This window comes from Phyllostomus hastatus, unplaced genomic scaffold (genome assembly GCF_019186645.2).
Source record: "Phyllostomus hastatus isolate PE091 unplaced genomic scaffold, TTU_PhHast_1.1 phas_scaffold_46, whole genome shotgun sequence".
Classification (NCBI taxonomy): domain Eukaryota; kingdom Metazoa; phylum Chordata; class Mammalia; order Chiroptera; family Phyllostomidae; genus Phyllostomus; species Phyllostomus hastatus.
In genome coordinates, this window is record NW_025334032.1 from 38,419,472 (window position 1) to 38,660,304 (window position 240,833).

Genomic DNA, 240,833 nt, shown 5'->3' on the forward strand with positions numbered 1-240,833 from the left:
TAAACATATTCAAGGCTTAACTGTGCACCAAGCTCCAAGAAATGTTCTGGAAGCTACAGCATGGGGCTGCACCATGACCTGCAGAAGGCCAAGCCTCCCACACATGAGTGGAACCCCCCCCCCCTGCACCCCCCGCCAGCTAATTCCATTCTAAGCCTTCCCTGTGGTTGCGAATGGAAACGTTTGATCCTCGGTTACAGGACTATCCGGTGTCACCGGCAGTTGGGGCCAGGGTTCCGGGCCCTCAGATCTTGGCAAGGCCAGTCCTGGGCACAGGCCCCAGCCGGCTGCGTTCTCCGTCATTACTCTGCAGCGCCGATCAAATCCTGGTGGTTAGCACATCGCGTAATGACTCGGTGTCTTTCCCTGTGTCATTCACAGGCAGAAGCTCGCTGCGCCCCAACCGCCAGACTGTTAAGTGCTCCTGACAAATAGTTTCACGACATCCTGCCCACTGACAAAAATACATCGACACAGAGCACCCCGACAACGGATTCGGGGTAATAAACGATATTAAATTACGAAGGCTTTCCTAGCCTTGGATACGATCGCTGTGCTAATAAAGCCTTCTTCTGAAAGGAGTGAGGTTAAAGAGTCATTGTTCCCAGCACTCCCTCGGGCCGGCAGCACCCAGCCAGGAAGAGAGTGAAAGGCAGGGCTGGAAAACAAGGAAAACACAATGAGAGCCTCACTGCAGATACCCATCGAAGGCCAGGACGCCCCGTCCTCCACGGAGGAAAGCTGAACCTTCCTGGCCCTCTGTCGGAGGCACCTCCACCTCGACCACACCCCCATGTGAGCCTCAGGTTCACTGCTCAGGGTGCGTATCCTGCAGTGCTTACAAAATGCTGGAGAATTCAAAGAAAAGTAACTGCCCTAAAAATACAAACGCAATACTGCATGACTGAGATTCGTTCCGGTTCGATGTGATAGCTCTTGTATTGTTGCTAACGCTCGGCAAAGTATTTACCACCGCCGAGGGGGTTAAGCAATAGAAATGCACGTTCTCACAGTCTTGGGGCCAGAAGTCCAGGACCAAGGTGTCAGCAGGGTTGGTGTCTCCTGAGACTCCCCCACCTCCGCGGCTTGGTGCCGGCCATCTTCTCCCCGTGTCTTCCCTGCGTGTGTGGCTGTGTCTGAATCTCTTCTTAGAAGGACTGCAGTCATACTGAATTAAGGCCTACCGTGTACCCTCCTCTTACCTTAATCACCCCTTTTGAGGTTCTACCTCCAAACGGTCACATTCTGAGGGGCTGGGAGTTAGAGTTGCAACGTGAATTCTGGGAGACACAATTTAGGTCTTAATGGTTATAAGGTGCCCTTTACAATTATGACATTTAGAATGCACACGTATTTACTTGAAATAGTTTGTAGGTTAAAAGTTCTCACTTTCCTGGCTGGCGAAGGTCAGTGGATTGAGCTCGGGCTGCAAACCAAAGCATCACAGGTTCAATTCCCAGTCACGGTACATGCCTGGGTTGCAGGCCACGGCCCCCAGCAACCACACAGTGATGTTTCTCTCTCTCTCTTTCTCCCTCCCTTCCCTCTCTAAAGATAAATAAATAGAATCTTCAAAAAAAAAAATCACCACCAAAAATTTGTTCAACCATTTAAAAAAATAGTTAAAAAAAAAGTTCTCACTTTCTAAGGACGCTGGCTGTTCCCAATGGTCATTTCAAAAAGTGTGCCTGACCTTAAGTTAGGTCAGTTACTCGTAGCCGAGTGTCCCTGTGATTTCCATTTCCAGCCCACCCCTCCCGCCCTTGTGGAACCGAACTGCCTGTCCGGCGCGTGGAGGTCTAAGCAACGGCTCGGCCTCGGCGGGAGCAGACCGCGAGGACGGGCTTGCAGTTCCCGAGGCGTCCTGCCGCCAGCAGGCACGCCGGGGCTCGGGTCCACGCCCGCAGGGGCGGTCCAACCGCAGGTCCCGAGCTCCCTCTCAGCCCACCTCTGACACACGAAGCAACCCCGCTGGCTCCAGCTTCAAAAGACTCTCCTATCTGCCCGCTTCTCACCACCTCCCCTGCTAGGGCACCTGTCACTCTTATCGCACCCGACTGTGGCTTGTCCCCGACAGTCTCTGCTCCCACGTGTCCCTCCAGAGTCTCCTCTCGGCACGGCAGCCAGGGCGGTTCTTGTAACTGTGTCACACTGCGCCAGACCCTGTAATTTTCCACTTCCCAGGCCTCGGTGACCCACAGGACCTCGAACGCCCGCCCCCTGCTCCCTCTCAGGGCTCGCCGCCGCCCGCTGTCCCGGAGCAGGTGCGCCACGGGTCTGTGTTCTGTTTTCCACCAGGACAAGCGCCGTGCCTTAGTAATTCCCTGGGCAAGGGCCCAGCCTTCCTAGACAGAGCAAGTCCGACTCTCTGGCCTCCTTCCTGCCTCAGCTCCAATCGAACCTTCTCGAACAGAGAGAGGGCTTAGCCAAGCCCCGCACTGGACACTGCCCGCACCCCTCGGCGGGACCGCCAGCTCTCCCTCCCTCCGCCCTGCTAGTCCCTCCCTCCCTGGCACGTGCCGCCTTCCAACACGCCCCCTGGGTGTCGCTCAGGGTCCTCGCCGCCCCACTGCCGCCCGCCCGGCAAGGGGAGCTCCCGGTCGTCTTCACCAAGGTGCCCCCTCCGCCTGGACCGAAGCCCACCCTGCAGTGGGCACCGGACACATGTTGTTCAGTGGGGGGGTAGGAGAGCACGTGCGAGGACAAAGTTCTTTTCAGCGCGCTCACCGCCACACCAGAAGGGGGCCTTTAACGTGGCACGTGCAGGCATTTGAGAGCATTTGTGTGAGGGCGTTACTTCTCCAAGTAAGAAGCCTCGTCTCTCCGAGCACCCTGCCCTGCTGGTTTCTGCTGTCTGGTTCTTCCCACGACACCTTCCCAAATCCCACCCGGCTACTGCGTCATCTCCGACTTCCGTCCCGACCGGGAATCCTTCCTCCTGTTTCTCTGCCTACGTAACCACAGCCGCCCTCTCTCTTCCCTAGGGTCAGGTGTCGTCTGGACAATTTCTAAACGAAAACAGCTTTCCACAGAAATGCCCCTCTGGGGCCAGGCAGGCTGGGGGTGCGCCCTGGCGTCACCTTCCCGGCCTGGGCGGTGTGGTGCTGTCCCGTGCGGCTGGTGAGCGCAATGGGTCCGTGCAGATGCCCGGAACTCCGCCGGGCCCAGAACAACCATCCATGTGTTTGGTGCTTTTCTTCTTGATATGATTGCACCATGAAGAAACTTGCTTGTGAGAGGTATGCTGTATTATTTTAACACAGGTTTCAACGGCATGGACCAACATCATCAAAACCATAACAAAACACAAATAAAAATCCTGTCCGTTTGCATCTCACAGAAATCCAGACCAGGTTTTCACTGAATGTGGAATGATCTGACTTAAATATAGACTCCTAGCATGGTTAAAAAGAAAAAAAAAAAACTTGGGGAAATCGCCAAAGGCAACTTCCAAATGATAGGCCATCTTTGTCCAGAACAGCAGAAACCAAACACAACGAAGACTCATAGGACTGAAAATTGAGACATGCTACTAATGTGGAGACGCCAGAAACAGGGAAAATCAGAGACGTTTTGAACACCAGCCCTGAGCAGTAGGTCACCAGGGCCAGCACTCCTGACTGCCGATCCTCAGTGGCATCCACGGTACTTTTTTTTTTTTTTAAGATTTTACTTATTTATTTTTAGAGAGGGAAGGGGGAGAGAAAGAGAGAGAGAGAAACATCAATGTGCGGTTGCTGGGGGTCATGGCCTGCAACCCAGGCATGTACCCTGACTGGGAATCGAACCTGAGACACTTTGGTTCGCAGCCCACGCTCAATCCACTGAGCTACGCCAGCCAGGGTGCATCCACGGTACTTTTCACGTGAGTGACTCTCTGAGTCCGGCCCCGGTGAGAGAGGGGCTGTTGAATAATGCTCAGGGCCTCTGCAAAGCCACTCCACAGAGGTACCGTAGCAGGTAGAATTAAATCAGTCCCTCCAGGAAGAAAAAAGTTACTCGACATTAAGTCTGAGGAGACTTGAAAATGGGTGAGCCTCAGGCTTTTGAGGTATAAGGTCATCGCCCAAGGAGGGGAGAGATTTATAACAGAATTTTAAAATTATAAGCGACTTGAGAAACGATCATGTTGCAGTTGAGAAAAATTAATACATCAAGGGGTTAAGTCCATAGCAAAGAAAAAAAATATATGGGCTCTCTCTTGAGACACCCTGCAATGTAAGGACACTACAAGATTTAAAAATGCATTAACCTACAACGTCAAAGAGATAAGAGGGCGTCTCTGTGCAGATGAGTGATTTCAACAAAACCCCGTGAGGCAGAAAGCCAGTGCAGAAGTGATGGGGGAACCACGCGAGGGGGCGGGGACAGAGCAGCACCGCGCTGGCCAAGCGGCACCTGGTCGCGGGGAGAGGTCGCCGCCCTGCAGGACTCCTTGGAGCTTAGGAACTGGAGACTTCGGCTTGGTGAAATGGGGGGTGAAACTTGCAGAAAACAGGCGAATTCTCGGAAGGTAGCTAAATTAAGCAATCCATAGCCCAGCAATTTTCAACTTTTTTCATCTCATGGCACCCATAAACTAATCGTTAAAATTCCGTGGCACACCAAAAATATATGTTTTGACAAAAAACTAGGTATCACTTTGATTCATTCACAGTAGGTGACTACTGTTGTGTTGGCCGTTGTCATCTTTTAATTTGACGATGTAAGGGAAAAGAGGTCAGTGGCCCTCACTAAATAGTCAGGTACTGCCTGTTTCAATGCAGCTCACCGGGTGAAAATGGCTGCCCTAGCCTATTGCACAGAACCTGGGCATTCGAAAGCTGATGAGTCAGAGGTTTCTTCCTCAGAAAATCAAATAGCACATCCCCTCAAAGACCTCCACATTCTGGCTTTTGGTGGATTCGCAGCACAACAGTGCCTGATGGTCCTAGACACAAACCCTTACCCAAATACACAGCTCCATCCGCCCCTACTCTCTTACTCTTGAATGCTAATGGACCATCTGGGCAATAAAAAATATAAGCAAGAAAGTTCATGACAGACAGATAGAAGATGCGATCCCAGAAGAAGGGAGACTGGGGAAAACAGGAAAGAACCAAGTAAACACAAGATTCTGGCGTTCTCAAAGAACTTGAATGAATCCATTGCACCTATAAAATGAAGGGAGGATGTTTTCATAAAGGAATGGGTATCATATTTTTCTTACAAATTAAGAATATAAAGCCAAAATGAAATAGACCCATAGGGTAACTGAAAGATGGAGTCAAGGAAATCTCAACAGTAAAACTGACTGACCAAGAGACGGTGTTGAGAGAAATAATAAGACGCTACGAGAAGGAATATTCGAGGTCCTCCACCCAACAAATAATGGTTTGGGGGAGAAGGAGTAGAGGAAAGAGAGGTGTGCGAATTAATTAAACATCTAACACAGGATAATTTCTGAGTTGAAAAATAGAAGGGTCCACCTTAAAAGAGCTGCTTCAATAAATGAGCAAACGAATGAATGGAAAAAGACTTGCGTCCAGTGGCTCTGGGACTCTGCAGCAGACAATAATTACGTATTCCTAACAATAAGACCACTTGCACGTGATAAAAGGGACATTATTGGCTCAACTGACAAAACTGAAATATGGATGGTTAGGCTAGATAAAAAGTCTTTTTTTTCCAAAGTTAAATTTGCTGAAGTTGAAAATAAACACTCCCTAGTCTTTGGGGATTCACACTGAAGTATTTAGAGGTAAAGGGCACATAATTTACCTTCAAGTGGTTCATAAAAAAACGTGTGTGTGTGTGTGAGTGTGTGTGTGTGTGTGTGTGTGTGAGTGTGTGTGTTTATGGCGAGAGAGCAGGAACAAAGACAAACAGGATCAAATATCGGTGATAGGTGGATCTAGGCATAATGTATATGGGTGTTCTTTGTACGAATCTTATTCTTACGACTTTTTGAAAGTTTAAAATATTTTTGAAGACAAAAATATCTGTAAAAGCCTTCCAACAACCAACAAAACAATTCCAAGCATATCTAGTTGTAAAGGAGAGCTTCCTTCAAAAGAGAACAAAAATCAAACTGAACTTAGATTTTTTTGCTCATGTTATATGCCAGAAGAAATGAAATTATAGACGTTTGGCGTAATGTAATTGTGGCATAATATTTTCATCCTCAGTCAAGAAGTTCTTTTCGAAAACTGGAAATAGGAGCTAATTTCCTCACGTTATATTGGGGAAATCAGAGCATAATGCGTAATCTTGACTTTGATAATAAACTGAAACACATAGAAAAACTTAATGGCAGTGCGATGGAAACACCTGTGGTGACGGGCAGTTGCTGGCCGTGAGACGCGGAGCCAGGAGAAGCCGTCGTGCCGACCGGGGACCAGGGCAGCAGGTGCTGTTGCTAGAAGCGTGTGACTCCAGAAATGCGTCAGAGCTTAAAGGTCCCGCACGCGTCTAGAGGCTGCTTGGAACCTAGAGTCAGCCCTGGCGGGTCATCGAAAGCGAAGGGTCTTAAGAGTCACGAGTGACACTAGGCCTCCAACAAAGAGCTCTTCTCCCCATGAGGGTAATAACAGCTCCTGATGTGCCCCCGGGTCCTGGAGGAGACAACTGACCAAGAGCCACCAGGCGACCAGACACTTGGTACTCACCACTCATGAACCGGGGGTCACCTTATCGATCCACTTGGCCATAAAATTGGAAATTCCAAGAAGTGCTCATCCATTATGGAATGATGACACACACAGGCCAGTGCCTGACAACTCCTGAGGGCACAAATAAGGCCCACGAGCACGGACCTCACACGCCCAGCATGCTTACCACAGCCACGCCGCGGCCTCGCCCATCCCCGTGGCTTCAGGCAAACTCCCAGTAGCCAATAGACTGGAGAGGAAGATGAAACCCCACCGGGTTTCCAGGGCTCCGAACCATGTGCCAGCACCAGCCCAAAGCGGCCTGCTGCGATCACTGTGAACCCAGTCCGGGGTGCCCTGAGCGCTCCCCGCGGGCAGCACTCCACCTGAAAGGGGAGATGAGATGGTCTGGGGAGGCCCCGCACTGAGGCACGGAGTGGGGGGCGGTTGGCCACGTGGTCCGAGACAATGTCATGGTTAAAAACAACCTACATCTCCTGGCTGGCGTAGCTCAGTGGATTGAGCGTGGGCTGCAAACCAAAGTGTCGCAGGTTCGATTCCCAGTCAGGGTACATGCCTGGGTTGCAGGCCACGGCCCCCAGCAACCACACAGTGATGTTTCTCTCTCTTTCTCCCTCCCTTCCCTCTCTAAAAATAAATAAATAAAATCTTACAAAAAACAACAAAAAAAACCCAACCTGCATCTATGTATGTATATGAGCCTGATTCTGTTAAAAAATATATGTTTTTTATACACACAGTATATATAGTTATATGTAGCTATATACATATATAGATATGGAGATGCATAATTGTGCATCTAATTGTGTAATGAAAACTACCCATATTTTGCTGTGTATAATGCACACCCACATTTTTGGTCCAAAAGGTCAGGAAAAAAATCTTTTGTTTTAATTTTTTAATTCAATTATTTACATTAGATATTTGTTTTGTAAGACCTATTATCATATTCCAGTGGGCATTATAGACGGCAAAATACGGTACATATTCCATAATGGTCACATCATAAGTGATTTTTATTTTCTTTCTTATATTTTTCTAGGCATTTTTCCACTGCGTATTACTTTTACAAACAGGAAAAAGTTAAATAGTATTTTAGAAAGGAACTTCCTTATGGCTTGGCACCATGAAAGCGCGTTCGGCATGCTTGCAGAGTTTAGTTTGCTCTGAAGTCTGTCTGCGGTGAGCAACACGGTGGCGAGTCTGCGGACACGCTCTGTTATGACCCCGTGCGAGCCCGGCTGGCTTACTACAGACCAAAGACAGCGGGATCGTGATCTTTATAGCTGACTCGGTCATATAAATAGAATGCAAATGAGAGGCTTTCTGTTCATGCAAAAACATCCAAGGCAGCGTGGCATCACTGAGATCTGGGCTTTGGGGTGATACTGGCTGGCGTTTGATTCCTGGCTCTGCTGGTTCCCAGCCACAGGGCACTGGACAAGACAACTGACCTCCAGGTCCAGGAGAGGATGCCAACCACCTTATCCTGTCTTTATGGTGTGATCGAGATAACTCAGATCGCAGTCAATAGGTATCTTACCTAACTCACTGCTGGTGGGGAGTCCTCCCAGCACGGCTGATTTCAGGCACTCAGCAGGTGTCACTGAACCCAGAGAGTTGGGGAGACATGTGCACAGGCGCCCTTGGGGACTGTAGACACAGGCCACAGCACAAGGGACTCTCGGGGAAGAACGTGGATGGGGATGGAGAGTTAGGTAAGATACCTATTGACTGGTACCGAACACACGGAGGACCTTTGTAGGCACACCCACGGAAAAGCAGAGCTGATGGTTGGGATGCAACAAGGGGCTGGCTCAACCTTCCCAAGCCCTGAACTACCGCTGACGTTTACCAGCAGAAAGGGAGTCAAAAGTCTCAATTTACCTTCTGCCCAACAGACTACGGTTGACTAGGCGAGCATGGGTTGGTGAGCTGAACGAGGTTGGGGAGAGATCTTGGTGAGCTCCTGCCTTCCCCCTTGGGGTCCTGATTCCTCAGAAGGTCACACCCGGTTATGGGTGTGAGTGAACCTCCAGCCACCACTCACACTCCCACAGCCAGACGGGGAAGCACCGAATGGAGAGCAGCGTCCACAGGCTTGTCAGATTACGCAGCAAGTCTACTCCAGTGGAGGCAACACAGAAACGCGCTCGAGCGTAGCCCTTGCTCTCCTCTCTGGTCTCCACATTAGTTTAGGAACTGCCTCAACTCCAGAAAAATAAGCCCAGGCACATCCCAGGTGGGTGAAACCTGGGAGCAGGAAAAGAAACAGGCTCACAGTTGGGAAAGGCCTTTACGAGCTCCGTGACCACCAGAAGGCCCTGCCGCCCCTCTCCATCCCCATCCACTTTCCTCCCCAAGAGTCCCTTGTGCTGTGGCCTGTGTCTACCGCCCCCAAGGGCGCCTGTGCACATGTCTCCCCAACTCTCTGGGTTCAGTGACACCTGCTGAGTGCCTGAAACCAGCCGTGCTGGGAGAACTCCCCACCAGCAGCCACTGCGCCCGGCCGCAGAGTTAGACGGGTTTGGATTTGCAGCCTGGGTTCGCAACCTTAATAGCTTTGTATTGTGAGTGAGGACCACGTGCTCTCGTGACTCTTAGACCCCTCGTCCGAGACATCAGAGTGATGAAGTCATCTTGAAGGTCACCATCTCTAACCTATGAAAAGTGCCTAACGTAGGACTAGAGACATAAGGGAGGTACAATTAGTATTAAGTTCATATTCCCTAAGGCAGCTGAAGACTTTCTGGAATTTTCTAGGAAGCGCTGTTAGCTTTCCCCAGGATTTTAAGGCAACAAGGGATAAAGCACGTAGGCAGGAATCCACTGCAGCTCTTACCTCCCAAGCAGAACTGCAGGGAGCTCAGTGGGGGGGAGGGCTAGAGACAGGGCCAGCAGCCCATGGCCCAGAGGGGCTGTTCGTCCCAGTCCCCTCCGCCTTCCTGCGCAATGTCCATGTTTGCCATCTCCGAAACGTCTGCAACCAACCAAACGTCTTTCAGCCCTCGGCGCCAGCTGTAGTGACCGAAATGTGGGCAAGTTATGCCGTACAGCGAGGTTATTAGTCAACCTTCCAACCTTCTGCATCTTTCAGAAAAGAAAGAAAAAGTTGTGCAAGAGAGAGGAAGAAACTGAAGAAGGAGGGGAAGGAGGGAGAAGAAGAAAGAGAGGGGAAGGAGGGAGAAAAGGGAAGAGGGAGGAATGATGGGAGGTGGGGGGCGGAGCAAAAGAGAGAAAGAGAGAGTTCACAGCTCTTTACGGCTGGTTTTCCTGGGGAATCTATCATGTCTGGGAATGACAGTCTCGCAGCAACAGCTGGGGCTCATCATCAGCTTCTGCTGCACCGGAGAAGAGATCATTCCTGGATGTTAATCTCACATGGGGGCACTCCATAAGCCCACCAAAGGGAACGGCGGGCCTTTCCAATGTACTGCGCCAGATGAGAGACTTTAGAGATTGGAGGGGAAATTTTCACTGCACTGTCAAGGTGGGAGTCCTCGGGACCCCCATCCAGATAAGCACGAGCCCCATCTGTGCCCGGGAAGACTCGGGCTGAAAAACAAGCCCACATTCCTTGCTCTGTGCATGTATTTGAACAGATACAAGTTCAAGGACTTCTGAGACATCGGTCAGCCAGAGTTAGAGCAAAGTCTCTTTATGACAGAGATGCTGTCCTGTCGACACTGGTGACTACTACTAGTTTGAAAAGAGTCTCCTGTAGGAAAGGCTGACGTTCCATTAACCTCTAGAGGAAACAAGCAGTTCAAGGAGAAAATCACAGTCCAGAACCGACCGTGAATTTCCCATGCTTGTGGTTGGTCATGCAGAGTTCACGTTAATCTCAATAGGTCTTGGGGAAATTCCTGATTTCTTTCTGTACAGAAGGAGACTTCAAGTTCAGAGTGCCTCTGGGAGTATGGTCAGTTTAACGTATAAACAGATGATTGAAACCGAGAAAAGACATCGGCACAATTACCGGGAAGAATAGCATCTGTTCCCTGTGTGTACAGAAAAGACAGTTTTAGGTCCAGAGGCAGCTGAAAGATGCAGTCCTTTCTTTTTGATGACCCCCCAAAATGAAATATTTATAAGGCTTTTAAAAAGCAATAATTTTCTTATTGCCAAGAAATTTATTTGACTGTTATTTTAAATTAGGGGGAAAAAAAAGGTCTCCAGCTTTTATGTGTTAAAAATTGTAACTGTTTATTGGGGGCATGGGACCAAAGACTCTCATTTTATTGAAGCTTTTGACATATGCTCAGCTATTAACCTTTCACAGGGAAACGAGAACATTCCTTCGAAGTTCTAGAATTCAATGAGAATCTAAACATTTTCCCCCAATATTCTTTTATTACATACAATTTCTGGTTCAGTGAAAGTGTGCTGTGTTACAAGACATTCAAAACACTAGGGAGAAATAGTTTTTAAACTATTTATCATCCTATGGGGTTTTGATTTTCTGCTGACTGTTATAACTTGAGAAGAGAGGGCCTCACTGTAGGGGGGAAGCTATTTATGAATAGTTTCTGATTTGGAGCAGCTGTTCTTTGCTACAGAGCCTTCTTTTTTGATAACCACATTTGCACAGAAAGCTATACCGCTAATAAGCGGGCGCACGCCAACCCAACTACAGCAGAGCTGTTACCTTGAAGAAAGAAAGGCGTCAACTACAAAGCTCCTCTAGGTTCGAGTATCCTTGAGTTTCTTCATTATAGGAGAATAATACATCTGAAAACCTGTTGCATCTTGGGAGTTTCATGTCATCGACAAGAAAGAACACTGTCAAGTACGTAGCGGCTGCTGCGGACTGAAATGAAAAAACATCTTACAGGAGAGGTTGCATCCTTCTGCAAATTAGAAGGCTTTGATTCCACCCAGACAAACAGGACGAAACTCTCCGGGTTGTTTTGTAAATGTTTCCCTCCCGAGCTAGAGACCAAATCATCCTTTCATTGTGCTCGGAGACTCGAAAAGCAAAAAGTGGAAATAATTTTGAATTGGACTAGGCTGTTGCTGGCCAGCCAGATGAGAAAGACATGAAAGCAAAATAGTTACTTTCTCGCAAAACACTTGTGATTAGAAATGACTGATTCAGGTTCCTATGGCATACTTTGAGAGGGGCAACAGTCAAGGAATCCTCTGTTGTAACTCTGTTTTCCTGAAACTTCATTAGGAAGTGTGTGACGCCTGATCTGCTGAAGAGTTTCACAGACTGTACACCAAACCCCACCGCTTGGGTGCAAATACCGGAGGAGTGGGCAAAGCTGCAGAAGCACCAAAACGAACGTGACCTTTAACTGGGTCAGGAAATAAATCCTTTAATAACTGCTCGTGGGAGTGTAAGTGGACACAGCAAATTGTGAAGGGTAATTTGACAATATATTTTAAAAGCCTTGAACCTGTAAAGAGCGTTTGACCTAGGAATTCTAATGCCAGGAAACATTCGGGTTCCTTTAAGGATGTTCGGTGTAGCCTAAAACTTCAACATCAGGAAAACGTTTAAAGAAATGTCCAGCAATGAGGAACAGGAGGAAAATGAGTTAAGGAGAGACTCAAAATAGGCAGCCATTTAGAGTAATGGGACAGAAGGCTATTTAAGGCAGGACAAATGTTCGTGGTCACTAGGGGGAAAAGGCAGGTCGCACAAGATTTGGACGGTATGGTCCCAATTTTGTTTAAAAGCACACAGAACACTAAAAGGAAATAGAGTATGTCAAAATAACACCTGTCTGATTCCAACGTGAGGGGCCACAGGTGGGCTCTCGCAGGCCAGGCCAGCTCAGGGGTCAGGGTTCAGTAACTCACAGATGAGGCCAGAGGTCTCCGGACGGAATTGTATTAGCAGCTCATTCTGATTTTACTCAAGTTATTTTCCAAATATGCACACATGTTCTGTCTCAAACACTTTTCAAATATCAGTTGTTTTGTTTAAACACTATGAATAACGATGCCTCCCCAGGAATACTGATAAAAACACCCCAAACTCTACCTGCTCCACGGCCACCGATTCCACCTAGAAGCCTCTGGAAGGAGTGGGCCTCCGTCTCACAGGCTCCTCCCGGCGCTGCTCCGACGTTAGAACAGAACAGAGCAGAAGGAGAGCCAGGCGGCTCTGAGGGGCCCGCGACCTTGTCGAAGGCCACCGCTCCCGATGACTTCGTCCCCCCCGCCCCCACCGGCCACTCTCACGCGTGCGCTTCTCCACGCACTTGTTCAGTCACTCAGCAAGCGTCTGGGTCTGTGTCTGAGCCGAAAGCACAAAGATGGCTAAGGGACAGCCCCTCCTCCCGCAGCAAAGGGACAGAAAGACACCTAAACGGACTCGTCTGAAAGTGCGTAGAAGGTCATGTTCACTGTCACCCTCCTGGTGGAGGCTCTTCCATCACACGAAGACCTTTGGAAGAGAAAACTTTCCTACGTAGTTACTGGCTCGTCTCCCGTGCGGGGGAGACAGGCTGTAGGGGAGAAGGGAAGGACAGAGAAAAGCGAAGCCCAAAGCCAAACTCACCTGCTTTGCCCAGGGGTGTGGCTTTCTCTGCCCTGGAAGCACATTTAAAGGGGCAGCGTGGCGTTGAGCCCAGCGGCACGGCCCGAGCTCGGGAGCGGATGAGCCGGGGCTCAGCGCGCTGTTCCTGTGCAGCAGAATCCTCCGCCGTCCACGTGGTCAGGAGAAGCCCCGAGGAGGAGGTTCCCCGAGTAAACGGGACTCCGTCACTACAGGAGGGGGTTTTCGAAGGACGTGTCATCCGTGGAAAACGTGAGCGGTTGGTGGTGTAGAACGTCTCGGCTTCCCAGCAGCGTAGCTTTGTGTTGGGTGTGTTAGAACTGTGTCTGAGGAAGCAGGAAAAACTGAAACATCTTCTCTGGTTCCTGAAGGCCGTTGGAAGAAATCACCACCAAATCGCAGCGCCTGCAGCTTGGGGAACCTAGGCCGTGACAGGAAGTCATCCCCGATGCTGACCAGTCGGTGTTGGGGCCAGCAGACCCCACAGTGGAAGCCCTTGTCCAGGCTTGGAGAGCCGGGCCAGCCTCCTGCAGCCCGGGCCCGCACACAGTGGGTGGGTGGGTGCTCTGATGGGGGAGCAGGAGAGGCCGGTCCAGGCCCGCCCGCTGGTCTGTAGGGGGATCTGGTGGCCGCAGGGAGCCTGAGGAGCATCCTAGTTGGGACACTGACGGGCCAGCGATGCGAGGTTGGGCAGAGAGATGAGGTGGGGACCAGAACGGGACCAAACCCTGGTAAAGCGTCGGGTCTGATTTACATAATTGTCACCATTGAAAGGACTTAAACAGGGCAGTAATGTATGTACAGTTGTGCTTGGAGTTCAGAATCAAATCTGATATTCAACCATCTCAAAATCACAAGTACACTACAATAGAGCAAGATCATAGCACCTTCACGTTAATGACTGTGGATGGTATTAACACAGCCCCAAACTACCGGTGTTTCAGAAGTCTTAAAAATAATTTGGCTTTTTCTCTCCCCGAGTGCACGTGCATGACGTGGTGAAGGATGCTCTGAAACCCACCGGCAGAACCTCAAGTGGGTTGGACTGTCAGAGTCAGTGACCGTGTCCATAATAAGCAGGGAGAATAGTCAGTCAGCACCAGCCACTCTGCCAAGTTCTGGGAGGTGCCGATGGGGGGACGCCTCCCAACCTCAAGGGCTGCCGAGTTCAACTGGGGGTGCACAAGACGCACATGGGAAAAGGAGGACCGGCAAAGAACGGAGTGTCACACTGACCGGAGGGCGATGGTCTACGGCAGAGGGCTTCCTGCTGAAAGTCGGACTGAAGACAGTAATCGAAAGCTCCGTCCACACCCACAGGCGTGACACGATCATGTGTGACAGTCCTCCAGCGTGGCACTTTCCAATGACCACCTGTAATGTTCTGTGGCAAAACTGTGTCAGAAAATTTATAGGTAACGTTAGCACCCCCTCTCCCCCATCTGCACGTACGGGTTTATCACGATAAACAAGTCTCAAGGATGAATTAGATACACTCCCCGTCTTCCAAAGGTATCTCTGCTCCTGCTCTTAAACTCGTGTTATCAACGCTCAGAATACTCTCCGGGCCCCTCTGTCCTTCTCGTCTGCAAGCGTTCAGCTTCAGTCCCAGCTGGCTGCCTGTAGGGACACCTGTGCCACAGCGGGGCCGTCGTGGTGTCCTGTCTCCCCGACCCCCCTTACCGAGCGTGTGTCGTTTCCACGGATCCCCCGTCATCCTCACAGGCGTCCCCGTGAAGTCGGAGGGCTGAACCCACCCCCGTGTGTGTGACCGCCAGCAAGCTGAGCCCCAGGGTCACTGCGGGAGGCTGGCTGCCAAGCCCCACACCCGGTGAGCTGAGCCGGAGGGAGAGTCCGGGGGCTGGTGGCTGCGCCGTCTTCGGCGCTTTGCACCCTGGCTGCGCCGCTCCTTCCCTGGGCACAGGTGTCGCATGTCCCTTGGCGCCCCCTGGCAGACAACGAAGGTGGCTTCTACTCTGTGTCCCCAGAACCTACCAGGATGCCGCACAGTCAGAAGCAGAGCACTCAACATTTACTGCTTAGAACACCTATTGCATCAGATGACTATCCAGATGCACGACCGCCCACGTGGGTGTAGGTGTGCATAATCTTTTCACGGACTTCCGTTCCTTACTGGAAGGGTATGTTGTTAATTTCTGAATTTAGAAAAGCAGCAGTCAGGGGACTATCAAATTTAAACTTCATTTACTTATCTAGCTTTTTAAAACCCTAATCTACAAAAACAAGGGGCGAGCTTTTAAAAATGCATCGCCTTTCATGGACTACCTTTTTGGCGTGATGTTTTCTGAAGTCCATGATTTAGGCGTATTTATGGCAAATTGTGATAAAGATGAACTCACCACACTATGAACTGACAAGCGCTGGACTCGAGGGCAGGGTAGGCTGTCCCTGAAGCTCCTCTGTTAGATTCGGAGCGGGACGGAGCTGGCTGTGATGAACGGTTTGGGAGGAACGGCTAAGCAACAAAGTAAAGAAGAAGACACCAAGCACCAGCCTGTCCTGGCTACAAGGGACTCATTTGTCTCCCACACGCTGGCGTTTGCTCTGCGCCTAAACAGGGAAACCATCCTCACCTTTAATCCTTTTCCCCTCTGAGTCCTGCCCTGAGTGACAAAACTCTGGACTGCACTGCCTTGAGACCAGGAGGACACCTTTGCTCTGGAAAGCAGGACGCGTGCCGATCTGCAACTTCAAAAAAGGAACAAGGCTTTTTGTACTCAAGAGAGATCTGCGGACTTTGGGGTCCGGTCCCCATCGGGGTGGAGTGGTCTGCAAGCGCCGCAGAGGAAGGCGGGGCTGACTCACCGGGGGGATTCACACAGACCGCGTGCACCGTCACATCTGTGGCCTTTCTTCTGTGAACTGTATTCATAAACATTTTTTCATAAATGGCGTACGGAGTTTTTGATAATGTAGGCTTATTATTAAAAAAATTGGCACATACAGGCAGCTAAAAGGCACAGGTGTCTTTTCATAGAGCCAAGAATTTCAAGAAGTGGGAATCTGGAAGCCCCTGTTCAACTTACCTGCGATGCCCCGCCTCCCTTTGGGAACTTGACCTAGGGGTCCATTCAGCTCACCCAACCCACGGTCACACCCCAGGGCAGGACCCCGGCCCCGGTTTCTGAACCTTGCCATCGTGGAGAATAACTTCATTCTAGCACTACTGCTGACTACAGCAGTCCCGACACCGCAGGTAAACCAGAGCTTTGCCGGCTCTGGGGGCATTGTGTCAACCCAGAGCAAGGCTTGACCATTTTTTATTTTATTTTCTTATTTTAATTTTAGTGAACCTGAATATTTGGGTGTCATCGCAAGCAGTCCGTTAACTAGAACTCCCTGGTTATACTTTTTAAATCCTCACATCACAGCTCCAGAATGACCTAGCCGTAGCTGGCGATCCTGTTGTAGGAAGAGATGTAAAAAAACGGTTATCAGGAAATCAAAATCAAGAACTTGTTTTAACAGTGCGTGACGGGGCTGGGGAAGAGAAATGAGAACATTAAAATGAAAAATTAGCTGTAGCCAAAATCTCACAGATGCGAAAAGTGAAGGAGCAGGAGTTTGGGGGAAGACATGACAAGAAACAGAAAGAGAAACATGTGGCTGAGATAGAGGGAGGGAAAAACCGAAATCTAGAGAGAGAGTGAGAGAGAGAAAGTAAATTTTTTGTTACACTGTTATGAAAAGTTTGCATAAATAATCGGCAGCCTGTCTGTCGATTTCAGATACGGCTAAAAGGAAACATATTGTGATCTCGGGCACAGATACTCCCACCACTGCGGGAAGAAGCCCTGGCCACCGGCCGCCGTTCCCTTCCCCACGCGCGAACCCCGCTCCCACGCCCCCAGCTTCTCCTGACCCGAACCCGGCGGCCTGTGACCTCCGTTTCAGTCCTCCGCCACCTTGTGCCCCACACACGCCGAGGGGCCCTGAGCGGAAACCCGGTTCCGCCTGAGCCCCCGACCCAAGAGCCAAAAGAAAAAGGGACCCAGGGCTTCCCGTCGTCTTCTCTCTCAATCTTTTAACAACTTTCTGACATCCCCAAAGCCATGCCCGGGTCACCGGCTTTCTTCTGTAATGAGGGAGGCACATTTCCAGCAGTACGGCGAGCACATTTCATAAACGGCGGGCTTATTGTAAAAAAAAAAAAATTGGCACATACAGAAAGCTAACAGGCATCGGTGTCTTTTCAGACGGCTGCTTAGGTTAGAAGCAGGCGAAGGCCCCACCTGTTTGAAATCTGGCTCGTGGCCTTCGACCCAGGCCCCTTTTCGGGGAGAGGGAGGGCCCCCGGGAAATCCAGTCGGCAGAACAACAGCGGCATGCGTTGTTTAGCCGAGGTCCTGGTCTCGGGCAGGAGTCCGCACTCTCGGCTCTGAGACAAAAATGGCAAGCACAGTTGGAAACAATGGGGGTGGGGGAGGTAAAGGGACCTACCGTGTCAGGGCAGGAAAGTGGACAGGGGCACCCAGAGAAGCCCCTGGGAGAGGAAGGCATGGGAGGTGGACCCTGAGACACGGCTAACATCCAGATATGCCGCGGTGGGAAGTCGGGAGAAGGAAAGGGGCTCCCTAAGAACACGGTGTAGCACTCTGAAGTCGACACAGCACGTCCCAAGTGCCGACAGTGTGACTCGAGGGCGGGTCACATTAGCTAATGTTCCTCGTGACCTCTTTCTTTCTGAGCCTTACCACTCTTTAGCACAACCCAGTTAGGATGAGATAAGTCCATTAACGAGTTCACGGTCATCACCTTTCTGTCTCGTTAAGTAAGCCACCTGCTTGGGAGAAGCTGGGGAAACTCTCTACTTCCCCGTGTATCCCTATTTGTCTGGGCAGTTCTGTAAACTACAGTGGAGGAGGCGCCATACGCGTGTGCTGCAGGGGAACGTGAAGCACCTGCGTGGCAGGTGTCGGGAGCCACGTCTCTCGCTGCTGGGCAGGGTGCTACAAACTCGGGGGAGGGGGTTGGAACCATCTACGTACGTGGTGTGGACTCTCGGGGGATCCCGCAGCGGGAACTCACGTGGAGCTTACCACAGACGCAGGTGTTACCTGTGCAAATCCTTACAGGCAGGCGTGTCTACTACGCAGGCCAGCATACTCACGTGTATGTCCGGGCTCTGCCAGCCGAAGGGCCGGGGAGTAACGGCTCTCCAGGAGCGGTGGGCTTACCAGCACCTAGGTCTTGCTTTCTAGTGCAAAGGTGAGAGGAAGTAAGATCGAAGGAAGATAGTGCTGTGGGCACAAAGAGGGCAAGGCAACAGAACTGTGAAACTTAAAACACCAGTAATCGATGGCGATTAGATACATAGTTACCAAGGATATAAATTATTTAGCACATATTCCTATATTATTAATATGGTAAGAAATATTATGTGTCATCACATATATGTAATTGAGACCAGAAACAAGTCCCAGTATTATTAATAGACCAGACAGCATAACAACAAACAAACAAAAGTTGTTGGTTTCATGTAGACAAAAGGGTCAAGTAAAAAAAAACCCCAGGTAACAGAAGGGAAGAATACTGCACGGAACTTAACAACACAGAGAAGAAAGGGGGACGTGAAGGAAGGTGGCCCGGGAGGAAAGTGTGACAGAACCCAGAGGCTGCCCGACTGGTCACCCTGTGGTCACCCAGTGTTCAGCCAGTGGCCACCCAGACAAGCCCACGCTGGCTCACAGTGCAGGCTGTTCACGCGGTTGGACACTAGCCTCGCAGTCCTAGACCTGCCTGAGCGGGAGAGACTGTCGCCTTCCCTGAGCACCCATTCAAGTCCACCCTTTATGCTCCAGCCTAGCGTGGGGGCCCCGCTGCTCCCCTCCAAGGCACCGAATCTCCCTCTCTGCTCACCATCACACGTCGGATGCCATGCTTTCACGGTCCACCAAGAACCCTGCCCAGCCTGACTACAGAGCAGGTGCCTTGACCTGTCTTGAAATTCCTGCACGGTGCGTGCCGCGCATGCTCTGTGAATATTCATGACGCACACTTACCCCACGTGTCACGTGACTGACTATCTGCTTTGCAGGAAGAGTCTGGAGCCACAGAGCCCAGAGAGGGGGACTGTCCCGAAATCCAAGTGTTCCCACAGTAGGGGTGAGCTTTCACAGTTAAGTGAACTCTTAGGGTCAGGCGAATAACTTCTTTTTATCATTCAGTGGCTCTCAGCTTCCCATCTGGAACAGGGTGGGGGCAAATATCGAGTCCTCTGCTTGGGTTGTCCTCATGGAAGAAAAAAAAATCCCACCACTCCAAACACTGAGAAACAAGTTAAAGCCATACCATTCCCTTTGGAAAGAAAAGATTTCTACCAACTGTGACCATTCTGTCAAAGGAGTCAGAGCCCTGCCTTCCATCCCCATCGTACGTAAGTCACCACGTCCCGTCTCTGCGTCTAGTGGCCTGGATCTTTCTGGAAGGTGCACACCGCAAACTCTCTCCCTTGAGCACCGCAGCGTTTGGTCCGAGCGTAAAACTCACGATACACCCTCCCTGTCTTTGCCCATCCTAACTCCATTCTGGAAAAACGGAGTGTCCGTATTGAGACAGTTTGAAATATAGAGACCAAGCTCTTTCCACTAAAACAAGACCTGGCCTTCAGAGCTGTGGCTGTCGCCGTGGGCTCCACGCACGTGTTGGAACGACACTGCCGTCGTTCAAAGCGGCTTTGGGAAGTCTGCTCGCGGCATCGCCTTTCCGAGAAAGTCAGGCTCCACGTGAGAGCTCCATATTGTGTCTGGTTAAGAATGCTGTTTCCCTAGCCCTGGCTGGCGTAGCTCAGTGGATTGAGCGCGGGCTGCAAACCAAAGTGTCGCAGGTTGGATTCCCAGTCAGGGCACATGCCTGGGTTGCAGGCCACAGCCCCCAGCAACCGCACATTGATGTTTCTCTCTCTATCTCTCTTTTTCTCCCTCCCTTCCCTCTCTAAAAATAAATAAAATCTTAAAAAAAAAGAATGCTGTTTCCTGGCTTAATCGTCTGAATAGGTCCTTTTGGGTTTGAGAAAACAGGAGTCCATTCTCCCAGGCCAAAGACTTGCAGCCACTGAGGAGTAAAAAGAACATGCGATACATTCAGAAGAACTTCTGTACTTGAGCAAGGGCCTTGTTAGAAAATTGAGTGTCACCGGAGGTTTACTGGAGAGGGGGTCACATCTATTTGGGGGTAGAAGTTGTGATGTGAGCGCTAACAAAATAGAACAAAACGAAACCCAAAACAACCCTGTTCCTTTCTAATTTCATATAGAAAGTTTAATTATATGCAGCTCTAAGTCTCACTGTTTTAAATTTGAAGAACTAGCTAAAAATTTGATTTTTTTCAACATTCCTGGAAAAAGATTTTGATCAGAAATGCCCATTTTTAGTTGTTTTCATTCAAAAGCGCTAATCAAGAGTGTGCGCTAAAAATTTGTCCTGAAACCGTGTTAACTGGGGAGAGAAATAAATTGATCTCTCCTGAAGTATTCTCTCTCAGGTACCAAAAAAAATCCACTTAGACATATAACCAAATGTTATTTAATATCTTAAAAAGTAACACAATCCAAAATGGATATTTCACACAACACTACATAAACAACATGAACACAATATTACCATATGGAGGGACTTTCAAATATAGACTTACAAAAATCCCTGTGCTTTTTTTGTCTTTTAAGTTATTATACTAAGCATGACAAGTAATCATCATTTACAATATGGCACACTGACACGATAAAAACCATGTTACAAATGTGCTGTTATAAATCAGTAACATTAGGGAAGACATTTCATGAACTGTAATTATTTCATATGAAATACTATACAATATAAACAGAACATCCATCTTGGATGACCTTTACAGCAACCAGAGACCAAGTAATTTAAATTTTTTTTTTCAGTGCAAACACATTTTTTTTCAAGGCAGTCTTGGCTGCAAAACTCCGTTCTAACATACAGTAAATCCCACTTGCACTTCTTAATTCATGTACCCTAATGCAATAGTCACATTCAGTCACTCAGAGAAAGATACCTGCAGAATTATGATCCCTTTAAACTGAACGCTGAAATTTAATTCTCTGCTAGAAAGTCGTATCTATGTCAACTACTCTAAGGACCTTAATTTGTAGCTGTCGATACTTACAGGAAGGCGACCCGAGGTTAGCGCTGGGGCTAACCCACCCCGTGTGCACAATACCACACACTGTTTCGCCCTTCCAATGTGGAAACCACGGCGGTGGACCGGTATCTGGGCAGGGAGACGGGGAGGGGGCGGAGGCCTTGGAGGGCAGGAAGGCGAGGAGCTGCGGAGCGTGTCTCGTTCATGATAAGTTTCCAGGAACTGCAGAGGACTGATCTCGGGAGATCTCGGATCTCAGATTTGGTACCCCTTTCGGGTGGGAGCCAAGGAACGGGGTGGGGTGCCAAGGTCAACCTTTGGACAGGGAGGTAGGCGGCGGTCTGTGGACCAGCCCAGCTTCTAGCCTTGCACGGGCTTCCTGTCGTCACTGCCTCACCTGGGAAGCAGCAGCCCCTTCCCTCGTTGGCAGGGTGTGTGTGTGTGTGTGTGCGTGCGAGTGTGTGTGTGTTCGCATTCGAAGCCAACAGGAGCAGTTTAAAGCCCGGTAACTGATAATACACAGTCGTAAGAAGGAGGCCGAGGCCCCCTTTGAGCCTTGGGGAATTCTGAACCTTGCAAATCAGCAACTGGGAGCCACAGACGACATGACTGTGCAAACACGGGGTCTTGGGCCAGGGGCCCACCCCCGGGGGCGCTCTGGGACGCAGCTGCAAGAGACGCGGAGTGGAACGCAACCCGGGAGATGCCGCCGTCTGTCTCAAACACGCCAGGACATCTAATCATGAGTTTTTCATGTTATGAAATGTCTCCTATGCAAAAACCTCTGGGAAAATCTTGGGTGTTGCCTTAATACTGTACACCCTTCCGGGAGAGTGACAGAGTGACAGCGGACTCTTTTATCTTACTTGGCGAAGACCAGACCGACGGTGATCCCTTTCCTGCCCGTATCTCACTAACTCAAAGCAAAACAGTGTTTTCCATGGTGTTTGCGTTCGTGTCTCCCATCCTCCTGCTTCTCTGGCACTAAACGTGTACAGGAGAGTCACTGAGGAACAGAAGGGGACTGGCGGCCTTGATCATGGGCAGGGACGGGACTGGGGGCTGGGGAGAGGGAGGGAAAGGGCCACCTCTGCTGGGGTCCGCTGTCACCCGCCAGCTGGTCCTACGGCTGGCCTGTGGCAAGACGGAAGGCCCCGCCTTGAGGATCTTCTATCTCCTAATTTGAGAAAATACGCAGAACCAGATCAGCTCCCTCGGAAACCCAGGTTCCTCAGCGCAGGGCTCGGCAACGGTCCCGAATTCCTGTCGTGCTAAGAAGCACTGTGAAGAGTGCTCACGAAAACGTCTGCCTCAGCACCTTCCACCGCCAGGAGCAGTCGTGTTCCTGACGGACGGTGTTTTAGCGCGGGGGTGACAGAAGTCCGATGTGAACCTGCAAACGGGGTGTAGGTCCAGATCTACTTCTGACCACCATGGCATGTGAGGGGACACGTTGCCCCCCACCCCCACTTCCTAAATCCATCCAGGGAGGGGCACCGGGGTGTGAAATTCCAAACACCCTGAACTTTTTGAATGAAAATGGACAAAGGTGTAAAGTTGCATTTGTTTTCTTTGACTTTATTAGCACACATCAGAAAAAATAGCATTGTACTGAGTGATTTCTCACGAGATGGTCTATCAAACAGATAGAAAAAGAGATCGTTGGTAGCTGCCGCTGTGTTCTGGGTAATCTTGTCACTCCTTCTGTTCATGCGTTTCAAGTATGGGTATTACGAATCGGACCTGCTTGGTGGGTTGTTTGCGAATCTGAATGCTTTGGAAGGACTTTGAGGTCCCCAAATGAACTTGTAAGTCATTACAGGTTGTCGTTGGTTTTGAACCAAGCGCCAAATACTGCCCATGTTATAAACAATGAGACTTTTCCAAATATGATCACTATTGTATTGCGAGCAATAGGCCCATCGCTGAAATTAAAAACTTTATTTTCAAGTACACTTTGTGGTGGTAAGTGGTTTATCCTGGGTAGAATTTTGCAAAGCTGTGCCAACCTAAAAATAAGGAACAATGCTTTTGTTTCCATTGAAGAGTTGTTTTCTTTTCTTTTCTTTTTTTTTTTTTTTGTTCCCAAGGTGACTGCAATATAATTGAAACTCGCATTTTAGAAAAGCTGGCTGGGTTATGGAAAAGGGAGATTTGGGAACAGCTGGTGTTCAGATCATTGTTACTCCAGGTTCACTTTCAATTTCTGCTTCCTGACCTTGAGCTTCCCAAAGTCAGAGAAGCAATGGTTTGTTTTCTTTATCCAGCTAGTCCCCTTTCCGCCCTCCGATTTATTTTCTCAATTTGCTAGCCTCCCCCGCCTTTTCACATGCTCACCAAGGTCCCCTGAGGTGTGCAAAAGACACAGAATGGAATGCCAACTACGTAACGGAAGTTGTGACTAACAGCACAGCTCTGCTCGCTGAAGTGGGGTGCGGGTTTGCTGTGGGGGCATGCGCGTGGAGGCAGAGAGGACCACAGTGCTCCACAGGGGGCAGTCCAAATTTCTTGTGTGTCGTCTGCTACTGAGATTCTGGAACTGAAATCGGAGTTTTCCAGAAGCCAATAGCTTGCCAGGTTATGTCTACCAATTGGCTCTTTGCCAGGGGGGAACTTTTGGCAGGAACCGGGATGGGGAGAGGGGGAGACAAGAAACTGAAACTTCCTATCATTCGTAACAAAGTCAAGTGCGCCTCTGTGGGCAAGAGAGGGGAGACGGGTTTGCATCTGAAGGTGAAAGGAATGCCGTCAAAGGAAACCATGGCCATGAGGAGGTCACGAGTCCACGCAGACAATCGCTGACACGCACACAGCACGCCGTGGCCTAACGACACGCGAGTCTTAAACTTTGCTTTTCTGAACAACACACTTCAACGCGCTGCCGCTTCATCGAATTTATGGAGGTAGTTATATGTAAAAATAAAAATTACCATAAAGTAATATGCTGTATCATAATAATACATAAGTGTGCAAAATGCTGACAGATGGGTTGACCCTTTAAAGTTGAACGCTACACAGATTTCATCCAGATTCAGTTTTGTAAACCTTTCAGGTGACACGCTCTAAGTGGGGACCAGCTAAGCAACCGTGTAGCACAAGGCTCCCCTTTCACGGGAGGACAAGGATGTCGGCGAAGCTGGTAGTGGCCCGAGTGCTGGGTCACTGAGAACCTCACCACAAACCGTCGCGGGTGACACTTGTAATGCACCTCCTGCCACCCGCCTTCCCCATTCAGGAACCCCAAATAGATCAGCGGAGGCTGCTGTTTCTACAGGGAACGTCTGCTTACATGGTATCATCTTCGAAGTCCATTATTTCTATGCTGATGGCTGCTGGTCTGAGGGAATTCTTTTTTTTTTCTTCTTCTTCTTCTTCTTCAAATCACGTGCCCAATAGCATCAGGCAAATCGTGTGCACGTTTTATTTGAATAACGTCTGTAAACCTACTTCTTGTGAAATATTGAAGAATTCCTATTTCAAAGCTTCTAAAGGCAATTCTCTCCTTTCCTGTTCTCACAGCATTTGATTATTATAATGGCTACTTTCGGAGGATCAACTGGAGGCTGATGGGCTGTTTCAATGGTTATTTTATGAACTGATAGCATGATAAACACTCGAGAGCAGGTTTTGGGGGGGGGACGAATTTAGACAGAAGAATTTAGTAACTGTATGGTATACAACTCCCCAAGGAAACAGACTCTGTCTATAGTCTCTCAGATATGTTATCTAGGAGATATTTAAGCAGATCTGGACATATCTGAGCAGTGAGACAAATAGTGCATTTCTGAGCAATCGAGGCACGCCTTGGAGGAAATAAGGCATGACATCGCTCGCCAGCTGACTTGTGCATTTCAGCGGTGTGGGAGTTTACCGAGCAGTGGGCCGCGGGGTCGCTCTAAGCACACGAAATGAGCCTGCCCCGAACTCCACACGTCCAGTCTCTCGTGCCCCTTCCAGATGTCTGATAAAGCACGAGTGGGCACCAGAGGTGTGCGACTGCATTCTTTAAACAAGTCGCCTGGACTGAACCTCATACAGGGGCAGAAGGGTTCCGCAGATTTTATGCCGTTGATTGAAATCTGAGGAAAGGACGTTTCAGATTTATTTTTGGATCTGTACTTTACGGTATATGGTTCCAAACGTCACATGCCACGAAACTAAAATAAACTTGTGGTCAGACCATCTACTTGTGTCCTAGGTAACCCTTTTGTGAATAATTTTCCATTCTCTCCGGATTCATTCTGCTGTTCTCGTCAAGTAAAACAAGGGGACTTTGGAAAGTCTCTTTCCTAGAAGGCTGAAGCTGATTTGTCATCCCTCTACTGCTGACTGGCTTCTTTGTAGTCAACGTGACAGTATGAAGTAAAGCCACATGTGAACAAGCCGTTTTTAAATACGTTGGGCTAATAACCATACAGCCACCTAAAAATGCCTCCTGAAATTGGTTACAAAGTATCTGTAAACATTACTCTGGCATAGTTCATGTATGCATAATTGTCATTCTGGTCAATTTTAGGGGAGTACAAGTTAGAATTATACCAATGCTTGCAGAATGAGCACATTCTGTTGTTAACTACACGGGCATGTGTCTATTTCTGGTCAAAAATTACATTAAAGTTTTCTCTATAGATATCTTCCCAGGAATAAAAGGCCTGAAGTTCAACTTTCCCTAAATCTGCTCTTTCCTCTAACCACTAAAAATTCTCTCCCACAGCCTAATTTAGGCATTCTATTTAAAACTACATAAAATAGATTTATGTCCTTCCATTAGAAAGAATAACATCCCCAGGCCGTACTCTTCATTTGTATCACAAAGAACATTTTGCTTTCCAACAAACTAATGACCACATCTATTCCCGTAAGCTGGGATCTCCGTAAGTATCCCGAAGAGGAAGCGCTCCCCCTCACGTCTCTGCCGAACACCGCTCAGAAGTCCGCACGACCTCTCCCATCACTGAGCGCCGCGCCCCCGCCAGGCTGGGGGCCCCTTCCTTTTTATCCACTCCAGATTCAAAGGCCTATATATTCCTGTGGGCAATGACGGAAGGTTCAAACTCAGACACGCATCCGCGACCTTAAACACAAACTCCTGCACACACACACACACACACTCCCGGCGTGGCCGTCACGGCCCTCCCGACACGCTCCCCCGTGCGGCTGCAAAGCCGCTCCACGCACACTCACAGTGACACATGACAGGTGCCTACACGCTTCACACACGGAGGGCTGGGGTCCCTTCCCGGCAGGGTGGCACTGGCGGCCCTCACGGTGGGCCCTTGCCTTGGACGTTTGGTGGTGGCTTAGTGTTGCTTTGTTGTTGTTGTTGCTGTTGTGTTTGGGGGAAGTGTCAAGAATCAGTTCTGCGGCACCGCCTGCCCACAGACCCGGGGCTACGCGCGCACCTGTGGCACTGAAACGTGGAACTGGCAAACTGCGTGACATCGAAAATGCGCATCACACTGACAGCATCTGGACGCTCCTATGGGTGCTCGGGTACAATTAGTGAAGCAAAAGTGTACACATCACCCCTACTGCTATTCTGCTGCTACAGAGCCGTACATGTGAGAAGCAATACTCTGACAGAAAGACGCGTGTGTTCCGCTCTAGCCTACTTAGCAGCACAGTTTAAGTAAACACGAAAACTGCGGTTGAGATGCTTGTCTTCCCGAAGATGTAAACATCAGTCCCAGTGTCGTAAACGTGGCTGCGTCGGACGGGACAGGAGATCGGAGGCGGAGCGAACGGCCCTCACACGCTCGTCACCGAAGCTTGCAAGCAGTTGGAAGGTTTCTGCAGCTTCTCCGCGTCGCCGGTCGGGGCGTCCGTGCTCGCGCGGAAGTTGAAGGCCGGGCCGGCTCCACCGTGGGCCGGGCTCAAGGTGGGGTTCTGCCGACGGTTACTTTCCACAATGCTTGACGTGTTGGAAGCCAGGCTCTCTCGAGTGCTAGAAGAGTAAAAAGGTTGTGTTTTGTTTTGTTTGGAACATGCATGATCACAGAGGGCGTTCCAGGGGAAGAGCAAATGATGTAGGCAATGGGTTTGCTCTGTTGGCGCATAACGCCACACACAGACCCTCTCCTACTGATTGTTCACACACGGCTCCAGGAGCCCGTGGGACTCGCCCAGCTGCACACACGGCTCCGGGAGCCCGTGGGACACGCCCAGCTGCACACACGGCTCCGGGAGCCCGTGGGACACGCCCAGCTGCACACACGGCTCCAGGAGCCCATGGGACACGCCCAGCTGGTAGTGCCCCGAATAAAGGGTTTTTTTTTCACAGCTCGAGACCTTTCAAGGGCTCCCCCTCCTCCAGGAAACTATTTCAAACTGGGATGTGATCTACAGCCATCGCGCCAGGTTTTAAACACACTCATACACACACATATGGAACGGTTTCATGTCAGGCTGGAACTTCATGGGCATAACTGCTCCTGAGTGAGGAAACTCAGTGAGTGCATGCTGGTGATTCTGTCTTCACTCCTGATTAGCAGGCTCTGACTGTGGCGGACGGCAAGCGCGCCACTGGCTAATCCGCCACACCGATGGGAAGGAAACCTTTTTCCAGACACCTGCACACCTGTGTGTCCAACTTTAACCCTTTAGTGGAAACACATCACACGTTACATTTTCAGATGAGGAATCTGAGATGTTACCCATTCGGCTGCGAAGTTTGCATTATCCGCACACCCCACCCCCAACACTCTCTGGTAGGAATTTTCAAGGATTCTTATAGAGTAGAGATGACTTAAAGACTTGAGTATTTTGATTTCTCTTAATTTTTCTAGGTTAGGAATACAGAATCTAGTTCATTGCTCCAAGAGACTTAGCACATTCCACATTTCAGATGTGTAGGGAAATAAAGAAATAAGATCACTTGACCGGATTGATATGAGCTGAATGGGTTTCATGTTCGAGGTCCTCAAAATGGTAATAAGAAACTTACCAGCTTACAGACAGTCTGAAGAGACCCCACTGATGCTCAAAACACCCATCCTATTAGATGGATTCAAGGCTTATAAAATACTTGACGGCAGCTGGTCCCCATAACCGGTGTGAGCTTGCTGAAGCTGGTCTACCCAAGTACGACAGTGGGCACCCTCACTGCCCCTCAGTCCCATCCAAAAGTGATGACACTTTTGTCTGCACCCTGGACCCCGGCAGCCCTTACTAACAGTTCCTTCCATCAGAATCCCTTGTGGCCTTGAATTTGCTTCCCATCAAAGGGCCAAGAGTTCATTGTTCCAAAGAGAGTGTGTTTACTGACGACCAAAGAGACAACCAGACATTTCCTGACAGCAGCGGGCACCTCCAAAAGGTTAACACCTTTACAGAAATAAGTCGAGTTCCTCCATTGTGCCCACGGTGTATCTGGGCACACCTAAAGAACATTCAATGCATCATCACGAACGGTGTGGGAAGGACTGGACTTACCTCCTTACCTGCTTGCCTGCCCTCTTCCCTAAGAAAAATCGTCAGCGGCTGCCCAGCCCCACCACGGAGGTGCGGGTCAGGTGAAGGAAGGAAAAAGGTGATAAATGCGCAGGCCCCAGAGATCCCATGCCCATTCCTTCCGTTTCACTCTTAATCCTGCCAGTACTTCTCCTCCCTGGTATGCGACTCCCTCCTTTTTAAAATCGGGAAGGTTTCTTGATTGACCTGCTCACAGCATGACTGTGAAGGAGAAACAGGCATGGATGAAGAATTTGTACACAGAACAGCTGGGCAAATGTGAATTGCTTCTGTTCGAGATCCGGCACGTCATGAAGAAAGCAGTGACCCTGGGCTGGTTTGGGAATCTACACCTTCCTGATGTCATCTTTTCTACGGGAAAACGCGCCGGACGATCCCAAGAACCCACTCCTAAACCGGCTGCCAAGGCGTGGGCTCCACACGGCCCCGCCGAAGGCCAGGCGCCGGGCGAGGCGCTGCAGGCACACGCGGCCGCGAAGGGCGGTCTGTGCTGGCCCCCGTCGAAGCCCCTCTTTGCCACGGCCCCCACAGTCACCGTGAAAAACGGGCGCGGGGCTCCAGTTCCCCCAAAGGATGCACTTCATGACAGCGGTAACTCATCACAAGTGCGGGGTGTGACAGGGACAGTGAGGGCTCTGGGCGTGAGAGTGAGAACGTTAACGCCGATGGAGGGTGAGCAGGAAAAATACCCCGCGAATGTAAACGCTCTTACTTCTTAAAGGAGGGCGCTAATGGGGTGCCGCCTTAAAAGGAAGACCTCAGGAAGTCACGGGCAGGAGACCCGAACCCCGCTGCCCCGTGGTTCGTCCTCCCGGTGCCCGTGTTCCGTGCGGCTCCTGGCTGCACACGCAGCATGCATCACACGGCACGGACAGCAGACGAGTCCCTGGCAGCCTCGGGTCCCGCTGGTTTTCACATTAACTTTATCCACCAGTGTTGGCCTCAGACTTGGAACAGCAGGCTTTTAGTGTCAAAGAATTTCAGTTTCAATACTAGATCTATGGCAGAGCTCAAGTTTCTACCTTTTTTCCTTCTCCATACCCTTTAAGTTCCCCACAAAAGGGACTGAAGAATTTTAGCAATGTGGCTGAACATGACTCCTGAGCCAGCATTGAAAGCTGAGAGTGTGGGGATCACCATTTTTGGTCTTTTTTTTTTTCCAAAGTTGGATCTTAGTTGGTCAGTGAACCATCTACTGAAAGACCTGAACAAACGGCCCACTTCAGATTTCCGCATCTCACGTCCATGGGGAGACGCCAGCAGGATGGTGCCATTTGGCTGCAATACTCCTCACGCTCGCCAGTGCAACTCGCTGCAACTCACGTAGTCTCCTTTGTAGGCCCCCCACATATTGGTTAGAAAGGCAGCTCAGTGAATTCACTGAGGTATACAGAACATACAGTTTACACACAGGGATAGAAAGTGCATTCGCCAAGAAGGGGGTCCAGTAAGGAGTTGTTACATAAATCCTCTGACTGCATGGCATTTATGGGTAAGCTCTGTACTCCTACGGAGACAACTCTGCCTAGTGAGTGTGGACAGACACACAGCTGAGTCGCGAAGGCTGTCTCCTCAGAACAACCTCCACCTTCTACGTGACAAGGCACTTCAAGACATGCACGTAAACTGACTTCAAAAAACAATCCCATTCATATCCTGTATTCCGAACCCCCAGTTTAGAGATAACATATACCCTGTGGAGAGACTGGTTCAACTCGCTCATGAATATTTTTGTTTCTGTGCCCCCAAACAAACAAAAAACTTCCAATGTTATGCAGTGGTAGGTTCCCAAGGTAGAACCATTAAGAACGCTCAACGTCCCCTGAGCAACAACTATCTCTGGAGCACTAAAGTCTTCTCCTCTCAGCAGAGGTCTGGGGGCCAAGGGCAACATGAAGGGTCCGAAGCCGCTGTGTGAAAAGCATTCGGTGGGAAGAGTGTACATTACATGAAACAGCAGAGCATAAGGTACGGGCAAATGAACCACACCTTCCATAAGCGATGGTTCTGAACTTCTACCATCGATGACAGACCTTCCATTTTGCCTATAAAGTATTCCCTGTAAGGATTTCAAGAGGAGAAAAAAGCACAGAAGAAAGAAATAGAAAGGAAAGGAAACACAACAAAATACCTGGTAAATAAGTTAAGATTTGATTTGCAAATTAGGCAGGAAAAGTTATTTCTTAGAAAAGTCATTTAATAGGGCTGGCAGTTTTCAGACCGAGTGCCAGGCTCCTTGAGGTCCCGTAGGACTCCTCAAGGGACAGGCAGCAAAGACCTGAGACCCCTGGTCTCTCACCCACTTTAACCTGAGTGCCAGCGCTCTAGTCTGTTTAGATATTGGACTTCTGCAGATGTTAACTTGGAAAAATGGTTATATGAAATGATGATGATGATGATGATGATGATGATGATGATGACGACGACGACAAAAGCCTAATAACGTGACAGACAGATTAATGATTCCCAGTTCTAATCTTGGGATGTTATGTCCCCAAATTATCTAGAAATACAGTGAAGTGATCACAATGGAACTGATGAGAATTCTTCATAATTAAAATAAACATAGGAAGTGCATAATCATATCTGAACACTTGTTAAAATTATAAACACTGTAAAATCCTGGGAATCACAGCCAACGAGGATTGTCAACCTCTCCACAGTATTTCTGCATCTCAGAGTCACCAATCTGGAGTAGAGTTCAGAAGGAAAATGAGGGCCGGAGTTGCTCTTTGAAGAGAAGGAAGAGGAAAGGAGGGAAAAAAAGGAAGTTGTATAGATTCTCTTTTGCCTTCCTAACCCCCGGACCACTCCACTGCCCTGAACATGACCTTCGGGCACTGCAAGCTCCCAGCTGTCAGCCCTTTGCCGAGTCACCGGCACCTACTAGAAGGGAGGGACTGTGATTAGAGGACTCAGATTAGGTGGTGCCAGTCCTGCAGGGGGAGAGACGACAGCGCCGGCACAGGCTTTGATCTAACGGAGCAGAGGCCCCCGATCTTCCCGTGGGCAGCACAGGGTCCGCTTCTATGCAGACACGGGAGTGGTGGGTGAGAGGAAGGCGCATGAGCAAGAAGGGGCGGGCCACACAGGAAGTCGGGGTTACGATGGCAACTAGCCTCCAGGCCCACTGGGAAGGCTTTGAGGTCCGCTTTTACAGTTGACCCTCGAACAGCACAGGGGTTGGGGGTTTTGACCCTCCCGCGGGCGGATGTCCACGTATGACTTTTGACTCCCCCCGACACTTAACCAAGAATAGCCTACTGCTGATGGGAAGCATTACAGATAATATAATCGGTCAGTCAACACTTGTTTGTATGTGTATTAATACTGTGTTCTTACAATGCAGCAAGTTAGAGAAAATGTGAGTAAGCAAATCATGAGAGAGAATGCATTTACAGTATTTATTGGGGAAAAAAATCTGTCCTTAATTGATGCGCACAGTTCAAACCTGTGTTGTTCAAGAGTCAACTGTACATTCTCACTAGAGGGGCCGCAGTGCTTGAATCAATCAATTCACCCCCAGCCCCTACCCTGCCCCCACTACCTACTCAATGTTTGAAGGACTTAAAAAAAAAACTTTCTTTTTCAGTATGGTGGCCATATGAACGCAGGAAAAAATACTGGGAAATGTTGGTCTTATTTAGTGTGGACTGAGGCACGTTTGAGGGAAGGGGCCAACCCACCAGTCCAGATTGGTGATCTCTACAGCTGCAGAAACATGTTTCAATTCCTGAAAGAGAAGTCAGAAACAGGTGGTTAACAACGCCTCTCACACAACGCGCAACCCTCCTTCACAGAACCGACACCGCGACACCGGGAGCTTGTGCAGTTCTCTGCGTAAAGCCCCAGGCCCTGGCAGGTGTGTGCGTGTGTGCGGAAAGACGCCTCTCCCTACCGTGGGGAGTTGAATCCGCTGTCCACAGTGATGCTGCTGCTGTCCATGCTGTCCAGGCGTGCCGAATGGGTGGTCCTCTGGTGGCTGCTGCTGTCGCTTTCTTTTGGGGCAAGGAGGGTGAGGTTCTTCTCGAATTTCCTCTGCAAGTCCCTTTCCTTCTCCCTCTCTAGGAGCCACTGCATGGTGCCCACGTCGTCTCGGTTCTTCTCCTCCTCGGCGGTCTTGTTCGCCCCTTCCTCGGAGTCGTCGTCGTCGGAGACGTTGTAATAGTCAAACGAGGCCTCCTGGTTCCCGCCGGACTCCTGCTGGCGCTGGAGGGCCGGCAGGACTTGGGCCCCCGAGGTCCCCAGGGGTGACGGCTCCAGCTTCTCGCAGCGGCCTGGCAGTGCGTCGGCAGGTGTCTTGGGGTGAGATTTGAGGAGGGACAGGCTGGGCTTGTGATAGCTGTTGACAGACAGGGTGCTGTGAAGAGGCTTGAACAGTGTGTCTTTGCTGAATATCTCTTTCCTCTTGTCCAGGCTGCTGGGCTCGGCGCCGTGGTGCTGGAGGAGGCGCCCGTTGGCGATCCCTTCGGCCATCACCCCGGGGGCAGCGGGGCCCCCGCCGGGCCCCTTGGGCGACTCCTCCTTGTGGCCCACAGGCTCCCTGGAGGGATGCGGGGCCGGCCTGTCGGAGAGGGGCAGCTTCTTCACGCCTTCTGCCAGGGCCAGAGTGTCAAGGTCCTCTTTGTTCTTTCCCAGAGGCGACGGCGCCGTGAGCACTGTCTCACTGGAGGTGTTGCACTGGAAATAGTCGTCCGTGGCTGCTTTCGTCGGACAAGCGTTGAGTTCGCCGTAGGGCGGCAAGCTCTCGGGGGCTTTGCCTGGCTCCAAGAGGCTACAGGCGCTGGAGGGTTCCTTGCCGCCACCGACTTTTTCTGGAAGACACACCTCTTTATAGCTGGCGGACAAAAGGTGAGCCCTTTGGTGACCGGCGGTCTGCGCAGGCCTCAGAGTACTGTCGTCGATGTAGGACTGGATGGGCGTCTGGTCGTCCTGGCTGCAGCCTTCGGCCAGGTCGTCCGGCGTCCCCAGGGAGGAGGCGCCCAGAGGGCCTTTGGAGTTGTCCATGGACCTGGACCGCTCCTTGGCTTTGCTGGACCTCTCGTTCCTGGACCGCCGGTCCTGGGTATGGCTGTGGCTTCGGTGCACCTTCGAGTGGGAGCTCCCCCTGGAAGGTTCGGGAAAGGGCATCTCAGTCCTCCTCTTGGCCAGCTCCCCCGACACGTCCCATTCCGGCGTCATGGGGAAGTGAGGCTCGATCACGCTGGCGCTGCTGTGCATGACGAAGTTCTCTCCTTTGTGTTCGATGATGAAGCAGCCCTCCCTGGGGGCCCTGGTGAGGGGGTCGCAGAAGTCATACTCTCTGTCGCCTGGAACGTCCAGGTGGGAGCCCTCCGACGGGTCCCCTTTGGAGACCCGCGTCTTGCTGTGCGACCGGGACTTCCCGTGGGACTTGCGGTGAGTCCTGCTCTTTTTGCTCCTCCCGCTGTGGTGGGCAGAGGAGCCGGCTTTGCTCCTGTGGGCCTTCTCCTCCTCCAGCTTCTTCATCAGTGCGGTGTGCCTCATGACGTTCTCCACGGTCAGGTCCGGGTTGATGCGCCGAATGATTTCCATCTCCACCTCCCGCGGGATGGTGGTCGGCGTGTCCTCGTCGCGCAGCGGCCACTCCTCGGGAGGGAACTGGGCGGAGAAGTTGGCCAGCTGTTTGGTCTTGTCCTTCTTAAAGCTCAGCCGGAATAACTTGAGCCCAAACTTCTTGGACTGCTTTTCGCCGTCCTTAGGTTTGGAGAGAGTCTCTGTCTTGTAGGAAAAGTTTACAGTACTTTTGCTCTTCTCCGTGGGCGGCACCTGGCAGAGGGATGGAGGGCAGTAGGGGTCTTTGCAGTCCTTGGCGGGCTTCCTCTGCAGAGTCGACGCGTGCGTGCTGTGCAAGTCTTCTCTGCAGCAGTGGCAAGAGTCGCAGTGGTTTCTGGGTAATGTCCTTTCCCTGACGCAGCCCGAGGCGGAGGGCGTGATGGTCCCGGGTTGTGGGGAGGTGCACTGAGACCTGTCAGGTATCCTCTCGTCCAAATGGTACCACTTACTGTTAGTCCTTATGAGGGAAGGCGTGATGAAGTAGGTCTGCGGGGTCACAATGAAGTAGCCGTCCGGGGTCGGGTAGATCTTCCTCTCCCGCACCAGCGTGTTCAGCGTGTGCCGCAGAATCTCTTGGCTTGGGGTGGGAACACCTGAAACCAAGAGAACACGCTTGTGAGCGGGGAGGGGAAACGCGCTTTCGGCCCCGACGGCCCAGGATCTGCCACGGTCTGAACGTTTGCGTTCCCCCAAGACTCACAGAGTCAAGCCCCAACCCCCAGTACGACAGTATTGGGGGGACCATAGGGTTAGATGAGGTCATGAGATGGAGCCCTCAGGACGTGACTTTAGGAGACGAGGGGACCAGAGCCCTCCTGCTCTGCCAGGTGAGGGCACAGCAAGAGGATCCTCACTCAACACCCAGCGTGCAGGCGCCTGGACCTGGGACCCACTTCCCAGCCCCCGGAACTGGGAGAAATAAACGTCCGCTGTGGAAGCCCCCCTGCCTACGGTCTCCTGTTACAGCAGCACAAACCGGCTGCCACAAAACCCTACTACTGTGGCCGAGCTTCAAAGTCTCGTCAAAGAGGGGGGACACAGCCGTCAAAGGTGTCCCTTAGGCTCCGTGGGGATCCTAGCCTTCTCTGATGACGCTTACGAGCATTACCACCGGCAGAACGCGAATGTGGAAGGGGTGGGCAGAGAGAGGGGGTTGTGATGACGATAGGTCCCTGCTGCTGTAACAAGCCTTTACTGAACCGAATCTTTAAAGATAGAATATTTTTAAATAAGGGGAGAAATGAAAGATGTTTTCCATGATATGATATACATGAACAAAAAAGACTTTTTTTTCCACAAAAGTAACTAGGGAAACAGGGTTGAGAAGCCTTTTTGGTATTGAGAAACAAAGCTAAGACATGTAGAGTCTACCTTATATGCTTGGAACTGCTCTATACATTTTTAAAGATTAAGTTGACTTAATAAAGTGAATTTTATAAATTATATAAAAGGGCGATTGGTCTTGACCATGGTTCACGGTGCAGTGCTCTCAGCTGTCATGGTCCATTTTGAACGTGAGGATAGCCCTGGTGGAACTCGGGGCAGACCCTTCTTGGCACAAGTCAGCAGGGCAGAGGTGGTTTCCCCAACTCGTAACCGGGGAGCCCTAAGAAACACACTCATGAAAGCTTAGATGTTCTACATCCGTCTGGTCCCGAGTCCAAAACTGCTGTATTTGCCAGAACAGAAATTGCAGAAGGAAGTCATAGATCGCTCCTCTGCAGAGCAACAGACCCTGTTCCCAAAGGGTTCTGTGTGCATGTGTACGCCCTGGCTGCCTTAAGAGACAGAGTTAGGAATATCCACACTTAAGGAAGTGCACATTCTCCAGACTGTAGTGCATTCACTTTCGCTACTGCATTTACTTTGGATGTTCTCTATCCGTCATTGCCAGGCACACTGATGGTCACAATATTTGTAACATTGACCTGAATGATATATGGTCACGTGTCACTTAACTACAAGGACACATCCAGAGAAATGTAGTTTAGGTGACCTTGACGTCGTGCGAACATTTGTAGAGGGCACTCACTCAAACCTAGATGGTCTGGCCCCTCCACACCTCGGCTAGATGGTGGTGGACGTTGCCTGTTGCTCCCAGGACACAGACCTGTACAGTCCGTTACTAAACTGAACACTGCAGACAAGTGTAACACAATGATGAGAACTCACTTACCCAAACACAGAGAAGGTACAGTAAAATTATCAAATAAAAGATAGAAATGGGGAGGAGGTCGAGGGACTGGGTGAGGGGAGGGAAGGGAGTAGGGGAACGAGTGAGTAAAATGAAGGAGTTAAGAAGTGTACAAATTGGCAGTTACAGAACAGTCACGGGGATGTGAAGCACGACATGGGGAATGCGGTCGATAAAACTGCAATAACTATGCACGCTGTCCGATAGGTGCCAGATGTATCCAGGTGGTCACTTAGGAGGATATATAATGTCCAATCACTGGGTTATGCGCCTGAAACTAGTAGGATATTGAATGTCAACTATAATTGAATAACAAATTAATTAAAAACAATGGCACGCCAGTACAGGACGTTGCCCCCAGGAAGGGAGCTCGCAGGACTGGCTGTCGCTCTGGGCGCGCCAGGGAGCCAGTGGTGAGTGGGTGCGAGGGCCTGGGACACTGCTGCCCCCCACTGCAGACTCTGTGGGCGCTGCCCCACAAGTCCCTCCGCCTGCTCCCTTCCCGCGGGGTCGGAAAGAACATCGGAGCTGTCGACGCTGCCCCGCGAACAGGGCTGTGGGCTGGGCTGACTGGGAACACCGGGGAGCAAGGGGCTGGGTGGGGCAGAGATCGCCAACAGAGTGACAGTCGGGGGGAGTGAGAGGTGGCCCGAGGGTCAGTAGGGATGAGAAATTGGGGAGGAGAGACAAAGGGACACCGGGGATCGCCGCGGCCGTGCGGTTCCGCCTACTGCATGTCGGAGCAGTGTCAGATCGAGGAACTCGGTGGCAGTCATAAACAAAACAGCATGTAACCTGGAGAGGGTGTAGACCTGAGGACTCCGTATTTTGACTCTGGAAATTTGTTTTCAGCTCCATTGACCCTCTGGCACTGAAGAGATGGAAGAAAGAAAGCTCATCCATGTTTTAGATCATTACGATCCGAAAATATTTCCCAAGTCCAGGGACAGGCTGGCCCACCCCCAACCACAGAAAGCTTTTACTAAATTGGCAGTGGCCCTTAACACCCGTTCAGGTAGCTCCTGTGGGCCCGTGCCCTTGTACAGGGTCGCAGGTCCCCTGCACCCTGACTACAAGAACGGCCAACCGTGCCCTCTGAGCCCGCCAGACTGGGTCTGGGAGGGCCGCGGCGCCCTCTGAGTGTGTGGCGCTGGGGGAGGGGCTCCTCCCCACTGAGACGGACGGGGGATGATGTACCGGGGCGTCACCTGTGCACTCGACACGGAGGGGCTGGGAGCGAGAGGAACCTACTGCCAAGCCCCACAGATACCGACCCCGTCAGAGGAAAACAAATCCTCCCGAACCACACGTCCGTCCGTGTCTTACAGGAAAGCCAGCTCCATTAAAATCTCCTGGACCGCCATCGTACACACGGTCTGTCGTCGAACAAAACGTCACTCGAGGTGCGTGAGGGTGGTTTGGAAACAGGTCAGGTTGAATCACACGGCCAATACACGACCGTGTGTGACCCACGGAAACGACGGTCTCCGTGCAGACTGAAGGCTTGGGCCCTGGGGCCGGACTGCCGGGTGGAAACCCGTCGCTGTTCATGGATGTTACTGGCGGGTTCACGCCCCCACCCCCCGCCATTGCAGGCTCACGTCCCAGCCCCAGTGCCTCGGGATGTGACCTTAGGCGGAGGCAGTCTTTATAAAGGGAATTGAATTAAAAGGAGGTCATTAGGGGGGCCCTAAGCTGACACGACTGGTGTCATTTTAAAGGTGGAAATTCGAACACAGAGATGGGCAGAGAGAGAAGACAGTGAGGAGAGACACCGGGAGAAGTCAGCCGTCTACCCGCCAAGGAGACAGCCCTGGGACAGACCCGGCCCTCACAGCCTTCAGAAGGAGCCCGCCAACTCCTGGGGCACCTCGGTTTGGACTTCCAGCCTCCAGAACTGTACGATGATACGTTCTGTTGTTTAAGCCACACGTACGATGGGATGGTTGCTCTAGAAAACTTAGCCCGGCTGGTATCATCTTAGGCAACCTACTTGCCCTCCCTGAGCCTCTACTCACTGTCATCAAAATGTGGGTCTTCGTAGTACCCACCCACACAGCGTTGCTGTGAGTTTAAATGAATTTAATGTATTGGGCTGGCCAAAAAGTTCGTTTTTTCCCCGTAAGATGACTCTAGTAGTGCTTAGTTGTCTTTAACTCGATTCAAAACAATTTTGTGAAGATTATATATCAGCGTGCATTTTTTAAAAAGTTATCAAAATGGGTGAATTTTTGTGTAGCCATTTTAATACTGAAGATGGAAGAAAATACACAACATTTTTGGCATATTATGCTTTACTATTTCAAGAAAGATAAAAAGGCAACTGAAATGCAAAAAAAAAAATTGTGCAGTGTACGGAGAAGGAGCTGTGACTGACCAAACATGTCAGAAGGGGTTTGCGAAGTTTCATGCTGGAGGTTTCTCACTGGACGATGCTCCACGGCCAGGTAGACCAGTCGAAGTTGACAGCGATCAAATCGCGACATCAATTGAGAACAATCAGTGTTCTACCACATGGGAGATAGCTGATGTGCTCAAAATACCCCAAACCAATAAAGTTATTGGTAAAAATGAAAAAAATATGTGTTTTATTTTACAGAGAAAAACTAAACGGACTTTCTGGCCAACCCAGTGTGCACGACAGCGCCTAACACGTCGTGAGGTCTCAATACACGGTAGCTGTTGGTGCTCTCAGCTCTGAGCCGGGGCCCGGGGAGACCCAGACCACCGTCAGAGAACACTGCGCAGCAACCTGGAACGGCTGGGCAGGCAGAGAAGTGGGGGCCCCCCCCAGCCTTCCAAAACGACGAGGGTGGGCTACGAAAGCACCGGAAACAGCTGGGAGCGCTCCAGGGAAGCGAGGCCTTGACTACCATGTGACACAGACGCCCGTGTCACCTTCTCCGGAAGGCATCCTCCGTGACCAAGGCAGGGAAGGTGACACGGCCTGCGAAGAAGGTACTACTGTACGTAATCACTTCGTGTTTGGTCTGCGTGCTTTCCTCTTACTCTAAGTTCTGCAATTTTTTTCTTCAATTTTATGGGAGTTTCTGCCCAAAATAAAAGCGAATTCCAATAGAATTGGTGACATAATCCAAACCGTATCAATGCAATTCTTGGGAGATGGTATACAACAAAAAAATGCTTTCAACTTAAAACAGCTGCTAGGCCCTACGAACAACCTCCTGCGGAACAACCTCAGGGGGCGCTATTCACACAGAATGCAGCTCCTGAGAAGAGACACCACGTACAACGGTCCCCCCTGGAGCTGCGCAGCACGGCAATCCAGGTGACAAACCCACATCTAAAACTCGGGATCTCACACGGTAGCATGCGTTCGGTCAAAATTAAAACAAGCGTTACCAAAAACGGTAAGGCTCATTTATAAGACTTCACGGTTGAGGTTACTGTGCTGCTAGATTAAAAGAAAGGGCTCAATTCATAAAAAAATAGCTATTACTATATGATAAAACTTAGCTGTATTCTAGAACCTGCTGACTGTGGGCCTTCCAGGTGATGATCTTAGAACCCTTACAAAACTGTGTAGAATCATGACTCCCCTGTAACCATTCCTTACCTTTGAGACTAAGCTCTCTGGTTATTCCCAAATGAAGGAATAAGAAAGAGTTTCCAGGGAAAATTTACATCTAAAGTGTTTATGTTTTGTATTTACAAGTATATCAATCAAATAATGTTTAATTTGGGAAAAAAAAAACCCAAAATAGAAACATTCCCTGTTCAACCCATTTTCCATCCTTCTACCTGTGCACTTGCAAAAGCTTTATGTGATAGCCACTGATATCCACGATAATTATTTTATTAGGAAGCCCTAGTATAATAACTGATATTTTCAATTGTCTACAAAATTCAGGGTTCCACTAGAAATCCGTAGGGGTCACCTAAAAGAGGTGCGGTTGTGAATTCTAACATTTGCACATTCCGTCACTTCCAGATTCTACTCCCAGAGTTTATTTATCACGGATTCGGATTTTAAGAGCTTCAAGAACACAGATAAGCTTTCCACCCAAGCTGACCCTTCCCTTACCTGACTACTGAAAGGAAAAGGTCTGCCTGGAAGTTAACAAGAAGAGACAAACAATTAGTGAAGAACATTCGGAGAGCATAAAAGGTTGTAACACGTAAGGTGGTTGATAGGTCGCGAGGGCGGGCTCCTGCTAGAACAGGGGTGCCCACCTTTCGGCGTCTCTGGGCCACGCGAGAAGACGAAGGGTTGTCGTCCACACATTCGGTACGCAAACACTAACAAAAACTGATGAGCAAAAAAAAAAAAAAAAAAGGTTTTAAGTAAATTTTAGATTTTGTGTTGGGCCACCTTCGTAGCCATCCTGGGCCTCGTGCGGCCCGCGGGCCGCGGGTTGTACACCCCTGTTAGAGTATTCCAAACAGTACACATAACTGCAAACACATCAATTGAGAAATGGAAAGAGAAGGACAAATCACCAGGAAAAGCGGGGAGACTCAACATCGCACGTTACTGCTTAGTTTAGGAGCAGTCTCTCTGTCTTGTCCCCAGGCCGGGGGTGCATCTCCCCACACCACGACCTTGAGTTTGGCCAATGAAGTGTTGGTGGGTGTGGCCCTACCAAAGGGCTGCCGGGCCCTCGGGCAGCCGAGCTGGTCCTCTCGCGCCTTTGCCATCGCCACACCCGGAGCGGGACTCTGCTTGCCCCCTTTTCCAGAGGGGATGGCGTACAGGTGACGCAGAGCCACCTGGCTAGGACCCATCTGAATCAGCTGAGTCCGGGAGAACCCACGACACTTGAGCTACGTAAATGTTTACTGGTGTGTGCCCCTGAGGTTCTGTATTTGCTTGTTACCCAGCGTTTCTGGAGCAATCGCTCACTGATACAGCCAACAGCTTATGTTTACCAAGGTCTCCTCTTGGTTGAATGAACTATGTGACGCGTTGGTGTTTAACACAAGCGCTACTTCAACCCAGGCAGGGGCCGCGTGCAGACCAAGCTGGCAAACTGGTGGCCCGATAATGTGTTTTATTTGACCTGCGTGTCGTTGGCACACTCATGTTAAAATGCACGTGCAGGTCACATAAAATGGAAATGCCCGATTCTCTTGGAAAAATAGAAGATTTTGCAACTCTGGCAGGGTCCTACTCTTGTTTGGAGAAAGGGAGTGGCAGACTGCAGCTGAGGAGGGGCTGCCTCTCTTCAGACGGGGCGGGCACGCTTTAGCTCACCCCTCCCCGCCCCCCCCTTCCTAGCAGCTTCCGGCGGGGGGTGGGGGGGCCTTCAAAGGCCTTTCACACAGCAGCTGGGCTATTATCTTCTTTTTATAACAGTTAAGAGAAAACATTTTATTGTTCTTAAACAATATTATATTTTATTGTTTTTACAGTGAGATCTTCACTAGTTTACCAAATATCATTTTTTAAAAATATTTTTTATCCTCACCTGAGAACATTATTTTCCTTGCTTTTAGAGAGAGAGGAAGGAAGAGAGGGGACAGAGACAGGTGTTGATGTGAGAGAGAAACATCTATCGGTTGCCTCCTGAGTGTGCCCCGACAGGGGACCAAGCCCACAACCTGGGTGTGTGTCCTGACCGGGAATTGAACTCGTGACCTGTGGAAGGATGCTCCGACCAACTGAGCCACACTGGCCAGGGCCCAAATACCATATTCCTAACATTCACTGGGTCGTGACATAGGCATGCAAGACATGTTCAGTTTTGCTGTCACCCTTTCTGTAGTTTAGCCCCGAAGGACTGAAATCGCCAGCTGGTTTCTGACTCGCGCCCTGGAACCGCGGCGCCCGTGCACTTCAAGAAGAAGGCTGTGCAGCAGGGCTGGAAGGGAATCTCGGCAGTCTGGGCCAGAATTCCGCAGGGATTCCAACGTAATTTCTTTTTCTCAGTGCCAGTTTAAAATAAAGTCTTCCAGCCGAAGAAGGCACGTTATTTTTGAAGTAACGCAGGCGCCTTCATGTTTAATGACAAGACTAAGGAAAGTTTCTGGCCCACTGTGGCAGAGACTAAACACGAGGGGAACCGTCCGTCCCGTTACCTGGGAAGCACGTGGTCAGGTGCTCCATCAGTGCTTCTTGGGTGACAGGTTTGCGCGCCGAGTTCATTGCTGAGATGGCCAAGCAAAGGATCTCCCCGAGTGGAATAAACTGAGACTGACTGATGGGAGACATACTGATGGGTGATACATCACCTGCAGAAAGACAATTGTCAAGTGAGCGGTTCAGGAAGAGGCCCGGCCGTCTGCCCCCCCGCCCCACACACACACACGCCCCTCACACATACATGGCCCTCCCGTGACTCTCTCCGCGTCCCCGTGATAGGTGTGCGGTCACTCCCCGACCCTGACCTCGTGCGCACAAGCACGGCCCATCCCTTCCGGGGCAGAGACGGCCTCCACAAACAAAACCTGCCTTTGAACCTGAGCACCCATTTAAACAGATACATTACGGAAAGGCCGCAACCACGGGACTTTGGGAAACAGTCTCTGTTCTGTTCACCTGGCGCTTACTGATTTATTCCCGGCCATCTACACCTTGACAGACACATGTGTGGTCACTGGAGGATTCATTCGTTCAAATGGTGAGGGCTCGTGAGGGTCAGGTATCGGCTGGGGGCTGGGGGCCATGACTAAGGCCCTTTCCCCAAAACATCTCTGCTCTCTCTATTCAAGTGGAGGAAACAGACAAGTAGACCCAAGTTCATGGTGCCCCAGAGAGGGCAGAGTGCCCGGGGCAGAGCAGGGAGGTGGGGTGGGGCTGAGAGGCAGGGAGTCAGTGCCGAAGGGGTGTGTGTGTGTGTGTGTGTGTGTGTGTGTCAGTGGGTGGTGGGGCTGTGAGGAACGGGGCGGTAGGGCCCACCAGCAAGGGGTTCTGGGGAGGAGCAGGGAAGGCCCACAGGTTACGCAGGCACCGTGGGAGGAAAGAGCTGTGCAGTCAAGGCCTTCGTCCTCTGAGGGAGGGTGAGCCACAGCGGGAACCTGAGGAATGACAAAGTCAGAAGTGGATGCAGAAAGGGGGCTGCTGGCCACAGGAGGGGTGGACTGGAGGAACTGGAGGAGCAGGAGAGGGCGCAGGGAGGGTTTCCAGGAGGGGCTGGGCCCTCCCACACAGATCTGCATCTAAAAGGGCGGCGGAGGGGGTGGAGGCGCTGGGGGTGGAGAGGCCGGCGGGGCGGCCGGAGGCCTGGAGGCAGGAGAAGACCCAGCAGCCCGGGGACTAACTGACTGTGGCTCCGGGGGAGGTGTCAAGAGGCAATGCAAGTACACCTTCTTTACATCACAGTGTGGTGATGATTTTCAAGTTCAAGTTCTGCTCTGAGAATTCCTAGCCCCCAAAAGAGGGCCAGTCTGGGAAAGCAGGAAAGTCCGCTCCTGACACCTGGTGCCCCTTGTTTCACTGGGAAAAAAAAAAAAGGCCCTATCCAAAGAGGGTGCAAGCTCTCAGCAGAGAGGAATCCCAGTGAGCGTTTTCTAAGTTTATTTCCCACTTGTACTCACATCATCATCTTTCCTGTCTCGTTTCCTAAGCGTGATTTCTCTCTCGTAATAAGTACCACAGGCCGCAGAACCAAGACTCGGGTCAGCCGGCGGCATGAAGCAACACCTTCCTGGGAGGTGCCTAGGGGCAGGGGAGTGGACCTGCCTCCTCACTGCCGGGCACTCAGAGCTGTGCCCAGGGCAGGCCTAGTCCAGTGGGAGTCCGGCGTCCCTCTGGGAAAGAACTTGAACCCGGGGTTGATGGACTGGATGGGAAAGAGCTGGATGGATGAAACCAGGCAACGGGGCTTGGGAATGAAAACCACCGGATGAGGGGGTGAGTCCGACAGGAGGACCAGATGGGGCAGCAGGACCCTGGGGTCAAAGGCCTGACGCCCCCTGTAAGGCCAGGTCCACTCAATGCCCCCCTCTCGCCGACATCCCTTGGGGTTCCTTCCAATCAGCGCTGCTGAGGTGCCACTCTCTGCGAGACGGCTATGAGGAGAGTAAGACATTTTCCCCAAAACCAGAGAGAGCGAGGAGCACTCAGATCTGGGCCAGGATAAAGGTCCGCGGAGACAGAAATCAGCAGGAACCGGGAACTGACCCAACTTAAAACCCACGAACTCCGGGGCCTACGGGATGTAAGTGCCAGAGAGACGGCCTCTGAGAGGTTCTTGCAAATCCTGGAGGGCGTCTCAGGGGGCGGAAGCTAGAACATGGAATTTGGGGCTGTTATTGTGGACGCGAGCTTCCCTCACTGGCTGGGGACACTCGGCTCATGTTGGGGATCTAAAAAACGGCAGAATTCCGTGGGCTGGGACCACCTCAGGGGGCAAGAATGCTACTTCCTGGAAGAGTAGATTTAAATCTTTTAAAGAACAAAACGTTGTACCCTTACATTCGAATGAAATCTTATTCTAAAGCCTAGTGTGTGAAAGGTGAACCAGGGGTGCTGGTGAGTGAGTGGAGGTGAGAGTTCGGAGCTACACCTGGTCACTCTCCCCTCCCCTCCCCTCGGCGTCGGGGAGCTCGGCCACAGCCACCCTCGAGGTGTCCCCTGGGGTTCCTTCTCCCCCTCTGCCTCCCACAGGAGAGGACAAGGACCCTGAGGCCGGGTTTCTTGATGCACTGCTAGGTTGGCCATGTGGACCTCAAAGCCACCTGGAAGGGTTTTGTAAATCAGATGAACAGAAAGGCGAGGTCAGCTGGCCGGGGGGGGGGGCGGTCAGAGCATGCCCCAGTGCCTTCGGTCTGCGTGCCCCTGGGAAGGTGGCACTTTCTAATGTTTGCCTGTCCTAACTCAGGGCTTCTCAGATCAAAAAATATAAAATGACTGAAGATGATTTTCTTAAATGCAGGCCTATTTTCTGATTTTTGTATACGTTACAGGGGACTTGATCTCTCTGTAAAAAAGAAATAACTATTAGCAAAATAAACTAATTTAGGCCACGCTTCTCCTTGTGCTTTTAGCTGAAAGTATTTGTTTAGTTTAAATGCCATCTTCTAAGCTAGTTCCTTTTCATTTGCCGCAGCCAAATATACGAGGCAGCATACTTTAAGTGTCTGAATTGCATTTGCTTCCAAAAAGCTCAGTTCCACTATAATAAAGAATACGTGCAGTATCTTTTAACTCGGGATAGAGGACAAAATGGAATTTGGAGGCTCTAAGTGACTATCTCCACGTCATCTTACTTTTCTTCTGCACTAAAATATATGAATCCCCACTTTCTTCCCACCCCCGGCCCCACTGGCAGTCCTGGGGAGCCTGGACCTCTCCCTTCCCCTCCGCCCCTACCCCAAACCGCCGTCACCTCTCACCTGGCCCATCAGAATGGCCGGATGACTGAGATCTCCCTCCTGCCCCAACGCTCCCTTCTTCACAGAGCGACCTGGCCTTCTCGGGAAAGCATAAAGCACACCACGCCCCTGCGTAAAAATGCAGCAGTGACCGCCAGTGGGCACCTGGAAGATCAGAACTCCTCACCAGGCCTGCGATGGCCCTCAGCGTCTGAGCCTGTCAGCGCCCCCTTGTGGCCGCCCCCACTGCTCACCACCTGGGGTCAGCGAGGGTGACACCGGTGGGGAGGAAGCAGCACACGCGTGTCTACCACGGGGACCGACTCTGACCAAGTCCCTGTCTTCCCTGTCTGAGCGTGTCTGTGTGCGCCCTGGTGTGTGGCCTGCCTCCCCCACGGGAACACAAGCTCCTGGACAGAAGGACACACGAACGCCAGGTTCCCGCCACATTTCCAGTGCCTAGAATAATCCAGAGCTTACTCCAGGCACCCAATAAATGTTTGTTGAATGAATGAATATCCCTTATAACATGATAACCCAAGGGATTTCTCAGGGCAGTAAAGGATTGTGATTTCATTCATACTTTTTGCTCAATAATTACAAAGCAAATTTAACAAGGCACTGAACAGACCTAATTTGTATGCAATTTCTAAGACTCCCCTATTAATAATAAATAATAATAATCATCATCATGCCCCCAAATGTAGCAGTTACCATAGCAAAATAATCATCTACTAAGTGATAGTTAGGACATGCATTTCACACCTGTACTAAAGAAACCACAGGTATCTCTCAAACAACATAACACAGTGCTCAAATTTACTGTGATTTTCCATGGATCTTATATTGGACCTGCTTAATGAGTCAACTAGTCATTGTTAAAATGTATTACTAGAAAATTCTCCCAACTGGACCACATTTGTGGTAAAAAACAAAAAACAAAAAACAAGGAACGTGAATACCGCTAAAATACTGCTGGTCATCATCATCTACAGAAACTGCCCCATTTCGCATAAACCACGAATCGCTACATGTCTACAATTTACACGTTCAATTTTTCTACCGTCAGAAGTGGTTCTGCACATATTCATCAAGACGACTCATCTAAAAACTCACAGCGACGTTGTAGGCTCACAAGTTCTTTCTGGGCCGCGATAATTCTGTCCTGGTGTTCCAACAAGAAGGGGGAAAGAGGTTTCGCTTCAGCTTTATTTTCTTACAAACTTCCACCTAGGTGCAGCCCTCGGGGAACGCTCGTCAAATCCAGGACGATTCCGACAAAGCCAAGCCCAGCGCCTTGGACAGAGTAAGCACTCAATAATTATTTCTGGTAAGCGAATTTAAGATGGGAGAAGACGTGAAAATATTACCATTGCAAGGAAACGTCTTTGATTTTAAGAGCATTTAACAGTGAATTTAAAACACCTCGGTGAACGTTTGGACATGGCTTTCATCTAAGGGCCGAGGCAGCCGAGAAGTGTGAGGACAAAGGAATCTGCCCGGTGGTGCCCATGGGGTGGAGGATGGAGACCACGCTGGAGGCGGGAGGAGCGCGCAGGCGCGGAGCGCCGTGCTGGAGGCGGGAGAGCGCATGCGCGCAGCACGGAGCAGCGTGCTGAGCTGGGGGAGCTGGGCACAGTGGGTGCGCTGGGCACAGTGGGCGCGCTGGGCCGGGCTAGGGGTGAGGGGGGGAGCAAAGGAGAAGCTAGATGGTGGTTGACCAGAAGGCTTCTGACCCACTCTTGATCCTAATGAGGAGCCACTGCTTGCATTTACATGGAGGAACTACATGAATTAGTTGTGTTAGAAAATCACTGCCGTGCACGTGTGCAGAACACACTGGTGACGACGACAGCCGGCCGGGCAACTGGCAGGGAGGGTCTGGACGACATCACACACATGCTGACTTTGTCTTACTGTCTATATGGCCAGTTACCACTGCAGAATTAACTTGATCACGCACACGTATTTTTTACTATTTAAACCCCTGTATCCATTCTCCCATCCAACTCTTGGCCAGTTACTTTGGCTAGAATTAGTTAAAAAAATCCTCTCTCACGTAGTTCATCCTTTCAAGAAATATACCTGAGTGCCTACTATATACCCAATGCCTTCAGGCACTCGAGTTCCGAAACTGTTCCTACCTAAGTTCTGTTTGAGGCGGGAACCCCACGAACCACAGTGCAAAAAAGCTCTGTCCTTTACAAATGCCATTTCCTTTTCCAGTCATTAACTCGGGCTCTCTATACCCAACCTTTGCACACGAGGGAGGACAATACGACTCCTAAGATGTGACTTTTGTGACAACTTACACTCATCCCCTCCCAGAAGACATCGTAGCTTTCCACAAGTACCTACTAGAAAACAAACACAAATCCATTTTCTTCCACCGCAAGTGCCCGTCCTCGTACTCATGCACAAGGAAAAGAAAGCCGTAATTTTCCTGGGTGAACCACGTCATAATCAACTACAAGCCTGGGAGTACCCCGAAGTCCGTCACCTAGTTTAGCCTTCTTTAAATAATATATTTTTTTCAAGCACCAGCATTCCTGTTTATTTTTAAATACTATTTGTTATCATAAATGTCAAGGTTTATTCTCTCCTCTGGATTGAACAGTTACCTTTGACCCTAATGAAGTTCATAAACCAAAGCAGCTTTCCTGTACTTGCAAACACAGTTCTGAAACTGTGCTGATTTGTAACTGGGAAACTCCCCGTATAAAGAGGCATGCAGGGGACACTTTGATAAGTGCCAGTCTCTTACAGCAAAATACAATGACGGCTCTGCATCTGGTTCCTTATCTGGAAGATGACGGTTTGGATGACATGATTTCAAAACTGCCATCAGGCTCTCAAGTGCTCAGATTCTGTATCAGGGCCGCAGAGTTTTGGCATAAAAACACAACACGCAATTCTTGTCTAGTTGTATTTCTGCCTTGCTAGAGAAACTATTTTATTTATTTAGATTTTATTTATTTATTTTTAGAGAGGGAAGGGAGGGAGAAAGAGAGAGAGAGAGAAACATCAATGTGCGGTTGCTGGGGGCCGTGGCCTACAACCCAGGCATGTGCCCTGACTGGGAATCGAACCTGCAATACCTGCAATACTTTGATTCCCAGCCTGCGCTCAATCCACTGAGCTACGCCAGCCAGGGCTGAGAAACTATTTTAATGGTCATCCAACCAGAGAAAGTAGGTTTTAATTTTTACAACAATAGCAAAATATATTGGCTATTAATTTCCCCCCTTTAATAAAGGCTTTATAATTCACTCTAATTCAAAGTCTTGCTCCGCTTTGCTCCTCGGTACCAAAGTGAGGCTGTTTTTTGTTCTCCAAACTACCAAAATTAACACTAAAATTAAAATTATAGGTGCCAATAAAATTACCACGTGCAGTAGATACTGCGACTCATGAAAATGGTCCAACTTCCCTGTAAAATGTACAGGGGCACAGCGATAATGCCACTCTGTTCCCTTAAAAAAACTCGTCACCGAACTACTAACGGGCCGAGTGTTACCTTTAATACCCTTGGGCCTGGGGAAGCCACAAGCTCTTGGAGGTTAAGAAAACCCCTTCTCGGAAGCAAAGCATCAGACAAAGCTTGTGTTTTACAATTTAGTTCAATTTTTATTAACCCCAAATTTATGTATCAGTGTTGCTCAGCTCTTTTAGCAGGTGGTCTACTACAATATATTCTTTTTAGGTTGTTCTGAGGAACACACACACACGCCCTCCCTATGCCGCGCCCTGCAAGAAGGCGGGGCGGACAGAGCCCATTGGCCCACGTGTCGCCAGGTGGCACGCAGCTCTCCTGCGAAACCAGACGACTGGGCCTGACTTTCACAGGTTCGTATCTGAAATGTAAAAGAAAACTGTTGTTGGAAAAAAGGCACTTTCACCAATTTACGGTGTTCGGTTTAAACGCCACTGATTTCAGAAATGCAAGTCTGAGCCTTCCTTGCGGCAGTGCAGCAGGGGAGAGTGGCCACAAAAAGTAACTTTAGAACATTGAGAAGTTCTCAGGAGCTTTTCTGAAGTTTGCGGATGTTTTATTTCGACACTTGATGGGTCTCCTAAAAGCAGGTCCAATTCCTAAGCCATTGTTTGCATACATTATTTTAATTCAAAGGAGAATGTAAATAGGAAGCTCTTGTTAATAAGACTCCGGTTGATGGCGTCTGTCGTTAGCTCTGACTTACTGAGGAACTTCTAATGAGAGTGGGGTGAAAGAAGGGCCAGCAAGGTGGCTCTCACACACCCGGGCAATGCCCGCCGCATCCCCCGAACCCTCCTGCTTACCCGCCTGTCTGATGCAGAGAGGTGTCTAACGCAGCCAGGTGACATGACAGGTCAGTGGGCTCATCGGTTTACAAAAGAAACCCATCATCTTCCGCAGTCTACAAGTGTCCATGAGTCCTATTAGCTATTGCTGCTGTTTCTGTGATTTGACCCCTGATATGCAGCTGTCGTAGATGAGCGGGGACCGACGAGCCAGAGCGAGTGGAGGCTCAGGTAGACAGGGGCAGTCCGTGGGCAGTGACGCGTGCGACCTCCTTACCGGAGCACCTGCTCCACCACCGCCGCCCCCTCGGGAGGATGCCTGACATCTTCTCCAATCAACTGCTACCACTACTGGACCATTCCGCTACTGCAGTTGACTGGCAGCTTTAAAGTTAGAATGGAAAGAGGGGCCATCAGGCCAATGACGCGCTTCAAATTTTGGCTGAGGTTCCACATTTAAAGCCAAGCGGGGGGTTGTGTTAGGCACTATGGGATCAAACCCAGCAGAGTGCTGGACACAAAGCAGACACTCACGTCTGATGAATAAATGGCACTGCACCCGCAGACAAGGCGAGCTGAGGCCTTGCTACCTGCCAAGGTGTTGTCCATCACCAGCTGCCACTTTGCTCTCTAGTCCTTCATCCAGGACCAAGTGAAAGCCATTTACAACCAAGGTAAAGTCATGATGAAATGCCAGTCCTCGTTGACAACAATTAATAAGATCTCTCAGATACCACACCACTCTGTAAGGCACTGGCTAACGAGTTCCTATGTAGTGTAGTGTCTTCCTCCACCATGTTCAAAGTACACCGTGTAGAAGGAAATCTAAATTCCTGCTTTACTTCTCTTCCATCTCCTTTGGATGTCAGAGCCCAGCCTAGCACTAGGGACACGTGAGATGCTCCAGTTCCCGTGGATGGTGTTTCTCCGCTAGAGTTTAACAAATCAGTTTAGAATCTCCAGGGTCATTCACGTCCCCTCTTAATAAGTACGAATCGCCACGGCTGTTTCTCAAAATTGTGTTCTTTGCTTCATCGGTTTAGGGATCACAAGTTTACTGTGAATGATTTCTGTAAAATGCAATCGGAACACAACGAGAAGGCCTCATTAAATGCAGTTCGAATGTGTCTATGGTGACGGCTCCCAAATGACAACAAAATTATACTGAATGGCTGCGGCCGACTCCTGAACAAATGAACACCCTCCCGCCCCTTCCAAGCACCTCGGAGGCTAGTGCAAACGAGCTGCGCAGGGAGCACAGGGGGTGTGGAGGTGCCAGGGCATGGAGGGCGGAGCAGGCGCCCAGAGGACGCGCCCGGCGCCGTGCACAGGAAATGCCTTTTCTCTCCATAGCCCGGCGCCAGCACCGGGAGACCGCGGTACAGGCCGAGGACTTTGCCTCCCAACCCTTAGGTTCAAAGCCGGGCTCTGCTCCTCATGAGCTGTGTGAATTGAGGCAAATGATTTAATGTTTTGAGTCTCAATTTCTTCTTTTACTAAGTACACATAGTAATGTTTATCTCATAGAGTTATCGAGGGGGTTAAGTGCTTACACTGTCCCTGAGACCCAGTAAATGGTTAATGAATGGGAGTTAGGATTGAAATTGTCTTTCCCAACCCTATCTGAACTTATTCGATACACTTGTTTATGGTGTTTGAATTTCTATCAATAGGAAAATCATCTGGTTCTAAACAGAAACCTTAAGAAAAAAACAGCTGTGGGAAGGCTAAGGGGGAAACGGTCTTTCTTACACTAGAATTAATGGCTTTAGTCCGATTGCTCGCCTCTTGATTCGTACCTGGGAGCGTGCGCACTGAATGAGCGGAACATGCTGACTGGGAGGCAGCGAAGTACACAGACGGCATTTGGGCTGTCTGCCGGGCAGGGAGAGGGTGGCCTCAAAGCAAGGGAGAGAGCTGCACTCCATAGCGACTTCGGGGAGAGAAGGGCACCGGGAGATGGAAAAAATGTGAATAAAGGGGTACAAGACTGTCAAAAATATCAAAGAGAGTTGTCCTCTTTCAAGATTTTGGCAGGCTCACTCCTTTGCCTGAAAAGGAAAAAGGAAACTCAGCACTTAGGCGAGGACCCTTAGTGCTAGACGTCAGCGCGCCAGGAGGTACCGTATTTTGCTGCGTATATTGTGCATCCATGTTTTTGGCCCAAACTTTCAGGAAAAAAAATCTTGCATTTTAATTTTTTATTTAATGTTTTATTTATTATATAAAAAACTGATCATCATATTCCAGGGCATTATTTTGGAAATGGATATCATTATTGCTCTCTAGAGTTACACTTTTAACACATAAGCGAAATAAAAGAATGAAAAACATTTCTACAGATACTGAATTAGTACTACCCATGAATAAAGAGCATCCTTATTTTTTCCTAAAAAATTTGGGCCAAAAAGGGCACATTATACATGGCAAAATACGGTCATTTCCGCTGGACCCTGGGATGCTAATCGCCACTGTGGCTCTCCCTTCTAAGGAAAACATTCTGTGTGGGAAACCTCCCACACAAAATTTTGGAACTTCACACAAGTTCCTGACTTGTGTGGCTTGCCCAGTAATATTATTATGCCTCCTCATTAAGAAAACCATAATCAATGCTCATAGTTAAGGGCTCACCTTTGTATTTTTCTCAACCATAACAATGCTGTAGAGGCGGTGGGGGGCACCGTCTGGGACCCCGTCTCAGGGTAGAACACGCTGCATCTCGACAGTTACGTGCGCAACCCCTGAGGTCTACCCTAGCGTCCGTCTACCGGCGAGGACTCTTGAAACGAACACAATAGACCAGGCTCACCCTTCGTGACAACCTAGCACTTTTTAAGTGGCCTCTCTTCTCACTCAGCTATTTATGAGCAGTTTCCTTGGGCAGGAAACTCGAGGAGATGTGAATTGCAGAGAAAGGCATCCATCTTGATGCCTGCCCTCAGTGAGTTTACGACTTGGGTGGGGAAACAGGATATACGTGTGTGAGAACAGAAGCAAATGTAACGTGTGTAAATTACTGTTTGAAACACCTTGAGGGGAGATACCACAAGAGAGTACATGAATGACTAGCAAGTTAATTCTGTCATAGGAATTTATTAGTAAATAATTATATATATGCATACACACAGGGAAAGAAATTAATAGCGTAAGAGGACTGAAAAAGGACCTTCAGTTGGGAGTAGTCAAGGAGAGCTTTGTGTGGGAAGGAGACTTTGAATACGGTCATTAAGGGTGAGTAGCATGGATGGGTACGGGGCCATTATACAATTAAATCTTCAGCATACTATGCTTGTATTCTCCTGACCAAACATCCTTGTAAACTGACTCAGCATCTTCCACTTTGCTTTGAGATGCCAAGCGCTGTATCCACAGACAAGCTGCCATGGACAGTGCGGGAGGGAGGGCACACGCCTTCCTTCCTTCCTTCCGTGAAAGGGTGAATTATGGGATGGGTGTGGGCGGAGAGAGAAAAGAGATGATCACGGAGCTCAGTACACAGTCGGCATTATTTTTAAATGGCCTCGTTATGATTAGACATCACATAAGGGATTTAACACTCTCAGAAATGTCTACTAAAAAGGCGCTAAAGCTATAAACCCGATAAAGTGGTAAAACCATGCTTTTCAATGTGCCAAGTTTCACTTTGGAAACGGAGCCTGTAATCTACTTTTGAGGACCAAACTTGAGCACCTCACTATTTTTTAAGAAAAAATTTGTAAATGTTTCAAAAAGGCTCTTACGCGAAAAGCCCATGGATGTTGTAAGAAAACAGCCGTGCCCTCATCTGAATCCTCCAGCAGACGAGGGCAAAACGCAAAATCCGCCTACTTCCCCTGTGGTTAACAGCAGCCTCCAAGTGAGGGGGGTAATGTCGGACACAGCCTCGAGCAGATCAATCAGGCTTTCTTGGATTTCAGTGCGCTGCGTGTAAGTCCACGGGCCAAATGACACACTGCGTTTCAGAGGCTAGATTAATGGAGAAGAAAAAGTTTCCAATAATATTTACAGAATGCCTCCCTCACAGGAGCGAAGAGACAGAGGCTAGCCAATGGGAATCCGAGGCAGCCTGTCTCCGATTCGAACATCCTACGGCTGTCTCAGTTTGCAGTTTCGAGGTGACGCTTGGGGACGACTGTCACTCGCAAGGCGGCATCTGGAGGGCAGCCGACAGGGGGCGTTGGGGCTGCTCCAGATGGAGGCCATTGGAGGTGACAGCAGCGAGACCACTTTTCAGAGGGCCGGGCACCGCATCCAAGGGGGCGTGGGCAAGGTGACCGGATTTCTTCGCACACAACAACTCTTGAAAGAAAAGCAGGGGCAACCTACCTGACCCTTTCTGGACTGGCTCCATCCCTCAGGTAGCTTTGACGCTAAAGCCTGGTGCATGCTAGGGGTTTGCATCCAGGCACAAGAAGGAGCCAGTAACAGAAACGGACGTCCTAGAATCTGGAATAAGAAGACAGAGTAAACTTTCGAGTAACAACACCCGCAACGAGCATCTCAGATTGGCTGCTGAGGGCACGCAGAGCACGACAGGAATCTGGTACTTTACCTTGGCGGGTCTACTTCTAAAAACGAGTCCCAGAACTCTCAGTTCTTCTCACCAGTCAGGGTTTGAGGTACGGGTACCAGGTCAGGTCAAAAGCACCTTTCAAAGGGCTCTGCGCATGGATTTGGCTGGTGACAGTGTTAGGGAAGAAAACAGTCCTCTTTACCACTCTTTTTATCCTATTTGCACGGAACAGCGGGAGTCCTGTCCCGCGCCTATGCCACAGATCACAGCCACTCGCACGAGCCACCACCCCACTGCAGAGCCTCGGGAATCTGCAGAGTCACTCCTCTTCTGCCTGGTTCTCTGCAAAGTGAAGTCATAGGGAGGGATCAGCCAACCTGGCTTCTCACTACCCTGCCCAGGATCCTTTGTGAACTGAAATGAGTCATCGCTCCAAGAAAAGCCACAGCCCCTGGTGTGTGCAGGCTCCTTTGTCTGCACGCTGCTGCGGTGAAGGCGCTGCTGGGCTGGGAGTGCGCCCCGGGCCCAGGGCTGCCAGGGACCCATCCTCCTGTCCAGGGCGCCCGGGGGCCCCCTCGCATGCATTAGCACCGACGCTGACTGTTTTAATCACAAAAACAGGAAGAAGGGCACATACCTCTGGATGCTTGAAGAAAAAAGACACATTAAAATTGATCTAGCGTCATATACTCACCACTCCATAATTATAAACCTGACACATTCTCTCTCTCTCCCCCTCTCTTTTTTTTTTTTAAGGCTGGCTTTTCATTGTGAGGAGGAAGGACGAATCTCCCTCCTGTGTGTACCGGGCTGTTCTACCGTGCCTGGATCAAAGTTTAGCTGCAGTGAGCTATTGGCCCTAAATTCCAGTTGCATGCAAGTCCTTGCAAGCCTGGGTCTCATCACAGCCGGCAGAGCCGGCCGGCGGGCTCCAGCACAGGCAGCCTGCAGCCCGCTGCCGCCCAGAGAGAGAGAGAGAGAGAGAGAGGGAGAGAGAGAGGGAGAGAGAGGCAGCGTTGGGAATGAGGTCACTATGTCAGGAACTCGTTCTCAGTGTGAGGCTCTCCTGAGCTCACAACACAACCGAAATCCACAGTGGTATGATTCATAGGATTTTTTTATATCACTGCTTCATCGGCCTTAAAAAAAAAAAAAGGTCTCTGTCTAAGATCCATAAGGTAAAACAAAACAAAACAAAACATTACATATCTGTAAAAACGTCCCTTCTCTGCACTGTTTGTACCACACCGCACGCATTATTTCCTCCACAGTGAAAAACTCCTGTGCACGCACACGTGTACATATATTTACACACACACACCGACACATGTACACATGGGGGAGTCTACGTCAGCCAAACCACGGAGAAAATCATTTGTCTCTATTTAGAGTAGAAGAAATCACACAAACGTCTCAAGAGGAAAAAAGGGGGTGGGGGTAGGAAAGAACGACAGAGACCTCAGCAATCGCATTAGAACTGGGGAAAAATGGAGTCTGGGAGGAAGAGAGTCGCCCAGAAAACAGTGACTGCTGCTGTGGCGGTAGTAACACTGCCCCGACTGCCCCCAAGAAACGGTACCAAAGCAGGCGCCTCTCACCGTCTCCACTCAGGAACCAAAGAGATGCCGGTAAATTAGCCCACACTCAGAGGCCAAACCCATTTGGCCAGCAGACGATATTTATGCAGCCAGTTCTCCCACATCCTCAGGATGCAGTAGCGAAGTGACACGGAGTCCAAAGCGCAGGGCACAGCCGGAGCTGGGAAGAGCACAAATGTACCGGACCTCTCGACAAGACCACCCCAAACCTCCCTCGGGCTGAAATCCCACCGGAACCCCATCTCCCCTCAACTCCCGGGACCTAGCCGGTCTCAGGCACCTCCTCCCGTAGAGCACTCTGGTGTTATCCGAGCCAGCGCCCAGCCTCTGGTCGGGCCCTACACGGTGAGTCCCAGGCTATCCCCACAAAGCTGAAAAAATGTGTAACTCTCTCCTGTTCACAACTCACCCAGTATCCACAAAAACTAGCCCAGTCCCTCCGTTTCAAATCACCTCTTCTGTAGCTGAACACGGTTTGGGACCCTTAGTCAGCATGCACCCTCTGTGTTCATTCATTGATCATTGGTACCTTGGGTCTCAGCATTAATAATAAAGCTTCTTCAGCGCCTGCAACCATGTGACACTTTCAGCCCCTCTGCCCTCGGGGTTTCCACGGTTGGCTCCCGCTCTGGCGCGTCAATTCCCCTCTTCAAATGCTGTATGAAGAGCCACAGGTACTCCAGCTGAGTTCTACCAGCGGCCCTGCCCCCTCCCTGGTTCCGGACTCTACAGCCCCGTGGTCTAAGACGACAGTAGGCTATTGGCTATCGTGCCGAACTGTCAGACCTCCGGGGAACTTCTTTACAAGAACTGCTGAAGCCCTGGCTGGCGTAGCTCAGTGGATTGAGTGCGGGCTGCGAACCAAAGTGTCGCAGGTTCGATTCCCAGTCAGGGTACATGCTTGGGTTGCAGGCCACGACCCCCAGCAACCGCACATTGATGTTTCTCTCTCTCTTTCTCCCTCCCTTCCCTCTCTAAAAATAAATAAATAAAATCTTGAAAAATGTATATATAAAAAAAGAACTGCTGTGAGATCAGGTCTCGTTGACACACTTAAAACAGAAAAACCTCATCAACTCAGCCTTGTATATTTTATCAGAAATGGTTTGTTCTTGATTTTCCCTGGGGATCTGTGATTTTCTCTCCTTTGCCGGGCCACCCTGGTTCCTGTCCATTCCGTACACTGAGGTTCCTGTCCATTCCGTACACTGAGCCGGTGGCCCAGCGCCCAGGCCTCCCACCCCGGCAGCTCACTGTGACTCCGCTTTCTCTGGGTTCGGGTGTGTCGTTAGTTGTGACTCCACCTAACCCAGCCCAGGAAGCATGCCTCACACACACCGGCACCTCCAGAACACAGCGATGCGACCACACAGCAAACGGACTCGAAACGGACGTCTAACTGGAGATGCCTCGGGCTCTCGAGATGCAAGGGCCTCTGGGAAACTCTAGGTTACTAGGCCACGTCTCGACAGCTAAAAACTAAAGTTCCCTCTGTGATATAGAAAAGGTTAGTTAAGTGGATAAAGAAAAAAAAAACAAAGAAAGATGGAAAAATACAAAGAAAAATGCATTCAAATTTTCTAATATCCAAACATGCATGCTTCTATTTATGGGCCTCCCGTGCCCATGCACGGAAACTCATCTAAATCTGACAAGGACCCCGTAAGGGAGGTGCGGTCATTAGTCCCACTTTGAAATGAGACTCACTGCCTTCCTCGGGCTCCCACGGCTGGTAAGTGGCAGGATTTGAATCTGGGGCAGGAGGCCCTTAATAAAACCCTTAATAAAATACATACCCTTAAATCCATTAAAAATACTCACTGAGTGCTTTTAGCCACCATACCTTCTGCCTATGAACTAAAATCTGCCTTATAATAAAATAACCATTAGAAACGATTTTGGGGGGGGGAACCCTATAGCTCGGTTTTTACGTTTAAGCTGAAGCCCATTCACCTCGCTCGTGTCTGAGGCCCACGAGCTTCGGTTCACGGGCTCTGCCTCTGTAGGGGCAGCTCACCCAGTTCCACACCCCTCCCCCCGGCGCGCTGCCCTCCAGCCCCGGGCCACAGGCCACTGCTGAATGACCATGCAATGAGTGGGACTGACGGTCAACACTGTATCCATAAGCTCACGGTGCGGTCCTACCAACACCGAGATGGATTTGATGATGGGCGCCTATCAGCCTCAACGCAGCCATAGAGGCGAGAACGATACTCTGATATTGTAGATACTGGTCTCTGATGGAGAGATAAATTCAAGAATCAATGACAGACGTAATTAGCAGTCCTCCTCCTCTCCCCAGTGCCTCGTGCTCCTTTTGACGACAGCTTCGGTGTGACCGTAAAGATTTACAAACATCACGCAGCATATCGCGGAGGTGATCTGCTCAGTTGACGAGGTGTGGGCAGTGGCTGTGCTTGGCACTTGGCTGGTCCCTTGGCAAAAGGTTAAATAGTAGCACCACACAGTGACATGGCTGTCCTGGGCCCTTTAAAAAAATGCTTTGATGACTAATGCCATAGCACAATCTCAGAGCTGCTGTACTTGATAAAGCAGAAAGCAATACATACTCTTAAATCAATTAAAATACTCACTGGGTGCCTAACTGCGCATGTGTAAGACAGTCTGGATAACGCAGAGCATGTGCACTGGTCCATACAAACTTTCCCGTGAACCAGTGATGCGCACGGTCTCTACTGCCATGAAGCTTACACTGCAAGTGGGGAGATAAGATATTCACCCCTAAAAAGCACAAAGAATACAAGACAGATGTTTGTCAAAAGAGAGAATCGGGTAACAGGCACCCCTAAGAATTCAGGAGAGAGAACCTGGGCTGGAACAGTGAGGAGCGGCTTCCAGGGAAAGGCAAACTTGACCTAGAACCTGGAGAGGTGCGAGACAAGAGCAAAGGCGTGCCCTAGGTTGGAACAGGAGCTCCTGGAGGAGAGAGGTTTTTGCATGCTCTGTGTTTACACAGGTATTCCTGAAAAGTGCCTGGCCAGTGGTAGGCACCAAATACATACATGCAGAATGAATGAATGAATGAATGAACGAACAAACGAACTGGACAAAGAAAGAACGAACCCAGGTATGGGGGTCCTGATGCGAGGGAGGCGAGGAAGCAGGAGGTGGGCCTGCCTGGGCAGAGGGTTCACACTGGGGAGTGGAGGGGAAGGAGGTAAGAAGGGTGGTTTAATAGATCACCAACAGTGTTCAATGGATAAGAAAAGGACCCACCTTGTATGTGCAATGAATTTCACTTGGCATTTGTTATAGCCATTAGTAAGTCCCCTCCCTAAGAAGCATTGCCTTCCATGAACCCCATGTCCTCCAAAAGCAAGTATTCATAAACTCATGGAAGCTCACGTTGACTGTATGGTCAGATGCTCTTTCACCAGGGATTTCTCTGCCCCTCGTCAGCACGCACAAGTCTGCAATGCCAAGACCCTCTCTCTCCTCTGCAAAACTATTAGCAATAGAGGAGGGGAAAATATCCTACTCTGTAGCAATCTTATGCTAAACCACCCTCATTCAATGTCGTTCAAGTCCACAGACACGTACTAAATGGAACGCTGAGGACGCTCTGCTTGCTGCTGAGGTCAGAGCAGAGATGAGGACGTTACAGCATCTCTCCTCAGTTTTGCATCAGCGTCTGAGTCATCATGTGAGTCATTCGAGGGAAAGACAGCATGAGGACAACAACCAAAAAAAGATGATGATTTCTCCTATAAGAGAGAGGTGGTGAGGAAGCGTGGCAGGAACTGGCCAGTGCTTCAGGGAGGACGCGGCAGGTGAGTGAGTACAGGAGGAAGGAGAGAAAAGGAGGGGACGTCGTTGCAGCCAGCGAAGCAGCGCGCACAGAGACCATGTGGGTTAGAGTGCAGACGCTCTGAAGACGGCCCGGCAGCCACCCAGCCTGGCTAGCGTGGTAAGACACACGAAGGAGACGGGTAGAGATTAAGCCAAAGAGTCAGGCAGGCTGACGGAAGATTTGGGACCAGATGAAATTATAGGAGAAAGGCATTTGGGGTTTTTACGGGGTGTTTACCACTGAGGCTGAAAGTTCAGGTCGCTCTGGCAACAGCGTATAGGATGCATCCAGAGGGAGGAGATAAGTGATTACTGGGACGAGGAAAGAGCCTATTGTGAGGTCCTTATCAAGGTGCCGCGAGAGCTTAAACAAGAACAGAGAGGGGTGCAGAGATAGGAAGTCCATTTCTGTTTCACAGAGGAACTGTCCAAAATTTCCAGCATGCTAGGATACTGTCAGAAATTCACTTGCAGAAGTATCACGTACCCCTAACGATACTTGCCCGCAATCCATCCAAAAGACTGTCTGTGCTTTGGGGACAGTCTGACATTCAGGGTAGCACCCGGGGTAGAACAGCAGTTCAAGGGAAGAAATCAAAGGAGGAGGAGAAGTCCTCTGAACAGAACCCCTGGGCCCCAGTAACAGACCAGACTTTCCTGGTTGCATGAAAGCTGATAAAAAGACACAAATTAAAAATTCAACGGAAGTGGTTTAAAAAAAAACCCAGAAAGTTCCCAAGTTTGGAAGACCCATAGAGCCCAGGATTTATGCAGTTCAGTGCTTTTCTGTTATGGTGGAAGAAATAGCTTTCATTAAAGTTGAGCTAGACACAACAGGATAGGCTAGGAAACTACATATGCAAAGACCGAATACCATGGTGTCCCTACAAGCATGAGAGGGCATCAGTAGGAACCTGGAGTGAAGACCAGGGCTGCTCTGTGTCATTCCCTAAAGTTCTCAAGAAAGTCTTTTTTTTTTAAGATTTTATTTATTTATTTTTCGAGAGGGAAGGGAAGGAGAAAGAGAGAGAAACATCAATGTGCGGTTGCTGGGGGCCATGGCCTGCAACCCAGGCATGTACCCTGACTGGGAATAGAACCTGCGACACTTTGGTTCGCAGCCCCCGCTCAATCCACTGAGCTACGCCAGCCAGGGCCCTCAACAAAAGTCTTTAGCTCAGGTCAACTCTCATAGATGGAGGAACGTAGAATAACGACATTTCAGAGTTTCAGGGGACACCGAAAGTCATCTAGTGTATTATTATCTGACTGAAGATAATCCTAGGGTCCAAATGAGGAAGATGACTTGCTCAAGGTTCCAAGGAGCTGTGGCAAAGCCAGAACTGGCACCCAGATCTCCGGGGTCTCAGCGCAGACACCTCTCTACCACTCCACAACACCTTGTAAAGTCTCCTGGGAGAACATGAAATTCAAGGCCTCCCCAGACGCACGGTGGGTAAGATACTATGAATGAAGTAGGCAGATGTCCAAGTTCCCACGCTGTCCTCACCACAGTATACATTCTTTTCTGCTTTTAGTTCTTCTAATTCATGTCCGAAGAAGACAAGGAGGGGAAAGGTGAAAGGGGGAACCCGCTGAGTTTTCATTTAAAAAGACAGATTTTAAATTTGAAGTTTTGATAGTGACTGGTGAGAAAACCGTGGGAAAGCACAGGAGAATGAGATGTTACTCGTCTCCATTATAATTTCATTGCAGCAGCATTCGGGTTTGTGGGCTGGTCACTTCTAACCTCCTGGCCGCAAACACAGCCGCGCACATCTGAGGCGTTTCTCCTTAGTACTTTCCACCGCGGAGGGTGGTGAGGTGTGTCCACGGAAGCCCACGACAGGCAACAGAAAAGAAGACTCTATCTTAAAGGGTCCCTGAAATTCCTACAGCTATGTATCATATTCTGCAATACATTGCTTTTTGTCTTAATAAGCAAAAATTTTAAAACCTGTTGAACATCGTTTAACATTACTCTCCAAATTTTCCAAGTGAACCAACCCTCTAGGTGGGCCGTCCTCGTTGACCGTGAGGTTGTGTAAATGAACCTACAGTGTGGGCCCCAGTCCCGGGGGGCAAGTATGCACCCAGTGTGTCAAGAAACGCTACATCTGAAAACACACCTGAAAGTGGCATTTCCCAGTTAGTTCTCCAAGTTATCGTCAGTGTTGCTGCAGCTTTAAAGACATATCACTACGGAGTCCTATGAGCTGTTCTAGCTGGAATTAGTTAGAAAGCCAAAGGCCCAAGAAACGGAATTACTTTATCACCGGCTTATTTAATTATGGCCAAGTGACACTCTCTGTGGCTTGCATTCCTCCTCTGTGCCATGAAACCAAAAAAAAAATATATATATATATATGAAAGTTGCCAAGGCTGTCATATTTTTATGAAGGAGACCTACCTATAAAACTAACCTCTGACCTCAAGGTGCTTCCAATTAACTAAGGAAAGGAAAGGAAACGCACATGAAAAGACAGTATCACAATATTTTCCCAAGAAACTATGAGTAAGGGGGGAAGCTTACTGCAGACTAAGTGCAGACGGAGTGTAAAGCGAAGGAACACCGGCCGAACAGCACAGCGCGGCGTGCCTGGGCTGCCCCCGCAGTGCCCGGTAGGAGGGGCGAGCAGTGCGACTCCCGCTTCGGGGACGCCGGGGGCCTTCCACCTGCTGCGCCCCGGACCGTCTGATTGGCCTGGACGGACTCCAGACGTCCCCTCTGTTTCCATTTCCACTGACCGGAAAGTGACCAGGGTCCAGATTCTATTTTCAGTACCCAAGACAGTGGTTTCAGCACCTAACACGGTCAAAGGAGGGTTGACTCCAAAGACCCACATCAGCTGGGCTTTAGTGTCCTCTGCACATCCATCGTCAGGAACGTCTACTTCTCCGCGGCCTTCCGCAGGGACGTGAGGCCAGCCCGCGGAGGGTGGACCGTCCCCCTGTGCTCACAGAGTGCTTGCAAAACCAGGGGCGGAGGTGGGGGGGGGGGGCGGAATCATGACATCCACATGTCAAAGAATACAAAGCAGTCACATTCTCTTTCATCTCTCTATAGTAAGTGGATGAAATTGAACTTTCTGTGCTGTCCAGGATCACAGTGATTACACAACCACCAATATGTGCTCTATCCAATACAGTAGCTATTAGCCACTCGTGGCTATTTAACTTGCAGTTAATGTACATGAAGTCCAATGAAAAATTTGGTTCCTCTGTTTCAAGTGCTCAGTAGCTGCACAGGTATTCACCACAATGGGCACAGCATACACAGGGTGGGGCAAAAGTAGACTTACAGTTTTATTTCTATGGAAAATAATACAATCACTAAAAAATAATACAAGGATAAACTGTGTTTTGTGTACTCACAACTGTAAACCTACTTCTGCCCCACCCAGTGTGGGCCATTTCCATCACCCCAGAAAGTTCTATTGGACAGCACTGATCTAGTTCATCAATACGCAATCACAAGAACCTCAGATGCCACTTTCACCTTGAAAACCTATCATTTTTCAACGTAATTTTAGAAATTAGCATGTACAAAATCAAGGCCTTGCTGGATGCACAAGCTCTGTGAGTTTTAACATGTATGTAGGCTTGTGTGGCCACCATCCCAATCAGGGCAGGGTGAGAGAGAACATTTCCCTGCCCCAGGAGTGCATGGCACTCCTTACACACCCTAACCCCCAGAGGTGCATGGCACTCCTTACACACCCTAACCCCCAGGAGTGCATGACACTCCTTATATACCCTGACCCATGGAGAAACAACCCAGACGTTCCTTGTCCCTGCTGTTTCATGTCTTTTCCAGAGCATCATGTAGTAAATCAGGAATCATGCAGTATGTAACCTTTAGAGACTGGCTCCTTTCACTGAGCACGAAGCTACTGAAACTCATTATGTTGCACATACTTGGAGCAGAACAGCTGGGCCATACGGTACAGGTGGGTTTACCATTATACACCTTTATAAATTAAATGTATTTAAAAGATACAGGACTATTCAGGCAATCTATCTCTTCTTGAGTGAGTTTTGATAGGATGTTTTTTCTAGGATTTGGTCCATTTGATCCAAATTACTGAATTTATGTGCATAGAACTGTTTGTAGCAGACATTTACACTTTTAATCTCTGTGGAGTCTATAGAGACATGCCCTTTTTCACACCTAATATTTATAATTTGTATCTTCTTATTTCCTGGTCAATTTGGCTACAGGTTTATCAATTTTCTTGCTATTTTTAAAGAACCAGCTTTTGACTTCATTGGTTTTCTCCATTGATTTTGTTTCCAAGTTCACTGATATCTACCCTTTATTATTTCGTTCCTCCTGCTTGTTTTGGATTTATTTTGTGCTCCTTTCTCTGGTTCCTTTCGATGAAAGCTTACTGTTCACTACAGATCTCTTTCCCCTTTCTAACATGAGTGTTTAATCTATATATTTCCCTCTAAGCCCAGCTTTGTCTGCTTCATCCGAGTTGTGGGGGGTTGTATTTCCATTTTCGTCCACCTCACAATACTTTCTACTCTCCCTGAGACTTCCTCTTTGATCCATGGATTACTTAGAAACACACTGTCTAATTTACTGGTATTTGGGGATTTATTGGCTATCTTTCTGTTGTTGATTTCCAGATAAATTCCATTGTGGTGAAATAACATACTTCGGGTTATTTCAATTCTTTTAACCGCTTGTAGGTTTGTTTGATGTCTCAGGCTCTCGTCTATCTTTGAGAATGATCTCTGAGGATTTGAAAGGAATGTATATTCCGCTATTTTGAGGAGGAATATTTTATAAAGGCCAATTAGGTCTCTTTGTTTGAGAGTCTCGTTCAGTTCTTGTTTGTCTTTATGGTTTCCTACCTGCTTGTTCTGTCGATGACTAAGAGGGACGTGTCGAAGTCCGCAACCATAATTACCCATTTCTCCTTTCAGTTCTATGTTTACCTCATATACTTTGAAGCTTTGTTGTTAGGTACACACATTTTTAATAGTCTCCTTTTGAAAAAAAAAATCTTTATAAGAGCACTTAACATGAGGTCTATCCTCTTAACAGATCTTTAAGTATGCAGTAAATACAGCACTGTTATCTCTAGGTACGACGTCGCATATCAGAACTCCAGAACTCATTCAACTTGTGTGACTGAAAGTTGACGCATGTTGATTAGCAACTGACTTCCCTCTCCCCCCAGCCTCTGGTGACCACCACACTGTTCTTGGCCTCCACGAGTCTGACCTTCTAGCCGTCTCATATAGACAGAGTCCTGCAGTATTCCTCTTTGTGTGACTGGCTTATTTCACTTAGCATAATATCCCCAAGGTTCATCCATGTTGTTGCCTATTTATTGCAAGATTTCTTTCTGTTTTAAGGCTCAATATGCTCCATGGTATGCACATACCACGTTTTCTTTACCCACTTAGCTACCAGAAGACTACTGGGGACGGTGCTGCGGGGAACACGGGAATGCGGACGGCTCTCAAAGGTTCCAACTCTTTCGGATCAATACCCGGGAGTGGGATTTCTGGATCGGAGTGTAGCTCTATGTTTAATTTTTTGAGAAACCTTCACCCTGTTTTCCACAGCCGCTGCACCACTTTGCATTTCCACTGACAGTGCGCAAGAATTTTAATTTCTCCACATCCTTGCCAACCCTTGACTTTGTTTCTTTCTCTTTTTCTTCCTTCTTTTTCTTTTCTTTTCTTTTCCCTCTCTCTCTCTCTCTCTCTCTCTCTCTCTCTCTCTCTCTCTGTTTCTTTCTTTCTTTCCTCTCTCTCTCTTTCTAGAGCTACCCTAACGAGTACAAGGTGATAACTCATTGTGGTTTTGATCTGCGTCTCCTTGAGGATTAGTGACATGGAGCATCTTTTCAAATACCTACGGGCCATTTGTCTATGTCTATTCACATCAGCCCATTTTTCAATCAGGTTATTACTTTGGGGGTTTTATTTTGTTTTGTTGTCTTTTTGCTATTGAGTTATAGGAATCCTTTATATTTTGGAAATTAACCCCTCTTATCAGATACATGGTTTACGTAGATTTTCTCCCACTCTGTAAGTTGCCGTTTCACTCTGTTGATTTATTTCTTTCGCTGTGCAGAAGCTTTTTAGTTCTATTTAGTCCAACTTGTCTAATTTCGCTTTCACTGTCGCCTGTGCTTTCAGTGTCATAGCCAATGACAGTCACTGAAGTCACTGCCAAGACCAACATCATGAAGCTTTTCCTCTACATTTTCTTCTCAGAGTTTTAAAGTTCTGGGTCTTACGTTTGCATCTTTCATTCCATTTTGTGTACAGCGTCAGAGGTACGTACACGTTTTAATGTCACCTTGCTGAACTTACCCACTGATTTTGATGAATGCTCCTCTTTATCCCTGGTCATTTTTCTTGCTCCGAAGTCCACTTTTTCTGACATTCATGTGGCCCCTCAAGCTTTCTTTTCATTAGTGTTGGTGTGGTTTATCTTTTTGCCTTTTAGTTTTAACCTACACATGTCACTGTACTTAAAATGTACTACTTGCAGACAATGTATCCTTTTGCCATTTTAAAAAAATCTTCACCTGAGGACATGTTTTATTTTAGAGAGAGAGGAAGGGAAAGAGAGAGAGAAACATAAATATGGGAGAGAAACATCAAAAGGTTGCCTTCAACCAACGATCAAACCAGCAACCTAGGTATGTGCCGTGACCAGGATTCGAACCCCCAACTTTATGGTGTATGAGACGACACTCCAGCCAACTGAACCACCCAGCCAGAGCCTTTTGCCATTTTTAAAAAATCCGTTCTGACAATCTGTAATTTGTCATGTTTAGATGACTTATAGTCAATGTACTTTCAAAATGTTGCGTTTTAGAGCAACCACTTTATTATTTGTTTTATGTTTCTGCCATCATTTTGTTCTTCTGTCTTCCTTTCCTACTTTCCCTTGGACTAACTGAATGTTTTTAATAATCTATCTGAATTGATCTATTGAGCTTTTAACATATTTCTTTACATAGTGTTTTCAGAATTCCAGTGTACATAAATCTTCACAATCTACTTAAAATTAATACTTTACTACCGCGAGTGATAAACCTTATATTATATTGGCCCTTCACCCTCCTTTCTTTGTGGGATAGTCGTCATACGTGTTGTTCTACATGCACTGAAAACCCCCTTACGTCGCGTTTGTTTGCCATCACGACACACGAAGAGGAGAACGGTTGACCGTGTGGATGGAGATCTTCCCCCTTCTCGCTCCCCTCTCACTCCCGCCGCCCGAAGGCTTCCTCTGCTCGTCTTCTGTCCGCCCGCATCCCTTTGGGAACAGATCTGGCAGCACACGTCTTTGTTTCATTTTATCTGAAAATGTCATTACTTCACCTTCTTACCCCGTGAAAGATACGTTCACGGGATACTTTAAAAATACTGTTCCACGTCACAGTGGCTTTTGGGGGGTTCTAATTAAAAATCTGCATTCATCCTGTTCTACTGTGCAGTATGCACCGTTTCTTCTCCAGCTGCTTTCAAGATGTTTCCCCTTTTAGGTTTCAGCAGCTTACGATGTGTCTGAGTATGAATTTCTTTGTTATCCTGCTTAAGATTAGTAGGGCTTCTTGGGTCTAAAAGTTTGTATCTTGCACTGGATTTAGGAAGTTTCAGCCATTACGTCTTCATATTTTTTCAAATCACGCCAGAGCTTTTGATGACACAAATGTGAGACATTTTCGGTGTTGTCTCATACACCCTGAGGCTCTGTTTACTATAGTTTTTCAATCTTCTATTCTCTGTTGTCGATATTAGATAATTTCTATTGATCTATCTTCAAGTCCACTGACTTCATTCTGTCACTGAGCCCATCCATACCCTTTAAATTTCCGTTATTGGATATTTCAGCTCCAAAATTCCAACTTGGCTCTACATTATATCCTCCGTTTCTTTCCAGTCTACTTTCCCATTCTTTTCACTAGTGTTTAAGCACACTTCTTGGTCCATAATGATAGCAGCTGATTTAAAGTCTTTCTAGTAATTCCAGCACGTGGCATCTCAGCATCGTCCGCTGGTGACTGACTGTGCTTTCCCTATGCAGATGGAGATCATCCTGGTCCTTTATATGCTGAGTAATTTGGCATGATGTTGATTATGTTTCAAAAGTCCGAGTTTTTATATCCTAAGGAAAATGCTGATGTTTTTTTTCCCTTTGAAGGAGGCCATCCACTTGGCGAAGTTCAACAGCTCCGATTTCCAAATCACCTGCCATCAGCTGTGACTGGAGTGGTCCTGGGCTCAGAGCCTCCGCAATGCCGTCCAGACCGTCCCCGGTGTGTGCCGTTCAGGGCTCAGTCTGAGGCCTCTGTGGTGTCTGGTTCGCATTTCAGATCTCAGAGAGAGCGTCTGAAACGCAGCTCAGGGGCAGGTGCACACGGGCGCGGCTCAGAAGAGGGATGTGTCTCCCGAGCTCCCTCCCCTCTGTGATGCCGGCACTTTTCAGGTCCCTGGGGCCTCCTTCCACGGTCCTTCCGCCAGAAAACTGGGGCTGCGGTTTCCTCGCTCAGCCTCCTACTTCCAGCAAAGATGTTCCAGTCTGCCGCCAAGTGGTGCGAGCGCAGCGACAAAGGGAGAAAAAGGAACAGGAATTCACCCGATACACCTGGGACCACAGTTCCTGGCATCAGCAAGGAGGCCTCCCCACCTTCACAGTCTGAGACGACTGCTCGGACCCGATGCCACTGCCCTGCTGCAGACCTGGACCTGGACGGGAGGGGGCGGAAAAAGAGGACACAGGACAGGACTTCCCCACACACGGTGAGTGCCGGACGCCGCTTCCCTGCGCCTCAGGCCAGAGGGTGAGCAATTCTCTTCACGATCCTCCTGGCCACACCAGTGGGCCCTGCTGCGTCTGGGTGTGTGCCAGGTGGTCCCAGAGCGGGGAGAACCAGGACATCCCAACCAGAGTGGAGGTGCTTTGATTTCTGGTCTCCTTGCCCAATCTGCCGGCCACCCCCTACTTCCCAGTGCCCTTGGACGGCCGCTCCGTGCCTTCCGTCCGGGGCCCGGGGCTCTGCCTGCGTTCAGGGGGGTCGAGACAGGGCGGACGCAGTGCGCTTACTTCATCTCGCTCAGAAGTGGAAACTTCTCTTTATTGCCATTACTTTTCAGTGTTCAAATAACCATAATAATAATAGTCAGTAAACAATAAACAAGTGCTTTTGATACCAGAAGGGAATATGTTAAGGTTGTCCTTTGCTTTCCTCGTATAAAGACTTCGTTTTATTTTAGGGAGTATTTCATGGAGATTCCGATGTTTTATTTTAGTCTCAAAATGATACCATTTCAGTCCACCGCTTTCCCACACACCAAGCCCCGCCCCCTTCCCCACGTCTGTGGACGATGGCAGACAGACGCAGTTAGCTAGGGTTTTCTTCCTTTTTTGTGGTCCTGGCCTCTTTGGCACCGAGCCGCTGTCTCATCACCCTCCCTCCCCAGCCCACCCTCCGGCACTCGGACGAACCAGCTTGGTCATCAGTGTTAGATGAACCCAGGAACAGGAGGCCCCACAGTCCCCACAAACCAGACCGCTGGCATTAAGTGTGATTACGTGTTCAAGGCTTCTTTTCTTGACCCTCTCTCTCTCGTCCACAGTAAACATCGAGCAGCGACAGGTGGAGGACCCCTCCCTAGGCTTGGCTGAGGCCACCACACCTGAGAGGAGAGACACGTGTGGCCTGGGACTCAAGTACGGCCACTCCTCCCACTTGTACTTCCAACTGTTGGCGCTTGTGGTCCCAGAGATGTGTCACTCAAGTTTGCTCCGTACTCGAGCAGGACTAACTTCTGTACTCCATTGGCTCCAAAAATCCCACCAAAAGCCAAACTCTCAAACATTACATCTCAACAATGACGCTCGCCTCCATCAGTAACTTGACCCCAAGGTTCTCATGACCATTTCATGTAGAGGACCATGACCATTATCATTTCGATGATAAACGTATCATCTAAAAACTGCAAACCCTGCAAGTTATAAAACCAGATGAATATACCAGAATAAGTACATATCAGACTAATTTTCACACGTAAATGTTTCTGAATGTTATGCTGTTACTATAAAACAGTTCTAAATTTATAAAATTTATCAACAAGTTATTTGTAAGCTCCTTTATAATAATAGAATCATGGTGTATTTTTTCTTCCACATTTTAACTTTTATCCTTGTTGACAAATCACTGTCAAGCCTTTAAACTTTACCATCTTTTTTTTTTTTTTTTGCTAATGTCTTTTCTTAAGTAACACATACATTGATAAAGGAGAGTGTACTCTTACTGATCTGTTCAGATTAGGCAATTTTTCTGTTAACAAAAAAAAAAATCAGTATGCCTACCATGGTCACATTTTAAATAATGGAGTTGATTCTCAGAAGAATAGCAAAATTGTCCCCTTTCAAGTCCCACACCCCATAAAACGCTTACTTTAAGACGGAACGACTGACGCAGACACACCTCATACTCACGGTGGTACTGTATACTGCTCACTTTAGGCTGGAATCCAGCTCTGGCCCAAGTAGCTTCAAGTCACACGCAGTTCACCGCTGTCAGATGTCACCAGCATCTGCTGGGCCACACGCTTTTTCTCCCTCCCACGCTCGCCGCTCCCCAGCCCGATCTAGTCTCCAGAAAGAAAAACTTCCTCCGCAACAAAGACCCTTTTGTTAGATCGGCTGGCGGGGTGTCACACGGTGGTCTACAAAAGGCGTCAGTCTTTGGCCCCGAGTTTGTAGCAGAAGTGGCAGGATTCCTGTCTCCCAAGCTGTCCTGGGGTGGTCACCGGGAGGAGGACAGATGAACCAGCCCTTTGCAAGTTCTGATCTCACACATGTGCTTGGGTGAACAACTATTTCAGCCGGTCCATGCTGGACCGGCTGATTCTAGCATAAAGAGCAACATAGAAAGGTTTTCATAAAGATAACTTCGCTTGATTAGAAAAATATCTTTTATTTATATTTTTCCTTTTATTTGTATCTGTGCATGTGTGTGCATGCATGCGTATGTGTGAAATGTCCTTGCTTTTAATGTTAATAGTCCCCTCTTTTATGATATAGGTAGTATTCTTTTTAAATCCTTACTTGCCAGGACTAAAAGTTGGTGATCTTAGGCTGGCCCACACAGACATTAAGGAAGTGTTTTGGTTTGTGCAATCCCAGCGTCTGAGAAGCCTTGAACTTGATTTCAGGCAGACAAGAGGAGGGAGGGCAGCGGTATCTGTAGTCCCGACGCACGTCCCCCAAGCAAGCAGCCCCATCCCCGCGGCGAGGTCCAGGGTTTTGAAAGCCTTACTGACCCTGATGACTTCCTGATTAATGAAAGGCATTGTTTTAAGCTATTTCGTCAGTACGTACCAATCAATTTATATTTTAACAGGATCACCTCATTATTTTTCCTTGGGCCGTGTCTTGTTCATTTTATCTTCTGCTTTTGAAAAAATGAACTTTCGTATTTCAGTTCCAAAGAGTTACTTTCCTAAGTCACTATCTTATCAGTTTTAATGTTCCATACCCTTTTATTTAGCCTGAATCCTATATAATCCAACGTGGATGGTCTTTTTAATCCAAAACAGGGTTCTAACTACTTTCCTTCTTAGTACCATGGTTTCACCCTACCCTACCACCCAACTGTCCCTGATTCCAGTAAACCCAAAGGAAACAGACAAACCCATCAGCACACCGGGAAACCAATGATGGTTTCCCAATGATGTACCTGTGTCAGGTACAGACACGCCCCTCGGGTGGCCAGGCTGTGTTCCAGCGTCCTTCCCACCCTTCACTCAAAGGCCATCATGTCCCCTGTTCTTCCTCTTGTGCCACTTACTTTTCCAGTGACGCCACCATGAGCATTTTCCCTGTGTGCACCCGCCTCCGCCCCATTAGCTTAACCACCTTCCTCTCATTTCCCATGTCTACCCAGTACCTCCAGCTACTTCCCCCTTCCCCCCTCCTATGAAGAGCAACGTCTACCCTGTCTGCAGTGCCCGCCTGCACCAAGCGTTATCAAAGGGTCTTCAGACGTGCCTTCTCACTTGTTGTCACAAGAACTTTCTGAAATAGGTACTACTTATTATCTCTGTGATCTGGATGAAATCCAGGACAGTCGGGTAATGCGCCCAAGGACACAGCTAATGACGGAGAATCATAAATAACTCTGATAGTGGTGGAGGTATCCCGAGAGAAGGAAAGTTTTGAAGCAAGTTTTAACAAAGCAGAGAACAATTTGCTTGATTTAATCGCTCTCGAAAGTACTTGGAAGACTAAGTCACAATTTCCACAGGAGTCCTCGGTCATTCCCTCTAATTATGAGCTTACGCAGTCCCTCTGAAGGTGGAGAAAACCCTTTTCATCCTCTGCCCCTGTTCTGGAGTTCAGCATCTTCTCTTTTCCACGCTGCCTGTCGCACTCCCACTCCACGGGAGTCAGAGGGGCGGGAGGTGTGGCCTGAGCTCCCGGACAGGAGCGAGGCTGCTGCAGAAAGTGCGCTGTGTCACAGGGGGGTTTGGGGTGGTGAAACAGCAAGGTCCCCCACCGGCTCGGAGACCCACCGGCCTGTCCATCAAATGCAGATGAGCGGAGTTAGATGACTGAGCTTCTTTCCTGCCTTGGCTTCTCGGTTCCAAACAGTAAACTTATCAATTTCTCTGGGGAGCCCAGTCATGTGTAAACCATTAAGAGGAAATCTGGATTCCAAATTCTCTGGGAGGGTCTGAGTTTCCGCTGCCGGCTTCCAGCGGGGAGAGCTCGGCAAGGGCTGGACCTCGGTCTCCTCTCTCCTCCGCTCAGTCCCAGTCCCAGCCCAGGCTCGCCCGGCCCCTCGGCTCCCCCCTCCCCCGCCCCCCGGACTTCCAGACACACCCCTCTCTCCTCACAGACAACTCCATCCAGCTGTCCCCAGGGCCTCAGACTCCCCAGGCCCAAAACGGAATTGCTTAGCTTTCACAGAAGTCCTGCTCCCTCTTGTATCTCTGAGCTGCATTACACCCCGCCATCTAGGCAGCCCACAACCAGTGATGGTGTCAGCTTCCTGTCTTTTCTTTTCTGTTCACCCCCAACCCCATAATCCACAGAGTCAACAAAGCCAGCCTACTCATTGTCTGAATGTTGCTGTTGGGCTGGTTCTGCCTCGGGTTTTCAAGGACCACTCAAAGACCTCTGCTGGTCCCCTCCACCCACCCTGGTCCCTTCCACCCATGCTGGTCCCTTCCACCCGCCCTGGTCCCTTCCACCCACCGTAAGCACAATGCCTGAACAGGCCTCCTGTCTGATGCTCCTACATTGATGTAACAGCCTCAGTTTCATCTGCTTGAAAATGGGGATGTAATTGATAGCAAATGTTCTAAATACGTTGCTATCAATTACATCCCTATTCTCAAGCAGATACAACCAAGAATATTACATAAACACAAGTGATAAAAATGTCTCATCGTATCCGAAAGGCATCTCTCTAGAACAACGTACCAAAGTTGAAGAACAAGTCATTTTCCTCCTATCCCAGCAGGAGAGCTATCCCATGAAGGCTAGAAGGATATGGTCACTGTAGGAATTCCATGCACGCAGAAAATAAGGGTGCTAACATTTATCGAGCACCTGCCGCCTGGCAGGCGTTACACGGCGGACACTTTGTGCGGGCTACCTCCATCAACGCAAGCCTGCGACGGAGGGTGCTCCTCGCCTCGCTAGCTGGGACTCAGGAAGTGGTCCCCTGTCTCCCAGCGAGTCCGCAGCACATCCGGGACTCGGACGTGATTCTGTTCAGCATCCCACACCGTCCCCCGTCCCCGCTCTCGGGAGGAGAACACAGACGCCTGCAGGAGCCACGAGTGGCTACAAGGTCCATCAGCACAGTGTGAGGTTTCATTTAAATTCAGCCACATTTCCTTTTTTGTGGTTTAAATTTCCAATTTTAAAATATTTATTTATTTATTTACTTATTTAGAGAGGGGGGAGAGAGGGAGAAAGAGGGACAGAAACATCAAATGTGTGGCTGCCTCTCATGTGTCAACTGAGGACATGGCCTGCAACCCAGGCATGTGCCCTGACTGGGAATCGAACCAGCAACCCTTTGGTTCGCAGGACAGCACTCAATCCATTGAGCTATACCAGCCAGGGTTCAAATTTTAAGAATATAAGACTTTTGTGTTAAGTGAAAGGGGAATTGGGTAAAGATGAGAAACTCTATTTGATAATAAGAAAATACAACTGGCAACATAAATAAGATTGCATAGAACCCTCCCATTTCCTGTCCGAGGTCAAGAGTCACATTTCCATGTAAAAACCCACCAGTTCTTTTTTAACAACTAGATACGATACCTGTTCTATGGTTAGCACTGGGCGAGGTACTATGAAGAAAACAAAGGCCCAGCACCATCCTGCACGTACACTATCAACTCCAGTTGCCGAGGTAAGGATGTAATAACTGCTAAAGGCAGCATTTGCTATTCCAACATTATACATTACATACAACCTCACCATACATATTCAATCTATGCAATAATAGCTCTACCTACAACAGGATTTGACATATGTTAAAGCACACACATGTGTAAATTACACCGTAATAAAGGAGACTCTACATCCTGAAGATCTGAAAAAGATCTCAACATACCATCTGAGTATTAATTAGCGACCCATGGGTACCCGAGGAGACCTGCCAAGGTTATCCTCGGAGCAGATACTCTGCCCCGTACGTGTGTGTGCCCGGGCTTTAACTCCGCTGGGAGGCCTGTCTCCGGGACCGGGAGAGGAGTCCACCTCGGCCCCGCCCCCACCTCAACTGCGACGTTCTGAATGAGTGCGCTGTGGGTTTGGAGGGTTTTGTTTTTATCACATGGGAAACATGGGTGAAATCAACATCTAGCACTGAGTTCAAAGCTAGTCCAAAAAGTTGGGCCACTCACAAAAAATTATTTTAAGAGCACCTCATGAATGAAGTTAGGTGTCGTGCCAGGGCAACTCACTGATGTCATGCGGAGGCCCCTGAGAACAGAGACCACGCGGAGTTCCCAGGTTTTCCCAGTCGGGGGTAACAACTGCTCCCTGCTCCTCATGTTTCCACGTGAAGGAACTCCCCTCGAATAAAGAGCCAGGTGCGTGCCTCACCCCCTCGCTCCCACCCCCAAGAGGCAGCAACTTTTGTGACTGGTGAATGCGGGGAGGGGTCAGCTTAGAGAGGGTACGTGACCAGCAGCTCCACTGGAGGAACCTGGAACAACTAGGGTTTTGTCTTGTTCCAAAGCCTTAGTACCTGGGGTGTTCTACCTCTCAGAGCTCCTGACCGGATTCCCCTTTCACAGTGTTGCTTTTCCTGCAACAACACCTGCCTCTACTGCTCAGTCAACCCACGTTCTCTCAGCGTGGCGGGCTTGTGATGTGCTTGTCCAGGGTGAATTTTTAAAGAAAGTATTCTTTACATTTCTTGAATGTCTGAATCTCAAAGTGTATTTTTTCCTCTAGACTTCTCCAAAGGGTCAAATCTTTAGAGAACTTTACAAACCAATCAGGATTATCAATTGCATATTGTTATTGAGCAAAGCCCTTTGCTAAGCTGTGGGCTTCGCTTGGTAACACCAGCGGTGGCAGTGGCCCCGTGCAGCACCGTATCTGCCATTAATCTCTGGGCACGTCAATCAGAAGCCATTTACGGTGGAGCCTGCCACGGCGTATAATAACTCATGCTAGTTGGAACTTGCAATTCCTCCTCTTCAAGAGGGCGTTTGAACTAGTAAGAAGCTCGTGAAAGAGTAAATTAAAGAGAAAGTTTCTATACTCTCCATTTTACTTAATCTTTAGCATGTTAATTTGGCATGTGTTAAAATGCTCTGAAATAACTTAATAATGAAGATTTGGGGAGATCCTAATCTGATCCACGGGGGCGTATTAAATCCCCTCATAAAAGATGAGAATTTTGCTCCTCCATTAAAGGAAACAAGTTAGCATACAGTTACACGCACAAAATAAAGATCCCTTCCCACAAGGATTAAGAAATATGATTTCTAAATTTTAAAGTGAGGACCTTTCACAGCCCAAGAGATAACAAAGGTGGCCAATCCCGCCAGTAGCAAGTGGACTGTTTTCCCGAGGAGCCAGCCTTACGAAACCAGAATCATTCATGGACCTGAACACTGTTTGAATTAGCAAAGCATGCCTGAGATGTGAAAGTACACCATTAATTTCTCCCCGGAGAAATGAAGGTAACAGAACATCGGATTTTCCATAGAGAAAAAGTGCCTGACTTATCAACAGGTGGACCTTTCCTGCCTCCTTCACGGGCTGCTGCACCCTGCTTTGTTTTAGACAAAGGACCCTGGCCTCCTCTCCCGGCCCCCCCACTCACGGAGTCAGCGCAGGCTGCTGGCTCGGGCGTTCAAGCCACCAGACAGCATCGACGGGGGCGTGGAAAGTCACGCCGGAAGATCCTATCTGTGCCCCAAGTCTTTGGACCCAGTCATTGAAAACCTACACACGCTATCACATATATTTACCCTCAGCAAGGTCTTCCTTTAGAAAGGCGAATCAACAGACACCACATCAGCGGGTCCAATTAAAGCAGCCTGGAAAATCTTTAAACCAGTCAAGCAAACGCAGTCCACAGCACAAGCAGGCACAGACCCCTGCTGCGGGGTCCTGTGTTCTGCGATGGTCCCCACCACACGCCCGTGGCCTGGCCTCCCGGGGAGCCGGGGAGCGGGCAGGGCTCCCTGGACTATGCAGCAGCCGCGGCGGGCGGAGACCGTTCGTCATCGTTTGAGGTGTTTTTATTCTCGGTTTATCCGTGTAAAGCCTTATAAATGTTTATGAGCTCTCTGCGAGGGAAACACAACAGGGCGGCACGGTGACAGCTCGCAGGCGAGCTCCGTCCGAGGGCTCGCTCACACGCCCTCCCCGGGCGACATGACGACCGGGGTCACCCCCTCGGCTTCCGGCCCGGCGATGCAAACGGCACTCGGAGAGGCCGCCCCGACCTCTCCAGGGCACCAGGTTGCTGCTCACGAATGGGATGACACATCCTCTAGCCACCTGAGAGAGCCCTGGAGGGCAGCCACGTCACCGTCGCCGGAGCTCAGAGGACCGGCGTCGGGGCTCGGGGCTGAGCTCGCCACTCCGGTACCTTGATGCACTTGCTTCACAGACAGCCCATCAGCGTCCCTAGATCTCTGCATCTTCTGTAAATACAACGTCCCTTTAGAGCTTTAAGTCCTAACTGTCAAATCCATTATTCAGCATGTGATTTCGGAGCAGTCAAATATTATGTTCGATTAATGAACAACTATATCAGATCGATAATAGGATATAAACCAGCCCACTTCAAAGAATCTAAAATGGAATAAACCTCCTGACCAAGCAAATCTGACACTCTTTACAACCCCCTTTCTAGCTATTCAAAGACGTCATAAATAAAAGACTTTAGAAAGTAATCAATGGCAAAACAGTCTCTAAAAATGAACGAGTTTGCTTACCCCACACAAATGCCCTTTAATACATCATTTATCCACCAACAGCTATTGTCACTGATGTCAGCAATCAAAAGAAATGTTGACTCTGAGCAGAATGACTAATATGGAGGGTTATCTCTTTTTTTAGAATACGCTTGAGATGCTATATGCCACATACACACGTGTTAAGTTGTCTATCATATATACACATGCACGTATAGAGAAGAATGAATACAAGCAGCTGTAAAACTTCTTAACATGTTATAGTCAGTAATTAACGCACACAGGAATGAAAACACTCCAGACTGCAGTCTTTTGGAGGCAGGAGCTCATAATCCCCAAAGATTCAGAAGCATTACCTCATTGCAGCCTTGAGACAAGCTGAGCATTCACTCTAGGTCTTACCCAGCATCCTCCGGTTCACACAAAGACAACAGAGGCGTGACCAATCACATTGTGGCTAGCAGGCACTGTTTCAAAGCCTTCTCCCAGTATTACCCATTGACATGCTCGCTGGCAGCCTGCTGAACTTGTTGTCATGGCAACACATCCCAGCTGCTCACCGAGGCTTGTTATATTACTTTTCCTTTTCATCACTCACTTAGCTAATTAAAAATTTAGGACCATGTTTTGCATGTTGGACGCAAACCGAAACAACGGAAACAATGCGGGGTCCTTTTCCTCTTTTCTTTTCTTTCTTTTTTTTTTTCAATGGAGCTTTAAAAAATGCTGGGAAAAGAGATTTGAAGGACACTCCCATGAAGTCCCAATATAACCAATCAATGGAGAGACTGCATGTAGCTCCAGCCAGATAGAATGTGTCGCTAAACCTAATCTGTAGCAAAGCAAAACCAAACCGCGGGCATCGCTAGAGATGTTCTTCCTGTTTTGAAACCTCAAAGCCAATCAGCAGAGGTGATTTATGTCGAACTATTCGCATTATCCCTGGCCACAACGTTCTTTGAATATTTTTTATTTAACGTGATTCAGATTTAAAGCAGCTTTACCCATAATTCCACAATGCAAGCAGAGTAAATAAATAAATAAAAGCTCCCATAAGACCCGCCAATATGGCAAGTGCTAAAAGGGGTTCCAGCAAAAAGCTCATGTCCGTGAACCTGTCATGTGTTTTCGATTCAAGCACCAAAACGGACCGCTGCGGGGGTGGAAAGAAAATGCCAGCTTTTGTTTACCAAGGCGCAGCGAAATCAATGAACACCTCCCCAGCTGTTTCCGGGATGATGGCGGCCTCACATACATCGCCTTGTAAAAAATGCCCCCTTGTCTCCCTAGTTATGCTTATAACTGGAGTGGGCACCAAAGGCATTCTTAGGATTCGCAGGTAAAAAATTCCTCTCTGGTTTTTTTTTTTTTTTTTAGCTTTCCACTTAACCTATTTCATAGAGTAGAAAGGAAATTAAAATTTAAAACTATGTTCATTGTGAATAAGCAGAGCTAGCCGACATCAAAGGGGTTTTGAGAATCCCAGCGTTGCAGCTGATGGGAAAAGTCTCTGCTGATTTCAATGAGGTGGGGGAAGCAAGACATCAAAAACAGGCTTGGAGGGGCAGCTTAGCTGCTGCTCCCTGCAGGCGGGTCTTCGGAGTCTTCTACCCGAAGACATCCACGACCCAGCAGAGCCTCCCTTGTAGCGTTCAGTCCTCAGACTCCGTGAAAATACACAATTAGACCGGCGGGCCCTGCGCCCTCCAGCGCTGCCCACACCTCTGCATTTGCAGGTTTATCACCGGACGCCCCTGAAAAGGACCCCCGCCCCTGAGGTGGTAGAAGTAGAAATGTCAGGGAAGTGTACAGAATTCCAATTTGCCCGCGAGGCTGAAGGAGAGGCATGCCAGCCTCCAAAAGCAAAGCAGAGGTGACAGGCAGCGCTACTGGGCGTGTTGCAGGGAAACAGCATGTACTCGGTCCCTGTCTTCTCACTTCATGTCACCCAGAGCTGGAACCTCAATGGTGAGGCTCTTGGGGAATCCTGGGGGACTGTAAACAGGATCCTGACTCCCAAGAAATGGTGGCAAGAGGAAGAGGAGAGAGAGGAGGAAAGCAGAGGAACCACCAAGTAACTCTGGAAGGGGGAAAAGCAGGTGGATGGGAGGGAGCTGAACAAAGAGAGTGAAGAAAGTTCAACTGCACATACAAGAGGCAAAGCGAGCCACAGAGGGTGGCGTGGGCGGTGCTTCTGAAACACTTTGGTGCCAGCAGTGAGATTGAGGACACTGGTAAATACGCTGTGGGAGAAGGAACATACAGATGCACGGGGGAAGGAGACAGAGCCCTGTGACGTCAGCAGGACCTTCTGACTTGCAGCTCTGTCCACCGAAAAGCTCTGGAAGCAGTGGTACCCCGGTGGCCATGGGCCCACACAGCAGACATGACCCTGGGTTCTCGACATTCCTCCTTAGAGAAATTACTGATTCCAGGTCCGACGCAGGTAACGCCTAAGTGGGCCGGGCACATCGTTTTGTGCCAGAAAGTAAGAAAAGGCTCGAAACCTGATGGGACACCTCAAAACATGCAGGGACCAGACAGAAGGGGTTTCCGTGGCCAAATCAGGAACAAGGTGACCATCCCACAGCATGGAGACACAATACTGGCGCACATCAATTAGAAAAAGAGTCCATGAGTGCACCGTGGCACAAAAACGGGGTGCACAGAAAAGGGTAGTGCCTCCCTCCCCGCCACAAATGAACCCCAATTTATAACTTCAGAAGAAAGTGTAGAAACAGAATTCACATTTGTAACCGCCATCGCAACAAAAGGGACTTGAACAAGAATTACTGAAGTATGATAAAACGTAGGGTAAAAGACAGTCGGCACACACGCTGCTCGTACAGCCTCAGAACATCAGTAAGAAGGTCAGCCTACAGTTACGGAAGGGGGAAGACGGGGTACGGCCCAGAACCCAGGGACCACTCGGCCTCACCACTGAGTCCGCGAGCCACCCTGCGCCTCCTACTGTCATTCGCTGGAAACCACACAACATCCCCTGCGTCTCATCTGAATCTAATCGCGGAGAAATGAACAAACTTCAAAGTGAGGAGTATTCTGAAAAAACAAACAAACAAACAAACAAACAAAAAAGCCAGCCTGCACCGCTCAGGGCAGGTTTGCATCATGAAAGACGAAACGGGGCCGGGAAGCCACCCTGGTGAGAGGAGGCTGCAGACACCCAGCCTGGGGCGCCGGGTCAGAGCCTGGGAGTTCCAAATAAGAGTTTAAAAAACGGGGCATTGTTGGGATCATGAAAAAGTTTACACCTGAGCTGCACGCTACAGAAGAGCATTATATCCACGTTCAGCTTTCTGAACCTGGTGCTTCTGGCTTCATGACGTAAAAGAGTGCCCTGGTCTGGGGGTGCCCTTAGAAGTGAAGTGCTGTGACTTGTACCTCCTCGCCGACGGCGCAGAAGACAGACATGTGATGGGTGGACAGATGGATGGAACAAATGTACCAAATGTTGTCTATCTAGGTGAAGGGTACACTGGTGTTCATTTCATTTACTTTCTCACTTTCATGTTACAGAAATAAATGGAAAGCCAGAGAGGAGAAAGGAATCTGGAAAGTCTCTGGAACACAGGTATTGTTAAAGGTGAGGTACGGAACAGCCTGAAAGAGGACTATCGCCTGCGAAACTTCACAAGGAGAAGGTAGGCAGTCAGTCCCACGCCTCCGTCTGGCATAGTTACCTCTCAACCTAGGCGGACAACTGAAACTTTACTTTCTGGAGAGGTTAAGCCAGACGGCTTTTTAACCTGGGGACCCAGGCATGGCTGGGAGAGGCAGCCAGATTCTGAATAAATGGGGTTGTGTGAAAAATGCCATACCGCACTCAGCTTCCAGGGCGCCGGTGGCCAGTCTGCGGGCTGGCATGCCTCCTGGGGGCGCTACTGGCGGGAGGCGAAGACCCACGCAGCCCCTCCGGTCTCTCTGCAGGGAGGCTCCGAGGAAGACGAGCTCTAACCCACGAAGAGCTTCCAAACGGCACCCAGTGTCTCAAGAGATCACAACAGAACAAAAACTAAAGCCTGGGCTGACATAGCTCAGTGGATTGAGTGCAGGCTGTGAACCAAAGTGTCGCAGGTTCAATTCCCAATCAGGGTACATGCCTGGGTTGCAGGCCATGGCCCCCAGCAACCGCACATTGATGTTTCTCTCTCTCTCTCTCTTTCTCCCTCCCTTCCCTCTCTAAAAATAAATAAATAAAATCTTTTAAAAAAAGAACAAAAACTAGACAGGGAACTTTAAAGCAACAGAGACACAAGGCGCCGAGAAGAAGGGCCCTCCCAAAGCCCTAACACTAACCTTCCCGGGAAGCTACCGGAGACGTGGCCTAGCAAGACGAGGAAGTCAACCGGGACACGAAGACGCGGAGCCTGGGAACAGCGGGTCCCGCACGGCAGCGGGCAGCCAGCCTGGAAGGCAGCCCGGCCGGGTCGGAGGGGCACGGGGGCAGCCGAGGAAATGCCAAGAAAATAGGAGACTGGACCAACTATTGGAGACACCAGGCCACTCTGAAAAAGGGAACACTGGTGGGCGCCTGGCACATCTGATGGAGCATTTGGAGAAAAGAATTAAACAGAGACATATAAAAATCTACGAAATTTCAAAATAAGACAATCACCAACTCCAGGTAAAACAAACGGTGGTGTAAGAAAGTCAATGTACTCGTAATACAACACTAGGTCCTTTAAAAGATAAAAGTTATATAGTCATCATGATATGAACACTGATTATCAATGTACGCTTAAATTCTTATGTAGCTACACTGAGAAAATGCGGAGGGGGGAGTGAGTAGATAAGAAAAGCTAAGTTTTCGTTATTTGTCTTACCAGAAAGACAAAAGATAGAGTCCACAATTAATAAGTCAGGATACAGCATCACAAGTGCATTATTTGGAAACTAAATAAACACCAAAGAAACAAGGAGAAGGGTCTTCAAGGCCTGCTCTGGGAAGTGGGAAGTGGCAGGAGCCACATGGCGATGGGTGACCAGCATTTTCACCGCGCTGGAGGGGAGAGAGAACCTGTGTGTGTGTGTGTGTGTGTGTGTGTGTGTGTGTGTGTGTGTGTGTGTGTGTAGGTGTGCTCACTGTGAGAACTGACTCACTTCACTTCTTGCAGTATAGACGTGATTACCTCCAAAAACGTAATCTTAACTTATAGAAACAAAACTATGACGAAGAGCACAGGCGGGGGCAGGGCAGAAAGCAACCCCTGAGCCCCGCCTTTCCTGAGCCCCGCCTGTAGGCCCAGCACTGACTGGCCTGTGACTCTGGGCGAGTGTCCCACCTGCTGGTGTCTTAGTTTTCTCATCTGTACAAGGGGTATGATAACAACACACACCTCATTCATAGCACGCAGCACAGAGAAAACACTCAATGAAGCAAACTATTAAACGATTGTGAGTAGGGCCCGGGGCTCGTCACCGTGGGACAACAAGCACAGGAGACAGCCCCTGCCTCCCAGGACCCCGGGGAAGGCGGCAATGAATAGGCAGTCACGACTCGAGGCCCTAAATGGGCAAAGGCATTTGGGGCTGGGAGAGGAGTTCACGTACCCCACTTCCGCTCAGCACCCCACAGGAAAAGGCCAGCATTTCCAAAGCAAACTCAGAAGACACTAGTCCCAGTGCACATTTCTTAGAAAAAAGTTTTGTGGTCAGATCAGCCTGGGAAACTATTAGTTATACATCCTTAGGGAGAGTGGCCGCTCATATTAGCATATTTATAGCTCTAAGCTTCCTACAGCAAAGAAGAATGATTTATCTTTGTTTCTCCCCAGCAAATGTGACCGGAGAATGCTTTTTTATTCCAGAGACCCAAAGGCCACAGAGCCGGGCCTCCACTGATGCAGGTCCCAGGAGCCCTGGCCGACGATCGTGAAAGGGTCAGGCTGGAGGAATCTCTCCCCTGCCCCTCCCAGCTCAGAGCCTTTCAGTAACCTTGTCAGCTGCCCCGATCACTGCGGCCACTTGAAAAGTTCCCAGATTTTTAAAGCAGTGAAACTGTTAGTTAATAGAAGCTCCCCTAACTACATTACTTTTGTGAAAAGGATTCTAATTGTGCTGATGAGATCTCTCTATACGTTTAGAAAATGATCATGTAGTTGATTCCAAATCATTCATAGTCAAGGAAAAGCTCCAATGAAGTTTCTAGAACAAAGGTAAAAATCAGTAAGCAATTCTTGACTCTCGTGTCTAGAAGAAGAGTACGAATTGTGGGTAACTTGTGAAGCGGAACGTGCTACAGCTTCTAAAGTACATGTCACGATTCTGTGTCTTCAGACCTCCGTTAAGATACTTAAAAAAAAAAAAAAAAGCAGCATGTGGGATCCACAGCAACATTTCCTGCTTTAAAATACGCGTGACTTAGATCACTCCCCATCCACTTGATTCTCGAGCCTCTTGGGAAACCTCAGTCCTGAAGTTTTCTGAGGAAGAGCGGCCGGAGACCCAGGGCTGTTTGTCTCCCAGGAAACGAACCTGCTGCCACCAGGGGACAGACGAGGAGTTAGCACTGGACAGCCAGACGGTCCACCGCCTGCCTTTTAAAACCCAGGTGAGAGACTGTCCCCCTTCGAGCCACCGATGGGAACCTGGCGGACTGCCTACCGCATGGAGCTTCAGCTGGCGGATGCCGCGTGCGTTATTTTCCTCGTGACCTCTGAGGGCTAGGGCGTTATTTCCGCAGCACATCAGCTGGGAGGGAGAGGAAGAGGTCTGAGACTGACTGAGCGAGCGCCACCGTCAGGGACCAGGGACAGCACTCCTCCTGGGGTCTAGTTTCATGGTGACTGGCAACCCAGGGACTCACCGTATTTTGCTGTGTATAATGAGCTTCCACACACCCATGTTTTTGGCCCAAACTTTCAGGGAAAATAAACAACTTCCATTTTAATTTTTTAATTCAATTATCTATTTATTTGTATCTAGAAACAAAACTGATTATCGTATCCCAGAGTATTATTTCGCAAACAGATGCTGTCATTGTTTTCTAGAGTTACAATTTTAATGTATGAGCATTAATAAGAGAATTAGAAACATTCATATAGCTACAGCATCAGTACTACCCATGTATAATGTGCTTCCTCATTTTTCCCTCAGAAGTTTAGGCAAAAAAGTGAGCATTAAACGTGGCAAAACATGGTACGTCTCAGCATCTCCATTTTAAGAGTAAAAAGCAATACCAAGTTAATGGCTTATCCAGGGGCACCGGGGTCCCTGCCCAGTCACTAGTCCCCAAACTGTGTGCTGAACTGACTCACGAAGGCAACGCCAACCTGGAAAACACATAACCTGCCAACTTTGAAATTCTACGTATTGGTTCAAGGAGAAATAATAAATGTGCAACCTAAAAACAGTCTATCTATTGGCTTCTACTTTTGAAAGGAAATAAGGCTTGTTAAACATCACACTTTATTTACCCCAAAATGTAAGCTGTTAACGACAGAGTCTTGTTGTAGCAACTTAGGAGAGCAAAGAACCAAGTCAAAAGCCAACGAATGATAATATGGCTAACACGCCAGCTGCTATGATATTAGCATGTACAAAGTGGTACCAAGACACGAGAGGGCACATTCAACCCTGCTTGGAAGAACGCTTAAAAAACCGCCACAGAGAAGACACCAACTGAGGCGTCTTTGGGAAGGTTCAGGGGAAAAGGCATTTCAAGCAGAGTGTGTGATGCAAAAACGCAGCAAGGCAACGATGACTTCATTTCAACCTCACCACAAGCCAGTGCGGGGATACTCTTATTCCTCACTTTTTAAAGGATTTTATTTATTTATTGTTAGAGAGGGAAGGGAGGGAGAAAGAGAGAGAGAGAGAGAGAGAGAGAGAGAGAGAGAGAGAGAGAGAGAGAGAGAAACATCCATGTGGGGTTGCTGGGTGTCATGGCCTGCAACCCAGGCATGTGCCCTGACTGGGAATCGAACCTGCGACACTTTGGTTCGCAGCCCGCGCTCAATCCACTGAGCTCCACCAGCCAGGGCTATTCCTCCCTTTTTACAGACGGGGAACGGAAGTACAGAGACATTAAACAATGCACACAGCCGGTGGACAGCAGGGTTCTGTGTATCCCCAAACATCGCAGACAACAGACCATATCTGGGGGTGTGTATTGTACGGGACGCAGAGGACGGACCTGTCCCATCGATGGCGCAACGAGCGCATGGGTGAGCGCTGAGCCCCGCGGTCCGTGTTGCCGATTAAGCCCCTGCTCTGTGCTGGGCACTGCCCACAGGCTCTTGCTGAGCCCTCACAACAACAACAACAGTGACCTCTGCAGAGGCAAGTCCCACCGCAGTCACCTTACAAGGAGGAAGTTAAGGCAAAGGGGAGGTGCAGAATTTGCCTGCGGTCACACAGCCAATGAAGGCCCACGTCAGGACTTGCGGCCCAGCCTGCCTAGAAGGCCCGTGGCTCCAACCACTGGGCCATCCTGCTGTTTCACCAAACCCTGTGACGTCGTTCCGCATCTCGTATCCGAACGCACGTGCTGCCTCGAGCTTAGCCGGTACCTCCATGTGTTGCAGAACGAGACCAGTTGTACCTGGGAAACATGACGACGGTCGCACCGAAATCATTTACCCTGAGTGCCCATTTACATAGAAAATATTTTAAATTGTTCCATTAAAAAAAACCCCACAAAACTATAGTCCTCAGGGAGCAGTGCAGCCGCATTCAAAACGTATTGTTCAGATTTAGAACGCTGAGCGTTTCATGACGGAAGGTTTTTAAGGGGCTGAGAGGAACACCTTCTGCAAGAGGACCCGCTGGCTGCAGGTCTCCACACGCAGAGGGAGACCCCGGCTCGGCCGTGCCCACGAGTCGCCCCCCACAGTGCTGCACTCTGACTCCAGGGGGACAAAGCAGCGCTGCCGCCCCACATGGCATGGTTTTCCTCACTCCTCCGCGACACTCGGAACCCCCCGAGAAAACCGCACCTTCTCTGTTCTCACAAAACGTCCCCCCCCGCCGTCCGAGAAACGCAGTGGGGGTCGTGTTGAACGTGGGCCTACCGGCCCCTTGTGCCCATCACAACGCACTGGAGCACAGAAAACTTTGGCTCAAAGTACAGGTGCAACCTGGAAATGACCTATGAAAGTTAAAGATAAAATTGCTTATGGTTCTAAATAAATAAAAGGTGTTCTAGTCAATAAATCACCCAAAGGTCACGTGGCTTTTGCCTTCTCGCCGATGCAGGGCTGCGCTGCCACGGCGCTCTCCTCGGCCAAGATGGAGTGCCCCCTGTCTCCCCATTTCTCTCCCCCAAATTCCGCAGAAAGCCTTCTCCTGTGTTTCCCCCTTTTGGAAGTACCAGGTGTTTACGTATTCTCCTTTTTTTAAGTTAAAAATACAAGATAATATTTTTTAATCCTCACCTGAGGATGTTTTATTGATTTTGAAGAGAGAGAGAGGTACAAACATCGACTGGTTGCCTCCTGTATGCACTAGGGACTGAACCTGCAGCCTGGGCATGTGCCCCCTGCCGATGGGGAATCAACCCCGCAACCTTTTGGTGGACGGGACAATGTTCCACCCACTGAGCCATGCAGCCAGGACGAGAGAAACTTTTAAAAATAACAAACACCCAGATAGTCACCACCCCAAACTGGCAGTTGTTGAAATGTTGTCATCATCTTTTCTACAGAAGGAGTTAAAACTTCCAGGTAAAGGTGATGCATTCACTGCGTCCATACGCAGAGGAACACGTGCTCGTGAACTTGATGTCCACCTTTCCGGTGTACTTAAAACACCTTTACCTGTGCGGATGAATGCTCAGATGATGTTTGGTGTTTTTAGGTGCAAAATAACAACTGAACTAAACTGCATCACACTGCATCTTGTTCTGCAACTGTGTCTAGCTTCTCTCCTGATGTTCCCAAGTATCTGGTATGAGCTCTCGACGTGGTCACTGTCAGACAGATATTTACTGAGTGAATGAAGGGTAGGCTTATAACAGGGCAGTTCCATTATTTGCTGAGTACGCAAATTCTTCCAAACATTCTTTACTAGCAGACATCTTGGTGCTTAAATGCGAATGAAGAACTTATACTTAAATGACTTTTTCACCTATCCTAAGTGCACGTTCAAGATGCTCAACATCACTAATCATCGGGGAAATGCAGATCAAACCCCAGTGGGATATCGCCCCGCACCTGTCGGAATGTGAGGACAAGAGGTAAGTCCTGGCGAGGATGTGGCGAAGAGAGCGCCCTCGTGCACTGTCGGTGGGAATGAGGCACAGCCGCTGCGGAAAGCAGCGTGGGGGCTCCCCAAACAACGGAAAATGGAACCGCCACGTGATCCAGCAATCCCACCTCTAGGTATCTATCGGAGGAAAGCAAACAGACTAATTTAGAAAGATCTCCGTACCTCATTTCCCTGCAGCATTATTCATGATGGCCACAACCTGGAGACAGTCTAAGTGGCCCATCAGTGAATGCGGGAATAGAGAAAATACAATATATATGTGTTATTCAGCCATCACAAATAATTAAATACTGCCATTTGTGACAACACGGGTGGGTCTTGAGGACATTTTGCTAAGGGAAAAAAAGTCACAGAGAAAGACAAATGGGATATGATCTCACTTATCTGCGAAACCTGAAAAGCCAGGCAAAGGAATCCAAGCTCAAAGATACGGAGAACAGAGCGAGGGACCAGGAGTGGATGAAATGGCAGAAAGGGAGCCACACTTCCAGTAATAAAATAACCAAGTCACGGGGAAGGAAACGCACAGCGCGGTGATGACAGTCAACGGTGCCGTATCGCATGCCTGAACGTTGCTAAGAGATCCTTTTGCAATGTATGCCCACAGCAAGTCACGATGTACGCCTGAAACTAATATAATGTGAACGCCAATTACACATTCATACAAATAAATACATTTTAAAAATGAGAAAAATAAATGCACGTTCCGTGAGTAGCTGGTGAGGAACGAGATCACCTTAAGTGAGCACGCACTCCAGTTGGGAGGGCTCACGAATTAGCGCCACGTGCACTATTCCGGCCACACGCTGGTGCCCGGTGGCCCGCTGGCGGAGGGGCAGGGAGCACCTGTCCTCACTACGCACAGCCTGGCCGAGACTTGGCGATCGGGATGGGCTCTCACAGGACCACTGCTTTGCTCTGGTTTAATATTGCCAGCTATTCTTTCATGCCTTCCTCCCACTCCTAGGAAGGTTTACTTCTCCCCCCTGTATACACTCCACAAGAGCATTTTGGACACGAAAGACACAGTGCCACTGTCTGTCTTCTGTCCACCAAACCGGGGGTTTCTCGAGGGCGGCACCGGCGTCTTTGAAGGCGGAGCACACTGCTCCACGCTCAGGAGGGGCTGCAGGCGAGTGGGTCTCCCGGGGAGACTTTCACGATACCATAAAACTCAGGAATGATCCTGCGCTTCCATTTCTCCTCATCTGCTTTAAATTCCTGATCGTTTTACTTCTCTACATTTTTATTTTAAAAACGCTTTCAATGTGAAGAATTCCAAATACTCGGAAGTTGGAAGAACGGTACACTGAGGGCCACAGACCCATCGCCCAGCTTTGGTAATGGACATGTTTCACCCCTCTCCACGGAAACAAAACCTGGAAATCAGAGATGATGTGTTACAGGTATGATTTAATTCAAGAGAAACCATACAAGTTCACATGCAAACAAGAGTCCTCAGCCCTACATCAAAATAGCTTTTCAGTTAAAATATTTTTTAAGATTTTATTTATTTCTTTTTAGAGAGAAGGGAAGAGAGGGAGAAAGAGAGAGAAAGAAACCTCAGTGTGCAAGAGAAACATCGATCAGTTGCCTCTTGCACACCGCCAACTGGGGACTTGGCCCACAACCCAGGCATGTGCCCTGACCAGGAACTGGACCGGTGACCCTTTGGTTCTCAGGCCAGCACTCAGTCCACTGAGCCACACCAGCCAGGGCTAAAATAAAATATTTTAAATCTTTAAGAGAAAATGACTCCCTGCTTTAGCTAAATTCATCAGTTGAACAACCAGCAGCTGGCCCTGTCCATGAAGAGAGTGTTCTGCATTATCAACTTGGTCGACCCAGTGTCATTGTCCCGTAATATCCCACACCAACAATTAATGCTGGCTAAGTGACCAAATACGTTTAATGATGAGAGTTCATTATTCTCTTCCAGCCTAAACTTTCATCTGGAATAACGAGTTGTATTAAATTTGGAATCTCACAGTTTCTTTTGTGTATCATTCTGAAAGCTGAATGCATCACAGAGCTTTTTTTTCTAGAAGTTTTTTTCTACAAGCTCTCACTCACTGCTGCCAGAAATGGGATTCATAGCCCCCACAAATTAGATGAACTGATGAGTAATGCTCATCAAAAGACAAAGAAAGAGGCCTATTTCTTTAGGAAATAAAAATATATGACTAAGGTAGTAATAATAACTAGTTTCAGGTCTATAAGGACTGCTTTCAAAAGTTAACTATTTAGCCCTGGCCGGGTGTTCAGCTGGTCAGAGCACCATCCCAATGCACCAGGGTCACAGGTTCAATCCCCAGTCAGGGCACAGACAAGAATCAACCAGTAAATGCATCAATAAGTGGAACAAGTCAATGTCTCGCTCTCTCTCTCTCTCTCTTTCTTTTCTTCTCTCCCTTTTCCTCTCTCTCTAAAGTCAATAAAAATATTTTTTTTAAAGTTAACTATTTAAAAAGTGGTTTTGGAAAACCACATGATAGAGAAAGTTCTTGTCCTCTGTCTCGCCAGTCGCACCTGAACCAGCCCTGCAGTTCCGCCAACAGCTGACCGCCACCTCCCTCCGGTTAAAACAGGAGTCGGCCCACGTTGTGCAATGAAGAGCGTCCGCCCCTCTTTTGGGGATGCCTAAAAAGTCAATATCCAAATGTAAGTTATGCAAGACGGGTTTTTTTAAGAAGGGGAGAAATATAATTGAAGGGGCGCTAGAGGAGCAGAGGGGTGTGTGGGGGGGTTACAAAACGGAAGAGTGGGGTGCTAAGCATCTCCTCGGCACGGGCTCGGAGGAAGCGGAGCCCCTCGGGGACCCGGCACCAGGATCCAACAACCCGAATCCGGCCTGATGGGGCGAGTCGTGAGTGTTCTGTTCACCATGATCGACCTCTTTTGTTGCTGGTTGGTTTTTTTTTTTTTAAGCAGGAAGCTTTGCACATATGTGTATCACAAATAGGTGAGAAGTGTGTTTTACAGATGTCTGACCTACGAGGAAATTAGCCAGTAGATCAATCAATGGTAAATTGGATTGTGCCTTTGTTGACACGTCTACTCCCAGGGTCAAAGTTTATTTAACTGGTGGCTGCTGATCTGTTAACATCAAAATTACATTGATTGAACCAAATCAGAGTCCTGTGCTGTTTACACATCAGGCATGAAGAGCAGCTAATTACTTACTAATCCTTGAGGGCTTTTAACACTTTCAATGCCCTGAATATCCCTGAGGGCCATACGTGTTTTTTAATGGGTTCAGGACAGATCCTTCAACACGTGTGCAAGCTAGTAACAGAAGAGCCGTGCTGGTTTCCGCGCGTGGCGATTGGACAATGGCATCAAGGGGATCATTGTCTTGTCCTAGAGGCCTCGCTTCCCCTCTCTGGCCCGAGCTGGCCATCAACTATTCACGATCTACTGATTGACGTTTCATCCCCGCGTGCCTTCTAGCGGAGCTTTTTAATCCATACAACAACAACTTAATAATAATACTGACTCAGCCCTGGCCCGTGTGGCTCAGGCAGTTGGAGCATTGTCCCGTAACCAAAGGTTGAGGGTTCCATCCCTGGTCAGGGCACATACGTAGGTTGCAGGTTCGATTCCCTGGTCCGGGAGCATTCAGAAGACTACCACATCTCCCTCACATCAATGTCTCTCTGTCTCCCTTCCTCTCTCCATTCCTCTCTCTCTAAGAGTGATGAAAAAAATGTCCTCGGGTGAGGAAGAGAATAGTCATAATAATACTAGTTGCATTTGCTGATGACTTTACTATGTGGCAGGCGACGTGCTAATAGTTTAAGTGCATCATATGATCTCCGTCTTGCTTATGGCCCCATGCTCAGTCTACTCAGTGCACCAAATCCGCAATGCACAAGCACTGGGGTGCTCAAGAAATACTTTCTGAAACAATGAACGCACGGAAGATACCCGGAAGGCTGGGTGAGAGTGATTATTATGACCATATCACTAAAGACTCTATCGGTACCTTGAATCCATAGTTCAGTATAGTCACCTAAAAAAAAACAATTAATTTGGTTCATGAAAAGATGAACTAAAGATGATCTAGTGCTTTTTTTTTTTTACTAACTCATCCTCCCTATCTCTGGCCTACGTGAAAAAGAGCCAGATCAGAGCTTGTTCCGTAAAAAGTGGGCTGGTCAGCCACACCAGACGCACAAACACAGCCGGCTTTGTGCTCCCTGAATGTTTGCTCTCTGTCAGCCTGAGCGGAAAGGCATCTCTCTGACACGGGACTCACCAACGAGCACTTGTGGAACAACTGTCTTATGCAGGAATGATGAAACAAAATTTTTAAACAAACGGGGTTGGAAATTTAAAAGAAGCAGTAAGTTTAGAATACAATGCTATGTGTACATCACTTGGGGTAACGAGGACGAGGAAATTCTTAAGAACAGAGAGTCAGACCCCTACACGGCTGATCAGGGGGTCAACTTAACCCAACCAAGTCAGAAAGCACGCCCTGACTCCGTCCGCCATCACGCCCACAGCCCGCTCGGGTGATCGTGGCTCCAGGTGCCACTGTGCTGCATCCCTGGTGATGGCCACGTCCCCAGGGAGCTGGCCTTTTGGGGGCCGCTGTGATGAAGGGCAGGGTTGTGTAAAAATCGGTGTGGGACATGAATCCGGGAGCGGTGTCCAACCCCTTCCCAGGTTTGAGACGCGGTGCCCGGCAGGCGCCCACATCCCCTCAGCCCCGGAGTTCCTGCAGAACAGGCCGGCATTTGAGTCATCTGGGCCTGACTAACGACTGATTAGTAAACACAACAACAGAAGGTTTGTGGGGATTTGTTGCACTTCTTTTTGTTTTTCTTTGTTTTTTTTTCCCTTTAGGGGTGCCATGAAAAACTCACTGAGGCATGAAAGGGACCCTGAATCCACCAAGTCGGGGAACTAGTGGTTGATTGCAAGGGGCACCTGGCTTTCAGAAACGACAAAAGTGTCCACCTTCAAATGCGGGAATGCCGTGATTGTGATCTCCCGTGACACATCTGTCACACCGTTCGGCCTTCTCAGGAATGGGACCTCTCCTCCGATGTCATTTTGCATATGAGGAAGCTGGGAGGCCGAGCTGGTCAGAAACACGGCCCGGGAGAACACCGGACCCGAACTCCCACCCCGGACCGTCCGCTCCACACCGGCCGTCTTCACGCCCCCCCAGAGTTCACGCTCCTCCCTCCGCAACCACCATCGCTCATGAGCTACAACACTCAAGAGATGCTCAGTAATTATTTTTTAAAAATCACAGCCTTTACGAGCTGTGGTGGATTGTGCGGTAGCCCCTAAAAGGGTATGTCTAACCCCCAGAACCAGTGAACGGGATCTTATTTTGAAACGAGTCTTTATCGATTAAGGATCTTGAGATGAGAAGATCCTCCTGGATTTGCCGTGTGAACCACAAATCCAGGGACAAGCGTCCTGGGAAAGACAGAAGGGAAGGACACGCACAGGGAAGGGGCCGTGTGAAGACAGGCAGAGATCAGAGGGATGCAGGCACGCCTGGGCCACCGGAAGCCGCTAGAGGCAGGAAGGACTCACCCTATGGCCTTTGGAGCAGGTATGACCCTGCCGACGCCTTGATTTTGGACTTCTGGCCCCCAAAACTCTAAGAGAATAAACTTCTGCGGTTGTAAGACAGCCACTCTTGCTAGAGCAGCGCTAGGAAACTAATCTGTAGGTCCAAGCCACCAAATAATGAAGTTTGTGATAGACCACTTGAAAATCCATATTACTGTTAGCTTTTACAAGCCCAGAATTTGAAAACAGACTTCCACCCAGTACACACCCAGGAGCTGACTCTTTTCATCAATGTTATCACATGGCTCTCATTTTAAAAAGAATGCATTTAAAGAAAAATATTTATAATTAGTAGCCTATCAAAAGTCCAGTATTCTTCATCAGAGCTGATACAATATAATGAGTGATATTACAACCCAAAGGCTAGAAAATCTAAAGTGCATTTCAAAACAAACACCCTAAATTTAGGCAGAATGTTGTCTCCAAGGCGATGGTGAACTACGGAAACCGAAGTTATCATATGGAAGCCACGGCATTGAAAGAGCAAGCTCTGGGAGTGAGATAGATCCTCACCATCAGCAAACTGATGGGAAAATAATGCGAAAGAAAACCATCCTTTAAAAAGAACAGAAGCCGTGGTGGGGACCCTCTATGTCAGAGCAAAACCACAGGGCGCGGGCATCCCCTAGAAACTGGAAAAAGGAATGCTTGTAAGACGAGGTGCATCAGCACCCCGAAACAACTAGGGATGGTGTCAGCTGGGAACTCTCAGGGGGATCATTTCATAAGCTGTATGAATGTCTAACCACTGTGCTGTACTCCTGAAACTAATGTAATACTGAATGTCAACTGTAATTGAACAAAGAATTTTTTTATGTGCTTATAAACCGAATGGGTGCTTCCCTCCTCAACTGCAGAGGGATTCGCTACACTAGTGCTTCGCACACTACCTGTGGCAAAGGATACTTGTGTAAAAGACAATACAAATGGATGACTGGGGGGATCAATGAAATGAAAACCATAAAAAGCAAGCCTCCATTTTTTCACTCTCCAAACTTTTGTTACATGCAGAGATAAATTACATTTCGGTAAATAAAGTCAGAACAAATCAAACACGGGAGAAGAGAAAAGACTAATATTACACGCTGTTCACTGAAAGTGTGTCCATGGCCAGTTCATTTACAGAAATGGTATTGTACTCATAATCCTTTGTCTTTTGTAATTGTAAGGAAATAAAATTTATGGGAGAAATAATAATCCCCATATTAAATGTCTATGCTCACAACCTGGACAAACTAAGTATATCAATAAAGTTTTTAATGTGACAAACACGCATGTTTCATGCTTGTTAATTTACTCATTTAACCCGGGTGGGGAGGGGGGTGCAATGTCGTCTGCAGGCACAATGTGTGTCTACAACGTGCAGTGTTTTATTTTAGTAACAGTCATGTTTGAGAAACCAGTCTCACAAAAGCTAGGTTAACCGGGATAGAAGAAGATGTTGAAGCAATTTCAGCAAGCTTGTGATATTTCTTCTAACTTTTACTCAGAATAGAGCCAGGGACGCTCTATTTTCGAAATTCATTTTTAACCTTTCATCAGTCGTCAATGCCAACACAATTTATCCAGATACGTCAGAACTGAGTTTAAATCATCTACTGATGACATACGTGGCGTCCAGATTCCACAGCTTTCGGGGGTTACGGAAAGAAATCTAAAAAGGGGCGTGTCCTGATGACGTCCCACGACCTCAGCTCACCCACACCCCGCGGGGACCCGGCAGTGTCCACCAACACCGTGTGCACGCGCTGCTCCAACACCAAACTGCCGTCAGCTTTCGGGTGACTCCTTCCACATTCTGCACTGTTTTCAACGACTCGAGTGAGCTATGTTAACATACAAGGGCTGCACATCTTCATGTGTGCACCTTGATGCCTTGGGCCTTCAGTATGTACCCGTGAAGCAGAATATTATGTACAGGTAACAGCGCTGTGGCTGCAGCTGCAAATGCGCCAGTAGGACAGACCCGACGCTGTGTTCCTACTTCCCCCGCCCCCCACCACAAACACTAACGAATACAGAGGGCCAGAGGGGGTGCGTGTTGTTACATTTTTGTAACTTTGATTTCAAGTCTATAGGCAGGTCAGTCACAAGCTAAGGAGTAAAAAAACCTAGGTATGTGGCAAGGGGCAAGATTAGGTTTCAGATGTGACCTTGATAACACAATTTCTAGCCCTGCCTTCAAAGGAAGACTATTTCTTTTTATTCTGTTTCAGCTTTTTTGCAAGGTAGTTGACACACATACTCTCGGTTTTTGGACAAAGTCCCCGGGGACCTGTCCCCCAACCCTGAGTGGCTCTCAGCCCAGTGCCAGCATCCCTAAGCAAGTACCACGGCCTCCCCCGTCGGGGGGGGGTGGGGGGCTGTGGCTTCCTGTGTTGAAAGTAAGACAAGGAGCCCCTTCTCCCCACTGGAAACGCTCACCTTCGATCAGAGGAAGAGTTTATTACAGCCTCTCAAGAAAGCTATGTCTACATGGGGAACTGAAATGAACAAGGAGCATTCTGGACTAATAACCTTTTTTAAATGACAGGTTTTTATCTCAGCTGAAGCATCCCACAGGTTAAACAGTGCCAACATACCTGGGATTTTCCTTGCATATGCTCAGCTTTCTCTTAGGCAGAGCATGTTTCAGAGAAGAAAACAGCCAATGACTGTCCATCGGACGGAACCAGGTTCACCACGGTCCCCGCAAGGAGGTCTTAGCTGTGCGTGAAAGATGCCACGCACCGCTCTGGGTGCATGAAACACACGCACACGCTCCCTCAAGATGCTGTGGTCATGATTTCCCTCCTCACTCGTGATGCCCACTTCAAAGTTTGTTAAAGTTAATTAACATAGCCCCGGTCGGTGCGGTTCGGTTGGATGTCATCCCGCAAAGCCAAGAGCCAGAGCACACACCTGGGTGGCGAGTTAGGTCCCAGTCAGGGCGCGTGCAACAGATTGATGTATCTCTCGCACATCAATGTTTCTCTCCCCCTCTTTCTCCCTCCCTTCCCCTCTCTCTAAAAATAAATAAATAAAATCTCTAAAGAATAGTGAATAATATAATGCTTCTGTAAAGAAAACTCATAACGCATAAAAACATCAGTCCTGTGGCCACAACATTACACCTCCCAAGGTTGTAAGAACGGCTCATGCTTACAAAGCTCCTGCAGTCCTTGGTTATAATGGGCACAGGCGACAGCATTAACAAGACACGTCAGTGGTTCCAGGAGATACAACTGCACGACATGATGGCGTAAGACAAACTGTCATGCAGCCCGCAGCCGTCCGCCCCGTACCTCCGGCAATATGAGCGGGCTGGTAGTTCCGAGCATTAAAGGCAGCCACACACCTGTACTTCTTCTTTAAATAAACTTATTTCAGGCAAAGTGCTCTCAGAAAGGTCCTTATTTCTCATCATCTAGTTTCCCCACTCATGGTCTTCAGACACAGCGTTGCCTCCGAAGACATCACATATAAGCACAGTTTCAACACTCTGGTCCAGAGTTTCCACGTTTGAGCAACTTTCTTATACCAAAACAAACAAACAAAAAAAAAACAAACCAGAAGGCCTTCAAATAAAGTAAGACAGTTTATTACAATGAAGCACAACCATTTATTTCATAAATTCATGATCCACTGTGAAAGAAAAAAATATGCCAACCCTTCCCAGAGAAACATAAAGTGATGACAGGCACTGGTCACAGCGCTACGACAAAGAGCCGTGCTGGGGTTCATCAGAATGAGTGGAATCAGGTGGGCGTTTTATCCCCGGACACTTTGGCGGGACAGACGGACAGACAAGAAATGTTCACAGACACGGTGCCGGGGGAATGCAGGTGGAAGGGCAGCCTCTGCCAAGGCCAAGGCCAAGGGGAAGATGGTGGGAGTCCTCCCATTTACAACCTACTAGCAGTCGGCTCCCCTGAGGGAGCTGGATGGGAGGGGCGAGGGTTTCAGGTTTAATCTTACTGACAAGTGTATTGTTTGAAATTCTTACAACAAACTAAACCTTTAATAATTAAAAAAAACAAAAACCTTTTTTTCCCTCCAAGAAATGTTCTGATGTGTAAATCCAAATCTGAAACTCAGAAGGTTCATGTCAATGAAACCTCAAGATGCTTCCAGGCCCATACAGGATCATGCATCAGGTTTTCTATCTTAAAAGATTAAGAACCTAGAAAAAGTTTCACCTAAGGATTAGTGGCGCCTCCCCTCCTGGAAATGCCAAGGCCAGCATTACAAACCTCCGTAGCAGAGGGGGCGGAGGGAGCCGACAGTTATGAAGTCTGTCCCGGGTCCCAGGCACAATGTCAGTTACTGTAATCTGTGACCAACTCGTCAGTCCCCACCACAACCCTACCCATGAGGCACAGGTGGTATGTGACCGGTGAAGAAGGAGACTCAGGCTTTAAAAGGGTTTTTGCAAACCACCCAGCTCCCAAGTGCCAGGGCCCGAATCCAGCTTGGTTTCATGGCCCTGAGCCGCCAAACCGCCTGCCCTTCTGCCCTGCCTCCAACCACTCACCCGACTTTTTGTCCCTCTCGTCTCAGTTTTCCTTCTATTTTTTTTTTCTGCAGCAGGGAGACAAACTCATTCACCCCGAGCATTCTCTCAGGAGCTGATCCCCAAATGCTACATTTCAGGCCTCAGGGAAAGATGACCCTACAGATGAACTTGAAATTGCTTCTTTTCATCTTCCTCCTCTTCTCTCTCAGCAGGGTGACCCCAATTAGAGGTGTTTTGAACATCTGTGAGGCAATTTTGCTCGCCACAGCGCTGAAGACGGTGCCACGGGACCGCACGGGGACGGCTCCGGGACGCCGCGGGCGCTGCAGGGCACGGGGCGGACCCCGGCGTGCGTGCGCGCACCTGCTTCCCGGTGCCCCGACGGGCATCTGCTCTGCGAAGGACGGATCCCTAATCCCTCTCGCTCAGGGCGGAATTCCATTTCACAGGTGAACACGAGCCTGTTCTGCCCAGCTTTGAGAAACACTGCGTTTTCCAGGATCACGGCTGCGCAGGGGACAAACTTCGCTGTGTTGAAAGGTTGCCTGCAGTGGGTCCTTCTTTCAGAATGCCGTGTCACCCCCGATGGCCGTGGCGGCTCCTGTCGGGGCTCCCCATGCGGCGCGCTGGAGCGGCTGCGTCTGCACCTGGTGGGGACGCCCGGACAGGTGCAGGCCTCTGGCCACCCCCGTCTTCTCAGGAAGCCCCACCTCACGTGTGCTGCTAAAACGCACATTCCTTTATGATAAGTTACGTTCTTCTTCGTTCCCACTTATTTCACAACTAGGTAAACACACGGATTTTTTTTTTAGTTAGGTGTGCAGGTCAGATTACATTTCTGGGTGGGAAAGGAAGCATTCCCGGGGTACTTCTTCCTGAAAACAGGCAGGAGGCCTGCTGAGGCCAAGGGGGTTGCAAAGCACGGCCCTGAATCGAGGTGTTGTTGCATGAAAGAATTTGGATGCCGTGTTTGTTTTAATTTGCTAATTGCTAATTGTTGTGGAACCATGTAAGTCAGTAAAGGAGACAGAAATAAAAGGCAGGCTCTCTAAGAAATAAAAGATAATTACATCACTGCATCAACGTGCTCGAATAACGCTTTTCCTGATGTAAGAGAACAGGGTTGGGGCGGCCCACGCAGGAGAGAGGGGCAGATCACTCAGCTAACGATCATAGTTACAGTTTCACCTTTGCATGGGTTGGAGTCCGGTTTGGATTTCTTCTCACTTCCAGCACTGTATCCTCTTCCTGTGAATTCCGAAACACCCTGCCCTCGGATTGCTGTCTCCCTTTTATTCTCCCTTTGTCCATTTTTCCACGTATTTAATTTTTAAAATTATATCACGTTTTAAATATCTATGTAAGATATCTCAAATCCTTTGTGGGGGGAGGAGGAGGAGGTGTCGTACAAATAAATAACAAACGCCTCGCCAGACATAAGATACCACAAGTTTAATGACAGCATTCAAAACAGAAACCGTTATGACACCCAAGTCGGGCGCCATGTGTTACGAACGAAAACTCCCCCGTTTTTTGTGCAGAATTTTAGGTAGTCACTTTAATTTCAATAAGATTAAATACCGAAGAAAAGTTGTTTCCAATGATGTCTTCTGCGAAACCGACGGTATTGGTTCTCAAATTAGTCATTTAAAATACGTTGGGGGAAAGCTGTGCTATTTGTATTTGTCCACAAAGTCAAACACACATGTGGAAAGATCCAGATAATCTGGACCCAGATAATCTGCTGCTGAAATTACCCAGGAGCTCAAGGAGAAACCTCAACCGATGCACCTGAACAATGTGAAATACCGAACAATATCAACATTAACCAGGAGAGCGTTCAGAAAGCACTGTCACAGTCGTCACTTTTTTCACTGTCATTTAGAGTGTCGACCTGCCTCCTGCCACCTCCACATGTGTGTGCTAAGGTTCCGTGGGAACACACGGGGAAGCTCTCTAGCATAAGAACTTTCCCAGTGCGAGGTATGTCTGAGGTCGTGTTCTGCAGGAGGCTATAAATATTGTTTAGGTGAGGAGCTCTCGTGTGGGACACTTCTTTAGTTCGAAGGCTGCAAAGACACCCACGTGTTCTCCCGTTCCAACAGGCAGCTGGGAGACACCTGCTGGAGGGAGCTGGGTTCCCCGCATCCCTGCTAAGCTCACGTCGCTGCAAGAGGAGCAGCCACCCTGCTCTCCACGAGGCTCAGAACAGGAACTGGGTTACTCGAGACGGACGTGATCCCTCGAGTGAAACAAAGCAAATCTCTGCACGTACGGTCTTTTCGGGGAACTAAAGCCATAAGCAACAATACCAGCCCTGGATTGTGTAGGCTGGTTTTCAGGGTAACGCATAAAGGGGAAAATTATCAAATATCTCTACTTGCCAATCTGCGTCAATACCTCAGAGGCAACATATCCAATAGCGAACTCAGTGGCGCCCCGTACCCCAAACCTTCTCCCCGTGCATGTCCATCTCCGTAAATCAGCCCACCTGGGGCCCAGAACAGTGCTGACTTGATCTCCACGCCGCTCCTTTTGCTTTTACAACGCAAAGTTTTATTTCATCACTTTCTAGATTAAACGCTTCCCGTGGCTCCTCATTTCCTGCCTCTTGAATAACACGCCAATGTCTTACTGGTAGGAGTAGGGTCACCACGTGTCTCAGTTTCGCTGGGGCCGTTGCAGCTGATGGCTGCGAGCCAGGTGGACCGATCAGTAGTGCCCCTTTCACTGGCCCAGGTGACCCTGTCTGGATGAAACACGGCGCGTCCCCCCGCCTGCGAGGCCTCACTCCCCAGACTCCGTTCTCGCTCCCCCTCGCCTTGCACAGCACCTCCCAGGCACAGGGAATGTCTCCCGGTTCCCGCCCTTCCCCACAGTCTGTGACTCTGTGGGGACGGCAGCCTGTGTCCGTCGCTGCCCCGAGCCACCTGGCGCTGCCTGCTGCTGGCAGGCAGACCCCAGAGGTCCCTGGATAGGCCAGCAGAAGAGGACGCCGGGAACACGGCAGCTCCGCAATAAATACGTTGTAGTCGATGATGCATGAAGATCTTTTGGTAACTTTAAAGAAAAAGTCCCTCGGCAAGCTAGAGTTTGGGTTTAATACAGTCATTTCCACAGCAAACTCTAGTTTCTAGATGAACATGTTTAAGGGTTGTTTTGATACTAATCAAGACACTTTCATTACCCCCGACAGAATGTTCTATTATAGCTGAGGCTCAGTCCCTTTGATTTCAGACATCTACCGAAGCCACATATGTCTCTTGGAATATCACGCAAGAAAAAAAGAAAACACTGTAGATCGGAATCAGTATTTGAACCAGATTTTCAGAAATACTGAGTGATGGCATCAAAAGAAAATACAGTTTTTCCTCCATAAAGAACAAGAAATACAGCTTCCTGATATTCTATTACGCTTTAAACTCTTATGTTGAAAACCAATTTCCGTTCGATTCCCAGTCAGGGCACATGCCTGGGTTGCAGGCCATGACCCCCAGCAACTGCACATTGATGTTTCTCTCTCTCTCTCTCCCTCTCTCTCTCTCTCTATCCCCCCCTCCCTTCCCTCTCTAAAAATAAATAAATAAACTTTTTAAAAAAAATTAAAAAAAAAAAAAACAATTTCCCTTCTAACAACAAAAGTTCCATCCCCCGGATAACTCGTCGTAAACGGAGGCGCGAAAACAATCAGAGCGCGGTGCACCTCATGCCGACAGGACAGCCCCTGCCCCGGGACCCGCGCCTCACCGCCGGCTCGCCAGAGCCGCCAGCACCCCCCGCCCCCATCCGGGCTGCACACGGGGCTCTCTTCTGGGCGCGCGGGGCGGCGGAGCGAGAGTTTCTTCGTGCAGTCAGTGTTAACGTGTGCGAGAGGCTCGGAAGAGCCCGGCGCGATCTCAGAAGATCGGCGTCACAGAAGAGCCCGTCCGTCGCCTTCTCGGTCTCACCCCGTGTGCTCGAAGCGGGCCCGCCCGACAACCGTCAACCAGGGACTGACACGGGTCGTATCTCAGGGTTACGCTCAGGGAGGCAATGGCCCGAAGTATTTGCACTTGATGTAGTAGAAGGAGGGTATATATTTATACTTCTTCTTCCAAACCCACCCTGCTTCTTCTGGAATTCCCATAGCATTTGTATCTAAGTTATAGACCAGATCATTCCAGAAAAGGCACATGTCACCAGAGTCAAAAAAACAGCACAAAGTATCTGACCTCACTACAGCTCGCTACTCGACACACGGGGCACGGCTCTGTAACCGTGTGGTCTCGCCCTCTGCGCTGCACAAAAGAAACCCATCATTAGTGATGGACAGGCCCCTCGACTTCAGCAAATCTCTACGTTTTCAAACACAACTACATGCCACATAATCTTCCAAAGAGCTAAACATTTTAAGTTACCTCTTTAAAGATTATGTGTATGAAACCCAAGACAGCAATTAAAGTATATTTACCTGAGTACCTGTCGAGCCAGTTCCAGGGGCTACTTTTTCTGGGCTTGGGTTACATCACAGGCCCAAACTGTCGCCCAGTTTGCATTTCACGTGTCAACCCAAACCTGCTTTTTCTCTGGATAAAAGATGGCTTTCTCAGACATCTTCATTTCCTTTAAGTTCCTATCACTCCAAGGTAGCGGTTGGTGTCCTTGTCAGGACCATTTCCAAGAAGACACCCAGTCTGTAATTCCCTCCTGCCTCCGGAACTTTGAGAATAGACCCCCAAGGGCCACATGAGCTTGCGTGTCGCTGGGTCAGTGGCCTGCATGGCCTTCCTGACCACCCCCCACCAAGAACCAACGTCTCATAAATCTCTGAAGACCAAAGCTCTCCTCTAGAAAGCTAGTGCCTCTCCATAGTATTCTCCACCAGAAATAGACATTTCTCCCCAGTCTTGAAAGGGCACTGAAGGAGCCTTAGGTACAGGCGTTGCTAATCCCAAGAGTTTTTCTTCTGCAAATGAAGGCAGCCACCCAGGCTGTCGGCATTCGGTGGACGACTGGGGAGACGCAGGGATGAGCGGCAGGGCGATGCCTCCTCCTCCTCGTTCCCGAGGCCCCCTTCCCAGCCCAGGCCAAAGGAGCAAGCGCACCGAGGACAGGCGGCCAGAACTGGAAACCCGCCTGTTAGGAGAAGCCGGGAGGCAAGCAGTGCACACGGAACCCTAAAATAACACACGGCGGCTCCTCGGGCCCCGTCTGTGCAGCCGGAAGCAAACCTGTGCTTTCGTCCTCTCTGGGGAGGACCGTGACCGCCAGGCGGGGCCTGCCACACCCTCTGCAGGACCGTCCACCAACAGCAAGAGCAGGCCCAGAGCCAAGGGCATTTCTGGGAGGCCCGCCGGGAGGCCTGGGTCCCGCGGAGGGTCCGCGCACTGGCTTGCAGATAGGAAGGGGGGCATCTCCGAAGGGGGGGACAGGACAGACCACGGCAGAGCCGCACAGACGGGAGCCCCGGGTCAGTGCCAGAAAGGGCAGGAGGAGGCAACAGTGAGGATGCCACACCAGCACACGCCCACACTCCCCGCTTCCTCTCCAAACACCAGTTGGCAACACTATGACGATTACGTCCTGATTGCTGCTTCCATCCATATTTATTATCATATTCACCAAAATCTCTACCTTACTGATTTCTTGATAACCTGGGACTTAGTCCTATTTTACATCACGCAGGCCTGTATAAGTCATCCTTCTTTGCCCCTGACACCACTATTTTAAATTACTGTGCTGGGGCCCTGACCATAGTTCAGTTGGTTGGATATCACCCCACAAGGCAAAAGGTCACCGGTTTGGTTCCAGTCAGGGCTCACGCCTGGGTAGCAGGTTCGGTCCCCAGTCGGGGCACTGCAAGAAGCAAGCAATCGATGTTTCTCTCTCACACTGATGTTTCTCTCCCTCTCTTTTTCCTTCCCCCTCTCTCTAAAATAAATACATTTCTTTTTTTTTAGATTTTATTTATTTATTTTTAGAGAGGGAAGGGAAGGAGAAAGAGAGAGAGAGAAACATCAATGTGCGGTTGCTGGGGACCATGGCCTGCAACCCAGGCATGTGCCCTGACTGGGAATCGAACCTGCAATACCTGGTTTGCAGCCCGAGCTCAATCCACTGAGCTATGCCTGCCAGGGCAAATAAACACATTTCTTAAAAAATGTTTAAAACGCTGTGTTGGGTGCTGTCGCATTCAGTGATTCGGATCCTGCCCTATTCTTAACTCAGAATGCTGTTCCGTCTACACTGCGGCAGGAACAGATGGCGGAAGACAGACTGCACGGAACGGAACGTCTCCTCCGCGACTTTTCAGAAGGAGAGGAGAGTGCGAGAAAGTGAGTCAGCAGAAGACGATGGTTCACAAATGAATGAGATGATGTGTGCGGGGGGGCGGCGGGGGGTGGTTCCTGTCCATCAGAAGTTCCAGATTTTGTTGTCTGCGCCCCGTGTGCCCAACAAGTGAGGCCTCAGGAGCTGGACGACCCCAACGACTTCCACTCCGAGACGAGCCAGCGATGCTCGGGGCGTGACTGACAGCTTCTGAGAACACGGGGCCAGTGAGGACAGCTGAGGGGCTCCAAGGGACAGAGAAGAAACCCACTCTAAGCCCTGGCTGGCATAGCTCAGTGGATGGAGCTCGGGCTGGGAACCAAAGTGTTGCAGGTTCGATTCCCAGTCAGGGCACATGCCAGGGTTGCAGGCCACGGCCCCCAGCAACCACACATTGATCTTTCTCTCTCTCTCTCTTTTTCCCTCCCTTCCCTCTCTAAAAATAAATGAATAAAATCTTAAAAGAAAAGAAAGAAACCCACTATAAGGTTATGGAAAGGGAGTAAGAGACAGCGCAGGGAAATAGTCTAGCAGTTACTGCCACCCCCCCATCTTCTGCCAGCTTTAGGGGACCCCACTGTTCTTCGGGCAAAGCACGGTGATTCTCAGAGCTTCAGCGGGTGGGGTAAAGGTTATTTCAAGTAAAACACACGAACATGTGAGGGTAGACTCGTCAGAACACACAGGGAGCTCTACCATCCTTCCTGTCAGTACAACAGGGACCTCTCCTCCGGGGCCCTGGAGAAAGTGCCAGATGAACCTCTGGAGCAGTGAAAGGTAATACTGAATGATTTCTTAAAAGTCAGAAGTGAATTTGACTAACGTGTAACAGAAAGTCGTCAAATACACACACTGTTTAAAGTGCATGTGTATGTGCCCCTCGCCAGTGTGGCTCAGGGGTTGGGCATCGTCCCACAAAGCAAAAGGCCGCCGGTTCGATTCCTGGCCAGGGCACACACCTGCAGCAGGTGGTAAGGCAACAGATCGATGTTTCTCTCTCTCATCCATGTTTCTCTCCCTCTCTTGCTCCCTCCTTCCCCCTCTGTCTAAAAATAAATAAGTAAAACATTTAAAAAAAAATAAAGTAAGTATGGGTGTGTGTGTGAATAAAAAAATCTCAGTTTTGTCATCTATGCTGCTTAAAACATTAATTAGTGGCTGCCTCCGGGATTGTCCTGAGACTACGTGAGGTGACTCTTAGGCATGGACTGGTACCAAGTACATGCTCAGTCACCATGGTTTCCTTCCCTGGGGGAAAGGGAACCGAGGGTCAAAAGGCGCCCTCTCAGTACCCACCTCTCCGAGCCCCCGGGAACGCTGTCACCTGGCTCAGAAGCACGTTCTCCGACCGAGGGAGGAAGCCCGTGCCTAGGCCCCAGGCCCTCTGACCTGGTTCCCGCCCCCACGCCGACCAGCAGCCCTGCAGGGCCTGACTGCATAACGACGCTGCGTGGCCGCGAGCCACACCTCTCGGGAGCCCGCGGCCTCAACCCCAGCCTAACGACCCGCGCCAGGGCGGCACTGACAGAACGCGCTTTCTCGTCTCCGTCCATCTGACCACTGAAGTCTCCACTTCTGGCCCTGAAGATCGAGAGGATGCACCACCGCTTATTAGGCCGTTTGCATCCCAAACAAACGTTCTCTGACGTCCCCCACACGTGTGAGTCGTTGCCTGCACCAAGCAGGGTACAGCGTGCAGGAAAAGCAGAGCGGGAGTCTCCCAAAGAGCTATGCTGTAAGCAACCTCAGCCAGAGCTTTTGTTGTATTTTGAAATTATGATTAGAGGATGCCTTCTTACTTTTTAGCCCCACCTGAGGACATTGTTTTCTTGCTTTCAGAGAGAGAGAGAGAGAGAGAGAGAGAGAGACGAGAGAGAAACATTGATAGGTTGCCTCCCGTATGTGCCCCAAGTGGGGATCCAACCCACAACCTAGGCATGTGCCCTGACCTGGAATCGAACCCTCAACCTTTTGGTTACTGAATGGCACTCCAACTAACTGAGCCACATGGGCCAAGGCTAGAGGGTGCTTTTGAAGTTCAATTAGTTAGCTATAACCACATAAAGCAAGCTACTCAATACCCTCAAGTTCTTCTTTAGGTATTTCCCCTGGACTTAAAGGAAGGGACATTTGGGTGGGGGGCACGCAGAGTGTTGAAAACTAATGGGGGAAATGGGAACTTGGGAGTGGACCCAGGAACAGTGGGAAGCACCACGTTCTCAGCATCTGGATCCTGGCTGGCAGTGGTTCCCATGTCTGCCAGGAAAGTGAGGGGAGGGGGAGGAGATGGCAGCTTTGAAAGCCCCTCCCCCAGCTCAGGTTGTCCCCATGGAACCCCAGGTCCCACTACCAAACCCACTGCTCTTGGGGAAGCTGCTGATTCAGTGACGTGCAGAAAAGGGAGCCTTCTACCCCCTGGCCAGCCCAGAGGGCATTCCGACCCGAGATGCCGCGGCACCGTCACCACGGAGGAGGAAAAGGCACTCAGTTCCAGAGGCCACTGGGTTCTTCTCCTTTCCAAACGGGCCCTGAACGATAACCCTGGCCTCACGGCTTTCCTTTCCCATACTGCCTTTCGGCGACATCATTTATACTACACACGCAAACACACGCAAACACACATCTCAACCCTCAGCTCCAATGAGGTTTTCCCTTCTTTACCTTCGGCTGCAAAGCCAACATAGTAAACCATGTCCGATGATACAGAGCACCAGCTCACTGACTTCAGAAGAAGCCAAATTCTCTTCGATTTATAGCTCACGGGAAATAATGAATACACCACGGTTCTCTGCCATTTTTCCTAAGTTGGAAATTCAAAGACCAGCAAACCTACTTAGGTAAATGAAGGATTCTGGAGACTTCTTAGCTCTCATACCCAAATCAACAAGGAATGGAACATCTGATCTCCAGTGAACTGAGTACCAAGTCTAGGACTCAGATTTCACTCGACTTGTCTTCAACTCTGCTGGACCCCCGACACGGTGCCTGTTGCCCCCCTTCTTCTGCATCCCCGGTGGGAAACTTTTAGAAACGAGTCCGTCCTGCAGGGTGAATGCCCCAAAACAAATAAAGGCCTAGTAGCAAAAGTGTACTAAGTTCTTACTGTCAGGCACTGTGCTGATTATTTTGCATAGATTTGCTCATGTCATCCACGTAACAACTGCAAATCAGATATAATTTTATCCTCCTTTTACACATAAGAAACAGGATGAATTGACCACATAAAACGCCAGGACGCCCAATCACCTGACTTCGCGCTGTAAGTCTCAACGCCCTGCTCTGTGAAGTCATTCACGAGCCCTCGACGGAAGCCACCAGGACACCTGCAGGAAAACCCATCTGACATCGCGCCCACACTCGCTGTCCGACTCCTCTGGGCGTGTCCACCGCCTGGCAAAACAGGCCTTTCCCAAAGCAGTGTTTTAAAGTTTACCAACAGCTGTCCGTTGTCTTCACTATAAATAACCAGTCAGCGAGGACGAGGAAAATGTGTCTGAGTATTCTTTTCAGTTATTCTACAGCAACCACTGGGAATGAAATTTCAACTGTGCTCACTGGGTCAACAGGAAGACCCCCTGTATTGATGAGCTCCAGCACCTGATCTAGAGTGACGCTTTATCTTAGAAGTTTAGTGCATTCAAAAAAGCTGTATTGTTCTGTAATTTCACCAAGGATTCATCTTGGAATTTTAAAAATCCCAAGACAGAAGTCTACATAGGTACCACCAGGGGCTTTCCAAACTGCCCCAGGGCACTGCTTTGGCCCAGGAGGAGTGGATCGAGATGACTGATCCCGCCACGACTACCCTGGGGCACCAGCTAGGACCAGGGTTAAAGACGGAAGCAAAACCCAGGGGCCCAAGATGTCACCGTCACTACCGGGACTGTCAGCACGACAGTGGGTCTCCAGCTGTCGCGGAAACTCCTGCTGCATGCCAACGACACGCCTGGAACTTGCTGGAACAACACCCAGAGAGCCAGGAGCCAAGCGCTCGAAGAGCTTACAGTCTAGAGAGAGGATCAGACAAGGGAGTGACGCCCGGCCTGTCAGTCATCTGATGTGTCGATTATCTCAGAAGCGCAAAGGAGCAGCTCAGTCACTCCACCGGCCGAACTGGCCTCCGCCAGAGCCCACTGGTGAGCAGGGTCTGAAACACCAGGAGGCGGCCGGATGCACAGTGGAGGGAAACGGGCATTTCCGGAGGGGGCCCTGGCCCCAGGGGCTCTGGAGGCCTCGCACAGAGTGAAGGTGACGTGGTTGCAAAGCCAAGTGCAACCGTACTTCCTTACGTGGCTTACATGTGATTTCCTCTTTACGTCACACTTGGAAGGGACAGCTGCTGAGATCCTGTTGAAAGTCTGCATGTGTCCTTCAAGACTCTTAGTGACATGGGAGAGAACCCGGTGCCGGCTCTTTTAATAATACTAGTGACAAATATTGCAGATAGAACGTTTGCTACGTGCCACGCTTGGCTCTGAGTACTTTCCGTAAAGTATTAATTCACCAAAACCCAGTGGGCGCATGCTGTTATCATTCCCATGTCAAGGCCCCGGGAAGGGAGGTAACTTCTCCAGGTGGACGTAGTCCGGGACGGAAGGTAGGGTTGGGAAGCCATCTGGCCTGCGTCTCTGCTCTAAATCATGGCCGTTCACTCACCGAAATGTCCTGGGTCATTCAGAGGACCGAGGGAGGCATGGAGACCCAGGCTCGGAACCCCACAGCCACAGCTGCGTCGGTGGGGACTCCCGGGCAGCCACGGGCAAGCACAGACGCTGCAGCTGGCGTCCCACTGGACACCGCCTGCCTGCTGTCCGCACTGCCTCCAGAGTGCCGTCTTCCTGCAACGCCACCGCCACCCCAGGGGACATGGCTCCCAGCCCCACTGCCCCGCCCCGTGCGACAGCTTCCAAGTCCGGAAGGGGCTGTGTCATCGGTGAGGCCGGGCTGGCGCCGTGCCCCGGGTGCCAGGTAGTGCAGCAAAGCAAGTCCACGGCAAGGTGGGCATCGATTGACACAGAGAACTGAGGTTTCCGCCTGTGCAAGGGTCCTGCGGTGGGTGCACGTGCTCCCTCCCTCCGCGGAAACCAAATGCCACCACTGGGTGGCTGGAAACAAGAGAAATAAATGCACGTCCTCCCCCACAGCCTGGAGGCTGGGCGTCAGGAGCCCGAGTGCTGCCCTCTGGAGGGCGGCAGGGGGAATCCACTTCTCTCCTGAGTCCTGGAGGCGACCAGCAACCCCTGGCGGACCTTGGCTTGTGGACACGTCACTAAATCCCTGCCTCCATCTTCACACGGCCTCCCCCCGAATCTGTGCCTCTCCTCCTCCCGTACGGACACCAGTCATAGTGGATTTGGGGCCCACCCTACTCGGGTTTAATCCCATCTTAACTTCATCTCACCTGCAGAGACCCTATTCCCAAAGAAGGCCATACTCACAGGTACCAGAAGTCAGGGCTTGAACACATCCTTTTGGAGGACATAGTCTACCCTTGACAACGGGAAATTACAGACACGGGAAGGGGGTTCAGAGGATGGGCAGCCCAAAAAACCGAGAAATATCCCATGCACCTCGATCGCTATGGGGGCTGTCATGTCATCTAATAATGAAATGATTTCAAAGCAAAAGCTGGATATGCCCAAAGCAATGAGAGGTCTAATAGCTCTTCTAGGGGAGTCAGCCAGACAGGAGCCCGCAGCCAGGGTGCACTGGGCTGTGAAGTGCGGAGCGCGGCGGTGCCCCTCCCTGAAACCGTGCGGACGGGCCTCCCCCCCCACAACCAGTGCCTGGCGGGCGGCTGCCGAAGAGCTCCCTTTCATCTTCAAAAAGAGAGGAGACTTGGCCTGGAGGGGCCATCACGGATTTAAGCAGAAAGATAAATGGAGGCTTTAACTGTGAGTATGAGTTACCTGAGCCATAATTTTTCAATTGACTAGGTATATGATGGATGTTTAAAATACACGTTATTTACAGGGCGGGTCCGGTCTTTTGGGCTGCTTCTTGTATTGTTCTAACTCTTTTCAAACCTGACTATAGGTATCAAAAGTATATCCCCTTGACCAACAATGCAACAGCTTCTGCATAAAGGCAAACACGAATAAAAACAAATCCAAAATTAAAAAGCACTTTGCCTGTAGAAAGAGCAGAGCGGCCGATCTCCAAGAAACCCTAACCTGGACAGTCCAGAGTTTCAGAAACCCAAGCAGGACTCAAAGTTAAGGGGGTGCAGCTGACCATCTGCTGGAAACGAAAAGAAGTCCGTCATCCGCTCCCCTCTAAGAGGCAGAACACGAGGTACAAAAAGCTGAGCTACTGTCGGGTTCCCAACTCACGTGGCTAAGGGGGTGACCCCCAGCTGCGCCCCTGACCTCTGCAGGTGCGCCTCGGGACTGACTCTCTGCTCGGACAGCCCGCCCATGCTGTCCCGAACGGCACTCAGCACCTGTGCCATCTCCCCCGGCTTCGTGGCCATGGACTGTGTTCTTCCGGCAAAACTCCGATTCACCTTGTACTTTCTTTACCTCTTACATCGAGTCAGTCACCAAAACCAGTCGGCTCCATGGTCCTCCTGGAGCCCCCTCTCCTCTTCGTTGCCCCCCCCCCCCCGCCGCCCCGTGGCTGATACAGCGCTGCCTTGATGGGCATGAGTACCCTTCAGCCACATGAGGTCGTTTTAAGTGACACCTACTTGATTTTTTTTTTAACTAAAAGAGTGATATACTAACTCTAATGGGGATTAGAAAACTGTAATTATCCAATGAAACCCATACTTTCCCATGGAATACAAACTTTTCTTTTTACTCATTTAAGTAAAAAAAATAGGTCAAGTTAAAGGCAAATGGGAAGTAAACAACAGGACAATCTTGGGGACGCGTGCTCATGCCTGGCAGGCTGGGAAACCCCACTCTGTGGGGACCCCCGGCGTCTACTGCTCAACCACATCACCCCTCAACGGCCTCCCAGTCTCCTGGCCTCGAGACTCTCGTGCACCTCTCCCGCAAACCACGGCCAGGCGGCACTTCCAAAACGCCCCGCCGTCATCTGTCTCCCAGACTCACCCATCTCTCCCTACCCCACGAACTCGGAGCTCCACCTGCGTGTCCAGCTGCCCGGGGCCGCGCTGCACGTGGTCCCGCTCACTCCCGCGGCCGCAGCACGGCCAGCCTCCCCCAGGCGCGCTCACGTCCAGCGCCGAGTCCGAGCCCGGCCCCCGCCGCTTCCGCGGCCTTCCCGCAGCCCTCCCCCTCCTCCGGCTCTTCGGAACCGCCCCGTCCTTCACCCACGACACCGGCCAGCCCTCCCTCCAGGCAGCCTTTCCTAACCCACAGCCTCCCGTCCTCCGCCCTGCTCCGCATTCTGCACTTACACGCGCCGTGTCCACCACCCCCGGACCCCTGATTGCACGCCGTTCTTCGCTGCCTTCCAACGGCCCCGTCTACCACCCCGACGGGAAGCCCCCCTGCAGGAGCCGAATCTTAGGTCCCTATGCATGTTTATGCGCGTGAATTACTCCATGGTTGTGAGAGGATAACTCACATTAGGGGCTCAAAACAATGTCTTCATCCCACTTTTTAAGGGAAGCCATGTTCTATTCATCCACCCGCCAAACATTTACTGAGCGCCGCCACGTGCCAGGCCGTGACGAAAACACGGACCGCCGCCGAGGAACCTGCCGGCTAGTGCGGGGGGCGCACGCGTCGGCTCCCGACGCCTCACAGCGTGACGGTGCTGCCATCGCACCAGCGCTAACACGGGCCGCGCGAGCCATCCCCCGGCAGAGGGGACCTGGAGGAAGACCGAGAGCGAAGGGGCGTGTGGCCGGTTCCGGGCGGTGACGGGTTTCCAGAGCCCGGATGGAGCACAGGGCGGTGGGGGAAGGCACGGAAGGGGCACTGAACAAGGCGGACTGGCCATCCCACGAAGAGCTTGGTCTAGAACTTCATCCACGGGCAGGAGAGGCGGTAAAAAGAGATGGAACACGACCAGCTTTGCTGTAGGGGAGACTTATCAAACACACACACACACACACACACACACACCCGCTGAGGACACACGGAAGATGAACTGGACGGTGAGCGAGGTCAGTGTGGAAGACCGTGTAACCAAACAGAAGATTTAAACAACAGAGATGAAGGCGGGGGCAGGTTTTAGAAACATCTGGGAGGGAGAAATCAGCAGGATTTTCGGACCAACGAGTGGTGGTCCATTCCAACGAGTGGAAGCAGCCTTCCGCTGCCGAATGAAAATAGTCTAGGGATTGACTGCTGCACGAAGAGTGTATTATCTACTTAAAAAAATCACCCACGGCATCTCTCTCTCGTGCTACTGTGGCTAAGTTTCCTGGAGAGCTGACTCCAGCCTCTGTTCTTACAAACTACAAGAACCTCTGCTTTGCACCGGATAGATTAGACACACATGGTTTCTGGGGCTGATCCACGAAACCTGTCCCACATTCACAAGTCAGCGGCACACTGCCCCGTCCCCAAGGACCTAACCAGATTCCGCTCCTCGGTCCCACCCGCACTAAGCACAAGCCCCCTCGCACCAAAGAGCACCACCTTTCGTCTGAGCCGTCCCGACCCTCCGGGGCACAGGAAACTCAAGCCAGAATTGCTCTCGGGGCGTAAAAATGCTAAGGGTTTTACACAATGTACTCATAGGCCTTTTTTCATATAAAAACATTCGCGAGAGTGGAAAGGATATTGAAACGCCAAGAGAGGTGACCTTTCGTAAGCACATTCGTGTTCTCCCGGGAAATAAGGAATAAAGTCATTCACCGCCAAGCGCAATATTCCTCACTTGCGCTCGCCCGCCTGGTGAAAGGACTCCTCCACGCAGGTAGTTTCAAAGTAACCCAGCTGGAGCGGCAGGGCTGAAAACGGATGTCTGCAAACCAGGGGAGAGGAGGCAACCGGATGCTATTTATTGAAACGTGTCTATGGTGAGAACTCGCTAGGACTTTATCCATCATCTCCCCACCGCCGCCTTTCCTCCGGTTGCCAAGGCGAGCCCCGAGAGGCAGGCATTTCACGTACCATTTGGGGACATCAGGAAACAGGATGCCCTTGCAAAAGGAGCACTTATCCCACATGCCTCACCTACGGAGGCACATGACTCCAATAAGCGGAAAGGGCAAAGGTTATTGCTAACGTTTTCCGTGTAAGTGTTCGGAAATCCTGTGCTGGCTCATTACAGAGCCACTGCCCAGCCCGAATCTGTAATGGCAGCGTAGACCGGGAGGGCCCCTTCCAGATGGGGCAGGGGTCCTGTTACTCGCCAGGGACACGGCTGGTTCGTGGCAGGCCCAGATGAAACCTTGAGGGTCCATTCTCCGCCCCCAGGAAACCCATGTCTCTTAAAATAACAGAAGACGAGGAACTGGGACACCATCCCCTGCACCCCAGAATTAGTTTCTGTGAAACGAAAACTAATAAACGAACAAAGGTGGTGATGTACAGGCCTGTCCTCCCCTCTGCTTACATTAGTTAGCTGGGCAGGGGAGAAAAACTGATTGAAACCGTCTTAAGATGTCAACTGAGGAGCTTTTGTTTTATCTTTCTTTTAAAATCCTTTAAAACTCTATTATTACAAGTGTTTGCTTTTGTGGCCTTTAAGGTGGCAACTATCAAACGCAAAGTACCACGATTTGGGGGACGTCTCCCTCATGAGCGACATCTTTTACGAACATGCTCTGTGGAAACTTTCTAGTGGAAAAATTACTTTCCAGTCTCCACCAGTGGAATGCCCCAAACGTGGTGGCACTACCTGTGAACTGGAAAGAAGCACTCGCCCCCAGGGCTGGGGAAGGGGAGAGGGGGCAGAATTAAAAGTTAATGGCATCGTTTGTGCAAAGAGGTCCCAGCTCACACAGTGCACCCAGAGGAGGCTCCAACAGCCTCACCAGCAAGAGGGCTGGGGCCCTGGGAACCATGGCACACTTGCATGTACAAGGCACCTAGGATTACGGATGTTTCCCTCTTGGTGGGGAGTTTTACTTTTTCTCTAGTTTTAGACAAGGAGGAAGAAGGATCCCCCCATCCATCGGGTCTAACTCCAGATCATACGTGCACGTTTTATTATTCACCTTGATCTGAACAATGGCAACGTCCTCCTTCTGCCCAGAAACTCTCACCGGGAAATTAATATGCCGGATGAAGGATGAACACATCTCACGGTCTGTGAACCTGTGAACTGGCTGGGTGCCAGGAGGCCTGGGGACTCTTAGGGTTATTTTAGACTTGGTAGCATCCGCTGGGGAGCCTGCACGGGCATCTTGGTGGTCAAGACTGAAAGTTTCAGAATTCTCTATCTCTAACTGTCCTTTTGCGGGATATTTTTAAGTTTTCAATGTGCCTACTCTCACCTCTTGAGCTTAAGTTCAGTTTATTCGGAAGGTGTGCAAAACAGCAGGCTCCATGTCAAGGGTACTGCTGTAAATCACATTTCAAACCGAGACAACATCCGTATGTCACCAGATTTTGCAATAAAAAAAGATGGTTATTTTATTAGGCTTTATATTCACGGAAATGTGGTCACAAGACATTTTTAAAGCATGAGATACGGGCCCCCGGGTTTTAAAACTTGCTGTTTTAGGAGGAAGACAGCAGTGTCAGCCTGGAAGCACCAACCGCAAGCCGTAAGCAGTTTTCCCAGTCAAGACGGGACTTACAGAGATGGGATAGAGATGTGCTCTCAGATATAATCTCAGCCCTTCCATTACACTGCGTTTAGGGGAGAATTACTTCTTCCAGGGTGAAAAACAAACAAAAATTGACGTCTTGCACATGATCACACACAAATGGTCAACAACAAGTAAGGCGAAAACCAGGAAAGAGAGCCTGCATCCCCTTCCTCCGGCATTTCCTCCAGGATTTTATCCCTGGATTCCCAAGTCGCACACCCAAGCCATTCCATCCTGTCTCCAAGGGGAAATGGCCCGTTCAGACACAGCACTGCATTTTCAGAGGAACCCTTTTTCCAAGCCTTCATTTCCATGTACCGTTTTTGCTTGTCCTTCCCGTCTGACGGGCAAACACCCGATACCGCCTCCATTCTTTCCACACAACCGAATCCAAAGCAACATATGTTAAACCCACACCAAATCATGTGAGCGTTCAATCCGCATACACACCATTACCCCACAGAAGGCATTCAATGAGCTCCAACAGAGCTCGCTGCGTGCCCATCGGAGGAGCCGGGGACGTCTGCGGGGCTCTTCCCCCACTCAAACCGTCCAGAACGGGGCAGGGAACCTGTTCCCTGTTCCGAAGAGGGGAGCTGTTTAAATGCCCACTGGGATCCCCGGCCACGATGCAGGCGCCAGCAGGCCGGGTACTGCAGGCGACACCGGACGCGGGCTCTGCCACAAAGCTCAAGGAGGCTGCTGCGCGGGGCTCGCAGTCGCTCACCTCCCCGCAGCCCGAACGCGCGGCGCGGCCCCCTCCCGCATTTCACCGAACTAATACCTCCCAAACCCCATATTGAGCGGGCCTGCTGTGGATCCTGCGGAGGTACAAAATGGTGGATGTGAGCTAATTTTCTCCCGCTTTCCCCATAACTTATCGCATCCATCAGCGCCCGGCCTCGCCTGCCAGCACCCCGGCGGCCGTGCGGGGAGCCCGCGGCAGTCCGCGGCCCCGGCCGGGGCGGCTACGCGGTTACCAACCTGATGTCATGTAGCCCCGCGAAGCCTGGGGCGCGAAGGCCGCGGGGAAGCGTTTGTGCAGGCGGTAGTCCTTCTCGCTGCGGGACCTCATGCGGTCCGAGGCCCGGTCCGAGAAATCCGAGCTAGGCCAGGCTCGCCGCAAGGTTGTGCTCCGGGTCTTCTTCATGGTGGGGAGGGCGACCTGCGGCCCCGATCCTCGGGCCTCAGCGCCGGGGCGCGGGGCGCGGCTTCATCCGTCTACGGTGGGCACGACCTGGGCGCACTCTGCGCGCATTTTCCCAGCCCCTCCTCGTCGGCGTCTACACCGCCAGCGGCGGGTCCGGCCCTCCCCACGCCCCCACACCCCACCACAGCGAAGGCTCCGATTTTACACACGTCCCACAATGCATTACACTTCATTTGCAATCCGCCCGGCTTATAGCTTCCAGATTCCTGGGGGGAAAGGCACGTTAGGAGGCTCCGCGGCCAGGAGGAGGCGGGGAGGGGAGGGCGGGGTGGGGGCGCCGAGACTTGCAGTGTGAAAGCAATGGGCGCGCAGACAATGGCCCGATTCAGCGCAGGAGTGCTTAGCCGACTGTGAGCCCCGGCACAAAAGACCCAAACAAATGAGGGAGCCGAGGCCTCTGGGGCTGACCCGGGATCAGGCACCCGGGAAGCCGGAGGGGCGGCTCAGCGCAAGGCGTGGGGATGACAGCGTCCAAGTCGGGTCCCCCTGGGCCTACCAGCCGCGCGGCCCGCAGTCCCGGGCGCAGGCGGGCCCTGCCTCCCCTGCAGTCCTTGGGAGGCAGTCTTCATTACAGAGGCAGGAAGGGGGGACGCGTGTGCACGGAGATCCGAGCAAGCTCTGCAGACAGCAGCTGCGGCGGGCGGGCTCTGCCGGATCCAAGGAGCGGGAGTCGTCCTCGCGGCTGCAGCGTCTAGTCAATCTTGCTCCTTCCCAGGCTTAAGGTGGTGTGCGTGCCTGCGCGCGCGCGTGTATGAGTGCGCGCGCGCGCATGTGTGCCCCGACACGCATGTGCCCCCTGCACATGCATGCTCCTACTTACTGGCCGAGGCGGCGACGGGAGCCATGGCTGCCAAGGATGCGGAGGCTGACGGTCGATCGACACCGCGCGGCGGCACCGCCGCCTGGTAGCCAGCGCGCAGAATGGCTATTGAAGGGCAGGAAGCAGGGCAGCCGCCCAGGCTCGCCAATCACCAAGCTGCCTCGCGTTAGAGCACAGATCCCGGCAGGCTTCTCCTTGTCTTGTGAAACACCCTGCGGCGGCGCTGGGACCTTGGCAGGCGCCACAGCCTGGAGCCAGCGCTTGGATATTTACATATTTTCAGGATGGTCCCTCCCCCTCACAGAGAGGAAGAGAAATCCCTCTGTGGGAACGGACAGATCTGCGGTGCCCTGCTCTGCCCACCTGCGCCAAGCCCGCAGTCAGCGAGGGCCCGGGCAGGGGGCGCCACCCGGAGCTCCTCCAAAAGCCTCAAACGCCTGGGTACCCGGTCTGTGCCGCTGGCAAGCGCAGTGGAGGTGGCCTGGCTCTTCCTCTCTCCTGGAGCCCCTGGTGAGCGTCACTACCCTCCCGCCAACCTGCATTCGGGTCCACGGCTCGGCTACATACACAGCTCGGCTCGGCACAGCTGTTTCTGGTCCAACAGCCAATCACTGAAGGACAACAATGCGCGGCGCGGGGGGGGGGCGCGGGGAGGGGGGCGGAGGGGGGCGCTGCATAGTCCCAGCCGAGGAGGCACCGGCCCCGGCGGGATGCGGCCTAGGATGCGGAGGTCACGGGAGTTAAAAACGAGCGGCCACAGGCTGCGAATCGCCGCGACGCTGCGCTGCTACCGGTTCTTCAGAAACACTTCTCTCCCCGTTTGGGTTTCCAAAAATGCTTTGTTGTTATCAACAACAACAATTTTTTTAAACTGGTTTTTCTTTTTCGAAATCGTATTTTATTTGGCATCTTTGGGCTTTTTTTCACCCCACTGGTGACATTGCAACATACAAAATCATCATCTTATTGCTGTCGTGTCTTGCTCACAGGCCAAGGGGTGCAGGCATGGGGATCCGAAGTTCATGGGGCTATGATTCTGAGCCGATATTGGAAAAACCCACACAGTCAAAAAGCCAGCGGGTCCTAAATGGTTAAGATTCAGTTCTAGTACAATTGAGTGCTATTCCAAGGCTTGAATTCTTTGGGGGGTTAGGAAGGTTTTTGGAGAACCTTGCCGAGCGGGGAGGGGTGTAAGCCACAAACGTTATAGAATCCAGAACCAGAGCTTCCACTCAGTATTTCAAGGCTGCCCTCTGTAACCCGAGGCTGGTGTAACTAATCTACCCCTGGGGATACCAGAGTATACAAAACAAACAACTAAAAATCACTGAGTATCGTATGGAACTTATATTGACACTGATCAGAATTTATTACTAACTGTAAACCAATCAACTAATGTTCAGTGACACTTTTTAAGTTAGAAAAGGGGAGTCCCCCCAAAAGACACATTTTGGTAAAATGTCTTTGTTGTTGTGAGAGGACTACTGAGAACAGAAACACTACAGGTCTAAGAGCCACAGAGGACTACATGTGTAAAGAACCGTAAAGGTAATAAAAAATAATTGTATGAATGAATGCTTAAGATATTGACATTTAGATATCTCAATTCAATTCAAGAAAACAATTACTCAGTACCTCCCAGGAGCCTAAAGTGGTTACATGAATGAACACAGTCGTTACCACGGAGAGCTGATGGCGATCGCCGTGGCAACTGTGATATTTACTCACTCCGCCCGTCATCACGGACCGTCTAGTGTCTGCCAGTGCCGGGATGGCTGCTGGGCACGCAGAACACCACATGGCCCCAGGCAGCTTATGGTCTAAGTAGTAGGCAAATAAATGCACAAATCAAGTGCATTCTACAAAGAAGAATAACCTCTCTGAAAAAACACGACAGTGCATCCTAGACCTACAGGATGCGGGGCCGTCCCAGCGAAGAATGGGGACAGCGGTGTTTCGGAGAGAGGGCGCAGCACCCACAAAGGCCCGGAGGCAGGAAAGAGCCGTGGCCTCTGTGGGAGGAGGCGGGCGCGGGGCGGTGTGGCTGGAGAGCCAGGTCCTGCGAGGACTTGCGGGCCATCGTAAGGGGTTTGTAGTCTACGTCAAGTGTGATGTGAACCACGGAAGGGTTTTAAGGGAAAAAAAAAAGCAATGTTGTAGAATTTTGGCATAGAAGGGGCTGGAAGGGGGGAGTCTGTTTGAAGCTCAGAATTTTCTGGAAAGTAAGTTTGAACCACACTGGACTTAAAACAGAAAATATCCATTGTTCCTATGAAAGAAAGGGAGGGGTGGTGGATGTTTTGGAGGAAGAGCAAGACCTTCACTCGGGCACCCCTGAATGCGGTCTTTGTGGGGGGACATCATCCAGTGTCCGCACTTTCCACAGATGCCCTTGGAGCCAAGGCCGAGAGCCGGACACGGCAGGGTCGGGCTGTAAATAGTAAGGGCGGCGGAACCAGACCAGAGAGTAAAGGGCGAGAGGGAGGGGCAGTTCAGCAACTTATCAGTCACGAGACAACATCAAAAGCAGTCTCGAAGGTAAGGCTTGAATCCAAGCCAACAGCATACTGTGAGACCAACCCTATCTCAAGAAAGTGGATGTGGAATTCCAGTTATCACAGCCGCTGTTACAGTCAAACTCCAGGTGTCCGTCTGTCCTACGGGAAGATTCACCGGCACGTGCAAGCCTAGTGTCGCATCCTTGAACCTGCTGGAGGCGATCTGGGTCATGAGCTTCCCATCGAGGAAGTTCAGGTGCGTCATCTCAGTATCCGCTACTAGAAGAGTTTAGAATTAAATACGGAAATGACAAAGCAAATCAATTTTTTAGCATTAGTGCTTCTTAAAAATCAGGCTTACACATAATTTGTGCATTTGGCATTTCCATATCAGATAGATTAGAGACACTAATTAGACACACTTGGCTTTGTGATTCTAATTCAAATGTATAATTGATTTTAGACTTGCAGTTTTGAGCTGAAAAGTGTAAGAATTTTGACTTTGAAATTCTTTTCATTTAAAACTTCGGTTTATTGGATGCACAAGAGTGGAAGGAACTCAAGTGCTATGCGATGCAAACTCCCTGAGGGCAAGGGGCCTTTTCCGTTTTCCACGTGGTCATCCACTCCTTTCTGTGTTCACACTGGCGTCCCGCACGGCTGGCAATGCCTGTGCGTCTCTGATCACTTCCAGGGCCTGATTAGGTACACTGAAAGACTCGGTCTGAGTCCTTCCCAGTCACGTACACTAAGTGCTTCTAAAAAATGAAGGGTACTAAATCTGTGCGTGCGATGTAAGTCTTTAAGGGATGGTACCTCACTGCCTCTGAGTGGGGCGGACTGTTGACTCAGGAGACTTCAGTCTTCGGTGTGAGTTGACCGAGTGTTTTTCAAAGCCTCCCCTGAGAGCTACAGTTTTTACTTTATTATTTTAAAATTTCCAAATTAGCCCTGGCTGGAGTAGCTCAGTGGCTTGAGCGAGGGCTGCAAACCAAAGTGTCGCAGGTTGGATTCCCAGTCAGGGCACATGCCTGAGTTGCAGGCCATGACCCCCAGCAACTGCACATGGATATTTCTCTCTCTCTCTCTTTCTCCCTCCCTTCCCTCTCTACAAATAAATAAATAAAATCTTCTTTAAAAATTTCCAAATTTACAAATAGAAGGAATGGAATTTGAGACCTACGGGAAATCTGACTTTTCATTTTTACCTCTAGTAAGGGAAATTTTGAGCTTTTGACCTTGCACCTCTAGTATACCAAACATGAATTAAAGACTTAAATATCTGTAAGTGGTCTTCGCCACGCACAGAAAGTCCCACACTCACTACAGAGACTGGCGGATGGAGATCAGAGGAACTGAACTGCCGAAGTGAGTGACGAGAAGGTTGATGTGAGTGAAAAGTGAATGTGAGAGGTAGCAGCCCTGAGCCGTGACCTTGTAGCCCAGAGGAGATGGATTTCGGCCAGGACCTCCCAGGCACACAGCACTGCAGGCCCAGGGACACGCCCTGACGTGACACCGGCAACTCCGGTAGCACACCAGGCTCGTCAGAGGCAGAGGCAGGCCGCTGACACTGCAGCCGCAGTTGCCCACGGCCTCCTTTTTCTGCCAACGTGCGACTTTGGTACAAAGCCTTGAACATGCAGAAAAGAAATGGGTGTCTATGTACGTACATACGTATGGATGGACATCTCCATCAAACTTTGTGATTAAAATATTTGTTAAATAAAAATCAGAATTCTGAGTCTGGCCGTCATTTATCTTTCTGCTTCTCCCTGAAACAGAATTTGCCAAAGTTATTCATGGTTTAATTTGACAAATGTGCTGATGAGTCCAAACAAATTCACATCTATGCACCTTGAAGCTGGGTGGCTGTGTGCCCCGCTTACGGAGCTAGATGGAGTTGGGGAGAGTGTGCCCGCGGAAGACGAGGGCTCCCCGAGGCTGGTGAGGCAAGGAGGATGAGGCATGCTGTCACGTGACGCATGCCCGCACTCCTATGTTCATATGTACCTGCATGTGCATTCCCAAATGGCTTCCAAAAGCAGCTCGCTGGGGTAGCTGGCCAAAGCTTTATCCCCAAGGCACTGTGGGAGATATGTTTTGTTTTCCTTAATCCAGACTCCAAACTGCTAGCTACAGTTTTATCAGAAAGCTCCAGCACTTAGGGTCTGTCTTGGAAGATGCCCCCTCCTTGTGCGGCACCCTCACCCCACCCTCGCCCGGTCTGCTTTGGCAGTAGTCACATGCCTAGCACGTCCATCTGCAGCTCCCATCAGATGCTCTGGGAACACCTGTTCTGAGATACTTAGCAAACGTGACTTGAAAAGAGGGCTCCATTGTGCGGTAAGTTTAGAAAGTGTGTTAACACTGACACAGGCCTGTTGGACCTCTTAGGTTCTTTAATGTGCTAATGCGCCTTGTAAATCGACCCCCAAAAATGCCACGGAAGCTCTAATCACAGGACCACTTGTCGCTGGAGCCCATTTCGGGAAACAGATTCAGGCAGGTGGCGTCTGAAGCACTCCGGGCAGTGATAAATCCAGAGGGTAAAACATGTTTAAGAGAATTCCTAAGAATGAAGAGAAGGAGGAGATAGTGTTCTTTCCATCCCTGTGAAGTCCGAATTGACTTTCTTTTTGTCTCTTCACTTAGGTAGGTTGTCACCTACAATCCACTTCCGACAGGGCGCCCATGAGTAATGGTCATCAATGAATTCTACTCCCAAAGAAAGCAATGTCTGGGGATGGAGGGGCTCGCCCAGGAGGACTACCTCAAGAGGGGCCTGAGTCTTTTGGAGGGTTGTTGATGGGGTGTGTGGGCATAATTGTGCCACGCATCTCCAGACCAGACTAATCACAGTCAGAGCAATGGAGGGCAGACAGGTGTGGCGATGCCAGAAACCTGCCATCCACATCTTTGTTGGGGGCCTGGGAAAAAGTAGACTTTGAGTTCCATTTTTCCAGTTGTGATAGTAATAATATCTCTCTTAAAGAGCTTCTGTGAAGATGTGAGATACACATATAAGTGTCCCAGTTCACTGCTGGTAAGTAGAAGGCATCAATCAAAAACGAAAGTCCATTTCATTATTAGCATTGATCACTACACAGAGGGAAACTATTTCAAAAACCCGAATCCTTACTATACCCTTCTGTTCTGCGGACCCTACTTTGTATCAGATAACAAAACAAGATGACTTCCAGGGGAGGCTGAGGATGCTGTCAGCTGGCAATACTGCCACCGTCGCGCTGTTGAGTCACACAGCTGAGCGCCCAGCATCCTCACACCCGGTCCAGAAAACAGGAAGACAACGACACGCACCCCAGCGAGGGTGTACTCGGGAGCTGGGGCACTCAGGGGTGCCCAGCACACCTTGACCCAAGTGGGGAGGTCCCTGGGAGCAAGAAGGGAATCCGGAGAAGGTAGAAACCACCCAAGGGCCCACCGACCAATGCACACACAGAATGCGGTCCATGCGTACGGTGGGATATGAATGAGCCTGAAAAAGGGAGGAAATTCCGACACGCGCTACGACACGGATGAACCTTGGAGACACTGTGCTGAGTGACTGATGTAAACCAGACCCACACAAAGACAAGTACCGTATGACTCCACTGAGATGAGGGGCCTAGAGTGGCCGAATTTCATCGAGACAGAAGTAGAATCACAAATGTCAGGACCTGGGGGCGGGGGAGGAAGAGGAGTTGGTGTTTAATGAGGTTCCGTCTGGGAAGATGAAAAGTTCTGGAGATGGTTGCACAGCAGTGTAAATGTACATACTGCCACTGAGCTGTACATTCAAACATAATTAAAATGGAAAATTTTATATTTCCGAAGTTGTAAAAATATGAAGCAGAGAGGGCAGGGGACACAGCCACCGCCGAGAAGTGGCTTGGTGTGTGCGGTGCCCAGGCAACAAGCTCTCGGGACCCGGTCTCCCTCCGCACAGGCTGCGCGCGCACGCACGCCCCGCCCTCCACCACCCCTGAAAGCAAAGGCTGCAGCGGGCAGACCGCGAACGTAAGACAGGCGCTGAAGCAGACGGACAGGGGCAGGTCCCACCCAAGTACTACTGGAAAACGGGTCTTTTGAGCATGCGTTTGGATTTGTAAAGATGGAGAGGAAAAAAATGTTTAACTTCTTTTGCTTACAGCCACTGAGGTTTTGATATTAGGAAGTACTCCACGTTAACACTCCGTGTCTACCTGCTGGAGGGGCCAGGAATCGAGGGAGGAAGCCCCAAACAGTCTCGCGTGGCCGAAGGGTGCGGAACCGGTAGGGGAATGAGGAGGAACCAGGCTGGGAAGGTGTACTGGAGAGTTCGTTGGTGGAATGATTGGGGCTTGAGGCCAACTCGTCTGTGTATTTCAAAAGGAAAAGGTACCGTGAACCCTGAGCAAAGGAGAGACAAAAATGGCCAATTGTATTTTAAAATCGAATCCAGTGGGAAACGGCTGCAAACAGGTCTGAGGAATCTTCCTGGGATGATAAAAATGGAAAAACCAGATAGTGGTGATGCCCGCACAATTGTATACATTTATTAAAACACACCAAACACTTAAAAATGGATACATTGTATAGCATACAAATGATAATGCTGTTTAAAAACAATTAACCCAGCCCCAGGGTGGAGGATAACCCGGGAAACAGAGACCCAAGCCAGGAGACCCGTGAGGAGGCTGCGGCTGCGGCTGCAGAGCCATGGAGCTGATGCGGCTGGGAACTTGACCTCCAGCAGCAGGAAGGAGAAGAGCCGACGGGAAGCCCTGCCTGGCTAGACCCTGCAGGCCTGCTCAGCTGCTCCTAGAGGGCGGGTGAGACGGGCAGACCAAGGAGACCGAACCACAGACCTCTCCAGCGGGCGTGGGCTGGGGATCATACACACAGAAACTGGGAAGCTGTTTCCATTCCAGATCCTCCGCTCTGCTGAACTCTGTAGTCATTACTACTTACACTATTCAGTTTGGCTCTTACTCTCAGACTTTTCAATATTAAATAATTCCTAAATGTCACACACACACACACTTTTCTTCTTGCTAGTAGAACAGGCACTCTCTCCATGGCCAAATCCATCGATGACTTTGGTCCTTACCTGGTTTCTTGCTTGTTGGTGACTCTCTCCCCTTAAAACGCTTCCCCTCCTTTGCCTGTTTTATGGTCCCTCCCCACGGACTCCCCTCTAGCCTCCCAGTCCCCTTCTGCCCCACAAACACGGGTGTTCTCTCTGGACTCCATTCTCATCACCATATTCACAGTCTCACGAGCTGCACTCAAAAACATCCACAGCTGTGTTTCAACCCGTCTCAGTGGATAACTTCCAGAAACTCTCACCAGCAGACCCCTCTCCTGATCTCTGAATCCTCACACCCTACAGCCACCTCCTACCTGCCCCGGCTACTCCGTGGACAAGCAAACGCAAGCTGCTCACTGGCTAACATCTATTATCTTTATCCCCACTCCCCCCACCTCTGGCTGCCGGGAGCACATTTCCAGGGAATGGTCCTCCAGGCCCTCCAGTCTCCCAAAGCAAGAGCCTGGGCATCGCCCCGACTGCTTCGCCGCCCTCCTCCTGTCCACCCCACGCTCATCTCCGCACTCAGACTGTCCCAGACTGTCCCATATGCTTCGGTTTCTGCTGCCTTTCTGGGTCCTACAGGCCCGCGTCAAGGCAGAGTGGAAGGGGAGGGTGGCCAGAAACCGAAGGCCAGTGTCACCTGCCAAAGGCACATGAAGGGTGACCGGAAAAAATTCAATGACACAAGGCTATGTTCTACAACATAAATATTAAAAATTAAAGTAAAGTGTATGCAACCCAATTCTGGATTTATTTGCTTAAATCCATACTTCAAAATAAAGTTTTCCAATTTAAAAAAATGGAAATTGAGCATCTGTACTTTGGTTCAATGTTAAATAATTAAGGGCAAACATCAGGCTGTATAGTAACTACGTTGTATGTTTCACGGTCTTTATGATAAGCAGCATGGAGAAGTCCCGATTCACCTGCGAAGGCAGCTAGAAATCATAAACATACCGAACGCCTTTCTCTCATCAGATTTCAACCCTGGCCGTGAAGCGGCTGACTCTGTCCCACAAGCGTCGCGGGCTGAGGTGTAAGCCTCGGAATCTGTCTTTATTTTGAACGGGCCCCGTATTCAGTCACACCTACTGCCCTCCTCTTTGGGAAGAATATCCACGAGGCTCTTTCGTCCAGCTCTCCAGGCTCCCTTCAAGAGGCCTAAACTAGTGCCAGTACAATCAGAAGTTGTAGTCGGGCGGCTCGGTCACCCGAGGGAGCCCAGTGCCCCGTGACCCCGGGGTGCAGCCCGTGAGGCCCGGCTTCCCCGTCACCTCTTGTCATCTGCCTCGCCCTCGCCCCGAAAACCTGCCTTCGCAAACCCACCCATGTTGCCGCTGCAGCGGGCCGTTCTCCCGGAGAATCCAAAGTCACATGGAGCGAGCTCCCAGTAACTACAGCGAGCACCAAAATCTGGTCATTTCCAAAGCCGGGAGCGGGCAGGCACGCTCTCGCAGAGAACGGGTCTCCTTTACAAAGACACAACGTTTTTTCCGAAACCCAAATGGATGAAGGATAGGCTTTCACACACGAAACCCATTCAGGGTCAGATTAAGCAAGAGTTGGTTTGAGTCACCGAACTTCAGGAGTTGAGGGGGAAGAGACAGAACACAGCTGCCTGATTCACGTGAGTGACAGTGTTACCAGTTCACTGAGTGATTCTTTCCATTTTCCGCGTGCACCTCCGGCTTAGCCTGCGTACACAACAGTGAGTGAGCGGAACGTCTGCTTGTACTGCCCAGCTCCACTAGGCAGAGGAATTCTCCCCTGGACCACCCAAGGCTTCAGCCACAACTGAGCACAGCGTCTCTGCGGACATCTTTGCTGGGCTCAGAACAGACTAACCGCAAAAGCCCAGCCAAAGTCCCAGTATTGGGGGGCCCCTCAGGTTGCAGTGAACCCCATCGGCCTCGCTGTATTCAGAAAAGGTCAGCCGAATTGCAACTTTCATCACTCTACCGAGAAAACCGCACACCTTATCTTTACGTTGAACAATTCCTTCAAGTGTTTTGCTACAAGATGACCGGTGGGCTTTTGTGCCCTAGGAAACATTTTCCTGGTTGCTCCTCATCACATGACAAAGATGTGAACATCACCTGAGCCGCAAATCCACTCACGGAGCACAGATAACCTGCAACAGGCGGTCAGGCCCTAAGAAAAACGCAGCGCGGGGCCACGCAGAAATGGCCCGCACGGGTGTACTCGCAGACGTCCCCAGGGGACGCGTGGCCCTGGCACGGGGCCGCGATCTGCAAGCGCCCACATTCCCCCCGACAGCCCTGTGAGCTGCCGTGGCTCTCAGTGCAGAACGACAGCAGTGAGAACAAACCCTTCTGTGCCTCGGGAGTCTGCATGTCAATGAATGGGAGGAGACAACGACACACAAATAAATGAGGAGATTACGCGGAAGATGAAATAACGAGTATAATGGAAGAACAGAAGGCAGGGGAGGAAGGGTAAGACTGGAGGTCTCGATTTAGAACGGGGTGGCCAGGCAATACGCCACTGGGTATGAGGTCTGTCCAGAAGGTCTCCCGCTGTGTACCTTGAAAAACAGAGATACTCATTGAAGAACATACATGATACCAGAAACATTGTACACAGGGCAATGACGTCTCAGTCCCCTTCAAGGTAGGCTCCTTGGGACCTCACACAGCTCTCCCAATCACCATCGGCTGCCCTGTCATATTTCCCTGAATCCCATCCACGGTCTGAAATCTCTTCCCTTTGAAAGGTGATTTCAGTTTTGGGAAAAACTGTAAGTCATAGGGCGTCAAGTCTGGGCTGTCGTGGGGCTAAGTCACATGGCTGCTTTGACGTTTTGCCAAGAAAACTGCATGAGACGCGACGCGTGAGCAGACACGCTGTCGTGACGAAGCTGCCAGTCACCAGGTGCCCACAGCTGCGGCCTCCTGAATCATCTGAGTGGTTTAGTCGGAGGAATGTCCAAGCTTAACACAAAATGTGATGCAGATTCGTTGCTCTGCTCACTCAGTCATTTTGAATGCGACGGCCACACAGTACACGTGCTCACTCAACAGTGTCCACTGCCCCCACTGACTAGTACAGTGAAGTCATCATTGTTCACGCATGCGCATTCCAGCCCACTCTCCCTGGCTGCCAGGTTACAGCGATGCCGCACAAACTGATCTCATTACGTTAGCAGTGGCTGGGCTTTTCCCGGACAGACCTGGCACGGGCACCAGACCTTCTTTACCCGCCCGTCTCTGCGGACGGGCGCTGAGGCTGCTTCCCTATCCTGGTTGTTGCAAGTAATGCTGCAACGACCGTGGGCGCGCAGACACCTTGTCCAATTAGTGTTTCGGATGTTGTCAGGTGTATGCCCAGACATGGAATTGCTGGGGCGGAAGGTAGTTCTATCTTTAATTTTTTTTGAGGAACCTTCCTACTGTTTCCCATAGTGGCTCCACCAATTCGCCAGATGAGCGTTAGACTTGGGCGGGGGGAGGGAATCACTTATTAGATTATATAAATGTCTGGCCACTATGCTGTACATCTGAAACTGATACAAGAAATACTGAATGTCAACGGCAATTGAAAAAAAAACAATAAAATAAAACAATAAATAAATAAACATGCCCTGGCTGGCGTAGCTCAGCAGATTGAGCGTGGGCTGCAAACCAGGCATCGCAGGTTCGATTCCCAGTCAGGGCACATGCCTGGGTTGCAGGCCAGGGTCCCCAGCAACCGCACATTGATGTCTCTCTCTCTTTCTCTCTCTCTCTCCTTCCCTTCCCTCTCTAAAAATAAATAAATAAAATCTTAAAAAAATAAAATAAAATAATAAATAAATAAATTAACAGGGCAGCCAGGGAAGATTTCACTTTATTAACCGTTTGATGCCCTGCACCTGTCCAGAAGGTGGTCCTCGGTCCCTGTGTGCAATGTGCTCATCTGAGGCCGTCCGTGGTGCTGTGTTCCTAGCAGAAGTGCCACACGTATCCATGGCTTTATAAAGTGGACTTGGGATGGTAAAGAAACTAATGTTATATCTATTCCTTTTCTCTCAGCCACATTTGCAGCTAAGGAATAATAAATAATGCCTCAGGTCTGCCCAGCCCTTTACAGTTTGTTGAGTCTCCTAAGGTCTGAGGTGAGCCAGGCAGGAGGTATCATGGCTAAAGATGAAAAACACGAAGGCACAAAGGCTGTGAAGTGATTTGCCCAAAGTCAGGGTCCAGCGTGGCTTTCTGCCCCACCGAGCTTTCTGTGTCATGGCTGATGTCAGCAGATGTGAGGTTATTTGCTCATTGCTTTTGTGTGAAATGAACAAAGTTTATCTACATCTTTATATGGCTAGCGTGGCCCCCAAATTTCTAAGTTATCTTATGAGGTGTTTTATGAGTATCTGTGCAAGTGAAGAGAAGACCAATTTCCTCAGATGACGCAGGTGACCCTCTGCGTGGGTTTCTACAGATGGTGCCTGAGATTTAGGCTGAAACCCACACACATCCTTCAGGCTCATCCATCTCGAAAGTTTTCTTTCCTCAATTCTGTTTGCAGGTCACCCCAGACCTGCTTCCCAAGACAGTGGAAACCACACTGTAACAGAGACGGATTTCCAAGGACGGCTCGCTCTTCCAGCATGGGGCTTCCTGTAATTCTAGGAACTGCTATGCGTGAACAATTAAAATCACGTATCAGGAAAGAAGCAAAGCTCCGGTCGTTCCCTAGTCCATCAAACTGTAACATTTACAATTCCAGACTCTATTTAAGAATAACTACTTTAAGTCCCAGTGAATAATGGAACTTTTATGTGATATCATTTAATAATTACTATCATTTTCACTTTCACAAAGAATGAAAAATACACAGATGTAATTATTTAATAATTTCTAAGTCCATCTGAAACATTTTTTAAAACTTTCAATATTTAGGAGTAATTAGGCTTATCGATAATGATCTTTAATCTTTCTATAATTATTCATTTGGTATATTAAAGGTGCTCTGCAAATCAGTTTCAAACACAGAGGAATTAGCTACCCATAATCATTCCAGTAGTTTTCATTAGGGTCACCTTATTAATTATTATTCAACTAAGGACATTTGTTTTAATTTAGGAAGGATGCTATTGATACACTAGCACAAAACGCTTAAAGCAGTGCCCTCCTGGGCCAACAGGGCACGTGGTGGCCCAACTTCCAGCGATAGGAGGCCGGTCAAAAATGTCAGTGCTGCTTTACAAGAGGAACACGTAAATGTAAGTACAGAGACAAGAAAAATTACCAGTGAGACCAGACATTTCTAAATGCAAACTCGTACTCTTTGGGGGTGTCTCTGTCCGCTCTCCCCTTTCCCCTGACTCTAAGGGTAAATATTCAAAGATGGATGGCAAAAGTTTCATTTGGTGCGAGACACAGTGAATTGGTTCTGTCATGCCCCCTGCCTGCATGGAAATGGTCCAGGTAATTGCACGTGGTGGCAAAGGCTTCTGGGACCAAGAACACAAACTCGGGCATAACGTGTTTCACCCAGACTTTTCTTCCCTCTCGCGTTCCCGGCTCCCACGGGGAGAGAGGGGGTGTGTTCACAAGGAGCCAGCGGTGGCTCCTGCCGGTCACTGGCAGCAGAGGGCGGGGCAAGTGCCAGTCCCAACACAATCCGTGGGGAGCGCACTTCTGAACACAGGCTAGACTAGATCTGACAGTGCCCCCCCGCGCCCCGCCAGCCTCAGGCCGCAGTTGGGTTTCCTGTGACACCCCTCTGTGCCGGTCGGGGAAATATCCTAGAAGTAGGAAAAGGCCCAACCCAGTAAGAAGCTACAAGGAAGAGACAGAAGGCAATAAAGGGAGAGTTGAACTCCAAGGTAAAGTGGGGACATCGTTTGAGAAACAGTTTTCTCCCGAAACCTCAGAGACTGACTGCCCGAGGACATCGGCCCCGGCTCCCCAGACACCGTGTTTGGACATCTGCAAGTCCTTGGAGGCACACTTCCCACACACTTTCCCAGAGTCACCCTAGACTCACAAACCCAAATTATTTCAGTTTTAGGCACAAGGAAACTCACCCATGTTTGTTACTGGCAAAGCGATGCATTCACGGACTCATCACCCGCGTGCTAACGAAGAGGTAGCATGGCTAGTGTGGTATTTTAAACGCAGCTCCTGTAACAGGTGACACATGACCGACCTGGATACGAGGCTAACTACGTCCTACATGTGCAGTAGTCATGAAAACATCCCATTTGCTCTAACACTAATGGTCATTTCAGACCATTACAGTACCACCCCACCTCGAAAGAAAGCGATTTTATGCGCTTGTCAGAGTTCAAGAACGGCCGTGTTGGGCTGTGCCCAAGAAGTCGGGGCACAGGGTCCCCCACTGTTCCTGCTCAGACGAGAGAATGGAGGGGAGAGGCCTTGAGCCATCTACGAGGGGCCCAGTTCTCTCAGTGACCACCCCCACCCCAGAATTTGGCCAAGGCAAGGATTCCCTTGTAAGGATTTTGCTCAGGTGGTAGAGTAGTAGGAGTTAAGAGTGAATGCCGTGAGACGCCATCCATCAGCGCCTGTATCCCAGCTGGGGGGCCGTGACCATGACCTAGAAACACTCTTTTCCTCAGCTCTTCCTCGGTAACACGGGCAAACCACCAATCCGATAGGGTTGTTCTGGGATTCAATGAGATGCATGGGAAGAGCTTAGCATAGCTCCTGGCAATCCGTTAGTCCTCGGTAAATGTTCACTGAACTGTTTTAATGAACGCCCTACACCTGCCCCAGGACTAAATGCACAGGAAACTCCTGGCCACCAAGTCAGGTGGACAGCCCCCGGAAACTCAATAGGGTTCTTTGTTGAATTTGTCGGGGAGACATTGGTTAATACAATTACACAGGTTTCAGGTATACAATTCTATACCACGTCATCTGCATATTGTATTGTGCGTTCACCATCCCCAGTCAAAATATCTTTGTTATGCCACCTTAACTAGTTTAAGCTCTCTCTTTCTCTCTTAATTCCATCTCTTCCTCTATATTCATTCCTTCAGTGATTACCCTAATATTGTAGCATTCTTCATTTTTCTGATCTAAAGTTCATCACTATTCCCACAGCCTCCCAAACTACACAGAGACCCTGGGGCGAGTCAGCTCCACACCGGCTCACACTGGCTCGCACTGGCTCCCTGGTCATTGTCTTCCCTCCTTCCTTCCTCCTCCTCTTCCAGCTTCTTCTCCCTCTGTCGCTGCCTCTTTCTCCCTGTCTGTCATTACTGCTGTCAATGGCCAAAACTTGTAGCGATTCACCCTGTTCACCAGTGACCTTGCTCAGCATGAGTGGCCCCTCCTTGGGCTGTGAGTTGGGAGCTTAATGGGACTGAAAGGTGGGTGGAGCTGGGTGTGTCTTTGATGAGATGGAAGAGTCAAGAAACACTATGAAATATTTCACCTGGAAATTTGTAGATTTTTTTTTCAGTCTGGGGTTTTTTAGGATATCTAGTCTGCTCTATTGCTAAAAAGTAAAAGCAAGTGCGGGCTGCGAACCAAAGCATCGAAGGTTCAATTCCCAGCCAGGGTACATTCCTGGGTTGCAGACCACAGCCCCCAGCAACCACACGTTGATGCTTCTCTCTCTCTCTCTTTCTCCCTCCCTTCCCTCTTTAAAAATAAATAAATAAAATCTTAAAAAAAAAAACATTTAAAAAAATAAAAATAAAAGCAAACAGCTCACTTTTTCCTTTTTTTGGCCTCTACACAGGAAGAATGCCGTAACAATCAATTATACAATCTGATCGCTTTTTACCAAAAAAGGGAAGAAAAGCAGACAACATTCAAAGAAACATACACGCGCTCGTGGAACAAGAGTTCCCAGCCGTCTCCTGGTATTTTCACAGTCGGTCACCTGTGATATGGTTATGATCCCATCTCCCCTCCCGCGTCCACACTCCCTCCCTCATCCATGGGCTTAAGGCCACAGGGCCACTCTGAGACCCGGCGGGGGCAGTGTCTCGCAGGCACAGAGGGGTGGGGCTTCAGAGATGGGGCGGGGCTTGGGGTTGAGCACTGTGCAAAAGACCGTGAGGGGACAGGGTAGGGGGAAGTTGCACTTGCGATGTTTCACTCTCATTGACCGGAGCGGGAACTGTCTGTCTCCTGGGCAGGCTGGGTGGCCCTGTGGCCCCTCCTGTGCCAGGCCCTAGGCCCATAAATAACGAGGAGCCACGGGACTGGCGGAGAGCAGGCGAGACAGCACCTCCAGGCCCCGACCGGCCTTGCTGTCTCGGGCCCCGCAGCCGGCCCTCACAAGGGCCTCCTTGTCCAGGCACTTTCGAGGCCAGGAGGAAACAAGCGGCCGGGACCCACCACGACCTGGGACTGGTGGGGCCGGGGGCACACGACAGAGAGCCAGCCTGCCCAGGAGAAAGGCATGGGGCCGCCAATCATCCCTGTGCCCCAGTTTCCTGAACTGTAAAGTGGGGGTAACAATAGGACTCTTAGGGATGCTCTAAGGCTCAAGTAAATCCCTACACATGAACTTGAATCCTTAGAACAAGAACCGGTGTAATTGTTAGTGACTTTTATGACTGTTTGAGGGGTGTAGTCTAAGGGGGGTCTTGCTTGGGGCCTTGAATCCCCGCCTTTTGAAAAATGAAGTTGTCTTGGGAATAATAGAGAAGTGGAGGTCTCCAACACCTTACTTTTCTCCCACCAGGCAGGAGGGTACAGATGGGTCAAAAATGCTTGCCTACCATTCCAAGGTATTAAAGGGGCTTGGAAGCCTGGATCTAACATTTATTAGCTGCATAACCTTGAGCAAAACCCCAAATCTCTGCTAAGCCATCATTTGCTCAAGGTAAAATGGAAAGAATAGCTTTCTCCTAGTGTTACATGAAGAATAAACATGAAAACGGATGTAGATGTAGCAGGGTGCCTGCTAACAGCTGCATACATGTTCAACCACCAGCGGCCATGCATCTGATTAGAAAGGGCGGAAAGCAGGTAGGTTCTGGGCCTCTGGGAGCTCACACAGCACCGTTGTGACAACCAAGGGAAAGAAGGAGTTTCCTTTCTGAGGACACATTACGTCATCCCTTCAAGAGCTGTCCTGCAGGGGTGTAAAGCCCCGGGGTGAGTGCTGTCCTCTGGGGATGCCATCCCTGCACAGGGCAGAGCTGTGTGCCACGGTCCTGAGGTCACCTGCCACAGCAAAGGTCTCACCACGGACAGAAACGTGTCCTTCAAACACCTAGCGGGACTTTCGCACATGGAAGGTATGGGAAGAACAGTTGTCGGAGGGAGGGAGGGAGAGAAGGAAGGAGGCGGGAGGGGGCAGTCAGGAGGAACTCTTTGCTCTTCGTTCTCCCGACGAGGTGCCGGTGCTTGGGGGCAGTGCTGTTCGGAGCTCGGAGAAGGAGGGCTGAACGAGGCAGACGCAGCTGCTGCCGCTCCTTTGCCACGCAGCTTGCCCTGCGGATGCTGGCCTGATTCGGGCTGGTTCTGCCTTCAGTTTGCACCCGGGAAGCACAGAGACGTGTGTCTAGACCTGCGGACATGCAACAACTGCCCAAGCGTTAGCTCTTGTCCCCCTTCTCTTGTGTCCCTAGTGTCTGCAGTGGACACGTACCCGCAGGCAGGATTTATCTCAAAGTTTGTGTTGTTGAAAACCCCAGAGTCCCCTCGTTGGAAACGCTGCATTGACAAAGCATCTCTGAGGCTTGAGGCCCCGCTGCAAGGATGCCTTGTGTATTCCAGCCTCTGTGCTTTGCAGCAAACAACCCTAATGACCCCTGCCTTGAATCCGTCTACACCACCCAGCAACTGTCTGAAACTCCATCATGGCCTGACGGCCTTCACACCCTGTAGATCCCTCTGCTTCTGCCCTCCCAGAATCCTCTGCACCCACTCTGTCATCTTGGCCCCAATTTGGGGGGCCAGGGAAGTCCACTCCCTCTGGCCATCAGCCCGAGAGGACAGGCTGAGGAGACACACGACGCTGGAACTCGTGAAGTCCTTCTCCAGGTAAATATTGTTATAAGGGGGCCACGGTTCCCCTCTGTTGGGATCTCTCTATTGGTTCGGTCCCTCGGGTATTGGCCAATTGCAACAAACGAACTTTCAAGCAATATGCAGTTTTAAAAGTGGGCTTCCTGCACATCCCATAGTCCGATGGCAACCCACCCACAGGTGGAAGAGCAGGACTTTGGCTGAAGGGACCACTAGTGAGGGACACACGGAAACTCTCCTCATCCCTCAGCCCAGGTACCCACATCTTTGAGCTTCCAGAGGCTGCGGTGCTTCCTCCTCCCCCACCCCGGCACCACCAGCAACGCCAACGGGAGGCCGCCAGCCCACGCAGCCCCCACAGCGGAGACGCCTCACTGGTCTCCTCACGCAAAACTGGAACCCCCGTGAGTCACACTCGGCAAGGAGGCCGCACGCAGGGGGAGGGGCCGCGACCGCAGAAAGCCGGCCTTCGGAGACCCGTGCGCAACCCTCGTGCCCGGGCCGCTGTCCCGACCGCCCGGTTTATCAGCCGCATCACGCCGCTTTCTTCTTCTCTTTTCAAAACATATCTGTGCTTCTCGGACCAGCCAAGACCAGTGGCAGAGAGAAAAGGTTAAACAAACCAACATACAACCAACATACAACAACCAACATACAACAACATACGACAACTACAACCACCAACATACAACTACTATACCAACCACCAACATACAACTATAACTACCTACATATAACAACACCCACACACAACTACAACCACCAACATACAACAACTACAACAACCGACGCAGACCCACAACACGCACTCTATGAAAGGTGAGGAAGAAGGACTTTCCCCAAATTCAGACGGGGCATGGGGCGACAACTAACGCCTTGGATGGGGGAGCAGGAGGAAAATTCTGACGCAGATCCCAAGCTGGGCCTGTGGCCCGGGGAGCGCCGGACACCGGGTTTGTGACGCCCGGAAGTCAGGCCGGTCGGTGCAGACAGAGCAGCCGCCGGCCACTCTCAGCCCACGCGTAGCTCCGCCGCCTGTCCCGGGTGGGCTGTGAGCACCACCGGGCTGTGCGCCCACGGCTGGGTCCGATCGTCCTTCTCCACTGTCCGGCTCACCCCCAGGGCGGGGGCTCCCTCGGATGACGGCTGCTTTCCTGGACACCCTGCCCCCTGCCCCTCCCTCCAGGACCCCCTCCCTAACCCTTCTCTCCGGGAGAAAAGGTCCCCAGGGAGCAGTCCTGGCTGCAGCCAGCTCCACCGAAGCCACCGCACTCTCACGACGGCAGTCAGTCGAGCAAGGAGGAAACTTTCGCTTTGTCCCCCGTGCCCTGCGACAGGAAGCTCCCTGCAGATCCGGGTGCATTGGTGAGATGCAGCATTCACTGGAAGCCTGCTCTTGGCTTCCATCACTAAAGAAACTGAAAAGAAGAAGCTGAAGAAATAAACGCCTAACCAACCATGCCCCCCCAAATCAACCCATCTCCCCTAAAACGCTCTCCCTGGAATACGACCTGTCGTGAGCAGAAGACGCCTCTCACGACAGATCACTCTCTGTCCCGCGCTGGTGGACAAGGGTGCCAGGAGCCCAGGGCGCTCGCACCTGCTGACACTCGGGGGAAACCAGTTCCAGACCCGCCACCCAAGATCGCCGTGACGTTCTCCTTTTCTGTGGTGACAAGTTTCTTCAACACACCGACACTTGACTTAAAGGGACATGGAGCAAACAGCCGTGATGTCTTTGGAAAACATCGTACTAGAGTTTACTAGTTTAGGTAGAAAGGAGAAGTGAAGCACTCCAAAATCAAGTGAGAACCCAGTAAATCCCTCAGCATCTGAAAGTCCTGGCGTGTTTGGCAGTGAGACTCTTCTGTCGTTTCTTCTTCTTTTATTTTTAAAGATTATTTATTTATTTATTTATTTATTTTTAGGCAGAGGGGAAGGGAGAGAGAGAGGGACAGAAACAGCAGTGCGTGGTTGCTCCTCGAGTGCCCCTCACCGGACACCTGGCCCGCAACCAGGCCCGCGCCCTGACTGGGAATCGAGCGGGCGACCCTTTGGCTTGCCGGCCCTCAGTCCACGGAGCCCCACCGGCCAGGGCCGCTCCTCTCTCTCTTCATTCACCTGAAACACCCACTGTTCCCAGCGTGTGTGTCTCCCTTGGGGGGAAAAAACTATCTGAAAAGAAAATGGCCTTATAATATTTATAACAGAGGTTTTAAAAGGCTATGGGCCATTGACAAGATTAAGGAATCATGATCATTTATTTAGGTTAATAGTGTCATACTTATATTTGTTTAAAAGTCCATCTTCGGGGGAGACATACTGAAATACTGGTGGGTGAAGTAATACGGTGGCTGGGTCTGCTTCACAGCGATCTGGGCTGGGAGAGGGAGTGAGGATGGAAGGTGAAATGAGGGGAACCACCCACTGATCACTGTTGATGCTGGCTATCAGCCTTGTGTTTCTGTTCTCTCCGCTTTTGTGCATGTTAGAGATTTTGCATGATAAGAAAGGGGACAGCTCTATAAAATCACCTCAGTTTTTTTTTAAGTTTTCAACTATAATTAACATTCCATGGGATGTTACTTTCAGGGGAACAGTAGGGTGGTGAGACACTTATACAACTTGCACAGTGGTCCTCCCGGTAAGTTCAGTGCTACACTGATCTGAGATTTGAATCTCCAACAGCAACATGCATTCCCTGGAAAGTTTTCCTCCTGACTCTGGACCGAGGTGAAAGCATCACTAAATTCTATTCAACAATAAGTGACCAAAAACCCTGGCCCTGGCTCGGTCACTTGCTGGCCTCGGGACCTTAAGCAAGCCTCTTCTCGCTTAAGTTCTTGCTTGGTTTCCACGGGCTTCGTCGCTCCGTTTCTAAAGCAAATGGGCCAGGCCAGAAGTTTTCCAGGGTCTCTTCCAGCCGTAAGATTCTACGAAACATGAAGCCCCCTCACAAATCAGCAGCAAAGGCTGTCGGATGAGCCGTTTAAAGTGCAGCCCCAGCGTAGCAAGCCCAAACCGCCGCCAAAACTCTGCCGTCCACTTGCTCAACTACCACAACTAAGCATCCAACCTAAACGTTGGAAGGAAGGTATTTTTCTGACATCAGCCAAATCCTGGCTTTGTCCCTCTTCGTGCAGCCCGAGGTCTACCCCAGAACTGGGACGGCAAGGGGATAGAATTGAACTGAAACAGGCTTCACAGAACTCTCACTAGAGCTCAGGATTAACTGACCCACTGGGAAATGAGAGTTTTATGGCTGGGAAATGCCCTGTTTTCTTTTCTGTAATTGCTTTAAAAAGTGGGAACCCAGCACTCAGGAACCCGTAAAAATCGGTGCGCATGCAGAGCAAAGGGCCAGTGGACAGAAAACTTGAGACACAGAAAAACAAGGCAGGTCCAACTGGGGTGAAGCATGTGGCATTTCATCTCAGGGGTTCAGCTTCCCAAATTCCACTCCGGGAGTCCCTGTAAGGAAAGAACAGGCTGGAACTGGTTTTAGGACAAACATTTTCACTGCAATCTTTCAGAAGAGCGAGTGGGGGTTTATGTGCATTAGACCTGAACTCCTAACATCCGCCACGTCCCCACCCTTCTCCCCTAGTGCTGCTCGTCATAAAGCACGGCACTGACTGGTACTTCCAGCTGGAGCCCTCGTGACATGTCATTAATTCAGTTCTAGGTCAGTTCAAGTTCAAGCCAGTCGAAATTAGTTATTTTAAAAGATGCTTGTTCAAACTAAGCTCCACCTCTAGAAGGAAGGATGCCCGTATTGTCTCAATCTAGAATAACTCTGGTCATTACGTGTGAATGTCACAAAGCTACATGTTCGGTGGCCCACATGCCACAAACAATGAGGTCGGAGGGAAAACTTAATCTGCGGAATGAAATAGGCTGGACTGGGGGTGAGAGCAGCAGAATTAAACCAAAAATTTATTTTTTCTGTGCATATTCTTTCTGCACATTTCTGCCTAAGAATCATCTTACACAGAGATTTCAATATGTCTACTGAGTTTTTCTATACAACCTGGGTAATCATTCATGTTGAATTCTAGTTCTCAAAAAAAACCCAACAATTTTATTTAGTTATTTAACAAGCACTTAGTCTAAAACATGCCGTAGTGATTCGTGGGCTCAGTGGTTCTTGTTCTCCATGATCAGGCCTAAGATTTTCTCTCCCTCTTGATGCCTGAGGTTGTACTTCTTTCGTAGACGGTCTCTGAGCTTACAGGTAACTTACACAGCTCTCGGAGTGCAGGTAAGACAGGTCACCTTAGTCGCAGTGAAGCCAGAGCGGATCTCAGAGAGGCCCGCAGCACCCCACAGTCCCGTCTGTTGTGTTTAGGGAATGTCTCACCCGCACCTGCCACTAAGCATCTGAAGCGTGCAACCCCACCAACCAGACGAAGCGACTGCTGCATACAGGGGTCCCAATTTTAAATATTCAATAAAACACGACTTCCTTAGAAAAGCTTCTGCCTGAGAGTCTGTACAGAGGCGGGAAACAATCGCTAACTCCTACTTGGAAAGAAGTTACCAGACAGTCCAAATCCTCACCCTATGGTGTTTTCCTTATTGGTTGGAAATTTCACCCTTTGGTTGTTCAAATTTTTAACTGAGGGGAAAATAATGAGGAGAGATGCCGTCAAATCTCTCCGTTGCCTCCTACACCGTCTGCCCTGGACCCCCGCCGCCTTCCTCCCTCACTTCCACGGGCACAGAGGGTCGGCGCAGTCATTCTGGCCTCACATTTCAGCCCCCACTTCTCCACTTTCCTGGCCCCCACGCATACATTTTCCAACCACGTTTGATGTAGACGACAGGACCGTCTCCGTTCCTGATCTGGCCGTGGCGTGCTCCTTTAAAACTCTCACAGCATTCTCTGAGTCCTCTGCAAAGTGAGCACGCTATTCTGTCCTCCGCGTCCAGACTTCTGGCTGCTTGGGCGGACTGGCCGACTGGCTTCTGCCTGAATTCGCTGCTTGAGCATCTCCTCATCCGACAGCTGGGAGGGAAGAGTGTGAAAGCTGTCTGCTCCCGCACGAGCACTCCGGTGGGGGGGGGGGGAGAAACTGAGGCGCAGAATGGCTTTGCCAAGGCCATACAGCCAGCCGGATGCAGTGTGGACCAGACACCAGGCCTCTGACTTCCCATCGGTGCCGCCACTCTCCACAGCCCGCGTTCCCAGCCTCCCCTCCCCCATGCTTCTCTGGCATAACGGGTCCCTGTGCTTGGTCATCACGCCTCCTCCCCTGAGCCTCTTGGGATGCCTACCACGGTTCCCACTGACTTCTCCATCAGCTCAGCAGCAGCTGCCCAGAGACGCCACTCGCAGCCCCTGAAGTTACCCAGGCTCCTGCAGGAAGGTGACACAGGCAGCTGTCTGCGGGAACACGGCAGGAAGCGCCACACCAATGCGAGGGGTCCGCCACTGCCCGCGGTAGAGGAAGGGGCCGCCACGGACCGCCCTCTGACTCACGGCCACACAAGCCCTGCTGACACTGGTCAGCGTTAGAAAACTACGGCGTGTGCCCCGCTGTCCGGCCACCTTCCAGACTCACGGGAGTTGTGCAAGAGCTCGCGACACATCCCGGAGAGCTGGGAGTCCGTGGTTCCCTCCACGGTACGGTTCTGGGAGTCTTGACTCTGCGGGGACACTGTGACGCGATTGCAGCTGATGTCTTAGCTGAGAGGAGGAAGGCTTGTGCGTGGGGTGTGCAGGTCCCTGCAGGTGGGGACGGACGCGGGGACAGGGAGTGGGGACAGCAGCTGCCACCCCAGGGGTCCCTTGGGAAAAGCGACAGCAGAGGCTGGGCTGAGGCTGCTAGAGGTCCCACAGCGCATCCCCACCAGCCCCTCCCCCAACCAACACGCCCTGCAGACACTGAGGTCATGCCACACGCGAGATAATTTTAGGATTCCCGCCCTGGTATCTCTCACGCCAGCAGGTGTGCACACCACAGTTGATCTGAGAACACCCTTCGGTTGTTCCAGCTCTTATCTGAATGGCAGGCGTCACTGTGCGGAATTCATCATGATTTAGAGCTAAAAAGTATCAGGCATCATTGTGCAGATTTCATCATGATTTAGAGCTGAAAAGTATCTATCTATCTATCTATCTATCTATCTATCTCCAAGTACAGAACAATTCCAGAGAGTGGAGCTTTCTTTGTAATTCTTCGGAGAGAAGAAAAACAATACAAAAAAAATTTTTTTGGCTCCTCCCTGACGGGCTATCTTTTCTGTTCTTAATCTCAGCACAAAGGTTAGGATCCGAAGCGTGGGCACGAAGATGGCCGCAGTTTGGGCTTTGAAGTGGGATGATGACAACAGCTGAAACCGCTGGCGACTTGTCCCGAAGGCAGAGTCCCTCACGATCCTTTGAAATGTTAAACACAAACCTGAAGGGGTGGTTACGGAGGGAAATTTTTCATAAGAGGCGCACAACAAACATGCTTTTTAAATTCACGCCCGTCCGGTTTCCCTTCAATGCCAGGACTGTGGGTATGTTCCCAATTTGCCCTTGTCTGCAATTCTAATTCAAAACCCAAATGAGGAACCCACGTCCTGGATTAGGCGCAGGAAACAACTGTTAAAACAGAATAATTGGTCCTTATGAAGTGACAAATACTGCTCATTTTGGAGCTGCTCTCACTTTTTATGGGGCAAACCCGCCAGTGAAGATCTAAGAACCAGCCCTTCTCCGCAACGACCAAAAATTAAAACAACGTGAATAAATGTGAAGCAGCATTGCAAGGCCTAAACTTTCTGTCCTTCTTCCCATCCCTGAAAATCCTACACGTGGCCCCTCTAGGAGTCAGGGTCACTGCACCCGCAGGTGTCTCCTGCAAGGCCAGGCCGTGGCAAAGTCATGTAAAAGAAGCTCCCGTGGGACGCGTCTCTGGGGCCCCAGCAGACCTGGGTGCAAATCACAGCTCCTCCTCCTGCTGGTGAGTGGCCCTGCGTGATCCTCACGCTTCTACCACTCGGTTTCCTCATCTGACACGTTCCTGTGATAGAGTTCTTGCCTCAAAATGCTGTTGGCAGAACTTAATAAGATCCATTGTGAAAAAGTGTGAAACACAGTGTGACATCACACAAGGTGCAGAATTTTTTTAGGTTAAAAAAAAAAAACACTTTTATCCTCAACCAGGAGCTCAGAGCGTCTTATTAAGCCGCCCAGAGAAGGCAAAACAAAATGTCAACCGAAATCACAAGACTTATTTTCTCCTTTCATCCAAACTAATCTTCATATGTTTAGGCCCATTCATTCTTTCGGTCAGTGATTTAATCTAAAGACTGGATTCATGGGAACATACCGGCGAGCGTTCACATTTTCCCCTGCTTCAAAACATTTGAGCACAGCCTGGCCGGGCGGCTCAGGTGGTAGGTCACGAGTTCAAATCTTGGTCAGGGCACATACCCAGGCTGAGGGTTCAGTCCCTGGTCAGGAGGTGTATGGCAGGCAACCGATAGATGTTTCTCACATCAATGTTTTTTTTTTCTCTCTCTCCCCATTCCTCTCTCTCTAAAAATCAATAAGCATATCCTCAGATTAAAAAAAAATTTTTTTGAGCAGAAACATTGCTGCAGTGATATAGTCTGGCGCTTCTCAAACTAATGCTTGGGGTCTTGTTAAAATGCAGACCCTGCAGGTCTGGGGCGGGCTCCGAGAGGCTTCATCCCGCCCGAGCTCCCAGGAGAGGCGTCTGTCCTGGTCCACGGGCCACACTGTGGGGAGCAAGGTTCGAGTCCAGGGTAACACATGTCAAAGCCCCACAGAACTTGGAGCTAAAAAGGAACTTAGAGATTGTTTTTTATTGCAAAGATGGACAATGGGTCAAATTCAGCTCATGAATAGTTTTATTAATATTATTATTATTTTTATTATTATTTTGGGGGTCCTCATAGTGTTTTTAGAAATTGGGAAATTTTTACAGATGTACAGCATCAAAAAAAGAAAATCTGAACATACCATAGCAAAGGGCCTTTCCTCCCGAACAGCCAGGAATGCCGGAGCTGAGCAGCGACCCCATGGGTGGGCCACGTACTCTCCCAGACCCCACAGCTCCGCGGTCCTCCCCAACACAAAGGCCAAACGTCCGTGACTGCATAGCGTGGGGCGTGGGCTGTTGTAAGCTTTTCTCGTACTAAAGGTGTATTCCTCGATCCCCAAGTCACAGTGGTACTCGGAGGCCAATGTGTTTCAAGAAACGACAGACGAGAATGTCCATTTGGCTGCTTTATCAATGTGCATTACCTACCTGGCAGCCCCTGGTGCACCCCACTCACTCTGAAGACAAGCAAGTGCGGGTGGCACAGTGGTTGAGCAACTTGGCTCGGGCCAGCAGAGAGAAGGGGAGGTCCCGGGTCCCCGCCAGGCACGGAGAATTGCTAACAGCTGGGCAGCAGGCCCGAGGGGCTGCCTCCACGCAGGTGGGGCCTTTTAGCACCTCTCAAATCACTTCGTGTTGGCAACCTCTCCTCCTCGTCCCAGCCTAATGTGACTACTTTCGCTTAAAAAAAAAAAAAATCCCCTCTCCGGTGGAGCTCCATTTCTGGTGCATTAATATCATAAACAAGGAATACCAAGGAGCCTCTTTGTCACCCACTTGCAGGTCAGGGCCAGCCAGGACGGCTGCTGAGCCACAGCTGGTGTTTCCCCCAGAGCAGACAAGGCTCAGGCTCCTGGGCTGCCAGGCGCTCTCTCTGAAGGGCCAACGGGGGCCAACGGCATGGCCCCTGCACGCCTGCAGGGGGCGCTGCCAAGAGCTTGGGGCCTGGCCACCCGGGGAGTAGCGACTCAGCTTGGAGTCTCCCTTTCACGTTCAAATTAAAGACCAGGTCACTGTCAAAGACACGTGTGTATTGGGGACAGGGCTCCGGTGTCCCCCAAGAAACAGAACTTGAGCCAAGAGCAAGTTTAGGCAGCTCTTGGAGTTCAAGGTGAGCATCGGCACAAGGTCCCTGTGAAACTAACTTCTAGCCGACGTGGGGTCTCTGGGTCCACGCTCTCTAAAGTATCGATGCAACACTAAAGTACGCAAAACTCCCTCCCTCCGAAGCGTGGGGTTTGAAGATGACCCTCCTCAACATCCTCTCCTGGCAAAACGCCTGCTGCCGCTCAAGCTCCTCAGCGGGTTTCGCGGAGAGGCCCCAGCTCCTGCTGCAGGAAACGCGAGGGGACAGCCACCGGGTGGGGAGGCAGAAGGCCCGCTCCCAGGGCCGAGGGCTCCGCCGCTCGCACGTGAGTGACGACCCTCCAGCAGCACGGCCCTGCAGCGCCCAGTCCCGGCTCTTCTCCCCACAGGGAGACCAGGCGTGGAGCGAAAGCAGAGACACGCTAGAAAAGCCACTCCGCCCCGGGGAAGTGCTGTCCAGACCGTGAGGACAGAACCACGGGGCCTCCCCCTGTGCCCCCCCTTCTAAAATGCTGACCACGGGACTCACCTCCACCTCGGGTAAAAACCTACAGCGAGTGGAGGGAGGAAAGAGAAAGAGGAAGAGAGAGCCTCGGGGGTTTGAAGCGAGGAAGAACGAAAAGCAGAACTGGGGCTCAGGCGCTCCACGATCCGTTATCCGGGGCCCCTCCCGGAGCCCTTGCCGCTGACGCCTGCGGCCGAACACTGTGAGAGAGACAGCAGAGCGCCACTCCGGGCCTGAGGACTGGGAGCTCTGGACACATCTGTGCTTCTCCTCTTGAAGCCAAAGACGGCCCACGGCATGCCGATTCAATTAGCCCGCAAAGCTACAAGATACATGTGCAGTCTCCGCATATGCGCCTGCACAGCTCTGCAGATCAGGGGGAAAATGCTATTAGAAAGAGCTCCGTACAATTGCTTAAAATACGTACATTTTAAAACACTCAACAAAGCGATAAAAGCGCCGAAGATTAATAATCTTCAGTCCTCCGAAGACTGGGCTTTCCAGGAGTTCATCCGAGATCACAGCTGCTTAAAAAGAGAATTCTGGAAGGCAAAGCCCGGACCGCATGGCTCTCGCCCCTGCTTGCTCTAAGGGGAGAGTAAACACAGAAAGACCTCCTCGTTCAGTCCCGACTGCAGGGGGCTGGGGCGGAAGAGAGGAGGAGAACACTCGGGCACAGTCAAAGGGAAACGACTTACGAAGTGTCACTTTTCCCGGGGGATGAAAACTTCCCCACAATGTCACTGATGAGGAAATAGCCCAACCGGAGGTGTTGCTCCGAACGTGGGTTGGATGAACACGGACCATTTTTTTTCCCTGCAAGTCTCTGCCATCTGTGTCTTGCCATCTGCCAGGATACCGGTACAGCCGCGTCTCCGCCGAGCACCCTTCTCTAAGGAAGGTGGAACGGGTGTCTGCTCACCACGGACTTGATAGGGGCCGCCAGCGAACTGTCTCACTTACCCGGCCCGCGTGGGAGGAGGGGCGGGCCACCGCGCAACCAGAGGCACGGCCTGGGCTTTAGCTGAAGGGGACAGCGAGCCTGGAGAACAGAGTTCACGCACACGCTCCAAGGGGAGAAGGTGTCATTGCCAACCCACGGCAGAGCACGGGAGGAAGAAGCCAGCCTGGGGAAAGAAGCCACTTCCACACCAGGCAGTCACTGCGTTACGGCGGGGTATTCCCGGGCAATGTTTAGGGGAAGCGCCAATGATAATGGTGATGGAACTAATTATGTGCCTGATTCAAACAGCTCTCTTCCGAGGAACTCCAATCCTGTCCACACACATTGTCCTTTCAACACACAATACCTGTGGAGTAGTAAAGGGTGGTGTTACATGCCCAGGGTCTCTGACAACAACCCCCAAACCACAGAGTTTCAGAAGAAAGCATGCACGCCGTGGGTGCTAGGAGCACGTCGCTGTTTAACGTTGTCAAGGCAGTCTCCAACAGCCTCCCGGAAACCCGCAACGGAGGACCGCCCCTCCCCACCCCTACCACCCCCCACCCCCCACCCCCGCCAAAAGTAAACCAATCCTCCGAATTTTCACATGTGCACAATACAACATGCTTATAGACGAAACTGAACACGCCAACAGGGCACAACCAGTAAAGAAAAAACACCTAGGACTCCCTTCATATTAAAATTAAAAGGCAGCTTCTGAAAAAAAAAATAAGTAACATTTTACAAGTCTGAGAAGCAACACTCAGAGCTTGGACACAAGTCTCGGAATGCGACTTTCCGACATTTGTATGTCTTTTCGTGGGTCTTCAAACCTCCCCCGGACAGCCAGCCGCGGAGCCAGCCGCCCAGGATGACATTGTCGCAGCGTCGCAGATCTGAATTCCAAGGCGTCGGACGCACAGACGTGGCGGGGCGAGAACACACAGGATGGGAAAGCAAACAAACAGATGGTCAACGAGTTACGAGGACCAGAGCCACCAGTTTATGCGGGTTTATCTTGTGTGTTCACTGAGCTTTCGGCAACAGCCGGCCACGGCTCTTACCCCACGCCTCCTGCTTTACCACGGAGCCGGCTTTTTGTTTTAAAACCCGCCGCTGCACAATCTGCAAGACACCCCTTTCGTGATCAACGTTAAATATGCCATTTTCAGGCTCTCACCCACAGCCTTTGCATTTCTCCCTGATATTTAAAGTTTTTCGATGCACCTGTGTTTTTTTAAAGTCTATATTAACGTTTATACATCTTCTGGAATCTGCCCATAACTCTTCCTTGGGAGTATGCTTCAGTATAAGCCTGAACTGAAGATATTTCTAATAAATAAGTCACCTTGAACGAGAGCCAAATGGCTCCCCTGGATGCCATGGGGTCTTGGTACACGTTAGAGTTTGTCCATGTGATAGGGTTTTTTTTTTCATCCTGCAACACTTCATAATACATTATTATATTAATATATGAGGTACAAATTTTCATCTTTACAAAAGTAACTAACGTGGGTCCGTAAGATCTACTATCTTTCCATTATAAACCCATATTTCTGTAGTGAATTACAGCTGCACTTTTTTGCCTATTGAATGTTTCATAAGAAGAGCTCACGGTCTGTCAGAGAAATTTTCCAAACGATAACTTATTACATAAGGAATTCATTTTCCCCCTAAAAAGAACTGGGCCTGAGGTGGTAGTTACAAGGCAGAATAATCACAAGCAGATGTAAAAATACTCGCGTGAAGTAAAAAAATAAAATAAAATAATAGAATAAACTTCATATGTTTTGCTCCTTTAAAGAAATGTCAGATACGGCAGGCAGTAAGTTGGCCCCTGATTGTCATTAATTGCATTATTATGTGCTGCTGATGGCTCCTAACGGCACTATTTTTTCTGAGCAATGGTTTTATATTATTTTTCTGGCACCAAAGCCTGTTCACAAATATCACCGTGTTCTCATACCAAAACTGAAGTGACTGGGAGATTAAATGCAGTTAGTGTAATTTTACTCACTGGCATTAGTACTGAAAGAGATCAGGATACACATTTTTCAAGGTTCAAAAACTTTTTCAAGCTTAGCAAGATTTGAACACAGAACAGAAAGCGCGTATCAGAAGCCCTAAAAAAAGACATGCTCTCTGAAGGGCAGCCGAGCAGAAGGCACAGAATTCTTAGGACCCGAAGAAGAGACGTCGCCGTCGTTAAAGGAAGACAGTTGAAATGTAAAAACCGGCCCTGGCGGGCATGGCTCCGTCGGAGAACCATCCTGTCACTGAGAGGCTGCGGGCTGGATTCCCAGCCAGTGGTCAGGGCACACATGCCCAGGCTGTGGGCTGGGTCCCTAGTCCAGGTGTGTACCATCCCTGGTCCAGGTGCGCGTACCTCCCCCGTTCTGGGCACACATGGCAGGCAACCAATCCAATCAATGCTGTCTTTCCCATTGATGTTTCTCTCCCTTCCTCTCTCCCTTCCTCTCTCTCTGAAAAGCGATGGAGAAGAATGTCCTTGGGCGAGGGAAGGGGGGAAGGAAGGAAGGAAGGGAGGGAGGGAGGACCAAATCCAAAAGACCCAGATGTGGGCATATCTGGTACAGCAGACCTGACTCCAAGGTCTAAGGGCTGAGGTCCCCACGAAGGGACCCCTCTCACACCCAGCTAGGAACGGTGCCCGTTCTCCAGAATAATCACGTCCGCTAAAGCAGATAAGCGAATCAAAGGACTGAAACACTCATAAATAATGTGAGGCAACCATCCGTCGGCCCCATATTACCAATATGTGCATGATTTCTAGGTATCTTCAGTTCTTCAGGACGAAATCATGTAAGATTCCAAGCAATAACATTTTCGCATTTAGTAAACTTGCACGGAATGTGGGCTTGCTAGGGGAATATGGCTGGAACTCACAAAATCTGTGAAATTAAGGAAAAAGTCCTGTCGACAAGTAAGAATCTAGTAACCAGCACCTTCCCCTTCGAAACAGTCATAAGTGCAACTCTTACTGCCCTGCTCAGGGTAACCATGGAAGTTCACAATGATGATGTTGAAAGACCTTGTAACAATAGAAAGGCTATGAGAATCGTTAAGTTTTAAATCTAAGGCTTCTTATTATTAAACAGCGTTTATTCTCGTTCTCATAATTCAAATATGTACACAGGTGTTCCACGCCTTAAAAAAATGTATAAACCGCAATCCACTATAGAATATATTGTCCCAAGCAACAATATTATAAATGGTAATGCACATCACAGCTCAGAGTACAAAAGGCCAACATAATCCACAATGTCGATGAAATAACTACAAAAGCCATTCCTACCATTGTTCTAGTTCTAGTAGACTGTATAATAGCACTCCAGCTCAGAGATATCAGTACCATAATTTCACAGCTGCATACAGAATGGATTGGGCACTGGTAGGTTATTCTCAACACTCACTATTGGAAACGATTTCCCCCCCTTTGGAAACGCCAGTTCTGAACTAATCCAAATCAACCCACGAACAAATCCTGGGGGAGATCCACGTGGCACCCTGTGAGGTTCCCGTCCATCAGAAGCCTGTTCTCTGGCCTCGCTGTAGTGAAGTTTGGAATTGAGACATTGCTCCAGCCCCAGCTGGCGTAGCTCAGTGGATTGAGCGCGGGCTGCGAACCAAAGTGTCGCAGGTTCGATTCCCAGTCAGGGTACATGCCTGGGTTGCAGGACATGACCCCCAGCAACCGCACATTGATGTTTCTCTCTCTCTCTCTCTCTCTCTCTCTCTATCTATCTATCTCCCTTCCTTCCCTCTCTAAAAATAAATAAAATCTTTAAAAAAAAAAAGACATTGCTCCAAAAAGCAGCACAGATTCCCTTACATGGAGAGGAGTGATTTTTAAATAGCATGTCAATGGTTTCAGATATAGGAGAACTTCCAAAAAACGGTCTCTTTGGTAGTTTTAAACAGTCACTGATGTTTTCTGGTTACACAATTATATAATCTAACAAGCCTTCCGAACATCCCCCAAAGGTAAGCCTCAGCCAACTATTATCCAAATTATCACAGAATTTAAAATGAGTGAGACCAAAGTTAATAAAGGTAAATTCTGCGTTACCAAGTTCATAGTGCCAGGACGCAATCCACTGAGCCACACCAGCCAGGATAAACGCCTATGCTACGCTTTCTGACAGTTACTAAGGAATAAAAACAGTTCCTATGTTCAAACCGTGCAATCACATGGTAGGGAGATACATTAATGCCAATTACCTCCCACGATGAAAATATAACTTAGCAAGCTAGAAAGGTGATCCGTTATCGTTTTTAACGTTTCCGTGGGAGTCCTCTGGCTACAGGGAGAAAGAGCCCAGAAAGACCCTGAGGACATCTGTCTCTACCCATCAATCCGCACGCACCGCCGACAACACACACGGACCCTGGCAGCTTCCAGCGAGGCCGGGCGGCCCCCTGCCCCATCGGACGGCTGTCTGCAGTGGTTTCTGTTTTCTTTATTGTCTGTTTTCTTCCCTCCGGTGGCCCAACCGTGGTGTCGGGTAACAGAGCTCGCTCCTCCCGTGTGTCCTGTGGGCTAGAAACAGCCCACCTCACGCCGCACTGGCAAACTCCAGTCTCAGTCACCGGAACCTGCACAAAGCTGATGCAGCCACGATCGGCGCTTCTTCCGTCGAGTAAGGTTACAGACGATACTCTGCATTCACAGGACCTGCCTGCTCACGACTTACATGAGGATGGCGCCAAAGTCCAATGAACCCGGGAAACTCTTCCAAACACCCAATAAGCCAAACGAGTTTAGGGTATTCACTGCATTGTACAAAAGACATATTTTCATGGACAAGTGCAGAGAAGGGAAAAAAATTTATTTTTTAAAAATATATTATTTATGTATTTTTAGAAAGGGGGAAGGAGGGAGAAAGAGAGAGGGAAACATCAACGTGTGGTTGCCTCTCATGCGTCCCCTATTGGGGAGCTGACCCGAAACCCAAGCATGTGCCCTGACTGGGAATCAAACCAGCGACCCTTTGGTTTGCAGGCCAGGATGCAATTCCACTGAGCCACATCAGCCAGGATTAAAAAAAAAAAAGATTTATTTCAAATAAAATAATTTTTATTCTTTTATAGAAGAAAAGTTACTTTTTTATTTACTCTTTCTTAAAATAAAAGGGTTTACTCTTAACAAACCAGGAAATTCGCTGAAGTCCAGCACCTTTTTCCCTCTCCATTGAGCCATGGCTGCCTTCCTGGAGGTCTGGACCTGGGCTGAAAGACAGCACTGTTGCCTCCAGAAGAGCTGAGCCTCCGAGTGATGAGCAATCAGGGCCTCGGCACAGCTGCAACACGCCTCCTTGGTCAACAACATTGACCTTGGGAGGAAGGTCTGCCACCTCACCAGCATTCCCAGGCGACCGAGTAAGACTCAAGACGGGTCTTCCACAATCCCACCTGTTGCATAATGCAGGTACAGGAAGGACTTCAATAAATGACCGTCTGTGGCCGTCTGGGATTCTAGTGTCTTCTTTAACAACGGCACTGCAGTTTATCGGCAAAACCATTTCTCTGATTTATTGGCCCGATGTCCAAATGTGTTCCTGACATTTCACCTCTGGTGCCACCCAGGGGCTGCCGTCATGGCGATGACACAAAAGGGAGACATTCAGGGAGAGACCGGCTTGCCGCACAAGCGCTCAAATCCTGGACCCCAGATTCACTCCAGGGAACCAAGGCCATCAGCTGACGCAGCACGGCAACTTGACACCGTGTCACACAAACGCGAAACTCCGTGAGGAGAACGCTGAGGCAGCGCTCGCCCTCCCAAGGGGAGGGAGTCGCACCCCCAGTGCGCTGCGGGTGCTCCGCTCGAACTCGGCACTCGGGTCATCGCCTCCTCGTCCGTCTCCCTCCGTGGGGCTCGGTGAACAGCAACAGACCGAGAGGAATTGCACGCGCCCAGGACGAGCTGCCTGGGACAAGAGCCCAGACGGGAGACCTTCCCCGAGTTACTAAAGGGGAAGGCCTTCTTGGGAGGACGAAGGACAGAGAGCCACCGGTCCCACCCTGAAGCAGGATCACGACTGGACGGGCCCCTGCTCCGAGGGACGATGACCTTTTTACGTGCTTTCAATGACCACCTGACCGAGGGGAAAACGAGCTTCAGCGTTCACCGTCAGCGCGCTTGACCACTCGGCCCTCGGTTCTGTCCAGTTCTGTCCACGGAGTGACGTGTGGCCCCTTCCCCGTCGTGGCCTTGCTTCTGGGCTCTTGGTCTCATTAACGAGTTCCATCCTTTCCCCCTCTCCTCCCATGTCACGTTCTTGGAAATCTCTGCTTAAACCCGCGGTGAACAGTCTTCGTAAGCTTAAAAGGCAATCTGGGAATTTCAAAATCTTGGTGACTTTTCCTAAAGCGCTGTCGGTAAATGAAAACGGAGGTTTTGAGAAAAACAGTTTTCTAAGCACTCGGGCCCCGGGCACACGAATACGTGTGGATGGTGAACACACGCCTGGCTTGATCCACTCGAGGGTATACAGGTGTCCATAGGCAGCCCCAGAGCTCAAGCACAGTGGCAGAACGTTTAGCCCCCTGGACCCACAGAACAGCCCCCATTCATGAAAAGAACTATCTAAACCCCAAACTGCTCTTTTCTCTTTTCTCTTTCCTCTAATTTGTGCACAGATATCAAACGTGAGGATGGCTTGCTTCAACTTCTAGTCGTGTTGATCCGAGAAATAAAACCCACCGATCGTTCGAATGCTACCTTCAGGCCTGTGTCCCCCCCGCACCCCCTCCAGCTGTTCTCACCCACGGTTTTCTACCCTTTGACCAGAGAGCACTCTCGAGTCCATCAGCTCAGCCACGGAAAAAGCTTGATTTACAACCAAATTGGCAGCTCAGATATATTGGCCATAAGACAACACACTTCAAAGACTTGTCCTGAAAATTATCAGGCCCAGGTAATGAAAGGTTTACCTATGCTTAAATTTTACTCTATTCCTGGATCTCTCGAGTAACGTTAGAGAAAACTTAATCTTAGAGCAATAAGAAGGCAACCCAAAAGAGGTGTGATGTGCCATACACCAAAATGAGCGTTTTGGGTGCAATAACCTATCAAAGGCACTGTGATGGCGTGTCTCCGTGGCCAGGCCTCGACCTTAGGCTGCAGACCTGGACGGCCTAGGTTCCGATCCCGGTGGAACCACTCCTATGACCACAGCCTCCTCCTCTTCCAGGTCCCTGGTCACGGTGCTGAGAACACCGTCTCTGTCCGGTGGGCTACTGGCAGAATCAGGTGGGTCTGTGTGTGTCTGCAACAACAATTCCTTGCACGTGGTCAGGTGCTATTACACGGTTCACTGTTTTTATCTTGTAAGGCGGTGGTGTGTGCATAGCATAAATACTGTCCGGAAATCTCAATTTTATGTTAAAAAAAAAACCCCAAGAGTTCCAAAAATACAAGTTGTTGCAGGAGCTTTGAAACTTTTAGCTAAAGAGCAATTAAAAGAAAAGCGACGACATCAAATAATACAAGACGCGTCTTTGCCTGGGCCTCTGGCACTTACGCAGTAATTCTGATCTCACTAGGAGAATACAGTCGATTCCAGCTCCCTCCCCCCACACCCCCCCTTCTCTGGAAATCACACAAGACACCCGATTCTAGCAGATGGCTCTTAACTCACGCCCTGAAGCCCGAACCGGCCCACTCATCGCACCAGGAGAAACAGGACCTTCAGTGTCTGAACAGGTTCTCCACGGAGAGCATTCCTTCCCTGCCGGCTGTGCTGGGCTGTCCCGGGGGCTGCCGGCTAGAGAGAGCGGGAGAGGGGCCACGAGGGCAGCCGGCCCCCGGGGGCTCAGGCGAGTGAAGGACACACTCGGGGGGTAGTGTGTCTTCTTGGCGAGGCTGAGCACTTGTGGTGAGAGCGCCTGCAAAGGTGTGGCCCCCAGAAGGTGGAGAGCAGCAGCTGAAGGCGCCTGCGCGATCGGCCTCACCGAAGGAACGGAAATCCCCTTCGAAAGGGCCCGAGTGCATCCGTCTCTCCCGCATGCACCCAGGCCGGGAGTTGCCTGCACCCCTTATACCCAGGGCTGCGGGGCACAACGGGACAACAGGACCCACGCCATCTCAGTCGGGGCCCTCCTTCTTCTCACCTACAGCCAGTTCCCTAAAGCAGATACTCGATCGCATCACTTACTGGCTTAAAATGTGCTCTCACGGCCACGGCCCTGCCTAGGTGGTTAAAAGCCTCCCCCAACCTGGCCCCTCAAAATGCCACCTTTGTCTCCAGGACGCTTCCCCAGGCAGCCGCACTGAAAGGTCTTCTTGCCTTCGGGTCTTCCTCCCTGCCGGGTCGCTCCGGCGCCTGGGGCCTCCTTCCCCTCCTCGCTGCCTCCGAACTCCCAGTGCCTCCTAGGGCTTCCGCCTAAATCACCACCTCCTCTTTGGTAAGCCTTGTCCTTGACGCCCCTCGCGTCCCCGGCATGTGCCTTCGAGAGGCCCCGCTCACCCAACATCAAGCATCCTCGGCGCTCTGTTCCCGTAATGGCTTCGGTGCGGCCAGCATCTTTTTTTTTTAAGATTTTATTTATTTTTAGAGAGGGAAGGGAGGGAGAAAGAGAGAGAGAGAGAGAAACATCAATGTGCGGTTGCTGGGGGCCGTGGCCTGCAACCCTGGCATGTACCCTGACTGGGAATCGAACCTGCGACACTTTGGTTCACAGCCCGAGCTCAGTCCACTGAGCAACGCCAGCCAGGGCGCGGCCAGCATCTTTATTAAATTGTGTATCTCCCCCGACCAACGGTAAGTCGCGAGTTTAGGGAAACTAACAGTGCTGGGTATCCACAGAGCGTGGCACCCTCTCCGCACAGAATGTGTGTGTTTGTTGCCATTTCCACAGCAGTCATCCATGCCTGCTCTGTGGCCTCTGTCCACCTCGAGGACCCAGAAGTGGGTAAACCAACAACCTCACACCACCGAACTCCAAGTACCGAGAGAGAGGAGGAATCGTCGGTCTTCAAAACACAGTGCAAGCTGTCCTTTCCAGCCGGTGGGGAGATTCAACGCTCACACCTGTGTGGTTGTAGCCCCCCTCCGGGGACACAGAGTGCACTCAGGTGACGAGGCAGCCGACACAGCCCAGCGCTCACCGAGGGTGCGGCGCAGGGGGGATGGCTCCCGGGGAGGTTCCTGGGGCCGCTGGTCAGGAAAGCCTTCCCGGAGGAGCTGGGGGTTGGAGGGCTGGGCCCTCTCACACAGGCGCGGGGGGAGGAAATCAAAGGCCTCCGGGTTTTGGAGGAAGGCTCACCGGGTCCGTGGAGAAGAGGCTGGGAAAATCACGGGAAGAGACTAGGAAGGGAGGCACGCAAAGCGTGTCAGGAGATTACGAAGCGATTCTCTCGCTTTGCTGGGACAATCGTCGAAGCGGTCGAGGGACATCGTGCTGGGGGAGTGGTTACGGGAAACGCAGGGTGGGGTGCTGCGTGGGTCTGAACCTCTGACGACGGCATTCTCCAAAGTCCGGTCTACAGAATAACACCCCTGCAGGCACTGCTATTCGAGGGCTGGGGTGGGGGTTCGGGAGTTTGGAAAATGCCACCCCGCCTCCCTGCTGGAGAGGAGCTGCGTGTTACAGAACAGTAAGGGCCCTGGCGAGTCTGCAGGGAAGAGCCCCGTTTACCTCTGCTTCCTCCTGTGCTCTGAGAACCTAATCTAAGGAAGGCTGAACTCCAGGCAAATGCGGAGCATGAGGACAAAGTAACATTCACATTTTTAAAAGTGCAGACCACAGAGTTCACAGGATGAAGAAGGCGAATCTGTGGAGGGAGTCAGGGAGGGAGGACAGGGAGAGAAGACAGGGCGTGAAAGAGACGAGAAAGAGACGTGAAAGAGACGAGAAACCTCCCGAGGAGCTGCAGAGTGGAAGGCAGGCAGGCAGGCAGGCAGGCAGGCAGGCAGGCAGGCAGGCCGGCAGGCCGGCCGGGGAATCAGGCACTTTCCCACAAACGTTGCCAGGGGGGTGTCTGTGCACATGTATCCAAAGCATTTCCTGCAAGTTCAGTTATGGTTTTGTAAATCCCTAGGTAAGAGCAGAGAAGGGGAAAAAAGAAGAACAGGAATGTGTGTGAACACAGAAGACTGCAAGAATCTATAAATAGACTCTTTTCTATGTAAATGTATCTCCTTGTAGATAACAACCTAAAATCAAAGCCCTGCGAGGTTTTGGTGAATTTATCTTTTAAACCAGATAAGACCAGTTCCTGCGTCAACACGGAGAATCCAGGGGCAGGAAAAGGATGGAAATGCTGTGAGTTCAAAGGGCAAAGTAATTAACATTTGTGTCCAAAACAGGAGTGGATTTATGATTTTCAACACTTTGAATCTCCGTTTATCCAGGTTCTTCACGCTAAGCATATGGAAGCGCTTTACGAATGTGGTTTCTAACTCTTTTACAAGAGACGGGCGTCTCAGGCTCAGATAATAAGGTAATTCTTTCAAGAGACCATTTAGTAAACACTCAATAGCAACTCCCTGGGCTGGTATTTTCCAAATGGCATCTGCAGAACCTGCGTTCCTCCAGTCGCCGAGGGCCGCCGCAGAGGAAAAGAGGCTCCTCGCTGGCGAGGCGTGGGAAAAAACCACAGGGCTCACCGAGCTCGTGGCCGCAGAGCCTCTCGGAGCCTGGGCGCATTTTACAGTGGGGACGGCAGGGGCCCGTGCGTGGGTCCACATCCACTGGATTGGACCCTTCCGGCCCGAGGGCTGTGTGCGACGGAGGCTGCACAAACCGCCCTCGGGGGACACAGACTGCCTGCCCCGCCCCCAGCCCCCACCCCCCGGCCCCCGGCAGGAGTTAACCGGCTTCACCGGCGGAAGGTTCTGGGCCACTGTGACATTCATGACTTAAATGTGGGAAGAGTGGGCTCCCTGGTCTGGTACAAAGGGATCGGCGACAAGCCTGAAGCCCCTCCCCTCGAACAGGAAATGCACGCCATCGCACCTTCCTTGTGGGCCTGGCTCGCAGGTCACGAGGCCCGAGGGCACCCTGCGTGGGAGCGCGCTTTGTGCCGGGAAGACGCTGTTGGACGGAAGAGGCGCGCACGCAACCTCTGCCCCGTCTAACCTCCGCGGGGCTTTGACTCTCTCACGGCACGGACGGCAGTGGGCCCCAAAGCCACTGCAAAGAGAGCAAACCCGGTTTCCCCGCGCCCCCCCGCCCCCGGCGGTGTATCGGCCGCTCTCGCGGGCTCACCTGCTCCAGCACCGACCGCTCCGTCACGCCATCCAGCCTCCCCTCCTCCTTCAGACACGCCCCCCACCCACTCCCACCGCCAGACCCCACGCTTCTCCCTGTGCCCACTGTCCCTCCCCCGCGCTCCCCCAACGTCACTGCTGCAGAAGGACCCTCCCTGACCACCCTTTTGGAGGGACCCTCTGAGGGCCGTTCCCCAGCCCCTGAACCTACCCAACTGCCTTACTCGTGTCCGTCCTGTGGTCTGGCTGCTGCCTCCAGACTGGAACCCTGGCCGCCCCGGGCAGGGGGCGGGGGCTGTGCTGCAGGGCAGGGGGGTCAGGAGACCGTCCCTGTCCTGAAGCACCCGCTGAGCACCGGACATGGGGTGGGGGTGGGGGTCGGGGTCACGCGGCTGGGGAGGGGTACGGCTAATATTCTCGTTTTCATCCAGACAGTGGTTACAAGGGTGTGTTCGCTCAGTTCATCAAACTGTAAATCTGTATTTCAGCTCCCTTTGGGGTCTGGTTGCAAACTAAAACGGTTTTTGACAGATTGGTGTTTACGGAACCACGAGTGCAGGAATCATGACCGTTGCTCCCCAGTTTGAGGTCCGGGACGATCCTCACGCTCTGCAGGGCCCTGCGCCTGCACCGCCGCACGGAACCCTCCGAAACACCCCCGTGAGGCCCCAGCACAGCCCACTTTCCCGAGGAAGGGGCCACGGCGCACGGAGAATGAGTGACGGACGTGGTCACGCAGCTCGTGAGCAAACCTGGGATCCCCAAACCAGCTTGGTCCAAGTCTAAAATTCTCATGTGCGAACCCTCCTTGAAAGTCACTTCCAAGCTCAGGGCTGGCATCTTGAGGCGTCCTTATCTCTCCCCACGACCTTTTCCAGCAGGGACAGCTAACCCACGGCCCGCAGGCTGCAGGTGGCTCAGGATGGCTGTGAATGCGGCCCAGCACAAGACCGTAAATTCACTTAAAACCTTTCCTTTTTGTTCATCAGTTTTCCTTACTGTTTGTGAATTTAACGTGTGATCCATGACAACTCTTCTTCTTCCAGGGTGGCCCAGAGGTGCCGAGAGGCTGGACACCCCTGCTGGAGGCGGCCGTCACAGGCTAAGAGTAGCCGGATGCTCCCCGCACCGGCACCTCCCCGGGTCCCCACACACGCCACAGCTGCGCAAACTTCGCTTTGCAGCAGACACACCAGAAGCAGTCTAGTCCGGCACAGATGCAGGCAGTGGGCGGGCCGGGCACCCACCGCCCGGGGCGGCAGTGGGGAGGACCTGCCGCGGTCACCAGACAGCCAGCCGCTCTCACCTGGCCACTCTCGGGGCACTCGGAGTGGGCGGCTCTGCATGTGATCTGGGCCTCCTGGCTGCTCCTGGGTTTGGAATCTGACCGAGTTCTGGTATTTCCCCCCACGTCCCTTAGAACGCCTTCGGAAGCATTAGCACCACGAGTCAGGCTAGATCTGCAGAAATAAGCCGGAGTGGGGAGAAAATACTCCCACTGACCGCTCGCATCATGGGATCAGGGCTGAAAGGGATTTGTTCCTCCAAACAGAGGGTCACCTTGGAGTGATTAGCACGGCTGCCAGCCCTCGATCCCTCTGCCAACGACGCGCGGTGGCATGAGCAGGAAGACGTTTGGCAGGCGAGCCCCGCGGGAGAGGCTGGGACTCACACCCGCGGAAACTCAGACGGAAATGAAATCGTTTGCTTTTCTTTCCCTGTGTCTGACAGACTCCCCCGGTTTCTGCGGGGGGTGCATGACAAAGGTGCCAGACCCCATCAGAAATTCGATGGCAGCCACACACTATCGAGTCAGCAAAGAGAACCCCTTTTGTCCTCCCTTTGAAGTCTCCTCCGGTGGCTCTGAACAGCCTCTCCCCCTGCCAAGGTTCCCGTGTCTTGCATAATGAGAGACTTTCTAATTAGCATATCACAAATATTCCTGATCTTCTTTACAGGTCCGGATACATTTTTAAATGTTTCTTTTAAAGTACATCAGGATTTTTCACACTCTGTAAAGAGATGGGAGAATTAAAGCGATGTGTCGGCTAGATTCTCCAACTTTTTTCTCTTCTTGGCTTTTTTCTTTTCCCTCTCCTTGCTTTTTCTTCTCTTCGTTTTTGCCACTGGGACGGCGGCAGGGACTGGTTGGAGAGGTCACGGGACCAGAAAGCCGGAGTCCTGGGCTTGGTTTCAGCTCAGCTGCTCATTAGCTCTGCCACTTTAGGCAAATTTTGTGAAACTTGAATAATTTCTCCTTATTAAAAAAACTGGAGCAAGTTATGTTCCTTGATTTAAAAATTCACAGTGAACGAAACACAAAAAAGGGTCAAGACACCAGCCAAAGGGGGGTATGCTCTTAAAGGGACACAGACCTTTAGTTGTAGAATTGTATGTATTACCTTTGAACAGCAAAATTTTGCTTCTTCCCTAGAGAGGTACGGTTAAATTGTTGCTTATTGTTACTATGTTGACAAGGATGTAAATACACACACACACATTCTAATCTACCTTTATATCAATGCATATAAGTAACACAAATGAATTCCAACAGAAGGAATATTAGGAGAATGGAAACAGAGTCCTGGATATTAAAAAAAGGCTTTCTTGTTTTTTGGTATAGTAGGAAAAAATCCAGCAGGTCAATAAAATAATTTGAATTGCCCAGCCCCATCTGGGTTTCGGGATCTAACCTGCACGATCAAAATCCCGTGAACACAGAACTCTCTCTTGGTTCTGATCACAAGCCGTGGTGGGGAGCAGGGCCCACGCTGGCACAGCCTGCTTCACCATTTGATCAGCCTACTCCAACTGTCTGCGGGGTGGGCAGGGACGTCCCCCCACAGGCCCTCATCCCTGCACCTGCCTGCCATCTCTTCCTTGTCGTGGCCATACCGACACCCTCCATCGGGCCCCCACCTGCCTCCATGGGCGGCCCATCGCACCCCGTTTTGTGGACTCCCCCCACCCGTGTCCTCTCTGATCCCCGCCAATGTAACTCGGTGAGTGCCTGTCCGACTCCCAGGCTAGCTCTGCTGTCACCCACCCCAGCCCGTCGCTCTCGAAGCCGCCGGCTGTACTGTGTCTGCCTGTTTACACAGCTGCCTGCCCACTCCCCTGGAGCAGAGGCCAGAGCTCGGAGGGGCCTGGTCACAGCTGCCGCTCAGGACACTGCACGGCAACGAGAGGCAGGGAACGCGGACGGAGGGAAAGCAAGGCGCCGTGCACAGCCCGGGAACTGTCCTCCCACCAGCCCGAGGGACAGCTCAAATGATCCCAAATTGCACTGCAGTCATGAAAAATCATTACAAATAATTACATTTATAGACGTGGAAAAGCAGTCTTATAGGTTAAATATGAAAAGCGGCTGCGAAACAATAGAGATAATAAAATCACAATCGGTAAGATATTTTTGCATGTGAGAATATTTGGAGATATAGATGGGTCGCTCTACAGAGAAAAGTTCAGGAGAGTAAATATTAGAGCATTCACAGGGATGCTCTAATGTGCTAAACACGCGGTTTTTCCTTTCTCCCCTCCATCTGTATTTTCTCATTTTTTCCATCACGCACGTAAACCACTTGGGTGACTTTTAAACACCTCCTCTGAATCAGCAAATAGCCCCTGTATGAATATTAACCAGCGCAGCGCAGCGAGGAGGTGCTGAGGGTTTGGCCGCAGGCAGTGGCGATTGGGATGGGGAGCGGGGGGCGGAGTTGAGGGCGATCACGGAGCCCGAGCTGTCAGAGGTGGGGAGCTGCCGGGGGGGCGGGGGGGGGGCCATTTAGAGGAAGTCCGACATCCAGTGTGATTCCCGGATTCTCCACCCCCACAGCGGAGGCGAACACGGGTTCGGCTGCCAGAAACGGGGCGGCGTGGAGGACTCCTAGCCTGCAGGGAAAGGTCATTTCCTCCTAGCCATGGTTTACCTGCGGTGCTGACAGGTCCTCCATGGGAAACCGAAGTTCAAGGTTAGGGCCGAGGTGGCTGTGGGTTTAAGAGTCACCCCCACCCGGGCCAGGCTAGCTGCCCGCCCTGGGCTCCCACAGGAGCCGTATTCCTCCTTGGGGCACGGCTTTCAGGGATGCAGAGGTGGCCTGCACACTGGTCTCTCCCCGTCCCGTGGCCACAGAGCCCAGGAGGCGGACACGCCTGTCGGTCGACATTCCACCCTCAAGGCCTGCAACCCCACAGCGGTGCCTGGGGGTGCATAGCAGGGACTCAGTGACCGGCTGGGAAGGGGGTTACTGAGTCCTCTAAGGGGCCGCTGGCAGAGGAGGAGGGGCAGAACGAGGAGCAGGGGCAGAACCAGGAGCAGGGGCAGAACCAGGAGCAGGGCGTGACTGACACCTGGGAAAGGCAGAAGCCACGAGGGAGCAGTACAGCCAGTGAAACTGAGGCAAAACAGGACAAGGCACCTTTCCAGAAAGCAAGGGGGGGGGGCAGGCCGAGAGCTGGAAGTCGCAGGACTAACTGAAACAAGTCCGTCGCTGAGGAGGATACTGATGATTGGGGGAGAATAAGTTCAGGAGGAGAACACGACTGAGAGCAGGACATAAGAGCGGGACGGTTGTCCCCGCTGTGTGGTCAGGACCCGAAATAACACAGCTCCAGGGGGAGCCGAGTCAGGGCACACGCTCGGGATCAGAGAGGGGGCCCGCCTGAGCTGGCCTGTGGGGGGCAGAGGCACAGCATGGAGGGACTGATGGATGCAGCAGGCCTCCGCCTGGCGGGGATGGCAGCTGCGGGAGATGGGGTGCAGAGCCTTACCCCTGAGGAGGGAGGGGAGGCTCGTTGGGCCCCCCAGGCCCTAGCCCAGCAGCACTCCGGTCTGCACCACACGCTTCCGCTCTGATCACACACTCACATGGCTCACTGCTGCCTCATGTGTCCGTTCCCCGCATGTGGAAGGCACAGCCCAAACCTTCGGGACTTTGCATAGCAAACTCTCCACGAGAGCTGGTAGTTGTGCAAATCCCATAGGATAAGTGCCGCAGAGAATAGAGCTACCGACGTGAATGCATATGCAATAACTTCTGAACAGACACTACTGCAAAACAGACTATTTTTAAAGTAACACCTCGACATCTTCCTTCTCTCCTTCCCGAACAGCAAATCACCCCATTACATTCGGGCAAGGGCGCTATCATTCCCCAGGATCTGCGCCAATTCACTGCAAGGTCACGGTCATGTGGGCCACCCTGCCACCAGGCGTGAGTCAGCTGGGGACAAGGGGTGAGAACAAGGCCTTTGCAGGCAGATGCCTGGGCTGCATGCGCTGTGGTTTGGACGGAGACGGATCTGCGACCGGCCTGGCCGGGCCAGCCCCAGGAGGCACCCTCAGGGCGTTTCCGTGAGGAGGGAGGGGCATCCCTGCAGCAGGACTCTGCCCAGACCCCAGAGAGGCCGGGACGGAACCCTAACCGGGAAGCTGACTCAGCCCCGACGCCCGGCCCCCGACCCACGGGGGAGCAGCTGAGACCAGCGCACGCTCTGCATTCCTACGGAATGGGCACCACTAGGCAGCAAAAACGCCAAACATTGCTTCAAAAACGAGGCGGGATGGAGGTGAAGAGCCCACATTTGCCCCCATTCGCACACTTCCAGACGAACCATTAACATGCCTCGACACATAGTTCCAAGCAGGCCTTCGGCTGGATCACCTCTGGGAGCTCGCTCATGTGCAGTTTGCAACTGACGATCGACTGTGGCTATTTAGCACTGTTTTCTTACGCTCGAAGACACTTAGTGTAAACATTAAAAAGTGCATTTATTATAAACACACTCACAATAAACGTTACCAAAGATTTTCCCACGCTGAGATAGTTCCAGAATGTATGCTAAACGTCTGACCGTGAGTTTTCCGTCAATAATGAGCTCGGGTTTCCCAGCTACTCCTGCCATCAGTTACACTTTCCAGCGAGAAAAAAGCAAACATGTGGGAATTGCATGAATGTTTTGGGGACACTGGGGTCCCTTTAACATTCTGAAGCAATAATTTATCAAATAGGACCATGGCGTCCAGAAAGCCTCATGGCCCCCTTCCTATTTGCTTACATTACTCCCCCAAGACTAAGCTGAGAACTAAGACCCCGCATCATTAATTAAAGAAGTAGAAGGGCCCTGACCGGGTGGCTCGGTTGCTTGGAGCCTCCTCCCAGACACCAAAAAGTTGCAGGTTCAATTCCCAGTCACGGCACATAGAAGTTGCAGGTTCAATTCCCAGTCACGGCACATAGCTAGGTTGCAGAGGCAGCAGATCTCTCTCTCTCTCCCCCCCCTCCCTCTCTCTCTCTCTCGTCAATAAACACATCTTCAGATGAGGGCTTTAAAAAGAAGAAGAGCAGTGGGATGGCCAATGCTAACAGGAGAGAGCACCTGCAGGAGGAGAGACTCGAATTCACGCTTTAGGTACAAAGTGAAGAGTCAGGATGCGTAGTTTTCAGAACGAAACTCTTAAACTAGTGTGTGCAATCCAACTTCCCTGCTAACCTAGTGTTCAGCAGGTGTGGGGATCCACACAGTTATTTCCACCTTCCCTCCTTTTAATTGAGCCAAATGCTCCGTACTGGATGACTCTGAAAACTTTAGGTTACCAAAGAAGAAATTGGGGCGAAGAGTTTCTCGCTAAATACTAGGATCTTAGGGCTTGCAAGGAAAGAACAAATCTACCCATGAAACATTCCCTATCCAGGAGACTAGTCTAAGTCTCAAAGAGCTGAGATTTCAGTGTTGCTGAACCAGCCAAGATTTGCCAAGTGTGAAACTAAATTCATATGCACATTTAAAAAATAGTCCCTATTTGTAAACAGTATTTCATATGCGTTGGACAGAAACGCACTCAGTGACAGTTAATTGGCTGACTTCTGCAATCTGTCGCTAATTGCTATTTTCAAGTTAAAATCATCCCATTCCATTTTCATTTCTGTGCTCTATACCAAACCCATTTACAAGAAAGTTTCTGTTTCTCAATGAGATTTCAAATACTGTACTTAATGGTCCCATTTACTCTTTTTATGTAACCATTTTAGGTAAATGGGCTTCTCCTTTACCACTTATTATTTTAAAACATATATTCATTTTTTACAATAAAAAAATCTCGTCTCCCCTCTTCCCAGCCACCCCCTAAATCCCCAGTAAATCCAGTTTTCCAAGGGCTAGCATTGATCATTTCAGGTGCAAGATACCGGAACAAACATGAGTCCTGATTAAAGGACATACAACGTAAAACTTTAAAAAAATAAGCCAAAGATATTTACTTAATGCGGGCTCATCCAAAAGGGCCTTGTTTTGGATGATGAATAGAGAAGTCCAAACTAAGTCATCTGTGACCACTACAAACCGACTCATCGTTCAGAACACCGAAATGGGTTTCAGGACGACCCCCTCCCCCACGGTTTCTGGAAAGCACGCAAAGACGCGCTGTCTAAGAACAAGCGAACGGCAGGGTGATTTACAGATAGTTCTGCATTCACAGAGACGTGGCGGAAGCGCGAAGGCCTGATCCAGGAAAGCGTTACAGCAATGGCGTTTCCCACACGGGGCACAAACACAACTCCGCCGGATGCTCCAGATTCCAGGCAAATGAACTACTAGTACCTCTGTCGCCAGGAAAAAAAAAAAGTTGTCAGGTTTTATGCAGTATTGCATGTAAACCTTCAGACCAGTTTCTTCCGTCTAACAACATACCCCAGAGTTCAGTGTACTTACCCTCCGGTCTGGGTCCTGGCTTTCTGGCGTTGCAAAGGTCCGTACAGTGTGCAGACGGCAACAATCTGCGGCTTACTCCAAACCCTGACGACCACCGCCTGTACTCTCCCGACTGCCTTCGGTGCCAGAGATGTCACTCTGCTCCGGCGTCACCGCGCAGTCAGTGAAACTGCTGTCAACGCTTTATGACATTCGGCATTTCCGGTTTCCCGGTCGCGAACTCCAACATTAAAGAGAGCCGTGCTCTGTGCATTTTTCCATCGTCTTTCTTTTCTCCCCCCACGGGAGGGTGTTGGGCTGTCCCTACGCGGCCCAGAGGTTTGGAGCGGTACATGAACAGACTGCATTAAAAGAAACACTAATGCAAGTCCTTCCCACCATCAGACACTCCTTTGCTTCCCCGGTTGCTCGGGCAGTGTTAACTTTCCCACACTCTCCGGCAGCGGGGCAGGGCTTGTCTGGGCAGGTAAGATAACATTTGGGCAAGAGATTAAAACCCACACTGGAGTCATTAAGCACCACCGGCAGGGCTGGGCCCCAAATCCATTCAGCAGTCTCCAAACACCTTCCCCTGACTTGAAAACCAACCGGAAGAGCCGAACACCCAGCCCAGTCCCAGTCTGGCGTTGCCAGTCCCTCGAGCCACCTGCCTGGTAACATAACAAAACAGCGCCTCCACTCAGGGGCCAGCACAGGGAGGAGACGCCTTACCCTCCTTTCATTTCACCCAGAACCACGGCAACTGAGAATCACACCACCGAGGTGTAGGATCAGGGTGACTTCATTTCTGTCTGCCCAGAGCGGCTCCAGGCTGTAATTATTCCTGACACCGTCTTTCACTCTCGCAAGTGTCCTCGTTTCCTTATCTCTACCTACGACCTCATTTCTGGAAATTTCTTTACATGTGCCCTGTTTGAAAAAGGAGTCGACACCTCTACCCCCCAAATCACAGGTTCCAATAATGATTTCACCATTCGGTCAAGAACGTAAAAGCCCATGAATTACTTATGCTTAAGTCCTCTTACACCAACTTGGGAAACCATTCATTTTATGATATAGGTGTTAATGATTTTTCTCTTTCCTTACTATGAATCTTTTCAAAACCACCTCTAATTTAATGCAGAAAAAAAGAATCTTTCCTGGCTTCAAGGAATGCCCCTCCCCAGCACGGGGCGTGGTCAGAGGCTCCGCCCAGAACAATCCTGCTGCCCGATCACGGAATGCAGGGCAAAGTTGCAACATATTCTTCTTCTGGCATTAAAAAAAAAATCTTCTTTTGGCATTTAAAAAATCTCTCTAAAGAATCTTACGGATCATCCATAACTAACAATTACTGCAAACAGAAGTCAGACGGAGTAATAAACGTGAAGCCGTATCTGGGGCATGAGGGCGATGGGGCCCTTCATTTTTTTCATTTTTTATTTTCGCCCTTGACTAGGCACAGGGAAACGCAACGTGCTGAGCTCCGTCTCCGTGCCCTCTCCCTGTCCAGTCTCAGCCCCGTCCCCTGGTGCGGATGGTCCGGCCTCGGCTCCCCGCGGGTCCCCTCTCCCAAGCCCAGTTTCGCATCATCGATGAGCAACGCCCCTACTCAGACGTCCCAGGGGCAGCGCAGACCCAAGGGGCTATAGCTTCAAAAATGACTGCTGCTTCGACATCCCGTGTTTGTGATGAGGCTCAAACCCCGGCATCGCTTTCCTCTCGCCGACACCTACAATTGCTGTCTCCACGTTGTGTCCTGTATCCATCCCTGAAAGCCGTGTCCTTCCCCCTCGCCCTCCCCAGCTGGGACCGCCCGACCCCCGTCTGCAGCAGGCTCAGCCCAGTCTTTGGTTCCCACGGCCCCTCCCGCCCTGAGACCGGAGAGCTCTGATTCACCCCGGCCGGCTCCACACCGGGGTCCCGCATCAGGCCATGCTGACGGCCAGTCCCTCCCTCAAGTCCCGGGTCTTATGGGAGAACCCCCAGTTCCCGCATCGCACCCTGCCTCCCACCCCCAAATAACAGGGCTTTGCCTCCATCCCTTGTCCCCAAGCTCCTGCTGTGGTCACTGCCCAGTACTCCGGGCTCCTCCTGGGCCTGGGACTCTTGCCGGTTTCTCAGCTTGAAAACCCTTCCCCTGTCTCCTGTTCATGCCCAGAGGTAACCAGTTGTCCAAGGGCCTGGAGATCGCCACCCCTGTCAGAAACCAGCTCTCGGAGCTACGTGGACTCCCACGGGGCAAAATCCAGAGCCCGGAACCAGAATCTGTCTGCGCTCCCTGGGCCCTGACATGGGCTCCAGGCTCCCGGTCCAGCCTGGAACACACTACCGGCTGCGGCCTGCACCAGCTCTGAGTTGACATTTCTGGTTCCACCCCGACTGTGGGACTGGACACTTGACATTTCTGACCCTCCCTTCTAGCCCCCCCTCCCCCAGTGATGTGGACAGCCTGCTCCAGCCAGGGCGTGGCCTGGGACAAAGCAGGCAGCGGCCACCCTTCCCAGCAGCCACCTCCACCCTTACCTGCCGTCTCTCCTGGCTTCTGCCTACCTAACAGCTGCCCTCCTTCTTCTGCCCTGGCTCACAGAACCCTGACCTTTTGATTGCTTGAAGGACAGGCGCTTTCTCAGCCCAAAGAGTCACAACTTATCATGGTAGTATCATTTCTTTCAGCCAAGGACTGATAATGAGCGGGCAGGTGACCTATTCGTGGCTCATTAAATATTAAGAAGTCCTCTGAGGAGGATTTTCTGTCCCAGGTTAGAAAAACCACCTCCAAAAAAAAAACCTAGGAAAATACAATGTTCTGCCTTGAATGCACGGGAGACTCCTGGAGCTACAGCAGCCACCGTGAGGCCCAAAGGCAACCGCAGAGGATGTGGGGTCGCTGCTCTAACGACAGGGAAAGACAGAGGCAGACAGGGCTTGAGTGCCTGACAACTTCATCGGGCCACTGCTCTGGCCCCTGCCAGTCCATCCCCGGTTTCCCGCTGAGTCAAATGAAGCCCCATCTGTTGGAGGCAGTGTCAGTCATTTTACGTCACCGGCAACCAAACACCGTCCCCAATGGAAAAGACACACCATCTCCACAACCTTCTGGGAAGGCTGTACTGCATTCGGTGCCTGAAGTTAAATAAAATAGACCAATATCCCTCCATTTCCTCCCCCTGTTCCACAACCTCTCCCTTGTCCGATCTGCTTCCTACCAAAGGTAGTAAGGTAGCATTTTGCACGTGGCTTACACATATGTTTTCTGTTACATACACAGTGTTTTTAAGACACATGTGCACAGTGTTATCCGTAAAAACAGTGAAGGAGGGAATTCCACGGGCAAGTCCCTCCACGAAACAATGACTAAACTGGCAAAAACTGTCAGAATCCACTTCGTCTGAAATCTGGCAACTTGTTAAGCGTTTACAGCAACCAGCTGAACACATAATCATGAAAAAGGCCACTAAACAGCAATACGAGGTATTTGTAGCATTTTTATACTTTCCCTGGCCCCGTGCCCCTCCCCCAGCCCAGCTCAACAGTGGTCTGGAAGATGGCGGCCCCGTTCCCTGGAGCGGGTTCCTGGCACTGGAAGAAACAGAGCACATCTTCTTTTCAGAGAGGTGTGGCTATTCGTTTGGACCCTCCTGGTGCTCTCTGGGGTGCTCCCTGGGGTGCTCCCCGAGGGTCTGGTGCAGAGGGCTTGTACTTACATCACCTATGTCAGAACTCCCCTGGGGGAAGGGGCGAGTACCCAGGAAGCACTTGTTGAAAATGTTTAAAGGCTAATGAATGATTTGCTGCCACTTAGGGCAAGGGATACTGTTTGGGGCAGACAACAGACATACCAAAAAGCCCAGGAGGAAAGGCTGGGAGGGAGACGCTCTGGGAAACGAGGACTTTGAGAAGCTCCCTCAAACTCCTTGGACTCTAGAAACTCATACGCATGCCCAGAGCAGGTAGATGTAGATGCTCAGAAAGGGCCGAGAAGGCCCTGATCTCTCGCTGCCAGCTGGCTCGCAGGCTCTGCACAAACAGGAAGGGAAGGCTGAGGCAGAGTTGTAAACTACACGACTAACTGTTGAAGGTATGTTCCAACACACAGCCCGCGGGCTCTCTGATTTAATCCTTGTTTTCCTTCATCCTCTCCATCCCCTCTTCCTTCTCCTCCTTCCTTTTGTTTGAGATAGTTAACGAAATATTTGTCAAATCACTAGCTGATCGCTAAGATAACCAAACAAAGACTCCAGTGGCCATACACGACGAGGAATACAGATGTCACAAAATTAGATCAGAAAACTCACTAATAAACCAACAAGGGCAACCGCACACACAGAAAAAAGCAGAAACAACCAACCATGGAAGGAGGGAAAATCTGATTTCCAGAGTAGCCACATTACAGTATTCAAAACATCCAGCTTCCAACAGAACATTATAAGACATGCCAAGATACAATAAAATATGGCTCATACACTGGAATAAAAAAATTAATAGAAGCTGTCTCTGAGGAACCCAAAACATCACACTTACTAGGCAAAGACTTTAAACCAACTATTTAAAATACGCTAAAAAAAAAACAAACCCTGAAGGAAACCACTTGCAAAGAACTAAAGAAAACCATGCAAATATTATCTCACCAAATAAATAACACCAATAAACAAAAATTGTAGAAAGAAACAAAACAAAACAAAAAAAACTCTGGAGTTGAGCAGTACAGTAACTGAACTGAGGGGTTCAACAGCATTAAGCAGACAGAAGAAAGAATCGGTGAACTTAAAGACAGGTCAGCTGAGATGTACCCAATCTTAGTGGAAGAAAGGAAAAAAACATTCAGAAAACTGAGCAGAACCTAGAAGAACCACTGAGCACCCCAACATGTGGCAGGTGTCCCAGAAAGAGAAGTGAGAAAGGGGAGAGAGAAAAGTGAGTAGGTTATGGCTGAAACACGGGTCTACCTTTCTAGGAAGCTCAATGAACTTCAAGTCCGAGCAGCTCGAAGAGGCCCACATGGGAATGCGTTGCAGTCAAAGTATTGAAAAACAAAGAGAATGGCAAAAGCGGCAAGAGAGAAGGGACTGGTCACATCTGGTAAGATTAACTATAAGATTACCGGCATCACAAACCAGGGAGGCAGGCAGGCAGCAGATTTCATGCTAAGTGCCAAGAGAAAATGACTCCACTGAGAATGCTCTGTGCAGCCAAACTATCTTTCGAAAAATGGAGGAGAAATTCAGACATTTCCAGATAAACAAAAACTGGGAACTGTCTGTCGCCAGGAACCTGCCCCACCAGAAGGGCCGCAGGGCTGCCTTCATGCTGAAACAAGGAACACCGGCAATAACTCCATGGCCATGAAGAAGTAAATACGCAAGCAAAGGGAACTACGCAGGTAAATATAAAAGTCAGTATTAATGTGTGTGTATGTGTGTATTTCCTTTTTCTATAGGATCTAACAGACGACCTCACAGAACGACCATTGTAACTCTGTGTCGATGGGCACCCGTGCTATAAAGATGTGATCTGTGACAGGGGAGCACGTGTGGGGAAGACACAACCGTAAGTCTGCGGTGGGCGAGCGGCCGCAGGCCTGCAGCGCGGACCGGCGACCGCCCCTAGAGAAGACACCCTCCTCTCGCCTCGCACGTCCTCCCCATTTCTCTTGCTGCCTGCTTGGTCTCCACGGGCGCCCGGGTTCGAAACTCCTGTGTCTGGAACTGCCGCCTGATGTGTTGCTCTTCCGCTTACAAACCTCAGCTGGTTCTCCATTTCCTGGCAAATATCATGCGAACTTCTTGGTCTGGCGCCAAAGACATGGAACGGCTATTCCCCACCAGCGGGAGCTTTCTTAAGCCTTTTCCAGGGCGAAATCCATCCAGCTGATCCCAGCAACATCGTTTACCCATCCCCTCCCAGAGGCCGTCTCTCACGCTCCGGACCCCTGTACACCTGGAGTGGTACTTCCCTGACTGCACTGCTTCCTATTCGGCATTCAGCCGTGGTGGACATTTCTACCTGTGGAGCTTGGGAAGATCGCCTGAGTGGGCACACAAGAAACTGCCTTGGAGACCGCCTTCAGCACACTGGGACGTTTCCCACCTTCCATGTCGTCACTCACAACAAAATGAACCAGTATCTGCCTCATGAAATTCTTGTGATGCTTTAACAGTGTTATCTGTAATCTGTGTAATTCTGTGCACTGTGAGTCAACAACAGTCTAGCCTGAGGTGAGAGTCCATCTTTTAGTCCCACGCACGTGTCTAACAAACCACGCGGCACACAGTAGGTGGGGGGCTCAAGAGATCTTTGTGAAATGAATTAACATGCTAACTCTGTGGTGAAGAATGTAAACAGTTTATGAGCATGTTTATTTATGAACTTAGCATCTTATCCACAATCCCTGCCAGAGGTAAGCAATATAAGAGTTTGTTTGTTTTTTAATGGACGCAATTATGTGACTCACCTTTAGTTTTAACACAAGCAATGGCTTATGTAATTACTAACATGTCTTTTTTTTTTTGGTACCCCTCAAAGTAAAAATTCTCTGAACGCTGGCTGTTTTCCACAATTCAGTAATCAAACTGCCAAACGAAAGTGAGAGAGGGAAAACGGACCGCGTTAGGTATAGCAAAATTATACGCAGTGTTTTTTTTATTGTAATACAAAAGGATTGTTTGAATAAAACATTTTATAGTAAAATAAAGCCATTGCTCACCTTGGTTTCACTCTCCTATAAATGTAGGACAGCCTAAAGAGAGAAATGAGTTCCCAGATTTGTTCTTCTGGAAATCAACTCTCGCTCCCCAGAAGGCATTGCTCAGCACGAAAACATTCAGCCGAACCTGGGAACTCGCTCTGTCTGCAGCGCTGAGAGTCCGAGAGAACAAAGGTGCCGCCGTCTTCACAACTGCTCGTGCTGGGGTGTGCTTCTGTTCCAGAGACCCGTATTTCAGAACACCACCCGACGCGCACGCCCCAGACGGAATAACGATTTTGTTTCTATTTTTTTTAAATCTACTAGACTTTTTAGATTAGAAATTGGCGCTGAGTGTAGATGAGATTAAGGAACAAGTCTCAAAATGTTATGCCTATACTAGGTAAAATCGATTATAAAGGCATTCACTGAGTGAAAAAAAAGTACAGGACTATGAATCAGCTACAATGACAATTATTAGAAAACGCATCGGCAAGTGAAGGAAAGGATGTGGAATAAATGGATTATGGAATTATGGATGAGTTCCTTTTTGACATTTTCTCTCAAGTTATTACCATTATGGTACATAAAACTCAAAGGAGACAAGAAAATCTAGGGGTTTTTGTTTTGTTTTTTAAAAACCAGAACGAGAAAACTTTAAGCAGTCAAGTTAGTGTATTCTGTCCTCACTTTTAAATACAAATAGTGTGAATATATTTGTAGAAGACCTTTAGGAAAATTATTTTTATTCTGCTAACTAGTAAACGTTGCTTACCTTTTATTTGCACTGTTATTCTGTAAATTGTTTCTAAAATTTACATTGAAGACACGTGAAAGTAACTGACAGACTGTGTTCTGCATATTTAATTTGGAACAGAAAACCCCTTAGCCCCAAGTTTCAAAATGACCAAGAATTCTTGGGTTTGAAGTAAAACTCCAAATAAAACATTGGGTAATTAATCTTTTCTTTTCTTTCTAACACGGGTACTTTTCTACTTTATGGAAAGGATTTTAAATTTGTTCTTTTTAAATAACCCTCTCTAAGCAGCATTTGCTTTTTACAAATCAGAAACATGTGCACGGATTATTTTAACATGTTTGATTTTTCAGGCTGACAATCCTGACAAGACCCTACACATCTTTCCTCTCATTTTCCACGTGCTCCCTCACTCCCCTCCAGAAATCAGAAGAGTGAGTGCATTTTTGCCTTGGACCACAACGCTCATGCCCTCCAATATTTTGATGTCACTCATGTTTAGTGGTTTCAGGTCTATCTTTCCTCGCACAGCTAAACATAAAACAGTGCTCAAATACTCGCAGACGCACTGTTTAAAATCTGAAAACCACCCAAGACCTCCCTAGACTATGAATTCTACACTTCTCATCGTTGATATGTATATACTTTTTCCATCCTCGTATTTGGCTCTGCCTGTTGGCTGTCAAATTCTATTTCTTTTCCACATGAAATGTGATAGTTAAAGAGTCTGTTAATAATTCTGAAAGAATTCTCCTGTAATATTACGACAGAGAGAGGAAGTCCCATAATGCTACTAAAGAGTGCACATCTGTGAATATTAATATGTTGAGTTGGAATTCACCTTATGTCTACTATATTATAGTATATTGTATTACATTAGTTCCATGAGGAGCAAGAAGCTTGCAGTTCTGTTCGCAGCCTATCTCTACCTCACAGCTTAGAGCATGGTATACAGCTGACACTTATCAGCGAAGGGATGCTGTCGCGTGATCCCTTTCGAGAGGTGTCTCCCTCAGCGTCCGAGGTCCCTTTTTGGAGCTGAGTGGAGCGTCGTGCATTCGGAGCGGGACGGCTGGCCTCGCTGGCACACAGAGGTCACTGCCAAGTACAACTCCTTCCGGTGCTCGGATCCAGCTAGTACCCTGTCGTTGAACTGCACGCAGTGACGACTCACTCACCTGTGGGAGCAGATGCCTCTCCACGAGCGAACAATAGCCCTGTGCCTCGGTGGAGCAGGCTCAGTGCGTCTCAGCCTGCTAAGAGCCTTCCTACTTGCAATTAAAATTAAGAGTACGCTCAGTTCCCACACCATCACGACGTGGTCGTTAAGGGCTACAAATACGCATGCATCTCCTCTGCTGTTCCCCTCCGTCTCTGCGCCCACTCCGGGCAGCTCGCATCTCGAACAGCCCCGCGACACCGTGCCTGCCGAGTCCCACAGGAGCGGTGCCCCCCGGCATCACAGACCCCCGCCCCTGCCCCCAGGGCACCACCCACGTTCCTCCCCTTCCTTTTCCTGGAAGTTAGTTATGTTCCAGCGTTGAACATGACCCCGGAACTAGCCAGCCAGCTAGCTGGAGAAAGAGAGCTGACATCTCTTTGTTCGGAGCAAAATGGAAACAAAATACATGAGGAAGTCTAACGGAATGCTGAGTGAGCCTTCCCTCGTCACACCACCTGTCCCAGGTACGGCTCCTGGGTCCTCTAAGGCCCCCACGATGGAAACAGAACGCAGGCTCCTTTCCCTGCCTCCTTTTCCTGGCGCTCCTTCTCTGCCAGGTGGGAAGCCCAGGCTCCTCCCCTCCAGCTGTCAGCACCTTCCCACCCCTGGGTGGGCACCACTCGGCCCCAGTCTCCCAGCCCCAGGGGCAGGGCAAGGGCTGGGCGGGCCTGTCCAGCGGCTCCAGCACAGTGACCTGCTTGGATGCCCACGGCACTTCCCTGGTGGCCGTCCTGACACCCGTCCGGGTAGCGAGGGGCCCCTGGCTCCAGGCAAGTCTTTTCTTTTTTCAGAGGCAGAGAAACATGGATGCGAGAGAGAAACACTCATCCGTTGCCTCTTGTACGCCCCCAGCCATGAACCGAACCTGCAACCCAGGCACGTGCCCTGACCTGGAACCAAACCCATGACCTTCCACTCTGTGGGATGATGTCCAACCACCTGAGCCATGCGGGTCAGGGCCACTCCCGGTCAGTCTTAAGTTGAAGAAAGAATTCTGTCACTAAAAACCTAGAAACCGTCGGTCTACAGTGCTAATGTCAGTAAACCATCGGTTCCTAGATTATTTCACGTTTGGTCCTGTCTTGCAAACCAAATCAGAAGGCTCTTGGAAGACAGAATATATTTTTTATTTTCTGTAGGTACCTATCTCCCTTGGCATGTCACATGATCAGTGTTACAGAAAATATAGCTGAGTACGTTTTAGTGTTAAAATTAGAATACACAACACAGACACATCGCCGTCTAAAAACAAACCTCGCGGAGTGCCAGGCACACCTTTATCTCAGTTTGGTCAGTGGTTACACAGGAATGGACGGACGGATGGATCCACTTCATATATCTATCTATATCTTCTATATATCTGTACTTTACACATCTATAAAACCACTGAGCTGTACACTTAAGGTCTGTGCACTTATGGGCTTTATTGTATTATGTTTGCCCTCAGCTTTTAAATAAATAGACACAATTAAAAAGGAAGAAAAAATGCATTTACTCAACAGGCAGTGATGGAGTCTGTGTCACACTCCCGGCCCTGGGCGGGGCACGGCGTTCCGCACCTGTTCACTCACCTGTCAGTTCAGTCATGTTCGTGGTGGAACCCAGGCCACCGAGGGTCCGTCGAAGAGGTGAACGAGGTCCCTGGGCTCACAGAGCTGACAGTCCCATAAACCATTAAACAAGCAACCTTAGCCCGGAATGACAGCCACGTGCTAAACCTATGCGGTGACGAGCACCTACCTGTATAACTCGTGATATTTAAATACTGGTTTCCACGGGCTCCTGGAAACGCCCAGACGCAGGGTCTGCCCGGGGGGACTTCGCCTGGGTCCAGCACAGACCCGGCACCCCCTCAGAAGGCGGGATGGGCAGGCATGGACTCGGCTGCCCGGGGTGCCCTGACCCACTCCCCCGGCTCACCGGTCAGCTCGGAGGCCCTCTGGCCTCCTCGGTCCTCATGGGCCACTGATCCCGGCACCACGTGGGGGGCGACGCTGAGCGGGAAGGAGCACGTGGGCTGCCCGAGCGGAACCGCGCCCCCCCCAGTGCCCTCGCTGCACGCAGTGGTGCGTTAGGCGTGCGCAAACGGCTCCCACTTAATGCTCACGCTGTTGTCAGATTGCGTCCTCCTCGTTCCCTGCGCAAGGAAATGAAGATGACAGAGGACAAGTGGCCGCGAGTGACAGGGCCGAGGCTCAGACCCAGGTCTGGGACCAGGACTGGAGCTGCCGAACGGTTCCTCCTCCAGGAAGTGAAAGCAGCTCCTGGGGACCCCTGTCGACCCTTTTCACGGCCCAGAACCCCTAGGAGAGAGGAAGGCCAGGCAGCTTCCAGCTCGTGAAAACCGAGGAGCCTGGCAGCTGCCCCTGCCTTTCCCGTAACAAACGGGACTGTGGGGCTGCGGGGCTGGGGGCTGGCCCAGGGTCCGTCCAGGCGCCTGCAGCCCCGGCCGCGATGGGATAAACACACCCGACCCAAGGGACTCGTCGTCCTGCAGAAGCACTTCCCAAACCCCACACCCTGTGGACACCACAGCCCCTGATGCGGTTCCCTTCCCTAAGCGCAAAGATGCTCTTGAGACGCGAGTCTTGCGAGAGAAGTGACTGCTGATCCTGAATGTCTGCTGTCACTAAAACACGACTTGTTTGTGTCTTGCTTTTTAAAAAACTGTTTTTCTGCTACCATTTCTGTTTTTTACGGACATGAGTTCTGTCTCAAGCAGCATTTCGGGAGAGCAAAATGTACATTGCAAAGTCCTTTATTTTACACAAGTCTGTCCAGCGTACCAAAGAATCGGTTTCACCTCCCTAACCAATATAAGCTGGTCCCTAGTGTCCTAGACAACATATCAGTAAGTGACTGTGACAGACTGGTGACACTTCCCTAGGAAAAGGAAGAAGGATTTACTCCCCCAAATTCCCCCAACACTTCCTTGAGCCCCAAAATAGCAAGAAGGTGAAGTACGACAGAGCTGGCGGGACACGCGGAGCTGGGACAGGGAACTGTTATCCGGCCTCAAAGATAAGGTTCAAACAAGTGCTTTCAAGGGCCCAGGAAGTTGTAGGAAGTCCCTGGATGTGACAATGACACAGGACTTGAGTTGCAGCCTCGGTTCAACCTCAGCTCTGGCACTCCCTTGTGAGGTGATCTTGGGCCCGTCTGCCCAGCCCCCCACACACTTCCGGCCTTGACCTGTGCAGGGGGGTCGGAGGGGGGGGTCACACCGCAGGAACCCTGGCCCGGGACTCGACAGGGTGGCTGCGAACTGCAATTAACCCGGCAACCACCACAGACCCGGTAACGGCCGAGAGTCATTATTACCCTTCTGCAGGCTCGCGCTGGGACGGCTGAGCAGGAGGTTGAGTCAGAAGCTGCCAACTCCTGTGCACGTCCCACAGTGGAACTCTTCTCGGGGCTTCTTCGTCTTGTCCCTTTCAACCCCTCTTCCGGCCTTTCCAACCTGCTGCGCAGCTCAGGGAGAGCGCGAGAAACTGGGGGCTCAGCTTTGTGGTGGCAGAGGATGCGGAGCCCTGGCGAGAGCAAATGCGAAAACGCACTGACCCTCCAGGGGACCACTGCAATTCTGCTCTCCTCATGGAAAGGGCAGGAAGGGAACGGCAGCGTGTCACGGATGGAATGCCTGTCCCTGCCGCCCCCCCCCCCGTGTACAGGTAGAAGCCCTGTCCCCCACGTGATGGAGTCTGGAGGTGGGGACTTGGGGAGGTAATTAGGTTCAGATGAGGTCGTGAGGGTGGGACCCCCATAATGGCGTTAATGTCCTTATTAGAAGAGGAAGGCCCTGGCCGTGCTCAGTGGATTGAGCGCGGGCTGTGAACCACAGCGTCTCAGGTTCGATTCCCAGTCAGGGCACATGCCTGGGTTGCAGGCCATGACCCCCAGCAACCACATATTGATGTTTCTCTCTCTCTCTCTCTTTCTCCCTCCCTTCCCTCTCTAAAAATAAATGAATAAAATCTTTTTAAAAAAAAAGGAAGAGGAGGAGAGACCAGAACCCAGTCCCTCCCACCACGTGAGGACACAGCGAGGTGGTGGTCATCCATAAGCCAGGAAGAGAGCCCTCACCGCAACTGAATCTGCCAGCACCTTGACCTTGGGCGTCCAGCCTCCAGAACTGCGAGAAGGCAACTTCTGTTGTCTAAGTCAACCAGGCTACAGTGCTGTGTACTCTGGCAGCCCAAGCAGACTAATACGGAGATGACGCAGGAAACAGTGATACAGGTGATCTTTTCCAAGCTTTAGAGTGGCCATCGTTAACAGGCAAGATTCAAAGGGGAGGCGTGTGGCATCTGTCAGCAGCCTGCGACGTGCCCTGTGCTCGGCTTGCTCTCCAGCCGCCAGCCAGTGAGCACTCACCCGGGGCATCGTGCTCACCGTCCACGAAGTGCCCACAGCTCTTCCACAGGGTAGTCTCGCCTTCCCCCTGGACAGTGGGAGACACTGAGGGGAGCTGGGGCCGGAGGTCGGGGGTGCAGGATCCTGCCGGTGTCGGGGTGCACAGGTCTGAGCCCACGTCTGCCAGGGGGAGGGGGGCTGGGTACCTGCCTTGTCACCACTTTAAAGACAGAGATGGTGAGTGGCAGAGCTGGGGGGGACCTCAAAGCCTCTGGCTGCAAGGACAAGGCTGCCCCCAGACCGCCCAGCCGCCTCCGCCTGCGGAAAAGAAGGCCGCAGCAGCCTCCCGACCGGCCCCTCTTCCCCCCTCGGCACCTTCCGCCCGCCACCCACTCCTCCCATGTCCCTCGAAGTCCTCCCCCCCCCCCCCCGTCTCCTCCCTCTTCCTACCCACAGCCGTCTTCCCGACGCAGGTCTGTGTTGTGTTGCAGGCGCAGCCTCCCGGCCTTCCTACCTGCTGTTTCTGCGGCCCATCCCCTACGGATAGTCAGAGTCCACCTCCCGAATGGTGCACCGTCTCGGGTCACTCCCATGCTCAGGAGCCCGGAGCGGCTCCCCTCTGTCTGCCACGTCCACTTCCAAGTCCGAGGCCGCCAGCCGCCGCCCTCCCCCCCTGGCCTGACACTGCCCATCTGTCCAGGCTCATCCAGGGGCCACCTGGCCTCAGGGTCACTGAGGACACCCCGGGCTACAACTCCATGCTGTCCAGGCTGCCCGTCCCCGACGAAGCCCCTGAAGGGGAGGAAAAAGGGGGGAGAAGGAAGCTGGGTGCCCACAGATCATCTTCTCTCAGGCTTTCTCCTCCTCCTCACCCTCTCCAACCCTCCAACCAGGCAGGGCTCCAGTGGGGTGGGGGGGTGTACAGGGGGAGGGGGGCAGTGGGGGAGCTGTGGAGAGGCCGGGCTCGGCTCCTTGGGGGGACGCGGCTGCGTGAGTCAGGGTCGCAGCTGCCCTTCGCGGCTGACTGTGTCTCCTGTCCTCACACGCCTTCACGTCTCACACACTCTGGGTGTGACGGGAGGGGGTGGCCCAGGACAGAGACCTCGGAGACCAGGGCACACGTTTCTCTAGTCTGGCTTTTGACATTTGTTCCCGAGAAAAACATCTGCTAGGAAGGAAATGGGAGACAACTGGGAAGAAATCAAATATGACATGGAAAATAACTGTTGTTTTTTTTTATTTTACTCAAGCAGTTTAGCTGCACCGCAGCCTGGGTCTGTCACCCTAGTCTGTATTTAACTGTCCCTCAGCACGGCGCACTCGAGAGAGCATTTATATCGGGAATTAGCAGCCTCCAAGACACAGAGCCGCCACATGCAGGAGTCTGAGAAAAGGAGGAAGAGGTTTTGGAGAAGCTGAAATAAACTACAAACGCCCAACTTCAGCTGAACGCATACAATTTCCTTTTTTTTAAAAAAGTAACAGCTATACAATAACTAAGGCAGAAATCAGCCAACTCTGGCCCACGGACCAAATCCACCTCGCAGCATCCAGCCTGGGCACTGGGAGTTGTTCGCCCATTTTTAAATGGTTGAAAAAACAAAACAAAAAAATTTCATCCCGTGTGAAAATGGTAAGCAAGCCAACGCAGTGTTCGTGAATGGCCTTTGGGAAACCACACTCATGCATCTGCACACACGTGGTCTGTCTCTGCGCCACAGCGGCCGGCGGGGCAGGGAGCCGTGACAAGGACCCCATGACCCCACAGCGAAAATGTTCACTACCCGGCCCTGCACAGAAAACGCCAGCCCGCCCCCGGTCTCGGGTTCGGATCCCAGGAAGTCGCAGCCACGCTCCCGCCCACGCGGGCGGCTGACCGAACGTAAAGGGCGGGTGGGACACAGACGGACGGTTCGCAAGGACAAAACAACTCCGTCTCCCGCGTCAGCGTCTTCCCCTCCGCATCCCGACGTCCCCACCGATCGGGGTGACGGCCCTTTGGGAGCCGTCTGGGCGGGACCCTGATCTCCTGGCCTCTGCTCCCCCAACGAGCCGTGTGGCTTTCGTCCTGAGAGGCTGGAGTGCCGCGTGCAGTTTTATTTGAAAAAGGGCTTCGTTTCCGAAGAAAGGGAGGAGTCTGAAGCTCCCTGGGACCTCTCCTGTCTGCGCGAGATGAGTGCAAGCTCAAACACGCTCCGAAGACCACGAGTGGACAGGACACGCCGTGCGTGTGTGCGTGTGAGACCCACTCAGCCGGGCTGAGAGCCCGTCCACCCGCCCTGCTGAGCTCAGTCTGGTCCGCGCGACAGAGCCTCCCAGCGGGCGGGGTCGGCGCAGATGGGGTATTTGCCGTGAAGCGCTCTGCCTTCTCCCCACCGGCCCACGGGCCCACCGCCCCGCGGCACACTTTATTAAATACATAAAATGACGAAGCAATTGGACTCACATGCCCGTGTGATTGCCACAGGCCCACTTGCCTGGTGTGGCGGCCCCGTCAAAAACTCGGAGGAAACGACAGACAGCGCTGCAGAGCGCCTGTAATTTATTTTCATAAGCAATGAGTCATTAACAGGTACTTCAGGAGGTGATTAAAGGGAAATCCAGAGGCGCTGACTGTAAGGCTCGGAATGCCCTTGTTTGCTGCTTTTAGTCAAGCACGAGTCTTCCCAACTCCGTTCGAAGCCTCTGAAAAAATCGGTTTAGTAATGTAGCAAGGAACTAGTAAACTGGTACAGGGCAGACGGGCTCCGCCCAAAGAGGCAGCTGTGATACATTTATGAGAAGGCTGGGTCTTGCAGAGCGCCTGGGGCACCCGGAGCAAGGCTGGCCTCTCCTGTCCTCGGGCCAGTGAAGGCGGCTAGAACTACGAAGGAGATAGGGGGTTGCCTGGGTGCCGTGTTTTAATGAGTATCCGCTGTAAGGAGCATGGAACGATCAAGTGACTTCACTACCCACCTAGTTTTTGTGCAGGGATTAGGTGAGGAATTTAATGACTGAAGCCACACACGGGGAAGTACAGAGTACGTGCTGAAAGCAATGCCAGCATTCATAATTCCACAGTAAAAAATATTTTTTCAATAGGAAGGGCAATTACTTTTATTTATTATTATTATTTTATTATTTTGTTTAGAGAGAGAGGAAAGGAGGGAGAAAAAAAGGAAAGAAACATCGAGGTGAGAGAGAAGCAGCGATCGGTTGCCTCTGGTCCACGCCCTGACCGGGGACCAGAACTGCAGTCCAGGCACGCGCCCTGACCAGGGCTGGGACCGCTGATCTTTGGCCTTGTGGGACGAGGCACCACCAACTGAGCCACACCGGCCAGGGCCACAGTCAACTTTTTTCCATACGAATGACGTTATGCAATTGTGTGACTCCATGAGAAAATGAAGTTCCCAATATAAGTATTTCTCTTTTCCATTATTTTTCAACACCTTGATGAATGCAAAATCAACACTGTATTTGTTTTCATTCTTCGTCCAATAATAAATTATTAAAGCAGGGTTGTACTCTACAGTCATCTGGTATATGTTTTGAAATGACTTAATTAGTTGTTTATTTTTCCCGCTCCCATTGCCCAAACTCCTTACCTGTTCTAAAAAGATGCTCTACATTTCATGCTATATGTATGTCATGTCATTAGGCTGCACACCTTAAACGTGTACAGTGTGGTATGTCGATTGTATCTCCGTAAAGCTGAAAAGGAAGGCAGGGAGGGAGGGAAGGAAGGAGGGAGGAAGAGAGAAGCTCCAAATGCTCTAAAATAGTAAGTCAACTTCCAAAAGAATCTCACTTTCAAATACAGAGCTGGTTGGCCAATAAGAGACAGAAGAGGGACCCGCATGCTAGACAGGATTCTGAATACTGCACAAATACTACGCTGAAAACTCTCTCCACAGATCTATGGATGCAATGTGTCTAAGAACACACTGTAGACACACTCCTGTGCATTTTTGTAGCTGGATAAGTAGATTAAGACCAACTCTCAGGGCACGGAAGAGGGCTCTGGTGAGTTTGAAATATGCATGTGGGACAAGCAGTATTAGAATTTCCATCGAAACTCCTATCTGTGTTATAATCACTTTTAAAGAATTTCTAAGAGGCTGAGGGTGGAAAATGTGGCAATTTCACGCAATCAAAATACAGCAAACAGTGCCCCCTGCTGGCTGCTGCCGCACACACGCACAGGAGTCAGCCTGATGCTGCTTTTCCCTGCCCGCCCTCCAGTGGGGACACTAAACGGAGCCACCCAGCTAAGGGGGGCAGAAACGGCCAATAGAATTCATTCTTCAGATTAGCAAGCATTGGCTGTAAAACACGCAGACAAAGAAAAGGTGTTTGAAAAACATATAGAATTTTCCAAATGGGTTAGGAATAATTTTAAATCACCCATCCATTCTCAAGAAGAAAGAAAGAGAGAGAGAGAGAGAGAGAGAGCCCTCACAGAGTTCATCAAAACTAGCTACAAACCCAAAACAAACATAATCTGGGCTCCCTGAAAGGTTATCATTTCATCAGAGTTATCTGTACTCTTCACTCACCATCAGCATAAATATATACGCGAACATGCCCCTTTAGTGTATGCAACTTATAAGAACCAAAATAACCCATATATATTTTAAATCATCATTACTATGTAATTTGTATTAATCACTACATAATAACTGTTATATAAAACCTAAAATAATTATTGCATAACTAATATAAATTGTTAGAATGCCCCCCGCATGGAAAGAACATGAAATATGAAGTCAAAGGGCCACAGCCCTCTCTCTGGCCGCTGTCACGACCGTGGCCTGTGCCCTTGCAGTGTCGACCTGCTCACTCTGGTGAAAGCGGCTTTCCCACCCGCAAACCTACGGCCTTGGGTGGAGAAGCCCCGGGATCCTTGCAGTGCTGATGGTGCTGGTTCTCCTAGAAAACAGCACCTGATGAGCCAGGTCTTCCATTTTCCTTGTTCATAGCGCCCTCTAGTGTCTCCCAGGAAAACCTACCATAACTAATAGTTTCATTTTATTTTTCCAGGTATGTAGGAGAAGGTTAAACTCAGTGGTACCCAAACTTTTTAGATCCGTGGGATGGTTTATGTTATGTGTCTGCTCGGCTAAGCCATGATACCCAGATACTTGCTCAAACACCAGTCTAACTGTCACTGCGCCTGATCCAGTCCGTTGAAGGCTTTAAGAGAAAAAGTTCGAGATCCTCCAGAAAGAAGGAATTCTGCCTTCAGACTTCTTTGGACTCGAGACTGCAACACCAGCCCCTCCCTGGGCCTCCAGCCCACAGGCCCTCCCTATAAAACCCCAACGTGCTGGCCCCCACAACAGTGCGAGCCACTTTCTAAAATTAAATATATATCTTTTTTATACAGATATGCATACGTGTATGTAATATACATAAAGCTCCACCACCTCCCCCTGCTCACTTCTGCCTGGATCCCGCAGACCGTAGGAAGCTGCCAACCCCTCACCCCACAGTTGGCCAGCTGACCCACACGGCTCCTGGCCCAGAGAGAATAAACCACAAACAAGGCAGCACCGTTGACCAACAGCCCAGCAACTCTCCCTGTATAAAACCTCGGGATCCGAAAGAGCCGGCAAGCGATGCTACTGCAGCCGTTCCACGGGTGGGAAGGCTGAGGCCGGTGTGGATGAAGGGCTCGCTGGGCCGGCCCAGCTGGTGTCGGGGAGGCAGAACGTTCACGCCTGGATCTTGGGACAGCCCGTCCTCGTGTTCTCTCTGCCTGCGTCGGGCACGCCGCTGCCTGCCCGGAGTGAAGACGAGTCTCGCGGAAGCACCAGGGTCCTCCTCCGCCCACAACACTGTCCTTCCCTCTAACTCGACCTCACCTGCCAGCGCTCTGCTGGGACAACCGACAACCTCCGCTCTGGCGCACCGTTGCGTGTGTTTGCATTTTTTGGGGCTGCTCCCCACATAACCTGCAGGTTTTAAGGGGTGGGGTGTAGAGAAGAGTTTCAGGGACATTTGGCAAATGATCTTACTCTGTGGGAAAGATCCCCATGCTGTGATCTCACCTGGGGACACCCCGTTTTCAGAGAAATTCAACAATGCACCAGCGTCATCGTCGCCAGAATGGGCTTGACTCGGTTCGACGACTCTGGACCTCGGTGGTCCGCTGAGAAAGCAGGAAGAGAGTTCTGGCGCATCGCATCACAAACACGGACGGGGGGGCGGGGGGGCGAAGCACAAGAGCCCATAATATCAGAAAGAGATCTCGGCCCTTGAGCTGGGGCCTGACCCTTGGCAGGCAAGTTACCACAGGCAGCATCAAGAACTCGAGCTGAATGTAGAAAGAGTATTAAGAACTCAGCTTCTCAGTGCTAGGACTTACTGAACCGCACCTCAGAGGAGAAAGGGTAGGTGCTCCGTCGTCCCGGATCATCTAGATTTGGTGACACATTAGCCAAATATGCTTAATGGTGGAGTGAGCTTCCCAAATCACTGAAGACTGAACAAAGGGAGTATGGCACAGCAGAAAGTATTCAAAGTAACTAAAAAGTATTAAAAAGCTGCAGTGTGTGGTCAACAGAAGTCAAGACTAAAAAAAGACTTATCACTATCCCTTAAGTGTATGGGAGAGTGTTGTGTATGAAGTATCTCTTCTTCGTGATTGCAGAGTCAGAGAAAAAGCGTAATGACGATGAAGGTAGGAAACTGGAGGGCACTACTAAAGAGCTGCAGAATCCAGTTTTCTGGAGTTTGGAAAAATTCTTAAGCTCTTTAGATCATTTCAACAGGGTCTTCTCTGGAAGGTGACAGGAGAGAATTCGATGTCAGGAGGGGTGGCGGGGAAATCAGAGCCACTGCTTTCAGACGCAATCACGAATCACCAGGCCCAGGGTGCCCGGGGCGGCTCAGGGGCAGGGGAGAGAGGGGCAGATGGCTGAGGCCTGGGGGCCGAGGAGGATTCTGGGAGAGCCGTGAACACACAGAGCAACGACTCAGAGGTCGGGACCGGGTTTGGGGGGCACAGAGAGAGAAAGTGCCAAAGAATGGGATTAACACCATTCGTTAAAAGTTTGGGGTTTTTGGGGTCTTTTTTACAATACAGATGAGTTTTTATGTGATGGTGGATTCATTCTCCATTGTACCACAAAATTCGAACAGCTAACAAAACATTTCTTTTTGCCCATAGTTTCAATCTGATGTTCACAAAACACTACAAGTTTCTAAATTTTCCATCAGGGGCATCAGAAACTAATTTTCGTGAGCCACACAGTTCTTCGCGTTTTCAGAAACTATCTAACCACCTGTTTCCTGAGAGGAGTGGCCGTTTGGCAAGGACAGTAAAGGAAGATTCCAAGTTCAAGGTAGAACCAGGGGCAAAAATGAATATAGGCGAAAGAGCCAAGCTCCTTTCCTGCCAAACATTTCCCCCTACCTTTGTACAGTTTTCCGTGGGCGTGTTTTTTAGAGGACGACCTTTTCAGCCTTCTGCATCCTGCCCCTCACATCCTCCTCTACTGTGGGTCTCCAGCAGCAAACAACCCCCAGGGAGATCCGCCGCAGGGCCTCCGGGGCTCCGCCCACCTCCCCGCCCCCTTCCCCCCCCCCCCCCAAACATTCCAGCAGGCCTCCAACCCGCTGCTCAGGCTTGAACTTCAGCCGGCCTTCCTTCCGGCATCTCCACGGAGCAGGCCTGACTCAGGATCCTCCTCCGAGTGATTTAAACCAGAGGGCACAACTTGGGAACTGAAGACAAGCTCATTACATGCAGCTAACAACAATGACAAAAAAAAAAAAAAAATTTTCTAAAAATGCAGGCCCGCCTGTTCCAACAACCTTTTAAACGCTTTGCAGAGCATTCTTCCTCAACAGCCTCCTCTGGCTGTGACTTTCCCAGATGTGTTGACAGGGGATCAAATGACACCAAAACCGTAACACACCCCCTGCTCTTGGAGGAGGACCCCGAATGGCGGCTTCTCAGTTGTGAGTGAAGCACGCGACTCATTTCTTTTCAACGAGCTGCTGGCCTTCGAGGAAAGATCCGTTTTCCACCCAGCTAGTTCCAGCCAACAGATTAACCCCCTAGCCCCCGCGAATCCCCTCCCAGAACCTCCAGGTGGGGAGCGACCGAGGGCCAGGCCAGGCAGCCGCCCGGTTTCAAGGTCAGAGTGCAAGGGCGGTCATAAGGGCCTCTCCCCTGGACGTCCTCCCCTCTCCCCGAGGAAGGCGTGCGCCACTAGAGCTACAGTGCGCAGCCCTGCGGCACTTAGTGAACAGTGTCAGCTCCCGTGGCAGCGACCTCTCAGTGCATCTAGAACGTCCCTCGGCCAGTTGAAAATTTAGCAAGCCACCTCTGCTTGCATTTGGCCAATGAGAGGTAAACCTTTTCATTTTAGTCTGAACATTAAGTTATATTTGGCCCAACTTCCTCCCACGGGCAAGGAAAATGAGTTACCAAACATGCAAGGAGGACTATGCCAGGTGCCCCTACCTACTTTACTAAGGTCAGAAGTGAGGTTAGCTCTTGTCCCACAGACGCTGGGAACAGCACTGCAACCCCCACCCCCAGGCCCTGTGCGTCATAGAACCCACTGAAAACCCACTGACGGCCCAGAAAGAGTCGCGCTCCGCGCAGCTCCAGCAGCAATGGGCAGAGCAGCGCACAAGGGCTCACCGGCCCAGCCACAGCGCCACGACCGCCCGTGCGGGTGAGCACCGTGCGCCTGGCACACAGCAGGCGCATCATAATTGTGCACTGGCCTTCGTGTCTCTTGGGGAGCATAACTTCACTGGCCCAGGGAGGATAATTACTCTGTTTCCCTAAGAAACACAAGAAGATGTGTCTCCACAGCTCATCACCATTAGGATTAGTCAGTGCGTGTTTGACGGCAGGGGCAGAAACCCCACGTGAAGGCGCCCAGACCAGCAAACTCGGAGCAGGGCTGGGACTCGGAGCAGGGCAGGGGCTCAGAGCAGGGCAGGGGCTCGCAGCAGGGCAGGGGCTCGGAGCAGGGCAGGGGCTGGAGCCGTTTCCACAGGAAAGTTCCCGTGTGCACGGGTACTCGCCCTACTGATGGACAGCTTCATGCAAACACACCGGAAAATGAGGAACAATCATCTTCTTCCTTACAGAAACATCCAAGTCACATATAATTTTCCAGTGCGTTCTGGGGGTTGGAAAGACCCAGCACAGAGAGAAACACGAGCAGCAAAATGACAATGGATTAGAAGTTTGAACAGAAACATCGTGGAAATAGACTTTTGCCATGTTTTTCCTTCTTTTTCTGCTGCTACTGTAACTGACAATCCCACAGCAGTCTGTATTAGTTTATTTTTAATTATAGTTGGCATACTATATTATATCAGTTTCAGGTGTACAACATAGGGATTCAACGTTTCCATGGCGATCCCCACAATAAGTCCTGGCCCCATCTGCTCTATGCGAGGCCACCATGGTCTTAAAGAATATTGAATATAGATATTAATATTTTTAATTGAATATAGAGATTAATATTTTTAAGATTTCAAAGATAAGAGCTTGTATGCCTAAAGTTAAATTCAAAGCACAGCAGATTAACTAAATATCTCACCAGAAAAATTTTTAAAAACTAGTAGTTTCACGATTCAGTATTGAAACTAACTTTGAATGGGTATAAAAAAAATGATTCAGACATAAATCACGGATCCTTCTACAGCCAAAGAAAAAGATGACAGCTCTTAAAAACCTGAAAACTACCACTTTGAACAGGAAAAGAGTAAAAGTTTATTTCTAAAATCACTTTCTTAACGTTAGCTGGCAAACTACCTGTGGAAGGAATTAGTCAACTTTATAGATGCTGCTAATAAAACAGCTGAAATAAGCAAATTGCTCTTCTAATCTCCAGGTTGGCACCAAAGCCAAAGCGCCTGCCTGCTCGTGCCTGCGACAACCTCGGGCTGCCGGGCGGAGCTCGGGCGTCTGCGGCAGCAGGCTGCGGCAGCATACGTGTGATTATCCACCTTGTTTAAAAGTGCGATCTTGGTTAAACCCAGAGAAAAAAACGTCCATCAGACGCAAGGTAAATCACACCCCTTTACTTTGAAGTTCTCGAGGTTCCCAAATCAAAGGTGTGGGTAATTTCAAAGCAAACAGAAGTGTTCCACAGAAGTGCGCATCTCCAGGTCTCGGAACGCTTGCTCCTTCGACAAGACATTTTTGGAGCTGGACCAGGCAGGAAGAGCACAGTCTTAAAACGTGCATCTGTCGCCACCGGGATTAGACCACCGAAACGCCTGGATTTACCCAACATGCTTGTTTACTCGACTCAAAACCTCATCACTAGCCCTGGCCGGCATAGCTCAGTGGATTGAGCGCGGGCTGCGAACCAAAGCATCGCAGGTTCGATTCCCAGTCAGGGCACATGCCTGGGTTGCAGGCCACGTCCCCCAGCAACCGCACATTGATGTTTCTCTCTCTCTCCCTCCCTTCCCTCTCTAAAAATGGATGAATAAAATCTTTAAAAAATTAAAAAAAAAACCCTCATCACTAAGAACATCCAAATTTCCACCAAGCCTTTTAAAGGAAACAAAGCCAACGTAACAACTTGCCCATCGCCGTTGAAGGAAGAATCAGGTGGCCGGGCAGAGAGGGGAACGGATGCGGACAGTGGGCGGGCCGGACAGAACACGCCTTCAGACTCCAGACACGAACCCGAGCCTCCCCCCACCCCCCCACCCCCCGCACGTCTTCCAGGGGCTGTTGCCTCCTTCCACCGGCCCCAGTTCGGTCAGGAGCTCTGCCCTGCCGCCCCCCCACCCCACCCCCATCTCTCAGCCAAGGGCACAGCCTTGGAGGCAGCATGAGCCAAAACCCTCTGCCATTTCCCAAGCCAATTCGTCCCCACGGCCAGGCGGCAGGTCCTTGGAAATGTCACTCGTCACCCTCAGCCTGTGCCTTGCCTAGCACAGGCACGCGAGGAGGAGTTCCGCGGTGAAATCCAGCAAGGAAGGGATAGGCTCGCTTTTGTTCCGGCCCCTGATCGGAACACAGGGTCGGTAAGAAATGCTCGTGCACGCACTGGGGAAAGCAGGCTGTAGGTGAGAAATAATGTATATCGACATATAGGGTGCAATGGAAGGTGGTAAGATTCTTTCATAGTTTCATGACCCAGAAAAAAAGAGGGGGGAACGATTTCTATGAGAGTATCTCTGCTTAAATGTTCCTATTCGGGCCCGTCTGAATGTATTATATGATGACTTGAATCCAAAATAATTTCCAAGCGGGCAACCGTTTATAGGGTGAAACTCAACAAAACCATAACATGAAACTGTCCAATTACTAGTCTGACACCTGATACCTTCTGAAGCGTGCAAGGACACCCACCGCAAAATGTGTCCTGTTTTCGAACCACTCCTGGAGAGGGAGCCCGCCGGTTTTACAGGGTGCGCGGCCGACCACGCCGGTCTGCACCTCCGGGGGGAGGCCGGGACCCGCGGCTGCGTGGAAGGGACGAGGCCATGCTGAGGTGGTTCCCCTCCCACTGCCCGGCGTTCGCAACCCTTGACCACACACACACAGTCACAACGTGCCGGGAACAGAGCCTGTGCCCGGGAGCATGTCCAGTCCAGGGGCACAGCCAGAAAGGCCGAGGCCAAGGCCAGAAAATTCTCGGAAGTCGCATCAAGAGGCCTGCCCACCGGACAAAGCTGTTCACTCGGTGGGCTTGGGGACCTGACGTTCCCGTGGGCCCCGCCGTCCCTTTGCTGTGGTAGCCATGGCTACTCGCTTGGTTGTACCCCCTTATGGACGAGAGTCTGATGCCGTGACCGGGAGGGGGGCAGGGGCGGCATAATCCCACACCTTCTGGTGCTCCAGGTCCCGAAGCCCCACGAATGTTACAGACTGGGGGCAAGGGACCCCGTCTCGTGTACAGTTGGACTTGAGCAATCTCCTAGACGGGCCTGGCCTCCAGATAGTAGAGTTTTTCAAAGGACAGAGCGCTTTTATTAGATGAGTACAATTACATTCATATTGAAGGGGAAAGTTGATGGGTAGCCTTCGCAGAGCACCCAAAGGTCACAGCAGAGCGGGGGGTTGGTCAGAGGTGGGGGGGGAGAGGAAACAGACCCCCAGTGGGAGGGGACGATGGGCAGGTCAGGGCTGATGCCCCAGCTCAGCCGCCCCTACCTCCCTGGCATCGGGCAAGACACGTGACGCTCTGAAGGCCAGCCTCTCATCCCACGGAGGCAAGAGGAAGAACCTCAGTGAGTTTCTATGACGATTAAATACAATCGTGTATACAAATGGGCTACTTGAGAATCTAACATATAGCAAGCATTCCGTTAACAACAGCTTTTTCCACGCTCTTCTTTTTTTTAAGAATTTATTTATTTATTTTTAGAGAGGGGAGGGAGGGAGAGAGAGAGAGAGAGAGAGAAACATCAATGTGCGGTTGCTGGGGGCCATGGCCTGCAACCCAGGCATGTGCCCTGACTGGGAATCGAACCTGTGACACTTTGGTTCGAAGCCCGCGCTCAATCCACTGAGCTACGCCAGTCAGGGCTTTCCACGCTCTTCTTAAAGAGCAGTGGGGCCTGCCATCGACGGGTGGGCACAGGGTCCCCTTCGGGACTCACAGTGGATGGGGCTGACCCACCCGAGGCCAGCGCTGGAAAAGCCATCTCACGGCCAGCACAGGGTGACAAAGGCACCGCCCCCCAGTCCAGAGCCTGAGGACCCTCCCACCCTGGAGGGCAGGGCCGAGAGCCCTGGGCGGCTCCTGGGCCCCAGCCTGGGTTCCAGGTTGCAGGACACGTGGGCCGTGAGACCCGACACAAATCTACACTCCGGCGTCCTGTTGGTGAAGGGTGGGGCCAGGGAGTCAGGGAAGCGCTGAGCCCTAAGGTCCTGTCCTGGGGGGGGGGTGGGGACAGGACCCCAGGGACTCGCCGACAGGGCCCTGAGACGAGGGCGGAGCCAAGCCTGACAAGGACGGGGATGGGTGCTCTGTCCCCCCGGGAAGGCCGCGTGTCCCCCTTCCCTCCCGCCAGGGCCTGGACGGGGGCCGGAGCCCTGCCGCTGGGGCCGGGGCTGCCAGACCTCACCTGGGCCCCCGCCTGCCTGCCTGTCAGCCTCCCTGAGAGGCCCCAGGCCCAACACCTGTGAGGTCAAAGCAAAGGACTCAGACGCGCGTGAAGCTGCGGCCCCTGGCCTTCAGGGCGAGCGTCCAGCACCCTCAGTCCTCTCCAGAGTCGGGGCGGAGATATCCAGGAGGGGGAACAGAGCTACACATTTCTGAGCAGACGCACAGGCGGCCGTGCTCCGGCACGAGTAGTAACGGGTGTGATGCGTTCGGCTGTGCTCTAGCCTACCTGCTAGCACAGGCCCCCCTATTACAACAGGCAGGAGAGTGAAGCCATTATCTGCATTCCGGGGAGTGCAGTGTGGTTACTCGAGGGCATCCGGCCAGCGCTGGGCCCTAACCAAGCCTGGGGGCACCATTCAGAAGCAACAAGACCAAGTCCTTACACTCTACTTACACTCTTAGCAGCAGGAAGGGGGGGCCAGGGGGCCAGCGGCGCTCTGAGCAGAAAAACGGCTTTAGCTTTGTGTATCTCCCAGTGTCAGGGTTTTCTGGGGAATCTCCGAAACCACAGCTGGACTTCGCCAAATCTCACTCTACCGACGACGTGCTCCTCCAGCAGCGAACTTTGAAGGCAAGTATGACCAATTCCGTCCTTTGCGAGACACATGAGAACCAAATAGTGCACTGTTATGTATCAGTAGCCAAACCAAATGAACAAACCCAAAAGGATGAAGAATAAATGGGAACAGGTGCAATTTTTTTTCACTTCATGTAATTCCCCAACAGAACAAGCCACTTGCCTGAGGCCCCACCGGAGCTGAGCCCCAAACCCACCTGTCAGTCCTGGCAGGGTACCAGGTCTGTCCTCTGACAGCTCAGGGGGCACAGGGGCTGCCCCCCGGGGCTTGAGGCCCTTCCGCAGAGGACAGAGGTGGTGCTGGGTGAGCTAAGGGTCAGCAACCCCCCCCAACACACACACACACACTAGATAAAACCCTACCAGCGGCGATGAGCAGTAAAAGCCAACGAGAGAGGCACAGCACAAGCAGGGGACCCGCCTCGCGGACAGGGAACATCCTTTTAGCAAGGACACAAAAGTAACTGGGAGCTTCCCCATTTTATTAACTGTGTGACCAGAACACGCCACGGCACGGAGTAACGAGGGAACCGGGCAGAACCGATTCTCAACCGCTGATACCGACTGCGGGTTTACTTCCACTGTGATACGTTTCGTGCGTTCCCTAAGCACTTCAAATCTCAGCCGGATGGCACAACTATCTTCTAGAGCACTCGATGGCCCGAGTCAAGAGCATAACCCTGCCACCTTCTGCTCCAGGGACAGCTCAACTGGGAAAAAATGAACCCGCAGCCCTAAAGTTGGCAAGTTGAAAGAAGGAACTTCAGTGCCTTCCTCATGGTGGACTCGGGCAGAATTTCTCAAGCTTTTTCAGTTCGTGCCTCCTTTTGGTAAACGTAGAGGTCGCACGCTCTTCATTAATGTTACCGAAAGTTTCAAAATTAATTATATCAATGAAAAACATCAACACAATGGTGTTTTCAAGAAATATTTATGTTACCCTTGAGACAGACACGTCTTTTCTTCACACAACCTTTTTAAAGAACACTGAGGAGCTTGCTCGCCACAGGCGCAGTGAGTGTCGTGTCCAAATCGAGGGTTCCGTGGCTGGTTTTCGTGGTTGGAAGGGAAGTGAGAAGGCAGGCCAGCCAACGCATGTCGGTGAAAGCAGCGAGATAATATCTGGGAAGGCATGTTTGCGCGCCTCAGCACAAACAAGGAGATTGCGCAGCCATCTGTGATGTGTGTCTGACTCCTGAATCAAAGCCCTTCCCAAGCTGCTCCCGGCTGGCGTCCTCTTCTCGCGCATGTCGGTGAGCAAGGCCTCTCCCCCAGAGCTCTCGGACTCTGCCTTGCTCCACGCCAGTGTCAAGAGCAGATGGTAGATTGCTTGGATTCACCCCACAGGCCAGGTGTGCTGCAGCTCCCTCAACAGCACTTACAGAAAGCCCCGAGAGTGTCATCAAATCAAGATAATGAAGGACTGGTTTTATTTTTTTAGTTGACTATAAACATGTGGACTATAATGTATGTTTTTTATCAATGGAAGTATCAATTTCAGTGTAGTCACAGTTTCAAGTTTTTCTACCAAATACGCAATGCTCCAACTAAAAACTGTTCATAAGCGCAAAGAACTTGGTCTATTCCCCGGTGTTCCCAAACAGGGCTGCTGCATCTTTTCCCCCTCGGATCTGGTGAGCCTATTTACCTCCGCGGACCCATCAAAGGGCGAACCCTGGGATCAGCACAAAGCTAGGAGCCTCCCGGGGGCCTGAGCACACCCTCTGGAATGCAGCGGACCACCTCATTAGTGAGGACTGCGGTCTCCTAGGTCACTGAGCAGATTTGGAAAGCAATGTTTTCTAATTCAGCCCCAGTTGACTGTTAGAGGGTTTTTTTTTTCTTTTGATTCAGCTCACTAGCTTCTAAGAATGCTGAGGCCTCCTCCCCCGCTCCGTGTTCCTTCTCCCGTGACTCCAGGCGCAGGCTGCACCCACACCGGGCGAGCCCGACTCCGTGATCACAGCCAACAGCCGCGGTGAGGTCTGATCCGTGGCTGCACCAGAAGTTCAGTGGTTTTACCTGAATCATCAATTCAGCCAGTTCAACCCTTGGCCTTCGAGTGGGACGGAGACATCGGCTGGAATTCCTTCTCTACTTCTTCTCCAAAGAAGCTTTGGCACATGCAAAAATGCCGGCTTTCGTGACGACTTCTTTAATAAGGACTTTTTCTCTTCTCAATTAAGAGATTACTATAAAACTTTCACAGCGTTGGTGGATTTCTAGTAATATGTTCCAGTTGCTCCCAATCTCGTGTGTAGAAGACAAGTAAATTTTTCAGAGGAAAATTAAAAAAAAAGAAACATCACCATTTTTAAAATAAGGTTTTCAGGAGTTCTTGATGAAGGACATCATTACTCAGCCTTTAAAAACATACACAATATGCATGTTACTCTTCACAAAACACATCCATGAATCCACGCGTGACTCGTGCCTCATAAGATTACTTATCTTCTGCACTGAGGCGGGGTTCCGGAGACGGCAGTCCAGGCCCGGGAAGTGCAGGGCAGCTGGCGCTGGCCTCGGAGGCCCAGGCTGCTCTGGGCATTTATCACGGAAGCCAGCGTTGCATCACGTCACGTGTCCTAATTTATACGAAACTATCAGCATTCGTTGCTGAACATTTTCTTTGTAGGGCACGCACCTGTAACTTGTCTGGTGGCGGCATCTTCCTCTGTGCTCCTAAAACAACGGAAACACTGCAGCATTGCCTTGACTTTGCAAAGGTCCCACGTTGCTATTCCAGCCTCGGGGGACCCACCTCGGCCACCTGCCCTGTCACAGAGACCTGATTACAAGGTCCCGCATCTCCCCTCCACCGCTGGGGTCACGTGGGGCAGCACTAACAGTAAAGTCCACTATTTCCTGTCATTATGGTCTCATTTCACGCCCTTTCCTCTCGAGCATGAAAAAAAGAACCCTTTTCCTCTTCGCTGACCCCAAAAATATTCCGCGATCATAGTTTCCTCTCATGCTTGTCAAAAAGCTAAACAGACTTAGTTTCTCCACGGCCTTTCTTCATCATCTGATTTATCTTATTTTCAATTGAAATGTAATTAACGACCATGTCTTATGTAGCTCAAGTCCTATTTTCTAAGGTGGTGTGGTAACTCAAATAAATTTAATATGTGCTATTAACCGTAATCATCATTAGGCCGATTTATTTTGTAGCATTGTGCCAGGACTGTGCCTCTTTCGGACGTAGTTCCATCTCCCCCCCTAGCACCCTCGGGGTGGGGACCGGTGTTCGACCTCTGCGCCTTGAGAAGGCGGTACCTTCACGGAAATGCCCGGACGACCTCATGGGCACGAGGACAAAGGCCGAGGCACGATGGCCTCTCCCTGCCTGGGAAATTAAATGCGTTGGCGATGTCACCACGGACTGCATTCGCTCAGTGGGGGCCACACGCCGAAGTCGTCAGAACCTTGAAGGACACAGGGTCGGGGCTGAGAGAAAACTGCTCAGTCTCTGTCTGGCCCCCATGGCACGCACTCAAACTCCCTCTCCTTGAAAGGAACAGCATTTTTGTTTAACAGATCATACTCTTGACCTTCGGAGTGGCCAGCGCCGCTTCACATTCTGAAGAGGGACCACACTGACAAAGAGGCATTGAAATCACGTGGCTCACCAGTTCACATCAAACTGCTCTTTAGAAATAACTTCAGTTTGCATTCTGGTAACACAGGACGGATGCCTCTCTCTTCTACTGATGAATTTTCAGAAATGTTAATGAGAGAGGAGAGAAAAAATTGTTACAGAAAAGAATACTTGAGCCCTGGCTGGCGTAGCTCAGTGGATTGAGCGCGGGCTGCGAACCAAAGTGTCGCAGGTTCGATTCCCAGTCAGGGCACATGCCTGGGTTGCAGGCCATGGCCCCCAGCAACCGCACATTGATGTTTCTTTCTCTCTCTCCTTCTCCCTCACTTCCCTCTCTAAAATAAATAAATAAAATCTTTTAAAAAAATACTCATTTCAGCATAGCATGTTTTTATAGCTCTAAAGTCATTTAAATAGTTTAGGCATATTATCAACTAATCAACAGCTGGTGTACACGTGCATTTAAAACACAGTTTATCCAAACCGCATGTAGATTTGCTGGTTAAATTTGCTTTTACATTTCCACTGCACATACAGCCATATAAAGTGCTGGACGTTCTTACGTCTGGCCACGCCAAGAGGTGGGCATGCGGTTGAACGGAGAACAAAAGGAAGTGGTATTATTTTACGAAAATAAAAGCAATGTGGGTGTTTGCTGAGCCTTGTTTTTTTCCATAGTGTCAAAAGACATTTAAGGTGTTTGTTTTTAAAAGAAAAGAACAAAACCCATCAAACTACACTCTCCTCCCACGGAAAACCTCTGAGGATTCGCTAGCCGCATGGCGCTGAGTTAACGCCGTCCGCGAGTTCAGCCGGTTCGGCCTCCGTGGGCTTCTCCCCACTGAGGACTCGCCTCGGTTCCGAGAAGCTCCTGCTCTCTGTTTGGTCTTCCTTTCTTGAGAGGGCACGAGTCGTTTCAAACATAGACCTCTCCCTTCCACACGTCTCGGAATTTCTCCAGGACTGATGTGCTTCAAGTAAACAGAAATCAGCTCCGAGATGCATTAAGTATCCACACAATTAAACTTCCAAATTCCACACGATTACATGTGTCCTATTGTTTACTGTGTGTTCGGGTGGCAAGTTTAGTATATCCGTCACCAGCACCAGAAAAACTACTCAAAACAATCCACGGCCCCTAGCTTCATAATGTCATCTTTGCACACAGAACGCAGGTGTTAAATCCTGAGTTCCAGGTCCGCAAATAAGCCTCTCCTGCAACCCTCCGCAGTTCGGGGCATTTCAGGTTTTGAACGCTGATCTCAGGGTTTCTAGAGCGCTGTCCTCCCCTGTCTTCTCCACGAGGAGGAATCTCAGTCTGACTCCACAGCACTATTGGCAGGACACGCCCCAAACCACACAGCTACCTTCTTCTGTAAGCAAACGGACAGACACACGAGAGCAAAGATACCTGAGTCAGTCGGAATACAGTTAAATGATCTGCTTTACTATGAAGTGTGAAAGGCAGGTGCAGACCATTTACACGGAAGCCAATAGCCTCCGGGATGGGCTTGGGGAATCAGGCCACTATCTGGACATACAGCGGTTCCCCCTTCTGCAGGTCCCCAAGAATATGGGGTGCAGGCCGGTGCAAACAGGGGAGCCCTCAGTCGATTGACAGCCAAAGACAGCAGTCTCCACTGCAGCAGACCCGCTTTCCAGGGGCCTTCCAGTGACAGGGCAGCCAGAGGACCCCAGGCTAAGGGCGCCCACTCACCACAGCACATGGGGACGGCAGTTACCCGTGCCTCCATCCTGGCACCTGCCTTTGCCCTCCCTGGAGCACTCACAACTCCCTCCTCTTCTGTCCCTCATGCATGCTCCTTGCTCCCAGGCTCGATGGCAGGTCCGTCAGGGTCCGGCTGCCCGAGTTTCTCAGGCCATGCCCGGCTGTGCAGCACGCACTTGGGGGCTTCTGAAACGTCCAGTGACAGGGTTCACCACAGTGGACCGCCGACGCTGTGAGCGAGCGATGCTCTCAAAAGCTTCTGTGCTCACTACGCTGAACTCTGACACACATCCTTATGATATAAAGAAAAAATTCTTGCAGCGCCCCTTCTGACTGATACGTTCGGCGAGAACTCTCTGGCTGGAGTTACTCACACGAGGAGCCCCCAACACCCCACTGGGAGGAGACACCGCTACTCGAGGCCACCGGTTCCCGGGGAAGGTCTTCCTCTCTGCCGCATCGGAAGCACCGGGCTTGGTTGGTAAGATACCCAGATACCTGAATTAAAATCTCCAGGACTGGTGGTGGGATATCTGTGTTTTTAATAAGCCCCCGAACTGATCTGTGGGCCCACCGACATCTGTGACCCTCTAAGGGGTAGGGAGGGAGGGTGAAAGGAAGCTGATTCTTAAGTCCGCGGCAAGACGCACCACAACCACGCGCACGAGTCTCTCGGGCTGAAAAGACGGGGTTGGAGAAGGCATGTGCTGAGCAGGGCACGGGCTTCTGTGTCTGTACGCCCTGAGGTCACCTGCCGTGAGCGTGAGTGACGTCCCCGCTGGTAGGTCAGCCTCTCGTTCTCGTGCTGGCGAGGCTCGACGGCACGCCAACTCCAGCTTTAAAGCCTCCCCACGAACAGTCATACACGTGCCGTATAACTCACACTACCCAGTGTGCCCACTCCCAGCCCCCGCATCCATGCTGTTCGCTTTTAAGCTGGTAAGAACAGATACTACACTTGATCGTAGTCAAAGGGCCAAGAAGCAACCCTTTGTGTCACTTCTAAAAATGTGTTAATTTTTAAAAGAAGACAAACATCTTTGGCATTGTGACCAAAGTAGTTAAGAGACACTTTATCCCACCAAATTAAGTGTTAAGTTAGGAAAATGCAAGAGAAATAACACAGGTGCGCATTATACACGGCAGAATATGGCAGTCGTGGCGTTGTGACACTGAGACCAGTGCATCGGTGTGACTGTGAGCGATGACAGAAAGAGCGGGAACGCCTTCCCAGAAGGATGGCCATGTTCGAGGAGCTGGATCATCCTTTCACTTCCTCAGGTGGAGTCTGGAAGTGTCCGGTTCCTTGGCCAGAAGCAGAGATTTGAAAAGAAAAGACAAGGTGGACTGTCCGGGCGGACAACACCCGTAGCAGGGAAACACTCCACCGCGGGACCACGTGGTACAGCCCCGGGCGTCCTCCCAGCCTTGGCAAGACTGGCAGAGACTGACGTCTTAGGAGTCAGCCCCACAGCAGAGAGACATGTCGCTAGCATCCCAGGGACATCTTAAGACCCGGCATCTGCTCCTTATGGTGTCCACACTGTCCTGTGGACTTTCTCCTTTGCTGGGTCTGCCCTCCCAGGAGGGTGACCCTCATCTTCACACCCAAAACTCCGATGAACCCCTTCACCTCTTATCTCAGTCATTTATCAAATTCCACAAAGAGACACCTCTGGTTCTAGCCCTTGACAGCGGCCAAATTTACTGTTCTCTATAGGAGAGAGATTTGACTGACATCAAACATCAAGAATTGTTTTAAAAATCTTCTGATGTCACTGTGATTTAAGTTTGTTTTTTTAATTTTGTTATTGCTGTTCAATTACAGTTGTCCCCATTTCCCCCCCATTACTCTCTCCTGCCCTGCCTACCCCCCACCTTCCACTTTCAATCGCCCCCCAGCCTGTTGTCTTTGTCCACAGGTCCTTTATACGTGTTCCTGGACTGGACCCTCCCCCTGCTTCCCCCATTATCCGCCCCCCCCCGCCCCCGGTCACTGTCAGTTTGTTCTTTATTTCAATGTCTCTGGTTCTATTTTTCTTGCTTGTTTGTTTTGTTCATTAGGTTCCACTTATAGTTGAGATCATATGGTATTTGTCCCTCACCACCTGGCTTATTTCACTCAGCATAATGCTCTCCAGTTCCATCCATGCTGTCGCAAAGGGTAGGAGCTCCTTCTTCCTTTCTGCTGCATAGAATTCCATTGTGTAAATGTACCACAGTTTTTTGATCCACTCATTTACTGATGGGCATCTAGGTTGCTTCCAGCACTTGGCTACTATAAATTGTGCTGCCATGAACATTGGGGTGCACAGGTTCTTTTGGTGTTTCAGGATTCCTAATGTATAATCCCAGCAGTGATTTAAGTTTGTTAAAAAGCTCTTGGCATACCACCTTCTCAGAGATAAATTTATATTCTATGTGCATATGAAATACATTCATTATATACATATTATATATTAAGAGATTATATGCACAGCTTGTACTCAATTCATACATCTATTCAACCTCCTCACTGAGATAAACTAGAAACCAGACCATCCGGGACCCCAAATTAAGAAGTGTCTACGGTCACATTATGTCCTCAGCTATTGACAGCATGGAAGGGTTCGCAACTTGTTTTACTAACGAATAAAGGAGTAGAACAATGACACAAAGTTCCATCGCCAAACTTCCGGTGACTGCAGCAAAGACCACCCATCCACTGAAAATCCTGTTTTAAAGGATGCTCACACGTCCCTGCGTGAGATGTTTTACACAGAATGAAATGTTTTAAATGATTCATACCAAGTAGTCTGCACAGAACAAACCTCTCTGACTTTTCACCCCAAACAGGTGGCCCACCTCAGGACGAAAAGCTCCTGATGTTCCACTCCAGCGCAAGACGCGCAGACAGACACCGTCCTTTTGGCCTGATGCCCCTTTAGAACGGACCTGGTGAGGACCAGCAAGTTTCCCTCCCAAGCCAGAGGGACACGAGCATGTGCCCGAGATCAGAATGGAGCCAGAGGAGGTGAAATGTCCAAGTCTTTGCAAAGCCTGTCAGTGGTCACAGCAGGGCCTGGGTCCCAGAAGTTCATCCTGAATGCTTTACTACAATGAAACTGACACACCTTCACCGGAAATCTCTTTGAGCCAGAGTGAGGTAATTCATAAAAATGGTTTTATGGCTGGCTGGAAATTAATAAAACTTGAAATGCATCGTCATTGTTCACTGTTGAGACTTAACCCTGAGATGTTCACGGGAGAGCTAAGCGTCTGTAAAAAGGAGGCTCGTGTCTGGAAGGTTTCCGGACGTTCCACAGACTCCAGCCCAATGCCCTATCCTCACTGGGTGCTCAGTGCCTTGTCACCACAGAAGAAAATCCCACGAGGCCCCACCTGACCTGGAGCTGGCCAGCGCCTCCAACCTCAGCTCCTGGCACACCTACCTTCCTTTCTGTGGCTCTTCAAGCCCCAGGCCCCCTGGCTTTCTTTTCTGTCCCTCCAAGGAGTCAAGGCGCTCTCCATCTGCTCCTCCTTCATTCGTGGTGGCCAGCTGTGCGTCATCAGTCAGGGACCACGTGACACGAGGCATTCTGGGGCAGTCACTCAAAGCCCTGGGTCTCCCAGCTCCCTGCCTAGGTCCAACTCTTAGCTCTGTCGCTTCCTAACTAGGTGTCCTGGGAGAAATGTGCGTCTTTCTGTTCCTCAACTGTTTCATTTGGGAAAATAATGATACCAACAGAGTATAGATGTCTTCATGGTGAATTAATAAAAATAAGGTCCTTAGAAAATAGTAAATGATCAATAAATCATAGCTATGATCTCGTTCTCCCCGCCACTCTGTTCTGACATCTGCTTAAATTTTACAGCACTTGCAACCACCCGAAATTCTTATTTCTTTGTTTAGTTTTTGAAATGTCTCTTGTCCCACTAGGATGAACCTCCAAAAAAACAAGGACTTGCTCTCTATGTCAGTTTCCAGAACAAATACCCCAGAAAATGGCAGGTGCTCTGGTTGTTGAATCAATCAATATCTCTAATTCAGAAAGCTCTGTAACACTCGTTAAGCAATGCCAGCCATCAGTCTAGAAATAGCACGCAATTTTAAGTTGACCTTGCTCAATCAACTTTTGGGGGAGTACATATAACATATTTTGGAGTACACATTTTTTTAAATAATTCTGTCTTAAAATTTACTACTTGGAGAAACCACTCTAAGAGAGCAACTCCTTTTGAGAAAACCAATAAAGATATTAGAATAGGATATTGGAATAAAATCTCCATGCTCACGTGTTCTAAGCCATTTTGTCAGGTACAACATAAGATTTGATTTATAGTCTAAGAAGCCTATTTGGTCCTGGCTATTTAAACACCACAGGATAAGCTAGGAAAGTGTGAAGAACCCCCCGAGGGGTCAGAGACACTGACCCCTGCTCCCTGAGATCCGAAGTGGGGGGACCTGTGGGGCCGGCTGCAGATCTGACCAAGGCTGGCGGGCCCTGAAGCCCGGGAGCCCCAGGAGGGAGGGGCACTGGGGCTCACACAGAGGCCTGTGGGATCAGCCGGGCTCCAGCGCCCTCTCCCCTGGCGGTGGGGACGCACCCGTGCACCCCTGGTCGTAGAGGGCACATGCTCCAATAGGGCACTCTCCGTCTCTCCCCACAGCTGTGTCTACGCCTCTCCCGGCCCCATCCATCACCCTCACTGGCCCCAGATTCTCCTCGTACAAAAGATCAAATCACGTCACCCCTCTCCCTGATTAAAAGCCGCCAGTGGCACCCTGACCAGTGCCGCTCAGTTGGTTGGGCATTGTCCCACAAAAGAAAAGGTCGTCAGTTGGATTCCGGGCCAGGGTCCATGCCTGGGTTGTGGGTTCGGACCCCATTCATGGCGTGTTCTAGAGGCCCCCAATCATACAGATGTCTCTCTCCCTCTCTTTCTCCCTCCTGTCCTCTCTGTCTCTGAAAATAAATAAATAAATAAATAAAATCTTTAAAAGTCTCCAGTGGCTTCTAACTGTTCACACCAGCCCTAGCCTCCCTTCCCATTGCCATATCACACGCGGCTTCTCCCCCACACCCAAACCAGCCACTTCCCAAACATGTCACGACTCCCCAGCCCCGTGACTTGGCTCATGCTCTTGCCTGGCGGGAAAGCTCTCTTGCTCTGGATGAACCCCTCGCACCCCACACCCCGCATCTGCACAAGGCCAAGCTCAAGGCCTCATTGCTGGGGAAGCTCTCCGCCAGCTCACAAGGCAGAAGTAAGTCTTTCTTGCTCACTGTCCTCAAAGCACTTCCCACACTCTTAGTTCTTATCAGTATCCCCCAAAAAGACTGCATGCCTCATCATCTCCAGAACCCCAGGGGTGACTCACGGAGACTGGCACTAACTAGTCAGCCCTGGATAAACACGTGTGAGGTTTAATGTAATGTGATTTACTCAAAATATACAGCACAACTTTAGAACATTAGGAGTTTCCTGGGCATACATATCCCCTTTGTTGGTCCTGGAAATCAAAAGTCTGAACTTTTTTTCTACATGCCTAGGGCAGGTTATTGCCAAGTAGCGGATTTGTGTATTGCAAATGAAAACGACATCCAGTAATTGCCGCCTCCGGTCTAAACCCCCACCTGAAATTTTACAGTGGGTTAGAGCCGCCTGCTTTTGGAATTCCAGGCACAGAAATGCTTGCCACTTCAATACAAATATTTGCAGTCACAAAACAAACCACCAGCTCGTTACAGGTCCTATGGTGAGCGGTGGGTTTGCCTCCACTGTACAGCAGCTCAGCCAGAGAAGGGCGCCTGCGCAAACCACTCCCCGGTTCTCGCTCAGCTCCGAGGTGCCGGCGCACACATCTCGGGGAACAGAACTCAGAGCCATCCCTCTCCTTCCCTCCTGCGAGGATCTGACGGGACGATTTCATGCCCACTCTCTGACAGACCGACTGGAAAACAATCAGATTTTGTAAATAATAATTTAATAATAATCTGCCTTAAGAATAATACCATGGCAACTGGAGACTGATGATTTCAGTTCAAGTTCAACAAGTAGGAATATAACGGCTTCAGTAAAGCTCATCTGTGTGTCTGGCTCGCTGGCTGCTCCACACTTGGGAAACAATTAGCCGAAGTCACAAAATAACATCAAAGTCCTTGATTGTAATGTAGGTGGTACAGTCTGGGGGATCAGTTGAAAGAGATGCTGCAAGAAATGTATTACAAATAATAAAGTACCAAAGTTAGTGACTCCTGCTTGCTTGTGAATAGAAACTGGTCAGATTCAAGGGTCTTCCTATAGAATGTCAATCATTCTTTTCAGAGAAGAGCTACAGCCAGGCTCCCTCTGTGTGAACCCTTGGGTTTTGTTGTGTTTTGTGTGGGGTTTTTTGCTTTTTGTTTTTTTCCTATGAACTTGTCAACACCTGCACTGTGGCTCAAAAGAAAAGGCTGTGAGCCAGTCATCAGTGACTCGGAGACTTTGGAATGTCAAAGCTCGGTGAGAAATCTTGCAACAAAAAAAAAAGTTAGGAAACCTTTGCAGCAGACACTGCGGACTTCCTTAGATAATTTTTACAGTAGACAAACTCTCTCAAACAATTCAGCCTTACCAACATTACTAAAGCTAAATTCTAGTAAGACTCCTGCACCCTCAAGACAGCTCAAAAGGAAGTCACCACTGGGACCCCAGGAGGCAGGGCTCTGGCGGTTACCTAGTGCCTCCCTTTCAGGAGGCAGCCCTTGGCTTCCGGTAATGGTACCGAGTGATGGGATGGGCTGGGCTGGGGGACGCAGCGGCCACGCCCACAAGCTGCTGGTCTCCTTGACTCCCGTAGGCTCTCCACCCAGATCTGGGCAGCAGTCAGTCAACTACAGCATCTTGGAAACTTGACAGCCAAACTACTTTTCTTTGGTTCATATGCAGATCACCAACGCCTATGAGCTTACCAACTCTGCTACAAGGAAAGGGAATATGAGCAACTGAAGTATTTACAAATCAAATATTGCCATGATGCCTGGGACTTCAAAATGGTAGGAGGGATACCCTGGTCCATTTAGATGGAGAAGGACCGGCCAGGTGCTGGTAAACTTTGCAGTTGGAGTAAGGGTACACGGGGCTTGGATGTATTGTTGGATTATAGTGTTTTTGTATGTGTTTGAAATGTGCCAAAGCACAATGCGAAAAATAAACGCGACATCAGGTTTAAAAGAAAACAACTGCAATGTAATTTGTAGCCCGCACCCCAAAGACCACCAGTAGGCTCACTTCCTCATGAGTGGGGGGTCTTTCTCAGAGACACCGACCTTGGCCCCTTCACCAAGGTGGCTTAATTACGGGGGCACCCTTGAGGTTTTGCTAAAGTCAAGAAAGGAGAAACTTAAGGCACCTTTTGAAATTCAGCACAGGTTATAAAATAAACAAGATGCAAGCCTCCCCAGTTTTGTTTCGGGTTTTGTTTTTTTGTTTTGTTTTTTTTTGGTTTTTTGTCTGTTCAATTCACGGGAAGCTTTGTAAAGGTTTCCACTAGGCAGAAACAGACAAAACACAACGAAATGTGTAAAATGCTATAAATTGGCCCTCTGCATAGGGGAAGACACACGAGCAAGTGAAAGCCAGTCCTTCGGAGGAAGGCTATGGAGCAGCGGCGAGGAAAAAGGCGGCCTTACAGTCCCTTGGCTTTTGAACTTTTGACCTCCTCCCAAAATGTCATGAAAGCATTTCTAAACCTTGGGACTAACAAGAATGCTTTCTTTCTTGAAATCGTTTCACAAAGCACTCTTTCTGTATATGGGTTTAGCCACCGTGCCCAAAGTACGAAACTAAGAAGCGTGCTGTAAAAGAGATGCACGCGGGATCAAGGAAAACAAACAAAGCAGTAACACACAGCTCCTCAAGCACCAGGTGCGCGGCGGACCAGCCCCTGCCGGGCCCTCTTCCCAGGGGCCCTGTTTGCACTTCCGTTGAGAATCGGACTTTCCTGTCCTCCTCGCGTCCCCTCCTTCCCTCAACACACAAACGACCTGCAGAAAGGTGTCCTGGAGGCAGGACACTGCGAACGAAATCGCCCAGAAATGCCGGCGCTTAAAAGGCAACCCGCCCGGGTGCAGCCAGACGCATCCCCGGAAGGGACGCCCCGGGGCCCGCAGCGCACCCGAGCTGCCCGCCGTCGCCTCCCGCGGTAGAACCCGCGGCCACCTGATGCTACCTGAATCCTCTCTCTCTCTCGGCGTCTCTCCGGCGCGCACACACTCCCCCGGCCCGATCTCTGCGGAAAAGGTGCCGCTCGCCAAGCCCGGAGCGGCCGCAGACTCGCCGCGCCTCAAGCGCCACCGCCGCCGCCTACCTGGCCAGCCCCCGGCACCGCCCCGCCGCCGGGGAGGCTCCGCGGGCCGCCCGGAGGCGTGTGGGGAAAGGTACAGTCCCCGGTTACAGCCGCCGGGCTGTCCCCCAATCCCGCGCTCGCAGAGGGCCGCCGGCCCCTCCCCCGGCCGGGAGCGAAGCGGGAGGGAGGCGCGCGGCGCCCAGGGGAGCGGCCGGGGCTTCCCGGGGCCCCGGGCCCGCGGCGCGCTCGGGGCGGGGTGGGGCGGGTCCCCGCGGCCGCCGGACTCACCGAGGCAGCGGATGTGGAAGCCCGAGGGCGGCCGCAGCGCCCGGCGCGTCCAGCCCTCGCGCAGCACCTCCAGATGCTCCTCTTTGCCCTGGATCAGCAGGACCTGCTCGTCGATCCAGCCCAGGAAGAAGGTCTCGGCCACCGCAGCCGTGACCTTCTTGTTCCAGAAGTGCTGCATGTTCTCGGCTTTGAAGTCGGCGAAGATCTCGTAGCCGATGTGGTGCCGGGAGAGCTGCCGGGGCTGCGCCGGAGGCGCGAGCGGGGCGGCCCCGGATCTCTCCCCCGCGGGACCCTCGGCCGGGCCCAGGACGATGGCCAGAGAGTGGGGCGCGATTTGCAGAAACTTCTCCATCTTCGGAGGCTTCGGCGCCCGCCGCGGGACCCCGCTCACCGCCGCCGCCGCCACCCGCCGCTCCTGGGGGCAGCCGCGGGCACGTCCCTGCGCGACAAGCCACGAGCGTTAGTGCCCCTCGTTCGGAACGGACCGCGCCCCCCGCCCTGCGCCCCGGCCGCCCGGGATGCCCCGCGCAGCCCCTGGGCGCAGCCCGCTCCGCCCGAGGGAGGGCCGGCGCGCTTACCTGCAGCTCCCGGCCACCCTCCGGGCACCGCTCATTTTCCTGCAGCGGCACCCTCGCCTCCCCCGGCGCCCAGCGGCCCTGGCAGGGGGCGGAGACGCGGGAGGAGGCGGGCAGTTCGCGCCGAGTCCCGGGAACCCTCTTAGCTGGACTCGCCCGAGAAAGCCCCACAGTCCGAAGTGGGAGGTGGTTGTGGTGGCATGTCTGGTCCGCGCGGGAAGAGGGGTGCGTTTAGGCGGTGGGGCTCCAGGGAGACCGGGAGGCCCCAGGGGACGCGCGGCGACACTTGGAAGACCAGGATTCCGGAGCTGTGCGTGTCGCTCCTCCCCACGCTCCACCCCCGCTGGAACAAGTGGATTCGCTGACTGGTTGATGCGCCCTTCGAAGTGGCTTTTTAAAAAACTTAGGCAGGAAAAATGGTCATCGGTTCCTAATCCTAAACTCCGTGGTCCCCTCCTCTCGCGTCTCCATCAGGTGCTGCGCGGGCTGGCTGCAAACGAAACCCAGTAATCCGCAGTGTTATCTACACAACCCCCAGCTGGCAAGGGGATGCGGCAATTTGCCAGGAAAGGTACGATTGTGCTTTAAAAAAGAAAACTTTATTAAGCTTGTTTCTGTACAGACGGTCTGTGTTGCGTATTTCTCATTGAGAAGGGCTCTGTAGGCAAGCCTGGGAGAGATTGTGGGGTGCAGCACCTGAGCACCTCAGTAAAGACAGCATCGCAGTGGAACAGGTCACAAAAACTGTGTGGTTTCCCAGAGGCTATAAAAGTGATGCGTACCGTATGCTGTAGTCTATTAAATGTGCAGCATCATGTCCAAAAACAAAACTAAACTAAACTAAACAATGTACACACCTTACTTTAAAAATACTTTCTTCGTGCTAAAAAATGCTGACCACCATCTGAGCCTTAGTGAGTCCGCCAACCGTGGTGCTGGTGGAGGCCCTTGCCTCAGTGTTACTGGCTGCTGGCTGACCCGGGCTGTAGTTACTGAAGGCTGGGGTGGCGATTTCTCAAAATAAGGCAACAGTGACGTTTGCCACCTCTGCTGATTGTCCCTTTCCCCAACGATTTCTCTGCAGCCTGTGATGCTGTGGGACAGTGTTTTACCCAAAATGGAAGCTGAGCCTCTTAGACCCTGCTGCTGCTTTATCCACTGAGTTCACGTCATATTCTAAATCCTCACGCTCCTCTCAGCCGTCTTCACGGCGCCTGCAGCAGGAGTCGGTTCCGTCTCGGGACACCACTTTCTTCCTTTGCGCGTCCACAAGTTGCGACTCCTCCGGCCGCAGCATGAGCTTGAGGCGACTGCAATTCAGTCACATCTGGGGGCTGCAGTTCCCGTTCCGGTCCCCTTGCTGTGTCCCCACCTGTGGCTGCTTCCTCCACGGAAGGCCGGAACCCTCCCAAGACATCCACGAGGCTGCAATCCACTTCTTCCAGAGTCCTGTTAATGTAGATATTTTGACCTCTGCTCATGAATCACCAGTGTTCTTCATGGCATCTGGAGGGTCGAATCCTTCCCAGAAGGTTTTTTATGTCCTTTGCCTAGACCCATCAGAGCAATCACTATCTGTCGCAGCGATAGCCCTACAAAATGGATTTCTTCAATAATGCAACTTGGAAGTCAAGACTGCTCCTTGATCCGTGGGCTGAGGAGTGGATGTTGTGTTAGCAGTAATTGTTACGGTGTTAACAAGCAGTCATGTTTTGAAAGGAACCTTCTTTTTGAGCAGTAGGTCTCAGCAGTGGGTTTAAAATATTCAGTAAGCCACGTTATATTTGTTTTCCCCTCACACAGCACACAGGCCGAGGAGATCTCGCACAGTCCCCTAAGGGCCCCGGGATGCTCAGAATGCTCAGCATGCACTGGCCTCGGCCTGCAGTCACCAGGCGTCTCGGCCCCTACCAGGAGTCGGCCTGTCCTTGGCAGGCCGAAGCTGGGCACTGGCTCCTCCTCTCTGGCGATGAGAGTCCCCAGTGGCATCCTCTTCCCGTGTAAGTCTGCCCCGTCTGCACTGAAAATGCACTGTTCACGGCAACCACCTCCGGGGATTATCTCAGCCAGGCCTTCTGGGTAACTTGCTGCGGTGTCTCCCTCAGCACTTGCTGCTCCACCCAGCGTGGCGATGTTACGGAGACGACTTCTGTCCTTACGCCTCATGAACCAGCCTCCGCCAGCTTCAGACTTGCCTTCCGCAGCTTCCTCGCCTCTCTCTGTCTTCGAAGAGTCGCAGAGAGTTAGGGCCTGACTCTGGACTAGACTTTGGCTTCAGGGAGTGCTGTGTGGCTGGCTGGACCTCCATCCAAACCACTACAACGCTCTCCGTGTCAGCAACAAGGCTGTTTTGCTTTCTCATCACTCCTGTGTTTGCTGGGGTAGCATTTTTAATTTCAAAATCGCTTCCTTTGTATTCACAACTTGGCCCACGATTTGGCTCATTCTGGGGGTGCAGGAGGCCTGGCTTTTGGCCTGTGTCGGCCTTGGACACGCCTTCCTCACTGAGCTCAAAGTGAGAGCCATGCGACTCTTCACTTGAACATCTGGAGGCCACGGCAGGGTTACCAACCGGCCTAATTTCAATGCGATGCCGCAGGGAACAGGCAGAGGAGCGGGCAGAGATGGGGGAACGGCCTGTTGGTGGAGCAGTGGGAAAACACACAGTGAAGTTCACTGTCTTATACGGGGCGGGATCCAGGCACAGCCCAACGGGGTGCTTCTGGCTCACGGTCTCTCATGAAGTTGCGGTCTCGCCAGGGGTGCGGTCTCATCTGAAGGCTCAACTGCACGCGGATCCACTGCCGAACTCACAGGCGTGGTTGCTGGCAGGACTCAGTCCCTCGAGGGCTGTTGGACTGCGAGTCCTCTTTCCTCACTCTCCGGGGGCCCACACTGTTCCTAGCCATGGGAACCTCTGTACAGGGTGGTTCTCGGCGTGCCGGATGGCTTCCCTTAGCTCACCCAAGTCAGGAAGCACGGCCTAACCCTGGAAGTGGTGTCCCAGCACCTCTGCTGCATTCTGGTTGCTAGGAGTGAGTCACAAAAGTCAACCCCCACGCAAAGGGAGAGGAGTACGCAAAGGTAGGAAGACAAAGGCATCGGGGTCATTTGAGGTCATCTGGGAGGCAATCTACAACATGTATAATGAGTCATGGAAATGCTCTACTGTCAAGACGTGTGCAATAAAGCATAAAATTAAAAGAGCACCTTTTAAATGAATGCACTCACATACAGACAGCACGTTCTTCACACATGCACACAAATATAAGGAAAAGTATGGAGCTGATGAGCGGGAAGGTCCAACTTAGAACCTTTACAGTGAGAACTCAATGGACTTAAGATGAGGAACTACTTTATTGAGTCTCTTTATTTAAGATTTTATTTATTTTTAGAGAGAGGAGAAAGGACAGAGAAGGAAAAGGGGAGAAATATCGCTGTGTGGTTGCCTCTCACGCCCGCTATGGGGACCTGGCCCACAACTAGGCATGTGCCCTGACTGGGAATCGAACTGGCGACCCTTTGGCTCGCAGGCCAGCACTGAATCCACTGAGGCACACCAGCCAAGGCTACTTTATCGAGTCTTACCCCTGTCATCTGCTGCATTATCAATCTCATTAACATCATTTCCATTTCATGACCGTTCACTAAATGCCAGGCAGTGTGCTAAGAACTTTTCATACGAAGTGCTATTTCTGTCATTTTTTTTTCAGAAGATAAGTATAACGGCAGTAATATTTTTGAGATAGATAAGCCAACATATTTTCATTGTCCATAATCCTCAGTCCCCAGTTGCCCCACAGCACCCTCCATCCACAGGCTCAATTGTTCCTACTCCGTGTCAGTTCACCAAAATTTGCCCATGAACATGGCTTTCTATTCTTCCGCTATTTCTACCTCTCCCCCTCCCCCATGCCCAGTCTGTCCCCTTGTCACCCACCTGCTGCCGCTGCGGGGAGCAGGCACAGAAATGATTCCTTCCAACGCTGTTGTGAAGACCAGATGAAAACCAGTCAGGGAATAATAAATAGAGAAAGGGGAAGCAATGACCAAGGAAACAGTCATAGCTTAACTGTAGCACGAGATGAATGCTTTGGAAGTGTCAACAGGCACAGAGACCGAAAGAAGCAGGGAGGACCTCAGTGGACACCAGGTACTGGGGGTGTCCTCTTGCAGGAGACGGGCATTCACCCCAGCCCAGAGAAGGAGAAGGAGCCCAGCTTGCCAAGACTGCCACGACCACACTGTCGGTGTCACTAGAAATACTGTGCTGCGTGTCCTGTCCCCTTCAGAAAGGAGCTCGTGTGTGTCATCACAACGGACGGGGCGCACGGCGCTTGGCAAGGAACTGGTGTTTCCTTCCCTAGGTTCAGCGTCCAGGACCTTTAGACTGACCCAAGGAGTGGAAAGATTTCCTGGTCATTTTCCAAGGAAAGGTACTCAACAGTTATCCAATGCCTCATTCTTGCAAAACTCAATACGGAGGGACAATTATTCTTCTAATTGTCCCAGTGAGAAAACTCACAGATGTTAAGTGACTTTCCCAAAGGCAAAACTAATGGCTGATAAACCCAAGATTTGAACCTAAGGCCTGGGCCGCCAGACCCCGCGCTTCCTCTGCACACCCTGCAGCCTCGCTGGGAGCGGGGAACCTGCCAGCCGAGCCGGTGCGGCTCCATTCGCACCAACCGACGGGGCACATTCAGGAAAACCCACGAAGAACTGCCTGACTATCGCATCCTGTAAGAAACCCTCCACCCAACTCAAACACCGCGGGGAGAACACTTGCCTCAGCTGTCTCCAGACCAAGGTTCAAGATCGAGGCGGGTTTTGCGCGGAACGGCACACCACTGGGAGTGCAATTCTTTGTCGGCGCTTCTCCCCGCTGCCTGCAGCCGGCGGCCTGCCCTTCTTGGGGGGAGGGGGTTTGCCAGACTTGCTCTTGTCCAAGCTTGTCGATTGCAGGTGGTCCTCGGGGACAGAGCAGAAGCTCAGACAGTCGTCCCTCATCGGGGGCTCTGTTCCAGCCTCAGGGCCTTCGGCCTGGAATTCCTGTTTGTGGCACATAGCGCTGTCTAAAGATGGCTGCCACCGGAATGTCCCGTGTGCCTGTGTTTCTATCATATGACCTTGCCACTCCCTCGAGTGGTCGAGTCTCTCTCCGCCCCCTGGACTCAGGCCCTGCAATTGCTTTGACCAACAGAACAGAGCTGAAGTGACGTCGGGCTGTTCTGGGCATGCGCTGGGCTGTTCTGGGCATGCGCCGTACCGGCCTCGTGGTCCTCGCTCCTGCTTCTCCCCAGCCAGCCCCCATGGGACCAGTCCAATGACCCTGAGATTGTCACGTTGGGAGGAAGCTCAAGCCAGCCATAGGGGAGGACGTGGAGACAGACAGCAGGGCTGGCCAACCCCCAGCATCCTCGCCATCCCAGCCCGGGCACCACACATGGAAACTTCCTAGCCCCCGCAGACGCCGCGCATAGAAGAACCAAGGACCGCGGCTGATAGCTCCAGTCAGTCTCTCCCAGACACCTCTGGACACTCACGTCACCCCAGCCGAAGCTCCCAACTCCATGTAGCAGAGGCGAGCCATTCCTGCTGTGCCCTGCCTGAATCCCTGACCCACAGAACTGTGACCACAGTCCGTGGAAGCCACTACTCGTCAGCAAGCTTTGAGGTCGTTGGTTTTAAAGCAACAGATGATGGGACCACTGTTACTCTTGCAGTAGGTGCGTGCTTCCGGTGAAAGTCTAATGCCTAAGATTCCAGGCAGGAAACAATATTGCAATGACACCCTGATTGTGGCATCTATAGAAAGTCAACTTTTATAAAGAAAAAAGGAGGTCCTGCTGCTATTTTTATATCACGAGCCTCGTAGGTGGATTTGGACCCATAAGTCCGTAATGCAAGGTCCCCATCGATTCACGAGTCAGAAACAACAGTGCTCATGGTAAAACCTCGCTGCAGCAGGAGACCAGGATTTCCACAGCACATCTATAACCCTGAGGTCACCTCTTGCTCTAACTTAGGGCCTCGTGAAGGATTCTTTCAGGGTGACCCCCCCACACCCTTCATTGTGTCCCACACGTGAGCAGAAGCCGTGATTTTGTCTGATGCTGTGACTGCGGGCTCACCTGCCAGCTGGAAGGAAGAGCATGATGTCGGCACCCTGAACTGCACAGCTGTCATTGCTCGTCCCAGACAAATAATAAAAGTTCACCGCCAGGCCCCTCCACTTCTCTTCAACAGCCGATGGCCCTCAGGTCATCGTAGCCACACATGTGTGAACCCCTTACTTGAGACCATGGGCCACCTCCTGTGGCTCAGAATTAACTTGACGTTGGAAAGGCTGGAAAAGTACGTCACACGTGGGGGGAGGTGCTTCGCTTCTCCCCACGTCCTGCCGAGACGCGTAGCTGAGTCCAGGCCCACCCTGGTCTTGTTTCCAGGGAGCACGTGTTGACAGTCAGTGCTCCAAGGTCCTACACTCGGTTCTCCCCAAAGAACCCATCTTTCTAGGACAGAGCTGAATATTGCCACCATAATTAAGGTCTTCCGTGTAGCCTAAACTTGAACTCTGACTGGTTCTGGAGATGCTTCTGGATAGCGCCTCTGCTGAGAGTCACCCAGCCGTGCCGCCACCCCGACCCCAGACTCTGACCTTCCCGGAGTGAGGGCCATGGCCGCTCAGTTACGATGGCAGAAGCCCTTCCTGGTCCAAACCCAATTTCCAAAGAATAATGTGTAAGACATCTGCACTTTTTGGTCTTACATTTCTGTCACTGCCTCGTTCATGTTCAATCCCCAGAGCTGTGCGTGGAAGTGATGAAGAATAGAAACCCATCTAGAGCAACAGTTTTTCCCATTGAAACATTTCACTCTTTTCCTGCCCGTTATTCTAAACCCAACTCCACACACCCCGGATTTCATGCTAAAGCTCATTTTTATTTGAAAATCCCACCGGCTCCACCAAACCCTTGCCTTTTTTCATGAACCGTTTTACCATGCTGGACGCCCACGTCATCAGCACGCCCGTCTCAGGCTTTAACTGAACGACTGGAAGTCCACACATCTTGCTCCCCGTTCCTTAGCGATCATTCATCAGACGACTCTTGCACACTAGGCAGTGGCTGAGAACTGGACGTAGAGAAATAAGTACGACATAGTCCTCACTTGGGGGAAGCTTACGGTTTGTAAGAGGAGACAGACCCCTCATGCCCCCAAACGAGACCATGCGGTGATGGAAGCAGGCAGTGCCCTCACTAGAGGTCGGAATGGGCAGGGGGATAAGAGGAAGGAGGGTCTCAGTGCGGGGGACATCAGGATGGGATGAGACCTCATGTGGTGGGCAACGTGGAGCTACAACAGCAAGATAGGTACTTACGGTGCGAAGTCGCTGTAGTGAATACAGCACTTCCTAACCTGAGGGGTGCGGCCCACCGGTGAGTATCTATCCCCGGGAAGTGTGTCGAAGAAAATGCTTGTGAACAATAGAGTATCAGCTAGGGACTGATTCCTTTTATTTATTTTCAATTAGGGGAGATTCATCATTCCTCTGGTAAGTGTACTGTCATTCCTTTGCCTGCCAGGCTTTCTTAGACAAAAGAACAGGAGTAGAGTCACAACTATCCAGCCAGGATCTGTGCGTCTTCACGGACACTCCCCCAGGGCTGGCGTCCCTTACGTCAATGGCATCCCCCCCAAGCAGGCTGTGGTGAGGGGAAAAGCACAGTAACTCCTGCTCTGATACGTCCTGTGCTGTCCTGAGTTTCACACATACGTAGACGAACACACATAACATCTTGCTGCTCTCTCGAGTGAAATAATAATAGCTGCTATTAATAACAAAGCAACATGACAAAACAAGCACTATTTATATCTGTGTTCTCCCACTCACTGGCATGGAATCAGTTCATTATCTATTGATTTTTTTTTAAACCGCATTGCCAAGTTCTACCCTGGATTGTACCTCCTCCAAATGAGGAAGCGGATGCTCAGTGTCTGAGACCCCCAGCGGTGGAAATGACAACCTGCTAGGACCCTGCCATCTCGCCCGAAGCGAGGATTCTCCAGGGCACAGGCCTCCCGCCACGAGGTCCCTGCAGGTGGCAGGCCTCTGAGGGAAGGGGGAGGCCAGCTAAAAATAGACAGTTTCGGGAAAACGCTCTGGTTGATCAGATAGCTGCTATGGGAAATGTGCAGACTTTGAAAGGCAGAAACACAGTCATTCACAAGAGAAAGCTTCGTGATCTATTTCATGTTGTATTTGTGAAAAGCACAACTTCAAAACATCCATACTGGGCATTCGATTATAATAACATTAGATGCTTGGGCTGTTTTCCACTGAATTACTTTAGAAATGTGTCTAACCAAAGAGTGTAGAAGAATGTTATGTGTATAGTTAGTTATACTTGATGATTCAAGATGGAGTAATTAACTTCTAAACATTTATTTGTTTCCGATGAAAAACATAGATGTCCTCTTTTTTAAAAAAAATGAGGTAGTTGAATGCTTTCTATGAAAATGTGATTTCTCTGTTGGCACACTGCCATCCCACTAAGCCCTTGAACTCCACCCTAGGGTTGAGTGGTCCATTTTGTAAATCACTAACCCGTCTAAGTCTATCCTGGTCAATTCCACGGGCAAACTTAAAAACAATACATCAAAAACAAAATAAGCTTCCTTGACCGTAACTGGGGCATGGTCCGGCATCTGCACCGAATTGTCCAGTATCTGCACCATCATCGCAGCGTGGCGACACTGGGGGAGGGGTCACAGCGGGTCAAAAGCCATGCCATGGTTCTGAAGACAGTCAGAGGGGCCCCAGCGCTGTATTCCCCCCACCCCAAGGGAAACGCCCCCTGTTTTGATCCTGTATCCCTTAAGAGGTAAGTGCTCCTTCATAAATCTTTGCTCGGTGGCCCCGGGATCTAAGTGATTAGCACCTGGATTGGATGAGTCAGACTCCGTGCATTAAAACACGGCCCCAGGCAACATCTGTCACTCGGATCTGTCCTTTTGTGGCTAGAGACTCCCTTTGGGAGGCTCAGATCCCCAGACGCTGATCTGCCCTGCCAGCCCTCGGCTTTCAGGGATCCTCCCCGCCAGAGGCTACCTCTGCCCCAAGAGGAAACCCCAGGAATCTGCAAATGCTCGGGCTGTCCCGAGCCTGGGAGTAAACCCCCTGCGCTACCTGATGGACTTCCTTCACTTCTGCTCCATCCTCCCGCTCCCGCTGTCCGCCTGAGAGCCCAGCTGCCAGCAGGCCCTCTCGCCCACTTGCTCCCAGCGAGAGCTGGCCAAAGGCATAAATTGGCAAGACATAGAGGCCAAGAGGAGAGAGAGAATGGGGTACTTATAACCTCAGCTCTCCCTGGAGGTCAGGTCCTGGGATGGGCAGTAGTGTGTGTTCCTCTGCTCAAGGCCACGGTTCCTGGGCAGGCCCTCCTCTACGACGGCCGGTCTGCACCAAACTGTCCAGTATCTGCACCATCATCACAGTGTGGCAACACTGGGGGAGGGGTCACAGCGGCTCTTGCTGGGTGGGCGCCCTCCCCTGACTTTGCTCCTGGAGGCCCAGGACTGTTGTAACGGAGCCCCTGCCACGGCCAGCCCGGGGATGCTCCGCTGCCCCTGGGTGAGTCTCTGAACTCTGCCCACTCCTGTGTAAATAGCGCCTTCCTAAAACCGTCTTCAATCACCACCTGCTTTCCGCTAAGATCCAAGCAATTAGTAGGCGTTACCATTGCTGAGTGGACGTGAGAAGAACCGATAGTTTGACATTTTGTTTTACCCTGCTCTGTCTTTGTTGTTATATTTTAAAATGAGTAGGTGTTACTCTGGTATTTAAATACACACACACTCTCCCCCTCCCAAAAAAAGGAAAACTAAGCTAAAAGTAGATACATAATATTATTCATGATACAACACGTGATGAAGCGGGAACGTGTCTGTAGGGGGACCAGTGAGGAGCCAGCTGACTCCCGCGTTGTCGGAGAACAGAGCACCCGCCCCACACCTGTACGATCTACGTGTCCGCCTGCCTGCCCACCCACCAGCACCCGGCAATTCACAGCTCTTAACATTTTCCAAACCGCAGCTCAAGGCCAGGAACCCAGGAGCCAGGCAGAGGAATCTGGACATGGTTATGGAGGAAATTAATAAGTAAATGTCTTGTCAACCGGGGACAGATGTTCTGTGACCACAAATGCTCTTCGGGGAAAGTCCGTCCACAACATAAGTCACAAGGCAGACAATCGCAGACGTGTGTCCTTAGAAAAAGGACTGGTTCTGGGGAGACCTCCTCTAAATCCAGCACAAATGGAAAAGGGCCACTCTGGGCGGTGACCACCACAACCAAACAGAGCGGTCAGGCAGTTCCACGTTAGTGTCGTAAAACCCCTAGGCCAGCATTTCTCCTGCTGGAAAGAGCAACGACGAGCTGCTGCCCGTGTTCAGAGAGTTAGCAGAACCTTCGCCTGCCGTGTATCCTCCCTTAGAGGAGAGAACAGATTCCTTTGACTTCACCAACTCCTCGTTCATGACAGATGGACTCCCCATTTTTATGGTCCTGTTGGTGCTGACGTTGTTGACCATGACATAGGTGTACATCAATTCTCCTTCCCTTCACATGATCATTAGAATAATGACCAATGACATAGAACTTACAGCGATCCATTTTTTTCCACCTTACCATCCAATCTTTATATCATTTAGGATATGGAGAAGATGGGTCCCTGAAACGGCTCTTCGTAACGTGCTTCCCATCCGATACACGTGCAGAACCACGCGTACCCCTGTGAGTCAGTCTGAAGAAGCACAGATCTCTATGACCGGGGTCCTTGGTGGTCCCTCACCTCTCCTGGGATAGGAAACTCTTACCAGCCTCTCTCCCCATGTGAGATTTTTCACTTCAAGCCTATGAGCGTGTGTTCTCCTTATGTTCACATCACCCGGGCACCTCTCCAACACAAGGCAAATGATTAGCCTGAGACCTTATTTGAAGTTCATGAGACGGCAGTTTTGCGTAATGCTCTTTCAAAACTCGAAACTCCAGAGAACAAATGGTGGCGGACTGTCAATAGTCTCACCTTGGGCAGACCAAGCTCGCTGGCTCAAGAATTCTAAAGACATCAAATTGCTTTATTGTTGCTTTTGCTTTGTCTAATGCTTTAAACAAAGGCGTGGGAATAAGTCAACTTTCAGGCCTCAGGTTTCAACTGAAAGCTTAACTTGAAGCTATTATAATTCCAGCCCCACTTAATGGGATTTGAAAATCCACTTAGCAGATGCGTGTAAGTCTCAGTGCCCTGCACTCCTGTGCTGTGCTGGGCTGGGGCCTGGCTGGCTGCGCCCGGGCAGCACTCTGAGGGTGCAATGACCTTGACTTGACCTGGTACTGCCTTCTGGTTCCCCAAACCCTAGAAATTCTTCTCAGGAATTCCTTCATTCTCACCAGTGCTTTTGTATTTTTTCCAGTTTCCATTTTTTCCTTTTGTTTTGCTTACTAAGTTCATTTTTTCCTCAGTGAAAGTACCTTCTCAACTTTCATGAGGGCATTTTAAGTGTGACTCAAAAAAAAAAACATCTAAAAAAAGCATAAACTGATCAGATCAAAGAGTAGAAATACTGGGTGAGTCGTCCAGAATCAAGATGGTTCTTTTGCACATACCCCAGCCAGAGTAACTACACACACACACACACACCCCCCACAAACGCTAGTGTGCAAAGCACTTCATTTTACATTTAATGCAGGTGCAATCCCTATTCCAGGAACAAGAATCGGGTCTAATCAGAGGAGCAAGAATGAAATGTTCTATGCCTTTGTAGTTGTAACTTTTTTTCTGGAAACCTCTTCCTTTAGAGACTGGAAAAGGCCTGGCCGGGCTACACGGGGAGTTTCAGCTTATTTTGAAGTAATCCCTTCCTTGCTGTTGGTTAAAGCCCAGCGCTGCGGTGCGGCCCACTCTGCCCCCCCCACCCGCCCCGCCATGGCCATGCCCCGGGGCTCCCTCCCTCTGTACCAGCTTGTACCCTCCTTCCCCGCTGCTGCTGCAGCACAGAGCTCAATCAAGTCTTTGTCTGGAGAAAAAAAAATCCATCATTAGCTCCGCAAATACTCCCCTGGGCTACCTTCCAACACGGTTAAGCCTCTGTCTCAGCGGCATGGAAGTGCGCCTCACCCCCCCACCCCACCCCCACCCCCGCCCCAGCTCAGATATTTGCCAAACCCTCCCACCGGCCTCTCCCTCCCGGAAAACAAACCGCAAGAGAAAACAACAACAAACCCTGCTGCACTTCAGTCCACGTGCGTGGAAACCTTACGACACCAAATCTTTGCACGCTTGTGGTTTCCGGTGCTTCATTGCTCCTCAACTACTAGTGCGTGTCCGCGAGCGGCAGGGACTGAGCTTAGTCCCGAGACCCTAACGGCGTTTCAGACACAACTTCCAACATCAGACACAGCTTCCAACACTGTGGAGGCAGTGAGTGGTTCGGTGGGAGAGACAAATAAATGAACGGGGAATTACAGCCCCGAGTGAACATGGAAACCCTAGGAGTAAGCCCTGGTGGGGTGGGGTGGGGGCGGGGCGGGGCGTAGAGGCCGGGGGCGGGGCTGAGGGGCACCCACCCAGTGGGAAAGGTGGGGGGAAAGGCCCCCTACAGAAAGCGGGAACAACCAGGTGGCTGGAGAAGCCGCAGCAGGTCAGCGTTCCTTGAGGTCCCAGAGCGCCCGAGGGAGAGGGCAGAAACCGGGGCACCCCCTCGCACCGCCCTGTTTCTCCCCGCGGAGTGCTGTGGCCCTTCCTGCGAGCTGACAGCCAAGGCAGTGTTCCAGCTTTTCCTGTTCAAAGCTTCACAAGAAGCCTGAAGTCAGCAGGAGAAGAGCAACTCCTCATCTTCTGATGAGCTTGAACTCCCTGCAAACACTCTTCCTTCAGCCGGGCCTGCCCCTTGTGGTCTCCCTCCCCTGTTATTTCCCCGTTTCTCTGACCCCGGGGCGGGGGGACGACACTGGAAATAATAGGCATTATGTGAGACTCGCCAGAACGGCCGGAACGCTCAGAAGTGGGATCAAAGTGTCAGGTGTGAATCATCGCCGTTAATAACAGGATACGTTGTCAGTGGGAAGAACGGAGCCTGAGATCCCAGGAATCTTGGGTCTGGTCCCCCTTCTCTGCCTCTGTGAGCTGGAGTCCCTTCTGGCCGCTCTGCACTGCACCTGGTCATTCCCCCCACCCCTTGCAGTCTGCATTCTTAGAGGAATCTTCGGCCCTGACTACACACACACACACACACACCCATATTAGATGATACAAATGTGGGGATATGTTTTTAAAAGTTATTTTGAAATATTTTATTTATTTATTTTTAAAGAGTGGGGAAGGGAGGGAGAAAGAGAGGGAGAGAAACATCAATGTGTGGTTGCCTCTCACGCATCTCCGCACTGGGGACCTGGCCCACAACCCAGGCATGTGCCCGGACTGGGAATCCAACCGGCGACCCTTTGGTCTGCAGGCCAGTGCTCAATCCACTGAGCCTCACCAGCCAGGGCTGTTTTTAAAACTTTAAGATAAATGGTATCTAGGAGAGAAGTATACTATTATTTTAATTTTTCTGAGTATTTGAAACTTTCATGATAAAAAACTAGAAAACAAAATTTCCGTCCTCCAGCCAGTCTTCAGCGTGTGGTCCGAGACTTCCCTCCATCCGGGCTCCTGGCCTCGGCCTGTGCAATTCCATGCCACCCCTTTCCCCAGTATCAACATTTGCTCCAAAAAGGACAATTACCCGTTATCACATCCCCTTCGCTTTTGGTATCTTTATGCTAACTTCTTATCTACAACTGCGACATAAAGGTTGTATGTCTTCTTTAATGGGGTTCAGAATGAAATCCTGAAGGAAGACGGGTGGAGACGTTAGGGGGATGTCTTCCCAGAGCCCCACTAAGCACGTCCTGGAGGCCACATCTGCCTGTCCACACCCACGGTTGCCCAGCACAGCCTCACTCTCAGGCACACGCCTCAGGCCGGCTCCACTCACAACTGGCTGCTGGTCTGGGGCCCATGGCTTCTTAGGTCACCGATTGCTCATTCGCGAAACAGTCCACTGTACCCTCTGGGCATTGGCCGACCTCAGCCGGGCTGCAGGTCAAGCACGTGGACTCCGGGCCCCGCCCCCTGATGCACCTGGTAGACAGTACGAGGAACACTGGACAGGCGGACCTCGAGAACCCCGGGGGCTGAAATATGTCCTAAGTGCATGACAAACAGCGTGGGCTGCGTCAGCACAGGAGAGCGGCTCTGCCACGCCCCTCTGCCTCAGTCCCCGCCCACACGGCCTCCTCCCCGGCGTGTCACTCACAGCCTGAACGGGGCGCCAATGCTGGATTCCAACGCCAGAGAGTTCAGAAGATAGTAAATGAGGAGGCAGATATTCTAAAATACAAAAAAAAATTTTTTTGATCATCTTTTAAAACAAATCGATCCTATCTTTCTCATAACGTTACATTTAAATAAGCTAAACTGACTTAACTACAGTTTAAGATGTATTTTTTGTGGTTCAGAACTCTTTCTATGCGTTTTTTTTAGAAAAGCTTCGTAAAAGCAGATTTGGGTCTAAAAATATAAATACTTTCCTTTAGGAAGTCACCGCGCCCTTCCCCTCACTCATTTGAGGAAATACTGATCTAACAGTAATGATGTTTAAAAAAAAACAACAAAAAGGAAACCCAACCACAAAACAAATTCCCTTCCGATGTTTTCACGGGACCCAGTCACAGCTAATGCCAAATGATGGCGGGCGGGAGGGGGCCGCCTTCCCCTCAAGGTCAAAGACCACCTTCCATCTTCTGCAGGCTGCGTATTAAATGCACCCGCAGGAAAGTCACAAAGGTCCTTTTCATTGTGGGGCATGCGAAAACACAGAGTCTAGGCCTGACGTTTCAAGTCTCTGAGTCCTTTCCGCAGCTGAACGAACTATAGAAACCCCTGTCAGAACTCTCTGGAAAGACCCTTCTTCATAGCAGATCTAAATGCCCAGTGCCCTCCGGGCACCCCCAGCACCGACGCACTCTCTTCCCCGAAGTTCAGCCCTGACTGGTCTGGATGGGGAATGATCCCCAGACGGGCACCCAGGCCCACCTCCCCCACCCCTTCGGGGTCCTCCTGGCTGCTCTCTCTTTTCCTCAGAACATTTCAAAGAATTGACAAAAGCAATTCGGGGGAGACAGCTTTCAGCTCTGGTGCTGCTCCGGCCACACTTGTTCAGAGGTTGCAAGGCGTTCGGTCCGCAGAACAGGAAGTCCCACGCTGCCGGCCGAGTGTGCACCACCAGCAGCTGGGGTGAGCGTGCAAGGAAGGTCTGCGTTCGCTGTCAGAGTTTTCCGTGCATTGGGGGGGGATAATGGTCAGTGAGGACGACACAGTGAAAGGTGGGGCTTGGGTGCCACTGCCTGCCGAAGCCTGAGGCAGCCCCTGGAGGGAGTGCTCAGCTGGGAGTCCAGTGGGGGGGACGCTTTCTGCAGAAGAAACGAGAGGGAAGCAGTCAATGCCAAGGGCTTTCACGGCCCATGATGAGCTGGGGTCTGGTTCTCATCAGCTGTGGGACCCAGGGCAAAAGGCTTACCCTGCTTCTGCCTCAGCTGCCCCACCTGTAAAACGGAGAGAATAGAAGTGCTTATCTCAGAAGGCGGCGATCATGCACACCTACGTCACCATCTTTATGCCTGAAGGTTCTGTAATGTTCTCTTCTAGGGCCTCCTCAGGCATATGCTACTATAGCAATTTTTGCTGGATTTTCCAGTATCAAAGCTGGGGTGTCACCATTCTGTACAGATAGCAAATACGCAAGTGCAAACTTAAATAATTCTGCTTACCAGAATTTGCAAACTGAAACATCCCTTCAAAACAAATACAGAACATCCACAGAAATATATATACATATATATTATATATATAAAATATATATGTAGCCTGGCCAACCATTATTAATATAATGAGAACAGTTTAAGTGACATCCATGTCACCTGGCAGCCAAGGAGAATGGATTGCAATGTGCATGTGTGAACAATGACGACTTCACTGCACTAGTCAGTGGGGGTGGTAGACACTGGTGAGTGAGCATGTGCACTGTGTGGCTGTCACATTCAAAATGACTGAGCCAGCAGAGCAATGAATGAATCTGCATCCAATTTTGTGTTAAGCTTGAACATTTCTCCACAGAAACTATTTGGATGATTCAGAAGGCTGCAGCTCTGGGCAACTGGTGATGGGTGGCTTCATCACAACAATGTGCCCACTCATGCATCACGTCTCATGCAGAGTTTGTTAGTGAAACAGCAAATCACCCAGGTGATTCAGCTCCCCTACAGCCCAGATTTGGCACCCTGAGACTTACGGCTTTTCACAAAACTAAAATCACCTTTGAAAGGGAAGAGATCTCAAACTGTCAATGAGATTCAGGAAAAATACAACAGGGCAGCTGATGGTGACTGGGAGAACTGTGTGAGGTCCCAAGGCGCCCACCTTGAAGGGGACTGAGGCATCATTGTCCTGTGTACAATGTTTCTTGTGTCTTCTTCAATAAATGTCTCTATTATTCATATACATGGCTGGATACTTTCTGAACAGACGTAGTATAATTTTTATAATGTAAACACTTTACTCAAAGGTTTATAAACCTTCTTTTATAAAACACAACAATCTTTAATAGTAAATATCACTGTGTAACAATCATTGTGTAATAAATATTTTATAGTAATTTCTCATATACTTGAACAAGCCAAAAACATTTAAGACTCATACTTGTGAACTTCCCTCAGACTGTCTCAAATCCAGTGGCAAGATTCATGAAGTGTAAAGATTAGAACGTGCTTATAAAATATCCAGTTCTTCTCACTTCTAAACGTTTTCTGTCATTTCTGTAAATTTTTAGTAATACAATTGAAACACTGTTTCTTCCCTTCCTGAACCCCTCTGCCTTGGCAGCCAAATCAGATTTTTAGAAATTAACTGTGGTCAAATGAGTGCTTGGTCTTGGTTAATTGTTAAGCATTTTGATCCAAAGTAGGTAAGGGTCCCCTTAAATCTCACTTAAATGACATCTCATGAACCATTTGTTTTCATTTTTGACTATGGATTAGTGCTTTCTGGGACATGTACTTGAATCATAAGTAGGGCTGCCCCCCAAAATACAGGACATCCCATTAAATCTGAATTTTACATAAACCATGAAAATATTTTTAGTGTACATATGTCCCAAATATTGTATAGGATATAGTTGCACTAAGTTTCATGGTTTACACAAAATTCAAGTTTCACTTGGTAAAATGCACTTTTAAAACAGCGTTACTAAGATGTCCGTGTATGGTAAAATTCTGCCACTTTAGTTGTACAATTCAGCCGTTTTCAGTACATTCACAGAGTTTCACCACCGTCACCACAATCTCATTTGAGAACAGTTTGATTGCCCAAGGAAGCAGCCCTGTCACCACGGCAGTCTCACACACACACACACACACACACACACACACACACACACACGTGTGCGTGCGCACACACCCGTCTCCCTGTTCCACGGCCCCAGCAGCCACTAATTCACGTTCCGTCTTTCTGCCTTTGCCACTCCGGACCTTCCACATCCATGGACTCATTCAACACGTGGGCTTTTGAGACTGGCTTCTTCCATTCAACACGATTTCAAGGATCTGCCGAGTTGTCGCCTGTATCGGTGCCTCCTGTGCTTTTGTTTGCTGAACCTGGCGACCTTGACCATGAGCCCACGTGGCGGGGAGAAACCCGTTGTCCAGCCTGAGGCCAGGAACTGGTCTCTCCTCCCAGACTCAGGCCCGAACTCAGCCCTGGGGCCGCTCTGTCAAACTCCCACCCCTCCTGCGTGCCCTCAGCATCCGCCACAGGGCTGACCCTGTCCTCGAGGTCACGGGACGGGGTCAGTGGGAGGACAAGCTGAGGAAAATCAGCGGTGAAGGCTGGAGAAAGAGTGGGCGGTACAAGGACCCGCAGTGGCCTGCGGCAGCCAAACGCGCACACACACACACAAACCCCAGGGAGCCAGGGCTGCAGCCTGCTTCCACACCTCGGGGCCTCCTAGGAGGCCTCAGCCCTTCTGTTTCCTGTGCATCTGCCCTTGACATTCCACGTCACCGGCTCTTCCCCTACGAGATGTGAGGAAGGGAGGATACACAATAACACGGTGGGATGAACCCACAGTGGGAAGTTCGGGTGGGCCGGCCTTGGCGGGGAGAGTGGTCCTGGGGCAGGAGGGTGGGGTGTGCAGAAACAGCGTGGATTCGCTGTCCACGTCCAGAGAACTTGACTCCGCATCCGCCAACATTGCTCTTTCCCGCCCCCGGGCCCTGCCCCAACCTTCCGCACAGCTGGCCTGGACTCCCCTGGTTCGCTCCTTCCCTCCTCGTGTTAGCCACCCTCAACAACACTGCGACCGAAGACCCAAGGCCCCGCCGTGGTCCTGAGAGTCCGTTCTGCTCACGGCCTCAAACTACGCAAGTCTGTGGGTGGCAAACCACCCCGAGACTGCCCTCAGCTTTTCCTACGGGACCACAAACAAGTAACGCTTTCAAACCTCCAAGAACAGCTTAAGCCAAGTGAATTCTTTCTCTTGCTCTTTCTCTTTGTGCAACTTACTCTTTGCCTTCCTCGGAATCAGAGGACTTTATTTTCTTAGTATGAACACGTCTCAGGAGAAGTTATGTGACTTTTCACTCCAGAGGATGAGTGAGGGGATCTTGCCTGTCAAGAGATTTAAGCGGAGAGTTCAAGACCCCTCTCTGCCTTGCGGGCCAGGGTGCCGTGTGCGTGCCTGAGGGAAGCGACAGCAGCAGCCCACACCCTCCTCTTGTGAAATATGCATTTCAAACTTGAAGAATCTTTCAGCTGAAGGCTTTGTCAAAGCTGTAGCCGGCACCAAGAGCTCCCCAGGGGCCCCCACTCTAATATGTGTCCTGCCCCCAGAGAAAGTAACCCGCCCTCACCCCCCAGTACATGCGCCACCGGCCGAGTGAATTTTTATCATATTAAAAGAAAAAAAAAAGAAAACACCATCCTTCTCCTGAAACTTTTGCAAAGAGGCCAGCTTTAATGCGATGCCCATCAAATGCATTTCAAGGGACCCAGGACCTGGCTAACTGGTTCCCAGCCGGGAACCCTGCTCACTCCTCACTCCTGACCCCACACTGCGGAGAAAATAGTAGCATTCCATCCGTTCTTCACACGCACGAGTTCACAACAGCAAAATCACAACAGACTAGGTGTCCACCGTATGTGCAAAAACTACGTGGAAGATAACCTGAGAAGGAGAAACGCATAAGGAACCAAATACCAAGTCACCGCCGGATCCAGGAGATTGCCTTTCTGGCATCGGGCCCAGTGACTTCCAAGCATACTTCCCTCGAGAGACCTCTCGTGAGGCACAAATTACAGTGGTTTCATCAATTACTCCTCAGTCAGTGCATATCGGACGTATCTATGGCACACAATGTAGGGAGGAGGCCAAACGGGTGCTGGGGGGTCAAAAAGCACCAAGTGCAGTTAACAACACTGTATTGCAGGTCTGCAGGCCGCTGAGAGAATAGAGCTTAAACGTCCTCATCACAAGGAAATACATTGTAACCGTGTGTGGTGACACATGCTACCTTCCTCGGCCATGGTGAGCGTTTCACAACACATGCCAATACCAAATTATTATGTCGTACACCTGAAATGAACATGATGTTATATGGCCATTGTTCCCTAATTAAAGAAAAAAAAAGCACTGAATGTATTTCTTGCATCCGCATGTGACTGTCCCTTGAGCTCAAAACAAAAATTCTCACTTAAAAAAATTACTGAATTCCAAGATTTTACAGAGACTTGGGGCCTCGAATTAAGTGCAAACTCTCAGCAAAACTTCCTGAGGAGGATAACGGCTCACGCACCCCTCTTATTTGGTACGAGGCTCCGTCTTAGGTCTGGCTCAGACAATTTCAGGCAGTAAACCTTTCTCTACTGCCTTTAGGAAGCAAACCTTCGATGTGGAGTGACGGGGAGGGCTCCCACAAAAGCGACCCAGTAATTATATCCGTATTGTTTTGGGTTGGGGGGAGGGGGGCATGCACACACATATATGTGTGTGTGCACATACGTGTGTGTGCACACACACATACCCCTCAGCCGGCTCTTCACTAAAGCCCACCCATCTAACTCACCCCTGGCCTCTTCCAGCGTGACAGCCCCAGGATTCTGTGTGGGGCTCGTAAGCATGTGGCTCAGCCCTGAGGGCCCAGACCATGGGACAGGCTGTGCTTTTAGAGATGGAATGTTCTGGAGTGCGAGGTGCTGCCTCGGGGACCGAGCTCCAGGGGCAGAGAGGGTCTTGTCCAAACCGAGGAGGAATCAAATGGCAGCTGTGGCGGCAGCCAAGTCGAACTTGGCCGTGACCACAGGCAGACTCACCGGGCGGGGGCCAGGCCCCTGCCTGCACGACTGGATCTAATGGCCGAGCGTCTGAAGATCCGCCCGGTGCAGAGACGACCGCAGGACGCGGCGGGGTCAGCACGGGGCCTCCATGGCAATGCGCGGGCGGGTCTCGGTTACACGGCCCATCGCCTCCCACTCCAGAGCTCGGCGTGGGACTCCTTTACGGAGTCCTGACAAGAGGGGGCCCGAGCTGAAAGGCCGTGCGAACCCGAGGCTCAGGCGCAGATGTGTCTGTTCCAGTACCGCGTGAGCTTCTACATCTTATCAGAGTGAGCCGGCCCGACGGCCCCTCCCTCCCCTCCCCTCCGATCCAGCCGCACCGCACATGTGCACATGGGAACCGGGGAAGCAGAGGGGGCCTCGCGGTGGGGTGCCGGCCGATCACAGCGCTGGGGAAACAGCGCTTGGGGGAGAGCGCGAGGGGGCACAGAGAGACAAAGGGACAGACAGAGCCCCCCGTCCTCATTCCTACTGACCCTCAAAGCAGGCAGCCCACCTTTTGTAGAGGATATTGGAGAGAAGCAACGTGTTCTAAGGAAATCCACTCGTGCAGCGCGGGCCCCTGGCTGTGGACACACGCACGGCACTGTGATTGGTGGGGTGAGCCTTCAGGAGAAAGGAAGGACTCAGAGCAGAGAGCGAGAGATGCCAGCTGCACAGGGGCACTGCCCAGAGCAGGTGCTCGGGTGGCGGCGCCGGGGCCTGTGCCCTCGCTGCAGAGCTGGACTGCCCTCAGCCAACCCCCTATTAACTAAGTATAGGAGATCAATACCAACACCCAAAATTGGTGACACCCCTGTCTACAGGAGCTGTAATATTGTCTCCTTGAGTTCAGGCTTTCTCAACAAGCTCCAACTCCTAGCACGCCCGGAGTCTGGCTTTCTCGCTCACAGGAATGAGAAGTGAAAGAGGGTCTACAGAAACACAGGTGTGAACTTCAGCAAGAAGGGACAGGTAATGACAGCAAGGGGACAGAAAACAGAAAAACTCCCAAGTGTCAACCCAAGGGCCCGAATGCACAGCCACTTTCAAACCTCACCTCAGGCAAGTGACGGCCTTAGTCTCCCCCCGCCCCCTAAGAGTGCAGTCGGAATCAGCACATTTGATTTTAAAATGTCGAAAAGCAAGCACGGATGTTTGGGGATATTTCGTGCAGATGGGGTTAGCACATAGAGACGTGGCTCTCCGCAGCGAGGTGTCCAGGGATGTGGGTACCTGAGGTCTCTACGGAGCTGGGCAGTGTCTTCCCCGAACTCGTGTCCACCCAGAATCTGTACCTATGACCTTGTTTCTGAATAGGGTGTTTGCAGGTGGAACCAAGTTGAGGCCACAGTGGATTAGGGTGGGCCCTACCCCAGGGGTTGCTGTCCTCACGCAAGGAGGGAAATTCAACGCAGGCACACAGAGGGAAGGCGGTCCTGTGAAGACAAAGGCTGAGGTCGGGACGATGCTGCCACGAGCCCAGAAGCCCCAAGGATTTCCCGCGACTACCCAAAGCCGGACGAGGCGAGGAAGGGGCCGCCCCTGGAGCCTTCAGAGAGAGCCCGGCTCTGCCAGGACCCTGACCTGGGACTTCCAGCCTCCAGAGCTCCGAGGCTATGCACTTCTGTCGCTGAAAGCCCCCCAGTCTGTGGTACTCAGTCTGGCAGCCCCAGGGAAATCATGCAAGGCCCTGCTCTGCCCGGCTCATTCCATTCATTCAGAGAGCTGCTTTTGAAATAAGCAGATGTTGTCTGTGGAGTAGCGGCCAACCCAGTCTCTACGATAAGCGTCTGAAGTGTTGTTGCAGATGAGAAGACGAGGCAGGAGGAAGAGCAGGAACTTGCTCGAGTCCGCTTGGTCAGTGCCCGTTGGAAGAAGAAAGCGGACTCGGGCTGATGGGCTCCGGAATCATGCTCTACCGCCCACACGATACACTGTGGTCACAGCACCATCCAAACCGGTTGTATTCGTGGAGTAAGTGATCCAGATAATTCATGTAGCTGCCCTGTGGATGATTCAGGCCAAAAGTTGGCAAAGCAAAATGTAGTGAATTCTATGGTTCATCGGTGATTCCCTGCCGCGTGCCTCCTACTCCAGCAGTCCAGGGTGCTTGTCACTCACTCACTGACCATTCAAGCCCTTCGTGGGTGCCTTCGCAATAGTTATTTCTGTTTCCTGGGACATTCTTCCTGCCTTCGGCATATTTTAAAGTGCATCTTATCTTTCAAGTGACAGCTCACATGCAACGGTGCATTTAGAAGGATATGCACCCAACAGCAGAGCTTCAAAATGCACGAAGTAAAAACGGACAGAACTTAAAAGAGACTTGAACAGATGCCCACTTTCGTCGGGAGACTTTAACACCCCTCTCTCAGTAGCAGAGATAACCAGTAGTCGTACAATCAGCAAGGACTTAGAAGAACTGAACAACACCATCAACCAGCTGGACTCAGTTTGACACCTTCTGGGACCTTCCCGCCAACGGCAAGAAAATGCACCTTCTCCACTGCGCACGGAACAACACTCACCAAGACAGACGAGATCCCGGGCCACTGAACAACCTTTATAATGAAAAAGAACTGAAGTCGTGTACCATATGCTCTTGGACCACAGTGGAACTAAACTAATGTCAATAACGGAAAGACAGATGTCTGCAAAAGCCCCAAGTAGCTGGAAATGAATCAATCCACCTAATCCTTACAATAACCATGCGGGGTGGGTATTATGATTCTCAGTTACAAATCGTAAAACATATATTAATCACACCTTTTTATTAGATATTTTATAATGCCGTATTTTATATATTTTATTGTGTACCTTTCCTTCATTACACGGTTATTATACACGAGGGGAAGGAAGGCGGTGGCCCAAGTCCACTCAGCTGGTGAGTCCTGGGTCAGGGGCCGGGCTGGGCAGGCTGGCCCAGACTCGCCGTCCGAATGCCGCACTTTGGAGCAGCCTGGACCCTCCGACCAGCGTTCCCACGCATCGGATGATGCCGGTAGTTCACCGAGCCTCATTTGAAATGACTCCGGATACTTTTACTGGACACGAAATACTAAAGTAATGGGCTTTGCCCCCTGCAGGCACTTTTGAAGATGTGTTTCCACTGCGTCCTGCCTCCACTGTTTCGGGTCCTTGTTCTTCTGCAAGCCACGTGCCTTTCTTCTCCGGCCGCAGTTTCTGGGTTTCAGCGGTTTGCCGATGATTTGTCCGACGGTATTTTTCTTTGACTTTATCCTGCTTGGGGTTTGTTGAGCTTTTTGAGTCTATAGGTTGAAATACTGTTTATCACACCTGGAAATTTGGGGGCCATGATGTTCTTTAAATAACGGGCCACCTTCTCTGTCCCTCCTCTTTCCTTCCGGGGCCCCGTGCTCAATGTTGTCCCGTAGGCAGGAGGCTCTGCCCATCCTTTTAAAAGTCTTCTTATTCCATTTGCTTCAGCTTGAATGATTTCTATCTATCCGTCTTCAGATTCACTGATCCTTTCTTCTGCAGCTGAGTGCATCCAATAAATGTTTTATTTCAGATATGTATTATTTAATTCAAGGAGATCTGTTTGGCTCTTTTTAAAAATCTCCTGGCACCCCCGAGACTATGACCTCCGCCTGGTTATAAGGGCAGGGCATTTTCTCCATTTTATTCGCCGCTCTGTCCCTGTTGCCTCGCCTCGGCATCAGGATTGCTCACGGGCAGATGCAGGACTCCCTGGCCCCGGCTGCAGCCAATGAGATCAGGAATAAGCAGCTGACCTAGTAAAGATGTTTGAAAACAAGCGAGAGCTGGCGGGGTCCTTCTGCTACTCCTTCCGGTGTCTGATGATCTCAAGCTCTGCTGGGTCTTCTCCTTACTAAACAGTCTTGCTTTAAATAAAAAAAATCACTTCCTCAGAGGGGTTGTCTTTCCCTTTCGTGGCGGCCGGGTAGCAGTACACTTTCCTGTTCCTGTGGTCTGTTTGTCTCATATCTGGTTCCCGCACAGGAGGGTAGGTAAGCTCTAAGGGGACCGTTGTATCATTGTCTACCTGTTTTATCATTTTTATTGTGTCCCAGCATCCAGCAGAGTGATGGCCGATGACAGGCGCTAAATCAATATTTGTTTCTCCTACTTTCTTTTTTTAAAAAAATCTATATTTAGGACAGTTGCTGATTGTATTAGTTTGTTTTCCAAAGAAGCGGACCCTGGAAACCCTAAGATAAGGATTCCAGTGCAAGCAGTTGATACTGGAAAGGGGCCCAGGAAACATTGCAGTGAAGTTTGGCACTAAGACAGGGAAAGGCGTGTTAACAAGCACTTCGCTGTGTGGACAATGAGACCTTAAAGCCGGTGGAGGATTCTGGGAGTCGGTGTTGGGCTGTCCCACCCGAAGGGCCAAGGCGCTTTGGATTCCGTGCACCATTCCTATCCGTCCGTGGGTGTGAGTTGCTGGGACGGGGGCGAGGAAGTTACTTCCCACGTGCATTTAGTCTGCCGAAGGCACATTCTCAGGGAGACAGACTCTGGGGCCAAAGAAAGACTTCAGACACCAGAAGTCCTGCAGAGGGTTGCTGTAGGAAGGTGTGGGGAGACACGCATGGGTCCTGCAGCAGGTGTGACAGGTAAACTCCCTTCCTCTGCGAACGCCTCTCTAGTTAAAGACAAACCTTGACTTCAGCGCTAGACCCACATACACATGAGTCTGGGGCGGAAGATAAATCGCAGGTTTTGGCGTCAACCCAACTTGGGTTTTGTTAGAAACTCTTCTATTTACCTGTTTTGTGGCCCTGAAGAAAATTGCTCAAGTCCTCTGATTGTCAGTTTCGGCATTTACAAAAGAGGAGGATGGGGCCCGGGGCCGACGGGAGAGGCCATCAGACAGTGCCTGGCACGGAGCCGGCGCCAGACAAGAGATGTGCGTTCTCCTCCTTCCCCTGGCTGCACGCCAAAGCAATAAAGTAGGGAATCTCAGGTATCTGGACCAGAAGGAATTTGTATTGAGGGCATGAGGCAGAGGGAAGGGAATGTTCCGGCACTCTTAAATTCCGTGCGGAGGGAACACCTCTTTGCCCTGCTCCCTTAGGGTTTTAAGTCGGAGGGCTCAGGGGAGTGTAGTTCACAGAAACGCAGCAACCGGAGAGGTTGTTTCCGTGCGAGGATGACTCAGGAAGCCATTCGGTCCAATATTTGGACATTTAGTCCAGGAGAGGTCGGCGATTTTAACAACGTCTTAGCTCACCTTAAGCATTTTAGGGAAATGTATTTACTTTAACATGGGTCCCCAGATTTGAGTTAGAAAACCCAAGTTCAAACTCTAGCTCTGCCAGTTTTTAGCTGTAATTGAACACGTCATTTGACTTGATAAGCCTCCATTTTCTCACCCACAGATGAGAGTTACACAGGCTAACTCAAGAAATCTTCCACGAAATAGAAGACATGAGAGCCTGTCTCCTGGAAGGTCAGACTGTGGTCCTGGGAGACAAGGCCAGATGGCCCACACTCTAACTGAACGTTGGACAATATCTAAAAAAGAGGGGCCTACAGGAGTTATACCAAGTTAACAATTGGGGAAAATCACAGACCTTCCTAAATATTCAGATCTACAGGTAGATCAAAAGCAAAGCAAAGAAAAAAAAATCCACATTATGGAAGCATATAAGTATATCCATACATATAAAATTTTTATTACATTATTCTATTATGTCCTAAAAAGCAATAGGATACACTGTGCAAGAAAGGGAGAGTAAATATAATTAGACACCTGGAAAAACCAAAAACCATGGAAGAAAGAATCCAAAATTTATAAAAATGATTACCTCTCAGGGCAGAGGTTAGAACACTGGGGATAACCAGAATGGGAGCAAGACAAGTGAAATTTACCACATCGTATTGTTTACAAACAGCTAATGGCTTACAAAATTGAAAAATAAATTAAAATTAAATAAAAAAACAAAGTATAAAGCAAAACCAAACCATGGAAAGAACACTTGAAGCAATAAGCTTATATGTATTGTATATGTGTCGTTAAGCTGTGGCATAACAATATAAAGCAAGTATTTAAGTGAAACTTTACAACAGCATTTTTACTGTATATTGTTAGCATCATACAATCTTAGGATACACAGAAATTTGTAAAATACAGTTAGCAGTGTTTTGGTAATGTTGGTGTTCTTATTTTTAGACTGCTATAGGTATTGTAGGATAAAGCAAATAAGTAATTGTTTCAATGTTGCTAGGAACTTAAATTTTCAGTATAAAAGAAAAGAGAAGCTAAAAAAAATTTAAGGCTATCGTCTTACATCTGAATTGGAAATGTCAGTATGAACTCATAATTTTTTTTTAATTTTTTAATTTATTTTTAGAGAGGGAAGGGAGGGAGAAAGAGAGAGAGAGAGAAACATCAATGTGCGGTTGCTGGGGGCTGTGGCCTGCAACCCAGGCACGTGCCCTGACTGGGAATTGAACCTGCGACACTTTGGTTCACAGCCTGCGCTCAATCCACTGAGCTATGCCAGCCAGGGCTGAACTCATAATTTTAAAACAAATGTCAAAAGTATGCAAAATCTTTTGTGATTGCACTCAAAATGGAGCACAAGTAAAAAAAAAAACTACGGTTTTTGTAGTCTTCCCAAGATACGTTCCATCCTTGGGAAGTATCTTTCCCAAGATACGCCCCCCTGCCCAGTGGGTGCCCCAAACCGTGGGTAGCACCGAATTCAATACACATTGTTTTTTCCTATACATCCGTCCCTATGATGAAGTTTAACTTATAAATTAGGCCCAGTCAGAGATGAAGGATTACTTATAAAGCAGAACAATTACAACAGTATGCCTTAATAAAGTTATGCAACTGTGTTTTTTTCTCTCTTTCAAAATATCTGACTTTCCCAGCACCCGACGGTCCGCGCTCAGCCTGCCGGTGCGGGCATGAGATGACACCAGGTGAGGAGAGGGACAGAGGGGCGGTGCAGCTGGTGACGCATTGTCAGGCGATACTGACCTGCTGAGGACGCCCGAGGAGGAGAATCACGGGGCTGTGATGACGTCACGTCTCCCACCCACACATTTAACAAACGCCGTTTCCATGGTGACTGAACACTCCTCCCACACTGTGGCCGTGACGTGGGCAGTTTGCGACAGCAAAACTAGCAGGAATTTCTTCTTCCTTCTTCGCAACTTCATGGATGGAATTAGTTCTTACTCTAGATGTTAGCAACCTCAGCCGGCGCTTCTTTTCTCTTCTTAGCAGGTCAGGGGCTCTCCCCCCTTCGCTTCGAGGGAGCACTGTGCTTCTCTCTGACCCTCCCGAAGCCCAGCCGCACTCCTCTTGCACTCTGGGCCGTTATCGAGTGGAATGGGGGTGGGGGGGGCTTGAGCACAAGCTCTGAGATGCCGATCTGATCACAGAGACGGCTACTGAGTGGCTACCAGCTGCGGAGCGTCCCCAGGGGTGTCCGACCTGCCACCCACGGGCCGCATGCAGCCCAGCATGGCAGTGAACGCAGCCCAACACAAAACAGTAAATCTACTTAAAACACAACGAGATTTTTTGTGACTACGTGTCACACTACGAGACAACTCTTCTTCTTCCAGCGTGGCCCAGGGACGCCAACAGGAAGGACACCCCTAGCACAGCGTGGAGACGCTGGGTGCAGGGGAGGGGCGCATTCTGGGTGGGACCCAAGGCACTCACGAGACTTCATCACGTGACTCTGAACGGTGAGCAATTTGAAACTTGTGAACTGTTTATTTCTAGAATTGTCCATGTAGTATGTTCAGACCGGAGTTGAACATTTGTCCCCTACAGCTACTGACAGCCCAGATTTTGCTGATGGCATCCTTATATAACTGCCTCTGAGTACTCCCCTGCATGGTCTGTGGACTGGTCGTCAGACCGAGCAGCCCGGCCACAATGATGTTCGGCAAGGCGATGTCATAGGGTGGCGTGTTCCTGTCAGGGGGCAACATTGTTGGGTGGTCTCTGTTCTCGTGATGCCGCGGCTGTCCGTGGCCACCGACTGCCAAGGCTCATGATTCGCTGAAATGCTCCTGTGAAGATAAATTATTCTATCGCCCGCTTAGCTACCTCGAAGTACAATTCATTCAGGAATGGCAGGGGGGAAATGCTTGATTTTTCCATTTATCAGTTTTCAATATCATCAGATGGTTCTTTAGAAACCTTTCAGCGTGGCCAATGAATTTTGTGTGTCCTTTTTTAAAAAAAAAATAGATTTTATTTATTTTTAGAGAGAGGGGAAGGGAAGGAGAGAGGGAGAGAAACATCAATGTGTGGCTGCCTCTGGAATGTCCCCTGCTGGGGACCTGGCCCGCAACCCAGGCATGTGCCCTGACTGGGGATTGAACCAGCGACCTTTTGGTTTGCAGCCTGTGCTCAATCCCCTGAGCCACACCAGCCAGGGCTTGTGTGTGCCCTTTTTCCTGAGTGCCGTGTGAACTCGCTGCTCCGCCGGGGTGCGCCCCAGGCCGGCTCGAGGCCACTTCAGCATGACTGCAGCCACTCCATAATGTCCTCGGTTTCCGATAGGAAAACATGTTCCAAACTCAGCTTTATATTTCCTGTTTTCAGACATGGAATCCGCAGTGCCTACAAGGATGAGCTGCCTTTTAATTCCATTCTTAGCAGGAAATGCACCTTGTTTTGAAACTGTGCTCGATCAGTAAATACACCTGCTCAACTCAAACAGGTGATAAAGTCTCTCGTTGTCAGAACAGCTTCGTCCACCACGCACCCCTGTCCAGGGCATAAACCCCTCTCAGCAGCCAGCGGGACGCCTGGACACGCTGGTCCCGAGAGCGCTCTCCCCTGCGGACTACACCAACCAGGCCGCTGGTTCGGGGGGATTCTCTCGCTTCTCTGGACCCAGCTCAGCCTCGGGGTCAACAAGCAACTGGTCGTTAACGTTGGTCTTCCGTCCACGTAACTGTCCTTCGTACTGGTCACACACGTGCAAGTTACCTGGCAGCCACTGACAGCTGCGTCCCCGAGCCCCGGGCTGGGCACCGGAGAGGAAAGAATCGGAGAACAAAGAGCTTCCGTCTGGTGGGAGCACATGCACCCTGCAAGGCGTCACAAGACGGACAGCCCGTGCAGGACATGCGAGAGGAGTCTGGGGGGCCACAGAAGGCCCCCCAAAGGCTGTGGGGCCTCAAAGGGACCATTTCCTGCTGCTGGGCCCGCATGTCCCTGCCTCCTCTGGCCACTGAGATGTGGGTGGACACTCCAGGTTTGGCCTCTCGGAGGGGAAATAATGAGCCCTCAAAAATGTATGTTTGTGCCTGTTCCCTGCGGGCCTCCCTCCCCCACCCCCGTGCCTTGGCCCTTGCCGCTGGGTGAGCTTCTGGGGGGCAGGGGAGACGTCTCTGTGGTCACAGCTCACACGGACATACCTGGGCCTGGGGGTGGAGTAGAACCTAACTCGTCTCAGACACCTAGCACTGCAGGGGCCCACTTCCAGACGTGTGGGAGCTTTCCAAGTTGTGTTGCTGGTGCTTATCCCCTGAGCGGCAGTTCCCGAGCGGGAAGCGAGCGCCCCGTGGGGATACAAACTGCATCATCCTGTCTCCGCTGCAACACACCCAGCCCCCTGCACCCCATACCCCGGGGGGACTGTCCTAGGCCACGAAGAAACGGGGTCCTGCATGGGACCCATCCACCATGCCCTTAGAACTAACATTCATCATTTTTCCTTGTTAGGAGAGAGCCCAGTGACCACAGAAAATACTTGAAAACAGGGAGGATGGAAATCAGATCACCTACAATCCGATCACCCACAGAGTTGGGTGTGCCCCCTGTGGTCCGTCTCCTTTGGGTGCGTGTCCCATGGGGGGTGTTTTCTTCTGTCCTGGAGAACGAGCTCGCATCACATGCACTGTTTCAAACTGGCTTTTTTTCCCCTTAACTATATACAGGGACCATTTCCCTGTGTTATTAAACATTTCTCTGGGCCCAGGCCTACATATTGGGAACAAAGGTGATTTCACCAGGTGGGAGGGCCTTCTTGCACAGAAAGATGGGTCTGCCCGGGCCCAGGGCCCCCTGAGAGCTCTGAGCACCTGCCAGACCAAACGGGAGAGGAGGCAGGAGGAGGAACGTGGGTGGGGTGGCTCCCCGGGAGAGGAAATGCCAGGGGCGCCCAATTTGCCAGGAGCCCCTGCCAGCCCCCGCCCCTGCCAGCTCTTGGGGGGTAGTGGCTGTCCTTGGGAACACAGTTTCTCACGTGCCTTCAGCAGGACCATGGAAGCTGGCGGGGGGGGGGGGGGGGGTGGAGGGTGCTGGCAGAGGCTGGGAGAGGCCCCCTGCAGACCCAGACACGTTAGGACAGCGGGGAACTCTCAACTGGGAACACCCTGTCCCCGTCTGGACCACGTGCCCTTCTCGAAAGAACGGCACATTGAATGCTGCTGCATCTCCCAGGTGGGCTTTGCAAAGCCCTCGGAAGGCATTGTGCACCTGAGCACTGCCCCTGGGCCGGCTCCCTCCAAGGTGCTGCGCCCTGTGGAAGACAGAGGCGGTCACCGGCAGTGTGGTTGTCCTCCTGGGGGCTGGGATCCCTCTGCAGCTCAGCTGGGCTGCCACCGTGGGTGGGTGGGTGGGTGGGTCACTGCAGCGCCGAGGCCCAGGCACTGGTGGGGTGCGCAGGGCCCAGGGACCCTGTGTGCTGAGAGCTGCACCCTGGGCCGGGAGTGGTGGTGGTGGGGGGCCCCATGCAAGCCGCAGGGGCTCCTGGAGCTTTGTGTCAGCTAAGTACAGGAAAACCTTTTTCTTCCCCGCTGGGGTCCAATTTTAAAACATAAAGGCGTATTGTCCTGAAGTCACCCATCCTGTCTAACAGCTTTGGAAATCTCCATCTGCGCCCAAGAACCTGGAGTCAGCCAGCCGTCCCGCGCCTCCCGGGCGGGTGGTGCGCAGGGCCCTCCGCACGGAGCCCAGCTCTGAAGGCGCGGCTGTCTTTCGTTTCCTGGGAGGGAGACGGAAGCAACAGGGAGAAGAAAGCCTCTGCCTACCCTGCGGGCTCAGACTTGACTTTGAGAGCAGTGGGCGCTGCACTGCCTGATAGGGGAGGGGGGATTATCAATCTGAAAAAGAAAATGGGGCCCGTGGTTCCGTGCAGTGACAAAGGCCCTTTCTCCTTGCACCCTACTTGCATCAGGCTGCTCTGAGCCCTCTGCCCCTCCAGGCCCGACCTGACCCTCTCTGTCCCTGGAGAAGCCTGTTCGAACCCGAATCCCTGGTCTTTGAGCCCCAGGTCTGCCTTCAGCAAGAATCCCCCTGCTGCTGCTGCTGCTGTTTCAGTCTCAGCAATTTCCCGCCCACTGACCCCTCCCTGCTCCCAGGCTACAAATCCCCAGCCGCCCTTGCTGTCCTGGGAGGGGAGTCCCATCTCTTCCTACAAAATCCCACTGGAGGAACCCCTCTGCCTCCCTGTCCTTAACAAGTGTCCTGAGGGAGCGTGCAGTGGATGACCCATCAGCCAATGACTAGCTTTCTTGAAAGAATTAATCCAGCCCTGGCCAGGTAGCTCAGCTGGTCAGGACACCCTCTCCACACACCAAGGTTGGGGGTTTGATTCCTGGTCAGAGCACAAACAAGAAGGAACCAAGGAATGCATAAATAGCTGGAACAACACATCAGTGTTTCTGTCTCTCTCCCTCCCCACTCCCCGCCTCTCTCTCTAAAATCAATTTTAGAAAAGCAAAGTGTTTTTTAAGAGACTATAAAATAACTGATTGAACATAACCACATCTGTCCTTCATGCTGGGCTCTCGCACTGCCGTCCTGAGCGATCACTCGGAGCAGCTGCACCGCCGTCGTGTTGGTTTACGTGCGTGCTCCCCCAAGGTTCGCGGGGGCGAGTGTCTGACGCGTGTGCAGAAGCTGTCTTGCTGGTGTTCTCTTTGCGGCTGGAGATTCCTCGTGAACTTTATTTTTCAAAGCGGAGGCTGCAGACAGGGGGGCACTGGCGTCTGCATCCCTCCGCCCAGGGGAAGCCAGGTGGTCCCCGTCAGAGGAGCCGACAGCCGCCACCAAACTCTCCAAGGCCGTCACGCAGACCTGACCCGTTCCCGTCTCCCGGCCCCGCCTTCACTCCCATGACTCTTTCATGAGTGCGGGGAGAGGGCTGTGAAGACGCACCACCAAAAACCAAAACCAACGCTCTTGAACAACATTAGCGATAGATGAAGGCGCCAACCCATTATTCTGAAAACTATAGAAATAATTAGGTTATTAAAAAATTCTTTTTCCTATCAGAACTTTCTTTGAGGGGTAATTTAATAGCCCTAGAGGAGGAGGGAGAAAGTCTGTATACAAAATAACTCTAGTTAATAAATGCAGAACAGCATTTCAAAATTATATTTTGCAGCTACTGATTGATTCAGTCAATTGCCAGATGGATGTTAACTCAAGCTTCCAGGAAAGGGTCCGGGCTGTCATCCTTTGAACCCACTGAGCGGTCTCAGCATCACTCAAGGGGAGGCATCCAGACACTGTGTGTGGCGATAGGACACGTAGCAGGTCACCTGTTAGGTGTAACCACAAGAAGAAAAGGAAAAGGCAGGCAGGCGTAAAGCAGGGACTCGGGCAAGATTTGCTCTCTCGTTGCCACTGCACGGGAACTGCAGGGGATGGAAACCCAGATCCACGAGGCCCTGGGAGCTGTCGGCCAGCCAGAACGTGGACCAGTTCACCAGGTGACTGCCCCATTCCTTCAATGCTTGAATAAGGGAGACAAGGGAGAAAGGACCGTTCTACACTAAATGAACCTTACAAAGGACTTAAGAAACATAATAATGGACCCTATGTGAATGCTGATGCAAACAAACTGATTGTAAAAAGACTGCTTAGTTGATTAGGAAAATTAAATATATATATATATATATAGTGAATTAGATGATCTTTAGGAATTATTGGTAATTTATTAATAATGCACTGTGGTTGTGTTTTCAAAAAGTCCTCGAATTGATGGGTGAAACTACATGAGGGGGATAGGTGTGGGCACAAGGCTATGTAGATGGTAGATGGCAGAGTATTCTTGGCTCCTGAAGCCGAGTACAAGCACGTAAATGTGTTCTAGTCTCTACTTTTCCGTATATTTGCAAATTTTCACAGTAGAAAATAAAATGCAATGAAGGACGTGAATCAGAGTGGAGAAGTTATCGCCTAGGTTGTCTGAGCAGCTAACCCTCTGATAAAAATCACGGGCGATCACAGATTCCTCCTGCCCTGTGTTCAAATAATTCAGTCTTGCACCCTGGCCAGGGGGCTCAGTTGGTTTGGCCTGTGCACCAAGAAGTTGCAGGTTCGATCCCCAGTCGGGACACATACGGGAGGCAACCAATGTTTCTTTCTCACATCAGTGTTTCTCTGTCTTCCTTTGTCTCCTCTATAAAATCAATGACCATATCCTTGGGTGAGGATTAAGAAAATAATTCAATATTTCATCTTGAATAGAGGGCTTTTTTGGTTATTTTGGCTTTGGAGATTCAACCCTTTGTTGAGACAATGGTAGCTGAGTATCACCCAACAGCAAACATTTCCCAAACTACAATTCTGCAATCTGATGAACACGTTATACAGCTAGAAAAAAAGACAAGCTTCACCCACAAATCCTCCAATTCCCACAGAAAAAATCCTTGCTCTCCAGGAACAGCGGTGGCCGACAGCAGCAGCCAGCACCTTTGCCGCTTTAAGCGGGTTTCATGCCGCCTAATTCTCTTATCACTGCACGTGAACCTCTCCAGCGGGAAACCATCTCCAGCTGGACCTCGGTTGGGCTGTGCAGAGCGCTGCGCACGCGCAGTACGGGCAGAGCGCCGTCCGCCCGCAGCGCCCTCACCTCCGGGAAGGCTCTTCCTCGCTGTGTTTATTTTACAAACATGTCCGCGTCCTCCAAAGCTCAGCTCTCACACATTATTTGCTCAAGGATGACGGACATGCACTCCCATACGAGAAAAGCACAGAAATAATTGCATCACAAATATGAAAACAGCTCCAACGCCCGCCGGAAGCCCTACCTCACTGCCGCTGCCTCGCTCACTCCCCAGGAGCCCCCCCCGCCCCGCTCTGGCTCCTGCCCACCCTGTGTCCCTGGTTCTGTTTGGCTCGTGAAAATACTCGGACACGTCTGAAAGTGCACGAGACCCCCGCATGCCTCTTCCCCATCTTTAACAATGATCGGCATTTTCCAGGCCCTGTTCCACACATTTCTCCCCAACTTGTTTTTGCCTGCGGGTTGCATGTCTGTTTTCTGGAGCGTTTGAAAGCAGATCCCAGCCATCCCAGCAGCGCACCAGTCTTACACCCGCTTTTGGTGCGTTTACCACACTGCAGTGGAGTTTGTCCACGTGCTGGCGCCTCCTACTGGGCCGCGGGTCTTCAAGAACAGGGTCCTCCGTGGCTTCAGCACCCAGCACTGAAACTGGCCCCTGGTGGGCACTCGAGAAGCTCCAGCTACAGTGGGAAAACTGCCGGAGGGCCCCCAATCCAGAAGTGCCCGGCCAGGCCCCACCGGGATTCCTGACCCACCCGAACCACAGGAGAATAACTGTTGCAGGCCCCTGAATTTTGGGATGATTCGTCTTGCGGCAACAGACAGACCTTCAGAAAAGTCATTTCGCCTCAGCTCCCCCACCTTTAACGTGGGGCAATAACAGCACCTCTGGCACAGGGGCTTTGCTAGTGCCACGTGAGGTAGGAACATACCACCTGGCACGCTGCAGCACTCAGTAAACGGGGGCGAGCGTCACCTGGGGAACACGCGGGCTAGAGACCCCGGCCAGCCTAAGGAGGGCATATTTCCAAGTTCTCGTGGGCCAGGCACGCTGATTCGGGGGAAGGGTGCACGCCACAGATGCAAAATCAGCTCCAGGGTGGCCGTGAGTGCTGCCTTCTTCCGACGACTGGGGCGAGGGTGGCGTCTACAGAATCCCCGGCCCGTGGTCCGCGTGGGGGACGCAGCCTGGGGCGCAGGTGTGCGTGGCAGCTTGGACTCCGGCTCGACACCCACTCCGGTCCAAGAGTTTTCAGAAAGCAGGAGCCACGAGGCCTGAGAGTGCGTCCTCTTCGGTCCTCGGGGATACGGAAGCCACCGCGAGAAAGGGGAGGCTTCGCCCCAGTCCGAGCTTCCGCACGTGTGCCGTTCTGCAGAGGCTGTGTCTGAAGACGGCCCCATTTGCTAAAAGGAAAGGGAGGTGGCTCTGGAGCGCACCGCTTGTCGGGAACGTCTCCAGCAAATCCACAGCGAGGTGAGGTGCACCTGTGCTCGGAGTCCTGGGTTCGCGCACCCATCGCTGATCACCGATGCCGTACCTGGCTGCGTCTGACAGCTGCAGTCGTTTATTTCTGTGCGTTCACGTCACCGTCCAGTGACGCAGCCCACCTGGAAGAATTCCTGCGCCGGGAGCTGAGGCACTGCAGGGACTTCCCTGGGGTTTTGGGTCGGGAGGGGAACTTCTGAAAGGTATGTGTGGGGGCTGCACGGACCCTCTCCGTGAAAAGTATGAGCTCACCTTTCCGTGTGCCATGCTTTTTCCTCGAAAGTCCTCTGTCTCGCACTGCAA

General features: G+C 50.7%; 1 protein-coding gene and 1 pseudogene across 7 annotated transcripts; both read right to left on the minus strand.

The window, feature by feature from the left end:
- Nucleotides 1-20,750: 20,750 nt before the first annotated feature.
- On the minus strand, nt 20,751-205,359 carry STOX2 (storkhead box 2). 7 transcript variants are annotated; one of them, XM_045821237.1, is made up of 6 exons: nt 204,802-205,358; nt 204,224-204,662; nt 42,560-42,712; nt 32,651-34,919; nt 32,439-32,485; nt 27,100-27,226 (listed from the first exon to the last, which is right to left on the minus strand). In XM_045821237.1, the coding sequence occupies exons 2-5, from the start codon at nt 204,573-204,575 to the stop codon at nt 32,479-32,481; spliced, it is 2,781 nt and encodes a 926-aa protein (XP_045677193.1). In that variant the 5' UTR covers nt 204,576-204,662; nt 204,802-205,358; the 3' UTR covers nt 27,100-27,226; nt 32,439-32,478. The 7 variants fall into 7 exon arrangements, with proteins under 7 accessions (XP_045677188.1, XP_045677189.1, XP_045677195.1 ...); XM_045821232.1 differs by lacking the exon at nt 32,439-32,485 and having other exon boundaries at nt 20,751-27,226; XM_045821236.1 differs by lacking the exon at nt 27,100-27,226 and having other exon boundaries at nt 31,965-32,485.
- On the minus strand, nt 196,405-196,612 carry LOC123807822 (annotated as a pseudogene).
- Nucleotides 205,360-240,833: the final 35,474 nt, after the last annotated feature.

Excerpts from the sequence above, each read along its gene's own strand:
- STOX2 (XM_045821232.1), bottom strand. The coding sequence starts at position 204,575 with ATGGAGAAGTTTCTGCAAATCGCGCCCCACTCTCTGGCCATCGTCCTG. Across the intron at positions 42,713-204,223 it reads CTTCCACATCCGCTGCCTCG|GTGATGTATCACCCATCAGT; the intron begins GTGAGTCCGGCG and ends GTCTTTCTGCAG. Across the intron at positions 27,227-32,650 it reads AGCGGATTCAACTCCCCACG|CACTCGAGAGAGCCTGGCTT; the intron begins GTAGGGAGAGGC and ends TTACTCTTCTAG.